Here is a 273920-nt window from a genome sequence, read left to right on the forward strand (position 1 = left end):
CTTCGGGTACTTTGTGTCTCAACTGAAGAAAATGAAGGAATTTTCAGGGAAATTGTCTTATGATGGCAGGTGTTTGAAAAAGCCCCCCTTTGGGTGAAGAACGTTGGCGTTTAGCTGCGCTGCAACTCCCGCAATAGCACCCACCACGTACACTGGAGAACTGGGACCTGACCACTGCTGGTGCTGCCTCCAGTGCTACAGGGACACAGGGCCCCTGGCACTGTGCTGCACCCACTGAATCCAGAGGATGAAGGTGGAGATCATGGCGGTGTGCCGCCAAGGGCAGTCAGGCGGTTCCAAGACTTCGAAGATCAAGTTCACACTGCCATACCCAGTCCTTCGTCGCCAGTACAAGCCATGCTTCACCACCAAGAGGCCCAACACCTTCTTTCAGATACAGGGCCTCCTTGCCCCCTGGTCTGCCCAAATAAACTTGGGGAAACTGTGGAGTGCGGGGAGGAAATCCTGCAATTTGCAATGACATGGATGGACCTTGAAGTATTATGGTTAGTAAAATAAGTCTGACAAAGACAAGTCCCATATGGTCTCTCCCATGTGGAATCTAAGAGAAAAGAAAAGGCGATAATAGAACAGACTGGTTGTTGCCAGAGGATGGGGAGTGTAGGGTTAGGGGCTGAAACGGGTGAAGGGAGTCAAAAGGTGCAGACTTCCAGTTACGAATAAGTCATGGGGATGTCATGGACAGCTTGGTGACTACAGTTAATAATATTGTATTAAATTTTAAAAAGTAGGGTTTAAATCTCGGTTTTCACACTAGCTTTGTGACTGACCTGGGACCAGGGATCTCTCCAGACCTCAAGTTACTTATCTGTAAACGGGAATGGTTCTGCTCGGGGCTGTTAGGTTAAAAAAAAAAAAAAAAAAAAAAAAAAAGAGGAAGAATAAAGAAACCACACTAAAGCATTCACAGTTCATGGCGTGACAGTGTGGGGAGGCCAAAGGCTCTGAGTCCATGCCCTGCCCTCTCAGCTTGGGACAGCCTTGCCTGCTGGGATGCAGCAGGCCCAGGGCTGGCCCCTGGGGCAAGCTCAGTGAGTGGAGGAACCACGCAGCCTGGTACCCGGGCGTAGGCATCTTTTGGAGCCAAAAGACATTTGAATCTAAAATGAACATTTTCTCCCTTTGTCTTAAAATTGAATCTCCATCAGCTTAATCAGTTTTCCAGGCAAGGCCCCATGTCCTCAGTGCCAACTGTTGTAACCAGAGGGGCCAGCAGAGGGCACCTGAGGTTCAGTTCAGGGAAGCCTGCGGGCTCCGCCTGCCAGGCAGCCGCAGGCCAGCTCGCTTTTGTTCTGAGAAGCAGCAGTGGAGGCAGCGCGGTCGGCGCACGTTTCCGGTTACTGCTCTTTAGAGATGGAAGATCCAGGGCGGCCGAAGTCTGGGTTGTAGGGCTCTAGGGATTTCCATGTCTAGAACTTGCACCTATCTTGTTAGCAGAGGAAGCGATGCCCTACCTCTGAGACTTCCTGTCCCCTTCCCTTAGTGCAGGGAGGGCAGGGTCATCTGGTTGACCCAAGGAGCTTGTCCAGTTCCCTAGTTTTCTGGAAATTGAACTGAGCACTCAATGTACTGGACCCTGGGCCAGGGTAAGGCAAGCGAGGTCCCTCAGGCACAGGCTTTAAGGAGGGTCCAGCAAGTGCAGGCCAGTCCCAGAAACGGAGTTCCCCCTTAAATTCTAGGTCTGAGGCACCTCGAGCCCACCTTAGTGCTGGCTTTGCAGCAGGCTCTGCCATAATTGCCCATGTGAGCCCAGTGGACTTTTCCAGATTTGCTCGGCCCTGACCTCACAAGCCCTTCTTAAACTGATGCTCATGCCACAGATGGGAGGGCACACGCGAGGGTCTGATATTTTTTTTAATTCTCCAACACCCGCCTCCATTTGGGTCACATGACAGGTTCAGGCACATCTGAGAGGTATTGTGGGTTCAGTTCCAGGCCACTGCCAGAAAGCGAATATTTCAATTAAGCAGGTTGCAATCATTTTGCAGGTGGGGGCCTTGCTTTCAGTTTGTAAAAACTCAGCATCTGTGAAGCACAACAGAGTGATGTGCAACAAAACGAGATGCACCTGCACTTACTCGGGGGGCAGTTGAGAGAGGCAAGGCGGGGCCAACGGGGCTTTAAGGTTTGGGAATCGCTAACAACATTTTAAAACTCTTTTGTATGAAAACTTCCAAACACACAAGTGCGTCTGAACCCTATACACCCATCACTCAGTCTGACAGCTAAGATTTTGCCACATGTGCATCCGCCAATTTTTCTTCACTGAAGTATTTGAAAGCCAATCCCAGGCTTCTCAACTCACCACTATAATTTCAGTATGTGTTTTATGCAATAATCACGAGATTGTTACACCTAACAAAATTCACAGTAATGCCTCGGTTTCATCTGATTCCAGCCGGTGATTACATCTCCCTGATAGTCTTAAAATACCTTTCGACATTTTGGTTTGTTTGACTCTAGAACCAAACAAAGTCCACACATGATATTTGGTTGTTGTGTCTTTTAAGTCCTTTTTAACCCGGAGAAGTACCTCACCCCCCATCCCCCCAACCTTTGACCTGTTGCAGAAACAGGCTCAGTCATCTCGAGAAGTATTCCACATCCCGGATTTGTTATCTCGTGTCACTGAACTTGTTCCTTCATCCTCCATAGCTCCTGGAAATCAACTGTCAATTCAGAATGCACACTGGGCACGCCTCGTTTGATTGTGCGCCACAGGTGCTGCGCTTTTTACAGACTGAAGGCAAGATCCTCTACCAGCAAAAAATGATGACCCTCTACCAGCAAAAAGATGATGACTTTATTGTGACCCTTGCTTTACTGTTGGTCTACAGCAAACCTGTGACATCTCCAAGGTCTGCCTGTATCCAGGTACTAGTCTAAGCCACTTAGGTCCATGTCAAGGGGTGGGTCCCAGGCAACCAGTTTTTTAATCTCTCCAGGTGTAGCCAACAAAGAACTATGTCTGAGAACCACCACCGAAGAGGTTGGATTGGGATCCTGTTAGATTGTTCCAGCATGTTCCTCCCAAGGGGAGCTGCCTCTTACCAGTGCGCCACGTCGGATGCGCGCCCTGGGTGGTTGTCCCGCTAAGACTGGTCCCTCTCACCTGAAAGGTTTCCCATCAGCCTTTTTTCTAATGCTGTTATCATTAAAAATATATATATTTTAGCACTAACTGGTGTAGCTCAGTGCATTGAGCATGGGCCTGTGAACCAAAGCGTCCCCAGTTTGATTCCCAGTCAGGGCACATGCCTGGGTCGCAGGCCAGGTCACCAGTAGGGGGTGCGTGAGAGTCAATCACACACTGATGTTTCTCTCCCTCTCTTCTTGCTTCCCCTCTTTCTAAAAATAAATAAATAAAATATTTTTTTAAATAAATGACAAGATTTTATTTATTTTTAGAGAGAGGGGGAGGGAGGGAGAAAGAGAGGGTGAGAAACTTTAACGGTTGCCTCTTACACTTACCCCAATCGGAAACCGGGCCCATAACCCAGGCATGAGCCCTGACCAGAAATGAACCAGCGACCTTGTGCTTTCTGGGACGACGTTCAACCAACTGCACCACGCTGGTTAGGGTGCAATGTTATCAGTTTTGATCAGTGGGTGAATCAGTCATGTCACTGGGGCTGTGAAATGGAGTACAGTACTTTTGCTCCTGTCACCTTATTCGGAGCCAATGGGTGCAGGCATCAAATAAGCTGCCAAGGCACTGTGACCTACTAGATAGACAGAGCTTCTGGAGAGATCACTGCCATCCATATGACAAGTCCCAGACTTGCCCTTTTGAGATTTCCAAAGGGCGCTGCAAGGCTGCCTTGTCCCTTCCCCTCTCTTGCAGACCCGTGGCTGTTACAAATAGGCATTTATTATTATAAATGGTACCTCTGGTCGGGCAAGGTCAGACCAGGGCATGCAGCCCAGAACGATCCTAGCCAGAACCAGACGCTCTCTGGAGAAGGCAGACATCTCATGCACCCAAGGAGGGCCCGCCCAAATCTTCTTCTTGGAGCCACTGCAGGTATCAGAGATGTTACAAGGGGCTCCCTTTCCACCTTTTTCCCCCTTATTTGACTCATTTTGAATAAAGGAAAAAAATACTAGCACAGTTAGCATTGGTAAGACTGTAAGTGTTGTGTTTTTTGTTTATTTTTATTTTATTTTTAAAGGTTTTATTTATTTATTTATTTATTTATTTATTTATTTATTTTTAAAGTGAGGGGAAAGGAGGAATAAAGAGAGGGAGAGAAACATTAATATGAGGGAAACATGGATCAGTTGCCTCAGTCACGTGCCCTGACCAGGGACCAAACCTGCAACCCAGGCATGTTCCCTGACCAAGAATCAAACCGGCGACTTTTAGGATTGTGGGATAACACCCAATCCACTGAGGCACACCAGCCAGGGATGAATTTATCAAGATGTTATCTTCTAGTTTTAGAACCATAGTTAGAAAAGTTTAAAAAGGGATTTTCCCAAAGTTTCTTCAAATAATTGTACAATTTCCCATTCTCCTCCAAGCTTTAAAAAAAAAAAACTGTGTTAGAAATACACATAAAACTCCCCATCTTAATCATTTTTAAGTACCCGGTTCAGCAGCGTGAAGCGATTCTCAGTGTTTTGGAGCAGTCCCCACCACCCATCTCTCCAGAACTCTTCATCTGCCAAACTGGAACTCCGTCCCCATTAAACACTCGCTCCCCGCCCCTCCCCCAGCCGCAGCTCCCACCATTCATCTTCCTGTCCCTGGATCTGACTGCTCTAGGGACCTAACAGAAGTGGTTCCCTACAGTGGTGGTCCTTTTGTGTCAGTTATCCTCAGTAAAACTGGGTTTTTTCCTAGACTTCAGTTTTAAATTTACAGGGAAAAAAAAAAAAGAGCACATAGTACAGAATGTCCCCATAGACTCCTGTCCCCCACCCCCTGGTTTCCCTATTGTTAACATCTTAGTGCAGCGAGGGGACATTTATTACAATTGACAAACTGATATCAATACACTACTATTACCTAAATTTCACAGTTTACATAGGGTTCGCTTTCTGTGGAAGGTGGGTTTGGACAGTTGTAGAAATGACATGTTCCACCGTTATGATATCGTACAGAACAGTTTTACTGCCCTAAAAATCCTGTGCTGTTCATCCTTCCTCACCCCCAACCCCTGGCAACCACTGATCCCATTGTCTCCATAGCTTTGTCTTTTTCAGAATGTCTCATAGTTTCAATCATACAGTGTGTGGCATTTTCAGATGGGCTTCTTTTACCTAACAACATGCATTTAAGGTTCCTGTGTGTCTTTTCATGGATTGAATGCTCAGTTTCTAAAATCACTAAATATATTCCACTAGCTGGATCGCCACAGTTTATCTATTCACCTATTGAGGGACAGCTTGGGGTTATGAGTTGACTTGGTGTGTTGCCGGCATCGCTGGAGCTGCACGGCCTGGCGAGAGTGTGGCAAATAGTGGCCACCAGAGGGTGCCAGATCCCTCCTTTTCTCTCACACTGCGTGGGAGTCTCCCCACCTGTTCTAACCTGCGGTTGCCTGCACTGGGGTTGGTCTAGTCTTTGCCTTGACCTGGGATTGATCTGGACACCTGGGGTAAAAGTGAAGTTGGACTTGCTTCCTTTGGAATAAAATTCAGGGGTTCATGACTACTAGACGTTTTCCTTGGGCTTGATGGGGCTGAGCCGGTTATGGCTTCAGCATTTATGGCGCTTGTCCAGAATCTTGTCCCCAAAGAAATTAACTGAAGTGCCAGCTGGATCTTTCATCTGTGGAGATGAGCAGGTAGGAAAAGCAGGCCCATGAGTGCGATGCCACTGACTCATTGTGTCGGTCGCTCGCATTTGGTGGGATGAGACACCTGGGGCCAAACAGAAGGGTGGTTTTGGGAACATCGTGGGTTTGCTGTGGTCTAAGGGACCCACAGAGAGGACATCTTTCATGTAGTGGCTGCGTTGAGCGCCTGTCGCCAGCTGCGGGTGGAGCTTCCTTCCAGGTGTGCGCGCACCTCCCCCGCAGGATTCCACCGTGGGTGTGACGGCCACCGGGGCAGAGACCTGCCTTGTTCACCCTGCGCTGTCTGGCCCTGTAGAGAAGATGCTGCCTGTCCCCCAAGTGCTGGTCAATTTGGAAAATGTGTTTATTAAGCACTTAGATGATAAGGGGTATGAGTTTCTTCCAGCAAATGAATTATTCGTGATGAGTTATCACAAGCTGAATGCAGTTGAGGGGAAATGGAGCACTTAAAGCCACTTAAGCGTTCCCATGGAAACCTGGGTGAAACCGGAACTCTATTAACTCTTTTCATTCCTTATTTCCTGATCTCTCTCCCTCAGACTTTCAACGGGAAACGACAGCTTATTTTGGTGAGAGCAACCACGACAAAGATAAATTGACCCTAAAGGGGACTTTATAAAAATCCGGTTCCTGGCCCCGCCCGTGGTACCGGGGTTCCTCAGACCCCCCCGCCCTGCGCCCCTCTAACCCCCACGCGTTTCCAGAAGCGGGAGAAGCCGCGGAGCGCCCGGCCTGGGAGTCCCGGAGGCCTCGGGGTAGGCGACCGGGCAGGCGGGGCAGCGGTGCGCTGAGGCCCCCGGGTCACGCGACCTCGGCCGGGGAACCGAGCTGGACGTGGTCCTAGGCAGTTGGTATGGGACGTGCCTTTTGTAAACACTAATAACCTTTATTTTTTGGAACAGTTTTAGGTTTTTACAAACCTAATGCAGTTCACAGATGCGGAGAGGGAGCTGCCATGCGCCCAGGCCCACTTCTCCGCGCCCCAGTTTCCCCGCGTATTAACAGCGTCTTGCATTCGTGCGGCGCAGCGCTGGTAAAGAACGAAACGAAACGGCACGTAAGGATCGTCAACCGGAGCCCGGAGGGCCCGCTGTGCTGCGCCGCGCCCCGCTCACCCCGCGCCCGCGAGGACACCGGCGCGCTCTGGCCTCCGCCGCTTGGCCTTTCTCTCCCCGGGGCGCCCGAGGGCTGCAGTCGCACCGTCGGTCCGCAGCGTTTTCAGACGCGCTGCTTCCACGGCAAAACATGCATTTCAGGTTCCTTCACGTCTTTTCACAGTTTGACAGCTGGTTTTTTTTTTTTTTCTAACACACATACATTTTCGTTAATTGTGGTGAGATACACACAACATACAATTTGCCACCATCGCCATTTTTCGGTGCGTCGGCCGAGCCGCAGGACGTGCACTGTCAGTGTCGCCGCCACCCACCGCGGAGACTCGCGTCGCCTTCCCAGGCTGAAACCCTGTCTCCGGTCAGGGTGTCTCCTTCTGCCCTGGCCAGTCAGCTCAGTGGGTCGGACTGTGGTCCTAAACCACCAAGGCTGCGGGTTCCCTCCCTGACCAGGGCACAAGCAAGAATCGACCAGTGAATAAATAAATGGAAAAACAAATGGATATTTTTCTCCCTCTCTAAAATCAATAAATAAAATTAAAAGATGTCTTCTTTTTTAAATTAAAAAATTGTGATATAATACACGTCATAAAATGTACCATCTTAACCGTTTCTCAAGAGTATCAGTGGCACTAAACACACGCCTGTCACTGTACGGCTGTCACACCCACAGACCTTCGCCGTCTCTGGAACGGACACTCTCTCCCCATTCGTCACTGAGCCTCCACCCCCTCCCCAGCCCGTGGCCCCACCCTCTCCTCTCCTCTCTGTCTCTGCGAGTCTGACTTCCTGGGGACCTTGTTTAAGTGGAGTTATACTCTCGTCTGCCTTCATTTGTGCTGATTCCCTTCCACCTCTCTTTTTAGTTTTTCTGTTTCTTTGCTGTTATTCCCCTTCTGCTCATACAGGTAGTCTTGCTGTCCCCTTGTCCCCATCTTACAGGCAAGGGGCAGGATCTGAATTCAGGCTCAGACAATTAGGCCGCTGCTGCACCCCGCCCTGGCGGTGGATTCTCCCTCAGTCCACCCGTGTGATGCCCAGCACCCTGGGACTTCCTGGTTAGTTACCTACCTAAGAGGATGCAAGGCCCAGGGGGCAAGAGACCCCATCAGAAGACATGAGTGAAAGTGAGGCCATGCACCTTAGCCCGTCCAAAAGAAAAAATACAAGAACCTCTCTCCTTTGTTCAGAAAGCAATGTAAGGTAACCAAATTTTAGCACACGCTGCTCTGGGGGGTAAAGACAAGTTGGCCTCCCTCCTCCCGGCCCTCAGCATGTGCTAAGCGCTTCCTAGGTGCCTGTGAGGGTGGCACAGATCAGCCAGTAGCCACCAAAGTCCCCACAGTAGCCTGAAACCCCTCCTGCTCCATCCAGCACATCTGCCCTTGCCCACGAGGTTCCCAGCTCTTCTCAAACACAGACACATGGAGCGTGGTCACCACAGTGCCTTTGCATTTGCTGCTACTCCCACCCAGAAGCTTTTCCCCATACTCTGGCCTGGCTGCCTCCCTTCCTTCTGGGCTCTGCTCAGCATCGCCTTAATGAGAGGGTGTTCCTTGGGCACCCAGTCTGAGACGGCTCTCCGGCCTCTTGCCCTTTTTTCCCTTTCTTGCTGCTACTCAATGTCTCCTCTGTCCCTCTCCCATTCTGGGTGAAGGTCTGAGGTTGCAGGGACCTGCCTCTCTTGTTCACTACCGCCTCTCCAGGGCCCAGCATGCGGCACACACTCAGGTGTCCATGGACTAAATGTTTGCATCCTCCCCAAATTTGTACGTTGAAATCCTAACTCTCAGGGTGACGATCTTAGGAAGGTTCAGCTTTTTGGATATGATGAGGTCATGAGGGTGGATCCCTCGTGAATGACATTAGTGACTCTACCAAAGGACCCCAGAGAGCTCTCTTGCCCTCTTTCCACCGTATGAGGACAGAGTGAGATGTCTCTCTATGAACCATGGAGTGAGCTCTCACGGGGCACAAGTTCTGTGAACACCTTGATTTTGGACTTTCAGCCCCCAGAGATGAGAGAAATAACTTTCTGTTGTTAACAAGCCACCAGTCCACGGTGTTCTGTTAAAGCAGCCTGATCAGACCGAGATAGTCATTATCTGGAGTTAAATGCATGAATTTATGTCCTGCACCTAATGTTTTGTAGAGAGGGCATTGAGGTGACCTCAGATGACAGCTCCATTTGCTGCAAATGAAAATCCTGTACAATCACTGAGCAATGAATGACAGTTACTGGGTCCCAGGCATTACGAGGTTTCAATGGCCAGAGATTATATTTGGGCTTCCTGGCATCATAATGCTACTTTTTCTTTTTCAAAGAGTAAGATTCATAAACATTTCTTCTCTTGAGGCCACAGCTTGGAGGCACTTCCATAGCACTTCCGCATGGGGGTCGGTGGCAGCCCCCTCACCTGCTGGATTTCAGGCTGAAGCTCTGCTTTGAAATGCTGCATTGCAAAACAGTCAAAGCCCATTGTGAGCTTTTGTGGTCTTAGAGCATTGTAAACTTGACTTAGATGGAATTTGTCTAAATGGAGGTTTAAAAATGCACCAGCATCTGTCCCGTCTCAGGCTCTGCCTCGGTCCCTGTGCGACCGTGTTCTGGGAGGAATGAAAGTGACATTGAGAGCGTACGATGTTACTATAGCAATGACTGAGACTTATTCTGTGAACCATTTTCTTGAGGGGATGCAAATGACATTGATACATTACAGTGTTACCATGGAGACTGCTGGGCCTGATTCTATTAGCTGCAATCACTGCAAAAAGGTTGTGGAGAAATTAACATGCCAGGAGCTCCTAGGATATGCGACTGCCAGAAAGTGTGTTTTAGTGTGTGTTTCTACTGACAAATCAGCGGACATCACCTGGGACCTGCGTGGAGATGAAATATACAAAACTACCAGAAAGGGCGTCAGAAAAATCTTCTAGTCCAGCCCCCTTGTGGGAGATTTGTCCTGTATCAATAGCAGGGTAACACAGAAATGTCTACACCATTAGTAGTAAGTATAAATACAAAAGAAAACAAACGAGGCAAAGAATAAAATAAGCCCCACCTGAATGCTCGCAGGAATCCACCTGCAGGCGTGCGAGCAGCGGGGCTATGCTTCTGTATGTGCCACGCACAGATTTTTTAGCAAAATTTTAGTCATATTTCAGTGGGCTTACCATTCTAGCCAATGAATTTTTTAAAAGGGAATTTTCTGTCGTTATCGTATGTGGCAGCCAGCATCACTTGTTCCAATTAGAAGGTAACAGTGGAAGCGGCTGCGGTGGCAGCCATTGTGGAAACAGGGTGGTGGTCCCTCAAAGAGCAAAAAAGAGGATTTCCACGCCACCCAGCACTCCTGCTTCTGGGTACACACCCCGAAGAACTGAAAGCAGGGCCTCCAACAGATACTTGCACACCGTGTTCACCGCAGCATTACTCACGCTGTGGGGCCTGGCTTCTGGGCTGTAGATAGCTGAACCCCCACCGCATCTTCACACAGGGAAATAAGGCCGGAGTGTTCCGTGAGGTCTCTCTTATAAGGGCACTAATCCCTCTCATGAGGGCTCCGCCCTCACAACCCAGTCCCCTCCCAGACACTGAGCCTGCTGTCACTGTCCTGTTGGCACGTGGCTGCCCCCCCCCCCCAGGGGCCATTCTGAGGGACACATGCATCTGCGCCGGTGCAGTGGTCTCTGTCGTCTGAGGAAGAACCACCATCACTCTGGACAACAGCTGGGGGAGCACCCAGGCCTTCGTCAATGGCACTGTGACACTCTGTCCCTTGACAATGACCAAATGCTTCAGTACTGGAAGAAGACCAAAAACAAACAAACAAAAAAATCCTTAAAAACTTCCCATCTTTGCATCCAACAAACTCCCTGGCACTGGGAGGCAGCAAAAATGGCTGTAGTTTCCTGCCCTCGCGGAGCTCACCATTTCCTGGAGGAAACTGACTGGGGAACTGGGTGGTAAGAGTTTAACCTTGTCCCCAAACAGGTCTGGCTTTTGTCCCCGGCTTCTTGGAGGTCAGCTGTAAGATGCCATGCCTGATAGAAGTGTCTTTGTCTGTCTGGGGCCTCGGGTCACACTGGATGGCCTAATGTTGTGATTTAGGCCAGGAAGATCCACAATGTGATTTAAGGTGGGGGCTTTGAGCCACATGGTATCAGTGGACCGGAAGACCGAGATGACCAGTCGCCAATCAATCAGTTAACCAATTGTGTCACATGATGGAACCCCAATAAAAACTCAGATCCTTGTGTGGCTGGGCTCTCTGGCTGGTTCTGCTCTGCGTGTATCATTACTCATCAGCGCCAGGAGGGTAAAGCTGTCCACCTCTCAGGGGGAGAACAACTCCCCCTGGACGCTGCCCAATGCTCCTCCTTCTCTGGCTGATTTCAGTCTGTGTGCACCCCTGCAATGAGCCATAACCACCAGTGTAGCCGCTTCCAGTCAGTTCTGTGAGTCTTTCCAGCAAATTATCAAGCCCAGGGGTGGTCTTGAGGACCTCTGGTCTTGCAACTGATACCAGAAATGAGAGCAGTCTTGGGTGGGCTGTGCCTTCACACTCTGTGGTTGTCTCTAACCCTTTACAGGAAATCATTAAATAAAGAATATTTCATTAAAATTCTCATTGTCCTTTGAATCAAAAACAGGGAGGGAGGGGTGCTCTGAGGAACCAGCCCACCTGGATGTTATTCATGGTAGAATTGCTGAGGTTTTCCACTCTGCGAGTCCTGGTAAGCGCGGACCGTGGCAGTGTGGGGCTGTTCTCTGTGCATCGGTTGAAACACTGCCCTTGGGTCAGCGCCTCCTCCGGGGACCGCACTGGGCCTTGGCAAGGCTCCTGCTCTGTAGCTCTGTGTTCTCCCAGCTGCATTTCTGACCTGTGGCCTTGCTGATGCTCTAAAGTCTCCCCCCTTCTGAGAATAGTAAATTATCTGGGTGTAGACTTTTGAAACAATCCTGTAAGTCTTATCTGCTGGGGGATTATAAAAGTTGCAAAAGAGTTCAAACACTTTCAAAATATGAGGAGAATTATGACAATGACATATCATCTCACATGCATCAGGATGGCTGGTATTAAAAAAAAAGAAAGAAAACAAGTGTCGGCGAGGACATGGAGAAATGGGGACACTTGTGCACCGTTGGTGGGAATGCAGAATGCTGCAGCCAAGACGGAAAACGTTTAGATAGTTCCTCAGCAAATTAAACATGAAATTACCATGTGATCCAGCAGTTTCATTGCTGGGTATAGACCCAAAAGAATTGAAAGCAGGATCTTGAACAGATACTGCTACACCCATGTTCATAGCAACAGTACTCACAACAGCCAAAAGGTGAAAACCATCCGTGTCCCTCAGTGAATGAATGGATAAACTAAATGCGGTATACGCACACGATGGAATGATACTCAGTCTTAGAAAGGAAGGAAATTCCACCCTGGCTGGTGTACCTCAAGGGATGGGGTCTGCAGACCAAAGGGTCACCAGTTGGATTCCCAGTCAGGGCACATGCCTGGGTTGCAGGCCAGGTCCCCAGTAGGGGGCATATGAGAGGCAACCACACATTGATGTGTCTGTCTCTCTCCCTCCCTTCCACTCTCTCTGAAGAAATAAAATCTTTAAAAAAAAAGAATTAAGAGCATGGAGAAGTATCCAAAATTATATAATAGCCACATGTTGTGTTTAGAGATGACAGCGATGCTAATGCCTTCATTCTTTGTGTGTGTGTGTGTGTGTGTGTGTGTGTCTGGGAGTGTGCTGCACACCCTTCATCTAGCTTTTTTAAACTTTTATTTTTCAATTACGGTTTACATGCAATATTATTTTTGTATTAGTTTCAGGTGTTCGGAGTAGTGGTGAGACAGTCACGTGCTTTACCACACGTTCCCCTGGTATTTCCAGTGCCCACCTGGCACCGTGTATAGTTATGACAAATGGCGCACTTCCCTGCACACACCATCAGCTGTGCAGGTAGCAGCACACACCTGTGCCCTGGAGCACCCAGACACACACGCTCAGCTGCCAGGCAATGGCGGAGGGAGAGCTGCAAAAACCACTCTTTGTTGTTGTTGCTGTTAACTGATTTTAGAGAGAGAGGGAGGGACTGGGAGAGAGAAAGAGAAACATCAATTTGTTGTTCCACTTATTTATGCACTCATTGGTTGATTCTTGTATGTGCCCTGACCAGGGACATATCAGGATGATGCTCTAACCAAGCCAGTGCCTCCAAAACCACTTCAGACCTGCACTCTCTCGTGAGCCTAGTTTTCATTTTTGTAGCACCCTGTGTGCTGAGTGGCCAGCTCTTTCTACACAGGCTCCACTGGTCCCACCCTCCGCCTTAGCTGCGCTTCCTTCTTCAGCTGTCACCTGCAGCATCACTGGGGGGGGGGGGTTTAAAGATGTCCTGGAGGTTCCTAAGACTCTCCTCATTTTTTTGAATTCTTGCTTCTTGACTCTTTTCTGTTTGGCCATTATTTGCTTTCTTCTGGTCCACTCCATTGATTTGAGTCCCAGTCTCCTTTTCATTGCTATTGGTGTCCTGTGCAATTCCATTCATTTTAATTAGTTTCGGCTTCATATATTTGTCTAATTTGTGGCTATAATTAAGCAGTTCTGTGAGGATCCTGATCACCAGTGTTTTAAACTGTGCGCCTGAGAGTTTTGCTATTTCTTCATCACTTAGATTTACAGGCTCTGGGGCTTTGAGATCTTCTTGAGCCATTTTTGGTCTGTTCTCGCCCGTTAAGTATGAGTAGCAGAGCCTTGAACTCTCAGGTCGCTGGGTTGTGACGCTATATATGGGGGCATGGTCAGAGCGGGGAAATGGCGGCCCCCTCTGCTGTTTCCCGCCGCTGGGTGAGGAGCAGAGGCTTAGGTGGTTCACCAGGGCAGGGTCGCTGGGTTATGACGCTGTATGTGGAGGCAGGGTCAGAGCAGGGAAATGGCGGCACCCTCCGCTGTAGCTCGCCACTGGGGCCTGCTGGCTCCCGTCCAATCGCCCACTCCCTCGCTTGTCTATCCACAGACGAATGTGCGACCACAGTCAACCCGCAGCCCTGCTCCCTCGCTGTTTCCCCGAGGTCGCTCGCTGAGTCGCTTACTAGGTCCAACCCTGCGCCTGGGTTCTGCGCGCGCCTGAGTCCGTCTGACCGAGTTTTCCTGTGCAACCCCGCTCTGACAGCTGCTGGTTTCGCCCCTCTTACCGGTCAGGCTGAAGAATTTGTTGTTAATAGACTTCCGAAAAGTTCAATTTTCTGTGTTCTGGCTGTGTTTTCTGTTGCTAACATTTAGTTGTCTCTAAACTTGGTTGTGTGAGAAGGCACAGCATTTCCACCTATGCCTTCATCTTGGTGGAAGTCCTGGAGAAACTTTTACTAAACTCTGGTCGACATACTATTTTAAAAAGTAGTTTTAACCTGTTTATTTTTCAACCTCACAATACATTGCAGTATTACTAGTATTTCAAGTTCTACATTCACTTATGTTTTCCCACATTTACCACTTTTTTCACTCAACGTTCCTTCTGGTGGCAAACTCTGTTTTATTTGCCTGAAACTGTCTTCATTTCATTGTCATTAAACCCTGTTTTGATGCAAACTTCACTGTGGTGTTTTACAATCGGTCTATTGAAGATATGATTGCTTGTCTTCTGGCTTCCAGTGGTGCTTTTGCAATGCCAGGTGTCAGTATAATTGTTTCTTTCGGGGTAATTGTTTTTTTCTGGCTGATCTGAAACTCACCTGTTTTTGATGTCCTGCAGTTTTGTTACCATTGATCTCGACTGGGGGTTATTATTTCGATAAGTTGTGAACTGTAACGTTGTATAGTGAGGAGCGACCCAGAAAGAAGTCTGGCCTCTGTCCTGGCTCTTGGGGAGGTAACCTCTGAACTCTTGGGACTTCCCTGTGTGAGGACGGTGTCCGGCACCTCCGGTGGGCACCTTGGACCACACTTGGGTAGTTGATGCTACTTCAATGATTCACGGCGGGCCCCTGGGTTGGTTCTGCTAAGACTACCCAAGCGAGGGATGGCCGTGCTGATGGATCGGCTTCGTGATACCCGCCTGACCTCAAGGGGCGGCCGAGGCGGCGATCGAACCAACTGTGTAGGGATTCAATCGGCGATGCTTACCCACGGGGGAACACTGATCCTTGGGTGTGCTTCCCAGGTTGGCAACACATGATCTTTGCTCGTTTTCGTGGATTGACATGTGGGGAGGATGACACACCCTGAGGACAACAGAAACTTCTTGGCGTTGCATCTCCAGGGTCTTGCCATGGTCAACGCCGGAGGGACAGGTGCTGGGGATATGTGAGACTATTTTCTTTATGTCTTGCCTCATTTTCATTCCTTAATTCCTCTGTCACTATGGTCTTTTCTATTTGTTTCTTTCTAGTGGGCCATTGAGACCCTGTTCTCATCTCCTTTTCATAGGCTTCTGGTCTCTGTTGCGCCCTCTTCTGGCAGCCCTTGACCGGTGAGCTGTGGGGAGCACGTGTTCTTACAGCCTTTGACAGACGACACCCGGGAAGTCACCTCAGCTGTGGGGCTGCTCTGAGGAAGATGACAGGAAAGCCAGCATCAGTGCTGGTCCCTGAGGAGAAGGGACGAGGGCAGGTCGAATTCACGACCACCCCAGCCGCACACCTGGAGATGGCATCAGCCCTGATACAGAGATCTGATCAGATCGCTGGGAAGGAGGGCCGGGCGCTGGTGGGCGGGCGGGGGAGGGGGGTTGCTGAGGCAACGGTGAACAGCGTAGGACCGGATTGGCTGAGGAGCCGAAAGCCTCCAGAGCGCGTGCGGGACTATGGGCTAGAAGATGTGAAATAAAAGAAGGGCTCTTCAGCTGTTGAGCCAACTCACCGGCTCCGCTCTCTCTGGCTCTCTCCCCCTCCCCCCTCCTCCTCCCCCCTCCTCCCCCCTCCCCCCCTCCTCCCCCCCCTCCCCCCTCCCCCCCCTCCCCCTCCCCCCCCTCCCCCTCCCCCCTCCCCCTCCTCCCCCTCCTCCTCCCCCCCCTCCCCTCTCCCCCTCCCCTCTCCCCCTCTCTCCCTCAGGGATGCCTGGATGACCTGCTGCAGCTGCCTGCCTTTCCCAAAGGACAGCATTTTGGATGGGAAGGAACTCCAGGCACAGGCTGGGATTGGGCTGGCCTGGCAGAGCGTGGCAGGGTTATTTTTCTTTGGGTGTTCCAGAGGGAACAGGCTCTGAGGCAGAAACAGTTATTCTTCCAAAAGAATTTGTAACTTTTGTATCTTATGTTGCTTCAGTTTGTAAACTAACCCTATAAAATTAACAGGAATGCTAGGAGAACTCAGGTGTTAAAAAGTTTAGTCTTAATTGATAGGCTTAAGTGACTAATGTGGAAAGCTGTTATTCTAAAATTGTGAAGCTTTTGAATAGATTGCTTTCCTTTATCACCAGCCTTTTGCCTCTGGAATTTTGCCTGGAGGGCGGCGGTGGGCAGCAAGACCCCACTTGCTGTTCAGTAACAACCCCACGGGCTAAGGGCTCTGGCCCCCAAGTTCAGGTTGTCACCTATGCCTCTGACCCTCTGGCTGTAAATCAGAGGTTCCCATGACCCCCTCCGCTGGTTTGATTGATGTGCTAGATTGGCTCACAGAACTCAGGGAGATGTTTTACTTATTAGATTCTGTTTTATTACAAAGGATATTAAAGGATACAAACCAACAGCCAAGTGAAAAGATACCCAGCGTGAGGTCCTTCTGTCCCTAGGGAGCTAGGGGCTTAGCACGTAGAGGAATCTGGTTTACCAGCCTGGCAGCTTCCCGAACCCTGCGCTCTGGGGTCTTCATGATGGCTTCAGTATACAGGCATGACTGATCAGCAGTGACTGCCACACGCGGCGTGTGCTGTCTCCAGGCCTGGCGGTGCTTTCCTAATTCCATGCTGTCACATGGGACACAGACTTGACCTCGGAAGGGCCAGCGATGTCAGCATTGTGAAGGGGACGACCCCCCCATCCCCTCCAGAAACACAATTGTCATGATCTTGATCAGATGAAAATAGTTTTCCAACTTTTTCTGGGTGGCTGGGTAAGCCAGTGGGGTAAATTCTTCATTAATTCTCAAGATTATGCTTCTCATTTGGAGATTTCTTCACATTGTTCTGCACCTGAGGTTGGTCCTGAGGCACCCACTCTTCCACTCTCAGCCTCTGTTTGACTCTTGGGATCTCCTGTAAATGGAATCATTGTATTTGTCCTTTTGTGTCTGGCTTGTTTCACTCAGCATAATGTCCCGGAGGTTCACAATGCCCTTCCTCCCTAAGGCTGCATGGTATTCCATTGTGTGGAAACGGTTCTATTGTGCTGATCCATCGATCTATATCGATGGACACTGGCGTTGTTTCCACCCCTTGGCAATTGTGAATGAGGCTGTTGTGAAGAACTAATAAAGAGAACCTAAGGATTAGGGAGGCCTGTGGGGGGTGGGGCAGGTGGGAACCTTGCCTCTCCAACAGGAAGATGTTTTCTGTTCTACTACCCCAGCAAGAGGAAGGAGGATTTTCCCTGACTGCCCTGCCACTGAAACGCCCTACACTTCAAACCCTCGGTGTCCTTCCAAGGGCTCTTTGTTTATAACAGCTCCTCCCAACTAACTGCTTTCCTCTGTACGAGTTCCTCTCCTTTGTTCTCCGCCTGGACTATGGTTTTGCCTCAGTCCACATGTCTCAAATTACAGTTCTCTGCTATTCCTGAATAAACCCATTTTTCCTGATAAAATAGGTGTTTTATGCTCTGGCTGGGTTGCTCCATTGGTTAGAGTGGTGTCTCAATACGCCAAGGGTATAGGTTCAATCCTCAGTCAGGGCACATACAACAATCAACCAGTGAATGCATTAGTACGTGGAACAACAAATCTATGTCTCTCTCTCTCTCAAAACCAATGCATCAAAAAAAATTCGTGTTTTATTTTCAAGGTCAACATCGCTATGAGCACAGTATACAAGCATCTCTTTGAGGCCTGGCGTTGGATTCCTTCAATGACACGCCCACAGGTAGAATTGCTAGATCACAGTCGGTTCCATTTCTGGCTTTTTGAGGAACCGCCTCGCCCTCTTCCTCAGCAGCCGCGCCGCCTCGCCTGCCCCAGCAGTGCACGAGGGCTTGGATCTCTCCATGATCTTGCCGAGGCTTGTTATTTTGTGTTCTCGACAGTAGCCACCCTCCTGGGTATGAGGTGGTGGACCCTTCCCGGTGCTGAGTCTGGTGCTGCCTCCCTAGAGGTGTGTCTCCGGTTTATAAAGTCATTAGAAGAACAGGAAGAGGCAATGGCCAGAGACTCGCAGGGGAGGATGGTGAACCCTTCCCCTGGGAGAGGCAGAGCCGAGCCTGCCTCCCGTGCCCTCCCCAAGGTCACCCGCAGACCGGAGCGCAGGTGCCGGCCAGGCTCACGAAACCTCGGCTCCAGCAGAGGCAGGTTCTCGTTTCTCCAGTTCAGGGTCGGACAACCTGTTTTGCCACAATCACAAATGACACTCCCAGGCTCCGTTTGCCCTGCAAACGAGGTCAGTGGAAGAAAGGGAGGAGAAAAGTGTAAGAGGCAAAGAGGAGGCAGATGGAAAGGGGCGGGGGGGTGGGGCACGGTCACTTGGCTCCCTTACACCCCGGCTGGCAGCAGGGTCTGCACAAACCCTGGGTCCTGGGGTGACCAGTCACCCTCCCATGACAGGTGAAGGAGAGAGGAGGGTTAGAAAGGACCCAATCGTTGTTTCTCAGTTAGGGCAGTTTTGCCCTAAAGGGACGTTGGCCATGTCTGGAGGCATTTTTTGGTGGTCATAACCATGGGTTGGGAGGGTGGGAGGTTTTTTATTTTTAAAAGATTTTATTTATTGATTTTCAGAGACAGGGGAAGGGAGGGAGAAAGAGAAGGAGAGAAACATCGATCTGAGAGAGAAATATCAGTTGGCTGCCTCTAGCATGCCCCCAGCCGGGGACCTGGCCCACAACCCAGGCCTGTGTCCTGAATGGAAATTGAACCAGTGACCTCTCAGTTCACAGGCTGGCTCTCAATCCACTAAGCCACACCAGTAGGGGCAGGAATTTTTTTTAATAGGAAATATTTTTATTTCAAAAAGTATTGAAGGTATCTTAAAACCTTAAACAGGATTCTGGACATGTAAACCTACAAACAAGACAAATAAATACAAAAGTCTGTCCCCTCTTTGGGATTGGAACTGGATGTTGGACACTGGAGGGAGGGTGTCCTGAATCACAGTGGTCCCCAACCTTTTTGGCCCCGGTGACTGGTTTTGTGGAAGATGATTTTCCAGGGGCTGGGGCAGGAGTGGGGGAGACAGGAGGCAGAGCTGGTGGGGGCGGAAATGCAAGCATCCGTGGAACGGGGAGGAGGGAGGTTGGGGACCCCTGCTTTATCACATGACAGTCTCTGAAGTCATATAAATGTAGAATACTTAACAGTGGGTGAGCATTAAGTACTTGTCACTGAAGTTGTTTGGCAGACCGATAAAATCTGTACATCACGTATGTAGACGCAGTCCCACCCCCCGCTGGCCCAGCCTCCGTTCCCAAACCGGGGCACAGACTTCTGCGCGTGGTGGGGCTGCAGAGGGCAGGGTGGGGAGGGAGCCGCCGTCCTGGTAGGACAGTCCCTGCTCCTGGCCCCACCGGCCCTCCCTGAGGCTGCAGGGGCCAAGGCTACTGCCTCCCCTTCCCATCCCTGGTCTTCTTTCTCTTTTCACACTCAGTAGTATTTTGTATTAGTTTCAGGTGTCCCCATCCTTGGTCTTTGAGTCAACCAATGGGGTCCCGGTGTTGGGACCTGGGTCGTTCCGGGGCACAGGTGGCCACCGCAAGGCCCACGGGCTGACTCTGGTCCTCCAGGCCTCGGGGCCTGAACTGCAGCATCAGCTCTTCTGGGTCTGCGGATTTTGGACTTGCAGCCTCCACAGTCACTTGAACCAATTCCTTGACATCTGCTCAGGCTGACGATAACACCATAGTTCTTTTTTACGGTTCTGAGGGCTGGGGAGTCCAGGATCAAAGCGCCCGGAAATTCACTTATTAGTGAGGGCTCTCATCTCGATAGACGGCCACCTTTTCATTGTGTGCCCACATTACAGAGAGAGAGAGAATGAATGAATGTGAGGTTGCTCTCTGGTGCCTCTGCTGATAAGGACACTAAACCTACCAGATCAGGGCCCACCTTGGCGGCCTCAATGAACTTTAATTACCTTCTCACAGGTCCTGTCTCCAAACACATTCACACTGGGGGTTGGGGCCTCAACATGTGAATTCCGAGGGACACAATTCCACCCGCAGTAAATCTCTGTCCGTGTACACAGCCTGTTGGCTCTGGTTCTCTGGAGACCACTGACCAGTGTAGCTGACGTAAGGCAGGTCTTCCAACTGAACCAACCGCCCCAGTACTGTTTGTCACAGAACACTAAGCCTGAGTGACAACAGTCTCCTAGGGGTCCCCTCCCTTCCTTGGCTTCACATATCAAGTGCAGGCAGCCTACTCCCGCTCCTGTCTCTTTGCTTGTCATTCTCAGCAGGCGGCAGAGTGCGGCAGCACCGGGCAGCCAGCCCACCCGCCTGGGTGTGGAGTCCTGCCTCAGCCGGGACGGCGATGACCCTGGTGATTGATTATTCACCTCCTCTGTGCCTCAGTTCCCACCGCAACACCGGGCGGTGGTGGGGGATGCAGCCTGGGGTTTGGTGAGGATCAGGTACACATACGTGTACGTACACGTGGTTTTTAAATGAGCAGACTTTATTTTTTAGAGCAGTCTGAGCTCACAGAAAGTTGAGCAGAAATTACAGAGAACTTGTATTTCCTCTTCTGCCCAGCCCTGTGCCCCATAGTTTCCACTTTCCCCTGTTGTTAATAGATTGCAATTTGTTACAGCTGAAATTTGTTCCAATTAAATCAATTTTGAAACATTACTAACTAAAGTCCACCGTTTACATTAGCATTTGCTATTTTTAATTCGATTGATTGGGGTGACACGGGTTAATAAAATTGCATAGCTTTCAGGTGTACAATTCTACAATATATCACCTGTATATTGTACTGTGTGTCCACCACCCCAGATCCAGTCTCCTTCCTCCATCATTCATCCCCTGCTCCCCTCTTCCTCCCCGACCCCTGTTCCCCTCTGCTAATCACCACACTGTTTCTGTGTCTGTGAGGGCTTTTTTCTTTCTTTGTTTTCGCTTAACCCTTTCACCTTTTTCACCTGGCCCAACAATGCCTGCTCCCTTCGGGGTTCACTATTGATGTTGTACATTCTTTTTCTTTAAAAAATTAGCCTTTTTTTTTTAGCAGCTTTGGAGTCATAGAAAAATTAAGCAGACGGTACAGAGATTCCCTGCACGCCTCTCGCCCCCACACCTGTCAACATCCCTTGCCAGACAGAGCGGTGTGTTTGTTGCGATGGGTGAGCCTGCACTGACACATCTGCTCACGAGAGTCTGCACTTGACGTTGGGGTCACGTCTTGACGTTGTACAGCCTATGGATTTTGACAAATGTGCAATGATATGTATCAGTCAATACAGTATTGTGCAGAATGGCTTCCCCACTCTAAAAATGCAGTGGCCCACCTGTTCCTGCCTCCCTTCTCCCCACGCCCTGGAAACCACTGATTGTTTTACTGTCTCCAGTTTTGCCTTTACCAGAAAGTCACAGAGCTGGACCGTGTAGTGTACAGTCTCTGCGGACAGGCTTCTTCCACTCAGCAACATGCATTTAAATTTCCGTCATGTCTTTTTGTGGCTTGATAGCTCATTTCTTTTTATTACTAGATAATATTCCATTGTCTGGGTGTACCAGGGATTGCTTATCTGTTCACTTATCCAGGGACATCTCAATTGCTTCCAAGTTTTGGAAATTATAAATCAAGCTGTGATAAACATTCACATGCAGGTTTTCATGTGGACGTAAGTTTTTAACACATACTGTTTGGCTTGCTAAGCTCGTCCATCCTTTCAAAGCCTTTAAGAAAGGACTCTGTCCTAGGGGTCCCTATTTCTCCTAACAGAAGAAGGGTATCTAACTAGTCTGGGGAAGGCAGTAGAAACTAATCCAAGCTGAGTGTCTGTGTAGCAAGCCAAGGAGGGAGTCTCAGAGCTCTTTCAGGCTGAGGAATCCCGTGCAGATGCCAGCAGACCTGTGGGTTGGGGGACAGGGCTACTGTTTTGATGCAGCTGGAGGAAGAACCACAAGGGGGAAGGACAGAGGGAAGCAGGACCTTGTGGGCCATATGCAGAAGTTAGGGGCTCATTCTGAACCATCCAGGATTTATTTAAAGTAATGAGGCAGTAGGCACTCAGCCCCAAAGGGTGTGGGAGTCTCCCTTCCTAGGTAGGTCGTGGCTCCTCCCAGGGACCAGAGCAGGGCTGTGCTTAGAGAGGGCCTGCTGCTCCCCCACCCCTGATGTGTGATCCAGGAGACTTTTTTTTAATTTTTTTCAGGGGAAGGGGGAAGGAGAGAAACATCAACCCCCCGGGACCCCCCCCTCCCACCAGGGCCAGGAGACTTTTTAACCTCTGGACTCAGCTGCCTCACCTGTGAAAAGGGCACCGATCGAGGTGACGATAACTTAAACCTTGGCACATTGCCAAGAAGATTTTGTCACCTAACACGGCCATCTCTGAGAAGCAGTGACCATGTCACCCAGGAGTCCACTAGCAATGCAGGTTCCCAGGCCCTGCCTCAAACCTGCTGAATTAGGGGCTCTGTGGGTGGGGCCCAGGGACCTGCAGGGGCATTCTGACAGCCATACCCGAAAGTGTGTGTGTGTGCTTTAAAGATTTTATTTATTTTTAGAGAGGGGGGAAGGGAGGGAGAAAGAGGGAGCGAAACATCGACGTCTGGTTGCCTCTCACACGCACCACACCAGGGAACCGGCCCACAACCCAGGCCTGATGCCCCAACTGGGAATCAAACGGGCGACCCCCTGGTTTGCAGGCCGGTGCTCAGTCCACTGAGTCACATCAACCAGGACCCAAAAGTGTATTTTTGAGTGCACATTTAGATCTAGAGTTTACGAAATGGTCATTTTAAAATTAATCACATGGGCCCTGGCTGGTGTAGCACAGTTGATTGAGCCCAGTCTGCAAACCAAAGGGTTGCAGGTTAAATTCCCACTCAGGACACATGCCTGGGTTGCAGGCCAGGTCCCCACTGGGGGCCACATGAGAGGCAACCACACATTGATGTCTCTCTCTCTCTCTCTTTCTCCCTCCCTTCCCCTCTCTAAAAAAATAAATAAATCTTTAAAAAATAATAAAATTAACCACATGGCCACATTAGGTGGGAACACCTTGTTGAAAATGTCCGCACCTTTCTCTGAGCATTGGCAACCAGGTGGGGTGCGTCTGTGGGCCTGCGGCTCTGCCCCACTGAAGCCACGGCTTCCTCAGCTGTTCACAGACTTTCAGGACAGTGAGGCTCGCCCGGGGCACTTGTTATTAACAAACGCTGGAGATCCCCCCAAGAGGGTCTTGGAATCTCCAGGGGACTTCCCAGGCTTGTGTTTTGAACAAGCCCCTTCAGCCGTTCACCTGCCTAGTGAATTTGGGGAGTACCTGCAGGCTAATGTTCTTTCTTTGCATGTTTCTCTAGCACATAACATAACACCCACCAGGGCAGAGTAGTTGCACAGTACATACAAATCAACCAAGTAACAAATTAAGGCATTTTTGTTGAGTTGTCTTGCCGGCCAATGTGACTGTGGCTCCCAGAAGGGAGGCCTTCTTTCATTTTAAGTTTCTTCTAGCAGCTAAGGTATGATCATCACAGCAAAGGGACCCAACATAGCACATGGGGCCACTGAGAAGGGGATGCATCGCCCTCAACCTGCTCATCTATTCATTTGTCCAAACTCATATGAGCTCCGAAAGCCAGGTGAGGTTAAATAGCCAGATGTTGCACTCAGCTTGTGGTGCAAAAGCCAGGGTGGTGAGTGGTACAGACTTCAGAATACTGTGCATCGGTCGCTCTTACAGACCTAGGAGGGAAAGCAACAGAGTTTAAACTGTTCCCTTGTCCTGAATGAGCTGGGAAAGGCGGGAAGCTGAGTGCGCTGACCAGATCTCGTTGCTGTCCCTGCTGCTTCTTCAGGGGTAAATACCCAGAAATGCCACAAGGGGTGTTATTATACACACACGTGCACACCCACACACACACATGCAGTCACACAGAGCAGAAGAGACCAAACAGGCCCAAACGAGTAAGGCGGGTGGTTTCCCCCCGTAAACGTTTTCCTAAGCACCTTGCTGGCTTCTCTGGATGGCAGCTTGAAGACTTTCAAGAAAATGCAAGCGCTTTGCAGCTTTGCTTTGTTCAATCTTGTATTAATATGTTCATGAGAATTTTTACCCCTAGGATCTTTAAAATCTTCATATATATGTTTAAAAATTCTTTGGAAACTCTTATACTGCAGAAGCAAGCATTTGTATAGTTACCAGAACATACAATAATGTTAAGATTAATTTTCTGCATGTTGACTTAAAATTTTCTTTCATCTGCACCTGAGGATATGTTTATTGATTTGAGAGAGAGAGAGGAAGGGACACCCTGGCTGGTGTGGCTCAGTGGACTGGGAGTGGGCCTGTGGACTGAAAGGTTGCGGGTTCCATTCCCCATCATGGCACATGCTTGGGTTGTGGGTCAGGTCCCCAGTTGGGGGAGTGTGAGAAGCAACTGATCGATGTTTCTCTTGCACATCCATGTTTCTCTCCCTCTCTTTCTCCGTCTTCCCCTCTAAAAATGAACAAATAAAATACTGAAAGAGAGAGAGAGAAAGAAACTTGGAGAGAAACATCGATGCAGGGCCTTCTCTATGCATCCTGACTGGGGATCAAACCTGCAACCTTTTGGTACAGGGGATGACACTCTCACCACCTGAGCCACCCAGAGCCACCCAGAGCCAGGGCTGACTTCAGTTTTCAGTGAAAAATTTTGAGCCCTGGCTGGTGTAGCTCAGTGGATTGAGCGCAGGCCTGCGAACCAGACAATCGCGGTTCGATTCCCAGTCAGGGCACATGCCTGGGTTGCAGACCAGTTCCTTCCAGGCCAGTTCCCAGCAGGGGACGCACGGAAGGCTACCATACATTGATGTTTCTCTCCCTCTCTCCTTCCCTTCCCTTCCCTTCTAAAGATAAATAAATAAAATTTTAAAAAAAGAATTAAAAAAATTTTTGAGATCATTGTTGACTCATCTACACTTGTAGGAAATAAGATTAACTCTTCATATACTTTATCAGTTTTTCCCAGTGGTAACTTTTTTCAACCTTTTGTAAATTGTGGTAAAATACATGTAAAATATGCATAAAATTTACCATTTTTACTTATGCAGTTCAGTGACATCAGGTAAAGGACATTGTGCAAATATCCCTGCTAGCCACGTCTAGAACTTTCTCATGTTCCCAGAACGACACTCTGTCCCTATTAAACACTAATTCCACATCTGCTTCTATTCTATTCTGTCTATTTGCCTGTTCTTGGTGCCTCATTCATGTGGAATCACACGGTAGTTGTCATTTTGTATGTCGCTTATTTCATGAGCATAATGTCCTCAAGGTTCATCCACATCGTAGCAGGTGTCGGAACTTCCTTCCTTTTCAAGGCTGAATAATATTCCACTCATTGAGGGACCACGTTTTGTTTATCCAGTCATCTGTCAGTAGACATAAGGGTCGCTTCCACATCTTGCCTGCTGTAACTAATGCTGCTGAGAGTGTACAACTATTTGTTTGAGTCTCTGATGGTAATCTTTTGCAAAATGAGAGTATAATATCATAACCAGGACATATACATTTAACATAAATAATTCCATTATTTCCACTTCCAGCTTTATTGAGATAGTACAGCCAGGATATGGACATTGATACAATTCACTAATCTTACTAAAATTTTCTCAGATTTACTTGTACTCACTTGTGTGTGCTTGTGCATATTAAGTTCTGTACAGTTTTAACGTGTGTGGGTTTGTCTGTCTACCACCACAATCAAGATACCGAGCAGTTCCAAAGGCACGAATATGCCTTTTTTATAACCACACCCATCTCTCTCCTGGAAACTGCCCTTGATGTCAAAAACGTTACCATTTCAAAAATATGATATGGCCCTGGCTGGTGTAGTTTAGTAGATTGAGCGTGGGCCTTCGAACCAAAGGGTTGCCAGTTCGATTTTCAGTCTAGGGCACATGCCTGGGTTGAGGGCCAGGTCTGCAGATGGTCCTCTTGCCACAAGAGGCAACCACACATTGAAAATAAATAAAGGCTAAAAAAATACCCCCCAAATATGATATAAATGAAATCAGATAGTATGTTGCCTTTCTGAGTGGCTTTGTGTTTTGTTTAGCCCAATCTCCTGGAAATTCGTTCCTCTGGGTTTTTGCATGGATCAATAGTTCATTTCCTTTATTGCCTGAGTGGCATTTCGTGGAACAGATGGATCAGTCTGATTAACCATTTACCTTTGTGAAGGACAATTGGCCTGGTTCCAGTTTTTGTCTATTGCAGATAAAGCTACTGTGAACAGCCCTGGCTGGTGTGGCTCAGTGGACTGAGAGGCGGCCTGCAAACCGAAAGGTTGCCGGGTTGATTCCCCATCAGGGCACGTGTCTCGATTGGGGGCCAGGTCTCCAGTAGGGGGTGTGCAAGAGGCAACCCACTGATGTTTCTCTCCCTCCCTTCCCCTCTCTCTAAAAGTAAGTAAATAATTGTTTAAAAAGCTACTGTGAACATTCAGGTACAGCTTTTTCCATGAACGTTTCATTTCTCTAGGATAAAATCCCAGGAGTGTAATTACTGGGTCACGTGGTAGTTGTCTGCTTAGTTTCTTCTGAAACTGCCAAACTGTTTTCTAGAGTGTCTGCACCACTCGCGTCCCCAGCTGCGCTGTATTTACACACATTCTAATGTATCCCAGTTTCTCCACACCTTCACCAGTATTTGTTATCACTAATTTTTATTTTAGCCATTCTAATTAGGTGTGCAGTCATTTCTCATCGTGGTCTTAATTTACATTTCCTTAGTGGCTAATGACACTAAACATCTTTTCTTGTGCCCGTTTGCCATCTGTATATCCTCTTTGGTCAAATGTCTAAATAGATCAAGCCTAGCCCCAATTATGTTTGGGGTGTGTGTGTGTAAAAGCTATTGTTGATTACTCTTTTTTTTTAATTCTCACCCAAGGACATCTTTCCACTGCTTTTGTTAGAGAACAAGGAAGACAGAAATGTTGATATGAGAGAGAAGCATTGATCAGCTGCCCCCTACCCCTCACATGCGCTGGACCAGGGGATTAAACCCAACCTAGGTACGTTCCCTGACCAGGAATCGAACCCATAACCATCTTGTTACAGGACTGTTCTCCAACCAGTGAGCCACACTGGCCAGGGTATTGTTTACACTTGATGGAGAACCAAAGTATAAACATTCAGAACTAGTGTTTTAGAAGAGTTTAATAAATTCAACCCAGAATAAAACACCTGAAAACATTTTGACGCATGCGGGTAGTTAGGTTCCCACCTGCAGCTGCAGGAGGCGGCATGTTCAGTGTGAGCACACGTGACATAACAACTGTTGCTGTGTCGAGTTTCAGCTGTGGCTTCCGGCTAGAAGAAATCCGTGGTCCTGGGTTTGTGAGTTGGAAGGACTGCTTCTTGTTTTCCCACACCACTCATCTCGTTGCTTCATTTGGGAAAATTGCTTTCTTGTGAGACCTGTTTTTCAGGGTAGTTGGTCATGTTTGAAGAATAAATATATGTTTGTTTAATAAGTAAGCAATTTCATGTTTTAAGGAAGATCTGAAGAGATTACTCAAAAATCATTCACTTTACAACTGAAAGGATGCCTTTTACATTTTCACATACTGGACATGGGTGAGCTTTTTATTTCAAATCCTTAATGTTCAGTCAAAAGAGAAATGAACTTTTCTCTGCGATGATGAATTTTATGCATCAACATGGCTAGGCCATGGTGACCAGTTGTTTGGTCAAACTCCAGTATAGATGTTGCCGTGGAGGTATATTTTTTGAAGATATAAATAATGTTTGGGACTTCCGCCATGATGGAGGCATAGGTGGAAGCACTGTGCCTCCTCACACAACCAAGTTTAAAAACAACAAAGTTTTAGCAACAAAAACGCAGCCAAACCACAGAAAATGGAACTATATGGAAGTCGGACAATAACAAACCCTTCAGCCAAACCGGTAAGAGGGGCAGAGTCAGCAGCAGAGCGGGGTCAGGCAGGAAAGATCCACTGGACTGACCCGGGCGTGGGACCTAGGTGCGCCAGCAGCCGTGGGCAGATCCCAGGTGTGGAGTAGCGGGCGGACCCACTGAGGGCTGACCACGGTCACACATTTGCGCACAGATAGACCGGTGAAGGAGCGAGCAGTGAGACAGACCGTGCAGGCCCCAGTGGCAGGAAGCGGCAGAGGGGACCGCCATTGTCCCTCTCTGACTCCGCCCCCACATACAGTGTCACAAACCAGCGACCTGGGTGGCCCGCCCTGGTGAACAACAAAGGCTCCGCTCCTCATAGGTAACAGGCACGAACAGATCAAAACATGGCTCAAGAACAACTCAGAGCCCCAGAGCCGATAAATCTAAGTGATGAAGAAATAACCACAGTTCAAAACACTGGTGATCAGGATGCTCACAGAACTGGTTGATTTTAGTCACAAATTAGAGGAACATATGAAGGCTAAACTAATTGAAATGAATGGAAATGCACAGGAAACCAATAGTAATGGAAAGGAAACTGGGACTCAGATCAAAGGAGTGGACCAGAAAGAGGAAAAAAATGACCAAACAGAAAAGGATGAAGAAACAGAATTCAAAAAAAATGAGGAGAGGCTTAGGAACCTTTGAGACATCTTTAAACGTTCCAACATCCGAATTATAGGGGTACCAGAAGGGAAAGAGGAACAGCCACCAGTGGAAAACTTATTTGAACAAATAACAAAGGAGAATTTCCCCAATCTTGCAAAGGAAATAGACTTCCAGGAAATCCAGGAAGATCAGAGAGTCCCAAAGAAGTTGGACCCAAGAAGGAACACACCAAGGCACATCATCATTACATTAGCCAAGATTAAAATGAAAGAAAGAATCCTAGAAGCAGCAAGAGATAAGGGGACAGTCACCTACAAAGGAGTTCCCATCAGACTGTCAGTGGATTTCTCAAAAGAAGGGGCTGGAAAGAAGTATTCCAAGTCATGAAAACTAAAGACCTACATCCAAGATTGCTCTATCCAGCAAATCTTTCATTTAGAATGGAAGGACAGATAAAGTACTTCTCAGATAAGATCAAATTCAAGCAGTTCATCATCACCAAGCCCTTATTATATGAAATGTTAAAGGGACTTACTTAAGAAAAAGAAGATAAAAAAGATGAACAGTGAAAGGACAGCAAACTCACAGTTATTAAGAACCACACCTAAAACAAAAGCAAACTGAGAGGACAGCTAGATCAGGAGTGGAACCATAGAAATGAAGATCACATGGAGGGTTAGCAACAGGGGAGTGGGAGGAGGAGAAGGGGGGAGAAGGTATAGAAAATAAGTAGCATAGATGGTAGGCAGAAAAAAGATAGGGGGGAGGCCAAGAATAGTATGGGAAATATAGAATCTAAAGAACTTGAGACACGTGGTCATAAACTAAAGGGGGGGAATGGCGGGGGAGGGGGTGTGCAGGGTGGAGGGGAATGAAGGGGGGGAATAGAACAACTGTAATGGCATAATCAATAAAATATATTTAAAAAAGATATAAATAATGTTTAAATCAGTTGACACCAAGTAAAGTGGACCACAGTCCATGATATGGGTGGACCTCAATTAATCAGTTGAAAGTCTTAAGAGCAAAGACTGAGGTTTCCCAAAGAAGAAATTTGCCTCAAGATTCTAGCATACTAACCCTGCCTAAATTTTCAGCCTCCTGTGCTGCAAAATTTAAATTCAAGACTGCAACATCAACTCCTCCCCAAATTTCTAGCCTGTTGGCCTAACCTACAGATTAGATTTTGGACTTGCCAGCCTGTATGATCACATGAGCCAATTCCTTGAAATAAATCTCTACCGAGCTGAACATATATGTGTATTATCCCCTCCCTCATACACATGTTCTCTATATACATGTTTTGTTTCTCCAGAGCAGAATCAATAGGATATATGTGTGTATACATGTATATATGTATACATATGTATGTATATGTATATATATATATGTGTATGTATATTCAACAGCCTACTGATTCTGTATCTCTGGAGAACTATAACACATCCTCTGAGCCATGTGAAAAATATGAGAAAGTCCCACCTCATGGGCTAACAGACACATAGGATGTAGACAGGAACACAGACTCTGAGGCTGCTAAAAAGCAACAATGTATTTTTATTTTTGCCATATGAGACTGATGCTGCAAACACCAGGCCTTTTATACACCTCTTGGTAGTCACAGAACACCCTTCCCCATGTACCTCACACTATCCTTCCACCTGGGAGGGCAATAGGGGCAGGTATCATGGTCCTATGCAGCAAATGGGGAAGGTGACTTGGCCAAGGACAGAGGCAGAGCCTATGTGATGTAACTCTAGGCTAGGGCCCACGTCATTTTCCATACTGGCATCTGAGAAGTGGGTGGTATGATACAGAGGTCTCAGGAAGCATCTCATAGACCCCGATTCCCCATGAGGAGAGGCAGCATCAATTCACCCCAAGAGCTCCCTCCTTGGTGCCCATTCACTCATCCATTCTCATCTACATGCAACAGGAATCTGGTGCTGTGCTAGGTACTGGGGACGCATGGCTGATGGAGACAGACTCAAAGCTCATGTTCCAGCACAGGGATGAGTACCGTGAAGACAAGCAAACTAGAATGTAGAATGGGGCATCCGCAACATTATACAGGGGCTCTGGTAGAGAGTCATGCAGGTATTCGAAGCACATGGGGTAATATGTGCCAGGTTTGAAAAATAATGAGCAAGGAGGCGGAATGAGTCAGGAGGAGGGTGGTTGAAGATTCAGTCGTGGAACAAGAAAAGGTCCTGTAGGCCCCTGTGATGACCAACTTAGGTTTGTTAGTTTACATTTAAAATACCCAACTTTTTTTTTGAGAGCAGTTTTAGGTTTACAGCAAAACTGAGCATAAAGTAGTGTTATAGAACCCCTGCCTCAACAAATAATGTGGCTTTCCCCAGTATCCACACCCCTCACCAGAATGGTGTATTTGTTACCAGTCATTGACCTACATTGACATGTCAGCACTCGAAGACCATGATTTACTTTAGGGTTCACTCTTAGTGCTAGACATCCTATGGGTTTGCACAATTGTAGACTGTGTTTCCATGAACATTGCAGTATCCTACAGATTAGTTTTACTGCCTTAAAAATTCTCTGTACTCTACCTGTTTATTCCTCTCCCTCCTTCAGTCCTTGGAAACCACTGATTTTTTACTGTCTCCATAGTTTTGCCATTTCCCAGAATTTCATACAGTTGAAATGATACAGCATATAACCTATCCAGATTGCCTTCTTTCACTTAGTAGTATTTAAGGTTCCTCCATGTGTTTTTATGATAATTCATTCCTTTTTAGTGCTGAATAGATTATTCCTTTTTAGCACTGCATAATATTCCACTGTTTGGATGTACCACTTTTTATCCATTCACTTGCTGAAGGTATGTTGATTGCTTCCAAGTTTTGGCAATTATGAATAAAGCTTCTATAAACACCCACTTACAGGTTTTTGTGTGGACACCTGTTTTGTTCCCTTTGGATAAGCTCCAAGGAGCATGACGGCTGCGTCTTCAGCTAAGAGTACGTTTACTTTTGTAGAAAATGCCAAAGCATCTTCCAAAGTAGCTGAATCATATTGCATCCCCACCAGCAATGAGCGTCTCTCTTGCCATATTTTCATCAGCGTTTGGTATTCTCAACAGTTTTGGATTTCTCCTATTCTGATAGGTATCTCATTGTTGCTTTAATTTCCAATTCCCTAATGACATGTCATGTTCAACATATTTTATATGCTTATTTGCCATCTGTACATCTTTTTTGGTGAGGTCTGTTCAGGTTGGTCTTTTAAAAAAATTTTTAATCCTCACCTGAGAATATGTTTTCATTTTCGATAGAGGTGGGGGAGAGACATTCCTTGGTTGCCTCCCATAAGCCCCAGACCAGGAATTGAATCTGAAAGCTAGTTATGTGCCCTGACCAGGAATTGAACCCTCATCCTTTTGGTGTACAGAACGACACTCCAGCTGAGCCACCCAGCCAGGACAGGTTTATTTTTAAACTAGTTTATCCATTATCTTATGTGAAGTTTTAAGAGTTCTTTGTGCATTTTTGGATAACGTTCCTTTATCAGATGTGTCTTCTCAAGTATTTTCTCCCAATCTGTGGCCTGTCTTCTCATTCTCTTGATGATCTTTGCCTTTTTCTTGGCAAGATGGGAGCCACTGGAGGACTTTGAGCAAAAGAGGAACACAATGGAACTGAAATTTTAACTCTTATTTAATATCCAAGTGGTGGTGTATGAGAAGCAATTTTCTGGAGCTTAAGGGTAAGGTACAGGCAGGAGATAAACATCTGAAAATTATTAGCATGTAAATGGTTTTCTTAAATTACGGTAAGATTCATATAACAAAATCAAACATTTAAAAATGAACAATTCAGTGGTATTTAGTATGTTCACAATGTTGTGTAAGCACCATCTTTATCTAGTTCCAAAATATTATTGTCCCAAAATAAAATCCCTTACCCATTAAGCAGTTCTTTCTCCTACGACCCTCAGTACCTGGCAATCTGTTGTCTCTATGGATCTGCCAATTCTGCACATTTGAAATAAACAGAATCATACAACATGTGGTCTTTTGTGTCTGACTTCTTTCATTGATGTGTTTGAGGTTCATTAACATTGTACAATACCATGCATTAAGACTACATTCCTTTCTAAATATTGTTGAATGTATAATGCACAATTTGTTTATCCATCATTTGTTGAGGAACATTTGGACTGTTTCTACCTTTTTTCTATTGCAGATAGTACGGCACCAACAAACAGTTGTTTGTATTTGTTCAAGTACTCATTTGCAATTACTTTGGGTATATACCTAGCATGAGGATTTTTTTTTTTAAGGTCACAAGACTGGAAGCCAAAAGGGCTCCAGTAGAAAGGGACCAAGATTTGAGTCCTGGAGCAGTTCATTATTAAGAGGTCAGTATGAAGAGGAGGAAGCTATAAAAGACTCCAGGAAGGAGCAGCCGATGGGGTGGGAAGGAACCCAGGAGCATGTGGTGCTCTGCAAGCCAAGTAAGGTGACTTATTCACCTCCCAAGTAAGGAGGGAATGTAGCAGCTGTTGCCCACAGGTCAAGGTCAAGATGAGAACAGACCTCTGGATTCAGAAACAGGTAGGTCCTTGTTATCTTGGCAAGAGTCATCTCAGTGGAATAGGAAAGGCCCCAAAAGAGCAAGTTTAATGGAAACTAATAAAAGATCTTAATAGAGAGATATATCACATTCATGGAAAATTTAATAGTGCTAAGAGAGTGAATTCTGGTTTACGAATTCAATGCAATCTCAAACAAAGTCCCATCATGATTTGGGTAGAAATGATGCTAAAATTTACATAGTAATGCAAAGGACCTAGGGTAACCAAAGCAATCTTTAAAAAGAATGAAGCTCGGGCCCTGGCTGGTGTGGCTCAGTGGACTGTAGGCCGGCCTGCAAACCAAAGGGTCACTGGTTCAATTCTCAGTCAGGGCACATACCTGGGTTACAGGCCAGGTCCCCAGTGGGGGTGTATGAGAGGCAACCACACACTGATGTTTCTCTCCCTCTTTCTCCCTCCCTTCCCCTCTCTCTAAAAATAAATTTAAAAAATAAAATAAAATAAAACAAAGATGGAGGCTTACCTGATTTCTAGACTTATTAAAGCTAAAGTAATCAAGATAGTATTTCCAAGGGGATAAAAGGCAATGTAAAAAAAAAAATACACACACACACACACACACACACACTAAAAAATAATAAGAAAAAAGATAGCACTACCTTAGTACAAAGGTAGACCCAGCAATCAATGAACAACAGAAGAATCCAGAAACAAACACTTAAATAGTCAACCTTAACTCATACCATATACAAACATTAACTGGAAATGTAGCTCAGGATTTTTCCCAAAAGATATCTTATTCTTTTTTTTTTAAATATTTTTTTATTATTTATTTATCTTTAGAGGGGAAGGGAAGGACAGAGGGAGAGAAACATCAATGTGTGGTTGCCTTTTATGCATCCCCTGCTGGGAACTGGCCTGCAACCCAGGCATGTGCCCTGACTGGGAATCAAACCGCAATTGTCTGGTTCGCAGGCCCGAGCTCAATCCACTGAGCTACACCAGCCAGGGTGATATCTTATTCTTAAAACAGGATTCTTGATCCTTCCTTGCCGAAGTTTCCATATCCTGTTCTCCTGGATGCAAAGAAAGCTTTAGTTCACTCTTGACCTTCCTTCTTTACCTCAGGTCTACTCTTCCAATTTCTAGCCATTCTTCCTCCCACACCCCACACCACCTTCTATCTGGTGCGAGCCACCACTGTCTCCACACTGGGGAACTGCTATGGCCTAAAGGGACTTCCCACTTCCTTCCCAGTCCAGTCTCTACCCAGCAGCCATGGGATTCTCATTAAAGCCCTCCAACTGCTTCCCATTGTGCTCCAGAAAGATCCTTACCACAGGCTTTGCCTTGTGTGGCTGTTACTGACCTTCCCTTCAGAGCTACATGGGCCATTATCTACTCCCACACTTTTTTCCTCTTCAAGGTCTTGGCACATCCTATTTCCTCTACCTAGTCTTATCTTCCTCCTTGCTCTTGCTCATCTTTTGGGTCTTGGCATAAATACCTCTTCCTCAGAGGTCCAGCTGACTCCTCCAATCCCAGGAAGGTCCCATATTTTGACTTCATCAAACCTTAGGGTTTTTCCTCCATTACACTTAAGATTTTCTTTTCTTTAAAGATTTTATTTATTTTTCTTTAGAGGGGAAGGGAAGGAGGGAGAGAAATATCATGTATGGTTGCCTCTCATGCGTCCCTTGCTGGGAACTGGCCTGCAACCCAGGCATGTGCCCTGACTGGGAATCGAACCTCAATAGTCTGTTTCGCAGGCCCGTGCTCAATCCACTGGGCAAGATTTTCTTATTCACTGCTCTAGGGGGAGCACACCCACGCCTTTCTCTACCCTTCTTTCCCCCAGAAGGGTTACCTTTGCCTTTCTCTCTCCTACGCTCCAAGAGTTCCTCTTCTGTCTTTGTAACTTGTTTCCTGAGCCTATGAAGCCCAGCTGGCTCACTTCTACCTCCATAACTTTCTGAATACACCTTCTCCTATAGAAAAAAATTTTTTTTCCTATCATGTGTGATCAATGTGGGAGACAGTTAATTGAACTCAGACTGTCTGCTTCTTGGGCAGGAACCCTGTCACTTTGCTGCATTACTGCAGGCCTATGACCAGCTCAGGGCTCAGCATGTTGAGGATGCTTAACAAATATTAAATTTTTAAAAAAGATTTTATTTATTTATAAGGGAAGGGAAGGGAAGGGGAGAGGGAGAGAACATCAATGTATGGTTGCCTCTCATGGGTCCCCCACCAGGAACCGACCTGCAACCGAGGAATGTATGCTGACTGGCAATCGAACCACAATCCTCTGGTTCGCAGGCCCGCGCTCAATCCACTGAGCTACATCAGCCAGGGCCAAATATTAATTAAATGAATAAAGAAACCAATGTTCAGACCCCACTTGCCCATTTTCTGTGCATTATTCGCAAATGGCCTGCTTTTCATAGATTCCTCATAAGCAGCCTGTGGAGGTATGCACCATTGATTCCACTTTACAGGTGTTGGAAAGGAATTGTAAACAAGTCCCATAAACTTGCTTGGCACCCCACCTACTAAAAACAGAGTCAGGTTTTAGATCCAGATCTTTGTGACTCCTGCATGAGATCTTCCCTTCTGCTTTATGCTGCAAGTGACACACCTTGGGCTTGGAAAGACTCAATGGGTTAATGTAGGTATGATACATACTTAATAGGCATTCTGTCTCTATTACTCTTTCAATTAAAAAAAAAAGCCCAGGCTGCTGTGGCTCAGTGGACCAGCCTATGAACCAAGAGGTCGCTGGTTCGATCTCTGGTCAGGGCACATGCCCAGGTTGTGGGTCAGTCTCTTTCCCTCTCTCTAAAAATAAATAAAATCTTTTAAAAAAGTATTTAGTATGTCATGGGGGGAGCACCACACTAGAGGCTGGATATTCACTAGTGACTAAAAATTAACATCTTTGCCATTTAAATCAAGGGAAGGGCGATGGAGACAGACGACAGAAAGAGGGTACCCAAGAAATATGAAGGGAAAAGGAGGAGTGATCAGAAAGGTGAAGTTTGAGGTAGTGAGTCAGCTGATACCTGAAAAATAAGGAAGGGAAGGCCTGAAAGATGCAAGGGTAGAGACTGTCACAGGTTGTGTAACCTGACCTTGGGGAACGTTTGTTCAGTTGCGGGACTAAAAGAGATGGGCCCAAAGATCTTTCCACAGCACAGAAAAGAGGCTGCCTAGAGGCTCTGGGCCTTCGAACTCAGAATAAAGGCTCTCTCCCTCACTCCTTTCATGTTTTGACTAAAAGTCGTCTTCGCAGCGAGGCCTTCCCTGGCTGCCCCCTTCAAAATTTCCATGACCCGCCATGTCTCCATCTCAACAAAATGTATTCTACTTATTTGTCTTGCCTCGCGCCTGCCTCCCTCACTGGACCGAGAGCAGCAGAGCGGCTGAAATTTCTGTCTGTTCCGTGCTGCAGCATCTGCGCCTGGGGCATAGTAGCCAGTCAATAAATACTTGCTAATTAATAGGTACGCTTAGCAGAAAAGGCAGCCGCGGTCAAGGACCCACCATCCCCCGCCAGGGAAGAAAGTGACTCCCAGGCCCACCCTTGGCTGTCTCTGGTCAACTTCAATTACAGCCTCACGCACAGCCTCTGCTCCTCACTTCCAAGTCTTGGGGCCCCTTGCCATCCATACCACCACCTTCCCATCCCATCCCCCAACCTCCCACTGCCGCCATCACTACCGCCGCAGTGGCGCCCGCTCTGCGCACGCTCGGCGGCGTGCAGACGCCTAGCGTCAGAAGACGAAGACCCCTGTGCGTTGGCGCAGGACAGTCCCAGACAGAGGTGGGAGGTGCGTCGGATGCCTGTGCAGTTCCTGGCCCCGCCTACCTTCCCTGTTCCTCCACGGAGGCGCATGCGCGCTGGGAGCGGATGGGCCACCAGGCGCGCGCACTAGGCCAGACGGGCAGCGGAAGCGGGAGCAGCTCTTCCTAGGGTGGGGAGTAAAGGAGTAGGCGAGGGCGCGCGCCGCGGGGGCGCGGGCAGAGTGTGTGCAGGGAGTGGGGGGAGGCCAAGGCGGGCGGGCGCGCGCACGAGGCTTAACCTCGCTCGGTGGCGGCGGCTGTGGCTTCTTTGTTTCGTGAGGAGAAACGAGACGTCCACTCTGCCCCCGACCCAGCCTGGAAGGGAGGGGGCGGTGTCAGGAAGGCGACGGTGCAGCCGACTCTCGGTAAGGAACGTGGGCCGCGGGGGGAGCGCGGCGCGGGGCGTGGGAGGACGGTTTGAATGGAGCCGAGGGGGGAGGGGGCCTCTGGCCCCCGAAGCGGGGCCGGGGTACGGCGTCGCCCGAGGGTCAAGAAGCTCGGCCGGCATCGCGCACACGGGGAAAGCTAAAGTGTAGCGAGGCCGCGGCAACTACAGTATCCGCGACCGGCGGGGTGGGGGCCAGTGCCGCGTGGAGGCCGCGCGCCACCTGCGCGCGCTCTGGTTGGGTTCGCCGGACAAAGCTTGCCGCCCCCTCTGCGGGCCAGGGGTCCGGCATCGATCGTAGTCTCCACTAAGGCTGCAACAATAGCCAGGCGTCGGGAATTTTCTGGCTACGTTATAACGGGTCCAACACGAATGTTATCTTCTTGGGGAGTCTGCAGTCGCTTCTCAGTGGGAAAAATCCCTGATGGTGCATTGTCGTCTGGACACGAGCATTCGCAGCCCCCTTGGGTTAGCCGACATACAATTTTATTTAAAAAATCACGTATTATTGATTTTCAAAGAAATGTAAATAACTTGCGCCATTCTTTGGAAGTAGTGACTTAAAAATGTTTGCCTGGATTCGGGGCGCCGGCAGCAATTGGGGTAGGACTGGGGTAACTGCTGGAGAAAGCATTGTTTTTGTTGTGCATCCTTTTTCCTTCCTGCCAACCGATTTTCCAGATTAAGGTTTTTATTTAAAACGTGGACCTTTCAGGAGAGTGTTTTGTGCCAGTCTTGAAGACACTGGTCTTCATCCCCGTCCCAGCCCCCCACCCTCAACCCCTGTTGAATTCTTGGGAAAGTAGGAAATAAGTGTAAGAACCACTTGCCAAGAATTTGAAACAAGTTTTCAGTTTAAATTGAGGGACGAGACTAATGTTTCATTTCAGTCTGTCACTGAGCTGTGGGACTTGAAGCAGATAGTTTAATCTCTCTGAACCTCTTAGTTACCTCCTTTGTGAAATGTGATAATGTTACAGATGGAGCTGATGAAAGCCTGTGAAATGGTTCCTGGCAAGTGGGAAGCAGTGTTATTGTCTGGTCCCATCTCCTTCATTGCTGAGCAAATATCCATGAAGTCCATACTGGGTGTCAGATGGTTTGGGATTGGATCCCCTAAGGAGCCTCTCCTGTATTTAAAGTTACAGGCAGTAAATGTGGGAACAGCTTTCCTTGGTCGGTCTCATTTAATCCTCACAACTCTTTCTGGGAGAGGAATTCAGTGGATGGCCAGAAGGGTGGTGTGAACCAAAGATTAGGAAGGCTGCGTGGAAAAAGGGGCTTTTACTCAGAATCAGAGAGGATGTCCATATATTTTGACTTATATTTGTTCCCTTTGCTACAATGGCACATTTTCTCAATCCTCTCCTGTGTAGAAGTTAACCCCAGTTTGTAATTACATATTTGTTCTCTGAGGGCTATCGTCTGCCACAGTTCCCTGGGCTGGCACATGGTAGACCCTTAGTGAACATTTGTGCAATGAACGAAGGGCCCTTGGGAGGATTGGGTGAACAGGTGTGTGAAGTGCTTTAACAGGCACCGGGGTGGTTGTAAGCAATAAACATTAGTTACTATTGGGTTTTAACTTTACAGGCCATTGTTTCCCAAACCCCATTTCCTTGGAAAAGGAGGGTATGGGGGGTGGTTAGTATAGGGTGGTGGTGAGGAGTGCTAGTTCTAGAATCAGACCTCCTGGATTCACACCCAGCTCTCTAAATTTTAATTTGAGCTCAAGTAAGGTCCATACCAGTGGGTTCTCCCACTTGTGAAACAAGTGTGACAGCGATGCCACCTCCAACAAGTGGTTGTAAGGGTCGAGTGAAATAACATTGGGATGTGTTTAATACACTGCTGCGAATGCACTGAATGTATGAATCAGTGCATACATGCTTGTGAAAATAACAAATGTTTCTCCATGTGCCATTTAAAATAATTTTGTGTCCAGCTATTCAGGAGATTTTTTTTATTAGGTATCTTTTTAAAAAATCATTTATTTTTAAAGAGGGAGAAGGAAGGGAGAAAGAAAGGGTTTTAATGTGAGAGAGAAACATCGATCAGTTTCCTCTCCTGCACACCCCAACTGGGAACTGAACCAGCAACCCAGGCATGTGCCCTGACCAACAGTTGAACTGCTGACCTTTTAGTTTGTGGAATGATGCCCAGCCAACTGAGTCATACCAGCCAGGGCTCTTCAGGAGATTTTGACTTGCAGGTTTTTGAGTCAGAGGTAGAGGGTGACATCAGAGTTGTTACATCATCAGTGTAGTGGTCTCCAGACTTTCTGTCTGTGAAAGCAAACATACACATTTTTTTAATTACTACATCCATTTTATTTTATTATTTTTTAAATATTTTATTTATTTATCTTTGGAAGGAGAGAGGGAGAGAAACATCAATGTATGGTTGCCTTTCGTGCATCCCCTGCTGGGAACTGGCCTGGAGGGAACTGGTCTGCAACCCAGGCATGTGCCCTGACTGGGAATCGAACCGCGATTGTCTGGTTCGCAGGCCCGCGCTCAATCCACTGAGCTACACCAGCCAGGGTACATTTTTATTTACTAACCTTTTCCACTCCTTGTGGGCACATGAAGCACTGGGAGATAACACCAGAGCAGATATATGAGGGCAGGAGGAATTAGCTATTTTCGGTGAATGTCTGGTGAGAACAACACTCTCCTGGTGAAGAAACACATCCAGGGGTATTTCTTCTCCAGGGGCTGTCCAGTCATCCACCCTGGTTTTGATTCCTGGTTTTGCCACTTTCCTTGGTGTCTCAGAGAAATGGAAGTGATTGTGCCTGGCACATAATAAGTCCTCAGATGTGCTAGCTGATTTTGGCCTAGGTCATCATTCCTCGGCTGCCATGGCACAGAGAGACGCATTCACATTAACAAGGGACTGGCCCTGAGTGGTATGACTCAGTGGGGTTGGGTGCTGCCTCCCAAACTGAGAGGTCACCTGTTTGATTCCCAGTCAGGGCATGTGCCTGGGTTGCAGGCCAGATCCCCAGCCGGAGGTGTGTGAGAGGCAACCAATCAGTGTTTCTCTCCCTCTCTCAATCTCTTTCCCTCTCTCTAAAAATAAATAAAATTTTAGAAAAAACACAAAATTTAGAGTGAACACAATGTGAATGGTGCCCCCTGGAGTTGTACAAGAAGTGGCTCAAGAGGGACCCATTCACACCAACCACAGACAGAACACAGTGTGAATAGGAGTTGTGCAAGAAGTGGCCCAGTCACTCATTCCCCATTCATATGGCAAACAAATGTGCATTGAGTGTCTGCCATGAATCAGGCGCTGCTGGGGGCTGGTGATTCAGCAGGGAGCAGGCAGACAAGGGCCCTGTTCTGGTTCGCTCATATCCATCTCCCTATTTGCAAAGGGGTACAGTAATAGTACCCAACCTGTAGGATTGTTGTAAGGACTAATCAACAACAACAAAAAATGACAGATATAAGTTGACTAGAAGGGTTGGTACATAGTGCTAAACAATTGGTAGCTGTTGTCATTTATTAGGGTTCCTACAACATCTTGGTGGGTACAAAATATATTTTGGCCCAGTTGCAATTGTTCTCTGTGTTTTCAAGGTGGTAACAAAGGAATCCTCCATTTTTTCTTAATATTTAAAAGTAGTATGCTTTTCAGTTTTACCATAAGGCATTGGGAAAAGGGGGAAGCATGTTTGGTGGCATAGCTTTTGACAAGTACCAAACCTTGTTCATTTCACATATTTTCTTTTTTTTTTTTTTAAGATTTTATTTATTTATCTTTAGAGGGGAAGGGAAGTAGAGAGGGAGAGAAATATCAATGTATGGTTGCCCCTTGTGAGTCCCCTGATGGGAACTGGCCTGCAACCCAGGCATGTGCCCTGACTGGGAATCGAACCGTGGTTGCTTGGTTCCCAGGCCCGCGCTCAAGTTCATTTCACATATTTTCTAATACCTTGTAACATCGATTGGAACACTTTCAGAGCAAATTGAAGTTTTCAAAAAAAATTAGAGTTAAAGGGATGTGGGAAACCTACTGTAAAAAGGAAGTAATAGCTGTGGGAATATGGGGGGGGATGTCTGAGGGGAACAGGTCAGAATTGAGTCTGAGACCAGATGGAGAGCTAGCCTTACTGTCAAATTTATAGATAGTCTCCCAAAGAAATATTAGGCTAATGAATATGATCTGTGATATTTTGGTTGAAGTTTTCTATTAGTTGCATGTTGCTGTTAATTTTTCAGGATATGATTGTGATGGGCATGAAAATGAAATTCAGCCTGTATTCGTGTTCCTATACTTGGGCCTGGAGGGAAGCACCAGGTGTAGCTGGATTTGTGGGGAGATGAGATTTCACAGGGCAGGGGCTCTCTTTAGAAGTCAGGTACATGTCACCAGGCTTAAACCTGCCCTGCCCCTTCCCTGGCCTTTACACTCCCAAGTGGTTTCCAGAGCTTCGCTTTGGGACTTTGCTAAAGGAACATGTCTTCATTTTTGCTCATGGACAGTTGTCACTGGGAGCAGCCTGAGTTTTGCTCTGTGTGAAGCTCACCAGCTGTAAGTGTGATAAAGGAGGACTGGCCCTGTTTTTAGTAGCAGTGGCTTTTAAAATGGTTCCTTGGGCTAGGTTAAGTTCTCCTTTAACCGGTAGGTTGCACCCCACTGGCTCAGGAAGCAGGTGGCTGCGCGGCAGTTGCTGCTTCACCTGTTACAGTGGGAGACTCAAAGAGGCAGGATTTAATGTGTGCCACCCTGACTTACCCTGAGAGTCCCAGTAAAGTGGCACAATGGATGATCTCACTGTCCTAATGGTGATGCTGAAGCACAGTGGGCTGCTTGCTACGCCTTGGGAGCTATATCCGGCCCTGGTGACTGCCGAGTGTGTTTCTGACCACAGCCTGGACTTTGGGCACTCTGGGCACCCTTGCACAGTCCCCCAGAACACACCCTGCACAACTCTGTCTGTTGGGGGGCTTCTCTTTGCCTTCACTCTACACCCTTACAGGCTCTCTTCCTCCTGTACCTTCTGATCCTCCGTCAGACAGGCTTGATGCAGGACTCGACTCCCTGACCTCTCTGAGCACGGAATCCCCTGTTCCTCTTGTAGTCTCTTCAGTTGTCAGTACTGAACCAAGGCGATGAGAGTGGGGCCTGAAATCCACCCTGACTGGGTTTAGCCAAGCATGTCTCTAGGGCTGGACAGCCCCAAATAAGGAGTACCTTTTACATTTCAAATGCATGTGTGAGCTGAGGCCCTGCTGGTCTCCTTGGTCATCCTTTTCTCTTCTTACCTCCACATCTGTTCTATCAGCGTGTCCAGAGAAATCTTCTGAAAGCGTCATCAGATTGTGTCACTGCCTTGTCCAGAACATTCTAGTGGTTTTCTATTCTACCTAGAGTGGACCCCTACCTCCTCACCATTGCCCTCAAGGCCTGTGAGTTGCCCTCTCCACCCATCTCAGACCTCATCTGCCACACACCCATCGCCTGTTCCACTCCTGCAAGGTCCCACCTCCAGTGCCTCTGCATTCGTTTGTCCCTCTGCCCATAGAGAGCTGCGTGGTTTCCACGGCACTTCAAGTCTCTGCCCAGATACGTCCTCATTACTGAGACCATCCCTGGCCACCTTGATTGAAAGAGTACCTCCCGTTAGCTTGAGTGTTAACTCTGTATTTTAATACCACTTTCACCCCCTGCGTGATGTCATTTCATATTTATTTGTGTGCTTGTCTCTGTCTCTCAGTTGTCATTCCCACCAGACAGGGCCTGTTTCTGCTGGATGCACAGTGCCTGGAACCCTGCTTAGCCCGGAGTCCGTAGGTATTGGGGTGGCTGGGAGGTTCTGTCCCAAGTGATCCTCAGAGGATGTAGGTGCCATACCTCCCTGCCCACTCTTGTACTTTCTGATCTCCTATCTAGGGGGACTTCTCTGCAGCCCTCTCCACTGATCATGTGTCCTACGTAGAGTTGAGTGTATAGCAGGCCATAGCAGACCCAGCAGTGACTCATGACATCCACCAGACCTGACCAGCCTTAACCAGAGGGCGGTCAGGAAAGATTTGTAAAGCTTGATGCAGTTACTTGATAGGCGATTGTGTTGGGCTAAGCTGTGCCTCTGGGACATGGTCAAAAGAGCTTAAAAAACACACATCTAGTAGCTAGATAGGAGAGTGTTTGTATGTATTTTTAAAATTAATTTATTTTTAGAGCAAGGGGAAGGGAGGGAGAGAAACATCAATGTGTGGTTGCCTCTCGTGTGTCCCCTGCTGGGGACTGGCCTGCAACCCAGGCATGTGCCCTGGCTTGGAATCAAACCAGCGATCCTCTGGTTCGCATGCCGGCCCTCAGTCCACTGAGCCACACCAGCAGGGCTGTATTTTTGAAGTACAGACATGACACCTCCCTGACGTATTAGAGTGTGAACCCTCTCAGGACAGAAAACTAACCTGGCTGTCACATCTGGCATGTTATATATGGGAGCTCTTCAGTGGTTTTCAAGTGAATGAGAAAACTTTTTGCCCTGCCTGGTGTGGCTCAGTTGGGCATCGTCCTGCAACCTAAAAGGTCCCTGGTTCGATTCCTGGTCAGAGAATCTGCCTGGGTTGCAGGTTTAGTCCCCTGAGGTGTGTATGGAGGGCCGCTGGTTGGCGTTTCTCATGTGGACGTTTCTTGCCCTTTCTCCCTCCCTCCCCCTCTCTCAAAAATCAAAGAAGTACAAAATAAATCTTCATACCCTTTAAAAAAAACTTTGTAAAGGAAGAAGGGTTGATTCCAGTGAATAAAATGATACATAATAACCAGTGCTAAAAATAACACTGGTAACAGCCTACCTTTTAGGTAGAACAGAAGATATTACAGTGGATCATTACATGATTTTTCCTTTCTGAAATGTATTCCTTTTTAAATGTAGGGCAGAGTTTTGGTACTTAATTGTATTGCACGGAAAATGGTACTGGACACACGGATGGGGAAGCCCATTTTCAGGAATAAGCCATTTCCACAGGATCCTTAAGACCACAGATGCCCTGCCCCTTAACATCCTTCCAGATTCCTGGACTAGAGCACCCTTCACCATGAGGTCAAGTGTGGAGGGTTTTCTCAATAGATCATTAGGAGGGAAATATTTTGTATTTTGAATGTAATGTGTGGGGCTGGTTTTGCCCAGCTCCCGTTGATGGGTGTGAGCTCCCTGCTGTGACTTGACTGCAGTGTTGTATCTGCTGATGAAATACATCTGTGAACAAATTTCTCCACACCAAAAACACAAACAGAACAAAAAACAGCAGGTATGCTGAGCCAACCTGAAATATATGCTGTTTTTCTGGCAAGACGGAAAAAAACACACCCGCAAAACAAACACCACCCCCCAATAATCACAGCAAGCAGCTCAGGGAGGGCGGGGCCCAGATTGCCTGTTAGGAGCAGTCCTGCAGCAGTGGCTGGCCATCAGGGCCCTTTTATTTACAAGACAAAAAACAAGGGTGTTAGAAAAGAAGAAACTAGACCTTTAATCCTCTGGCAGTCTGGTTCCGCATTTGAATGGCAACAGACATTTCCATTTTATTAAATTTTGATTAAGTTGAAAGTAGGTGGAAAATAATGCAGTCCTCAAACCCTTTCATCTTTCTCTTTTATTTCCACAAAGGTACTTCCTGGGCATCTTTGCTGGGTATTTGGTTCCCAAGTATTTTTCTAACATAGGTTTTTTCCTTAAGAAGTATTTTATAAAAATCTGGTTACAAAAGTAACAGATGGTTACTGTAAAAAAACAAACACAAAGAAAGAAAACACCGGAAAACTCTGCTGTGAAAAATGTAAGTTTCCCGTCCTGTGCCTCCAGAGAGAACTGGTGCTTGCTGCGGACAGTGTTGCGTGTGTTGGCCTCTGTGCCAGCACACTAACTACCGTGCATGCGCAGTAGACTGACATGCACCTACAGTACGGGGCCAGCTGCCCCCACTCCCCTCACAGTCTGAAATCCACAGGTACCTTACTTTTTTTTTCTTGAATTGAGTCTAGAGAAGAGGGGAAGGGAGGAAGAAAGGGGGAGAGAGAAACATCAGTGTGAGAGGGGACACATCAGTCAGTTCCTCTCATACATGTCCCAGCTGGGGACTGAACCAGCAACCCAGGCATGTGCCCTGAGTGGGAATCGAACTGGCGACCTTTTGCTTTGCCCAACCAGCTGAGCCACACCATTCAGGGCTCCACATGTAACTTTTGACTCCTCTAAAACTTAACTGCCCATGGCTTACTAATAACTTAAGTAGTCGATAAACACATGCGATGTATGTTATATGTATTATATACTGCATTATAATAAAATAACCTAGTGAAAAGGAAATGTTATTAAGAAAAGCATACAGAAGAGAAACGACATTTACATTGAAAAAAAGCTGCAGCCCTGACCAGTGTGGCTCAGTTGGTTGGGCGTCGTTCTCCAAGACGAAAGGTTGCTGGTTCGATTTCTGGTCAGGGCACATGTCTAGGGTGTGGGTTCGGTCCCCAGTTCAGGCACGTAGGAGAGGCAACCAGCGGATGTTTCTCTCCCTCTCTCCCTTCCCTTCTCTCTATTTAACAAAACTAAACAAACAAACAAAACTGCATAGAAGTAGACCTGCGCAGTTCACACCATGTTTTTCAGGGATCAGCTGTGTTATTCGTGCCAAAGAGGTGCTCAGACCAAGCACTTTGACCTTTTCCCTGTTTTGTTTTGGACCATCCTCTCTGTCCCTGTGTATGGAGCTATTTCATTCACTTTTAATGGTGCCACAATTTCTGCAGCATGTATTGTGAGGGGTCCCGATTGTTTGGCAGTTGGGGTCTTCTCAGAGAAATCGAGGTGGTATGACCAAGTCCCTTCCAGACCCTTTGGCTTGGGAAAATCTGGGGGCCCGTTTTCATCTCGTGGCTTTTGAATGTCTTAGCTTTCAGCTTTTCGATTCTTGCCCCAAGTAGTTTTACTCTCCATCACATTTCTTCCGGCTGCCTACTGGGATTCCCAGGATGTGTGCCCTCCTGTGGAGCCCCAAATGCACCCAAGCTGTGGGCCCCACACATCTCCATTAGGCTCCCAGTTACACATGACAGTGGTTTCAACATTTTGGCCCTTGTGTCCCTTTGTCTTTTGCTTTTTCTCATCTGCTTAGTGGCGCTGTCTGGTTTCAGATGGGTTTCAGTGTGTGTGAACTTGCTCTCACCTTCCCAACCCAGACACCAAGTGACTCATCAGAGAGAGGCTCATCGAGGCCGTCCATGCAGCACCCTGGAAGCCATCTGAAACCCCCAAGGCCTTAGGATGACCTTGGGGACCCAGGGAATTTGCTGGAATAGCCAGCAGTTTAGTTTCCTATCTGTAGGTTAAGGGAGTTCGGTAGTGAGGGAAGAGGGCAGGGAACACCATCTCACCTGGCAGGTCCTCTCTGACCCCCCAGACAGGCTCCCTGGAGTACAGTGGTACTCCTTTCCATATTTTTCCAGCTCTCGGCAGGAAGAGGCCCACTGCTGCCCTTTAGGACGGGTTGGCTAGCTAAAAGGAACTTTTTCTTTGAGATTTTATGTATTTATTTTTAGAGAGAGGGGAAGGGTAGGAGAAAGGGAGAGAAACATCAATGTGTGGTTGCCTCTCACGTGGCTTCCCCACCGGGGACCTGGCCTGCAACCCAGGTATGTGCCCTGACTGGGAATTGAACTGGTAACCCTTTGGTTCACAGCCCATGCTCAATCCACTGAGCTACACCAGCCAGGGCTAGCTAAAAGGAACTTGATAAGGGCAAAGCATATTGCTTTTGTGGCTGTGGGAACCAAGAGGGCAAGGGAGAGTTTGCAGCAGCCCAAATCTTGCCCACTGATTGCCAGGCCAGACCTTGTTTGCACAGGGCTGTGCTGGTCTTCAGGCAGCCACTGCCCCTCCAGTTCAGCAAAGCTGCCTTATGCAGCCTCTCCTTTTGGCGGCGGGGGGTGGGGAGGTAGGGTGCTGTTGTTCTGAGTGCTGAAGGCCCCGAGCATTAATCAAGGTTTGTACTGCAGGGAGGCTAAATTTAGGAAGCAAATTCTCCAGAGTAGTTCGTTATTTTTTACATTTTTCCCCCTCTGCTTCCCCCACCCAGTGCCCCCCACTCCCTCAGGCAATTCTCCCACCATTGTTCATGTCCATGGGTCGTATGAATAAGTTCTTTGACTACTCCATTTCCTATACTGTACTTTACATGACTACTCTGTAACTACCTATTTGTACTTCTTTTTTTTTTTTTTTTTAAATTTATCTTTAGAAGGGAAGGGAAGGAGAGAGGGAGAGAATTATCAATGTATGGTTGCTTCTTGTGCATCCCCTGCTGGGAACTGGCCCCTGCTGGGAACTGGCCTGTAACCCAGGCATGTGCCCTGACCGGGAATGGAACTGTGATCTTTTGGTTCGCAGGCCCATGCTCAATCCACTGAGCTACACCAGCCAGGGCCCCATACCTCCTTCCCATCTGGCAGCTATCAAAATGCTCTCCGTATCCATGATTCTGTCACTGTTCTCATTTGCCTAGTTTGTTTTTTAGATTCAGTTGTTGATAGATTTGTATTTATTGCCACTTTATTGTTCGTAGTTTTTATCTTTTCTTAAATAAGTCCTTTAACATTTCACATAATAATGTTTTGGTGATGATGAATTCCTTTAGTTTTCTCTTGTCTGGGAAGCTCTTTGTCTGCTCTTTTGATTCTAAATGATAGCTTTGCTGGTTAGAGTAATCTTGGTTGTAGATCCCGACTTTCATGACATTTAGTATTTCTTGCCAGTCCTTTCTAACTTGCAAAGTTTCTTTTGAGAAATCATCTGACAGTCTTAAGGGAATTTCCCTGTAGGTAACTAACTTCTCTTGCTGCTTTTAAGATTCTCTCTTAATCTTCAACCTTTGGCATTTTAATTATGATGTGTCTTGGAGTGGGCCTCTTTGCATCCATTTCCTTCACAAAATTAGGAAAGTTTTCTTTTATTATGTTTTGAAATAGATTTCTAATTTCTTGCTCTTTCTCTTCTCCTTTGGGTAGTTAGTTATTACGTGGCTAGAAGAAGTGTGCCCTTTGTGTAGGCTGAGTACACCCTCCTCTTGTAGTTGAGCCTTGGTTGCTATTGTCAGATCAATGGGAGGGATTTACCCAGGCCAATCAGCTGCAAGGACTAGCTGTGACCACTGACCACCAACCTCCGCCTTTCATGGAGGGTCAGCTGTGCAGGGACAGGGTGGTGGTTCTCCGATGTGGTCTGTAGCTGTCCACTGGCTGAGCTGGCCCTGAGGCTTCTGGGGTGGTGTAGGGCAAGGTCAGCCCCAACCTGTGTTTTGCTCATAGCTGCCCTTCCTGAGCTGTAAAGCAATCTGAGATATGGCTACTACTTGTGCTGGTCTTTGAAATTCCCAGGCAAAGTCAAGCTGTGAAACTAGGCTGGCTGCTGCTAGTGCCAGGCCTGGGTTCACTGAGGCCAACTGTGGCTTGTTCAAGAGGATTTAGGGAGTTGTAAAGCATGTTCCAAGACCAGCCATTCATATTGAAAAGCAGCTTGGGTGGGGCCCTTAAGTTGGGTGGGGTGGAGTCTCTGGGGATGTCCAAGGCTGGTTAAACAGTGTTAGCCAAGTTGATGGAGTCTCAGATATAGTACGAGGCCACCAGCTCTGTGGAGAGAGGGCTTAGCAAAGGGACAGTGGCATCTGCGTGCCCTGATGCCAGACACTTCACTCTCTGCCTGTGTAGCATCGGTGCCCTTTGGGCTGCCAGCCCGGTGCTGGAGCTCAGTGGGAGTGAGTCTGTAGGTGAGTCTATATGTGAGTTCTTTAAGGGGAACTGGTTGGGGCTCCAGCAGTTTCTTCCCCTGACTCAATCCCCACTGGTTTTTGCAGCCAGAAGTTTTGGGGACTTATCTTTCTGGCCCTGGGACCCTGGGCTGGGGAGCCTGGTGTGCTCCTGGGACTCCTCATTCCCATGATACCCGCCCCCCCCTTGATTTTCATCGACCATACGTAGCTTGAATAACCAGTGCGTTCTGTGCTGTGCCCTTCCTACCACTCTGGATGGATGTTGTTTCTTTAACTACATAGTTGTCAGACTTTCATTCAACTTGATTTCTGACGTTTCTGAGTGATGGTTGTTCTATATTTTAGTTATAATTTTGATGTGGTTGCGCGAGGCGGTGAACCATGTCTTCCTGTGTCACCGTCTTGACCGGAAGTCCTCCAGCATAGTTGTTTATTTTGTGGCTAGTTTACTTATCTCTGTATGGGAAAGGAGGGTGGAAGAACTTAATCTGTGTGACATTTCTAGGACAGTAGTGATAAGCAGTAAGCACCTGCTCAGTAAATGTTAGGACCCATGATTTCACCAGCAGTGTAATAGCACTTCCTGCCTGTATGTACCTTGCATGTGATGCTGGCTGTGACTCTTGAGGGACTGGTCTCAGCACCGGCCTACAGAAGAAGAACCAGGCTCAGAGAAGTTAAGTCACTTATCCAGCGTTGTGCAGTTGATAGGCGATAGAGTCCATGCTCAGAGTCTCAGTTGCTCAGTAACCTTGGCCTTGTGACTGCATCTCCTCCAGTGACCTACTATGTACCCCTGAGCTTCAGGACCCCTCTGTCAGTGGGACCAGTGAAGGTCCTTTTGTGAGTAAAAGCAGGTCCTTACCACAATACAGGCCCACAGTTCTGCCTCCCTCTCTGGCTGGATCTTCCTTCTTGTGATTTCTTTGTGACAGATACATCCTCAGCTGTTGCAAATTACTAGGGGCAGGGATAAGTCACAGTCCCTTTGGATATTAAAATATACCGTCCTTTTCTCTACCCCACGTCCTGGAGGTAGTGGAGGAGAACCTGTTTTCTGTTCACACTTCTGTCATTTCAACCTTCGCCGTGAGGTCAGAGTAATCCCAGCCCAGAATCCTGCCAAAGTGTGTTCTCAGTCTTTGTTCTGTACTGCATTCGGTACCACCTAGAATGAAACTCATTTGAAAGAAAAAGAAAAAGACCAATAGCGCCAAGTGTTGACATAGATGGAGAGGAACTGGAAGGCTTACCCGCTGTTCAGGGGAGGGTGGTGTGTAGAATTGTAGTACCAATTTGGAAAACTGCCAGTGTCTACCAAAGCTAAATTTATGTCTGCCTTATGATTGTCATTGTCAGTTCCACTCCTAGAAATCCAAGAAAAATTAGTGCGCGTGTACCCCAGGTGACTTTGTTCATAGCAGTTTTATTCACGCTAGCCCAAACCTGGTTAGCACAGTGACAACTAAAGTTAGTACAGGACAACTAAAGAAGAACGAATGACTGCTATAACCCAGCAACATGGATGGCCCTCCCACATGAGCAAAAGGACACTGCTGTGTGATTGGCTTTTCAGATGCAGTTCAGTAACACGTGAAACTAATCTACAGTGAGAGTCAGGACAGTGGTTCTGCCTGGGAGGGTGGTTTCCACTGGGAAAGGAGCTGAGGAATGTCGGAAATGCTGTGTCTGATCTAGGATTCATCCAGATGTGTACCTACAGTCGGGGTACTTTAGGTATGCTACAACTCATTACAGGTAAATTAAGTGAAAGGCCCCTGTTCAGTACTATCTTGTGGACCAGAGAGCTGCTCCCCGTTTTGTTTTCCTGGACTTTCCACCACGACGGAGCTTGTCCCTGCTTGGCACCAGCATCGTGATTAGGCTCCTCAGTGTTTGACAGACCCTCACCCACTGTGCCACCTAGGATGGTTTTTGTGTCTGCACTTTTTGGGGTCCCCATTACTGTTACTCTCCACATGCCTGAGCTTTCACTCCTCAAGCTAGTTTGCTGGTGGTGGCTCCATCTACTTATTTTTAGAGAGAGGGGCAGGGAGGGATAAAGAGAGGAAGAGAAACATCAGTGTTTGGTTGCTTCTTGTGTGTGTGTCCCCAAATGGGGACCTGGCCCACAACCCAAGCATGTGCCCTGACCGGAATTGAACTGGTGATCTTTAATTCACACGCTGGTACTCAATACAGTGAGCCACACTGGGCACATATACCATCTTAAGTGTGTTGTGGGCTGGGATGGGAGTAAAAGACAGAAAACTGTACTTGAACAACAATTAAATTTAAAAAATACCATCCATTTACTCTTGACTCCCAGATTGGTATCTGGGGGGGAAAAAGTGTGTTGTGAAACCCTGTGCTTCTCAAAAGTGAATGTTACCATATTTTGGCACAAAAGTTTCTATTTTTATTTTTTGATGCCTTCCGCTGTGGGTGCTATATGTTGTTATTGAAGTTGGTGCTGCTCCGTGGAGGCAGTTAATTCCCAGAGGTACCAGGTCTTTTGATGGGAAGGTCTGATGCTAAGTATAAAGTACTTTTAGAAGGGCCACCATTGCAAAGGCCTTTACCAGTGTTTGCCTGTCGGCATGTCTGCCTTTAGATAGGGAGGTGATGTTCTCTAGGTGGCTCGGGTTCTATTTTGCTGTCAGTTTCAGTTAGCTTGGCTTTGAATAGACAGCTCCGAGTGAGAAAGAAACCCTGAGCTGATGGATGCTTTGGGATTCTTTAAGGATATGCAGGACCACCGTTTTTCTCCCACTTCACTGTAGTGTTCTGTCTGCCTGAGAGGGCCTGTGGACATGAAGGGGCCAAAGAAGAGCCCCGGGCAGCCATTGTCCTTTGTCCAGTCACATCCACATCAGTGTTGCCTGGCTTCCCACCTGTGAAGTGTGACTGCAGGTGCATCCTCCCGTAGACAAACACCTGGCCAGAGGTTTGAGACTCAGAATCAGCATTTTAACAAACTATAGATACAGAATACAGACTGCTGTCAGGTGGCAGAGACTGGGGCGGCTGCTGGATCAAACAGGATCCTGCTTCTGCGGCAGAAAGTGTAAACATGCACACAGAACTGAATCAGGTCAGAGTTTGCTTCCAAATGAATCTGTCTTGAATGTATATATGTATTTTTAAAAATTTAGTTTGTTTTTCCCCTGAGCTTGGGTTTGGATTTGTGGGGAAGGGACTGTGATCAGACACGTAATCTGCAGCTCTCTTGTGCGGTTGATTTAAAGCCCAGCATTGAGGCTCCTTGAGCTTTGGGGGAAACCGGGGCACCCAGGGGACGGAGGAGCATTTTCTCGCCTGTTGGGGTCTGTTCATGGTCAGGCCGGTGTGCTGGCCACCGGTTTCTGCCCTGGCACAGTTCCCGATCCTCTCTGTGCTAATTGTTTGGTCATGAAACGAATAAAGAAATTTGGGCTTTTGTTCTCTTATCAAGGAAAATACCTCCACTTTTCAGATTAAACCTTTTTTTAATCAAGAGAATTAAAAAGGTCCGTGAACTTCCTAACAGAACTTATTCCTTAGAACCACAAGTGCCCAATAATGTCTAGGGACAAGAAGCCTCATTGTAAAACAAACAAAAATTCCACAGAAACAAAAAGTAGACTTGTGACATGCCAACAGGATAGGGGCTTTTCAGTAATTTTGGATGCACAGAGTGAGAGAATGGGGTGGGACCACTAGAGTTCATGAGGTTTTGAACACTATTTATTAGATGATAAAAATGGTCATAGGTATGATTATAGGAAGAACAGCTTTGTGTGCTTCCAGTGTGCCGGATGATTCTGTTGAAGGAGAGAGTGTGTGTCTGTACGTGGAACAGCCTACACAGAGGGAGGCGCTGAAGTGTGGCAGGCTCCCAGAGACAGCACCAGGGCAGCTCTCCGTCCTAAGAAGGACCACCCTGGATGTCTCAGGTTAATTATCACCACTCTGGGGGGCTCGGGGGAGCCCCCCAGCCCTCTCCTCACACACCTCCTCCCTCAGTGGGTTGGGAAGGGTAAGGAGGACAGAGTTGCTTCTTTCTCTCTGTAGCAGCAGCAAGCACTTTCTGTGCCTGGTGAGATGATGGGTGATTTTAAGCTTCTGTATTCCTTTTGTGTTTTCCAGATTCCACCACTGAGACTTTATTACTCCGTCATGATGAAAGAGGTTATTAAAGAAAGTGTTATTTAAGGCCATATAACCACATAGCAGATTAAGAGTTACCTGAAAATTGAACTCTTATTGTAGAAAGCATTTATAAACTGTATCAGCTCATGGTCCTATCTGAGCAAGCATAATTTATCAGTATCATTGAATTTTTAAAAAAGATTTAAAAAAATATATTTTTAAAGAGAAGGGAAGGGAGGGAGAAAGGTACAGAAGATGTCAGTGTGTGGTTGCCTCTAGTGTGCCCCGCACTGGCGATCTGGCCTGCAGTCCAGGCAAGTGCCCTGCCTGGGAATCGAACTGGTGACCCTTTGGTTCACAGACTGGCACTTATGTCACTGAGCCACACCAGCCAGAGCTGAAAAAAATTTTTTTTTAATTTTAGCTTACTTCTGGACTTGTTGGAGGCCCTGGGTCATAGTTCTGGGTGTCATTTTTTAGTTAACAGTATTCATCAAACTAGACGCTTGATTATTACTCTTCAAAGTATTTGAAATGGCAGAGTACCATTATTCATGTAATAATTTTTTTTAATGAACCTACTTCTTAAACTTAAATTCACTTATTTTAAAGGAAACTTGGTCTTACCTTAAAAGGAAAACCAGTATTACTTGCCACGAGTATTTGTTTTTGTTGAATTTATGAGGGTCCAGTCAGATGCTGTTGCTGGCAAAGGCGCTGAGCCTTAGGCACGCTCTCCTTTTTGTACATTGGAAGGCGAGCAAGCATTAGAGTGGTGTGAAGTGGGGATCAGCACGACCCTTTGTTGTAATCAGAAAGATGGGAAGAGGAGCGAAGCCCCCCGCCTCCTGAGTCCCACCCTTCCTCAGGGGATTTTTATGTTTTTTTGTATGACCTCCTCCCAGAGAAATGGAGGGGAAAGGTCTGGGTAATAGGGGCTTGCATGTCAAAGGCACCATCTCCCTGTCAGATGTGTGCTTCTGATGTGACTCTGATCTCAGCTGATGGCCATGAACCCCAGACTGACTTTGACTTTCTGGCAGGAGACCACCGTCCGAAGCTCCTGTGAAGATGTCCACTCCAGACCCACCCCTGGGCGGAACTCCTCGGCCAGGCCCTTCCCCGGGCCCAGGCCCCTCCCCGGGAGCCATGCTGGGCCCCAGCCCTGGTCCCTCCCCTGGCTCTGCCCACAGCATGATGGGGCCCAGTCCGGGCCCTCCTTCAGCAGGACACCCTATCCCAAGCCAGGGGCCTGGAGGGTACCCTCAGGACAACATGCACCAGATGCACAAGGTAGGGAGTCCTGGGCCCATTGCCCTGACTGGATGGGTTCACTGGGTTAGAGGAGGGAGGGTGAGCCATTCGTCCTGGCCCCTGCTGTGAGCTAGCAGTCACCATTCTACTTTTAACCCCCTGCTCTTTCCTGGCGCCCTGGTCTGGTTGTCTCCTTCCTTGCCTTTCAAACACCGGTCTCCTAGGTGGTCACCCTCTACGGGTCGGCATTATTTTATGTATCTGCTTGACACCTAAATAGCTGTCAGAACTTGTTTTGGTCTTAGGCCACTTGGTCATGTTGGCAGTTGAGCAGATGGCATGGTGTTTTCAGTGACATTGAACTCTCGGGCAGTGCTTTGCTGCGCCACCTCCTCCTGTCCCCCCTTGCTGATTTTGCCTTGTCATTTTCCCTCTTGTAGCCAATGGAGTCCATGCATGAGAAGGGCATGTCCGAAGACCCTCGCTACAACCAGATGAAGGGCATGGGGATGCGGACAGGGGGCCACGCAGGGATGGGGCCTCCGCCGAGCCCCATGGACCAGCACTCTCAAGGTAGTGTTTTGTTTCCTTCTTTCCTCGTGTTTGTCACCCGCCAGGAGTCCTGAGGTCATTTTCCTGTTCGGGTCCCCACGGGTGGACAAGGGGGCACACAGGACAATGGGAAACGCTGCCTTGCCAGGGCTGTTGAGCTGGGGCTTGGCTGGAGCCCTGTTCGTGCTGTCTGTCTCGGAGCGGCCCTGGGACAGCGAGTGCTGGTGGGAATGCACTGTTTTCAGTGCCGGATGTGAGATGGCAGCTCTGGTGCCACCTGAGAGTGTGTTAGAAATGCAGATTTCTGGGCCCTACTCCAAACCAGTGGGGTTCAGAATTTTGCGAGTGCGCCCAGGCTGTTATTTAGCAAGTGCTCCAAGTGGCTTTTTCAGGTGTTTGAGAAGTGATTGGAGCAGTTAACTTCTTGTTATTGGGGCAGGAAGCTCAAGGGCTCCCCAGGTAACAGAAGTGAGGGGAGTGGGCTGGGCCAGGGCCAGGGGCAGGAGGCCAGGACCAGAGAACGTTTAGGCCTGTGTAACCTCTCAGTGTGAACTATCAGCAACTTGCTGAAAGGTGGGCTTAAACAAAACCAATCACACTAACTGCCAGCATGTGCCCTCTGAGAGCACCTCATGTTTGAATCACAAGAAATTTTAAAAATTTGGCCATCCCGCGTCTCAGGGTGGGTGCCAGTGTGAGCCTGTGGGGAAGGTTACCGTCTTTGTCTTAAAAATCACTGGATGTGTACTGCCAAGTGACCACTGAACTCTGCATTCCCTGCAGGTTACCCCTCACCACTGGGTGGCTCTGAGCATGCTTCTAGTCCAGTTCCAGCCAGTGGCCCATCCTCGGGCCCACAGATGTCGTCTGGGCCAGGAGGGGCCCCACTGGATGGTGCTGACCCCCAGGCTTTGGGACAGCAGAACCGGGGCCCGACACCGTTTAACCAGAACCAACTGCACCAGCTCAGAGCTCAGATCATGGCCTATAAGATGCTGGCCAGGGGGCAGCCCCTGCCCGACCACCTGCAGATGGCTGTGCAGGGCAAGCGACCAATGCCTGGGATGCAACAGCAGGTGCCAACACTACCTCCACCCTCTGTGTCTGCAACAGGACCCGGCCCTGGCCCTGGGCCTGGCCCTGGGCCTGGCCCAGGACCAGCACCTCCGAATTACAGCAGGCCCCACGGTAAGGCCCACTATTGCTAGCCCTCGGGGGAGGGACGGGTCTCACCAAGTCAGGGCAGCAGTGTCAGGCAGACCTGCTGGGCACAGGTTTCCCCTCGGGGCTGACACAGCACCTGGTACTCAGGGTGCTTAGGCAGGCAGGCAAAGCTCCTGTCAGGCTAAATGTTCTTTATCCCGCCCTGGCCGTATGGCTCAGTGGGTTGAGTACCAGCTTGTGAACCAAAGGGTTGACTGTTTGATTTCTAGTCTAGGGCACATGCCTGGGTTGCAGGCCAGGCCCCTGGTGGGGGACACATGAGAGGCAACCACATATTAATGTTTCTCTCCCTTTCTTTCTCTCTCCCTTGCCCTCTTTCTAAAAATAAGAAAGTAAAAATCTTTTAAAAAAATTCTTCCTCCAGCTTCCTGTGTCCCCCTTGATGCCCACCCAGAGGGGCCGTTGTTGGGAGTGTTCCCTGGAGACAGTGCTGCCCACTGGGGTGGGTGCAGGGTGAACAGAGGATACACTTTATCCTATTATTGGTTTCTCTCTGTGTGTAGGTATGGGAGGGCCCAACATGCCCCCCCCAGGACCCTCAGGTGTGCCCCCCGGGATGCCAGGCCAACCCCCTGGAGGGCCTCCCAAGCCCTGGCCTGAAGGTAAGTTCCCTCTGTCTTGGTGCCATGTCTGTAGTCTGGCTCTTGTCGTGAGCTTACACTGTGCAGAAATGGGGGCGTGCCCGACCGGAGAGAGGGCCAGAGCCCAGTCCTTGCTTCTTCCCACTGTCTTCATTGTGCCTTATCTGGCCCTGGTGATTTTCTGAAGGCTTGGGTTGGTTCCACTCCGTGATTCCTGCCTACCCTTGTCCTGTGGGTCACAGAGATCCTGGGGTCTCGTTAAACTGATAACAAGAAGAGAAGGAAGTGAATGAACAAGTCTACCGTGACTGCAGTGGGAGGCCACAGGGAGGCACAGCTGCAGGCACGACCTTTAGGACACAGTGTGTCCAAGCTTGGAGTTCACAGCTGATGCCCCCCCTCCTGGAATGCCCCCTCACCACTGCGGGAGGCCAGCAGGATGACAGGGCAGCTCGGGGTTCTGCGTCCTCATTGTGTGCAGCCGCTCTTCTTCCGTTAGAGGTCAGCACGTATTTGAGGGTCCTTCTGTTGGATGGAAGCAGTAGACAAAATGGATTCGTTTCCTGTCCCATTAGACCCTGAGGTTTAGTGATGGACAAGGATGAGCTAATCGCTTAAATCAGATTTCTTCTGAGTCTTGGTAGATGGAAGTCAGGAAAATGCTGCCCAGGAAGACCAAACTGTGGGTCAGCATTTGGGTCAGTACAGGGCTTCAGGGAAGGGCATATAGGCGGAGATCAGGAAGAGGCTTGAACTATAAGACAGGAGATAGGAGACTCCTGAGTGAGAAGCTGCTTGCCATGCCAGGTGCAGTGAGATGCGGGAAGATGGGGGAGGTGTGGCCTGCACGGTTTGTACCCAGGGCAGTGAGCACCAAGTAGGCTTTTTATTTCTCCGTGGAATTGACCCGGAGCTAAACACTGTGCCCCTGCTACTTGACTCCCCAGGACCCATGGCAAATGCTGCTGCCCCCACGAGCACACCTCAGAAGCTGATCCCCCCTCAGCCCACCGGCCGTCCCTCACCCGCACCCCCCGCTGTCCCACCTGCCGCCTCTCCCGTGATGCCACCCCAAACACAGTCGCCGGGTCAACCAGCCCAGCCTGCACCAATGGTACCACTGCACCAGAAGCAAAGCCGCATCACCCCCATCCAGAAACCCCGGGGCCTGGACCCTGTGGAGATTCTACAGGAGCGGGAGTACAGGTAAGGGGGCTGCTGTGCTCCCGGCCACCCCAGCTGAGTCAGCCCTGATGCACACTGGTATGGTTCGCAGTTTCAAAGGCCAGTGGGGTACGCCACCGGAAGTCTCCCTCCGCCTCTGTCTCTAGGCTTCCAGTGCCCTGGTTGCTGTGTATTGTTTCAGGAAAATGCTGTGCATATGCAAGTAGACAGGTACAGGCAGCCATATATTGTCTCTAAATGGTTCATGATGTATTCCCTGTTCCTCCTATAGAAACATACCGTAGAGATCTTTTTCTGTCTGTCTAAAAGGAGCTTTTTGTTTTTTCTGGTTGCACATAATTCTGCCTGCTAAAGATACTGACATTTATTCATCCAGTCCCCTGGTTGAGTGGACTTGAGGTTATTTCTAATCTGACATTAAGACCATAATGCCATAATAAATACACTTGTGTGATTGTTTCTCATTTCACACATAGCACATATGTCAGAATAAATTCCTGAAAGTTGCATTGCTTGTGTACAGGGAATGCACACAGGAGAATTTCGTAGATTCTTCAAAACTGCCCTCCATAGAGACCATTCAGTTGTACATTGGAGTGAAAGTACCTGTTTCTCCTCACTGACACTGTTCAACTTCGGTTCATCAACCCCTGCCGCTACAAATAAACAGACAAACAGAAAACCCTGTGAACTCTGCAGCTGATCCTGCTTACATGTCACTAGTTGCCGGCTGCTTTGCCAAGGCCTCCTGAATGCCAGGTGCCGTGGGGGATGCCTGGCACACAGTCTGTGTGATGGGGGCACCTGAGATTCACTCCCTGAGCACCTTGTACTTCCTGTTTCCTCACTGCATTTAGAACTTGCTCAGGGCAGGCCTCCCTTGGTGAGTGTAAGCTCCATGAAAGGAGACTGTGCCTCATTCACTGCATGTTCCCAGATGCATTAGTGAACCTTTGCCGGATGACCATCTCTAGAGTGTATCCCAGCTATGACATGCCTTGGAGCTCCAACCTGTGTGGCCAGTTTGAAGAGGACCTGTCTAGATATCTTCATGTTCCTCTGCTTTTCCCTCTCGTCTCTGTTCCCATATACCCATTGCCCAGCAGCTCATGGGGCCACAGACACTGTAGCCCCTTGACTCTTGCTTGCCCTCCCTCATCCCCCTTTGTATAGGTGGTTCATGACCCCTTAACACATCATCTCATCTCAGCCCCGCCATCCACTGTAACTGCCACCTGGTCTGCGCCTCTTCCCTGGGGCCTCCCTGCTCTCGTGCTTGGCTGTGCACTCTATTTCCCACATAGCAGTTGCAAGTCTCTTTTTATAGTTTCCTTGTATCAGCTCTATTTCGCAGGTTAAAACCTGCCATTGGTTTTCATTTATACATTCAGTAAATTTCTTTCTTTTCAGCCGGTGCCCTGTGCTCTGTCCTGACCTACCCACCCCTTCCTTGTTCCCATTTTTGTTTACTTAACAAGTTAGGCTTATTTCTGCCTTAGGGCCTTTTCAGAGGCCCCTGACTTCTTGTGCTCCTTTAGGCCTCATTGCTGAGGTCATCTCATCATAGAGGCCCTGCCCACCTCCTCACCTCCAGCCCTCTCCTCAGAGTACTTGCAATCTCTGGAATTACCATAGATGTTTAATTTTCTAACTCCTTTATGACCTATCTTCCTGATAAGGCTGTGGGCACAAAGGTGCTCAATGAATAGTGTGAAAGACTGAGTAAGGGGATTATCCCCTCTGAACTTCAGGCCCAGCCTGCAGGGATGCTCTGAGGCATCTCCCCCGTTTATTGATGAGGGCACTGCGGCTCCCGGGCTACTCGTAGGTTCCCAGGGCTGGGAGGGAGAGCCTGGCCTGCCTGACTTTAGAGGCTGGCTCACGCTGCTGCACTGCCATAAGTCCTCTGCCCTGTCTGGTTTCCTGTTTGCTATAGCTCTGAGTTCTCTGTGGCTGCCTTCCTCTGTGTTTTGTGGCTGGCATTTATTTTTGAGCCATCTCTTGCCTCATGACCTGTATCTTCCACAAAGGATAGATTCTTCTGAGGCTCCAGCTGTAAGGAAGGGGCACAGGAGGGCCCCTTTGTAGTCCTCTCATTGCCTGCCCTTTTTTCTGTTATTGCATCCCAGGCTGCAGGCTCGCATCGCTCACCGAATTCAGGAACTTGAAAACCTACCCGGGTCGCTGGCCGGGGATTTACGAACCAAAGCAACGATTGAGCTCAAGGCCCTCAGGCTGCTGAACTTCCAGAGGCAGGTGGGTGTGGGTGCAGGCCTGGGGCTTTAGGAAAAGAGCCCTTTCTGCCAACACTGATGCCTAGATTCAAAGAAATGCTTGCTGGGCAATTATTAAATGTTCCTCGACCATTGAAAGCAGCAGTGCCCATCCACACTTGTTAGCTCACTGTTCCCTCCTTCCTCCCCAGGACCTGCGTAGTGGCGGCACATTGGGTATTCTTGGTATGAATAAGCATGGGTCGTCTAAGGTGGCAGCTACCAGCTTAAAGCAGGAAACTTAAATAGGTCAATATCTGAGGGTGCTGTACTTTTGAATTCGCTATGAGACATATTTTGTGTGCGGTTGAGTGAAAGCAGATCTGGAGACCTCCAGGTGATAAGGGGACCTGCTGGGGTATCCAGAAGCAGCTGTCTCCTGACCTGTGCTTGCCCCACCCTCGTGCAGTTGTCAGGCATCCTCCACACACACTTACTTGTGCTTACGGCATTTAGCGAGGACCCTTCAGGAAGCAGCGGCCCTCTGCCTAGGTTGTATGGTGTAATTTTTCATTTTGTTTGGACATGACCAAGATGTGCCCATGTTTTTCCTCTTTCTTCCTGAAGCTGCGGCAGGAAGTGGTGGTGTGTATGAGGAGGGACACGGCCCTTGAGACGGCCCTCAATGCCAAGGCTTACAAACGTAGCAAGCGGCAGTCCCTGCGCGAGGCCCGAATCACCGAGAAGCTGGAGAAGCAGCAGAAGATTGAGCAGGAGCGCAAGCGCCGGCAGAAGCATCAGGTGTGTCTCCAGCAGCTGCACTGCCTGCCCTGCTGACCCACCTGCGTACCTGGGTCCTTACAGCTTGCACATTGTCGAGTCTTGTTCTGTGTCTAAACACGCTGTTTCTCTTTTCTGTTCATGATAACGGTACTCTAGGCACTAAGAATACATTATTGGACAGAACTGAGCAGTAGGGGAAAATGGGCCACAATCCGAAGGGCATGAAACATGTTGGGAGGTGATAGGGTGTAAAGAAACACGAAGCAGCCTTGGAGAGCAATGGGGAGCTCTTGACTCAGGATGGTTGGGGAAGTGTTTTGTGAGGAGGTGAGATCTGAGCAGAGCCCCAAGGATATGAGGGCAAAGAGCTTTCCAGATAGACAGAGAGGTGCAGATGCCCTGGGGCTAATATGTGCTGTGTGTTCTCTAAAAAGCAAGGATCCATGTGGAGCAAGGGAGAGGGCAGGAGGAGGTGAGGACAGGGAGGGGATGGTCACAGCAGGCAGGGCCTTATGGGTTGAGGGGACAAATTGGACCACTGCTCTGGGGGAGGGGGGAGGCGTGGAGCCTCCTGAGCAGAGGAGGGACTGATCCATGTTAGGGTTTACAGGGTCAGTCCAGGAGACCAGCGTCTCTGTTCACATAGGATTTGGGATGATTCTCTTTATTGTCCACTGAGACTTTCTAAAGCTTTCTTCCAGTCAGTGTCTATTACTGGTATAGTTTAAAATAACAGAAAAAGTCAGTACTTGGTGTAGACTGCTGTTAACATTTTGGTGTAAATGCCATTCCAACCTTCTCTGTATATATATAGTAATCAAATGCTGGGATAGGCATTCTTGTTCTTGAAATTTTAGCCAATCTCTGCTATTTCCTTTTTTAAAAAAAATTCTAGCAGTGGAATAACTTGGGCAGGAGCATTGTTAATGGTTAACGTTCACGCCAGCTTGTCTTGGCCAGGCCGATTGCCTGTTGTGTTCAAAGGAGGGCCTTTCCAGCTGCAGCCCCCAGCACTGAGCTCCATCCTCACACAGAGAACACGGAACCTCGTAGGCAAACAGTTACGGTGTTGTTTGATTATGTTGTCTTGGTTTTAAACAAGCTGCCTTTAAAGTTTTGTCTCCCCTGGGAAGTGTTGCAGTGACTCCTGTCAAGTAGCCAGTCTTGTCTTATGTGTCCCCGTAGGAATACCTCAACAGCATTCTTCAGCATGCCAAGGATTTCAAAGAATATCACAGATCCGTCACAGGCAAAATTCAGAAACTCACAAAGGCAGTGGCCACGTACCATGCCAACACAGAACGGGAACAGAAGAAGGAAAATGAGAGAATCGAGAAGGAGAGGATGCGGAGGCTCATGGTAAAATTCTGCATTTGGGACCGAGTATCCCTTTGTGTGCACTGGTGTTGCAGGGGCGGGGAGTCCATCACGCCACATCACACTGAGGCATTCTGCTGCTCGGAGTTAGAGGTGGAACGAAGAGAAACAAAGAGCTTGAGTTTGAGGGTCTGAAAGAATTGGCCTTATACTGGGCCTGGTCACACCAACCATGAGACTGACTGCATGACCTTATCCAGGGAGCTGGATGCTCTTAGGTCCTCTAGAAGGTGAAGGTGGCAGCCTCTCCTGGCTGTGAGCCACCAGTGGTGTGATCTGGAGTCCTCACCCCCATCCTTTGTTTCTGACCGTTTATTTCCAGATGATTCTCTATTTGGGCAGATACTGACAAGCATTATTGTGTGTACAGGGGCAGCAGTATTAAAGAGAACGACACAGCCCCTGCGTTCATGGGCTCCCTCCAGCCCTAGGGAAAGAGATGCCCAAGCAGACAGACAGTTTTGGGTGATTGAAAGTACACTGAAGAGAATGAAGCAGGACAAGGATGAGACTGAGTGGGTGGTACCAGAAGGGTGGGAATGACCCACAAATATGGAAATTTGGAGGAAGTGCCTCCTAGGGATAGAGGAACCAATGTCAAGGGCCTGAAGTGGGAAAAAGCCAATTGCAAGGCACAGCAAGTAGCCCCTGGAACAGAATGGTGCGGGGCTACATTCCTCCATGAAGTCAGAGTCCCAAGGGCAGGTCACCTGGGGCCTTGCAGGCCACTGGGAGGGCTTTGGTTTTACCTCTGAACATGAGCGGAATCATGGAGATTATAAACTGGGGTGATGTAATCTGATTTATTCTTTTCTTTTAAAGATTTTATTTATTTTTTAGAAAGGAGAGGGAGAGGGAAAAAGGAGAGAAACATCAATGTGTGGTTGCCTCTCACATGCCCCCCACTAGGGACCTGGCCTGCAACCCAGGCATGTGCCCTGGACTGGGAATCGAACCATCAACCTTCTGATTTGCAGGCTGATACTCATCCACTGAGCCACACCATCCAGGGCTGGTTTATTCTTAGAAAGCCAGGAGGGGCTTAGGTAGGAGGGTCTGCGGTAGAGATACTGCATCAACCAGGTAGAAGAGAGGATTTGGCTTTGGGGCATGTTTGTGAACAGAGGGAACAGAGCTTGATAGTGGACTTGAAACAGCTGTAGAGAGGACCATGTCTGGCCAGCAGGTTTCTGCAGGGCCTAGCTCTGGGTGAGAGTTGGGGAAATACTGAAGGCAGAGGCGATAGTTGTTTGAAAGGTCTTTATAGAGCACAGCGCTGGGTGTGACTGAGAGCTGCCTAAATGCGAGTCTGGTTGCTCGTTAACAGTAACTGCCACTGGACCTCTTGACTCTGGTTCGCATGTTCTGGGTGCTGATGGGTGAGTGTGCCTGACAAGCAAAAACCATAACCACATGCTTTTGCAGGCGGAAGATGAGGAAGGGTACCGCAAGCTCATCGACCAGAAGAAGGACAAGCGTTTGGCCTACCTCTTACAGCAGACAGATGAGTATGTGGCTAACCTCACGGAGCTTGTACGGCAGCACAAGGCTGCCCAGGTCGCCAAGGAGAAAAAGAAGAAGAAGAAAAAGAAGGTATGCTGGGGACTGGAGTGGCTCTCTTGGTGTGTGCTGCCTCAGCCTCCGTCAGGGAGTGACTGTATCTCTCTACTTCCAGAAGGCAGAAAACGCAGAAGGACAGACACCTGCAATAGGACCTGATGGCGAGGTGAGGAACCTGGGGTTTCTCTTTGTGGACATGTCAACGCAGCTCTGGAGCTTAGATCTATTTCATTCTTTATTTTTATTTCTTCAAGCTGTAAAACTGTATATCATGATGGTAAGAAACCATACATGTCCCCTGCCACCAACCCACCCCCCTCGGCCCCACTACCCAGAGGAAACATTGTTAAATATTAGGCACTTTCTCATAAACCTTTTTCTATGCACGTGCCACAGTATTTATTTTTCAGTTTTTACTTTAATGTAATTTTAGACTCATGAGTGGTCCCAAAACAGTGATGAGCTATGTGTACTCATCACCCAGATTCCCTTTCTTCATATATCTTCGTTTGTCCCTAAATCATTTGAGCATCAGGTGCAGACATGGTAGCCCTCTTCCTCTCTGTGTTTCAGTGTGTATTTCTTTTTTTTTTTTTCAGTGTGTATTTCTTAAAAACACGGTCCTGTTTTCTGTAACTGTGCAGCGGTCAAAAACCAGAAATGAACATGGATGCAATTCCATGCTCTAATCCACAGCCCTTCTGAAGGTCTCTCCAGTTGCCTCCCTAGTGTCCTTCACAGCAACAGAAAACCCTGGTTCACACGTTGCATTCAGTGGTAGTCCCTTTGTCTTTGATCTTAAATAACTCCTCGCTTTTTCTTTGCTTTTTATGACCTTGGAATTTCAAAGGGAGCATAGGCCAGGTGTTTCCTACAGTGTCATTCAATTTGGGTTTGACTGGTGTTTCCCTGTGATTAGATTTGGGTTACATGTTTCGGCAGGAAGACACTGAAGTGATGCTCACCCTTGTTGGTGCATCACATTGGGAGTGTGTGGCACAGATTTGTTCCATCATGGGTGCTGTTGACCTTGATCCTTGATCTCTTGGTATTGGCCACAGCATCCCTGTGAAGTTACTGTTTTTCTTTTGTGATTAAGTACCATGTGAGGAGATACTTGAGGCTATGTACACGTAATTGTAATTTCAAATACTTCCACCCAGTGGATTCAGCATCCATTATATCTGCCTGTATCAATTTTTGCTTCAGTGGTTATGAAATGGTCATTTTCCCACATCATTCCTTCCCTCTTATTTTAGTTGGCTTTCTGCAGGAAGGAAAGGCTTTTTCTTCTTTCCCATTTGGCCCTACGAAACATAGTGCCATCTCATGGGTGTCAGTGTGGTTTGGAGTTCTTCATCCCAAGCCTGTTCTCTGAATATTATGTACAGAAGTTACTTGAACGAGATCTCCCTTTGTGCCCATCAGTGTGACTTCCCCCACCCTGTTGGTTTTACTTATTTACTCATTGTTGATTTAGTTAGGTTGTGAAACACTGGCTTGTTCCAAAAGTCAGAACCGTACAAAGTGGCCCACTCAGAGAGGGGTTGCTCTCCCCACACACCCATCTTTCTACAACATTCCCACCCACCTCCTGAAAGCACCCTTTCTGATGTAATACACTCATTTGGGAGAAAGATGTGTAACAGTGAGATGTATGAATAAGCATTGTCTTTGCTGCCTTCCCTGACCCCTTCTCATCCCACTTCCCAGAGGGAGTTCATGAGTAACCGTTGGAGTATTTGCTCCTGGCCTTTTCTGTGTACGAGCTGCTGACTGGATTGTTTTCTTTTTCTCACCTCGCATTGTATCTCAGACTGTCTCCCATGCTAGCTCATGGACACTTACCCTGTTCTTTCTACTGTTGCTGAAACGTAATACTTCTTACGGACAAAATTTTAGTGATAACATGAAAAGTAGAAGCCCAGGCATATACATTGATTCCTGGTTGATGTCTTCTCTGTACTTCCTGAAATCTTTATGCTTATATCCTCTTTGTTTTATTTTGGGGCTATTTGGGTTAATCTAGACACTAGTTAGGCTTTTCCCACTTAGCCAAAAATCTTGTGCCACTTTCCATATCAAGTCATCAGTTCTGTTTTCATTTTATTGCATTGACATGTTAGAATCTATTTCATCATTCAGATTGATAGTTCTTTAGTTTGCTTAAAACTCTAGAACAAATGAATCAGAATTACTTGGGTGGGTAGGTGCAGGCATCAGCATTGTTAAATGTTCCCAAGGAACATTTAACCAATTGGGGTAAAAGTCACCAATTAGGGTTTGTGCATCAGGGGTTGGTTCACCACTCCCTGCCCCCCTTACAAAAGCGGGCCACTTTGAGGATGAGGTTGTAACGTGCACGGAGACTAATCTCTCTCTACTGTATGGATGGTGTTGTGGTGAGTGCAGCACTTTGAAGAAAGGAGAAGATGATACAAATACCTGGAAGGTGCTGTTAGTAAAATTCATTTGAGTAAATTTGAATGTCTAATTTGTTTTATTTTATGAATCAGGTAGCAGCTCATCTAGCAAACAGAGGGGTTATGCAAGATGGTAGGTTTTCATAGAAACAAGGACGAATCAGAAAAGTCAGCAAAAGAAAGATGAAAACTTACTGGAATAAAGTAAGAGCTTGGGTGATGGTAGCTTCTCACTGGTTGAGCTGGGTTTTAATTGGCTAGATTTGTTACTGTGCAAGAGGAATACCGTTCTCCTGACGGGTGGTAAAGTGGATGCACTTTGTGTTGGGGCTTGCAAGGCAGCTCTTTCTGTTGGGGTTTGTAATTTTCCTATTTGGGGTAATTGGCTTAGAGTGGTGGGGCACGAGAGCTCCCTCTACAGGCCTTCCCACCTCCAAGTTTAGTTCAATTTAATTGGATCCCATTTAGTTGATCCAATTTTTTGTTTATTAATTTTCACAATGCAAAGGTTTACACTAAGAAATTCATCCTTATTTTGAATTCCTTCTCCAGGAAATTTGAAGGGGGGAACTGTTCACTAAAGTCAACATCTCCAAATGAGAAATCAAAGAATTTCATATGTGTTGCTAAGTAGTAGTTGTTACATATTTCAAATATTCCTATTGGTGATTTAACTAAAAAGAATGCGGACTCTTGGTGAAGTAGCAAATACGGTATAAATGGAAAAAATCAAGGGCCAGAAGAATGTGAATAGTACAGTCATTTGTGTAAAAACGAGGAGAAACCACTTTTGTTTCCGATGCACAGAACTGATCTGGAAGGATGCCTGAGAAACTGATACTGGTGGGCATTTGTGACGAGAGAGACTGTCAGGCTCTGGGAGAGGGGATCAGGGAGAATCTACACTCTGTATTCTTCGGAATTTTGAACTATGACTATATTACCCATTCGAAAATGAGAACAAGTATGTCAGTTACCTCAAAGAAACTTGTCGTCAGTGAGTTCTATGTTTTCTTCAATCATTAATATATATAGGTAACCCATTTTCACAGCCACTGGCCATGTTGTGTGCCATTGTGGGGGCATGGAGTTGGGCACGCACTTCCCCGGGTGGCCATGTGGACACCACAGAAGTGAAAGTCATACTTGTGGCTCTTTTTCAGCCTCTGGATGAGACCAGCCAAATGAGCGACCTGCCTGTGAAAGTGATCCATGTGGAGAGCGGGAAGATCCTCACAGGCACGGACGCCCCCAAAGCGGGGCAGCTGGAGGCTTGGCTTGAGATGAACCCCGGGTGAGTCAGGCGTTGAGTTCCAGAGGCAGCCACAATCCTGAGTCAGCCTTGTTCCGTGGGAGCGGGCTGGCAGCTGGCGGTGATTTTGCTTTCATTTGGAAATAGCCCGTTTGCTGGGGTGAGTGAGTCATGCTGATCTGGGGGAGTTTATATTAAAACACTAATGTTTTTTCTAGGTATGAAGTAGCTCCAAGGTCTGATAGTGAAGAAAGTGGCTCAGAAGAAGAGGAGGAGGTAAGAGTCCATTTCCTTCAGTCAAGGCCCTTGGAGCTCTGTAGCAGTGACCTCTGTCCCTTGTGCCTCAGTCACCTCTGTGTGCTGTGACCTCTCCCACTCTGCCTGGGTGTCATGTGGGACGAGATGGGCAGAGGGCGGCCGAGCCCCCAGTCCTGCTGGGAAGTTGGTGCTTTGGAGACTCGCTATCCAATACAGTAGCCTCTCACTGCACATGACTTAATTTTTAACTAATCAAATTCAGTAGAATTTAAAACTTGGGAAGGATAACTCAGAGGGAGCTAGGGGTGGAGTTTCTGAAGGCAGTGTTCATTTTACACGGGGAGGGTCCCGCAGGGTGTTCTTCACTCCCCCTTCAGTCCAGCGAGTGTCTTTTTTTTTATTTTTGATCTTTTTTTTTTTTATCTTTAGAAGGGAAGGGAAGGAGAGTAGGAGAGAAATATCAATGTATGGTTGCTTCTGGTGCGTCTCCTGCTGGGAACTGGCCCCTTCTGGGAACTGGTCTGCAACCCAGGCATATGCCCTGATGGGGAATCGAACCGCTAACGTCTGGTTCGCAGGCCCGCACTCAATCCACTGAGCTACGCCAGCCAGGGCTAAACTGAATTTTTAAGTGTTTTTTTATATTTATCCTAGTCTGAAATCAGCTTACTGTTCACCTAAATATATCTTTTCCTTCATTCTGTTTTTACTCCCTGCACTCTCCTCCTTGCCACTTAGGTCCTCTGGAATGTATTTGGTGTAGGGTATGGGGTGGAGCCCTGACTGCCCCCCACCCTGACAGCAGTAGTACTGAGTAAATTGGCATACCGTAAAAGGGTGATATTTTAAAAAAAATGGTATCTTTAGTTTTTATATCCATTGGAGTCCTTTTAGGACTACCTGTTCAGTTTCTTTTAACATTCTAATGGTTCTTCAACCAGTCTAATATTTTGTTGTAATTTTTTAACAGCTTTATGGAGGTGTAATTTACATACCTTAAAAATGCACTCATAGTGGGTGTATAATTCAGTGATTTTTATTTACCGAGCCGTGCAATTATTGCTGCATACCAACTTTAGGATTTTCTGTCCCTAAAAATTGCTCCTTCCTGTTTGTTTTTAGCTTGTTCCTGCTCCCTCCTCCAGACCCAGGAGAGCACTGATGTACTTTCTGTCTCTATAGATTTGCCTTTTTGAATATTTCATATAATTGGAGTCATATAACATGTAGTATTTTGTGTCTGGCTATTTTCACATAGCAGGTTGATCCATGTTCGTGTGTCAAGAGGCCTTTATTTTTTTAGTCCCAAGTTACATTTCTTTGTACTTGTGTGCCGTATTTGTGTGCCCTTTCACCAGTGAGGTGTTTGTGTTTCCATTCCTTGCTATTATGAGTAATGTTGCTGTGAACATTTCTGCACACGTGTATGTGTGGACATGTGTTTTCATTTCTCTTGGATGATACCTAGGAGTGGCATTGCTGGCTCTCATGGTAAGTTTATGTTCATCTTTTTAAGAAACTGCCAAACTTTTCTAAAGTGGTTGTACCCTTTAATAGCATCCAATTTCTTCCTGTCCTTATAAACATTTGGTGTATCTGTCTTTTTTATTATACTCATCTTAGTGGGTGTGTAGTAGTATCTCATTATGGTTTTAATTTGTATTTTCCTAGTAACTAATGATGTAACATTTTTTCCTAGGCTTATATACCATTCATATGTCTTCTTTGGTCAAAGTCTTCAGATCTTTCAAACATTTTGGGTTGTTTGTCATCTCATTGAGTTGCAAGAATTCTTTGTATATTCTTGATACATGTTCCTGATCAGGTATATAACTTCCAGATATCTTCTAGTTGGCTTGCCTTTTTTTCTTAGTGGTGTCTTTTGAAATGGAGAAAATGTAAATTTTGGTGAAATCCAGTTTATCAATTTTTTATGAATTATGCTTTTGGTATTATATCTAAGATCTCTTTAAAGTCACAAAGATTTTTCTCTGCTCTTCTAAAAATTTCATAGTTAAGCTCTTACGTTTAGAGTCATAGTTGAGTTGAATTTTATGAGGTGGAGGTTTAAGTTTATTTTTCTGCATATGGACATTCACTTACACAACATCATGTAATGAAAAGACTATTCACCCTGGCTGGTGTAGCTCAGTGGATTGAGCGCAGGCCTATGAACCAGAGGATTGTGGTTCAATTCCCAGTCAGGGCACATGCCTGGGTTGCAGGCCAGTTCCCAGCAGGGGACACATGAGAGGCAACCATACATTGATATGTCTTTCCCTCTCTCCTTCCCTTCCCCTTTAAAGATAAATAAATAAAATCTTAAAAAAAAACAACATAGAGTTAAAAAAAAAAGATTATTCTTTCCCCATGAAATTGTCTTGGCACTTTTATGGGAAATCAGTTAACTGTGAATGTAAGGGTTTGTTTCTTACTCTCAGTTTTATTCTGTTGATCTCTGTGTGTGTTTTTGTTCTACTGCCAGTCTATCTTGATTATTGTAACTTATAGTAAGTTTTTGAAACTAGGCTATTATTTCTCTAACTTTACTGCTTTTGTTTATTCTAGATTCTTACATTCCAATATCAATTGTAGGGGCAACTCATCAGTTACTATAAAAATGATTGCTGGGATTTTTATTGGGTGTGAGTTGAATCTCTTGATCAGTTTGGGAAGAACCACATTTTAACAATATTTTGTCTTCCAAGTCTATGAATATAGAATGTCTCTTCATTTATTTTGATCATCCTTAATTTCACTTAGCAGTATTCTGTAGTTTTCAGAATATAGTTTTTATACTTTTTTGTTAAATTTATTCTTTCTTTTAAAAGATTTTAATTACTTATTTTAGAGAGGTGGGAAGGAAGGGAGAGAAACATCTATGAGCGAGAGCTACATCGATGGGCTACCTCTTACATACCCGCAACTGTGGACCTGGCCCACAACCCAGGCATGTGCCCTGACTGGGAATTGAACTGGCAACCTTCCAGTTTAAATGCCAGCACTCAATCCACTGAGCCACACAAGCCAGGGCTATTCTTAAGTATTTTATACCTTTCGTTGCTATTATGAATAGAATTTTCTTAGTAGTATTTTTAGATATTTTGTTGCCATTATAAAAAATTAAATTTTCTATATTGATATTTTAAAATATTGATATTTTAGCCTATGAACTTGCTATACTCATATTGTTAGTTCTAATAGTTTTGTTTTGTTGTTTTTGTGGATTCTTTAGAATTTCCACGTACAGGATCATGCCATCTGTAAATAATTGCAGTTTCAGTACTACCCTTCCTGACTGTGTGCCTTCAATTTCTTTTTTTCTTGCTTTATTGCACTGGCTAGATTCCAGTACAGTACTGAACAGAAGTGTCGAAAGCAGACATCCTTGCCTTTTTTCCAGTCTTACCGGTAATGCATTTAGTCTGTCAGTGCTCTTTGGTGTTAGCTGCAGGTTTTTTCTAGATGCTCTTTATCAACTTGAGTGAATTTTCTTATCCTAGTTTATTGAAATTTTTATCACAAATGGGCTAGATTTTGTCTTATCCTCTATCTGTCATTAAATTTAATTTTCTGGTTTTTGTCTGTTATCTACTACTATGCTTTATTATATAAATTAATTTTTGAATATTAACCCAATCTTGCATTCCCAGAATGAGTTCTACTTTGTCCTGGTGTACAGTCTTTTCTGTATATTACTGTATTGCTAATATTTTGTTGAAGTGTTTGGGGTCTGTATTCATTAGCGATCTTGGTCTGTAGTTTTTTTGTGATGTATTTGTGTTTTTGATATTAGGTTAACATTGGCCTTATAGAGTGGGTTGGAAAGTGTTCATTCCTTCTCTGCTTTCTTGAAGAGTTTGTGAATAATTTGTATTAATTCTAAAATATTTAATAGAATTCTCCAGTTAAGCCATGTGGGACTTGCCTTTTCATTATGAATAAATTCTTGGTTACTGATTCAGTTAGCTGGTACAAGTTTCATTCAGATTTGTCTACTTCTTGAGTCAGTTTTAATAATTTATGTCTTACTAGCAGTTTGTCCATTTCATCTTCATTGTTTATTGGCGTAAAGTTATTTATAGTAGTTCCTTATTAACATTTCTGTGGAGTTGGTAGTGATAGCTCTTTCATTCCTCATTTTGGTAATTTAGTAATTTGCCTTTTATTTTGTTTGCTAGTCTATCTAAGCTTACATTATTGACTTGAGACTTCTTTCTTTTCTCTTTTTTAAAAAATATTTTATTTATTTTTAGAGACAGGGAAGGGAGGGAGAAAGAGAGGGGGAAAAACATCAGTGTGTAGCTGCCTCTCACACTCCCCCTACTGGGGACCTGGCCTGCAACCCAGGCGTGTGCCCCTAGGAGGAATGAAACCAGCAACCCTGTGGTTTGCAGGCTGACACTCCATCTACTGAAGGCACACCAGCCAGGGCAGGGGCTTTTTTTCTGGTGTAGGTGTTTAAAAGTATAAATTTTCTTCCGAGCACTGATTAAGTTACAGTTCATACATTTTAATATGTTGCTTTTATTTTCATTCAGTTCAAAATATTTTCTAATCTCTTTTGTGATTTTTTTTGACCCTCCGGGGTCGTTTAGAAGTATGTTACTAAATTTTAAGAATTTGAGAATTTCCCTGATTTTAAAACAATTCTTAAATCTCAGGAAGCATTGAGTGTCTATTACATCCTGTGGAGAACTTCTAATCTTAGGTCATAGTGTTAAGAGCTCCTAGTTTTGATCCCATAAGCTCTCTCTGAAATGCCTGTTTTTGATTTGAGAAGACACTTTCTATGATTTTAATTATTTTAAATTTACTGAGGCTAATTTTATAGTTTAGCATTCTGGGGACTTGAAAAGGACTCTGTAGTCTTTGGGTGGAGCGCCAGTATGGTGGCTACACTGAGTTGGTGGGTGGTGCTGTTGGATCCTCTGTGTCTTTGCTGATTTTTCTCTGATTGGCCTATGGGTTGTTGAGAATGAAGTGGTCAAATCTCTAGCTGTTTTTGTTGAATTGTCTATTTGTCCTTTAAATTCTGTTTGTTTTTGCTTCATATATTTTGATGCTCTGTTGATTGGTACATGGGGGGACCCCCCAAAATGGAATTTACTTATTAAAAAATTGTGTGCTTATTACTTTACGTTTAAACTTTAGTCACCATCAAAGTACTCTTCATTTGATGCAATACACCTATTGAGACATTTTTTCCACTGCTCAAAACAGTTTTTGAAACCATAGATTTTGATACCATCTAGTGCTTCTGCTGTCGTTGTTTTACCTCTTCCACTTTGGCAAAACGTTTCCCTTTGAAAACTTTTTTCAACTGGGGAAACAAAAAAAGTTGCTCGGGATGAGATCGGGCGAATTGGGAGGGTAGGACAAGGGAGTCACGCCTTTTTTGTTCAAAAACTGCTGGACACTCAATGTGGTATGGGCAAGTGCACTTGTAAATCACCCATCATGAAAGGGGCAAACACATTAAAAGAGTCTTCACAAACATTCACTGAAGCCGAATGCAGCCTCTCACAACAACGACAGCTGGCACACTGATACAGATAGGTTCCTAGAATACTCACCTGGCGTGGTGAGGGGTGGGAGCCTATAATACAAGAGGTCTGCCTTCCAAAGGATAATTTCAGGGTTTTTGGGTGGTCCCTCCCTTATATTTAATTGTTATTAACATACTTAACATTCTGTCATAAAATATATCTTTGTCTCTAGTAATATTTTTGATGTTAAAGTTTGTTTTGTTGCATATTAGTATGGTCAGTCTATCTTTCTTGTAGTTACTGTTTGCATAGTGTAAATGTTTTTGTTATGTTACTTTAAAGCTATCTGTTCATTTGAATCTGAAATAGAAGGTAGCTAGGTTTTGCTTTTTTATCTGGGATGCCAATGTCTTCCTTTTGAGTTGTATACTATTCACATTTCATTTATAGATGTGATTTTGTTTACATTTGCCATTTTGCTATTTCTTTGTCTTCTGTCTTTTTTTCTCTATTTCTCCTTTATTGCCTTCTTCTGGGTTAACTATGTTTTAGTGTAGCATTTTATTTCTTATGTGGTTTTTTATTGTCATTAAACTTTTTTAGCTTTTTTTTTTATCCTGCCTGGGGGATATGCTTATTGATTTTAGAGAGAAAAGAAGAGGGGGGAGAAAGACAGAGAAGCATTGATTGGTTGCTTCCTGTGTGTGCCCAGACTGGGGATTGAACCTACAATCTAGGTATGTGCCCTGACCTGGAATTGAACCCGCAACCTTTTGATGAACAGGATGATGCTCCAACCAACTGATCCACTGGTCAGGGCTGGGAAGGTATTTTTTTAGCTTTCATTTTGGAAGGATAATTTAGCAGGATATAGAATTATTTGTTGACAGCCTTTTTCCTTTTGAATGTCTTTCTCTTACTTTCTGGCTTCTTGTTTTAGATGCAAATTTAGCCTTAATTGTATTGATGCTACTCTACTTGACAATTTGTTTTTCTCTTTTTTACTTTTAAGATTTTCTGTTTGTCTTTATCTCTAGCAGTTTGTGAAACCTGTCTTTGTTATGTACATTCTTAGGTGTTTGTTCAGCTTGTTGTCTGGGTAGTTTCATGTTTTCCATCAAATTGAGGGAGTTTTTCTTTACTGTCTTCTATTGTGATTCTGTATGTTTTTTGTTTTTTTCGTTTGAGAAAGAAAGAGAGCGAGAAACATCATTCGTTGTTCCACTTATTTATGTATTCATTGGTTGCTTCTTGTATGTGCCCTGACTGGAGTTCAAGTCCACAACCTTGGCATATCAAGGCAATGCTCCAACCACCTGAACTGTTTTCTTGATTCATTGTGCTTAAAGATGGTTTCCTTTAGTTCTTTGGACATATTTATAGTAGCTTTGAAATACTTATATTAGTTTCTTCCAAGATATAATTCTAAGTCCAACATCTAGGAATAGAGACAGGTTTCAGTTGCTTTTTCCCTGAGTACGTACCACACTTGACTCCTTTTTCTGGTACTATAATGTTCAGTGGAAGCCTATTTTAACCACTTCAGATCCTGACTTTTCCTCTGGAAATGATTGTTTTGATAGTGGTGTTTGTTTGCTGGTTCAGTAACTGACATGGACTGAGTCTGTGGAATTGTTTGCCCACAGTGTGTGCTGCCTTTGGTGTCTCTGCTCAGTTTATTGTTTTGGTTGGATTCTCATTTTTATTTTTAGTCCTGTTTCTCAAGGCATGGGGTGCATTTCTTCATAACTTAGTAGTCACCCAACAGTGGGGCGGAGGTTGTGCTCAGACTCCTAGAGCAAGTAAGGCTTTTATTTTCTGCTCAGCCTTTTCTCATTTCCTCAGCACCTGGGCACAACTTCAGCCACTAATATGCTTTCCCGACCACAGCTGAAAGCCGCACCCCCACCAGCAGTACCACTGGTGTGGGCGTCACCCAGTGCTATAAAGTGACTGAGTCCCCATCAGCCTCGGCGGCCAGGCCTCACGTTTGCCCTCCCTGGCAGAACCTTCGTGGTGGAGCTGAGGGGCAGGGGTGTTGGAAGCAGTCCCACATGAGAACACCACCAGTTCCCACACTTCTTACCCAGAGCTCAGTGGTTTTTTAAGCATTAATACTTCTCAGTCTCATAGAGGTCTGAAATCGTTGCTTTCTCCAGTTTTGTTCAGCTTGAAGTTGCTTGTTGGAGAATTTGTCACAGACTCACTCAGACTTAACCAAAAGTCTCACCCACATTTTAATTTCAGACATGAATACACCAGTTAGGGTAAGTCTGTACCAGCTATGGGGGGCGGTTTTTTGCCCAAAACATTTGTGCTATTATCACCTATTTATTATAAAATTATTTTGCATGCACCAAGAGAAATCCCACTGGATTTTTACTGGAATTGTTTTGCAAATTAATTAAATATAAATTTTTTGTTTTATGGCCATTCCATTTTAGAAAAAAGATAATTATTGGGACTCTATATGAGTTACAGAGTAATACAAAGATGGTTTGCTATTGGGGAATGCATTCATGTGTATTAATATGTCACACAGAATCCCTTCATCATCTCAGTAAATGCTGAAAAATCACTTTCATGAAACAACATTTATACTTAATTTATAGATTTATAGAACACCTCTGCCTGTCATCACCAGTATTATTTGAACGTATTTTAGGCATTTTCAGCCATATCAGTAAAGCTAGAAGTAAATCAAAAGGAACAAACATTGAATACTGATTCCTGATTGATGTAGCTTGGTTGGGCTTCATCCCACAATGTGTAAGGTCACTGGCTCAATTCCCAGTCAGGGTACATGCCTGGCTTGTGAGTTTGGTCCCCTGTCACAGCAGGTATGAGTGGCAGCTGATCGATGTCTCTCACAATGATGTTTCTTTCCCTCTCTTTTTCCCTTCCTTCCCCTCTCTCTGAAAATAAGTCTTTTTAAAGGTGTTTTGTATTGAGGAAAATCCTATATGTTCCAGTAGAAAACTGATTGAATAGTTGGACAAGGAGTAAATGTGTAGAGCTGTTGTGCGATGGGGGTGGGGGGGGCATGAAGAATCTGTTAGTAGTAACTAAAGTACCGAGTACCCTGAGTTAGCCTTGAAAAGAAGTAAAGAAGTGTCTGGACTCCACTGGGACAACTAAAAATAAAACTGATCAATCGAAAGAAGAGGTACGATACATTCCAAATGTGTGTTTTCCCCCTTGAATCCTGTGTCTGTCCCTGTGGGATATTTTGAGATGACACGTCCTTGTCTCTTGGTAGGAAGAGGAGGAGGAACAGCCACAGCCAGCGCAGCCTCCCACTCTGCCTGTAGAGGAGAAAAAGAAGATTCCAGATCCAGACAGCGATGACGTCTCTGAGGTGGACGCCCGGCACATCATTGAGTAAGGTTTCCTTACACACACTCCTACTCCACCAGCTTCCTTCACTGGGGGCGGGGCTCTCAGATTCCCAGCCTCCCCCTGGGCAGCACTCATACTGGCCAGCTGGCAGCCACTGTGAGACCGCAAATGGGAGCCCAGACTTGCCTCCTGTCCCACTCTTTCCTGGACTAGTATTTGCTGCCTTGTCTGTCTTTAGAGTGTTCACCTTCAGTTTTGCTTGTCTAAGGCTCAGGCCACAGGTCCTCAGACAGAAAGGGCTGTCCCAGAGCCGTGTGTTAGAGTACATTGTCACAAATACAAATGCGTGTCCTCAGCTGCCGATTCTGTCTTCTTCCAGGAATGCCAAGCAAGATGTTGATGATGAGTATGGTGTGTCCCAGGCCCTCGCTCGTGGCCTGCAGTCCTATTATGCTGTGGCCCATGCTGTCACCGAGAGGGTGGATAAGCAGTCAGCGCTTATGGTCAATGGTGTCCTCAAACAGTACCAGGTAAGGCTGGAGGGGGCCATGCCTGCATAGCAGTCTCGGCAGGTTGGCTCCCAGCTTGTGGGAGGCTGCTGAAGTCGGGCAGGCCCAAGTTCACATTCTACTCCTTGTCTCTGGTATCTCACTCTTTGTCTCTTCAGTCTCAGTTTCCCCCTCCGTAAAGTAGAAACATGATATGTTAAGTCAGCCAGGAGGAGGAAAGGAAATGATGCAATGTATCAGTATCTGCTGGGTGCTTGATCTGTACAAGGCAGGGTGGCGGTGTGTTCTGCACTGTTAGCTTCTGAATCCCCAACAATTTTAAAGTCAGCACTCTTATTAGCCTCCGCATTTTACAGGTTTATTTCCAATCAAACAACACATTTCCCTGATTTTCCATTTGGTTGTGGCCCCTATACCCAACTTTCTGTGAAAGAACTCTCAGAACCTCCATGCCGATATCAAGGTCCAAAGAGGCGAAGCCTGTGGCCAGTGGACATTTCCAGTGGCCAGTGTAATCAAAGGAATCAGAGCTTGACCAGAAGTTACTTCCTGAATCTGTTAGGAAAATATCCAAATTTTTCTTTATAATTAATATGCTTTACATTCCATTTGAAAAACAGTCTTTTATTTAATTGCCTGTATTGTGGACACCTTGCAAGCTTCGGAAAGCTCTCAGTTGATCTGGATACAGTGGTTAGGCAGTCATTGGCTGTGGAGCGGATTCCTCAGCAGTTTCCCCTGAAGCCTTAATCTCCTGAGTCGAGTGTCACATGGTTGTGTGCAGGTTTGTCCCAGTGTGCTACATGGCTTGGTGTCAGGCAGTGACAGACAGACCTTGTCACAGAAACTGAAATACACATGTTCATCTGAAAAGGCAACTTAATATTCTGTACATATGTTATTAACACAGCAACCCTGTGATTTCACAGGGACGGTTGCTGAGGATGAGGCTAAGGGAGAAAGGAGTGGGGTTGTTGGGAGCAAAACACTGGTGGCTCAGGGCAGTTGGTGGTTAGGGCCGCTCTTGCTCCTGGTTGTGCCTGAGGCCCAGAGGTGCGGGGAAGGCTCTCCACCCCGACCCGGGCTTCAGTGCAGGCCACCCCTCTGCTGGCAGATCAAGGGCTTGGAGTGGCTGGTGTCCCTGTACAACAACAACCTGAATGGCATCCTGGCTGACGAGATGGGCCTGGGAAAGACCATCCAGACCATCGCGCTCATCACGTACCTCATGGAGCACAAGCGCATCAACGGGCCCTTCCTCATCATCGTACCTCTCTCGTAAGTGCACCCATCCCTGGAGGCCTGGCAGCAGCTGATACAGGTACCCCGCTGCCCGGCTTCAGTGCCACCCTAGGCTTCATTCAGACACCTGTGTGCTAATTTACTCAGGCTTTCCTAACAAGGTACCACAGCCTGTGGCTTAAACAGGCATTGTTTTCCCGGAGCTTGTAAGCGTGTGAGCAAGGCATCAGCAGGGCCGGTTTCTTTTGAGGCCTCTCTCCTAGCCTTGCAGACGACCATTGCCTCTCTGTGTCTTCACACCACCTTCCCTCTTTGTTGCTTGTATCCTAATTTCCTCTTTGTGTGAGGATACCAGTCATTGGATTAGGGCCCGTCCTAATGACCTTATTTTAATAACTTCATTACTTCTTCCAGACAAAAAGAGAAACCCTTTCTCTTTTTTGATATGTTTTATTGATTATGCTAGTACAGTTGTCCCATTTCCACCCTTTATTCCCCTCCCCCCCCGCACACCTCACCTCCCACATTCCCCCCTTTAGTTCATGTCCATGTGTCATAAGTTCTTTAGCTTCTACATTTCCTGTACTATTCTTGCCCTCCCCCCTATTTATTTTCTGCCTACCGTCTATGCTACTTAACTCTCTGTACCTTCTCCCCCTCTCTCCTCCTCCCACTCCCCTGTTGCTATGAACCCTCCACGTGATCTCCATTTCTGTGGCTCTGTTCCTGTTTTAGGTGTCTGCTTAGTTTGCTTTTGTTTTAGATGTGGTTATTAGTAACTGTGAGTTTGCTGTCCTTTCACTGTTTATGTTTTTTATCTTCTTTTTCTTAGATAAGTCCCTTTAACATTTCATATAATAAGGGCTTGGTGATGATGAACTCCTTGAACTTGACCTTATCTGAGAAGCACTTTATCTGCCCTTCCATTCTAAATGAAAGCTCTGCTGGGTAGAGCAATCTTGGATGTAGGTCTTTGGATTTCATGACTTGGAATACTTCTTTCCAGCCCCTTCTTGCCTGTAAGGTCTCTTTTGAGAAATCTGCTGACAGTCTAATGGGAACTCCTTTGTAGGTGACTGTCCCCTTATCTCTTGCTGCTTCTATAATTCTCTCCACTTTTTTTTCTCCATTTTAATCTTGGCTAATGTAATTATGATGTGTTTTGGGGTGTTCCTATTTGGGTCCATCTTTGGGACTCTGAGCTTCCTGGACTTCCTGGAAGTCTGCTTCATTTGCCAAATTGGGGAAGTTCTTTATTATTTGTTCAGATAAGTTTTCCACTCGTTGCTCTTCCTCTTCCCCTTCTGGTACTCCTATAATTCAGATGTTGGAACATTTAAAGATGTCCTGGAGGTTCCTAAGCCTCTCCTCATTTTTATGAATTCTTGTTTCTTCAGTCTTTTGTGTTGGGTTCTTTCTTTCTTCCTTTTGGTCTATACCATTGATTTGAGTCCCAGATTTGTTTCCATCACTGTTCATTCCCTCTGCATTCTGCTTCATTTCACTTACTGTAGCCTTCATTTTTTTCATCTAATCTGTGACTAAAATCAACCAGTTCTGTGAGCATGCTGATCACCAGTGCTTTGAACTGTGCATCTGATAGGTTGGCTATCTTTGCGTCCCTTAAAAGTATTGGCTATGGAGCTTTGATTTGTTCATCTCATTGAGCCTTTTTTGGTCAAGTCAGGCCTGTTATGTATGAAGGGCGGAGCCTTAGGTGTTCACTAGGGCGGGGCAACCCCCCTCACTGGGTTGTGACACTTTATATCACAGTGGGCGTGGGGTCAGAGGGAGCAATGGTGCTTGTTCTGAGTTCTCTTCTGGTATTGGTTCCCTGGTGGGTGGGCTTGTTGTGTACGTTCTAGGACCCTGTATGTCTCTCCAGTGAACTCTCCTGTGAGGCTGGGAGTCTCTCCTGGCACCTCAACCCCCACAAGTTTTTCTTTTCTTTTTTTTTTTTAAGATTTTATTTACTTATTTATCTTTAGAGGGGAAGGAAAGAGGGAGAGAAACATCAGTGTATGGTTGCCTTTTGTGCACCCTCTGCTGGGAACTGGCCTGCAGGGAACTGGTCTGCAACCCAGGCACATGCCCTGACTGGGAACCAAACCGAGATCCTCTGGTTCGCAGGCCTGTGCTCAATCCACACTGCAAATTTTTTTAATCGGTGCTTTTAGGCTTTATTTTCCGATGCTGTGGCCCTGGATTGCACGGTTTGTCTCACTGCCTGTTTTTTGTCTGGATTATCTATACACGAATGTGTGTCCACAGTCAGCCAACCACCTTGTGCACCTTACTGGGTTTGCTGGTTTCCTCCCTGTGCCCAGGTGGCCAACCACCACCTTTTCCTGCCAGGTCCCCTGTCCGGCGGCCGCCATCTCTGCCCCTCTTAACCGATCTGGATGGATGGTTTGTTGTTGTCAGAGTTCGGTACAGTTCAATTTTCTGTCCTGGTTGTGTTTTTTTTCCTAAATCTTTGTTGTCCTTAAATTTGGTTGTGTGAGGAGGTACAGTGTTTCCACCTGCGCCTCCGTCTTGGCCGGAAGTCCTCCAGAAACCCCTTCTTCAAATATAGCCACACTCTGAGGTTTTAGCACTGAGGACTTTAACACATGGCTATTAGCGAGATATAACCCAGCCCATAACAGCCTGCCTATGCTTTCCAGGGGCAGGCCAGGGAAGGGGCGGCGACTGTGTTCATCCTTTGTCTCTACTGGGAAAGCTCTTACAGGATGTCCTTAAGGTTCTGTTCAGGCCCACAACCAGCAAATTGCACAGGAAGGGACTGAAGATCCTCCTGTGAGAAGTCTGGAGTGCAGTCGTTGAGCAGACACTGTGTCCATCCTCTGTCATTGGCACTGGAGCCCTACCAGTCCCATCTCCACCCTGGTGACACCAATGCTCAGGGGGTACTAGGGGGTCTGGGTATCCAGACGGCGTCCTGAGGAAGCTCTCACTGGCCTCTTCCTTCTGGGTCCATGATTCCACCCGCCATTCTGGGCAGCCCTCTTCTCAACTCAGCCCATGTCACAAAGTGTCACCTGCCCCAGGGTGTCTCCGGAAGCCCTAGGGCTCCCTCTCACTGACCCAGTTTGGGTCACATGTCAGGCACCAATCCAGTTATGGGCCAGGGTGGATGATCTGCCTTGTTGCCGGGCTTATATATGCTCTTAGCCTGGCCCTGGAGGGGAACCCTTTGTCTTCAGCCCAGTGCTCAGTGGGGCCCACGTCATCATCAGGTCAGTGGATGAAGGGAAGAATGGGAAGCCGAGTGCTTCTGCCTGCCTGCCTTCAAGACAGCCAGGCCTCCGGGGGCCACACACTCATGAGTGGGGATCCCAGAAGCCCTCAAGAATTTAACCTGGAGAAATTTACTTATTCTTTTTGCCTTCCCTGCCTCAAGGTGGTATAAAACAGGCCGCCATGGCAGGCTTCCTGGAGAGGACTGTTCCCAGTGTGGCAGGAGGTCCCAGGCTGGCAGATGATCTTGCCTTCTTCTCTAGCCCTCCGGGGGCTGCAGTCCCCTCTCCCCGTTTGTTCCCCTGACTTGTAAGTTAATCTTCATAGAGCTTTCCCCAACACGCTGCTCTGCAGCCTGCAGCCTGTTTTTTAACTTCTCATTTTAAAATTATGTCAGCCCTGGCCAGGTAGCTGAGTTCATTGGAGTGTCTTCAGTGCATCAAAGGGTTTGGGGATCTATTCCTGATTGGGGCACGTACCTACGCTGCAGGTCCAGTCCCTGGTTGGGGAGCATGTGGGAAGCAACCGATTGATGTGTGTGTGTGTGTCTCTCTCTCTCTCTCTCTCTCTCTATCTCTATCCTCCCTCCTCCCTTCCCACCCCTTCCTCTCTCTCTAAAAAGTCAATTAACATATTCTCAGGTGAGGAAAAACATAAAATTAATTCAGACTTACAGTAATTGCAAAAATAGTGTCAAGAATTCCTATACATCTTTCACCTGGCCTCCCAGGACAGTTAACAGCAGGAAGGCAACAGTGACGTAGTACTGTTATGAATCTAAAGATCTTATTCAAATCTCTGTCCCCAGTAATAATCTTTTCTTCTGGTCCTGAGTCCCACTTTGCCTTTTGTTGTCCCATCTCTGTGACGTGTCTGTGACAGTACCCCAGTCCACATTTGTCCTGTGTAATCTTGACACTTGAATTCTAGTCAGGCTGTCCCTCACTTTGTTTGTGTGTGTGAAGTGCCTATTTCTGAAATTCTGGCGAGAACCCCCCAAGAGGGGTGCTGTGCCCTTCTTGGGGCCTCATGTGAGGAGGCCTGCGGTAAGGGGAACTTTAGTCTTGGTTGTGTGCTGCTTTCTAAGGAAGAACTGTCCCTTCTCCCCCGTTTATTGATTCACGTAATTCGTTCTATCACTGTGGGTTCTATGATCACGGGAGCCCAGATTGGACACTGTCGTTATTTATTTTATTGTCCCAGGTTCGGTCTGGGGAGAGCATTCCAGCAGGTTTTAACATGTCTCTGTCATTGTGGTGTGGTTGTTGGCTTACTTTAGGATTCTTTTAGATTTATGAAAGCGATGTGAAGATACAGCCGCGAGCTCCCGGCTGCCCTCCCCCATCCGCCCTGGTGTCGATGACATCGCACACGGCCGTGTTCCCTTGGTCACAGCTCAGGAGCCCTCCCTGGCACACCACTAGTCACTGGGTGCCCGACTTCATTTCTGTTGCCCTGGTTTTTCCCTAGTGCCTGCTTTCTGTTCCAGGATTTTATATCAACCTTTAGTCGTCACGTGCCCCCAGCCTTCCCTCCTCCATGACTGTTCCTCAAATTATTCATATTGTTGATGACCTGGATGGTTTTAAGGAGGACTGCTCGGTGTTCGGTAGGGTATCCCTCCGTCTGGGTCTGCCTGGTGATTTTCCTCATTCTTACACGGGACAAAGGACTGTGGGTCAAGGGCAGTTACTGTCAGTACGACTTTTCTCAGTGTTGACGTCCCTGATCACCTGGCTGAGGGGGCGGATGCTTGTTTGCTGTCTGCTGTGAGGTTTCTCTTTTTTCTCCCTCCCACACTGTACTCTCGGGAGAAGTCACTGTGCTCGTCCCATATGCAAGGGGTGGGCAGTTCACCCCACCTCCTTGAGGGGGAAATAGATACATTTAAGTTATTTGGAGTTCTTCTGTACATATTTCTTCTCCCCTAGTTGTTAACTTATTTAAGCATTTCTTGTCAGTATGGACTCATGAATATTTAGTTTATATTTTGGGCTGTACTCCGATGCTAGTTTATTTAGTTCCTCTAAGTATTCCAGCTGTGGCCATTGCCAGCTCTTTCATTTGCTACTCTGTCCCTGTGGGCTATTTTGAGCATTTGCTTTTTGGTTGCTGTTTGGGACAACCAAAGACTCTCCAGGCTCAGTTTGTATGTTTTCCACCCAGGCCTAGAATCAGCCTGGTTTAACTTATTAAAGAATGGAATTGGAAGCCAAGACCTGGGTGCTAGGTGTGTTTCTTGCTTCTGGGGTGTCCTTCTAGCCCCTCTCTGCGGACATCACTAGGAAATGTGTGTACGTGGATTGAGCCTTACATGCAGACATATGCACGTCCCTGCTGTGTCCCGTCACCTGTGTGTATTAAACACATGCATACTATAGTCTCCGATTCTCAGGACTACGGGGTTCATTCTGGGGCTTTCTTTGTTTATTCGTTTGTTCCTAGTGTACATACACAGTACTTTCACGACAGTTAATAACCACGAGAGCCAGCTCTACCACGTAGAGTATTGGGTTTAGATCCAGTTATACCATGTGTGGATCTTCAGCCTTTTATAGTATGTTCCACCCAGACAAGGTGCAGGCTCAAATGTCATCTCTCTCGAGTCAGAAGAGCCGTCTGTGCCCTAGAGGTTGTTACCAGACCATGGGCATTCAGCTGTCCCATCCACCAGTTGGGATGTGCAGCTCTCCGCTGTGAGTTCGCTGGTCTTGCCTCCCTCTTGACTGACCTCTGTCTTGCGTCTGTCTCCTCATACCCCCTCCTGCTGCACATGCTCCCCACACCTCAGGCTTTAGTTTTCAGCTTCTCTCTCTTGGGCTGTCCCCCACTGCTCCCTGCAACAGAAGCCTGACCTCAGTGACTGGACCAGGGCAATCTTGCTGATCCCCAGTAAGGGGAAGTCCAGAGCCAGGCCATCAATCAGGGCAGGCCCTGTGGCTCTAACATGCCATCCCAGGCCCAGGCTCCTGCAGTTTTCTGTTCGGTCATCCTTAGCATGTGACTTCTGCTATCAGGCTTCTTACCTCATGGTTGCAAAATGATTGCCCTGTGTCCATCATTTCATCTCAGTTTTCCCAATATAATGAGCGTGGCAAAGGATAGCAGGAACATATGACATCTGAGTCTTCCCACTCCCCACCATCCTTCAGGAGCTTCCCCTGGCTTTCAACCCCAGGAACTTGAACTTTCATCTTACTGTCTCTGACTGTGCCCAGCTGGTTGGCCCACCAGGTTGGCTCCTGCCAGGGAGCCCTGGTTTAAGGCAGAGATAGCACCACCCTCATGGAGCTTCTTGGAGAGAGGAGCTGAACGAACCACAAGCAGTCCACCACTCGGCCTGTCTCTGCAGACCACCCAGTGTAGACTTTCCCAGTGCATTCCCTCCCTCAAGGGCCGAAAACTACTCGTCTCAGTGTTTCTCTGAGAACTTGCCGCCTTGTGAACTTGGCTTTATTGTTGCCGTTACCCTCTCCTGAAGCTCTGTCTTATAATCCCAAATGACTTACGCCTCCTTACCAACCTCCCGGCCCCCACATCCAGTCACTGCCAGCCTCTCTTTTCCCCCTTTCCTTGGCCTTGTGCATCCCGGGGAGGAGCAGCCTTGCACGCTGCTCCGACGCCTCCAGTCCTCCGCTCGAACCCAGCATGGTCACCTGCTCATCATCGTCTTCTGTGTCTTGCTGGGTAGGAACCCTCAATTTTTTGTGAGGTGGCATAAAGACACAGGTGGTTTCTCTCATACTTCAGGCATCCATAGCCTGACCTCTAGCATGGTTCTGAAATGAAGCACCGTGAGTCCGTGTTTTTCCTGGGAGCAGGTTTGCAGCACCTGGCTTATTTTCACAGAGGGCTGTGACCTCACATCAGTGACAGAGAACTGGTGTATAAGGTCCAACTCTGGGTCTAGCCCTCTTTGGCCTCCCGGCTCCAGCCCAGGCTGACCCAGGCTCCTCCCTGCCCCTGTATCCACCACCATGCTTTTGTGTGTCCCCGTTCCTCCCAGCCGGGGCACTGTCCTTTCCTTTCCCCACTTGGCCGCCATTGGAGGGAATTGATTACTCTGCCAGCTCTGAGTCACAGCCACGGTGGCCTCTCTCTGCAGTGTGCATGGGTATGAACAGTGAGCTGTTGTTGACCGAACTAGAACCTGACTGTTTCTTCCTTGTTTCCGTCAGGACACTGTCAAACTGGGCATATGAATTTGACAAGTGGGCCCCCTCTGTGGTGAAGGTGTCCTACAAGGTATGTCACCAGCTGAGCAGCTAGACATTGGTGAGGGCAGGGTAGGAGACTAGGAATGCAAATAAGTGAAGAGGGAAGTGAGCTCGCAATTTAAGTGAAGTTATAGACTAATTTGTGGGTGGCATTGATGCAGTCCCTCAAAGAGTTCGTTATTTTCACCTGAGCTTTGATTAAAACTTAGTCACATACCATGACTTATCTGATCAGTTCACCCTGTGAAGTAGGGATTAATGTGCTTGTTGTCCTGGTGGGGAAACTGAGGCAGACAGGGCCTTTCGTGACCACTTAGTGGCAGAGCCAGGTTATGCCTGGCCGCTGAGATCGTCACCCTGTGCTGTGAGGCTGTCGGCCCATCACGGGGAGAAGAGCAAGTTGGCATCAGGGACAGTGTGTGCAGGGAAAACTTAGTACATTTGAGGAGTGAAAAGCTTATGGGACCCAGTGAAGATGAGTGTGGATTGTGAGCCTGGAGAATGCTAGGGCCCTGGTCACATGGTTCAGGATTTGGACCTGGGAGAGGGACTGAGCAGATTTGCTCATTGCAAATAGGCTGGAGCTGCCTACAGGGAGTGATCTCAGTGGCCAGCACTCAGATGAGAGGTTTTTAGGGCAAGGCCCTGGTTTCCAGCTCGGAGGCTTGAGCTGGGACCCAGGAAGAGTTGGGGAGCTTATTGGCCACCGGGATTGATGCTGATGGTGGTGCAGGCAGCAAGCCTCCCAGAGGGCCTGGGCTACCACTGAGCCACAAGCCTTTCCTCGCTCCCTGCATTTGGCACTCAGCACGTTAGTGTTGAAGGACAGGAACCAGCAGCCTCACCCAGCTCTCCTGCCTTATCAGAGTGCTGTGGCCTGGCCCGCCCGTCCCCAGGAGGCTAACGTGCGTGTGTCATCTCTTTTTCACAGGGCTCTCCAGCAGCCAGGCGGGCTTTTGTTCCGCAGCTCCGGAGTGGCAAGTTCAATGTCTTGCTAACGACATATGAGTACATCATTAAAGACAAGCACATCCTTGCGAAGGTAGTGTGTCCTCATGTAAAAGACGAGGCCCAGGCTCTCATTACTGTCAGGGAGACTGTGGTCCTGCCTGTCTAGGGTTGTCATGTGTGTGTCACACTTCCCATCTTCTCAAAGCCCCTCCCAAATAACTTTTCAATGATTCCCCTGCACATGTGTATAAAGACAGCTGCTGTGTGTATGTGATAGGTCTTGGTCAAGGTGAACTTGGGTTTGCCTCTCTGTTCCCAGATTGGCCAGGAGTAGGTCTAAAGACAGGGTTGTCTACCCAGAACATGAGTTAGCTCCTCACAGGGATTTTGCCCAAAGACCTGGTCACACAAGATGCCTCCTGACCTGCCTGCCTGACTACCTTGTCCCTGGTAGGGCCATGGAAAAGCCAGCCTTGTCTTTACCTGTCTATAGAGGCTTTTGCCCTCCCTCCCTTCCGGCACAGCCATATGAAACAACCCATGATGCTCTCTGAGGCCCTGTGTGGCCCATCACCTTTGGGCTGCGGGGCTGGCTTGTGCAGTGGCAGCTCTACAGGTTTCTTAGCTGACAGGGTTGTGAAGGTAGCTCTAGTTAGGCTGTAGTGAATTACTGAGAACATCTGTTTGACTCAGGTATAAAACAGACACTGACCATTGCCTGCAAAAAGCTTGTTTCCTGGTTTGAAAAGGGGCAGAGGCTAAAGAATATGCATCTGGTCTCATCAGTAACCCATCCAGTAGAGTGAAGTAGAAGGTAGAGCAGGGGTGAGGGAAGTGTTTACCGGTTACCACGCCCCTGGGGCTTGGTCAGAATGATGCTACTGGGTAATTGATAAGGTGTCTTCAGGCCCACGGAACAGATGCCCAGTGTGCCTGTCACCCTCTGACTCAGTACAAAGCCATTTGTGTTTATCTGACAGTGGCTTTAATTAACAAATACTCTGCAATGGGGGTTCCTAGTGAGAGAAAGCTACTGTGCCCCTCCCCCATCCAGATCTGCCTCTGACATGCACTGCCTCACTGTGTCCCCAGGCAGCTAAAGCACAGGGCAGCCGCACACTGCTAGAATCAGCAGCTAGCCCATATCCATCACACGTGTAGCCACCAACAGACTCTGCGGTGCAGCTCCGATCCCCAGGCTCACGCTCTGTACCTGTCTGTGCCGCTCTTGCCTTTGGAGACACAGCCCGCTGATTGGAAAACACACTCGTTACCACACCACGTCCCCTCCCAGCGGGGCCACTCTGATTAGTGAGGGGTGCGTTTGGGGATTTTTCTGTGCTACGTATCACATGCATAATTTGAGGGGGAATCCACAGTACTTTTGTGTAACTTGCTGTTTTATCCAACAGCAGGTTATAGGCATATCTCCCTGCCTGTCATCACCCCCTGCTTTATAGAGGCGTGTTGTATGTCTGTCTCTCAGTGAGCTGCTCCCTTGTTGAGACATTGTCCTGCCCACATTCTCTACCTCAATGGGCTCTTCCACCTGGCGCCCTCCTGCCTCCTGGCTATGAGAGTACACTCTGTGGAGGGCAGCCCTGCAGCCTGTCTTCCTCTCAACGCTTGCAGATCCGGTGGAAGTACATGATCGTGGACGAAGGCCACCGCATGAAGAACCACCACTGCAAGCTGACGCAGGTCCTCAACACACACTACGTGGCCCCCCGCCGCCTGCTGCTGACAGGCACGCCACTGCAGAACAAGCTCCCTGAGCTCTGGGCTCTGCTCAACTTTCTTCTGCCCACCATCTTCAAGAGCTGTAGCACCTTTGAGCAGTGGTTCAACGCACCTTTTGCCATGACTGGAGAAAAGGTGTGTGTGTGGGTCCAGCCATGTGGGGGCAGGCGACCGTGGTTGTGGCCATCCTCAAGGAGCTGGGTGTGCATTGAGTGCCCACCACAGTGGGACGGGATTGTGCTGGGTGCCAGGCCTGGGTCCATGTCTTCATAGATTAAGGTAGCCTTGACCCTGAGGCTAGACTAGCCATGAGGGCCCCAGAGAAGAGCAGTGATCAGGAAGGTGAACTCTGGGGAGACACTCGGGGCTTCCCTCACTGTGCACAGAGGGCACAGTGAGGTGTGTGGCCTTTGAGGCAGCTGTGGGGCCAGAGCAAGGGTGTCCAGGTGCAGCTGGAGGGCCCGAGGGGCTTGTTCCTTTTAGGAGTTTAGGTTTCACCCTAAGGGTAGTAGGAAGCTCAGAAGTGTGCAGTCATAGGAGCAAAATGGCCAGATTCTGTGTATTGTTTTTAAAGAGCTCTGTGGCCAGTGTATCTCAAGGTCTGTATGGCTGCGGTGGCATTGTCAGTCTGAAAACGAGACCGTGGCATATGGCTCTCCGGGGTTAGGTCTTCATCATTTGATGAACTCCCCACCTGGCACCAGAGTGAACGCCCAGCTATTGGAGTTTGAGCTGTGTTTGTGGGCCAGTTGCATTTTCTGTCGAAGGCAGTTAAGCCACCAGAGCCTAGCAAATGAGGAAGTAGGTACAACTTCAGAGAGGAACGAGGAGTGTCATTGCCCACTAGTTCCTGAGGACGATGTTTTCCTTAGGTGCAGGGCAGCTGGGGCTCCCCATCATGTGTGTGGGGGCCTCTGCCAGCATCATCTGCAAGGTGCCCCCTCCTCGGTGCCAGCTTAGGCTGAAACCCTTGTGAAGGAGAAACTGAAGCCTTGCCAAGGGTCCCAGGACCCCCAGCCTGAGAGCCGAGGAGCAAAGGCTCTAGTTTCATTTATTTTTACGTTGAGCAAAAACTTTGCTGGGAAATTTTTTAGAAGATCCATGTGAGAAAAATTCAGGTCTCACCTTATTTTCATTTTGTAAAAATCTTTAAAGATTTAACACTTTATCCAAGTAGCAGTCACCCTGAGAGCAGATCTCCTTCCCCTCCATCCCGTCCCAGCTGAGGTGAAAGCGGGTGTGGGGCTCCCAGAGATGGATTGTCCCGTTTACACCAAGTGTCCATGAATGTGGCCCCCATGGTGCCACTTAGTTTTCATTTGGATGTGCTGGTGGGCTTCCAAGCACTCGAGTTGGCGTCCCTTTGGGGAGAACACGGTATGCTGCTGTGTTCCTCCTCATGAGGTCTACAGAACGCAGTGCCCTGGGGCCTTTGGTTCCACAGCCTGGCATTTCTAGGGAAGGACTCAGATACTCGCTGTTTTCCAAAGGAAGAGGGTGCCTTGCCAAGCCCCGTAAAACAAGAGGCAGTCTGAAAATGAGGGGCTAGCCCAAAGGGTGACTCCAGATGACTCTGCGTACCCCTCCCGATGCCCTGGCCCCTGCTTTGGAAGTAATGCTTGTTTTTCATGTCCCATGGCACGTCAGGTGGACCTGAACGAGGAGGAGACCATTCTCATCATTCGGCGTCTCCACAAAGTGCTACGGCCCTTCCTGCTCCGGCGGCTCAAGAAAGAGGTCGAGGCTCAGTTGCCTGAAAAGGTAACAGGAGGGTTTTATGTACCAGAAACCACAGTGCAGCATTGTGCGGGGCTTCCCCAGCACGGGCCTGCTCAGGTGGCTCTCCAGTCATCCCCAGCCTGTGGTCTCATGGTCCTGGCCTTGCCCTAGCATTCTAGAGGCGATCCATCTGAGGATGGCCACTTCCCCCTCTGGGTCACTAAAGTGGAAGGCAGGGGTATCAGGTTAGAGTACAGAATCCCACCTGATGTCAGCAGGCCGGATGCCTGGGCAGGTCCTGCCCGACCACATCATGAGAGCGTGGAGGCCATGGACTCCCCAGGTTGTGCTGCTCCCCGCTGTGACGTGTGCCTGAATTCTTGCTCAGGGAACTGGTACCACAGTGGCCCTCAGGGCCCCTCTGCTCCCGTTACAAGGCTGGGGTTCCTGGCCCTAGTCATCCCTTCAGTCATTCTTACACTTTGTTTGCTGGCCAGCTGTGGAGAGGCCTTCAGAAGGTGGCCAGGTGTGTCTGCAGACAACAGGGAGGCAGCCCCTCATTTCCCCGAAGTCCAGGTCTGGCTCTCATTAGGCTGCTGGGAGCCGCACGCCCATCTCTCCATTGCCCAGGTGGCTGTGGGGTGATCACTGGTCAGGCCTGGAGCTGGAATCGGGCTCATTCCTGCCAGAACCTTGAGCTCTGAGAATGGAAAAGAGAAGGAGGGAAGCAGATGCTGTAGGGGCGAGAGCAGCCCAGGACTCCCCCTCCAGATTTTTCTGCCTTGGTGCATGTACTGTAGTCCATGACTTCCCTTATGCCTTTATCTGATGGGGCTCTTCACTGTGACCCCCTGTGTACGTAGGTCAAAACACACATCTCAGCCCAGAATGCTGCCGAGATGCAGATGGGCCAGGGTGGTGAGGAGGGAGTAGGCTCAGGGTCCCCGGGCCCGCACTGATGGTGTCTGTGCCCCTTGCAGGTGGAGTACGTCATCAAGTGCGACATGTCTGCCCTGCAGCGTGTGCTGTACCGGCACATGCAGGCCAAGGGTGTGCTGCTGACTGATGGCTCTGAGAAGGACAAGAAGGTTGGCCTGTCCCCACATTCCCACCTAGGTGTTCAGGGGGGTGGGTTTGGGACAGCAGGGTGTGTGGGGCCTGAGCACGCTGTAACCAGTGGGCCTTCCGCGTCCTTGGAGCTTATTGTGTGGTCAGGGCCCCATCTCGTGGTGATCCCCAGGGCACTGCAGAGCTATTATTTAAGTCACAGCTGGTGTGGACAGGCTCGGTCAGTAATTTTGTGGGAGCAGAGGCTCATGGCCTGTTGCTGGGGCATACTTAGTTCTCCACCACCCTCCCAAGTCAGCTGTTGCCTGGTGTCCTCTTTACTGATGAAAATCTTAGCCCCATAGGGTTCAATGTCAGCGGCATGGGGCCCCACACTAACTCCTGCAGTTAGACTGTCCTAGTTAACCCCACCCTCCCAGCTGGGAAAAAGCTGCCTCAACAGCGATGATCTCTTAGTCCCTTCACCTTGTTAGCAGGTGGTGTTGAAGGGCAGGCATAGGACTGGGGGTTGGGCAGGCTGCTGCCTTCTGGGATCTCTCTGAGGCCCACCTCCCCCAGCTCACCTCACCAGAACTGAAATTATCCCCCCAGATCTCTTGATTCTGTACCCGATGCCTTGAGTTTGGCCCTGCCTCCCGATTTCCTCCTCTAGATGATTTATTTGGGCTCTTTCTTTCTGGAGCTGTGGTAGCAACGTGTCTCCTGGTTTCTGTCCTACAGCACCCACTCACCCCTGAATCCTTCCTCCCCCCCGTGAATCACAAGCACCCTCTTAAGTCAGGCCCGTCTGGCTGTAGCCCCCCAGGGACTTGCCATGATGCCCAGAGTGAAGCTAGACTCAGAGAGTGCTTGTGATTCAACCTCAGCTCCGTCACTCTTACTTCCCTTCCACCTCCCCAGTGCGCCAGGCAGTCTTTGCTACTCCCAGAGCTGGCTTCAAACCTCTGAGCCCCCACAGGAGCCAGCTCCTCACCTCTGATTTCTCTGCCGCAAGTCGTACCTGCCCCTAAAGCTTCTCCTTCCACAGCCCCCTTTCTACCACCCACCCTGGGACAGGAGCCAATTTTTGAGACTCTCTTCTTTTCTCTGCAGGGCAAGGGCGGCACCAAAACCCTGATGAACACCATCATGCAGCTGAGGAAGATCTGTAACCACCCGTACATGTTTCAGCACATCGAGGTAAGCCCTCCCCAGCCCTGCCCTGAGCCCTCATCGCTGGGGACAGCGAGCCCAGCTGAACCCCCTACACAGAACCCCCTGACAACTTCAAAAAAAGTATTTTATAATATTTTGAATAGACGATGTCTATTGAGTTACATTTTTAAAGTGCGTATGGACAAGAATCTGAACCGTGTAGGAAAATAAGTGATAGAAATAGAAGCGCCAGAAAGCCCACCTTCAGATAACCACAGAGTATTAGGAAACTCTTCTTGGGTTGTTTACCACCTGGTGGGGTCACACCGTCTGTGTTCGTTGACACACCAGTGTTTCCCACTCGGGGACATTTAATGCCATCCTTGGTCATTGCCTCCACTCAGAGCAGCTTTTCTCTTCATGAAGTTGCTCGGTCATAACCATTTGGGCCAAGAGGCCCTTCGAGAGTTTGGATTACTGCTTCTGCAAAGCCACGCATATGTTCATGTTTTTTGGCATAACGTTTCAGGGTTGTTGGAATACCCTGGATGCCCCTGGGGTTTCGTTTCAGCACTCAGGGAGGTCTCACGCACACGATGTTCCCATGTGACCATTTCTGTGCTTAAGAATATTATGTCCTGACTTCCTTTCCTTTATTAGAAGAATACAAAGGAACAGTCATGGTGGGACAGAAAAGTTTGCCACCTGTGTGGCCTCAGAAGAGCCACTGTGGGCAATCCCTGAGCACCGATGTGAGGGGTCAGAGGTGTGCGGGGCAGCCCGTCTCTGCCCCTCGACCACTGAATTCTCTCTCGTTCCGTTGCAGGAGTCCTTTTCTGAGCATCTGGGGTTTACCGGCGGCATTGTCCAAGGGTGAGACGCTTCCCAGCTGTGTGGGGTGGGCAGGCGGGCCACCAGGTAGTGTTTCTCACATGTTCTGTTGGTTTTATTACATTGGTCCAATTTCTAAGGCACCGTATTCAGGGCAGAAAATTCAGAAACCATAGACAAACTTGAAGAAAATAAAAATCCTCCTCATGTTGGGAGTTGCCCACCATTAGTCCCAAGAGACAGAAATTCTAGGCTGACCTGCTTTCCTGTCCTCACTCTGCTGCCTCCCTCCCTCCCTCACGCTCTGTGAACCTCGACAGCTTTCTTAACCACGTGGCGCCTCGCAGTCCCCCACACAGTGTGCTGCCCACCGTGCTGTGGCTGCATTTCTCTCTAGCATGTTGTTTGTGAAGGGCCGCCCAGGCTTTGTTAAGCCCCTGGCGTTAGACATGGAAACTGCCTCTGGATTTCACCATTGCCAACAGCCTTGCTAATAACATTGTTGTAGCTAAAGCCACCGTTGTTTCTCAGGAATACTAAGCCACTTCCAAGAGCAGAGGTACCACATCAAAGAGCAAAAATATCTTTTGAGGTGCATTTTTTATTCCACGTTGCCTAATGGTGTCCCACAGATGTGGATTTGAGTTCTGGCGGGGGCATAGTGGCAGCCATGTTGAACTGTCCCTCCAGCCTCAGTTCCCACATCTGTAAACTGGGGTTTGTAGACCAGAGTGATTGAGAGGAGCTGCGGCGGCCCTTAGCCCTGCCTGTTACTCAGTGTGGGCCTTGTACAAACCCGGCTGTTGCTCCTGGTTCTTGAACAAAATGGAGACGTTGTTGCAGCCTAGTTACCAATACCAGCTCTTCTCACTCTTGCAAGTATGTGGTCACCCTTGACCAAGGATGGCTCGAGTTTTAGTCGGGTTGAAACGTCTTTGCTAAATCTTCATGGGCTGTGGGGATCTGCCCAGGAAGCCACTTCTGTGCCCTTGCCCCTGACGGCCAGCCCGCGTAGACTGGTTCAGGTCAGCCTGGAGACGGGAGCGTGCCGCCTCCTTTCCCCGCCTGCAAGGTACCGTGCTTAACATACACCGTGTGTATTCTCCCCTCCTCCCTCCACCGACCAGGCTGGACCTATACCGAGCCTCAGGGAAATTTGAGCTCCTCGATAGAATTTTGCCCAAACTTCGTGCCACCAACCATAAAGTGCTGCTCTTCTGTCAGATGACCTCTCTCATGACAATCATGGAAGATTACTTTGCGTATCGTGGCTTTAAATACCTCAGGCTCGATGGTGAGTATGACTGAGAGAGATTCGTTAGGGGGGCTCATTATGCACAGCTACCAAAGCTTCTGGCCTGCTTGCCCTCCCATGCAAGGCAGGGCAAGGCCCGAAGACTCTAAGTGTGTGTACTGGCGGGAGTGAGCGGAGCAGTGTACTCGATTAAACAGAGCTCTATAAGCATTGTGACTGGATCGGGAGCCAGTGGCCCGGGAGGCTTCCTGGGTCTTGGCATTACAACGCTGTTACAGGGTACCCAGCAGTGCTCTTTTGGTTGGAAGTGACAGAAACCCATACAGTACATGCTTTGGGGAAAAAGCCTTGATAGACTCATAACTGAGCCCCAAATATTATCTTGTTTTAGGCACTGCTGAATACAGGTTTCTAGATTATATTGCAGGGGCTTTTCTGGAGCTTGTGGCTCCTTTGTCCTCAGGCATCCCCTGCAGGCTTTCCTTCCCACTGCTCTGAGTCCTGAACAAGGGCAGCCCTTCATTTCCCAGAAGTCCAGGTCAGGCTCTCATTAGGCTGGTGTGAGCTGCACGCCCACCTCTCCACTGCCCAGGTGGCTGTGGAGCAATTACTGGTCGGTCCTGGGGCTGGAATCAGGCTCATCCCTGCCAGAACCTTGAGCTCTGAGAATGGGAAAGAGAGGGAGGGAGGCAGATGCTGTAGGGGCGAGGGCAGCAAGAACCCCAAGGAACAGCACTTGGCTATGACTGCGTTGTCTCATAAAAAGTTTGCATTCCTGCCTTTTTCCCACCACCAGGGAGCTAGGGTCAGGGGCGGGCTGAGTGAGGTACTGACAGCATGCAGGACATGTCGTGGGACATGTTGTATGACGCGTCCACTAGCCAGGGGAGGGGGCGGTGCCAGAGGGAGTTCCCCTACTCTGGTAGATGGTGGGAGGGAACTCGGGTCATGAGAAAAATGAACTTGGGAGGCGTGGGAGTGAACATGGTTAGGCAGCTGTCTTCATTCCCCACACGACTTCTCAGAACCTTTAAACACGTTGCCAAGTCCATCTCCATGGCCAGATACCCCAGACCTCTGTGCTCCTGTTTTGTCTTTCACTGTGCATCTGTGGAACTGATTTCAGAGACCATGGACCTCTGGTTGCTGGGCTGATCGAACATCGGCCTCTGCCCTCCCTGCCTCCACCCAGAACTGCCCTGAATCTTGCCTTTTCTCAGCTTGTCCTTGAAATTCTCCCTCGGGCAACCTTTAAGAACACAAATCTGATCAGATGTCTCACCTCGCTCCTCCCTCTGTGCCTTGGCCTCTCCAGCTGCTCCCCCATCCTTTGGGAGGGCCAGCCCATGCCCCTGGGAGAGGCCGTATTTGGAGAATGTATTCCCACCCTCTCAGTGCCTGTCCACCTGCCCCCTTTGTCCCTCGACACAGGTCCTCTCTCTGTCAGGGTGAGCACTTTGTGGGTTAGGCATGGTTCATCCCTAGTACCTCTCCTGGTTACGGCCACACAGGAGGAAACTAGTAGAGAAGGGAGGAAGGGTGGGGGCTCAGTGACACATGGTGAAAAGTGGAACTTTCCACCGTCGGAGTAGGAAGAGTGAGGGCGCAGGCCTGGCATCTGGGAGTCAGCCCCTCCTCCAGGTCTGTCCCTGCCCCACTTGAGGCATCAGCCCACCTCAGATCTGGTGCAGCTGTGGGCACATCTGGACCTCAGGCTCTGGTGGGCAGCGGACCTTTGGACTGTTCATTGGGGTGTGTAGGTGAGTGATAGGAAGTGTTTAATTTTTGTTTCATCACCAAAAATGACTCCTGAATTCACCAAGGCATCTCTGCTCTGAGCTGGCAGCAACCTGAGAAACTTGGTTGCCTCTCTGACACTCCTGATGCTGAGGATCTTGTCGTAGGCCATCCCCCAAAAGTCCCTGTAACTGAGGGGAAGCCTGTCCTGCCCAAAGGGAAAAAGCTCCCTGATATAAGGGGCCTGTGTGAGCCTGCAGGATGTCTTCTCTGTGAACAAATCCCATTGTAGTAGGGTTGAAGACAGGCTCTTGGCCTTGGGTCAGTTACTTGTTCCCATGTTTTGGGGGTGTAGTGTTACCGACACTGGCTAGGTGGGCAGGGACTGGTGGTAACAGCAGCACTGACCAGGCACCCTTGTTGCCTGGGTGTTACTGGGCTGAAGCCCGCACCTGCATCCCCGTTCTATATGGAGGAGGCACAGCCACATCTTTGGGGCTTAGTGTCACCTTTAGGGGTGGGGAGAGTGGCATTTAGTTGTGTCACTGCAAATCTAAGACACTAATTGCAACTCGGGGCCATGAGTTGAGCTAGTGTGACTGTGGCTTAGGTGGCCCCTGGGGGCCACATGTGGGTGTGGCCCCTGGGGGCCACATGTGGGTGTGGTCCCTGGTCTCCAAAACAGGTGTTCCTCTCTGTCTCTCTTCCCCACCACCTGTCTCCCCTCCCAGTTGCCCTGCTAACCCTGTTCTCCTCACACCCGGCAGGAACCACAAAAGCAGAGGATCGGGGCATGCTGCTGAAAACCTTCAATGAGCCTGGCTCCGAGTACTTCATCTTCCTGCTTAGCACCCGGGCTGGGGGGCTCGGCCTGAACCTCCAGTCGGCTGACACTGTGATCATTTTTGACAGTGATTGGAACCCTCACCAGGTAAAAGCCGCTGGCACTCTGTGGGGAGAGGCTTGAGGCCACCGTCATGAGCGCTACCGGCCTCCTTGACACGTCCCAGGCCGTGGAGCAACAGCACCTGCAGCTCCCGAGGCCCTCGGAGGGAAGCCCAGAGGGCATTCTTCCCCTCTTTCTCAAACTGAAAGGAGATTTTGTTCTGATTATGACAAAAAGAAAATTCTTTTGTCATATGTACTAAACATCTTGGTATAACACAAACATGGGAAGAAAGTGGAAAAGGCCTCAGTCCTCTCAGCTGTCACTTAATCACTGCTGGTTTTTTTAAAATTGATTTTTATAGAAAGAGAGAAAGGTGGATTTGTTGTTCCATTTATTTACGCACTCGTTGTTTGTATGTGCCCTGACCGGGGATCCAACCTGAAACCTTGGTGCGTCAGGACAACACTCTAACCAACTGAGATACCCGGCCAGGGCTGTGAGCTGAGCTGTCAGTGATGGGAGTCCTTCTAGGTGGCGTTCCAAGTGACCACTCACACCCTTGTGCTTTGTAAAACACATGGTATATTTTATGTGCCTGATGAACTGCTGCTCTGTTTCTGACCTGTACACCCTCGGGGGCCGTGCCACGGAGGTTTAAGGATGTGGTATTTTGTAGATACAAGGGTTTTAAAGTACTTAATTTTTTCCTATGTTTTATTATAAAATTAACTGTTTAAAAATGCAGATAGTAGTAACTCAAAAAGTGATGCAGAGTTTCTTCTTCTCCCCACCCACCCCGCTCTGCTCTGGGCGCATGCCAGCATCTGATCTAGCTGTGTGCTCCGTTTTTCACAAAAATGCAGCATGTTCCAGGACATGTCCCTTCCCTTCAGCAGCTGATGTGTTCTGCCTGTGTGAGCACCCTAGGTCCCCGCCCAGTCATTAATCCGCTGCTGGCTGTCCCAGCACGTGGTGGCCCTGAGGCCTTGAATTCAAACTCCAGTTATCAGGAGTCTGGGTTTCTGTTTCTTGGCGTGACCAGCGGCCCCTCTCAGGGAGCCCTGTTATTCCTCTCAGCACACCGGCCAGGTCAGCCCCGAGAGGTGGGATTGCCTGGTCCAGGGGTTTGTCCCCTACATGATGTGCTTATTTATGCCCCAGTGGCCTCCAGAAGGCTCCCTAGGTTTCTCTCCTGTCGGGGTGTGAGTATGGCCTCACCACATCCTAGCAGCACACATTATCAGTGTGGAAATGGTAACCCATCTGGTAGACGAATGCCCCGGATGTTTGCTGCTACCCCTTCCTGTGATCAGCTGGGGGAGTAGTTCCTGCCTGACTTTGATGACTGGCAGTTTCCCAAAAGGTGATTGGGGTGTGCCGCTCCTGTCAGCAGGAGCCCTCTCCTCCCTCTGTCTCACTGGAAGGCATCAGAAGCTACTAGACTCACTGTAGGGCTTAGAAGCTGTCATCACATGGTGGCACTGCCAGGAAGTGTGTTGGCCAAGCCAGGAGGCCGAGTGGTGGACATGGGGCATTCTTGTCTCCAACCAGGTGTGGCCTCTGCTGCCTCCATTGAGTGCTGATTTCAAGTTCAGCCCCACACATGGCACCAGCCCTCTAACACAGGATTTTGTGGGAGCCCTCCTGGTTCTGTGCTGGGGGTGATGATGCAAATAGCATTGTCAGTCATAGCTCTTTCTCTATCAGAGCTTGCTCCACACCGGGCACTGGGCTGAGCACCTGATACTCATTCTCCTCTCTCACCCACACAATAGCCTGCGAGAGGGACTCCTGTCAACAGTGAGTCCTGAGGCTAGAGAGATTGGGATTGGCCTCATTGCACAGCAAGGAACTGCTAGGGACCACAGCCAAAGCAGGCATTTCCAACATGCTGTCCAGCTTTGTCCCCGTCCTATAAATGGTGCCTTTATCATGGTACAGCCACGCTGAGCACAAGGGCCCTCCTGGGGTAGGCAAGGGGACCTGTGCAACGGTTAGAGGAGCCGCTTGGGAATATAACCACCCCAGCGGCTGTCCTCCAAAACTGTGCAGTCTTAAGTATTTCTCGAATCTCACTAAGGTAGAAAGTGACACTTCTGCAGGAATTCAGGGTGAAATCATCCTAGCACAGGCTCCATGTCCTGTACCTGAACTCTTCACTGTGCAGCTGCTGGTTGGGGCTGACAGAATGGCCAGGCAGGAGGCAGGCATTCAGTAATCAGAAGGCCCCTACCACTCCTGATGGCTTCACCTGGTCAACATCCCCTTACAACTCTAAAGAGCTTGCTTGGGACTGACCAGTGTCTATTTCCCAGGATCTGCAAGCACAGGACCGAGCCCACCGCATCGGGCAGCAGAATGAGGTGCGCGTGCTCCGCCTCTGCACGGTCAACAGTGTGGAGGAGAAGATTCTGGCCGCGGCCAAGTACAAGCTCAACGTTGACCAGAAGGTGATCCAGGCTGGCATGTTTGACCAGAAGTCCTCCAGCCACGAGAGGCGCGCCTTCCTGCAAGCCATCCTGGAGCACGAGGAGCAGGATGAGGTGAGGGCAGCGCCGGCCCCGACCCCCTCCCCAGCGTGAGTGGTGAACGCATGAGCGGCTTTCATTTTTGTTTTTTTACCTTTTTTGCACTCTTATTTTTTTTGCATCCCTTTGGAGTAAAGGGAGTGTGGGCTGAAAGGAAAGAGGATGAGTACTTGCTTTTTCTTTGAAGTGGTTTTTTTTTTCTAAACTGCTGGTGAAAGACGCCGGATTGACAGCCCTGGAGACTGAAGTCCTCTATTTATCCACAGAGCAGACACTGCAGCACGGGCAGCGGCAGTGCCAGCTTCGCCCACACTGCCCCTCCGCCAGCGGGCGTCAACCCCGACTTGGAGGAGCCACCTCTAAAGGTGAGAGGGGTAGTTCAGTCTCCATGCCCATTCAATCCTCGGCTTCTCGGCTGAGACGGCCAGCAAGAGCCCTGATCCCACGGAGCGTGCGTGTGCGTGTGCGTGTGTGCCTCTCGCTGCCGTGTGGGTCCCCATCCACCGCAGCCGTACTGGGACCACCAGCTCATTTCCCATGGATGCCGCCGCTCGCCTCTGAGCCCGGCTGCCGCCCACCCTGGCCTCTCCGCCCTCACACTAATCGTGTGAAATCTTGTAGGAAGAAGACGAAGTGCCTGATGACGAGACTGTGAATCAGATGATTGCTCGGCACGAAGAGGAGTTTGACCTCTTCATGGTAAGCGCGCAGGTCGGGTTAGAGATGGTATTTCCACCTTGCACACCTTCAGGGAACTCAGTTTGCTACCCACAGGAAGCTGGGAGCCTGGAGGGGTTTGCACACCCCACCCTGATGACCTCAAACAGCAAAAAGTCTGTGTCAGGAGTGTCCCTGGAGGGTAATGGAGCTGGGGTGGCTCCACAGTGCCTCCTGACTGACCCATCGTCCATGTCCTAAGCGAAGCGGAGGGGATAGTGGGACACATACCCAACCCTCTTCTTGTTTGTGACCCATGCCCCCAAATGCCTGTCCTCCTTGAGGCTCCCTTTCAGACGGCTGGCAAGGACCTTGATCCCTGATACCTCTTGCTCCTGGGTGGGAAGCATGGAATTAGATGGGGCTCTTGGCCCTGCCAAGCCTTGCACCCCCTGGCAAAGCTATACCTTAAAGCTGTCAGCCCATTTGGGTCCCCCTTCTATGACCTTCCCATCCTTTCCAGTTTTCTCTGTCTCTAAGGCAGAGCCCCTAGCCAGAGCCCGAGGTAGGAGTCAGGTGGTTCAACCGCTGTTGAGGTATTGGTCCCTGGGGCAAAGAAGCAATCCCTTGTCAACTTGCCCCCTTGCACGTCCTGCTGGTTCTCCCTGTGCTGACGCTTCTCTCCCTCGGTTTCCGCCCTCCCCCGATCCCCAGCGCATGGACCTGGACCGCAGGCGTGAGGAAGCCCGCAACCCCAAGCGGAAGCCTCGCCTGATGGAGGAGGATGAGCTCCCCTCGTGGATCATCAAGGATGACGCTGAAGTGGAGCGGCTGACCTGTGAGGAGGAAGAGGAGAAGATGTTTGGCCGTGGCTCCCGCCACCGCAAGGAGGTTGACTACAGCGACTCGTTGACTGAGAAGCAGTGGCTCAAGGTACATGCCAGAGAGGTCTGGTGAGGGGAATGGCTGGGGAAGGACAGGCTCAGCTGCCATGACTTGGCTTTTGTCTGAAACCTGAGGGGGTTCCCTCAGCCTTTCTTGCTTTCCATTCATGACTGCAACTCTTCTCCCATAGGGTCAGGTTGATGCAGGTCCTCCTGACCAGATGCGGAAGGAGCACCACACCAGCTCAAAACCCACTGCTGGTGTAATTGGCATTTTTGGGTGTCAGCCTGCACCTCTTCATGTGGTTAAAGTAAAACATTGCCAGTTGCCAAATGATGCAGGTCTCCTGAATGTTTGTCCGTAGGAAACACAGTGAGAGATTAGTGAGCATCCAGTCTCCCTGCAAGGTGGTAGGGAGTACCAACGGGTCAGACAGCCCTGCTTTGGACACGTCAACCCCGTACCACGTCACCCCTAGGGCCTGGACTCCTGGCCAGGCTGGGAGGAGGGAACAAGCTTCTCATGAGACTGGAAGCCATGGCTGTTCATGGAGGTGATGTGAGCACCCGTTTTCAGCAGGCAGCATCCTGCCCTTGTAGCTGCAGCTGCAGAATGCTCAGTTAGGGCCCCAGCCCAGGGCCCACTGCATCTACACTGGGGTTGTGGGAGTAAATGAGACCTCTCTCCATGTTCAGGGGCTCTGACTGCAGAGGTGACAATTAAATATCCACCCTGGAGGTTGTTTCATACAAATGTCTCTGAAGCAGCACTTTCCAGAAATAGATGGTGGCTTTTGCTGCATCTGGCTGAGTGCCACAGCCCAAAATAAGAGATGCTGCCCCCAGTCATACACCCCGGAGTTACCCTGGATTAACTGAGACATGGTTTCTACCTGGGAGCGCAGATGACCCCAGACTTGCAAACTTGCCCACTAAACTGTGCATGAGGGGGCTGTCGAATCATGCCAGGGAACCAGGCGAACCTTCGTGTGTGTGGGTGTGGGGGCCCTGTTTTCTGGCCCAGGGCTCCGGGGCCAGTAAGGAAACCCCTGACGAGGGAGCTCGGGCCCAGTTACAGACCCGTCACAGCCTTTACGGAGCATCACCACATTTTGGAGACAGTCAGTGGGTGCTTTTTGCTTATATGCTAATGTTTCATGCACACTTCCCTCTCTTTTTTTTTTGAGGTGTAATTTATACTGTAGAGTTCACCCATTTAAGATGTGCGTGTCAGCAATTTTCACTCCATATACAGTCATGCAGCTGTCGTCACAAATCCATTTTAGAGTAGCCTCATCATCCCAGAAAGAACCCTCCCCTCTTTCACTCCCCATTTCTTCACTCCCGCCGCAGCCCCTGACAGTCACCCTGTCCTGCATGTTTCGTATAAATTGAATCTTTATACGATTGATATAAATCAATCAGCATGTGATCCTCTGGTGTCTGGCTTCTTTAGGCAAAATATTTTCATGGTTTCTCCATGATTTAGCACATATTATTTCTTTCCAAGGCTGAATAATATTTTAATTTTTTGAATGGCTATACCACATTTTCTTTATCCATTCATCAATTAATGGACATTTGGGTAGTCTCTACTTTTTGGCTGTTGGTGAGTAATGCCACTCTGAACATCTGGACGAGTTTTTCGGAGGACTTGTGTTTTGATTTCTCTCAGGTACATGCCTAGAAGTAGAATTGTGAGATCCAGTGGCAGTTCTGTGTTTAACCTTTTGAGGAGCTGACAAGCTGGTTTCCAGAGAAACCGCACCATGGTACTACACCCCCACCAGCAGAATATGAGGAAATTTGTCCTCATCCTTGTTAATACTTGTTATCTGTCTTTTTTATTTTAGCCACTCTAATGGTATAAAGTAGTTGGCATCTCTTTGTGGTTTTGAGTTCCATTTCCCTGGTGACTAATGGCCTTGAATATCTTGCGTTTATTGGCCACTTATATACCTTTCATATGAGTCTCTTTATCAGATATGTGACTTGAAAATACCTTCACCTTTTCTGTTGGTTATCTTCTTTATGGTGTCCTTTGGAGCACAAAAGTATTTATTTTCGATGAAGTCCAGTTTATCTATTTTTCTCTTACCACGTTTCCTTTGGTATCATATCTGAGAATCAGTCCATCACCAAACAAGATCACAAAGATTTACCTCTTTATTTTCTTTCAATAATTTTAGAGTTTCAGCTTTTACACTTATGTCCACGATCCTCTTGAAGTTCATTTTTGTATATGGCAGTAAGTCAGGGTCCAGCTGCCTTCATTTCCATGCGGCTATCCAGTTGGCCCAGTACTGTTTGTTGAGAAGATTGTTCTTTCCCCATCAAACACACGCCTTTTTGTTTGTCATACTCAGTAAAATTTACACTAATAGAGAACACATTTGCCCACAACGGGCACTCTTCTCTCTTGGTGCTGGGTGTGTAACTGGCACCATTTTTTGACAGCCACTCTGATGCTACATGTGCCCAGATACTTCTGAATGTTCCTTGCTCTTGCCTGGCTGCCTGTTGGACCAGAGATGCTGGTATTAGGTAGTTGCCCAGGCTGCTCTAACAATTACCACAAACTTGGTGGCTTAAAACAACAGTGATTGATTCTCTCCCAGTCCTGGAGAGTGGGGTGTCTAAAATCCAGGTGTCAGAAGGGCCCTGTTCCCCCCAGAGGCTCAGGGAAGGATCCTTCTTTGCCCCTTGCAGCTTGTGGCGGCGCTGGCATTCCTTGGCTTGTGGCCATATCCTTTGACTGTCTGCCTCCATCTTTATATCCTCTTCCCTGTATGTTTCTCTGTGGCCCTTTCTGTCTCTCCTGGGGTCACTCTCGTTGGACTGGGGGCCCACCATAACACAGGGTGACTCATCTCACTCGATTCTTATGTAATTCTGTCGGCAAAGATCCTGTTTCCAAATAAGATCACATTCTGAGGTTCTGGGTGGCTCTGAATTTTGGGGGACAGTATTTAACTCTGTCTCCCCAGGCTTGCAGTACACGGCCTCCCCCACGCTGACCTTCTTTCCTCCCTCCTTCCTGACACACTCCCTTCATGCTGTTCCTTTGGCTTGGACGCCTTTACCTGCCTCCAGCCTTCATTTTGCAGCTTCAGTGCCACCTCCTCTAGAAGCCTCCCCCACGTCCAAGCAGGACACGTCTGCTCCACGGCCACAGCACCACTCCCCCTTCTCCTGGCACTCGACAGGGTTGTCACTGCATTTGTGGGAAGTCTGTCGGATTAGGGTCCACCTGGCTCCATTTGGTGCTGTGTCCTCAGTGCCCAGCCCTCTGCCCAGCCCATAGCCCCAGTCGATAAATAAGAGACGAGCGACCTGCACATCCCATTGGATCCAGGCCCCACTCCCTTTTTGGATTCCAAGCTCCCCTGGAAACCTGGCTTCCCCTCTCTTTGTTTGCAGGGATAAATGTGCAGATTACTTACCATTCGGAATAAACAAATCGTGATCATTTGCAGATTAACATTGCTCATGTTCACATTCTTCAACTCAGCAGTTTTATTTCTAGGGATCTATACAAAAAAGACAGGTATAGTCACAGCATTATGTAGAATAGCCATGCCCACCCCAGGTAATGGAAATAACCCGAATGCTCAAGAACAAGTAAGGCCCTTTGTGCAATGAAATACTAAATAGGCATTAAAAATTATGTTGCAGAAAAACGGCAGGAAATGCACCCGGGCTGTAGTAAGCAAAAACATGAGTCATGGTGTGGTACGTGGATACAGCTCTCTGCTGTCTTGGTCGTGCACATGTACACGGGAAGGGCAGGGGGACCCTGAGCTGGGTGCGGTGGTGGTTGCCCTCACTGTGAAGGTACCTCATGCCACAGAACCGTGCACTTAAAATCTGTTTTTCACTGAACTTTTTAGAAGAGGTGCCGTGGGTCCAGAGCACAAGTGTTGACGGTGTCACTTCTGGGTGGAGGGATTACAGGAGTCCATTCCATGGGCTCCACACAGTGCAGATGTGCCTCTTTAACTCTCAAGCACAACCCTTTATTTGGGAAGAACAGGCACGGGTATGGTGCACTCTGGGGAGGCAGAGCAGCCTTTGCTGGCCTTTCAGAGCCTACGTGAGCCTTGGTGTGTGTCCTGCCCCAGCCAGACCCATGGGTTTGCGCGGCGGCCTCTACTTGTCAACCTCGGTGCTGGCTGTCCTATTTTACCACTATTGACCCTGAAGGCCATCGAGGAGGGCACGCTGGAGGAGATCGAAGAGGAGGTCCGGCAGAAGAAATCATCGCGGAAACGCAAGCGGGACAGTGACGCCGGCTCCTCCACCCCGACCACCAGTACCCGCAGCCGTGACAAAGATGAGGAGAGCAAGAAGCAAAAGAAGCGCGGGCGGCCACCTGCCGAGAAGCTCTCCCCCAACCCACCAAACCTCACCAAGAAGATGAAGAAGATTGTGGATGCCGTGATCAAGTATAAGGACAGGTAAGCTGAGGAATTGGGTGGATGGATGGATGCTGGGGGTCTTCAGAGGTGCCTCACCTGGCCATCCGTGGGCCGTCCGCTATTGGCCTGGCCATTCTACAGCATTGGTTGGACCCCTGTGTCATGATACTTCACCCTGAAGGAACTTAGGTTCTGGGACCAGGAGGCACACGGGTGGTGTCGGCATGAGGAAAGGGAACTACAAGTAGGGGGGGGTGTTGGGGGTGAGTTCTCCAGCAGAGGCCACAGTAAGTGGAAAGTCTCCGGGATGATGGGTGGCTGGCGGGTTTGAGGTTAGTGATGGGGCAAGGTGGCACGAGAGGGATGCCTGTCTCACGGCCACTGCACTGTGGGGGTGGGCGGAGTTGCTGGCACAGGGAGGGTGTGACTTTCCTTCTCTAGGCTTCCCCACCCTGACTCACTGTCCCCGTACCTACATGACAAGCAAGTCCAGTTTTCACACTGGGCCATCGCAGTTCAGCCACTCGTTGCCTCACCGCTTTAGGCACCGTGGCCCCGTCCTCAGAGGCACCAAATACGAGACAGTACGTGCTTTCAGCTACAGTGGCTCTGTTTGTGGCTCATAAGTACCGTTTAAATAATAATAAAATCAAGGTTCTCCGGCAGCCCTCCAAGGAGACATGCACATTCTGCCAGCGCAGGGTGGGGTGTGTGGAGCTGCAGAATGCGGCCAGGACGCAAGGCCTGCACCTTTCCCAGAACTCGGCTGTGCTTCCACTTCCCAGTGTCTTACTTCACTTTCTGGTGCATACTGGCCGACACGGCTGTCCCCATGACAGAAGGGTGTGCTGCTCGATTTTATAGCACTGCTTTGCAGTTAGCCCTGAAAGAGCGAATTTTTGTCCATAGGAGGAAAAAGTGCATCATTTGGAGAGACACCAAGCGTGAAATTTGGGGGGTTGGTGACAATTGTGGTATCCAAATGGTACGCACTGACCTTAAAAAAGAATCTTAATATCAAAGAAGAACAAATGATGAACTAAGAAAGAGGCACATTTGATTTCCAACTGCTGGACCTAAAAATGTAATTAGTGTCAGTATTGAGAAGAAAATATTAACATTAATGTGCAGACTTGACCTTTGAGTCAAGTTCCATAAAGAAAAATGTAGAAAGTAAAATATGTCATGTGGAAAAATCCAATGGAAACAGTAGACCTGGTGTGTTTTTTTTTCCTTAATGATGGTCTTGTGAAAGAAACTTAAAATTACCAAAATGAAGAAGAGCCTGGGAGGCCAGCGGGACAAGGATGGACTTCACAGCAGTCGTGCTGGTCTTTCGGGTATCCATGTGGAGGAGAGCCGTGACGCACTGTATACACATGTATTAATGTGAAGTGGATAATAGACATGATGTGTAAGGTAGAACAAAGTTCTAGAAGAAGGCATGGGAGAAAGTCTTCATGGCCTTGAAGCAGACATTGACTTCCATAATAGGACAGCAACTCCATTACCCATAAAAGACATAACTAAGCCCTGGCTTGTGTGGCTCAGTGGATTGAACGCTGGACTGCAAACCAAAGGATCGCCAGTTCAATTCCCAGTCAGGGCACATGCCTGGGTTGCAGGTCAGGTCCCCAGTAGGGGGCATACCAGAGGCAGCCACTCATTGATGTTTCTCTCGGTCTCTCCTTCCCTTCCCCTCTTTCTAAAAATAAAATCTTAAAAAAAAAACACTTTGCTACAACCGTTCATCCAAAGACCTGCTCCTGAAGGCCATGGAAACTCCTGCATAGACTGGAAAGAGAACACTCAGTTTGAAAATGGGCACAAGGCATGAACGCTCAGGCTCGTTGCATCGACAGCATCGGGTGAGAGTCAGGTGCCTCTGCACACTCCACAGACTGGCTGCAGTTCCTTCAGGTGCTGATGAAGATGTTGAGCAGTTGGACCTCACACACTGCCCCGGGGAGTGAGCAGCTCTTTAGCTGTATCTTCTAAAGCTCAACATAAAGATGAATTTTCAGACCCAGAACTTCAGCCCTAGTCGTGAACTTGGGAAGGGGGGTGCATGTCCACCGAAGGACTCGTACAAGCAAGTCTGTAGCAGCTTTGACACTACCTGCCCGGACAAAGCAGCCTAGTGTCCACCCCAGGAGAATGGTGATTGTGGCCCAGTCATACCGCAGAAGTCTGACAGCCGCAAGACCAGAAATACCACTGCTCCTGGGAAGCATCTTAAGTTTTGTTAAGTGGAAAAAGCCAGACACCAATGAGTTCCTGTTGTGTGCTTCAGTTATATGAAGAAAATGCTCATCAAGGTGTGTGTGTGTGTATCTTTAGTATATATACTTTAAGTATATGTACTTTCCTGTATAAGGTTGTACACCTCGGTTAAAAACAAAATAAAACACTTGGAGCCCTGACTGGTGTGGCTCAGTGGGTTGAGCGCCGGCCTGCAAACCAAAGTGTCACTGGTTCAATTCCCAGTCAGGGCACATGCCTGTGTTGCAGGCTGGGTCCCCAGTGGTAGCTGCACAAGAGACATCCACACATTGATGTTTCTCTCCTCTTTCCCCTTCCCTTCCCTTCCCTTCCCTTCCCTTCCCTTCCCTTCCCTTCCCTTCCCTCTAAAAAGAAATAAAATTGTATTTTAAATAAATAAATATCACTTGGAAATAGCAACCTGAACTTGTTAATGAGGCATTAGATGTTTTCAAACTAAAAAAAAAAAAAAAAAAGTCAACTATCTGTCCACTTTCTTGCTCATTCCCTGACTTCCTGGAAAACTTTTGTTAGCTTCATGTTTGGCTGTATATCATGTGTCCAAAAATGGCTTCTCCACCTGCTGCAAACAGTTGTTCTCCCAGCCTGTGTAAGGTTGGCTGGGACATCAGGCAATAAATAAAAGCTAGCTTTCAGGGATCAGTGACCCCTTGTCAAGACTGTTCTGTTGTGGAGCTCTGAGATCCTGGAGGGGGTTCCGAGGACCCGTTTGATGAGAACACCACACCGGAGTCACAGCTGCACTCTGGGCTGGCGTCAGGCCCATGTGGCAGGACCCCGGTCGGAGGGTGTGGTGCCTGGTGTGTATTTCATCTCCCGTCCTCCTGGTGCAGATACGGCGTCACAGAACTGGGGCTTCTCCACCAGGCAGGGAAGGACTATAGGGAGATACAAGGGGGTGGCAAACACGAACATTAAAGGAAGCTTCCATGTCCTGGTTCGCAGTTGATGCCGGGCTGTCCACTTGCTGGTTTTGCTGGTCGTCACATAGGAAGAGATCCGGTGGGCACATAAACCCAGGAGAACAGCCACGCTTTCCTGGTTGAAAAGTTACCTCATCTGGCAAATACTTTCAAAGATGATGTTTGGGTCCAAAGTTGACCGATTTAGTGGATATTTCTGGTGTTTTTAAACTGAATTTGAAACCATGGGGAAAACAGCACTGTGGGTTACCCTCTCGTGAGTGCGAGTGGCGGTGCATAGACCACCCTCGCTCACTGCCGGCACCGTCTGCAGTGTTCCAGGGTCCCCAAGACCGCCTTCAAGCTGGGTGGTTTTCTAGAAAACTCAGAACTCTGAAAGCTGTTACACTCATGGCTATAGTTTAGTACAGCAGAGGGACACAGATGAGAGTCAGCTCACGGAAGAGTTGCGTGGAGCAGCACCCAGGAGAGGTGCACACCTCGGGCTTCCTGTCGTCCTCTCCCCACGGAGTTGCAGATGGCACAGGTGGTGTTATAAAGGAGCGTGCACAGAGCACTGCCACCCAGGGAATCCTTGGTCCCTGGAGCTTTTATTGGACTTTGGTCACACACGCAACCAACTGCCCACGTGGGTGACATGTCTGTACCTCCTCTATAGATCGAATTGATACCACGTAACCCAGCACCCCTGCCGAGTCACATTCTTAGACTGTCTGGGCCCATGGTACCCCTCAGGCAGGACACTCCGGGGGTTGAGAGATTGCCTCTCAGTAGCCGAGGGCAAAGGCCAGACTTCTCTCCAAGTGGAGTTCCATTTTCTACAGCTACGTGCCACACACTGGAAGGTGCGAAAGGACTGGTCACCACCCAACGCCAAAGCACTGGGTAGAAAAAATGGAGGTTGCCTGACTCGCACTTGCTGTGTCTCAAACTTCCGATTGTTCCATTCCAGAGGGAAAATGGAACATATGGATTTTTTTAAGTTGGTTTCCAGTACCCTATAATCAGCTAAATTCTATACTTAGTTAAATCTGGACCCTGGGGAGAGAAAACTGTTACAACTTGGCTCTTCCTTGACACCAAAGGATGGTTTCAGGGCATTGTCAGCATTTGAACTCAGAGTCGGGAGGATGTGGTGCTGCTGTTTCTGTCCTGAGTGACCGCAGGTGACCAGGGTCACGCTCTGAGGTGGTGACTCAGAGTCTTTGCTGCATTTCTGAGCAGGGCCACCCTTTGTCGCTGGCATTGCTCCAAGTGGTTCATTTCAAGAATTCCCCTGTCGTATTTGCATAGCAGTGTAGTCTTGTATAACATTCCCTTCGTATCTGCATCCTCGCCTGTACGAAGGTGATGTCCTGTCTTGGAAGCTTTGCTTCCTTCACGTGTGTTCAGATTCAGGCCTTGCTCCTCCCTCCCAAGGCCCCATGTGCCCTGTGAGTGGCACTTCCTGAACTTGTGTGGCATCTGGCTGTCAAGCCATGGTGGCTCTCTGTTGGGTTGTGATGAAAATGAACTTTGCTGCAGGATTGTCGTGGACAAAAGCTTGGAGGGTGGAGGGTGCTGTGCTTTTGAACTGCACTGGCACAGGCCACCCCAGGGCCCAGGCCGGCAGTGTCTCCTCAGCAAAGCCTGCAGACTAGCAAGGGCCCACCAGGCGAAGAGGAGGGAACAAATGTCACAGGCAGAGGGGACAGCATGGGCAGAGGCCTTGAGGCTGAGTGCACAGGTTTCCCAGAATCAGAGGAAGCTGAGGGACCCCTACAGGGGCCAAGTCAGTGAGCAGGGCCTCGTAGGGTGCCTTCTCCTTAGTGACTGGAAATCTCATGGCATCAAAGAACCTGGGGGTCAACAGCCAGAATTGAAATCTGAATTAAGTTGCAATTAGGAGTTTGCACTTCACTGTAACATAAGTATGCAAGTAAGTTAGGCACAGGCTCCTGGGTCAGGTTGGGACCTTGTTGTGGGCAGTTGTTTCTTGATCCTTCAGAGACATTCAGGCACTGTCTGCAGATGACAGTGGGCATGTGCTCAGGGGCCCACCCTTGGGGCCTTGGGAAGTGCATTCCCTGGAGGCACCGCCTCAGCAGGCAGGCTCCAGAGGGCCCCGTAGAACTGTTCCCATGCTCCCCAGGCTGCAGTCGCTGTAGGGGGTGTCAGGCTTGAGTATCACAGAGATCTGGTTTCAACATGCATCTCTCTTCCTCAGTTTCTACTGCAGCACAAAAGTTGGAGTCCCTACTTGGGGTTATGGAGACCCCCAGTGCAGGTGAAGCAGGGCCTCCACCAGATCTGTGGGGGCACCTTCTGCCCAGGGCTTGGATGGAGGCACTTTTCCTCTGCCCTTGCACCGCCTTGATTAGAATAAAAAAGAAGGTGGCTCTTCAGAAGGGTTATAACTTGGTTTCCCAGAAAAATGGACAAGATAGCAAGCTCCAGGGAAGGTTGTCAGGGTGTGATGCATTCTCTAGGAGAGGTCACCACAGGTGACTCCTGACACGCTCAGGACAGGATGGGAACCCTACCCTGAGGGGGCAGAGAGGCTTCTGGCTTCTCTGGCTGGACCTTTGGAAGGCCGGGCACTTCTTGTGGCGCCGGAGCTCAGAATGGGTGCTCTGTGAAAGGAGGAGGTGGCTTTCTGCCTGCAGATCCAGGTATGGGGTCAGCATGGTTTGCTCGTCTCCCAGCCCAGATTCTCACATGAGAGACACTGAAATGAGACTTCTTGAGAAACATGCTGCTGATCCCCGTCCTCGAGCCGCGGGCCAGCTTGAGTGTGGGTGAAGACCGGGCTAAAGGCCCAGTGGGGCTCAGGGCTGCAGGAGGATCGGCCGGGCAGCCTTGTGGAGCTGTGCTGAGTTCTGAACCTGCCACAGAATATTTTGGAGCCTACCCACCTGCCTTGTTTATCAGACTGCTTCCATCCCCAAGCTTCACTCCCTGCCGGTGATTGCCATGGTAGAGACATTATGCAGAACAAAACAATGCAGCAGGTTTAGTGGGGTCTTAAAACTAGAATTACATAGAGGTCCAAACAGGACAGTGGCAGGTACCTAACAAGTAGATCTGGGTGAACAGGTTGTGCCTTGACCCCCTCCCCTCTGCCTGCCTTGGAGTCCTGGCCATGTGAGAACTTAATAAAGTGTGCAGTGCTCTTGTGTGTGCAGGGCAAACAGAAAGGGGCGTTCGTGAAAACAGAAGATAGTAAACAGGTAACTCAGGAAAGAGAGAGAATGGGCAAACGGAAAAGTGGTGGAGAAACGCCTCTGAAGATAAGGATGAGCAAATGAGACATCGTTAAAAAATAGGTAAAATTTAAAAGTAAACCAAGAAACAGCTAGGTAAAGGAATGGAAAGCTGAATTGAGAAATGTTGAACTTGGAGGTGAAACTATTTAGAAATGTCAGTGAACTGAGGTTAAAAATTACCAAGAGGGAAAGAAGAAAGAGTGAGTAGGAGGGTTTCCAGATGGGTGTGGAGGTGAGGTCCGCAGCCCTGCACAGCAGCAGCAGTTTTCCAGCCTGCTGACCCCTGGTATTCTTGGTGCCCAGGATGGGGAACCCGCATTCTGAGGCCTCCTCTACCATGGACCTGATCAGCACTCCCGGAGCTGCAACACTAAGCCATTCAGAAAAGCAGGCACACTTCTTGAGGCCATGGTCCCTCAGCCCTGCAGAAGGTGGCCTTGGGCCTCCCCGCACTCACATGACCAATTCTGCCCACCTCTGAGAAATGCTCTCTGCAGTGCTGCACACTGGTCGTGGGTGCTCTGCTCTTATCCTACTCACCCACCAGTAATGCCTTCTGAGCACATGCTGCAGCAGAACAGCACAGTGCCCACCCTCGTGGTGTTCACGGTCTGCTTGGGGAAGCTGGCGCGTACACATGATGTACATGCCACACCTAGGAGCTTGCCTGGATTATGATCCAAGTCTGCCTTCTGCCGTATGACCTGGGTCCTCTGCCTTTCCTCCAAGCTCAGGGTCTTTCTTCCAAGATAAGGTCTCAGACTAAGTAATTTCTCAGATTGGGCTACTTGGCTGGGGGACAAGGGGGGAGTTGGAATTTTTTTTGTTTTTTTAAATGAGACTTGGAATTCATTATTGAATTGTGTTAAGAGACATCACCACTCCAGTTGTGTCATTGGCTCATTTGAAACAGTCAGCTCATCAGAAATGTTGGCTCATTAGAACAGTCACCAACATAACCTACAGCCAGTGTGGCCCTCAGCACACGAACCCTGCACTGAGGTTCCCCTTGCCCTCTCTGCACTGGAAGAGCCTTGGGAACGCAGGGCAGCGGCCCACACACCATTCTCGTTGGTAGATTCCTTAGGGAACATCATTTCCCTCTCATGCTTAGCCAGAACTTTTTCTATATCACCGATCTGTAAATTCAACCCTGAGATTCAACTTTTAGGGTTGGATGGATGCCCAGCAGGTACAGGCTCTTGGTAAATAGATCTGCCCCAGATTTTTTTCTTTTCTAATCTTTTGGATGTCCTTAACCTGGTAATGCATCCAAATATTGAGCCTAGGAAATAAACCATACTAATACAGTTGTCTTTTAATGTTTCATTATTTTCAAATTTTGTTCATGGAATGCCCTTCTGAGAATCTGTTTTAGATAAATATTTTGCTAAATCAGGTTTGAAAATGTGGAGTGGCTCATATTCAGGACCCTTGCTGGCTCGGTTCACTGATTGAGAGTCAAGAGAAAATGGTCCCAGGGCTATATGATGTCATGGAGAAATGTCATAGGCAAATGTCTGAACCGGACTCCAGGAAGGAGAGCAGGGCTGAGGGAGTCCTGGGCAGATTAGGACTGCCTCTATGGTTGGCAAGTAGGTTCTATCTTGAGCATCATCTTTGATTGATTGCTTATGCCTCTGAGACCATGGGAGCTCAAAGGAAGGTAGTGCTGTGATCCAGTTTTGATGTCTGTCCCATCAAAAGATGCAGAAGTAAGGGCATCAAGTAATATGTTACCAACTCTGTTACATTCTGTTGTTTTCACAGCAAGGGTCAGCAAATCAGAAGAAAAAAAAAATAATAATGGCCTACCACCTGTGTATGGGTAGCCTGTGAATTAAGAATGCTTTTTAGATGATTTTAAGAAAGGTAAAAGACTATTTCGTGGTGTGAAATTGAAATTGTATTCCTTATAAAAGAAGTTTTACTAGAACATAGGCTAAGCCCATTTGCCTGTGTAAACTCTGTGGCTGCTTCTGTGTAACAGTGGCGGAGTGGAGGAATTGTGACAGCTGTGGTGTGGCCCACAGGAGACTGATGCGGTGTTCTCTGTGTGCGGTGCGCCTTCTGGTCGTTTCTTCCAGGGTCTTTTCTGTGACAGGATGGTGTATAAATGGCCAGGCAGGGTGGGTGGTGGTGAGGCACCATAGTTAGAGGTGAACTTTCTGAGACCTGGGTTTAAACCCTGCCCCATGACCCTGAGACTTTCACCCTGAACACTCTTCCTCCAGTCATCGGATGTTTATTGAGCACCTACTAGGTACTAGGCTTTGTACCAGGTGCCAAAGATAGAGTGGTGGCCAAACCGGGCAAGGCCTCTGTCCACATGGCTCATGTTCTGGGTGTAGACAGGTGGATGGTAACTTCTGTGGACAGAAACTACACAGGGTAACTGGCCTCTTAGCTAATAATGTAAAAAGGTTAAAACACCAAAGCTTCTAGGAAAAAATGCAATACCTCTGTGACCTTGGAGTAGGCAAAGATTTCTCTTACAGGACAAGGAGAAGCACCAAGTATAAAAGGAAATATTGAACCCCAGCTGGTGTGGCTCAGTGGATTGAACACTGGACTGTGAACCAAAGGGTTGCTGGTTCTATTCCCAGTCAGGGCACATGCCTGGGTTATGGGCCAGGTACCCAGTAGGGGATGCACAAGGGGCAACCACACGTGGAAGATAATGAGAAGTAAACCTTTTCTTTAAAAAAAAAAAAAAGACTTCCGCCAAGATGGAGGCATAGGTGGAAATGCGGTGCCTTAACCAAGTTTAGAGACAACTAAATATTAGCAACAGAAAACACAGCCAGAACACAGAAAATTGAACTTTTCAGAAGTCTGTTAACAACAAATTCTTCAGCCTGACCGGTAAGGGGCGAAACCAGCAGCTGGTGGAGCGGGGTTGCACAGGAAAACTCGGTCAGATGGGCTCAGGCGCAGGGTTGGACCTAGTGAGAGACCCAGTGACCGCGGGGAAACAGTGAGGGAGCAGGGCTGCGGGTTGACTGTGGTCGCGCATTTGTGCATGGATAGACAAGCGAGGGAGAGGGTGATTGGACCGGGACCCAGTGGGTCCCCGCAGCAAGCGGCAGTGGAGGGCGCCGCCATTTCCCTGCTCTGACCCCACCTCCACATACAGCGTCATAACCCAGCGACTCTGAGTGGCCCAGCCCTGGTGAACCACCTAAGCCTCTGCTCCTCACCCAGCGGCACGAAACAGCAGAGGGGACCGCCATTTCCCCGCTCTGACCACGCCCCCACATACAGCGTCACAACCCAGAGATCTGGGAGTCCAGGGCTTTGCTCCTCACACTTAAAGGGCACAAACAGACCAAAAATGGCTCAAGAAGATCTCAAAGCCCCAGAGCCTATAAATCTTAGCAATGAAGAAATAGCAAAACTCTCAAACGCACAGTTTAAAACACTGGTGATCAGGATCCTCACAGAACTGGTTGATTATAGCCACAAATTAGAGAAACATATGAAGGCGAAACTAATTGAAATGAATGGAATTGCACAGGACACCAATAGCGATGAAAAGGAAACTGGGACTCAAATCAATGGAGTGGACCAGAAGAAAGCAAATAATGGCCAAACAAAAGAGTGAAGAAGCAAGAATTCAAAAAATGAGAGGCTTAGGAACCTCCAGGACATCTTTAAACGCTCCAACATCTGAATTATAGGGGTACCAGAAGGGGGAAAGGCACAGCCACCAGTGGAAAACTTATTTGAACAAATAATAAAGGAGAACTTCCCCAATCTGGCAAAGGAAATAGACTTCCAGGAAATCCAGGAAGCTCAGTCCCAAAGAAGTTGGACCCAAGAAGAAACACACCAAGGCACATCATCATTACATTAGCCAAGATTCAAATGAAGGAGAGAATCCTAGAAGCAGCAAGAGCTAGGGACAGTCACCTACAAAGGAGTTCCCATCAGACTGTCAGCTGATTTCTCAAAAGAGACCTTACAGGCAAGAAGGGGCTGGAAAGAGGTATTCCAAGTCAAGAAATCTAAAGACCTACAACCAAGATTGCTCTATCCAGCAAAACTTTCATTTAGAATGGAAGGACAGATAAAGTGCTTCTCAGATAAGATCAAATTCAAGCAGTTCATCATCACCAAGCCCTTATTGTATGAAATTTTAAAGGGACTTATCTAAGAAAAAGAAGATAAAAAAACGTGAACAGTGAAAGGACAGCAAACTCACAGTTATTAACAACTACACCTAAAACAAAAGCAAACTAAAAGGACAGCTAGATCAGGAGTGGAAACATAGAAATGAAGATCTCAAGGAGGGTTAGCAACAGGGGAGTGGGAGGAGGAGAAGGGGGGAGAAGGTACAGAAAATAAGTAGCATAGACAGTAGATAGAAAATAGATGGGGGGGCAAGAATAGTATGGGAAATATAGAATCTAAAGAACTTGAGACACATGGTCGTAAACTAAAGGGGGGGTAATGGGGATGGGGAGGTAGGGTGGAGGGGAATGAAGAGGGGAATAGAACAACTGTAATGGCATAATCAATAAAAAATAAATTAAAAAAAAAAGGAAATACTGATTAATTTGAGTTGGGATAAAACTAAGATCCATTCACCACAAGACCATCCAAGTAGTAAGAAGACACGCCATAGACTGGAGAAGGGTTTCAATAAACGTGTCCCACAGAGCACTTCCAGGCAAAGGAAAAACGTGGACTGGTGTGCCTGAAAGAGGCTATGGGCCCATCAGTGCCCCTGTGAAAAGGCACCCAGCTTTGGCTCATGGAGGAAATGCGAATTAAAACCACAGGGAGATGACTGTTCTCACCTATGGGGCAGGACACCCACACGGAGGAAGGAGAACAGGAGCAGGTGTAGCTGCACAGAACCAGGACGGCTCACCTGCTGCTGGAGCAGTGGACACGGCTTGAGTGTCCCCCGCCCTGCCCTAACGTAAATTCCTGAGAGAGAAGTGAGCCGAACAGTGGGGCACATGTCCACAGCACTTTTCTTGTGTGATAGCTAAGAGCAGACACAGCCTGAGTGTTAAACAGCAGGTGGACAAGTGGACCACAGGGGTTGCCTGCCCTGGGGCACGAAGCAGCTGTGTAGACAGTGGGCAACTGCTACACGCACCACAGGGATCAGCCTCTCACAGATGGCAGTGAGGTGTGCTGCCAGGCCTGGGAGCTCCCCCACCCTGTGTGACCCTGTAACGTCAAGTTCAGGAAAAGGCCAAGCTCAGCCAGTGTTGAAGGTCAGCAAGGCTCACTTCGGCACCTCAGACCTCAGCCAAGTGCTAGAGACCTGTACCTGTGTCTCATAGCTCAAACCTCTTTTGTTAGTTAGAGGTGTGGGGCCAAGGCGGGTGGTTGTCAGAACACTCAGAGGAGAAGGTGACAGTTATGCTGAGGTGAGGGCAGGAGCTGGGTTTCTTGGGGGAACAGTGGCATTGTGGGGCCTGAGGCAGGTGTGAGGGTGCTGACATCAGGCCATGGACAGCCTGTCCTGGAAGACTTGGGGTTTATTCCCGGGGTCTGGGGCGCTGCGGAGCGCCTACCTCTAATAGAGAGTAGGGTTGGTGAGCCAGTCTGGATAGCTTGTGGCATGTGTGGGGGACTCTCCAGGGGACTTCTGAACAATTAAAATCTTACCTCAGTAGCTTTCTAAGAGGCCTTGGTTGTCTGAGAAAAGGCAGTTTTAAAAGTCCCCTGTGGTTCTGCCACCTCTGCCTGCCTCACACCCAGATCGAGGCCATCTGCACTCGGAGCTCGTTGCTGCCGAGAGGCATCGTTGGGCCAGGCAGCTGGGTGGGCCTTTATTCCTTGAAGACTCACTCCCCACATAGGTGTGCAGGAGGAGGCTGTTTCTTTGCTCTCAATTTCTTAGGCTGACAGAGAAGAGGGTTTTACACTGAAACTTTTGTGCTGTATTACAGCACTAGAGTCCTGCCTCCGGAGCTTCCTGGAGGATCACATGGACCCCCAAGGCTGGCCACCTGAGTGCATGTCACAGATGATGAGACGCATGGTGGGGCCCACCTGGCCCTGGCACTGCAGGCAGTTTTTTAGGCTGGGAGTCTGCGCTCTTTAATGGGTTGTGAAATGAATTTCGCGGGTCCCAACTGGCATTTCTCAGTGAGAGAGAGTAGAAATTGGAGTGCGTTACACTTTGCGAGGGAGATTATATTGCTCCACAGGTGTTTTATGCCTGTGGCCCCAGTCTGGGTCAGAGTGTACAAGGCTGTGCTCCCCAGCTCTGTGCCAGCGTGTGGGAGGACACTGTGGGAGAAGGGAGGGTTCTTCTCTGTTCCAGTCAGTTGCCTGTGGCCAAACAACCCACCAGCCTGTTTGTGAGAGAAAGGAAGCCTCCAGGGACGGGCTCCCTGACTGGAAACGGTAGCCTCATAGTGGTGTGCTTGCCCTTCTCTGTGACAGCTGGACCTGACACAGGGTGCGATGTGCTGAAAGGTGGAAAGCAGCAGGCCTGCTGCTTACTGACGTCCCCACAAAACACTGTGAAGGAAGGCAAGGCGCGAGGTGGGCAGTGTCCAGCCAAGGCAGGCTGAACTTCCGCCTCAGTTCCCTCATCACAGCCGTTAGATTAACAGGGTCTGGTGAGGACCCATGTTCAAGAATGTCTGGCCCAGAGCAAGGACTGAGTGACAGTTATCTGAGACAACTAGTGCAGGGACCAGGTCCAGCCCCCATCTTTCGGGTCAGAGGCCAGCTTCATGATGCATAAAAACCTCGAGTGAACGAAAGGCCTCCAGGGTTCCCAACTGGGAGCAGCCTCGGCAGGTAGGCAGTCCTGACCTTGCAGCTGCTTACGGCCATTATGAAATCGGGGCATCCGGCTGTTGTCTTCTAACATAGTAAACAAAACCGGAGTGGAGGGCTGCAGACCGCGGGACAGACGGAGTTAGGGGGCTGTTCCGTCCTTCGAGAATTCTGTTGAAGAGAAAAGAAGTGAAGCCGAAGGGGCTCAGGCCCAAATCGGCAGTCTCTGAGGAGTGACCGAGAAGCCGAGTGGCTTCTGAACTTGGCCAGAGGAGTGGGCCACACGTCTCAGCAGCAGGACCTGGACAAAACCACAGTGTGTGTGCCTGTGAAGACAGGACCTGGAGAACAGGATGGCTACAAGGTCACCTGATCCCCGGACGGTCACCCTGGGCGCCTGCTACCTGTTTCTAGAGACCCCGTGGGACCTGGGGGCAGGTTAGGTTCCTGAGATGGAACTGCCACTCTCAGTGAATACAGTGAGGGAGACTGGCTCTGCTGGGCATCGTTTTCACCCCGGTCTTTGAGTCCTTGATGTGCCTGTCTACTCCCTCCGCAGGCAGGCCCCAGGAGAGACGTTGCCTCTGAGCACCTGTCCCTAGCACAGAGCCAGGCCCGGGTGCAGCATGACCTGCGGACACAGTACACGGGTTCCTCCCAAAGTGAGACCCAGCAGTGGAGCTCAAGCAAGGAGGTGACCCAGCAAGGAGGCCCGGTCACCTGTCACGGCCACACATGCGTGCCCTTCCTTTGCTCCATTGTGAAAACAGGTGTTCTCAGTGGGAAGGACTAGAAAACAGCTTTTGTCTTTCACTGATGTCTTGCTGTGGGACATCTTTTCTTTTGCGTTTTTGCTAAATTCTCTGAAGTTCACTGCTCCTGAGTGTTGTCTGCAAGAGACACCCAACACACTTGCAAAAAATGACCTCCCCCTGAAAATGCCGGTACTTGCAGCACGAGCAGACTGCTCTTCGCATGGTGCACAGTCGCGATCTTCCCAGTTCCATGTCCTTTGCCTTTAGAGGCCTGTGGGCTGAGAGGGTCGGGGAAGTTGGTCGAGCACAGTCTTGATTGACATGCATCCCTGGCCTGGCCTGAGAGTCATGCATGGTTGCCTCTCAGGAATGTTCTGGAACTTTGGAGACAGCACACGTGCAGAAAGTAACTCCTGAGTTAGCTTCGACTTTCTCACCCTGTCATCAGAGAGTGGAGTGTCAGGCTCCCCCAGTTGGCAGGGCCTATGAGTGATGCCCGCTGTGTCCCCTTACAGTAGTAGCGGACGGCAGCTCAGCGAGGTGTTCATCCAGCTGCCCTCCCGCAAAGAGCTGCCTGAGTACTACGAGCTCATCCGCAAACCTGTGGACTTCAAGAAGATTAAGGTAACCCCAGCGTGGGGGAGGGGCTGTCTCACAGGCATGCGCCCACATTGGCATTTGGTGTCCGGGGAGTCTGACCCAGGACCTTGGGCCCCCTGGCCAGGGACCTGATCACTGGCTCTTGGGGTTCCTCATGGCCTCGAGTGTCCTGAGGGTGTGTCACCAGGGCTCCTTCACAGTTACCGACGGCTCAGGTCATAGTCGTGCGGCTTTTGTGTTCAGTGGGTCTGGGCTTCCGAGTCTATACAGAGGGGCCCGGAGTCCAGCTCTGACCTCGTTAAGCAGAGAGACCCCCAGCCCCAGGGTCCCCAGGCATGAGGTGAGGTCCCAGGTGAGGTGCTTTTCTGGCTGCCCACAGGAGCGCATCCGCAACCACAAGTACCGCAGCCTCAACGACTTGGAGAAGGACGTCATGCTGCTGTGCCAGAACGCGCAGACCTTCAACCTGGAAGGCTCCCTGGTGAGGAGGCGTCGCCGCCCCTGGGCCGCCCTCGAAGCTGGCCCCAGACCACGTGCCCCTTGCTCCCTTTTGAACTGACTAGTTTAAAAACGATTCCCAGTAACTTGGAATATTTTACTACTTAAAAAAGCAGTAGACATTCCTTACTGAAAAGGCAGAAAATAAAGACAAGTAAGAGAAAAAGTAGCCTCAGTCTCACCCATCTGGGATGGTCCTGTGAACAGTCTGTGTATGTTTCAGGGTTTTATTCAGTAGGGGACCCTCTTGAGAGGAAGCCTGTGGATGTGCCCTTTCCTGTGATGAAAGGAACACAGACACAGTCTCAGTGTAGCAGGCTCCCCCAGGGCCTTTGGGACAGGCGCCTCCTGAGCACGTCCATCTGGAAATGGTTCATAGCCCACATGTCTCTCCGGCCCTGATGAGGAAGGGACTGTTGAGATGCCCCTCTGTCTCACGTGGGCTGCTCCGGCCAGAGCTGGGGCTGGGCTGGGCGGGCAGCCCCATACTGGACCCCAGCCCACTCAGTCCCGTGTTTCTGACCAGATCTACGAAGACTCCATTGTTCTGCAGTCCGTTTTCACCAGCGTGCGGCAGAAAATAGAGAAAGAGGATGACAGTGAAGGCGAGGAGAGTGAGGAGGAAGAAGAAGGCGAGGAGGAAGGCTCAGAGTCTGAGTGTGAGTCCTGGGGTACCTGGGTGGGGGTGGCTGTGGCTCCCCAGGGTGGTCAGGCTCTCAGGGTTCACACCTGCCTGCGAGAACTGGTGGCCTTGCAGCCCTGTCTGCTCACAGCCCGCCCAGCTCAGAAGGCGCCGTGCCGCACAAGCTCATGTCTTCCTTCCTTCTCTGGCCCCCCCCAGCCCGCTCAGTCAAAGTGAAGATCAAGCTGGGCCGGAAGGAGAAGGCACAGGATCGGCTGAAGGGGGGCCGGCGGCGGCCAAGCCGCGGGTCCCGGGCCAAGCCAGTGGTGAGTGACGATGACAGTGAGGAGGAGCAGGAAGAGGTAAGGCCCCAGGGCCCTGGGACGAGCGGGAGCAGGTGTCTAGTAGCACTTGGGTCACCGAAAGTCCATCCTCTGTCAGGCCTTGGGCCCTTACACCTGGCCCCTGTGAGAGATACTCTCACACCCCCACTCCACAGATGGGGAAACTGAGGCTCGGTGTCGCGTGGCATGTGATGCCCAAGGCCATGTGATGGTAGAACCAGTGCTCTTAGCCAGTGGACATCTGGGGGCAGGGTGGCAGACCCATTCGGTTCCTGCCACACAGCTGCCTGCCCAGGACCCCAGGGCCGTCCTGTCAGCATGTCTTCCCCAAGCAGACACAGTGCCTGCTGTCCGGTCGCAGCTGTCATGGTGTCCGCGCCCTGTGTGATGGGCACTGTGTGCCCAGGCCTCCGCCTGTGGCTCTGTTCTGGTCTGCCTAGGAGGATTTCCTAATGAAGCCAGTGGGTTAAAGAAACAAAAACCAAAATCCTTGGCTCCTCCCCAGTTATAAAATAACATGGAGCAAACACAGTGATAAGCTGATGCTTATCCCAGGTCACAGGCTGTGGTCCCCACACACGGGCAGGAAGCCACAGGCTTGTCAAGCCCACAGTGGGCAGTTTTGGAGGTGTGTGGGAGGCGGGAGCACACCCACTTGCCGGATTTAAATAAGCTTTGTCCCGGTCCCAGTCTGGACACCTGGCCCTTCCCTGCCGTAGGGCTGGCAGTTCACTTCACTTCCGAGCCTCAGTCTGTACTTCTACAAAGCAGGGAGGTGGGCTGGATTATGGGACCAGGCTCCTGGCCAAGCTCAGGAGGTACCATTTTGGTGTTACTCTTCTCTAGCCGTCTGCAGTAACAGCCAAACTAAGTACTTCAGAATAAATCTGACTACAGATACACATGGCCTCTCAGGGTTTCAGCGGTGTCCTGACCACGGGGTGGAGGTCTGGGCTACAGCACTGCCCCCTCTGCCCAGCAGGGCCTTTGATGGTCCTTGCCAAGCTGCGTAAAATGTTTAAACTGAAGGGCAAAGATCTTCTGTGGTCAGGAACAGCCAAGGCGGTTTGTTTTGAAGCCCAAGGTCAGGGGCATGGGGCAGAGCAAACGGCACTGGGATGGAGCAAAGGGCACAGTGAGCCTTCCAGATCCCAAGGAAGAGTCAGTGTGGGCACAGGGGCCAGCACTCAAGAGAAAGTTGGGGTGTGGTGGAGCAGAGGGGGTCCCCTCCCCCTCCAGCCCCACTGTGCCTGTGCTGTGCTCACAACCAGCTCCCTACCCCCCGGAAAGCCATCCCAGTGCCTGCATCAGCATGTCAGTCTCAGGGTCCCCTCGGGGGTGCTGATTCCTGCTCTGTCCTCCTGTCCCCCCTCCAGGATCGCTCAGGAAGTGGCAGCGAAGAAGACTGAACCCAACATTCCAGAGTCTCGACCTTGAGCCCCTCGTCCCAGAGCCGAGGCAGTATAGCCCTTAGCAGTAACGGGTAGCAGCAGATGTAGTTTCAGACATGGGGTAAAACTGTATAAACGAAAATCTTCCATATTTATACGGCAGAGAAGATGTAGGGCTGTTTGTGTCTGGTCCTGTCCTGGCATCAGTAGCGTTTGTTAACAGCATTAACTGTTTAAAATGACAAAAAGAATTATGAATCGGGGAACACACGACGCCTGTTTTTTTTTTTTTTTCCTTTCCTGGCAGTACTGTTGGGCCGCAGTTTGGAATCACTGTAGTTTAAGCCGTGGATGCATGTGTGTAGCCGTCCACTCCTCGTACTGTATTTTATTGGACAGGTCACGCTCGCTGGGGCCTGTGGTCCGCAGGCCTGGTGAGGGTATGTCAGTGTCACTGGATGTCAAACAGTAATAAATTAAACCAACAGCAAAACTCGTAACCTTGCCTCTTTCCGGCGGACTCATTCCTGGCTCCTGGCATGTTGGCAGTGCAAAGTCCGGCAGCCCAGGCGCCGCCCCGTGGCCGGCAGTAACACAGGGAGCAGGCAGCGTGGTCTCTTTCGGGTCTGCAGCCAAGGTGGGGGAAGGAGGGTGGTCACGTAAGCAGGCGGGGGCTGTACGGAGCGGTCAGTGCCGTGACGCACGAAGCCCAGGACACATGGGAGCCTCACAAGCAGGGAGGGCTTCCAAGTTCAGAACCTCCTTCGGGTTCTTTTCTCTGCCTGAGTCGCTGTCATCTTTGCTTTTCATTCTTCAGACGGGGTTTCCTCTAGCACCGTGGACATACTCGTGATGGCTGTTCTGGAGTCCAGCGTCTGGAGCCCCTCAGAGAAAGGCTCTGTCAACTGCTTTCTTCCTCAGTGTAGGCCACACTTTCCTGCTTCTTTAAACATGTCTCAGATTTTTTTTGTTCTAAAGTGGACATTGTAAAAATAGTAGATGCTAACGACTGGGTTCCGGTTCCTTCTGTAGGGAGGTGGGGTGTTGTGTTTTCTGTCTGTTTGGTTGTTGCTGGACTAGCTGTACTGTCTGTCGCCCCCACAGTGCGTAGCAGCTGACGGTTCTGCTCAGTTTTTCTTTTTAACTCCTCACCTTTAGTCTGGCTTCCTCTAGGAGTCACACTGGCCAGCCCAGCCTCCAGATCAGCCAGTGACGGCTCAGAGCCGGTGCTCACGCACCTGAGTCAGTAAGGCCCCGTGCCAGCGGCCTGGCTGGGGCATTTTGCAAGTCTGACCTACCTTTGCCTCCTGCCCGCCCCTATTGCATTTTCTCAGCACACGACCTCCCTTTGAGCAAGTTGCGTAGATTTGTGGATTGACGGGGCTCCCCAGCTCTCCCCAGCCCTCCTCAGCCCTCCCCAGCCCTCCCCAGCTCTCCCCAGCCCTCCCCAGCCCTCCCCAGCCCTCCCCAGCCCTCCCCAGCCCTCCCCAGCCCTCCCCAGCCCTCCCCAGCCCTCCCCAGCTCTCCTCAGCCCTCCCCAGCCCTCCCCAGCTCTCCCCAGCTCTCCTCAGCCCTCCCCAGCCCTCCTCAGCCCTCCCCAGCCCTCCCCAGCCCTCCCCAGCTCTCCCCAGCTCTCCTCAGCCCTCCTCAGCCCTCCCCAGCCCTCCCCAGCTCTCCCCAGCTCTCCTCAGCCCTCCTCAGCCCTCCCCAGCCCTCCTCAGCCCTCCCCAGCCCTCCCCAGCCCTCCCCAGCACGCGTGCAGACCCGCGGGGTGTGGGGCCAGTGGAGGCTCATTCCCTGCGTCTCGCGAGTTTATCAGTCTGTTGCACACAGGATCCCCACCTCAAGCTAGTCAGGAAACCTTGGCTTTGCCCATTCATCCTACTCTGAGATTCCTACCCGCTGCTCTTCCATTCAGTCTGTTTTCTTGAATAAACAATTTGCCAAATGCCTTTGATAAACCAGAATCCCGGGTTGGTTGTTTATGACAACTTTATCTAGTTTTATCCACACTAATAGGGATGAGATTTGCCAAGGTTCTTGCTCCATCATTTTGGAAGTCCACATTTTTTAATAGATTTGACTTTATTTTAATATATTTGAATTTATTTTCATTTTTACCAAAAAAAATCAGTTCACCAAACACTTGATATCACACTGTTCAGAATGAGGCCAATTTAAAAATAAGTCCCTTGTCCTGGCTGGTGTGGCTCAGTGGACTGAGTGCTGGCCTGAGAATCAAAAGGTCGCCGGTTCGATTCCCAGTCAGGGCACATGCCTGGGTTGTGGGCCAGGTCCCCAGTGAGGGGTGCATGAGAGGCAACCACACATTGGTGTTTCTCTCCCTCTCTTTCTCTTTCCCTTCCCTTCTCTCTAAAAATATATTTTAAAAAGATAAAAGTGAGTCCCTTGAGGAGGGAAAAAGTTACACTTAGAACTTGAAAATGAGAAAAATATGACAATATGGTTTGTTAGTGAATGGCAGCGAAATTCATAATATTGGCGAGTTAGACATGAGTTTGCATCTCTCATATCAGAGTCAGGCATTGGTGCCTGAAAGTGTTGGAGGACAGCCCCTGTCTTGTTGCCTCGATGTGTGCCACCCCAATGTCCAAGGTCACCTCATGGCCCAAGGTGGCTGTGTGGGCTCCATCTGCCCATTCCACATTTCTAGCTGTCAGCAAGGAGGCCAGGGGAGGGGAAGGGCCCACTCCACTGTGACCTTTAGAGATACTCTCTGGCCCTGCCTCTTGCAGCCTGTGTGACCTTGGGCTGCTCTGCACCTCTTGGCCCACTGGGAGATTTAAAAAAAAGATGTTCAGGAAGGTTTCTACTTCCTTCTTCAGGTACTTCTGTATTTTCTACTGTGACAATTAAAAGGGAAATAATTTTTCTGAGAAAAAAAGTGAAGGGAATAGGGTCCCGGTCGCGTGGCTCATCCGGTTGGAGCATCGTCCTTCATACCTAAAAGGTGGGGGTTAGATTTCTGGTCATGTCACTTCACCTAGATTGTGGGTTCAATACCTGGTTTCTCTCTCTTTCTAAAATCAATAAACATATCCTCTGCTGAGGACTTTTTTTTAAAGGGGGGAAGAATCGACTGGAAGACTTACTTTGGCTGAGTGTCCACGTGTGCAAAGCCAAGTTTTACAGTGACCCAGAGACATGTGGGCTCTAGTGGGGGTTGTAGGTCAGGGCTGCAGGCCCCCTGGCTTGGCTTTCCCTCATCAACCTTGGCCTGAAGTCCTGGCACCAACCTCATGAGGACACTGGCCATGAACCTGGGGCCTCTCCTACTACTCCTGGTTAATAGCTGCTTGCTGCTTCCCCCAACCCCGAACAGCCTTCGCTCTCAGCACCCATGTGCCTGGTGGCCTCACCCCTCCGCCTCTGCCCTGCTGGTCAGTGCCTTCTCCCCCCACTTTTCCCACCAACCCTGAGGGTTGGGGGGCTTCATTCTCACTCCACAGGTGATACAAGTGGGGCATGGAAAGGTTGAGGCCCTGGCCCAGGACCACACAGATTAGAAGTCAGGCTTGTGGGCCACAGAGGTTCTCAGGGGCTGGGACATGCACTGGGTCTGGAGGGAAGGCCCTGGCCTGGGGGAGTGCCAGGGGTTGAGCAACGGAGCGCAGTCTTCTGTGTTGGAGGCAGGGGGAGGGCAGCGGAGACAGCAAGTCATGGGTGGCGATTTCCATGGAATGGCTTAAGGCTGAAATAGGTGTCGGGGCGAGACAGGAGCCATGGAGTGCCTGGCACAGCTGAGCCGGGAGGGGTGGTCAGGAACAGTGGGACTTCCCATGTGACAGAATGCCACGGTGACATCTCCCGTCCCACATGCAGCTGTAGAGCCTTGGAACTCCCCTCATCAAGACATAGAGTCTAAATGTATTTGTTTTTGTTTAATCCCTTCCCCTTTTCCACCCAAACCCCGCCCCCTCCCCTCTGACAGCTGTCAGTCTGCTCTCAGTATCCAAGAGTCTGTCTCTATTTTGTTTTGTTAGTTCATTTTCATTAGATTCTGCATGTAAGTGAAATCATATAGCACTCGTCTTTCTCTGACTGGTTTATTTCACGTAGCATAATACTCTGGGTCCATCCATGCTGTCGCAAGAGGTAAGTTTTTGTTCTTTTTACAGCCTAGTAGCATTCCACTGTGTAAATGTGCCATGGCTTTGTTATCCACTCGTCTATTGATGGGCATTTGGGTTGTTTCCAGATCTGGGCTATTGTAAATAATGCTATGATGAACATTGGGGTGCATATATTCTTTCAAATTAGTGTTTTGGGATTCTTAGGTTATACTCCCAGAAGTGCAATCGCTGGGTTGTAAGGCAGTTCCATTTTTCATTATTTGAGGAAACTCCGTACTGTTTTCTACAGTGGCTGCACCTGTCTGCATTCCCAAATTCTTCCCTTGAGTTTGGTTTGGGACTCACTGGTAATCAGCAGACAACAAGTCCACTCTTGTGCACCTGCCAAGAGTGGGTCATACAAGGCACCACAGCTTCCACCTTGCTTGTTGGACATTCACTTGAAGCCACCAGCTGCCATGAACCGGCCCAGTTGTCTGGAGGCCACTGTGTCATGAGGAAGCCCAATAGGGCCATGCCGAGAGACTGCTCAGACCACAGGAGGGGAAAGATGGCTGGCCCAGCTCCAGCTGCTCCACCTCTCCCTTAGCTGTGTGCACCCACCTAGCTGAGCCCTGCCCACATTTCTGACACAGAAACCATGAGAGAGTGAAGTGTTGTTTTCAGCCACTAGGCAGTTGAGTGATTTCTTAAACAGCAACAGCACATTGGAACATCCTGAAACAATGGCTCAAGTCTAATTGAACTCACATGGAAAGATCTTCAGAGCATTGTTAAGGCTAGAGAAGCAAGGTGCACAGTGAATGTCCAGCAAGATATGATTTTGGGTACACACCCAGGATCCTGATATTTGCTCTGTCTCATGTCACTGCTGTGTAAACATTTAGAGAAAGGTCTATCAGGATACACTTCAAACACAGCATGTCCCAAAGCACTATTACCCCTGAAGACAAGGATAAGGGAACAGAGTTGGGAGCTTCTCCAATCTGGTGAGGCCTAGACACATGTTCATGCATTTCAAGACCCATTTCTAGATTCCTCACCAATGTTTAGTTCAACAGAATAATTGGGTTTTAGTTCATATCATGGTTTCAAAGATTTCTACTGCAGCAAGTCATTCATATTTTCTGGAGCATTAATGCTTAGAAGGTGACCAGAGCCCAACTCATCACGTTCCACCCACAGCTGGCTTTGCTCCGATGTCTCCACTTCATAGGTGGTCCCTCACGGGTGAGCCCCCAGCTATTCAACTCAGCTGTCATCCCTTCCCCTCAGGCTCCACCATCCAGTCTGTCTCGCAGCTCAGCCCACTCTCATTTCTACGTAATTCTTCAATCTGTCCAAGTCTCCTCCATCCTTGACCCCCACCTGAGTCACCACCACTGCTGGTCTGGACCAGTGAGATCAGCTCCCCCCTGGTTCCCTCACTTCCACCCTCATTTGTCGTCAGGCTGTTTGTTCCAGGTGGCCAGAGGCTTCTAGACTTGGAGTTCCTAAGTTCACATGGGACCTGATTCGCTGAGCCTGGCATCTCTTCAGCCATATCACTTGAAATTTTACACCACAGACTTCCAGACATGGGCAAGTGCCTGTCCCTCGTCCCATAATGCCTCACCTGGCCCGTCTTCCCCGAGCCTCTTCTCAAATGTCACTCTCCTGCCTCTTCTCGCCTTTGTTGACATTCTGGGGGAGGCAGCATGTAGGCCCTCCCTAAAAAAATCCTACAGCGTGTGTTTCAAAGCATATTCCATGACACCTGTGAAGGCTTGTTGATAAGGAATGAGCGGGAGGGGCGTATGGGAAAGAGGAATCGGTGGAAACTGAAAAGTCCCAGCTTGTTTGCTGAGTAAATACTGGTACTTTGAGGACAGTGGAGGAGTCCTTCCTATTTTCTATTTATCTTTAGACGCCCAACAAATAGGTGAAGATTCGTTAAATGACAACACGTGGTGTTGGCAAGGTGGTAGAAGGTGGGCCCTCATATCTGTGGTTGCACCTGGTTGCGGCTTTCTAAAAAGAAATTTGAGCCCTGGCTGGTGAGGTTCAGTGGATTGAGTGCCGGCCTGCGAACGGAGGGTCACTGGTTCAATCCCAGTCAGGGCACGTGCCTGGGTTGCAAGCCAGGTCCCCAGTTGCAGGTGTGTGAGAGGCAACCACACATTGATGTTTCTCTTGCTCTTTCTCCTTCCCTTTAAATAAATAAAATCTTTAAAATAAGAAATTTGAGCGTAAGAATTTAAAATGTTGACACCCTCTTCTCAGGAATTTCTCTTAAAGGCATCATTAGAGATACAAAAATACGAAGGGGTGTTAGTTTTGTGGTTTTGGTGGGGATGCAAGCGCTCTCAGCAGGGACAGGGCGGAAGTGCCTGCCACGGTTCCGCTGGAAGGTACCAGTCAGCCATTAACGTCATTTCATGAGTGTGAGAAAAGACTTCTAGCCCTGGCTGGTGTAGCTCAGTGGATTGAGCGCGGGCCTGCGAACCAGACAATCACAGTTCGATTCCCAGTGAGGGCACATACTGGGGTTGCAGGCCGGTTCCCTGCAGGCCAGTTCCCAGCAGGGGACGCACAAGAGGTAACCATACATTGATGTTTCTCTCCCTCTCTCCTTCCCTTCCCCTCTAAAGATGAATAAATAAAATCTTAAAAAAAAAAAAAGACTTCTATATGACAGAAAGGGAGGGAATGGGCTGCAAAATGGTACTGATTGATCAATAACATCTGAGTTCAGGGAATAGAACAACTGTAACAGCATAATCAATAAAAAAATATATTTTAAAAAATAAATAAATAAAATCTGAGTTCAGTCTGTAGTCTTAGTCTTGTTAATTGTCTCACACTGATGTCAGTTTCCTGGGTTTAATACAGTGCTGTAGTTCTGTGAGATGTTATCAGCCATGGGGGACGCCGGGGGAAGGGGCCGATGGGACCTCTCTCTACTATTTGTGCAACTTCTTGTGAGTCTAATTACTTCAAAATAAGGGCTTAAAATGGTATCTGTTGCAACAAATATTCCCATCATCGAAGTGGTCGAAGTCAACTGAGGGTGATGTCTCTGCTTTGCACACAGTGAGTCTGTGTTGTAATAGTCACTCAGCAACCCAGGAACTGGAGGTTCTGTCTGGACATTTGACTCCACAGGTTTCCCAGCCAGGAAATGTCTGTGATCTAACCAAGTCATATGGCCGTGACTGACCTCCCTTGGGAACAAAAAGACCAATGGGGGGGGGGCTAGAAGAATACATTGACTACCACATTTTCTATACATTTTCAACACATTTTCTATTGCGCATAAAGAATAGTCCCATTTCATAAAAATGTATATTTTTACTTTTAAAAATATGTTTATTTTAAATGGATATAGGTATGTAAATTTATATATCTTACATATATACATATACATACGGGGAGGAGAGTAGAAGAAAATACACTGATCATCTTGAATTGATTGTGAGTGTCCGTGTATTGCTTTCTTCTCAGAAGCTTCAAAGTTTTCTGCTTTGTAAGGTTTTTAAATTGAAGTACATGCTATAATTAGATTTCCATCCTAGAACCTTGGCCCAATTCATCAGTAACCTCACAGAGAAGGCCCCCAGGCTGGTTAATGCTGCAGAGATTTACCCGCAGCCTGGAAGCCTCCAGGGGCCACATTTTGGCCGTAGGCCAAGGTCGAGCTGATTCCTCCAACCCCTGCTGAGATCCCAACAGCTGTTCAGAGCTTGAAAAACACAGTGTCTAGTACTCAAAACTGGTAGCTGCAAACAGCTCAGTTGAGGAAGCTCCGCTGAATGGTGTGGTAGCCACTGAGCTGTGGATGTGGGTTTATGTTGCCAAGATTATAGGCAAGTGTGGGTTCATTGGCTGGGATGTTTGAAGACCAGTCTTTAACATTTGTTTCTTTTGGTTTAGTGTTTGAATGTTCTTGGACTATGAGTGATCAGAATCATATTTGAATTAAAAAAAAAAAGGAAAAGATTAAAAAAAAAAAAAAGTACAGGCCCTGACTGGTGTGGCTCAGTGGATTGAGCACCGGCCTGCCAACCAAAGGGTCACTGGATCACTGGTTCAATTCCTAGTCAGGGCAGGTACCTTGAGTTGCAGGCAAGGTCCAATTGGGGATGTGTGAGAGGCAACCAATTGATGTTTCTCTCCCTCTTCTTCCCTCCCTTCCCCTCTCTCTGAAAATAAAATCTTAAAAAAAAAATGTATGGGGCTATCATTAAACAACAATAACAATGAAAATACGTGAAATCCAGATCCCCTCAGAGGAATGATCTAAGTAGGAGATTATGAGACCAAGAATTTTCAGGTGACACCACTGGTTTTCCTAGCCCCCGACATAGGCTACTTCATTTCAGTTTTAATCCCGTAGACGTTTTACCAGGCAGGTTCTTGTTTGCAGACGTCCCAAACCAGACTGGGTGGTTTCAGAACAAAGGGACAACCGGTGCCAGACCCGCAGGCTGGCCCTGGAGTCAGAAGCTCGGATGCGCGGGCGTAATGGACTGAATCCAGATCATGTGCTCCTGTTCTTGTGCAGTGGCTGCTGGGAAAGCATGTGTCTGGCCTTGGGAATATCTGAAGTGGGAGGCAGCTGAGAGACCCCCGAATGCAGGAAAGGGATTCTCATGCTGACCAGAGAAAATGAAGTCTCCCCCATAGCTTGGGAAGGGGGAGACCAGTCTGCAGCAACCTGCTCTGTGACCTTGGACAGACCCCTGCCCTTCTCTTTGCCTCAGTTTCTCCATTTGTTAAAGGGAGGGATTGAATGCTTTTTCCCATATTCTCCTTAGGAAGACAGACATTTAATACTACAGACTCTTCTTATCGAAACCAGAGTTTATTCGGCGAAAACATGTTCAAGCACTGGGTGTTTTCCATGAGATGAGACACAACCAAATTCAGGCTGAATTAATGTACTGACCTCCACATCTTAGACGGATTTTTCTATAAGACAGAAGTAGTCAGCCTCTTATTCGAGAATCTGATAAAAACTCAGATCCCTCTCTCAAAAATGCACGTAAGACTTTATTTGGTTTCAAGAGATTTTAAATGAATAAGAATGCCAATTGTCATTCTTTAAGTAACTTTGAGGTGACTTTATGGAACCCCCTGCTGTCTACTAAGGTTTCTTAAGGAAGCGTTGCATTTATCATTCATTCATTCATTGTTTATTGATCTCCATTTGTGAGCTGGGAGTATTGCCATGAATGAAAATGAGGTCCCTGCCCTCAGGAAGGTCCTGGTCTAGTGGTCGTATTGATACGTGGGTGTGGGGGCGACCTTTCCCAGAGCCCCCCCCCCCCCGTGCCACGGACATGCGTGAATGAATAAGATATATGGCCAAGACATGATGAGATCTGTTTGGGGAGGAGGAGTGGGCTGTGGCCAGTTTCTCAGGGGAGACAAAGGCCAGGAGCAGCCAGTTCCTCTGAGGAGAAAAAGGCCCCCAGCGCCCTCTTCCATAGCCTTTTACTGGGTTGTAATACACAGGAATACAGGGCGGCAAGGATCGAACAGTAGATAACATTACAAAGAGATCTGAGTCAGGGTCTGTCAGGAACAGAGTTGCAGAAACTTTGGGAGACATACTCATTTCCTCTCGGACCCTTAACATATGAATGAAAGCACTCTTAGCAGAGCAGATTTCACAGGTTTATCAGCAAGTCTTTGTGATGCCAGATTTCCTCCCAGGACATGCTCTAGCAAGGCAAGGAGCTGCACCTCTTCCCAACAGGTATTCAGGCTTAAGGGGATTAGAGTCAGGAAGCACTTCTCCCAGAGAACATGGAGACTCGGGCTTTGTAAAAGGGGGGGGGGAGCAGGAGTCCATTGCTCTTTGCTGCAGCCCCCCCCCCCCAGTCCTTCCATGAAGGCCTCCCAAGTGGTCGAGTCTGGCTTAGGTTGCCCCCCGGCTGTGAGGGGTCTTACCCGTCATTGACTTCCGACCAAGCTCTGAGGGCAGGGAGAGGAACTGAGGCAGCATTTGCTACCAGAGACAGGCTTTGTCTCCTGTGGCTGGCATTCCAAAGGTCGTCTCTCACCCTTAGCCACAAGGGGTAGAGATACAATTCCTAAAACTAGGCAGAGCGGTTTACTACACGTGGGTAATCATAGCAGACCACAAGAGGAACAACCACCAGTGAAGGAGCAGAGGCTGGTGAGGTCTTTGGGAGGAGGTGACACTTGAGCTGAGCCTCAGAGGATAAGAGTTTGTCATATCTGGCAGGAGCTTCAGTTGAGTGTGGCAGAAATTCAACCCAAAATGGCTTATGCAAAAAGGGGAATATACTGGCGTATGTAACGGAAACATCCAAGGGGTGCTTTCAGGCATCCGGGTGCTCAGTTGTAGCCGTAAGGCCAGGACTCCATGCCCTGGTTCTCTCTGTGCCTCTCTGGAGGCTTTTCTCCTGGCAGGCCCTCCCCTAGTGGTGAATGAGAGGATATCCCCATTGCCCCAGCATCTGGGGATGATGCATCATCTGAGGATGAATCTGTACATTGAGATGAATAGATTGCTTTGGGTAGTGTGAACATTTATATGATGGTAATTCTTCTTATTCACGAACACAGTGTATACCTCCACTTATTTGTGTCTTCTTCAATTTCTTCGGTGTCTTACAATTTCCTGAGTATAGGTCTTCTACATCCTTGGTTGAATTTGTTTCTAGGTATTTTTTTATGCAGTTATAAATGAGTTTGTTTTCTTAGTTTCCCTTTCTGATAGTTTATTATTGGTGTGTAAAAGCACAACTAATTTCTGGATATTTATTTTGTATCCTGCTACTTTACTGAGTTCGTTTATCGGTTCTAGTAGAATTATGGTAGAATCTTTAAGGTTCTCTGTATACAGTATCGTGTCATCTGCTGGGAAAGTATTTTTAACTGGGCACATGATAGCCTGAAACAGGATTGGAATTCTATAAATAAAAAAGAAAAGGGCTCTTTTCCATGGCGCCTCAGAGGCGGTCGGCTGTTTCAGGATGAAGCCGAACATCTCTTTCCCAGCCACTGGCTGTCAGAAACTCGTTGAAGTGGATGATGAATGCAAACTTCATATTTTTTATGAAAAACGTATGGCCACAGAAGTTGCTGCTGATGCTCTGGGTGAAGAGTGGAAGGGTTATGTGGTCCGAATCAGTGGTGGGGATGACAAGGTTTCCCCATGAAGCAGGGGGTCTCGACCCATGGCCATGTCCGCCTGCTGCAGACCAAGGAGGACTGGAGAGCGAAAGCCCAATCCGCTTTCTTCCGGAGGCTGGTCACTCCTTCCAGGCCTGTTGAGAAGAAAGGGCCTCCTACCATCAGATGGTTAAGAGAAAGCTGGGCTTACAACAGTCGTGAGGCTGAGACTGGGATTCCAGTGCTTTCCCAGAAGAAACAGGCCTTGAGATTTTTCTGTAGGGAAATCAAACCTATAGCCCTAAAATAAGAAAAAGTAACATATGGTACAAGGAATGGAATTTAGTGGTGGCACATTCCTAACTGTTGCAACAACTCCCAGAACTTGCCCATCCTTGTGAATTTGCCCAGGTGAAAGTTACCTCATTTGACCATGACGCTGAACCTGCCAAGTAAGGGAAGAGGGCATTATTTTCTCCCCTTTGCAGGTTGCACAAGCTAATTTACTCCCCCAAGGTCTGTCTGAGTTGGGGCTCTTAAATGCCACTCTCCTTATACACCTCTTCCTCTGTATTAATCACTGGTTTTTCTGTTTTCCCCTTTCGGCCTCTTTCTGCCTTCTCTCATGGGTTTCCCATTGGCATGCTGAGAGCTTAGCATGCCCTGCCAAGCTCAGTTTGTAAACCCCAGAGAACTCCACTTCTCCTTGGGGGCGCCCTCCAAGACTGCCAGACGCTAGCGTGAGCCTTTTTGGCAAGGGGCCACTGCAACCGCACAAACCCAAAAGCTGCTGTCCATCAGCCCCTGTGGGTCCGGCAGTCAGGTTCAGCTCTGGCAGCCTCGCTTTGCTGTGATCTTTCTTTGGGGAGAGGAAGCAGCCCGTTCGTTCATCTCCTCCTAAAAGGATAAATCATATTTATGTCCAGACTCCAGGCTTTGGGTCAGTTGATTTATGAGATGTTTTTGCTCATAATTCATCCAAGTGATGGATCCCACAAGACGAAATCAGTTTTTGGTTGTACTTCTGTAAGGGTGTTATTTAAACGCTTCACTGACCAACATTTATACTGTGATTTGGAAGAATCATCTAAAAAACTATATAGGACTCAACTCAGTTAAACTCTATATACAATTCCTGGAAAGGAAAAGGCAAATACAGAAAGGAAGAGGAAATTTTTCCAACATCTAATTTTCCCTTTTGAGGCAGAGGGGAGATTGCTGTTAGAGGTTTTGGAAGAACAGTTAATATCTGGACACAAAAGAGAAAAGTTGCAATGAGAAGTTGAGGAGAATTTAAAGGACATCTTTCAGGAAACGCACTTCCAGTTTGGGAAGGCTCAGCTCTTCATGGGCGACCTAAATTCTACAAAGCAAGTAGCGGACCCTGGCGCGGCATTGGAAAGCCCTGGAATCCCAGTCAGGTTTTCACGGGTTAAGGGGCCCATGTCACATCAGCCGTTCCAAACTCCTCCTCTCGCCTGGAGGTGAAGATATTTGAAAATCACCCCACTGCAAACTCCTCCCCCTATGAGAAACCTCACATTGAAATGCTGCAAATGACCGGGGCCCGCGTGCAGTCGCCGCCCGGCTGCGCAAAGCCCAGCTTTCCAGCGGGGACACTGCAAACAGGGGACAGCAGCCTGAGCCAGGCCGTTGCTGAGAGCATGAGGCTGTGCTGGTTGTTCGCCCTGCTCCTTGCCGTGGTGGGGGCTGCAGGTAAGGCTGGCTCCAGGCCCCCCGCGCGCGGTGGGTGAGCCCCCCGAATTCCAGAAGCCCCTTGGTAGTTTTCTGAAGGGGGCAGGGAAAAACCACGCCATTCTTCGGAGACGTGGGACAATGGCACAAAGTCCTCCAGAACGGCTGGGGAGAACACTAAGGGGCGCGACGGTTTGGGGAGACAGAAGAAACGGGATGTGGTTTTCCCCACAAGTCCCGTCGAATGGGCATTCTCCTTGTTTCCCTCAGACCCAGGCACTGGAGAATCTCCAGCACTGGGGAAGCTGGACCCTATCGCCTGCTCAGCCTACAGGTCCATGCGAGTGTTTCCCCTAGCCTGGCCGCAGGCAGGAGTCACCGAGGCGGCCAAGTCGACTTTGTGCTGCCCGAGGGAGGCGCTGGCTCTCGGAGCGCAGCGGAAGGCATCCCACCGGTTCACTTCCAGCAAGCTTCATCCCAAGGCCAATGCCCCCAACCCCGCCCTCAGTTCCGCCCCTGAGCTCCCATTGGGCGCGATTCAAACAGGCGAGCCGTGATCTTCTCCTCTTGACCAATGGGAGGCGGTAACTGTGGAGCAGCGCGCCGTGTGGGGCGGGGCTTGCGCAGGATTCGCGCCAAACCTAGTTCTGAATGAGGCGGTCGGAGGCCATCGGATCTCGCACTCCAGTCCTGGGTTCCTATCACAAAGGAAGCGACACTTCCCAGACCCCTGCAGGCGCCTCCTGGAGCATGGACAGGGGGCCCGCCAAGCGCCTAGTTCCCCTCGGCGAAGGCCGCGGTTTCCTCCGCGATTTGCGCCCAGGGCTTCACCTCCACTTTGTCTTCGAGGCCGCCCTCGCTTCGCCCGCTTGGGACGTGACACAGACGGGTCCCCGGACCACCTTCAGGGCCTCGGTTCATTCCGAGACTGAAACATTTCCTGGAGGGAAACACCCTCCCCTCCTCTGTCGGACTGGAAAGGAAATTGGGGCGGGGCAGGGACTGGGAGGCAGCGACACCAGACGGCCCCTCAGAGTTGCGATGTTTGTTCAGAGGCGCTAAGTGGGTTCAGCTGAACTGCCTTTGTGACGATTTTTCACTTTGGCTAGATTTGGGCAAGAAGCTAGTTGGTGCACGATCCTGAGTGGCTTTAAATGAGCTAGCAGAGGCATTTGACCTTGCTGAATAATAGATAAATATTGTTCTTTTACTATGTATAACCAGCTCAACCCATTAAAGGATTGGGATTACTTGATTAACAGGGTATCAAAAACCATCCATCTGTCGGAATCCCTACCTGTGACACAGAGGTTTCTGCTGGGAGGGGTGAAAGGGAGGCAGCAGTAGGTTGCAGACACAGCAGAGGACTAGCATAATAATCCAGCCGCCAGTTGTGAAGTAGAGGGAACATGGCTTGGTCAAGAGACACTTGACTAACCTGAATTTCTCATGCTGATGGACCTGTTCCCCATGAGGAAATAACGGCAGTAAGTCTTGAGCAAGATGCATTGCTTTTTAGTTTTCTCTCCCACTGTGTGGCTGGGGATCTGATGTATCTATCTCCTGTTCTCAAGGCCTTCATCCCCACTTCGTCTTCAATATCGACCTTGCTTGGCCAGCCTAGGGCATGTCACAAATGTGTGCCCCCTGACCATCTGAGTCCTGATTTCCCCCAGACTCTTGGGAACTGGCAGCTACTTCTCTCTTCTGTTGCAAACAGGAGGCGGCGCCCTGGTTGCTCCAGCTTGCTCCTGGGCTGTCTTTGAGGCATTTCAGGTGGGGTGGGGGCTAGATTTTCTTGTCCATTTCCTTTGGAAATGAAAGTGGTCAGAATCGGACCTTCACTTAACCAGATCAGAATCTCTTTAACAGCTGTCTGACAATGGAGCAAAGGTAAAAGGGCCACTGTAAGGAGAAGGTATATTAAGATCAACCAAAAAAGCAGGCAATTCCATAGAATATCACAGATTCTATTTACTTGTGGGAAGATTGGGTCAGAGTGGAAGAGAACCCAGTAGTTCTGTGCAAAGTATTCTCTACTAAAGACTCCTGTTATTATGCCTTTTTAACATTATAACTCAGGTATTGGCTATCGACAAGACCAAGTGACAAAGAATGCAGCAGTTGCAGGGACCGTACATCCCGGGGGTCCTCCACACTATCATTATTCATTTAATGGTCATCATTTGATGACCATTTGATGGTCATCCTGGTTATTACTAACAAAAGTGTTTATGGCTAGATTTTAAGGATCACAGATACTCATTAACTAGAAGGATTTGATATGCTGACTCAGGGCACTGAGTTTGGTCAAAGGTCACAGCATGAAAGGACACAGGGAGATGGTTTTTTGTTCACATCTACACCTATGTAACGGTTGTGTGTGAAGTATCAAATATGTCAGGGGCACACCCAAACCTGACAACAGAGTATCCTCTTAAGAGTTGTATCTTTAGCAACTTCTTCCAGAGCAACAATGGAAAAAGTTAGGGGGTGCTTTCTTGAGACTGAAAACCTTTAGGGGAATGATGTACCTTTTTCTTTCTTTCCAGGCTGGTCCTGCTCTACCTGTAGGTTTCCTCCCCTGATAAGATTAAATTCTAGATCCCTTTGTTATTGGATGCTTTGATGGTCCCTTCATATTCCATGTTAAGTACATTAATAACATCCACACTTTGCCCAGTTGTCAAGCAAGTGACCATTTGTCGCTAAGACTGTAGAAGTAACCAGTAGTGAGCACTCCCTGCTCCCCAATGTGGCTGACAACAAAATCTGTCTTTGCGATCACTTCTGGGGAAGACACCTTGGCACCTGTGTTTGGAAAAGGCCGCTGGTAAATTGATTTCTCATTCATTTTTAGCTGAGTCTGTTATAGCTCCAGCCATTTTGTTTTTTCCAGGAAATGATTCTATCTACCGTTTTGATTTCCCTTACCACATCTATCTTCAGTATGTTGATGTAAGAAATGTCCAGATCTGCAGAAATTTTCATGAGTTTGAGCCAAACTGACAACAACTGCCAGGAAGCAAAATCTCTATGGACTGAGAAAATGTTCTAGAAAATTGCAGTTTTGCAGCTTATTTAATACATTAGAATCAAAGTAGGAAGCATAAGGAGGGTTATATAAAATCCACTGTTAGTAGATTTAAGGGAGCAGGAGAAAGCAAATCGGGGAAATCTCTGAGTTTGGATAAAGAGTAAAGCGGAGAGACACGTACTTCTTTTACATTGGTGGGTACAGGATAGTTAACAACTAACATTAATGAAACATAGAGATGGTATTCGGGGAGCGAGATAACAATGAGGGCTTCTGTGGTCTCATGCTGTGGTGCAGAAGTGGTGCCCCAGCAGGTCTGGAAAAGATAACTCTGACTTGTCGTAGCTGTGTTATCTTAGATGCAAAAGGGCAATAGACAGGCTTCCTTAAGGTAAAGATTAATCGTTGTCAAAGAAGCTACAGACCTAGGACATGACTACCCACCATGATTGTCTTTTAGTTTGGAATTTTTATGTTCCGACTATCCTATGTGGTTAATTTCAGTCTCTTGAGTCTGTAAGGCTGCTGGCCTCCCCTGAGCATGTCAGGCTTAGTAAGTGGCCCCTTTTTTGTACACAAGTACCATGGGACATTGAACATCAAAGGCATTTATTTAATACCTCATTTTTGTGCTGGAGAAAAAGTAGGAATGTGTATTCTTTTTTTTCTATTTTGATAACTGTATTCTTTTTTATTTTATTTTATTTTTTAATTGTTTATTTTTTATTTTTATTTAGTTATTTTTCAAGTACATTTTTTTGTCTATTTCTCCCATCCCAGCCCCTCCCCCATAACTGTGTTCTTGATTTGTCACTCATAACAGGAGAGATTTAAGGTCTAGAATTTAGAGATATTTGCAGGGGGAGGGGTCAATGTTTATGTAATTTTAGGCATTCCCAGCAGGAAGAGATATGGAAGTGAGTGCTCCCTTTTGTTTCTCCTGAAATGTAAATGAAACTGACTTGGGAAAACCAAACCTCGCTTCTGCAACAGGGAGGAAACAAGACAGATGTGCCTTTCCTTTGGGCTGTGGTGTTTAGAACAGAACTAGTTCCGTCCCCTTGCTCTGGACGGTCCTGTCTGCTGTGGGGACTCCCAGCTGGTGTGTTGTTACTTAGAGTTCCCTGTTTCTGATAGCTGTCCCCAGCAGCAAGACCCTGGGACTTTCTTCTCAGCTAACCGCTCTCTGTCTGTACCTATAACAATACAATCCATCCACTAGTCAAACATTGTCTGGAACTGAGCCAGCTGTTGAATGACCTGGTCTGAGAGAAATAGGTAATAGTGGAGTTTTCCTGTCACTGAGGTCTTCAGCCATCTGCAACTAGCAAATATTTGGAGACCTGTTACCAGGTGAAGGTTTGATGTCCAGGAAAGGGGGTTACTGTTTTTTATCTTTATACCTCTTTAAAGGGCCTTAGAATGTTATTATTACTTCCAGTGGCACCTTTTGTGTGTAAGATGGGTCCTTATGCAAAGGTTGGGCAGCAGGAGCATTAGTGGTGTGGATGAAAAAGTGGTTCCACAGAAAGTAACCTTGCAGGACGTTCTGATCATAAATTCCTAACTGAGCGAGTCATAGCAGGCAGTCACACCTCAGACGGGAGACTTCTTCAGTAAAAAGCCTGTCTCTGCCTTCAGCAAGCCCTGCCCGTTATTTCTGTGCATCTAGGCTGGCACACCTTTGAAATAAGTGTGAGCACCCTCAAGACAGCACATAATATTGTCAGCTGTCCTGAAACCAATCCCCACCTTGCTTTCTCCCACCTTCATGTAATTTTCCTTCCGTTCCCTCCTTAACCTCAGATGCATTAAAGAAACTGCCAAACTGTCAGTTCTGTAGAGCGTTTAAGATCTTGCTTCCTGGCACCTGTTGTCAGTTTGGCTCAAAAAAACTCTTACATAAATTCTCCACAGATTTGGACAGTCTTCTGTTGACAGTGATACCCAAAGCTTTGAGCACAAGAGGAGAAGGGGGATGAGGACAGAAGCTCCTTCTCTGAGACCTTCATTACCAGGGCCCCTTACCTTAATTTCTTTTTTAGTTTTTTTTTTCCCCTAGGATTCCTCCTATTCCAATTGCTTTGTGTCCACCCTGTGTCATTTCCTCCTCTCAGCATGACTTCAATTGTGACTCACTTGGGAGTCACCAGGGTGTGTTGCAGAGGCTTCTCTGAAAGAGACGTCCTGTTATGACCCGAGGTGGGGCAATATAGTTTACCAGTACGTGGTGCCTGATTCCAGAGCTCAGCTCACTCCCTCCCCTCTTCACTCCTACCCGCTTCTACCCCTGTCTCTGTGGCCTGGGCCTTGTAAGTCACACTTAGCAAGCTCTGTTGATTCTTCACATCACTGCTATTTATCTCTTTATTACCTCTATCTTCCTTTGGGGCCCCCCATATCTCTCCTAATCTCAACTGAGTGGCTTCCTAATCTCTGTCAGAAACCTTGAAATTGAGCTTTGAAGACCCAGAGTTTGTATTTATTTTTAAAATTGTGGTATAATTAACATACAATAAGATGGACAGATACTAAGCAAACAACAGTCCGGTGAGTTTTTATACACATCTGTTTCCATGTAAGCACCTCCTGTTTGGATACAGGCTATTTCTAGCTTCCCAGAGAGCTTTCTTGTGCCCCTTTCTCTAATTACTCACCACCCCCTGCCCCGACACCAGAGGCAACCGCTACTCTGAGTCCTGTGATAGATTAGTTTTGCCTGAACTAGAACTTCACATAAATGCAGAGTACATGCCCTTGAACAAAATATTCAGCAGGTCATCTGTGTGGACATGTTTATTAGCTATTTGTTTCTTTTTATTGCAAAGTCGGGTCCCATTGGATGAACACATCACCCCCCTGATTTTAAGCTGAGTTTATGATGTCAGCATCTGCGCAGGGCTCTGTTTTTATTTATTTATTTATTTTTGCATGCCGCGCCTCCTCCTCCTGGTTTTGGGTGCTCTACATGTTCAGAGAAATGTCTCTAGTAGTAAAGTGTAGAAATGATCCCTGAAAGTATAGTCTTTGGGTAGGGCTCTTTTTTTGTTCCAATCTTTAATCCTCACAACATTCCCTTAAAAATAGGGACAGGTCTTCTCCCTCACTTTACAGACAAGGAAATGGAGAGCTAGGAGGATTAAGTCAGCTGCCCAAATCGGTCCAGTTAAATGGCACGGGAAGCCGCTCACACCCAGGTGTGTCTACCCAACCCCTTACCCTGCCTCTCAAAACCAGCACGAAAGTGCAGGGACACTATCAGCGTAGAAGTGAGAAAAGGCCTCCCTTCCGTGGATCCGTTTGCCAGCAACAGCAAATCAGATTTCTCCTCCTTTCCACATAGTTGTGAACTCAAATACATACATGCATACGTACATAATGTAAGTAAATAAGTAAGTAAAATAAGTTATTTTTTAAAAAGTAATTTTTATGCCCTGGCTGAGTGGCTCAGTAGGTTAGAACAATGTCCTGTGCACCAAAAAGGTTGCAGGTTCAGTCCCTGGTCAGAGCATGCGCAGAAGGCTACTGACCAGTGTTTCTCTCTCTCTCAAATCCATAAAAACAGCTCTGGCCCATCTGGCTCCATTGGTTGGGCACCATCCGGCAAAGCAAAAGGCTGCTGTTTTGACTCCTGGTCCGAGCAGGTGCCTGGGTTGCAGCCAATCAATTGGTGTTTCTCTCACATTGAGGTTTCCCTCCCTCCCTTCCCCTCTCTCTAAAAATAAGTAAATAAAATATTAAAATAAGTAAATGAAATCAATAAAAACATATCCTTGGGTGAGAATTGAAAAAAATAAAATAAAATAACTTTTACAAGAAAAAAACAACCCAAATGTTTCACGGTGCTCCACAGACTCCAAGACAGTAAAAGATGGTTGTTTTGCAAGGTCTTCCAAAAATCCTAAAGAGACACAACATTCCTTGACAGTTGCAGTCAGGTCATAGGAAATTATAACCCATCTTACCTTTTCTTGGCATCTTATGGCTGTAATAAAAGCCTGTCTGCCTAGTGCATAAAGGTAATACACTCTGGGTAGTGGAACAGTTTCCCGAAGTAAGCCAGAGGAGAGTAATCAATTATAGCAAACAGTGTCCCATTCTCCAGGCAGGTGATTTTTAAACTGGTGGCATTTAAAGACAATATCCAGTTGGTGTGAGTGTTGTCCTGATACACCAAGATTGGGGGTTTGATCCCCAGCCAGGTCACAGACAAGAATCAACCAATGGATGCATAAATAAGTGGAACAACAAATAAATGTTTCTCTCTCTCTCTCTCTAAAAATCAAGAAATAATTTTAAAAAATTTAAAATCAATGGATAAAAGGAAAAGCCTTCTTAATCTTCTTACAAGGATGATAAAACATATAAGTGATATGTCCATAAATAAAAACTTATACTTTATATACTATTTGCCTACAGAACATCTGGTTCATGAGGAAAATTCTGTTAGCTGCTTTTATTAGTTTTATCTTATTTCCTTATTTATTAAATATAAAGCATGCTGAGATAAGCCAGATCAGAATATTTATTAGCCTCATTGTTCTAGTTTATATAGGAAATCAAAGTTTATATGTTGAGCTTCAAAAGTTATTATTATCAGAGTCGCCAAATAAGAAAGTTGGCTTTCACTCCAGGTTACACCTATCAATGTATTTTTATTTATTTTTCTTTAAGATTTTATTTATTTATTTTTAGAGAGAGGGGAAGGGAGGGAGAAAGAGTGGGTGAGAAGCATCAGTGAGAGAAACATCTATGGATTGCCTCTTGTATGTGCCCCATGGGGTACTGAACCCGAAACTCAGGCACGTGCCCTGACCAGAACTGAACAGGAGTACCTTTGCTTGTCAGGATGACACCCAGCCAAATGAACCCCACAGCGTCAGGGCTCAATATATATATATTTTTTTAAAGATTTTATTTATTTATTTATTTTAGAGAGATGGGGAAGGGAGGGAGAAAGAGGGAGTGAAACATCAGTGAATGGTTGCCTCCAGCACACCCCATACTGGGGACCTGGCCTGCAACCCAGGCATGTGCCCTGACTGGCAATCAAACCAGCAATGCTTTGGTTCCCAGGCCTGCGCTCGATCCACTGAGCTATACCAGCCAGGGCCTTCGGCATACTATCCAAAATGAAATTCCATCAATATAATTTTGATCTCTTTTCCAATGTGCAAAAATCATGTATTCAGCCCTGGCCACTGTGGCTCAGTTGGTTAGTCACCATCCTGTAACCAAAGGGTTTCAGGTCCGATCCTCAGTCCGGGCACCAACGAAGGGCAAACAGTGTTTTTCCCACACTGATGTTTCTCTCTCCCCTTTCCTCTCTCTCTAAAAGCAAGAAAAATAATGTCCTCGGGTGAAGATTTTTTTAAAAATCAATAAAATCATGTATTTAAGGATATTTCCCCAAAACTCCAGACATTGACTTTGTCATTGCGGTCTCCTTCTTTTTAAATTTTGAGAATATGTTTATTAAAAGCTGGGGACACTGACACAAGGAAAGGCTTTAGCATATAAGAAGCAACAGGAAGAAGCCTCGGCTGGGCTGCTTTAGCTCCCTGGGAAGTCAGAGGAAAGGGGGCCTTGGGGACAGGTTCACGGGGTCAGCCCGGGGCGAGCTGCCGCTGCCCACTGCTCCTCTGTTTGCAAGTCTCACGAGGTCTCTCAGAGTTTAGGAGATGCGCGCCTGCGGGGGAAGAAATGGAGGAAGGGAAAGGCACAGGATGCTCCTGGGGGTGAGAACATGCCACCTTGTCTTCATTTTTATGTGAAAATCTGAGTCTTTTTTTTTTTTCTGGGGAAACTTTTCTCTTATTACATTTAAGCCTACTGTTTCCGTTCCATTTCTTTTGACTTGACATCAGGTGTCTGATTATCTTTGCTGCTGGAGTCCTGCTCTCTGACCTCCACATTAACAATTTGTCATAATTTTTCTATTTCCATTCTACCTACTGGAGAAAGCTCCTCTAGTTCTAATGGTCGCACAGTGTCGGATATCCTCAGTACTGTTTCCAACTGCAGGTTTATAACATGCTCAATAATTTCCTTTGTTGATGTGCATGAAACTTCTAATATTTTGTTTCCAGATCCTAATGGATTCATACTTTGGACTCAACAACCATTATGTCAAAGTCTTACACATTGTTGACAAGTCTTACTTTTGGATGTGTTTCAGTACTCTCCGCTATACTTTTGGTTCATGAGATGTATGTTGTTATGCATGTTTCATTTCCTTGGGAACCTCAGTGTTACAATAGGGCTATAGGTTGTGTGGTCAGTTTCTGAACCTGGTATTGAAACTTTCTTCCTCTTTCCTTCTCTCTCATTGAAAGACAAATGTGAGAGAAATGAGTTCCTATGCCACGACGGGAAATGCATCTCCTACAAGTGGGTTTGCGACGGGAGTCCTGAGTGCCCCGATGGCTCTGACGAGTCCCTGGACACGTGCAGTGAGTGCCCTTTGGGTGTGATATGCATCCAACCCTTTTCGATGATAGCAAGTGACAAATGAGATGGAGTTTGGCTATCAGACTGATATGTTTAACAATGAGTTGGGAGATGGGGAGCAAAGGTATTACTAAAACTTCCCTTGAACAGCTTTCTTTTTTTTTTTTTAGAAAAACAGGGCAAGGGAGGGGGAAAGAGAGGGAGAGACACATCAGTCTGAGAGAGAACCATCAATCAGTTGCCTCTTGTGTGGCCCCAACCACGGATGTAGCCCACAACCCAGGCGTGTGCCCTGACCAACAGTGACCTTTTGGTTTTCAGGATGAGGCCCAACCAACTGAGCCACACCGGTCAGGGCAACAGCTCATTTTTTTTGTTTGGTTGTTTTTTTTTTAAGATTTTATTTATTTATTTTCAGAAAGAGGGGAAGGAAGGGAGAGAAACATCGATGCAAGAGAGAAACATCAGTTGGCTTTCCCTCTCAGGCCTTCAACCAGGGACCTGGTCTGCAACCCAGGCATGTGCCCTGACTGGGAATCGACCTAGCAACATTTCAGTTCACAGGCCAGTGCTCATTCTACTGAGCCACACCAGCCAGAGCTGGTTTTTGTTTTTTAAATTGAGGTGAAATTCACAGAACACAAAACTAACCATTTTAAAGAGACCAGTTCAGCCCTGGTTCATGTGGCCCAGTGGACTGAATGCGGGCCTGAAAACTGAAAGGTTGCTGGTTCGATTCTGGGAGGCTGGGAGCCCTGGAGGGGTATTCCCTCTGGAGCTGGGTGTCTTGGCTCTTCGATTTTATGTATTATTATTATTGGTTTTCTTTCCAATGGTGTAGTTTTTAATTTTTAAATGGAGTTACAGGCCAGGTCTCCAGCTGTGGGCATATGAAAGGCAACTGATAGGTGTGTCTCTCTCACATCAATGTTCCTCTCCCTCTCTTTCTCCCTTCCTTTCTCTCTAAAAATAAACAAGTACAATCTTTAAAAAAAAAAAAGCTCCATCCCTGGCTGGTGTAGCTCAGTGGATTGAGCACAGGCTGGGAACAAAAGGGTCACCAGTTCGATGCCCAGTCAGGACACATGCCTGGGTTGCGGGCCAGGCCCCCACTGTGGGGTGTGCGAGAGGCAACTGCACATTGATGTTTCTCTCCCTCTCTTTCTCCCCCTTTCCCAAATCTCTAAAAGTAAATCAATAAAATCTTTTTAAAAAAAGCTTCAGAGGCTAAAAAATACTATTTAAAAAAAGTGACCAGATGCATAGCGTTAATATTCACAATGTTGAGTAACCACCACCTCTAGCTCATTCCAAAACATAGCATCTAATTTTAATAAGTTCTATTCAATTTTGACCCAGAAAGGTGGGCTTTCTGAATACTTCAGATTCTTCCTTGCACAGCTAGGACTGATCAGGCAGGGTGGCCTTCCCTTTGAGTTAAAACTTAGTCCTGTCTCTCCCACAGTGTCCGCCACCTGCAGGTCAGAGGACTTCAGCTGTGGGGCTCTTGTCAACCGCTGCATTCCTCAGTTCTGGAGATGTGACGGCCAGATGGACTGCGAGAATGGCTCTGATGAGAAAGACTGCCGTGAGTGGGGCCCACGCGCCAGGGTGGCCATGCACGCGGCCCACCTGGGTTCCGGGCTGCTTGCAGATTTGCTCTCCAGCAGGCCTGCCCCAAGTATGGATCCATTGTTCCATCTCCTGGGGGTTTGTACCCAGCCCCCTGCCACCCACTGAAACCCACCTTGACTAGTTGCAGCAGGTAGTAATGTGCCCCTCTCAGGGCTACCAGCACACTCAGTGAAGTTTTTCTTCCTGAGTGTCCGCCACACGGCGCACCCTCCTGTCAGTGAGCCCTGTGACTACGGCCAGCCACCCCGGGAGGCTAAGTACACAGTAGGGACTCACCCACCGAGACTTGCTCATCTGACTAAGTGCTAAGGGGAGGAAAGCTTCAGCAAGCTGAGGCTTCTACAAAGGAACGAGGCTGGGAGCCTCCCCTGGAGGGGAGTTTCCTCTGGAGCTGGGTGTCTTGGTTCTTTGATTTTATGTATTGTTATTACTGGCTTTCTTTCCACTGGTATAGTTTTTTATTTTTAAATGGAGTAAGGCTATCAAAAACAAAATAACAGAAAAAAATTAATTAAGATGACTTTAAATCTTCAAGGTCGCAAAATATAAAAACCCTTAAGAGATTTTTAAAAAGTAATAATGAGCCCTGGCTGGTGTAGCTCAGTGGATTGAGCGCGGGCCTGCGAGCCAAACAACTATGGTTCGATTCCCAGTCAGGGCACGTGCCTGGGTTTCAGGCCAGTTCCCAGCAGGGGATGCACGAGAGGCAACCATATATTGATATTCTCTCCCTCTCTCCTTCCCTTCCCCTCTAAAGATAAATAAATAAAATCCTTTTATTCTTTTTTAATATATTTTATTGATTATGCCATTACAGTTCTATTTCCCCTTCATTCCCCTCCACCCTTCTTTCCCCCCTTTAGTTTATGACCACGTGTCTCAAGTTCTTTAGATTCTATATTTCCCATGCTATTCTTGCCCTCCCATCTATTTTCTATCTACTGTCTATGCTACTTATTTTCTGTACCTTCTCCCCCCTTTTCCTCCTCCCACTCCCCTGTTGCTAACCCTCCATGTGATCTTCATTTCTATGTTTCCGCTCCTGATCTAGCTGTCCTCTCAATTTGCTTTTGTTTTAGTTGTGTTTCTTAATAACTGTGAGTTTGCTGTCCTTTCACTGTTCATCTTTTTTATCTTCTTTTTCTTAGGTAAGTCCTTTTAACATTTCATATAATAAGGGCTTGGTGATGATGAACTCCTTGAACTTATCTGAGAAGCACTTTATCTGTCCTTCCATTCTAAATGAAAGCTTTGCTGGATAGAGCAATCTTGGATGTAGGTCTTTGGATTTCATGACTTAGAATACTTCTTTCCAGCCCCTTCTTGCCTGTAAGGTCTCTTTTGAGAAATCCGCTGACAGTCTGATGGGAACTCCTTTGTAGGTGAGTGTCCCCTTAGCTCTTGCTGCTTCTAGGATTCTCTCCTTCATTTTCATCTTGGCTAATGTAATGATGATGTGCCTTGGCGTGTTCCTTCTTGGGTCTAATTTCTTTGGGACTCTCAGAGCTTCCTGGATTTCCTGGAAGTCTATTTCCTTTGCCAAATTGGGGAAGTTCTCCTTTATTATTTGTTCAAATAAGTTTTCCACTTGTGGCTGTCCTTTCATTTCAATTCATTTCAATTAGTTTAGCCTTCATATGTTCCTCTAATTTGTGACTATAATCAACCAGTTCTGTGAGCATCCTGATCACCAGTGTTTTGAACTGTGCATCTGAAAGTTTGGCTATTTCTTCATCACTTAGATTTATTGGCTCTGGGGCTCTGAGTTGTTCTTGAGCCATGTTTTGATCTGTTCCTGCCTGTTACGTACGAGGAGGTGTTCACCAGGCGGGGCCACCCAGGTCACTGGTTTGTGACGCTATATGTGGGGGCGGGGTCAGAGAGAGACAATGGCGGTCCCCTCTGCCGCTTCCTGCCACTGGGGCCTGCACGGTCTGTCTCACCACTCGCTCCTTCACTGGTTTATCTGCGCTCGAATGTGTGACCGTGGTCAGCCCTCAGTGGGTCCGCCCACTATTCCACACCTGGGATCCGCCCCCGGCTGCCCGAGCGCCTGGGTCACCCTCCCCGGTTGGTCCGGTGGATCTTTCCTGCCTGACCCCCGCTCTGCTGCTGGCTCTGCCCCTCTTACCGGTTTGGCTGAAGGGTTTGTTGTTGTCAGACTTCCGTTTAGTTCAGTTTTCTGTGGTTTGGCTGCGTTTTTGTTGCTAAAACTTTGTTGTTTTTAAACTTGGTTGTGTGAGAAGATGCAGTGCTTCCACCTACGCCTCCATCATGGCGGAAGTCTCAAGTAAATAAAATCTTTAAAAAAATAACAAAATGTGTTTACTTACACTTACCTTAGAAATACACATCTAACCATCATCCGTGGTCATCTGATGAAACAGCCCCTGGAGAACATTTTAAAACAACATGGATAGGTGTTCCTTTCCAGATGTTCTTTTTTTCCTTCCAGTCTCACTGAGATATAATTGACATGCAACACTGTGTAAGTGGAGGGTTTGGAGGTGGCTGTGGCACTAGGATGATGAACGCCCCTCCCACCTTCAAGTCATTCTCGCTGTTTCAGAGCGAGAAGATCACTGTTAACAAGACTCGAAGGTACCCAATGCCTATTTGTTCACTGTCAGCAAAGATGATCATGCACTAGGAAATATTAATAAATCACAGCTGTTGAAGGACCCACAGGTGCTGTTTGCTGGCCACGAAGTCCCCTAACATCTTGGAGCACAAAATCATCTGTTTGCAGACCACACCAGACTACACCCCCGAGGCCTGCACCGGGGCCATCACAGACTCCATCCTCCAGCTCTTCCTGCTGGAAGAGCGATTCCAAGTGGCCATCAAAGACAAGCAAGAAGGAAACAAATAGTAGTCTGAGATAGTCCTCTTGCTTGGCTAGTTCCTACGTTGCACTGGCCCTCCTTCGGGCATGGAGTGAAGGAGAGCAGCGTCTCCCAGACACGGGCCTCGCTGGAGAGCCCCTCATCCCCGACACCAGTGTGACTTGTATATAGATTCTATTTCATCTTCCTAATAAAGTATGGCAGGAAGAGACCCAGATGTGAGCTGAAGCAGAGGTCACACCTTATAGCAAGTGGGTTGTAGGACTTAGCGGTGGTGGATGACCTGTCCCAAGGCCACAGTGGGGCCACATTTCAGAGCGATTGGCCCAGACACCGCGATGTCTATCTGAGAGGGTGGCGGGGACGCACCTGTTCTGGACCAACAACTGGGAACCTGAGGGGCTTCCCGGGAGGCAGACATGAGCAGAAGGGAACCAAACACCTGAGCACCTCCATGCGCTTCTGCTGTAGAAGCTTCTGTGGTGGGCAGCCTGTCTCACTCAACGAAACCCCGGATGGGCCCTCAAACACCTTCCCCGGCTTCTCTGCAGTGGAGGGTTCAGTAAAAATACTCACCGATTAAAACAACAACAACAGAACATTGTGAAAGCTTAGAGTACATAATGAGCTGATACATGTTCGGCCCTCTGAAACGGCAACTTTCACCTCCGTGGATTCAACCAACTGCAGATGGAAAATATTGGGGGAAGAAAATTCCAGAATGTTCCAAAAAGGAAAACTTGAATTTGCTGCGTGCGGAGAACTAGCCTGAATTTACCCAAGTGAAGTGATATGTAGGCATAACCTGCTATGGCCTATATACAAACACAGGTTGTATGCAAATGTAGGTTTCACACAAATACAGACAAAAGAGGGACTCGATTAAGCTTTCTTGGATTTGGGGATCTTGAACCAACCCCCACCCCAGGATACTGAGAGATGATTATATCTTGAAAGGATCACCAGTAGGTTACTTAACACCTCTATCAACTCACATAATTATCACTTTTTTTTGGAGGGGAGGGGGTTCTTTTAATAATAACAACAACAAACCCTTAATTAGTGCTTCCTTAGTGCCGGCCCAACCTGAGCGATTACTCAGCATGCTCATAATACGGCCCTGAGGCGCTGAGGGGTCCGAGGTTCCCAGACGCTCCCCGACCTCTCCAGGGCCCACCTAACCGGTTCCAGCCTCTCTCTTCACAGTGCCCCGCATCTGCGGAATGGGCTGGTGTTGGGGGACTGGGGCTCCCGGTGACCCAGTTTTCCCATCTGTCCCCGCAGCCACCAAGACCTGTTCCCCGCAGGAGTTCCCCTGCGATGACGGGAAGTGCATCGCCCTGGAGTTCATCTGCGACTCAGACCGAGATTGCCTGGACGGCTCCGACGAGACACACTGCCCCGAGCCCTCCTGCGGCCCCTCCAGCTTCCACTGCAACAGCTCCTCCTGCATCCCGAAGCTGTGGGCCTGCGACGGCGACACCGACTGCGATGACGGCTCAGACGAGTGGCCGCAGAGCTGCGGGGGCCGCAACACGTCCGCCCGGCACTGGCAGCACCCGTGCACGGCCCTCCAGTTCCACTGCCGCAGCGGGGAGTGCATCCACTTCAGCTGGCGCTGCGACGGCAGCGCGGACTGCAAGGACAAGTCTGACGAGGAGAGCTGCGGTGAGGCCGCGGGGGCTGCCCCTGCCTGCCCCTGCTCCGGGTGTGCGGCTGGTGGTGCCTTTCGGTGGTTAAACGATTTCAAGTCACTTGCGCATATAGTTCATCTCCTCTTTGAGAGGGGAGGAAGCCACAGCTCCTGAACTGTTTTAGTTCACAAAGAGTCCTGGGCTCCAGGCCCAGCTGGTGACGTGGAGCTGTGTGACCCTTGGCCAAGGACTCAACCTGGCCATTCTGCGGTGTCCTCCCTTGCAGAGCGGGGCAACAGCGCTGGCCTTCACAGGCCGCGGTTGGGGTTCGTTGCCACCTCATAGAACTTTCTGCTGTCTGTGCTGCCCAGTGAAGTAGCCACTGGCCAGGGCAGAGAGTGCCACCGAAGAACAGGCTTTATTTCATTTGATTATTGTTTTCATCGGTGTTTTCTTTTCCAAAATTTCATATTATTATTTCATTTTAATTCATCGAAAGTTAAATGGCGGCCGTGGGCGGTGGCTCCCTTGGTGGAGGAGACAGTGCAGATGGAGGCTCTGGCCCTGCCTGTGTCCTGCTCCTGGGCCCACAGCCTGTACCCGACGTTAGTTAGTTAGTACAGAGTCATTGTGAATCCAGAAGGTATCTTCTATTTGTAAAGACCGTATTTATTTATTTTTGGAGAGAGGGGAAGGGAGGGGGAAAAAGAGAGGGAGAGAAACATCAGTGTGTGGTTGCCTCCTATGTGGCCCCCACTGAGGACCTGGCCTGCAACCCAGGCACATGCCCTGACTGGGAATGAAACCAGCAACCCTCTGGTTTGCAGCCCACGCTCAATCCACTGAGCGATGCCAGCCAGGGCCGAATTTTTAAGTTATATACATTTTTATTGTGAATTAGAGCTCACAGGAAGGTGCGTAAAACATCAACACACAGCTTAATGGCTGAGCGTAAAGCAAACCCTGTGTGAGGAGAAGTTCTGGACCACGGGCGGCAGTGTCCCGTCCCGGTCGCCAAGCGCATCCTGAGCTTTCACTGTAACGTCTCATCACACTCCTCGTGTTCGTGGTCTGCTCGGCGGCACTGATCTGAGTCGTCACGGTTCATTAGGCCTACCTCTGTCCGACTGGGACCACGTCATTGCTTTTTTTGCCGAGAAGGGCTCCTTGGGTCTGTAGTTGCTGAACAAATTTTGCAATCGAAAAATGCATAGGAGGCAAAGCTGGGGAGAAGTCCGGGAAACACTGTGATAGTGGTGGGGGCATACTTGGATTCAGGGTGCTTTCCTCCCCTTTCCAATTTTCCAAACTTTGCTTTGTTACTTTAGTAATAATATTCCATGATTCTTCTCCATTAAAGAAGAAAGTACTTACTGACATAAAAGAAAGAAAATCTAAAAACGAGACTGGCTACATTTGAGAGTACCAAGACAGAGAGACATACCTGGGGAGTTTTCCCCATGGTGGGGGGGGGGCCACCTCTTTCCTCTTTTTCCTCTGCAAAGAAGCAGATAAAATGGATGATCCACTGTCTCCTGCTGGCGTGAGAGGCTGGTGTGTTTTTTCACATCTAAGCCTCATTCACCTACGTGCTGTCCCCGAGGCCCACATCTGTTAAGGTGTTGGAAGATCGTTCCTTCAGAGGTGAGGGTTCTTTTGTCTTCGCCTCTCCTGAGACAGAACAACACGTGCTGTTTCTCCCAGCAGTGGCCACCTGCCGGTCTGACCAGTTCCAGTGCTCGGACGGGACCTGCATCCACGGCAGCCAGCAGTGTGACAGGGAGTATGACTGCAAGGACAGGAGTGACGAGCTGGGCTGCATCAACGGTGAGCTCCAGGCCCGGAGAGCCCTCGGCTGCCGGGAGGGGACAGGGGTGCAAGCAGGGTGGATCCCAGACAAGGGCAGATGGGCCCGGGTCAGCCTCATGCCAGCTGTGTGTTCTTGGGTAAGTTACTTGACCCCTCTGATCTGGAAAAAAAAATGTGTCTAATGAAAACACCTACCTAAGGACTCCAAGATTTCATGAGGTAGAAGTGTGCAAAGCCCATATCTTTGAGCGCAGAGTTACATGCACAGTACAATTCCCTGTAAAAGATGTTCCTGAATTTAGGACACAGCAGTTCCACTCCTGGATGACCCAGGAGAAACTCACACCCAGGCGCTAGGAGCCAGACTCCGGGACATACGGCAACACCGTGCTAACAGCAAACCACTGGGGGCAGCCCAGGTGTTCATCCAACAGACGATTAATTTTAAATGTTTTTATGTGGTAAAACACACATGACATAAGCATAATGCTTTTTAAAGTTTTATTAAGATATTTAGAGATTGAAACAATTTAGTGAACAAAAAGTTAAATTCTGGTAATGCACTATCTTCTTTTTAATTGTGGTAAAATACATACGACATAAAATTTACCATCTTAACCATTTTTAAAAAGATTTTATTTGTTTATCTTTAGAGAGAGGGGAAGAGAGAGAGAAAGAGGGATGATGTATGAGAAAAACATCATCAGGTTGCCTCTCACACGCCCCCTACTGGGGACCTGGCCTGCAACCCAGGCATGTGCCCTGACTGGGAATCAAACCAGCGACCCTTTGGTTTGCAGACCAGCACTCAATCCACTGAGCCACAACAGCCAGGGCTTAGCCATTTTTAAGTATGTAGTTCATTGATATACTGCACAGCAACGTGAAGTGGCGTTCAGCACATTCACAGTGCTGTGCCGCCACCTCCAGCTCGTCTCCAGAACCTTGTTAACTTCCCAAACCGAAACTCTGCCCCTGCCTAGCACGAAGTGTCCCTCCCCAAGTCCCTGACACCCACCCCTGTGCATTTAACTCCTCCGGACTATACGTAAGATCATACAGTATTTGCCCTTGTGGCTGGCTTCTTGATGCCCTCCAGATTCATCCACGTGGTAGCAGGTGTCAGAATTTCCCTCCTTCCTAAGGCTGAGTGATGTTCCACTGTGTGGATGAGCCGCACTGTGTTTATCCACGTGTCAGCTGACGGACACTTGGGTGGCTTCCATCCCTGGCTGCTGTGAATAGTGGAGCTAGGAACCCGGCTGTGTGAAAATAGCGCAGAAGTGGTGACGCGGTCGCACAGCGGGATAGAGAGCGAGGCCGCAGGCCTCAGCAAGACCCATAACTTCAGGACTGAGAGCAAGAAACAAGTTGCTGGAGATTAATGAGTACATTTACTTTCCAAGACTAGAAAGCAAGCAAAATTCAGTAATATATTATTCCTTCATACATGTTTGATTGAACTATTAATGAAAAAAATACGGGAAAGGTAAACCCAAAGTTCAGCATCAGCCTCTGGGGGCGCAGCTGAGAGCTGCGCATGGGCAGACGGAGGAGGGCTTTGGGGTATTCTAGGTCTCGGGTCTGCACACCTTCACCATAAAAGGCAGAGAGTAAATATTTTTGGCTTCAGGGGCCGTAGTCTCTGCTGCGTCTACCCACCTCTGCTAGTGTTTGTCTACTCACCTTTGCTAGTGTTTGGAGAAAATAGCCACAGACAGTATGTAAATGAATGGGCTGGACTGTAGGCCAATGAAAGTTTTAATATTTAAATATTTGCATGTTTAACTAAGCAGGCAGTGGGTGGGTTTGGTGGCGGTCCATAGTTTTCCCGCTGCTGCTCTTGGTCACGTTTTAGTTCTTAAACTGGGTTCACAAGTGTTCAATAGTTATCATGTTTTATTGGTGACTACGAGATTATATAATCTTGTGTAAATTATTATAGTATTAAAAAGCACCAAACAGGATCCCTCCGCTCAGAGGACCCTGACCCTCTTCTTTGGCTCTCGTAGTGACTGTGTGCGAGGGCCCCGACAAGTTCAAGTGCCACAGTGGCGAGTGCATCTCCCTGGACAAAGTGTGCAACTCCGTCCGGGACTGCCAGGACTGGTCCGATGAGCCCCTCAAGGAGTGTGGTGAGCCCGGGGGTGCGGGCAGCTCTTGGAGCTCGCAGGAGCTAGAAATGGGCCCCGGACATGGGCGCTGTGGGGGTGCATGGCTCCGGCCCACCCATTGCTCCCAAGGGCTCTGGCTCTGGGGTGAGACAGACGTGGCGGTCTTAGGGATGAGAGGCTCTGCTTCCAAATCTGTTTTTGCATCTGTAGGAAGGGACTGTGGCTGCTGGGGAGTGACAGAGGCGATGATTGCAGAGCTCTGGCAATGCTCTGTGACTTGTGGCTGTGTGAACACCTGGGCTTTCCTGGGCCACATGCCCAGGCAGCCTTGGTCTCCATGGCAGCCTTGCAGCGGGAAAGCAGCCACGTGAATGCCGTGCGCACGCACGAGTGGTGCCGCTGCGCTCCAAGAGCACTCCGTTACAAACACTGAAGTTTGAACTGTATAGGATTTGTATGTGGTGTGAAATAGATTTCTTTTGATCCTTATTTGTATTTTTAACTATTTAAAATTAAAAACCATTCTTAGAGGACTTCCGGCCAAGATGGAGGCGTAGGTGGAAACATTGTGCCTCCTCGCACAACCAAGTTTAAAGACAACAAAGTTTTAGTAACAAAAACACAGCCAAAACAAAGAAAATTGAACTGTACGGAAGTCCGACTACAACGAACTGTTCATCCAGACCGGTAAGAGGGGCGGAGTCAATGGCAGAGTGGGGTCGGGCAGGAAAGATCAGCCAGACAGACCCAGGAGCTCAGGAGCCCAGAAGCGAAAGCGGTGGTTGGCGGATCCCAGGTGTGGGGTGGCAACGGGTGGACCCAGTAAGGGCGCAAGGCGGCTGGCTGACCGCAGTCACACATTCACGCACAGATAAACCAAGCCAAGGGGCAAGCAGTGAGACAGACTGCTCAGGCCAGGGCTCCAGCGACGGGAATTGGAGCCTGAAAGCACCAATTTGAAAGACTTTCGGGGTCAAGATGCCGGGAGAAGCTCCCAGGCTCACAGAGAGTTCATTAGAGAGACCCACAGGGTCCTGGAGGGTGTACAAGCCCACACACCTGGGAACCAGCACGAGAAGGGCCCGATTTACTTGTGGGAAGCTGCAGAGGGGACAGAAATCTGAGAGAGAGCGGAACAAATGCCATTGCCCCTCTATGACCCCTCCCCCACATACAGCATCACAACCCAGCCACCTGAGTGGCCCCGCCCTGGTGAACACCTAAGGCTCCGCCTCTCAAACATAACAGGTGCGAACAGACCAAAACATTATGGCTCAAGAACGGCTCAAAGCCCCAGAGCCAATAAATGTAAGCGACCAAGAGATAGCTAACCCTTCAGATGCACAGTTCAAAACACTGGTGATCAGGATGCTCATAGAACTGGTTGATTTTAGTCACAAATTAGAGGAACAAATGAAGGCTACACTAATTGAAATGAAGGGAAATGCACAGGAAACCAATAGTGATGGAAAGAAAACTGGGACTCCAATCAATGGAGCGGACCAGAAGGAAAAAAAAATGATCAAACAGAAAAGAATGAAGAAACAAGAATTCAGAAAATTGAGGAGAGGCTTAGGAACCTTCAGGACATCTTTAAATGTTCCAACATCTGAATTATAGGGGTACCAGAGGGGGAAGAGGAACAGCCACGAGTGGAGAACTTATTTGAACAAATAATTAAGGAGAACTTCCCCAATCTGGCAAAGGAAATAGACTTCCAGGAAATCCAGGAAGCTCAGAGAGTTCCAAAGAAGTTGCACCCAAGAAGGAACACACCAAGGCACATCATAATTACATTAGCCAAGATGAAAATGAAGGAGAGAATCCTAGAAGCAGCAAGGGATAAGAGGACAATCACCTACAAAGGAGTTCCCATCAGACTGTCAGTGGATTTCTCCAAAGAGACCTTACAGGCAAGAAGGGGCTGGAAAAAAGTATTCCAAGTTATGAAATCCAAAGACCTACATCCAAGATTGCTGTATTCAGCAGAGCTTTCATTTAGAATGGAAGGGCAGGTAAAGTGCTTCTCAGATAAGTTCAAGGAGTTCATCATCACCAAGCCCTTATTATATGAAATGTTAAAGGAACTTACCTAAGAAAAAGAAGATAAAAAAGGTGAACAGTGAAAAGACAGAAAACTCACAGTTATTAACAACCACACCTAAAACAAAAGCAAACTAAGAGGACAGCTAGATCAGGAGTGAACCATAGAAATGGAGATCATATGGAGGGTTAGCAACAGGGAAGTGGGAGGAGGAGAAGGGGGGTGAAGGTACAGAGAATAAGCAGCATAGACGGTGGGTAGAAAATAGATAGGGGGAGGGTAAGAATAGTATGGGAAATATAGAATCTAAAGAGCTTGTGACACGTGGTCACAAACTAAAGGGGGGGAATGGTGGGGGAGGGGTGTGCAGGGTAGAGGGGAATGAAGAGGGGGGAAATGGGACAACTGTAATGGCATAGTCAATAAAATATATTTTAAAAAAACAAAAAATGCCCTGGCTGGTGTAGCTCAGTGGATTGAGCACGGGCCTTCAAACCAAACAACCGCAGTTGGATTCCCAGTCAGGGCACATGCCTGGGTTGCAGGCCAGTTCCCAGCAGGGGATGCACGAGAGGCAACCACACATTGGTGTTTCTCTCCCTCTCTCCTTCCCCTCCCCTCTAAAGATAAATAAATGAAATCTATTAAAAATAATAAAAAAATAAAAACCATTCTTAGCTGTTTGGCTGTTTAAGGACAGGCAATAGGCTGGCTCTGGTCTGCGCTTGGCGTAGAGAGCTAGAGCATGGATTCTGGAACCAGATGCCCTGGATTCAAGTGCAGCGGTGTGATTCTGGGCAGATCATTTACCTTGGCCATCCCACAGTTTCCCCAGCTGCCTTTAGGGCTTTTGGGAGGATTAAATGCGTTAATATGTGTGGGTAACTGTGATATATAGTTTTCAGTCTATATATATATATATATATATTAAGATTTTATTTTTTATTTTTAGAGAGGAAGGGAAGGGGAGGAGAGAAATATCAATGTATGGTTACCTCTCACATGTCCCCTGCCAGGAACTGACCTGCAACCCAGGCATGTGCCCTGACTGGGAATCGAACCATAGTTGTTTGGCTCGCAGGCCCGCGCTCAATCCACTGAACTACACCAGCCAGGGCCTATATATATATATAATTTTTAAAAGGATTTTATTTATTTTTTGGAGAGAGGAAAAGGGAGGGAGAAACAGAGGGAGGGAAACATTGGTCGGTTTCCTTCTGCCTACCCCCAACCGGGGACCTGCCCTGCAACCCAGGCATGTGCCCTGACTGGGAATCAAACTGGCAGCCCCTCAGTGTGCAGGCTGGTGCTCAACCCACTGAGCCACACTAGCCAAGGCCAGTTGTTTTAATTTAAAAATATTTTAAATTGTGGTTGAGGAAAATAAGATTTATCATCTTAAACATTTAAAAATGTACAGTTCAGTAATCTTTTTTAAAAAAAAGATTTTGTATATTTTTAGAGAGAGGAGAGGGAGGGAGAAAGAGAGGGAGAGAAGCATGGATGTGTGAGAGAAACGTCAGTTGTCTCTCACATCCCCTCACTGGGGACCTGGCCTGCAATCCAGGCATGTGCCCCGACTGGGAATTGAACGGGCAACCCCCTGGTTCACAGGCCTGCGCTCAGTCCACTGAGCCACAACCAGCCACAGCTGCAGTCCAGTAATCTTAAGTAGTCACATTGTTGTGCTGCCATCGCCACCTGTTCCCATTAAACACTAATTCCCCTGTCCCCAACTCCTGGCAGCCACCCTTCTACTCTTTGTCCCTATGAATCTCACTTCTGTAGGGACCTCACGGAGGTGGGACCATCAGGCAGTGTTTGCCCTTGGGCCTCTGGCCTGTGTCACTCAGCATAACATCTAGGTTCATCTACAGCACATGACAAGTCCTCCCAGGGGTCACAGCGCTTCATAGGCTTCCATTCATTGTGGGGATTGTGATAAAGGTAGCGAAATAGAGATGGTGGCTGGGAAGGGGTGACTGGAGGCCTGAGCATGACCGGCCTGTGTCCCCACCGGCCCAGGGACCAACGAGTGCCTGGACAACAATGGTGGCTGCTCACACGTCTGCCGCGACCTCAAGATTGGCTACGAGTGCTTGTGTCCGAAGGGCTTCCGGCTGGCAGACCAGCTAAGATGTGAAGGTGAGTCCTGAGAAGGGCGGGCTCCGGGCCTCCTCAGCCCTGCCCTCTGACAAGGCGGCTGAACCCTCTGCGGCCCGGTTTCCCCGTCTGCTGCACGGGCCGTCCCCGCCACGGGCTGCAGGAGGACCTAGCCAGATGCCACAGGCACAGGGTGTCCAGTGCAGGCTTGGCCCACAAGGAGCACTTGGTTCTTGACCTTTGGGATTAGTAATTAAAAAAGAAATCTCAGCTGCCATGACTTTGTCCTGTTGGCCTTACCCCAGGGGTGAGCAGTGAGGTCGGGGCTATGGTTGGAGAGGAATCCTCGCTGTTTCCCCAACTTCACATGTGAACCTCGTAGTCACTGGGATGCCAGCCCAAGGTCTTCCCCACAGGAGCTGGCCGCCCCCGTTTGCCGTCGTGAGGCACAGCTTTGGGTGGAGCCTGTCAGTCCCACCTGTGGGGAAGATGCGCCAAACCCCTTTCTCTGTCATGACTCTTAGATATCGACGAGTGTCAGGACCCCGACGCCTGCAGCCAGCTCTGCGTGAACCTCGAGGGCAGCTACAAGTGCGAGTGTGAGGAGGGCTTCCAGCTGGACCCCCTCTCCAAGTCCTGCAAGGCTGCCGGTGAGTGCGCGGAGGCGGCGCGAAGGGACTGGCCCGGCTGCTCCGAAAGCAACCCAGTGGGGAATTTCATCATCTGAACTTTGCAGAATAAAATGACTCGGGGACAGTGCTCCCGAGACCTGTGGCAGGTAAAGGAGCCATGGCAGGAATAGAGGCTGCTAGAAGGCTGCCCTCACGTGCCCGGCTTCCCAGCTGACATAGGTGAACCCCATGGGGGATGGTTTGCAGCCCGCAGGCCCTGCCAGGGACTCCAGGGAGCATGAGGTGGAAACCATGGCCCCAAACAGCTCGCACCTCCTCCAGCTCCTATTGGCTAAAGGGACTTGCACACACCCCCGCCACAAAGCAAATGCATTTCGAAAAGAACAAAACATAATGGCTCATAGTGAAACAAAGCAGTTGAGGTTTTCTCTCTTCTGGGGTTTAGGTTAGGCCTACAGACGTGCACTCGCTCTTCGCATCACCTAAATCAAGGGATCCCGTGTGTTCACAGGCGTCCTTGTCCTGCGGCTCTGCCACCTGGCCCAGGCGGTCCGGTTTCGCCTCACGTTCTGCTCTGGCAGTGGGAATCCAGTGAGGGTCGATTTCGTAGAAATAGTTTAGCGCTTCTGCTGTTTCTCCAAGAGTCTCTTCGGCTTGAATTCCGTCTCCCCTGCTGTCACCCCTTTAGATGTCCTCCCTCCCATCCTCCCCTGATACACCCACCCCCGTACGCGTCCTGGTTCTGGAGCAAACTGGGGGCTGAATTCCTGAAACCCTCCAGGGTTTCAGATTACACTTTCTTTCCAACCTGTAGGGGTCAGTGTCTGCACGTCTGCCACCCCGCTGCCTCTGGGAGGGACATCCCGAGTGAGGCCAGTTGTAGACGTGGTCAGTTTGCACCCGTCGGTGTCATGGTTACAGCTCAGCCTTCAGAGTCGGAGAGACCCAGGTTCAAATCCCGGGTCTGTCACTCGCCAGCTGTGCGACCTCGGGCATGTCACTTTCCCTCTCTGAGCTGCAGTCCCTTTATCTGTAAGAAGGGTTGACCACAGCACCTGCCTTATAGGAGTGTGAGGATCAGTGAGGGAAAACTCAGCAGGAAAAGCACTAAAAAGACTTCCTGCTGCAAGGAACCGCTCTGTACACATTAACCGTTACCACTTCTTCATCCTTCTGTTCTCAAATGTAAAGTGCTGGGCCCCAGCTGTTTGAAACTGCACCTGTGCACCTGTGCGGAGGCCGGCAGACCAGGAGGAGGCTGCCACTGAAAGCGGCCTGGTCCTCTCAGATCCTGAGAGGAGGGCGCGCCCAGCACGCAGGGCTCGACGGGGAAGCACCGAGATGGGCCGGGGAGCCCGGGGGAGTGCGGGGGACTGTGGGCGAGGGACTCCGTCGTGGTTTTCTTGGGCAGTGACAGGTGAGGCAGGGTAGACAGGCTCAGGATTCGCTAGTTTGCATAATTTCAGTGGGCTCTGGTGTGCAGGGACTGTCCCTGGCTGTCCGGTTCCTGACTGCAGGTGACCAGGGCAAGGCTGGAGTGGCCTGGAGTGTGAGGAGGTGTGGGAGGTGGTGGATGTGGCTGCTTAGTTTGCACTTGAGGTGAGCAGGTGCCTGGAGACGGGCCAGGCTGGAGCGGCCGACCCTCCGAGATCTGCGAGGCCCCGGAGTCGGAGCATCAGAACCACGTGGTTAACACACAGGGAGGCCCTTTCCGGCCGCATCCCGGGCGTCCGCTCCAGTTCAGCCAGACCCCGCGGGGCAGCAGACGTGTCAGGGGTCCCTTCGGCCCCCTGAGTGCCCCGAGTGGCTCCACAGGCAGCGTGGCCTACCTCTTTTTCACCAACCGTCACGAGGTGAGGAAGATGACGCTGGACCGCAGCGAGTACACCAGCCTCATCCCGAACCTGAAGAACGTGGTGGCCCTGGACATGGAAGTGGCCAGCAACAGAGTCTACTGGTCCGACTTGTCCCTAAGGAAGATCTTCAGGTGAGCCTCCGCCGAGCCCAGCCCAGCCCCGCGTGAAATAACCGCCCCTGGCAGCGACTCCCTCCTCCCCGCTCTGCCCTCAGCACGCGGATTGACAGAGCGCCCACGCCCTCCTACAACACGGTCATCGGCGAGGACCTCCAGGCCCCCGACGGGCTGGCGGTGGACTGGATCCACGGCAACATATACTGGACCGACTCCGCGCTGGGCACTGTCTCGGTGGCCGACACCGAGGGAGTGAAGAGAAAGACCCTCTTCAAGGAGGAAGGCTCCAAGCCCAGGGCCATTGTGGTGGATCCTGTGCACGGGTGGGTATCCCCCCAGCTGAGGGGCACGGAGAAAATGAAGAACCATTGAGGACTCGTGGCGGGGAGGGGCAAGACTGGTGTCCAAAGTAGGTGAGGCCGGCAGGGGGGTCTTTCCCCACATGGCCTGTGGGGCCATAGGGTCCGTCCCTCTGATGTCTGCTGTGTCCCCTGGGACAGCGCAGACCCTGGAAACTCCTGCCCTGTAGAATAGAGTCCAAAACCAGAAGTCAAAACACTGATTTACACTGGTATTAGAAATTAGAAAATAAAATTCAGATTTAGTCTTTCGTGCCAGGACAGGATTGGAGAAAAGTAAAAATGCACGTGTCCCAAGTTAACCAATGGACAGGCTCCTGGGGGTGAAGGTCCCGGCCACCGTGGGCCGGCCCAGGCAGGTGTCTGTGGGAGCCCGTGGCTGACTCAGCAACTCCGGGCCCGCAGGGACAGGCCCCGGAGGAAATCGTGGCCCCGTGCGTACCTGTCACACCACATCTGCCACCATGGCATGTCACGTGCAGAATTTCACAGTTCCGGAGGGGCGGTGCCATCCCCAGGGGAGTGGGCAGCCGTGACCAGAGGAAAAGGGGGCACGTGGCTGTGGGCGCGACTCAGGGCAGCCCCTGTGGCGGGGGCAGGGCGGGCCAGCCCGCGCCCCCAGCTGGGTCTCGACTTCTTTAATCACTCTTCAGCACGTGAAAATGTAGTTTCACCCCCCTTTTGGTTCTACCGCTTACAAAGTGGCCCTGCTTCATTGCGGTTGGTCATCTGGAACCAGGCCTTCACTATCTCTGAGGTATGCCTATATACAAATACATATATTTGAAAAGCAAAAAAATAAAATTTAAAATTTAAAAAAATTATTTATTTGTTTTTAGAGACAGGGGACGGGAAGAAGGAAGAGTGGGAGAGGAACATCCATGTGTGGTTGACTCTCACATGTCCCCTATTGGGGATCTGGCCTGCAACCCAGGCACGTGCCCTGACCGGGAACACCAGCCAGGGCTCCCTCTGTTCTCAAAGGTTCTAAAATCCTGCCAGGTCTCATGAGGTCGGGGAGCAGAGGAACTGACGTGGGGTCTCCGGGGCCTGGTTCTGCTCTCCAGCATTGGCAGGAGACCGCCCCGCTGACGCCCGCACGTCTGTCCTCACCACTTTCTCTCCAGCTTCATGTACTGGACGGACTGGGGGACTCCTGCCAAGATCAAGAAGGGGGGCCTGAATGGCGTGGACATTCACTCGCTGGTAACAGAGAACATCCAGTGGCCCAATGGCATCGCCCTCGGTATGTTCGAGGCACTATGGTCCCTAGGGGTCAAGCAGAGCCTAGAGGAGAGAGAGAGCGGCCAGGCCACCCCTAAACACAACCATGCAGCTCCCGAGGTTTTTACAGCCTGCAGCTCAGCCCAGCACCCAGTCCCACGCCCCCCCCCCGCCCCCCAGGATTCCGTTCAGGCGCACACATGGGGATGTGGCCAGAGCTGCTTTTCTGGGCGCATCTCTGCTGGGTCCTTTGGGGGCTCCTTTCTGCAGCGGAGCGCCCATGCCCAGGACCAGCATCCGCATGTGGCCTCTCCTTGTCCACCTGTGGTTCTAGATCTTTCCAGTGGCCGCCTCTACTGGGTCGACTCCAAGCTCCACTCCATCTCCAGCATCGATGTCAATGGGGGAAACCGGAAAACCATTTTGGAGGACAAGAGGAAGCTGGCACACCCCTTCTCCTTGGCCATCTTTGAGGTGAGGGCTGGGAGCACAGAGCAGCCGCTGTGGGGCCTGCGGGAATTCGAGGCCGAGGGCCGCTGACTGCGCACCACCCCTAGACGAGGCAGGAGCGTGCACAGGCCACACGCTCCACCTGGTTCCTTCAAGCCAAGACGCAGAGAATTGCCTGTGACTGAAGAAGTCTCAGACCTGCAGTTATCTCTGTTTCATTCTCGCCAAAACAGTCTTAAAGGTCTAAAGCAGCAGTTCTCAAGTAGAGGCCATCTTGCCATCCAGGGGACATCTGGAAATGCCTGGAGACTTTCACTGTCCGCCTTGTGTGTGTGGTGGGGTTACCAGCTGCATCTACAGGGTGAAGGTCAGGGCCGCCGCTGAACAGCATACGCATGGGGGCTCCCACTGAGGGTCATCTGGCACCAAATAGCACCCCGGTGGGGGAATTCTGCTCTAAAGAAATGTTGTTTTATATTGGTTCACCCACGTTCCAGCAGCCTAACTCACAAGGACCTAGAGGTGAAAGAAACTGTGGTGTCTGTGAAGGACGAACGGATGAACCAAACGTGCCATATCCATGCAGTGGGGTGCTTTTACAAGGAAGGACACTGACTCCTGCTGCATGAGTGAAGCTGAGGACATTACGCTGAGTGAAATAAGCCAGGCGCAAAAGGACAGACACTGTGATTCTACTTACATGAGGTCCCTAGAGGAGTGAAATCCACAGAGGCGGGAAGATGGGTGGGAGCGGGGGCTAGGGGAGGGGCCTGGGGAGTGAGTGTCGGTGGGGAAGGTGAGAAGATTCTGGGGGCGGATGGTGGCCGTGGCTGCGCAGCAGTGTGAGTGGACTTAATGCCATGGAACTGGACACAGATTATTGAGATGTTGCATTTTTAAGTATCTTACCACGACTAAAAAGTTTTGAAGAAACAAGAAATGATGCTACGACCTACAACGGCTTCTTTCCCGAGAACCGCAGTGATTCAGGGGTTGCGAAGACCAGTGGTTAATGGGCTCTGTCGTCTTCCTCAATGCCCATGTAGGATAAAGTCTTTTGGACAGACGTCATCAACGAAGCTATTTTCAGTGCCAACCGCCTCACGGGGTCTGACATCAATCTGATGGCAGGAAACCTGTTGTCCCCAGAAGACATCGTGCTTTTCCACAACCTCACACAGCCTAGAGGTAAAGGTGGGGTGGTCGCCCTCCCTCAGTTCCCTGATGGAGCGCTGGAATTTTCTAGAACTTTCTGACCTCGTTCTTACCCTGACTCCCCACCTTTTCCTCTTCAGGGGTGAACTGGTGTGAGAAGACCACCCTCCCCAACGGTGGCTGCCAGTTCCTGTGTCTCCCAGCCCCCCAGATCAACCTCCACTCACCCAGGTTCACCTGCGCCTGCCCGGACGGCACGCTGCTGGCCAAGGACGGGAGGAGCTGCCTCACAGGTGGGGGTGCCGGCCTGCCGCACACGTGTCCCGCTTCCCCGCAGAGGGTCAGTCCCGCAGGCCTTCTTGCGCCTCCCTCTGCCCGTCTGTCCAATGGGAGAGCGAGGCCCCAGGAGACGGCTGCAGGGACTCCTCGCCGGGACAACCATGGCCTGCCTTTCTGGAAGGCTGGGCGTATCACCACTGTGCTGGGCAGGTAGATAGACTCAGTTTACCGGCGATGTCTGCGCCACTCTGTCCCAGCTCCCTGGGGAGGTGACTGGTTTTAGACACAGATGTCACGTGAGGAATGGCCCTTTTCTATTCTTTTTTAAAGTGGCTAAAATAATTGATTTTATTTCAAATATTAATATTTTTCTTATGACGTTTGGTATGTCCATTCTTGCATCTTTTAAGAGTCCGAGTTAATGAGGAAGTTTACCCATCAGCTTAATATACCTTAGTTTTCCCCAACGATCAGAGGTTGGGTTATTTTGAGGAAGGGAGAAGTTTCTGTCTTAAATTTAATTTTTTATTTTTAGAGAGAGGGGAAGCAAGGGTGAGAGGGAGAGAGACACTGATCAGTTACCTCTCACTCGCCTCCAACCAGGACTGGCCTTCAACCCAGTAATGTGCCCTGACTGGGAATTGAACCAGTGACCTTTAGGTTTGCGGGACACCACCCAACTCACTGAGCCACAACTTGCAGGGTGGGAAATCTCTTATATTTAGAAATTTGTGAAAACACTGTGGACTTTAATATGTGATTCTGAGCCTTCATTTGAAAAAATGTTTCTTTTTGCTACAGCCATAAATATTTTTGTACCTTGGTTTCAGTTTGAAACCTTGTTTCTTGCTACTTTCTCTTTTTAAGATTTTGTTTATTTATCTTCAGAGAGGAGAAGGGAAGGAGAAAGAGAGGGAGAGAAACAGCAATGTGTGGTGGTTGCCTCTCCCACGCCCCCTGCTGGGGACCTGACCCATAACCCAGGCAAGTGCTCTGACTGGGAATCAAACCGGTGACCCTTTAGTTTGCAGGCTGGCGCTCAATCCACTGAGCCACACAAGCCAGGGCTGTTTCTTACTACTTTTAATCTTATCCTTTCAACTCCTATGAAAGTATTTTGTTATTGTGTGATTGGTTGTTTCATTTTATTTCTCTTTTTCTGCATATCTTGATTATTTTTTTATTACCTTACATTCAATTTATTTTAAAATTATAAAACTTTCACAGAAAAATTGGGGTACATTTTGCTCAAAGTTGTTTTTCCAGTCCTGGACCAGACCTGCCAGTCACCTCTGTGGAGGAAGAAGGTGTCAAGTGCCTCCCTCAGGTGAAAGCTTGCGCCCCTGAGAACGACAGACAGCGCCCTGTTCTTAAGAAACTTCTTGCTTGAAACCGATGATCTTTCCCTAGATCCTTAGATTCCCCAAAGAGTAAAATTTCATTGAAAGAGAGAGGAAGGGGATGGGGAGAGAGACATCGATTTGTTGTTACAATTATTTATGCATGCATTGGTTGATTCTTGAATGGGGATTGAACCAGCAACCCCGGCATAGTAGCACAATACTCCAACCGACTGCGCTACCTGGCCCCGGGCACGCGTGCTCTTTCAGCACTTATCAGTCCGGTGTTAGTGCTAACAGTTGCTCCTTCTCGTCCTTAACAGGCAGTGTGGAAGAGTCTGCCACCTTCCTTTCTGTCTCCTTTTTTTCTTCTTTCTGCACAGGTGGGGTCATTCATCTCATTTTCATGGTATTGTTCTTCTTCATTATATTCACTGTTTTGCCCTTACACCCAGAAACTTTCTTTTTTTTTCTAATTTATTTTTTATTGATTATGCTGTTACAGTTGTTCTATTCCCCCCCTTCATTCTCCTCCACCCTACCTCCCTGTCCCCACCATTACCCCCCCTTTAGTTTACGACCATGTGTCTCAAGTTCTTTAGATTCTATATTTCCCATACTATTCTTGCCCCCCCATCTATTTTCTATCTACTGTCTATGCTACTTATTTTCTGTACTTTCTCCCCCCTTCTCCTCCTCCCACTCCCCTGTTGCTAACCCTCCTTGAGATCTTCATTTCTGTTTCCACTCCTGATCTAGCTGTCCTTTTAGTTTGCTTTTGTTTTAGGTGTGGTTGTTAATAACTGTGAGTTTGCTCTCCTTTCACTGTTCATATTTTTAAACTTCTTTTTCTTAGATAAGTCCTTTTAACATTTCATATAATAAGGGCTTGGTGATGATGAACTGCTTGAATTTGATCCTATCTGAGAAGCACTTTATCTGTCCTTCCATTCTAAATGAGATAGAGCAATCTTGGTTGTAGGTCTTTGGATTTCATGACTTGGAATACTTCTTTCCAGCCCCTTCTTGCCTGTAAGGTCTCTTTGGAGAAATCCGCTGACAGTCTGATGGGAACTCCTTTGTAGGTGACTGTCCCCTTATCTCTTGCTGCTTCTAGGATTCTCTCCTTCATTTTAATCTTGGCTAATGTAATGATGATGTGCCTTGGTGTGTTTCTTCTTGGGTCCAACTTCTTTGAGACTCTCTGAGCTTCCTGGATTTCCTGAAAGGCTGTTCCTTTCCCCCTTCTGGTACCCCTATAATTCGGATGTTGGAGCGTTTAAAGATGTCCTGGAGGTTCCTAAGACTCTCCTCATTTTTTTGAATTCTTGCTTCTTCACTCTTTTCTGTTTGGCCATTATTTGCTTTCTTCTGGTCCACTCCATTGATTTGAGTCCCAGTTTCCTTTTCATCATTATTGGTTTCCTGTGCAATTCCATTCATTTCAATTAGTTTCACCTTCATATGTTTGTCTAATTTGTGGCTATAATCAATCAGTTCTGTGAGGATCCTGATCACCAGTGTTTTAAACTATGCGTCTGAGAGTTTTGGTATTTCTTCATCGCTTAGATTTATAGGCTCCGGGGCTTTGAGATCTTCTTGAGCCATTTTTGGTCTGTTCGTGCCCTTTAAGTGTGAGGAGTGGAGCCTTGGACTTCCAGGTCGCTGGGTTGTGACACTGTATGTGGGGGCGTGGTCAGAGCGGGGGAAATGGCGGCCCCCTCTGCTGTTTCTCACAGCTGGGTGAAGAGCAGAGCCTTAGGTGGTTCACCGGGGCAGGGCCACTTAGGTCGCTGGATTATGACGATGCATGTGGAGGCGGGGTTAGAGCAGGGAAATGGCGGCACCCTCCGCTGCTGGGGCTGCTGGCTCTTGTCCAATCGCCCACTCCCTCGCTTGTCTAACCACACACGAATGCGCGACCACAGTCAACCCGCAGCTCTGCTCCCTCGCTGTTTCCCTGTGATTGCTCGCTGAGTTGCCCACCAGGTCCAACCCTGCGCCTGGATTCCGCGCACCTGAGTCCGTCTGACCGAGTTTTCCTGTGCTACTCCGCTCTGCCAGGTGCTGATTTCGCTCCTCTTACCGGTCAGGCTGAAGAATTTGTTGTTATCAGACTTCTGAAAAGTTCAATTTTCTGTGTTCTGGCTGTGTTTTCTGTTGCTATTATTTAGTTGTCTCTAAACTTGGTTGTGTGAGGAAGCACAGCGTCTCCACCTATGCCTCCATCTTGGCAGAAGTCACCAGAAACTTTCAAAAAACAAAACTAAAAAGATCTTCCGGTTAGACTCAAGACTTATTGGCCATGGTTCTATGGGGTACCTCTCCTCACCTGGTGCCAAGCAGCCGACTTAGAACTGGTGCGGATCGAGGGAATCCGACTGTTTAATTCAAACAAAGCATGGAGCAGGCCCACCCACAGGGGTGGGGGCAGTTTATGCAGGGTATTCACCTCGAGGTCTCTCCTAAGGTTGAAGTCAAGCTGTCAGCCAGGGCTGCAGCCATTTGAAGGTTTGACTGGGGCTGGAATATCTGCTTCTAGGATTGCTCACTCACATGGCCGCTGGTAGCAGGGCTCAGCTTCCTGCTGGGTGCTGGCAGGTCTCAGTTTTCCACTGCCTGGGCCTATCCACAGGCTGCTTGAATGGATTCCCAAGGCTACACTCCTAAGGAGTGACTTGGTGTCATGTGCCAGATGCTGTGATTCCCTCTCCCCCAAAGTTGGTATGTTGAAAGTATATTGTTGAAATATAATCTGCCCTTTTCAGTTCTTCTCAACCTCGGAGAAAGTCTCGATTTGGAGCCAGAGTGTTCATAACACTGCAAATCACCCTTTTTGAAAGTAGATATTGGTGGGTTTGTATGTTCACCGCTTTTGTTTTCAGTGACTTGTCGACAGCCGTGGGCACTCACAGCACATGTCGTCGTCAGCAGTGCAGTGCTCTCAGAGTGCTCCACTCTCAGAGTGCTCCTCGGGCCATAGGGCATCGGGAAGTGTTGATTCTTTCAGACACTGACTCTGCGATGACCACCCGAGGACCTGCCATGGCTGGCTCAACTGTGGCCACCCTGGCCCCGGCTCATCCTGATGAGCATCTAGATTGGCTCCTTGGGAGGCCAGAGCATCTAGATGAAGAGCTAGAGTGGAGTTAGTTCTGGCTGACTCTCTCTGACATGGCCGGTGTCTCTCTGAAGCCTGTTTCCCTACCTATAAAACGAGGCTAGTAACAGTGCCCCCCCCCCCCCTCAATAGTGGGCATCGCAAGGGCTAATTCGTTTAAAGAGCCAGAACACATGATGGCTGCTGATCCCAGAGTCTGCCAGGCCCAGGGGCCCAGGAGCGCGAAATGTTACCCAGGCCATTCATTGCCCTGCTTTCAGGGCTGTGTGTTCCCCAGCCGGGCCAGGACTAGGGTGAGGCAGGTAAGGTACTCCGAAGGACAACATCTGAGGGGGCACCAGAAACCCAGGACTCAGGCTTTGGCTGGTGTGGCTCAGTGGATTGAGTGCCGGTCTGCAAACCAGTGGGTTGCCAGTTCAACTCCCAGTAAGGGCACATGCCTGTGAACCGGGTACCCAACAGTGAGCACACAAGAGGCAACCATACTTTCTTTCCCTCCCTTCCTGTCTTTCTAAAAATGAATAAATACAATCTTTAAAAAAAAAGAAAAGAAGCCCAGGACTCAAATAACACTTTAATCTTTTTTAAAATTTCATTAAGATTTTATTTATTTATTTTTAGAGAGGGGAAGGGAGAGGGAAAGAGGAAGAGAAACAATTTTTGAGAGAAATATTGATCATCTGTCTCTCACACATGCCCCAACCAGGGACAGGGTCCACAACCCAAGCGTGTGCCCTGATTGGGAATCGAACCAACAACCCCTTGCTTTTCAGGACGTCGTCACCCAACCGACTGAGACACACCTGTCAGGGCTAATCTGATATTTTTTAAAAATCAAATCGCGCCCTGGCTGGTGTAACTCAGTGGATTGAGCACTGGCCTGTGAAGCAAAGGGTCGCCAGTTCGATTCCGAGTCAGAGCACATGACTGGGTTGCAGGCCAGTTCCCAGCAAGGGACGCGTTGATGTTTCTCTCCCACTCTTTCTCCTTCCCTTCCCCCTCTCTAAAAATAAATAAATCGCCAAACTATAGCCTGTGGGGCCAACCACTTGATCCTGTAAATAAAGTTTGATTGGGACCAGGGTCATAGTAAGGCAGAATCATTCAAACATAGTGTCAGAGCCAGCTAAAAATCTGGGTATTTTTTTATTATAGTATTGGAATTAATTTTGACTTTTACGTATAACATTTTAAAATGGTACTGAATTATTGAGTTTTGGTGGGAGGTACCTTTAAGTTTTGTGCATGAGTCCATTGTCTCATTCTCCTCACCTTAACATGGCCTCAAGGTCATGAACTCCTTGGAGGTGGTCAGACCTGGACTGAGTGAAATTGACCAAAGACCCACCATTCATATTTTTGTCCACCAGAGGGTGCCCAACCTGGTTTTTGAGCAGCTTGGAAATAGATCTCATGGACTTTTCCGGCCAGAAAAAAAAAATGTCACATCAGCACGTTTCAGACATTTTTTTTCCCCTGCAGAGTAGCTGAAGCCTTTGTTCAACCATAAACGAAATTAGAACAGGAACTGCTGTTCTTATGGGACGCCTGGAACCCTCCTCTCTTGGACAGGGGGTAGGGAAGGGCACTGCTCATCAAAACCATTTCACAGACAGGCCCATCCAGGGCCCTGGAATTTGGCAAAGGAGCCCTTTTAAGGGAAAAACTCCTCCAAAATTCTGCTGCTGCCCTAAATCATTGTTGTTACAAGGTTTGTTAAATATGCACAAATGTGATATTGGATATAAACTTTATATATACAAGTGCAACAGCTGGTAGAATTAAAACCTCAGTGAACTGGAATATAATCATGACGGTAATCATGGCTCACGGATGTGGCTTGTTCAGTCCTCCTGGCACATTCGCCTCTTCAGAGACCCTTCCTTGTTCCTCTGCATGGAGCCCTTTTGTGGTCTGGCCCAGGTGCATCTGTGTGATTAGTGGTTGTGTAATGAAATCTTCCCTCACCCCAATATTTTTATTAGCTGGGGACAGTGGACACAGGACTATGGAGTTTGATGCGGTCCTACCTGTGCTCTGGAACTGGCGAACCCCCTGGCTCATTGCCATCCAGTGCCCAGCTGAGCTAAAAAATTTCACCAGCGACCGCTGGAATGTGACTACAGGGTTTCACCTTGGAGACCAGTGGTCCTTCCCCCTGTAGCTCAATGCTGAGCTGACGAACCCTCTTAATACCACACTGCATCCCATAATTCCGACTGCTACCGAATAGGCCCCGTGGCGCAAGCCGGCAGGGCGCCCCTCAGGCTGGGAGATGCTCCAAGTTCCTCTGCACTTTCAAGGGCAATGAGTCATGTCAGGTGTTTTCCTTCGGGTGAGTCATCACACACCTGCTGTGCTCCCGTGGCCCTGACTGCAGATCTGAGCCCCACTTTCTCCCTTCTCCCCTGCAGCCTGGGATGACACTATTCACGAAGGGGACCAGGAGAGGCCCAGGAGCGTGGGTGTGCTGTACATTGTCCTCCCCATCGGTAAGCCCACTGGTCGGCCTCCCTCGGTTCCCTGACCTCCCCGCTTAGCCAGCTTTTCTCCCAGGAATGGGGTGTCCCGACCGTCTGTCCTATTCATCATTACACTCCCCTGTCTAGTTTCATTTATTTAACAAACCTCGTTGAGCGCCAGCTGTGGGCATGCTTCTGGGCATGGAGGACACAGCTGTGAAAGAAATAAACAGTCTGGCCCCTGGGAGCTGACAGTGGACAAAAAGAGACAGCTGATGTGTCAGATGGGGAGGTGGGTCCAGAGTCCCAGGGGCGCGGTGATGGATGCTGTAGGGAAGGCCTCCCTGACACCTGGGGGAGGCGAGGCCAGTGGTTCCCTTGCTGGGGCAAGTGTGGAGAGCTCCTCTTTCCCTTCCTCAGCCTGTCAATCATAGCTTGGTGAGCATCACGCCCATTTTCCCTTTTCTGAGGAAGTAAGTCCTCTTGAAGTGTCCCTTCAACACCCAGCCTGCTCACAGATACCCGTATTTTGGTGCCAACAGTCTCTGACTGTGGGTTGACAGATGTGGCAAGTGGGACCCTCTCCACCCTGGTGGCACCAAGGGTGGCACCTGCCCTTCTTCCCAGCGGAGGCCAAGTCTCTTCACCCTCTGAGCACCGGCCAGACTGTTTTACGCAGCCGGGCTGGGTAAGCCCTTGGCCGTGTCCTGGATTATCTAAAAATGCAGTAGCCCCGCGTGCGGGTAACCCAAGGAGAAGCCCAGGAGGACCCACCGCGGTCGAGCGTTTCTGCGGGGAAGCGGTCACAGTGGTCTTCAAGGGAGAGGCTGGCTGTGCTCCTAATTTTTTTTCTACAAAGAACAAGTATTCCTTTAAATCAAAACAAAACCATTAATGGAATAAAAAGGCTGGAGAGTTTGGGCACCAGGCAGGGCACGGGACAGGGAGTGACACCAGGCTGCCTGTCCCACAGTGCTGCTTGCCCTCCTGTGCTCCGGCACCTTCCTCCTGTGGAAGAACTGGCGACTGAAGAGCATCAACAGCATCAACTTTGACAACCCTGTGTACCAGAAGACCACGGAGGACGAGGTCCGCATCTGCCACAGCCAGGACGGCTACACCTACCCCTCGGTGAGTGCCTCACCCAGCCGGGGGCCACAGCTTCCCTGTGAGGGTGTAAGATCCTCCGAAGCCATCCTCGTGCTTGGGGAGCAGGGAGCATGGGTGAGGAGCGACCATAAGTCATGGCAGGGAACAGAAGAAAGCCACCGGGGGCTGGGAGAGGGGGAGGCAATTTTAGATAAGGTGGGCAGCTTCCCTAAGCAGGATGATGTGGTGTGCAAAGGGCCTGAGGCTGGGCCATGCCTGGTGTGTTTGAGCAGGGTGGCCACACAGTGGCCAGTGTAGCAGGAGCGGGGAGAGGGGGAAAGAGGGAGGAGACAAGGGCAGTGAGTGTGCCTGGCAGATGGAACAGAACTTTGTGGGCCGTGGGGACGACTAGGGCTTTGCTCAGAGTGAGGTGGGAGCCATGAAAGGCTTTGGGAGGAGAAGAGACTTGGCCTGCCTTGTGTTCACACGCTCCCCGTGGTGGCCACTGGGGAAGGACCCACTAGGGAAGGGCGAGGGCAAAAATCTGACTAGGGTGCTCACACACGCCCTCTGGAGGCCGTGGGGGCAACAGACTGGGGCCGAGGTCAGGGGCCAGAAGACCAGGGCGGAAGTGACTCTGCTGGTCCAGGCCGGTGATGAGGAGCAGGTGGCCTCTGGCCATGTTTACTGGATGCTGGACTAATTATTTCCGGTGTTTATCGTTTCATTGACAGAGACAGATGGTCAGGATGGAGGATGACATAGCATGAACTGCTGCCTTGAGTCCTGTCCCTCCCCAGAACCTGCTGCTGGTCAAGGGCAGGAAGAACACTTTCTCCCCAAACCCTTGACCTTCCCAAAACCCTTCTTCAGACCCCGACACCCTCCTGTTCCATTCACAGAAAGAAGTGGCCCAAAAGCACTGCTGGCGGCTGTAGCTCGACACCGGCATCCATGGGCCTGTCTGCCAGAGCTTGTTTTATATATTTATTCATCTGGAAGGCAGGCGGCAGTGCACATGGAATGGGTTTTGAGATTTTTTTTCTTGACCTTCTCTCCTCGACTGTCTCCTCACCTGAGGCACTGGTGGACAGAGGGACACCAAGCTGGAGAAAGCAAGTGGCTTTGAACACCGAAGCGCAGGTGCAGCCCCAGGGTCCCAGGCAGCTGCTGCACCCCTGACCTCAGGAGTAAATGTGTTTACCTCTGCCTTGCAGGCCTCGATGGACACCAGAGTAAGCTTTTGCCCTGCCACTGCAGATCAGGATGAAATCAGTGTTTTCTAATAAGCCAGTAGGTGCCCTCCCCTTAAGCCGGGAAAGGGACTCTGGCATTGGTGTTGACATGGCCAAATCCAGTGCACCAGGGCAGCCCACTGAGCCCTTGCTCATTCACCGAAACCTCAATAGTTATCCAGGGAAAGCCTGAGCCGCCCACTGCCCTTAACATTTATTAAGTGCCTGAGACGTCCAGGTACCTTGTGTGTGAAGTAAGTGGCCTCCAGCCTCTAGCAGCGTCCTTCAGCCCCCGGGGCAGCGTCTGGAGCCCAGCCTCGTGCCCATCGCCGCCTCCTCCAGGTGCCCTTGCACTTTTCCAGTTCAGGCTTGTACATTCTGTAACATCTACATTCCTTGCTATTTTGCACTGTTTCCTGTTCTGGCCGGGGTGGGCTCCTAGGCCAGAGAGGGCCTGGGGATGGGGAGGGGAGGAGGTGCTGTCTCAGGGCCTTTCTCCCAGGCTTCCGAAGCCCAAACTGTGACTATCTGGCTAGTGCTTCCACTTCTAGGCACAAGCCCCTGAGCATTCAATCTCCTCAACAGGTAGCTGTCACGATGGGTGTCTGTCTGACACGTGCATGGTGTTTCTGCCTTAAGACATCCCCTAGGCTCGGTCATTGTATGGGACTTAGGAAACAAGAATGCCTTCTGAAGTTGTCACACGTCGTATTTACAACAGGAGACTGTGGGAGGAGGCTCCCGTGACGCCCGTGCCCCTTGTGCACTACACGCCCACGGAGCCTGTGCCCCGCCATAGGGGGCTGTGGAAGGAGTTCCTCTTTCTGAAGCCTGTAAATAAATCCCTGGATGTATGAGTGGGGCATTTTATGTTTGCACTTTGTATGTTTGCCCAGACATTTATCATTCATCTATATGAAAACCAGATCTATTTATTTTCGCAAACCCTGGGTGCTGCATTTGTGTGGGGGCCCCCGAGGGGGTCTGCACTGGGGGTGACCATCTGAGAGGCCTCGTCTTTCTGGACAGGTGACTTGTGCGGCCTCTTCAAGCGCGCCCTGTCCATGTTGCCTATGTGGGCTGCTTTGGGAAGGTTGGCTGTTGATTTTAAAACACTGTATACAATGTTTTTATAGTCTGAATGTCTTCCTTGCACTGATTAAATTTCTTAAATGAACCATTTGGCTAAACCTGACACACGTTTGTCTTCTGTTCCCTCAGTTCCTCCGTGTGTTAATGCGCTCACCTCAGCGGGAGAAGGGTCTGGAGAGGCCGCTTTTCCCCAGGCTCAGGGCGGGCTGCAGGCGGGGGTGACGCCGTGCTCGGCTGGGGAGCAACTCCGCTGGGTGCTTCCCCGAGCTGGGGTTTTGCTGTATCTCCTGCTGGTCCATTCGATCAGCATTTTGGGGGCACCTATTGTGTGCCAGGCCCTGTTCTAAGCATGCAGGACACTGCAGTGAGTAAAAAACTATACAGCGATTCAGGATATGGGCCCTCAAGGACATGACATTTTAGAAGGGGAAAGAAATAAAATGACTATATTTTATAAAAATGTTAAACAGAACAATGAGAAAAATACCTGGCAGGCAGGGTTCTCTAAGGTGACATTTGAGCTGAGTCCAACAGAGTGAGGACCAGCCGTGTGAGGATCCGTGGGGAGGAGGAGTCCCTGGGGTGGGACATACGTGCAAGGCCCCACAGAACGTGCTGTTTCCGGGGGCCATGTCCCTTCAAAACTGGGTCTAAGAGTGGGTGGTGTGAGGTCCTCTAAAAAGACAAAGGATAAAAATGTGACTCCATTCACCGCTGAGGTATATAAAATCAAGATTTCACAACACAGATCCAAATAATAAGTTTGGCAAATGTGACTAGAGTCCGCATGGCAGTACTGGGTTAGAGCCTGGGATGTCTGGTATGCATGCTATGGTCCGTCTCAGCACTCGACACCCCCACTCTCTTGTGCGCCCCAGCTTTACCTAAGCCAGGGCCTGTGGGCATTTCAGACCCCTGCCCAGGAGCACGGCAGTCAAACCACACATAGTCCTGGTGTATCAACCGGGTACACTCAGCCCACGGCAGGTCTTTGGACAGAAAGAACTTAACCCAGAGACCTGAGCATGAAATGCAAACAGGGCAGACTGTGAGATGTCACCTCACACCCATTAAGATGACTGTTGCAAAAAAAGATAACAAGCATTGGCAAGGCCATGCAGAAACTGGAGCCCCTGTGCACTGTAAGTGGGAATGGAAAATGGTGCAGGCACTGTGGCAAACAGTGTGGTGGTTCCTTGGAAAATTAAAAGTTTACCATGTGATCCAGCGATTCTACTTCTAGGTACATACACCCCAAAAGAATTGAAAGCAGGAACTTACAGAGTCACTTGTACACAGCAACACTACTCACAAAAGCCAAGAGTCAGGAACAGCCTAACTGTCCGTCGATGATGAAGGAAGGAAATGTAGTGTTCGTGCAATGGGATGGTACGCAGCCTTAAAAAGAACATTCAGACAGGTTACAACATGAGCCTTGCTCAGTGACACGTCAGTCACGAAAGAACAAATGCTGTCTGGCTGCAGTTAGTGGAGGTCCCCAGAGTCAGATCTAGAGACAGGAGGTAGATGGTGGCTGCAAGGGGCTGGGGGAGGAGGATGGCAGTTAGCGTTTAATGGGGACCGAGGGTCGGTTTGGGAAGGTGAGAAAGTTCTAGAGATGGATGATGGTGACGGCTGCACAACAATGTAAGTGTAGTTAATGCCCCTGAACTGGACAGTTAAAAATGGTTAAGCCCTGGCTGGTGTGGCTCAGTGGATTAAGCACTGGCTGGTGGACCAAAAGGTCACTGGTTTGGTTCCCCGTCAGGGCACAGGCCTGAGCTGCAGGCCAGGTGCCTGGCTGGGGGTGGTGTGTGGAAGGCAACCAGTCGATCTATCCCTCAGGCATCAGTGTTTTCTCCCTCTCTTTCTCCCTCCCTTCTTGTCTCTAAAATAAATAAACTTTTAAAAAGATGATAAATTTTGTTATGTGTATAGGACCACAATAGTGATAATTATTGTGATAATTAAAATATCGATGATTACTTTTTAAAAAAGACTAAACAGGGGACGAGGCAACCAGAAATAAGCCACAGCAGAGGGAAGGCGTGGCAGGAATGCGCCCCCAGTAGGCGACCTGGAGTGACCTGGCACTGGGGCGGGAAAGCACTTGGGCCGGGCCGGGCCAGGCCGCCCGGGTTGGGATGGGTGACCTTGGGCCCAACACAGCTCATTTCCCCAACTGAAAATGGGGCCAAGGTTAATAATCCCACCTCCCTGCAGACTCTCTGAACTGGGGATGCAGGCCCTGCGGTTGGGGGTGAAGGCCAGGAGCTGCAGGGACTGTTATCATTTCTGTGTCCACAGGGGGGCACTTCCTTCCTTCTGCTTTTAGTCTTGGGAAGATTCCAAAATGCCTCTGGGGTGAAAGCTGAACTGGCCGCACAGGAAGCATCGGGCCTGCACATGGAGGTCGATAATTGCTTGATTGACTGATTCCCTGCTCAGCCGTGTGGCAAACAGGACAAATGAACTTGAATGGCTGGCGTACAGGGAATGGCCAGAGGGGGCTTTGAAGGGGTGGGGACAGGACTGCGTGCATGGGAGAAGTCAGAAGTAATGGAAGTCTCTGGTATCTGGCCTCGGCGGTTTTGTTCAGTCACTGCAATTGTTCATCAGGGGCTTCAGCTGTGGCACAGACTATGACAAAGGCTGGAGTTTGAGCTTTGTGACAAATCAGGATTGACAAGGCTACAGAACTGACTCATCTCCCTGAGATGGCCATATGAGGGGAGTGGCAACTGGCCCCCACTTCACAGAGAGAGGTGGCTCCAGGCCCCTGGGCCCAGACACCCCTTGCTTTTTCTACCACCAGCTGGGAGGGTCACCAGGGGAGTGACCCCTTTCTGGCTGCAGTTCTCTGGGCTCAAAACAGGGTCCCTCAGTGAAAGGCAGGCATGTTACCCAGGTAAGGTTCAGCTCTTGGACGTGTGGCCAGTTCCCTGGTCTGTGGGACTGGCACATACCCCAAGAGCTGGCTCTGGAGGGGCAGAGGCAGCAGCCTGGGGGCTACCACCCTGCCTGACAGGCCAGGGCGGGTGACAGAGGAAGATGTTCTCCCAAGCCTAATGCCCCATCTCCTGTCCTCTGAGGCCGTCCACCCCCAGCTCTGGCATCCAAACCACGGCTGCCTGCGGTGAGTCAGGCTGGGGCCTGGGGGACTGGGCCAGATCCTCTGGAGGGAAGGAGGGCAGGGGGAAGGCTGCCCCCTGCCATACCCTGCCTGGCAGGCCATCCCCCACGGGGAGGTCCAGCACCCCTCCCCCGACTCCCAGGAAGTGAATCCCTGAGATGAAGGAATGAGGCTCAGGGTTGTGTGAGCCGGCACAGGTCATACCACCCACCTAGCCGGGCGGGGAATGGGGCTAGTACAGCCCCCAGGACTCCTGGGTCTGGTCCAGTCTCCCCACCAGGCAGTTCAGCTCAGATTTCAGTGCAGCTTCCTGCCCTCAGTGGAGGGGCTCCCTCCTCCCCAAGCCCCACCCTTTCCAGCCCAGCTGCTCCCACTCATCCTGTCCTCCTCTCCCACACTGCTTGGGATGAAGGAGGGGAGCTGGGGGCTAAGTGAGACCAGGGCCCTGGAATCTGAAGACCCTCCCCAAGTCTCACTGGACTGCAGGCTCAGCGTGATCAAGCCCCATAGTCTCAGGGTTCCCTTCACGCTGGCCTCTCCGTGGCCCCAGAACAGCGTTTGCATCTGCCGTTCCTCAGCCAGGATCACTGTCTCCACACTTTTGTCCCCTGGGTGCTCAGGTCTGGGCTCACAGGACACCTCCTCCTTGGGCCTCCTACAAAGACCCCTCCCCCTCAAATAGCAACAGTGTATCAATAACTGAAATGACCTCATTCATAGGTCAGGGTTAAATTCAAATTGTGGATCTAGTTCAGACCCCAGCTCTGACAACCATTAGCCACAGACACTTACATGAATAGTTTGACTTTTCTATGCCTCAGTTTCCCTACCTGTAAGGGAATACGGAGTCAGGCACACAACACCTGCTCCTCCATAGTTTGCCATGGCCTCCCCTGGAGTGTGGCTTCCTGAGAGGGGGATGGTAGCAGGTAACAGGTACACTGTCCACATCTGAGTCAGTCAGGGAGGCCACTGGGGTCACTGTGAGGGTGGACCAGTGTGGGCCACACACGGAGAGTCCCAGGGAATCCAATCACCATTGTGTTTGATGCTGAGACCAGTCCTCCTGGACTCTCTGCAGCCTCAGCTTACCAAGTTTGTCAGGGGTCACGGGCAGTACACACTCTGCCGCTTGCCCCAGCAACACCACCCATCAGCTGGGTGCATGACTGCATGGCCAGCAATCACCGACACCAAGGACTGCACAAGGTCCTAGAACCTTAGCCTTTTGTCACCCTTTAGGGTTTGACCAAGTGCAGATGTTGGTCCCAGCTCCCTCTTGTCTCTTTCTACCTGTGTGACCTTGGACAAGAGCCAGATGCTTTAGAGGCTACTTGTCACCTGAAAAGTCAAGAGACCCTGGGGCCCCACTGTCCAGTGATTTTGGCAGCCAACTGGTCCCAGCCATGCCCACTTCCCCATCTGTAAAATGGGTTCTCCTTACCGCTTCAGATGGTGCTAGGCTCACACTGTCCTGTTTTTGGAGGTGGGGTCGCAGGATTAAGAACAGGAGTGGTAGGGTGGGGTTGGCCCTCAGTCCTGCAGTCAGGTGACCTGCTTCCTCACTCCCTAGTCCTGGGGACATCAATCTTACTCCTTCCTCTTCAGAGCTGGGCCTAGCAGTCAGCATGCCTCTGGCCAACCTCCAGGATTCAGAAAAGAGCTGATGGCTGCCAATGGAGCGAAGGCTGGAGACTGTGGGCCTGAGTCTATCCCACTGGCTGTCCAGGCATCCAGCCAAAACCAGGCAGTGAGTCAGGGCCCAGGCATGTTAGAGGACCAGGGCCTCTCCAGGCCCCTGTGAGCTCAGGCGCCTCTCTGAACCCACTCACCCACCCACCCACAGGGGCCTGGCCAGGCCATGATTCCCCCACCACTTACTGACTCCTTTGCATCAGTCCCTAAGGGACCTTCTTCCTCTTGGGGAAACTGAGCTCTGGATAGGCCAAGGCCTCCGTGGCTTCCTTCTAGAACAAAGCCAGGCTATTGCTTGGGGAGGAACAGCAGGCCCACAGGGAACTTAGGCCCTAAGCCAGGGACACAGATAAGCCTCTTCTGTCGTGGAACCCAGCTCTATGCCTCTCACTCCCAGGCACTCTGGGGCTGGAGGGTAACATGCTCTTCTCTGCCCTGGACTTTCAGATGGGCTGGATCTGTTCTAAAAAGCCCCTGGGACCTACCAAGGCTGTGGCGCACTCCTGACACCTTCATCCATAAAGGAGAGCAAGTAGAGATCAGTTGTGTTAGCAGTAATGGCCATCAGGCAGCAGCTGTTACTCAGCTGACCATAGGCCAAAGCCTGGCTTGTTTCTGGCTGAGGCTGCAAAGCTGGTGGGCAGCCTTGTGTGGGGCCTCCCTCGGGGACAGCAGCAATAGCTGCAAACATTTCTGGATGTCACAACTGAGGTAGGTGTTCCCTAGCATCCAGAGGGTGGAGGCCAGAGATGCTGCTATTCAGCAGCATCTGTAATGCTGCAATGTCCAGGAGGACCATCCATCACAGAGAATGACCGGTCCTGATTGTCATCACTGCTGAGGTGGAAAACCCTAGTCTGGGTCGCATCTTTTGCCCTTCGGAGGTTGACAGTACAGATGGGGGGGTCTGCTCCCACTTCACACCATAATACCACTGACCTGGAAAACACTAGCCGCCCAAAAGGGCCGTGTAAACTTTTACTTGACTGTGTAAAGCCACATGCTGCTGGCATTAAGACAGGGCCCCTGACATTCTTCTGGAAATCTTGTGATCTGAATAGGCTGGGGTTTCTTACACTCCAGGGACTACTGGGCTCTGGAGTCCCTGGACTCTTTATTGGGTCCATTTTCCTAGAGCCCAACAGGCAAGTTTCCTTGTCCAGGACCTCCAAGGGTCAGTGAAATGGACTGTTTTTAGTGCCCACTAGATGTGCTCAGATGCTGCTAGAACTTACTGTTCCCTTTGCCTAGAATGGCCCGCTCTGATTGAAACACTATTTGTGCTTATCGTAAACAATTCGGTTATACAGAGGCATACAGAACCCAACACCCATCTACTGGCTTCAGGCAAGGCTGTATCCATCCGAGGGGTGGGGAGCAGCAGATATCAATGGGATTCTACATCTCTCTCTCTCTCACTCTCCCTCAGGAGGGCAGTCCACAAGCTTCCCATTCTTAGTAGTACCCAAACCACCAAGGACAAGGTTTAGAGGAACACATCAGCCAGCCCTGGTCCAGGTTACATGCTTAATCAGTTAGGATTTATTTTGGTTGTGATAGAAACATAAAAATAACAATGGCAAACACAAAATACTTTAGGGTAAACCCCTCACCTCCTTAAAGAAATCTGGAGCTGAATCCAGCTCTACCATCATTACCAAACCAGTTTCCAATCACCCTAGGCACTGCACCCCTCCTTATATGTAGCATTATGGCACCCAGGGCTCCAGCCATCACACCCAAATTCCAGAAAAAAAAAAAAAAAAAGAGGGAGGGAAAAGAAAGGGCCTACTTCCTTGCCTTTTATGGATCCTTCTAGAAGTCTCATACGACACTTCCATTTACACTGCATTGGCATGAACTTGGCTGCAAGAGAGGCTGGGAAATGTGTGCCAAACAGGCAGAGGTCCAGGGTGGCATCAGCTCACACTTGACCCCTCCACGGGCAAAAGGGATCCCTGTCACCTTCACCTGTGTCTTGGGTACTTAGCGCAGTTTTGGCACACAGTGGCACTCAAAGATACACCCTGAATAAATAAAAAGGGCCAAACCTGAATAATAAATGATAAAGACCTGGAATTTGTCATCATACACTATGGTGTCATGTGCAGTGTCACAGATGTGAGGTCACAGGACGGCACAGTTAGTTCTCTATGGTTACCTAGCCCAGGCCAGTCCAGTATCTGAGGCCAAAGCCAGGGGTGGGAGAGGAGAAATCCAGTAAAAGTCCCATTTATGTATAAACATTTCAAACTGATCTCACCACCGAGGCACAAACTACACACCACAAATGGTTCCCACTGTGTGCGAGACTTGGTCCACGAGGCTCCTGGCTACCACGCCGTGTCCACCAAACCCCAAAGATAGTCGCTGATGAATTTCTTGGAGAGCTGGGTGCTGTCCAGGTGGATGGGCTGGGCCACGCTGGGGCCGCAGTGGACTGAGGGCACAATGTAAGGAAACCCACCACACACAGTCATCCCCGTGACCCCCCAGCAAAAGGATACTGCTTTAAAAAACTTGTTGGTAAGATATTTAGACACCGAAACAAATTTTTGTGGGGGAAAAAAAACCCTCTAATAATGCACTGTTTTTTAAAAATTGTGGTAAAATATACATATAACATAAAACTTACCACCGTAGCCATTTTTAAGTATGTAGGTCAGTAACATCAATCATGTTCCCTTTGTGCAACCATCCACACCAGCACCAGCCGCCTCCAGAGCCTTTTCTTCTTGTAAAACCTTGTCTCCACCAAACACAAGCTCCCAGCCCCTGGCACTCACCATCCACTTCCTGTCTCTGTCAGCTCGACCCCTCTAGGGACCTCCTGTGAGTGCAACTCCTACAGTCTCTGCCTTCCTGTGCCTGGGTTTTCACTCGGCATGTCCTCCAGCTTCACCCATGTTGTAATACGCGTCAGAATTTCCTTCCTTTTAAGGCTGAACACTGCCCCATTGTGTGTGTACAACCCGTTATGTTTACCCAGTCACCTGTCAAGGGACACTTGGGCTGCTTCCACCTTCGGGCCACTGTGACCAACGCTAGTGTGAACATCCACGTGAGAATATCTGTTGCAACCCCTGCTTTCAATTCTTTAGTGCCCACACTCAGAAGTGCAACTGTGGGATCTCACGTAGATTCCATGTTTCCTTTCTGGGACCTGCCACCCTGTTTTCCAGCAGTGGCCGCACCGTTTTACATCCCCACCCCCCGTGCACGGGGTTCCTTTTCTCCACAAAGGATACTGCCTTTGATCATGCCCGGTTCACACTCATAATCCCACTCAATTTTACTAATTCGGTGATAAAGTTGAGCCACATACCTGTACAACAAGACGAAAAAAAAGAAAGAAAGAAAGAGAGAAGAAAGTTACCCCAGAGTCAACAAAGAGCTGTGGGATTGAACATACTGGCATTTATGGGACTTACACGGCTGCAGGGATGGTGACCGTTGTATCCTCATCAGTTTCCTTCTCCTGTTTTTCCAGATCAGCCTCGATCTCCCTGAGGTCCTCCAGCTCCCTGGCGAGCTGAGTAAAGGCAGTTAAGGAGCCCTGGCTTTGGAGGGAGGGCTGCCTGTGTGCTAACACCAGCCACCTGGGGCCCAGGGTCTCTGCCCCCAAGATTGTTTCCTAGTGTGAATGACCTCACGCCTCCCCGGTGAGGCTTTGAGCAAGCAGGAAAGGATATAGGAGGCTCGCTTTCAGGTGGGCATCCTCCTCACTGGCCTTCTGGAGCTTGGCTTCAATCTGCTGCAACTCAACAACGCCCTGGCACGCCTGCTCCTTTGCATCAAGAAGGCTCTGGGCCACATCCTTCTCTGCTTCCAGGATCTCTGCAGGGCAGGAGAAGGCTGAGCCCCCTCATCTTGGGTTCCACAGGGTCTGTCCTTCCCCTGGGAAAGCCCAAGGAGCAGACAGCGGTTCATTGGTTTGTGGTGTCAACTACTCCCATCAATAATGAATGTTTCCGCTCCCCCGTCTGCAGCTCCCCAACCTGCTCATTCTGTTTCCAAACACCCACTAAACAGTTCCACGTGGACCCTGCATTTCACTGAAACACATATGAATTAAAAAAAAAAAAATCAGCTCCTTGTGGTCATACCTAATCTTAACACACAATGCCACAGTCCACCCTGTTGCCTGTGAAAGAAGCCTAGGGCTGACTCACTTTCTGCATCCAACTGGCCATCCAGGCCTGGCAAGTCCCCCTCCCTCCCTTGTGCAGGCAGGTCCTTTGTCCCTTAAGGACCACCCTGAACAGTCTCCCTGTCACGGTCTCTCCTGTTACCAATCTTTTCTGCCTTCTACCTTCAGAGTAGCTGCATTAGAAGCAAAATGTTAAGCCATCCCTTTGCTCAAAGACCTCCCATGGCTCCCCAGTGTCTCCAGGAAAAGGTCCAGTCCCTTTGAGTATGTTTACCATCCTTGCCAGCCTCCTTTCTCCCTAACATTTCACACTACCACATGCTCTTCTCTCTGCTCTGGCTATGAAGATGCCTCATTTTGTAAAAATGTTGATTTTCAGTCATGGACCTCCGCCTGCCTGTCCTCCATGATACAAATCTGGACCCCTTGGGTAATGCCTGACTTATAGACAGCGGGACACTCTCCTCTCTCTCTCCCAGGGCGTGACTATGCTCCCATGACAGCTCCTATCCTGCTGAATTACACATTCCTCACCTTTCTTCCTCGAATCAGAGACTGCATCTTATAGTCACCGTGTACTGCCCACACCCACTCAGAATGAACATGTGTTGAACAAAAAATCCCAAAAGATTAAAAACACCATAAGGCTACTGTATTCCTTCCCATAGAGTTGGAGGAACCTACCAACACAGAGAAAGCAGACACAAATGTTTCCCAAAGGATTGGCAGTTACATGTTTTCAAAGTTACATTAATTTTTAATTAGAGTACATGGTTGGGAAAATTTAAACACACACACGTGCACACACAGAGCTCTCGCTAAGCCTCTCCACCCCTCTGAAGCAGTTACTCTCAACTCTTTACTATTTTCTTGGGCACTGACCTTTGTATTTCTCAATAATTTGCTTAGGCTGCTTTTTCATTTGTCTGTCTGAGGTGGTGCCTGTTGATTTCCTGTCGGGAGAGCTGAGGGTCTGCCTGGCTTTCTTATGAAGCTTTCCTGCCCCTGCCCCACTCACTCTCCCGAGTGTGTGCTCACTCAGTGCATTCTCACAACCCTCTGGGGAAGGTGACTTAGCCCCACCCACAATTTGAAAGGTGAAGAAGCCCAGAGCAGTTCAGGGTCTTGTTCACAGGCACAGAGCTCCAAAGCCTGGATCTGAACCAGACTCACTTGACTCACAGCTTCAGCTTCCTAGAACACTTGGCTCTTCTCTCTCCAGCCCCAAATCCCACTCTGCTGAAACCCACACAGGCCAGGTGATGCTGATCCTCTCCCCAAAACACCCATGGAGGTGGACTTAATGGAGAGGAAGAAGAGGAAAGGAGGGAAGAGGATGAGAAAAAAAGGGCAAGGCCTTGACCAGGACATCCATCACACGTAGATGAGCATCCAAACTCCTGAGGACTCACAGGCCAGTGGAAAGTGGGTGCTACTGACCTAATCTCTCTCCTGGGTCTCCAAAAGCACCCTCCCTTCACGACCCTGCACTTTGTCTTGACTGCCAGGAATGCTCCTTCCCAGAGCCACCCCACGTCTAGCTCCTAGGTCATTCAAGTCTCAACCTACGTGGCACCTCCTCAGAAAATTTAACTGTAAAAAGGCATTAAAAACCCGTGGCATGGAAACCACTGTGAAAAACCAGAAGTCCATCAAAAATGAAACAGCAAGTTACCATTTGATCCTGCGATTTTATTCCTGAAAAATACACATAAGAACTGAAAGCAGGGAGTCAAAGAGGTATTTATAGTCTCACATTCATAGCAGCATGACTCACAACAGCTGAGGGACAGAAGCAACCCATGCGTCCAATGACAGATGAATGAGTAAAACAAAATGTGAGATATATATAGATGTAATGGAGTACTATTCAGCTTTAAAAAGGAAGGAAATTCTGCCCTGCTAGATGGCTTGGTTGGTTGGAGCATCATACCTTGCACCAAAAAGTTGCAGGTTTGATTCCAGGTCAGGGCACATACCTAGGTTGCAGGTTCACTCCCCAGTTGGGGTACATAAGAAAGGCAGCCAATCAATGTTTCTCTCTCTTCCCCCCCTTCCTCTCTAAAATCAATAAACATATCCTCAGGGAGGATTTAAAAATATGTGTATATATATTTATCTTTTAAAAAATAAATAAAAAGGAAAATTCTGATACATGCTACAACATGGATGAACCTTGAGGGCATTGTTTTCAGTGAAACAGACCAGACACAAACGGACAAACACGGCACGGCCCCACTTCTACGAGGTCCCTGTAGGAGTCAAATTCACAGAAAACAGAAGGATGGGCGCCCAGGGCTGGGCGAGGGGTCTGGGGAGTCAGTGTACAAACTTGCAGTTTGGGTTCTGGAGATAGATGGTGATGGCTGCAAACAATGTGAATTTCCTTAATATGCCACTGAACTGTACACTTAAAAATGGTTAAAATGGCAAATCTTATGTCAATTTTACCACACACACAAAAAGTTTTGTAGTCTTAAAAAAATAAAGGCCCCTCTCTCTCTCTCTCTCACTCTTACTCACACACACACACACACACAGAGTGAACCTCTCTGTCCTCTGCAAATCCTCTGTCCTTATGAACACCCCCTGCCCGTTTTGGATTCACCAAAACGGGCTTTTGCAAAGTTTTCTCCATAAGCTACTGAAGAACTCTTGCCAGATACCATCATCAGAAAAAATAAAATAAAATAAAAAAATTAAAAAATTAAAAAATAAATAAATAAATAAAGGCCCTGGCTGGTGTGGATCATTAGATTGAGCACCAGCCTGCGAACCAAAGAATCACCGGTTGGATTCCCAGTCAGGGCATATGCCTGGGTTACAGGCCAGGTCCCCAGTTTGGCGCATGTGAGAGGCAATCGCGCATTGATGTTTCTCTCCCTCTTTCTCCCTCCCTTCCCCTCTAACAAGAAATAAAAATCTTTAAAATAAATAAATAAATAAGCCTGGCCCTGAGAATAGCAGCGACGACGCTATCGGCAGCCCCATTTCACAGATGAGGAGAAAGGCTTGGGGGGGGGGAGGGAGTCCCTGGACTGAGACCACAGGGCTCACAACTTTCCAGCTGAAAGCCAGGTCTGGGGCTCTGGGCCTCACTTGTGGGAAAGGCTGGGATGGGGTCTTCTTTGTGGCACAGTGAGACACTTACTAGAACTCGTTTTCCTTACCTTTGAGAGTCTTGTATTTGATGGTGTCTTGGATTCAACAAAAATGGTACTATTATCCAGTGTTCCCTCCACATAAAGCAGAAGGCACTTAATCCACATCAATTTATTAATCCTCATCACAGGCCGGGCTCCCTCCCCGCCCCCTCCTTGGGGCTCCCTAAAACTTCGTCTCAGAATGCTTTCTCTGACCCCGCCCCCAAGCTTCACTGCCCCTCCCACACACAGCCTAGTTTTTCTCCTTAGCCCATCGTCTCCTAATTTATCCATTTCTCTTGTTTATTCTCCATCATGCCCGCACTAGCATATCAACTCCCCTAAGGGATTTTGTCTGTTTTGTTCACTGCTGCCGTCCTAGGGCTGGCACTAGGCCTGGCACACAGTAGGTGCTCGGTAAAACATCTAAACCACAGGAAGCGAATGTGCTGGGTTTCAAACCCTGCGTTTTGATTCCTGAGCCCCAATTCAAATCCAGAGTCCCTCAGCTCGTGCTCACCAAACGCTCAGAGTTGGGCCAGGAGCTCCAAACTCCAATATTTACCACTAAATCCCTGGACGTGTCTGTTGTACTAAAGCTCACTTCACAGGTGGAGGAACTGAGGCTCAGAGTGAGTAGCGCCCGCCCGCTAGTCTCACGGGGAATAGGCCAAGGGACAGAGGTACCCAGGAGGGAGGCCGACCTGGCTGCTCCCTCTCATCGCAAGGGCCTGGGTCCCGGCCGCGCCCCAGCCCTGGCCCCGGCCCTCACCTCGCAGCTGCTTCTCGGCACTGCCTTGCGTCTCCAGCAGCCGCTCAATCATCTGTTGGTAGCGCCCCAGCAGCCTCCGCTGCTGTGCTTCAGCGTGGTTGGCGCCCAGCAGGCTCAGCAGCCCCTGACACAACTCCTCCATGTCGCGGAAGGCCGCCATGATTGCGCAAGCGCCCATCCCGCGCAAATTTAACTGCCTGTGGGGCCCACCCCCTTCCTGAAGAGTCCCATTTCCATTGGCTTGGCCTTCCAATCCGTCATCAGCAAGCGGTGGACGGCCCCTTCCAGTCTGGTGTAGTGCGCCTGCGCCTGATCTACGCCGGTCACTGATGATGGCCAATTGGCACGCGGGGCGCTGCCTCCAAATCCTGCCTGATGTTCCCATGCAGACCAGACAGCTACAGAGAGCTTGAAGTTGCGTATTTCTCGTTACCTGGAGCACCTGCTGAATGCAGGGCAGGGTTCTAGGGGCAAAGCAGGGAATTGCTTGTAGTGAAGCTGATGTTATTACAGTGTGCATGGGAGACTCACAATAAATAAGTAAATTCTATAAAAGGCTGCATAACAAGGAGTCTACAACCAGATTTATTGCATTCCAACCCTAGCTTTCCCACTTACTAGCCGTGTTACTGTTGGCAGGTAACTTCATCCCTTCAACTCTGTGTCTCACTTTCCTCCTCAATAAAAATGAGGGTCATCATAGTACCTACTTCAGGGTTGGTGTGGTGAGGCCGGTGCCTGTAACTCAGTAAGAGCTGTATAGGTGTTAAATAAAACGTGAAACGTTAGCCAGTGAGGTGCATAATGCATCAAACATCATGCTATGTGCTGGCTTACAATAGAGGAAAGACAAACTACACACTTTTGTGACATGTTCCTCAAACTGACGTGAAGGAATCAATGCAATGGGCCATGGCCAGTACTTTCTCTGACCAGTATTTTGTACAAAGGGTAATGGAAAGGTTCAGTGCATTGTGTATGGAAGGTTAGGTAAGTATTGTATTGTTTGAGGACAATCCAAACTCTGCATTTGTGTATTGGGTGTGGCAGGTTGTGTTTTTGAAAAATGGCTGCAAAAATACTGTAGTTCCTACTTTGCCACTCCCTATCAAAAGGTAGACTCTAATTCCTTTCCTCTTGAACTTGAGCAGAACTTTGTGCAACAAATAGAATGTGGCAGAGAGGATAATGTGCAACTTCCAAGCCTACATCAGAAACTAGGATACAGTACATCTTTTGCCTGGTGCCAGTTCTTGCTCTCTCTCTCAATTTCGGGATGTTCTCTCTCTCTCTCTCTCTCTCTCTCTCTCTCTCTCTCTCTCTCTCTCTCTCTCTCTCTCTCTCTCTCTCAGCCCAGCTGCCATGCTGGGAGAGCCCAGGCGATGTGAGTGAATCAGATAAGTTCCCAGCTAAAGCCAGCATTAAGCACCAGACTAGTGAATGAATATTGAAATGATTCCAGCTCCCAGCCTTCAGGCCATCCCAGCTGACACCAAGAGAAACAGAAATGAGCTGTCCCCATCAAACCCTCTTCAAACAGCAAACTTGTGAGCAAGGTCAATGCCATTGTTTAAAGGCAGTAAATTCGGGAGTCCATAACACCTGGACTGGCTGGGTCACATGTAAAATCTGTATTACTATAGGTCACAAAAATATTGTTGTAGTCTGTGTGGCTCAGTTTGGCTGGAGTGTTGTCCCATGGACCGAAAGGTTCCTGGTTATCAGGGCACATGTCCAGGTTGCGGATTCCACCCCTGGTTGGAGTGCCTACCCCTGTCGAGGCATGTGTAAGCAGGCAACCTATCAATGTTTCGCACTGATGTTTCTCTGTCTGTCTGTCTGTCTGTCTCTCTCTCTAAATGCAATGAAAAAATGCTCTCAGGTTAAGATAAAAAAATTAAAAAACATTGTCTCGAGTCACTGTTTTAATCACAGGACCTCATAATAAGCAAGAAAACATGAACAGGATCTTTTTAGACATGAACTGCTGCTATGAAGGCAATTAAACAGGGTCATGGAATAGTCACTAGATCTGGGGTGGCGGATGGCAGAGGGAAGTGACTGTAAGTCCAGTAATCAGGGTCGGACTTCTGGGGTAGGAGACATATGAACTAGGACCTGAGTGATGAAAAGGTGGTGGGATACAAGTAGCCAGAGAGAAGGAGGAACAGGGGCAAAGGCTGCTGAGGTGGGGAAAAATTTAGCTTGTTTAAGGAATACCGAGGAGGTTGGAGTGGCTGGAGAGGAGTGAGCAAGAGCATTGCCAGGAGGCCTGAAGTTTTTTCTGGTGTTAACAGGAAGCATTGGAAGGCATTAAGCAGGGGAGAGCTAAGGAAGATCTAAATTCCAAATCTGAAATCTTGCTGTAGAAGGAGGAAGAGAAAGAGGATTCTTCCTGGGTGTTTGGCCTAATACCCGGACAGGTGGTGGTGCTAGTGAACAAGGAGGGGAGGAGCAGGGCTAGAGATGAGGGGCTACATGACCTGAACAGATTGGGGATGTTCCTAATGCCTGAGGGATGTCCATGTGGAACTGTCAAGAATGTGGTTGTGCCCTGATCAGTGTGGCTCAGTTGGTTGGGTGTTGTTCTGAAACTGGAAAAGTCGACGTTCCTGTTGCCTGTCACTACCAGAACCAATAAGTAGGGACAAGGATTGAATCTTTATGGGCACTTTTAATCAGATGACCAGCAATCTGAGAAAATTGCAGGTTATGTGCCCTAAAAGACCGTCTTACATCTCATCTCAAACTGACCATGCTTATAATGAGAAGCAAAGTGTAGGTAAGGGGTTTAGAATTCAGGGGAAAGTTTAATCAGATAAAAGCTGCGGTCTGGGGATTTTCCTAGCATCCTTTTATCTGTTGACCAGTGATTCTTTGTTTGCCTCCCGGGTAGTGGGTGGACATCTGTCTCTGGAGCACAATGGCTCAGACACCATCTTGGTCACCTGCAGTCCTCAGTTCTCGTGAGGCACAAAGGTCAAATTGCTTGTGGGTCTCCTGCAGTCAGGGTGAGTCTGGTCATCCTGGTTCCTTAGCAATAGCTAAGGTTGCCTGCTGGTCAGGGCAGATTCCCAGCCAGGGCACATGCCTGGGTTGCAGGTTCCGTCCCTAGTCTGGACATGTACAAGAGACAACGGATCAATGTTTTTCTCTTACATCAATGTTTCTCCCCCTCTCTTTCTCCCATCCTCTCACTCTCTCAAAATCAATCAATAAATAAATCTTTAAAAAAATAAAAAAGATGATTTCTTGGCTGCATGAGTCTGACAAGGCCTTTGGGCTGGGAATAAAAACCCAGGAGCTGCCTTGGCTGGTGTGGCTCAGCGCCAACCTGCGAACTGAGAGGTCTCCAGTTCACTTTCCAGTCGGGGCACATGCCTGGGTTGCAGGCCAGGTCCCCTATTGGGAGTGTGTGAAGCTGACTGGCCGATATTTCTCTCACACATTGATGTTTCTCTCCCTCCCTTTTGCTCTCTCAAACATAAATAAATAAAATATATTTTAAAAATCCAGGAGTTGTCAGGGTACAGCTAGCTAGGTGAGACCACCCTGGGGGAGAGTAGGGAGAGGAGGAGGTCCACGGTCCAAGCTCTGAAATCTTCCAGCTGTAGACATTGTAGAAAAGAAGAGAAGCCAGCAAAACAGAGAGGGTACAGCCAAGGAGAGAGGAAAGAAGCTACTATGGAGCTGTCAGGAAATGTGTTTTCAACTGACCATCAGGAATGTGACAGGCCCTGACCCCTAGGCCTGGGACCACCTTCCTCCTCATAGCTTTCTTCCATGAAGTAGTTTTTGCTAAGACCCAGGGGCTACTCATGTTTTGTATTTTTACAGTGGTCATGTAGCTGTGGAAACTCTTAGTGAAATGATAAAGTCAACCCTGGCAGGTGTGGCTCAGTAAATTGAGCACCAACCTGTGAACCAAAAGGCTGCTGGTTCGATTCCCAGTCAGGGCACATGCCTGGGTTGCAGACCGGGTCCCTAGTAGGGGTGCATGAGAGGCAACCACACATTGCTCTTTCTCTTTCTATCTCCCTCCCTTCCCCTCTCTCTAAAAATAAATTTAAAAAAATTTTTAAAGCGTAAAGTCCGTGCCATTTGCTATCGTGGCACCATTTGCCTAGCAGCCCCACGACCTTGTTAAACATGGCTGCCCTTTTACTCTTCTGAGCCTGTGTCCCGAAGGACTGGAAATTACTGGAAAGCAAGAACAGAGCAAACCACAGCTCAAGCAAAACAAACTCCTGTATTACAACATCCCAACAGCCCAGGGGCCACACAAAAGCAACTCCCCCCATCCTTTTTTAATCCAATTATTATCAAATAAAAGTGCAAAATCTCCACCCCTCAATATTGGTACATCTCTCCACACTGTGCCCCTCTTCTTTCTTGGAGAGTGAATAAAAAACTTTACTTTCTGCCCCTTCTTCTCTTCTTGAATTCTTTACAGCCTGCATCACCGACCACCCTAATACTTAGGCCTAATGCATTTATTTAGTCTGCCTAGGGTCATGGATCCCTGTGAAACCTAATGAAAGCACCAAGAGAGGCTTTTTCTTGGAAAAAAAAAAAATCTAGATTTTATGTGCCTTTTGAGTCTAGGACCCCAGAAGACCAACCGCAGGTTTTCAGATTAAGAAGCTCTGCAGCCCCAGCTGGTGTAACTCCATGGGTTGGGTGTCATCCTGCAAACTAAAGGGTCACCAGTTTGATCCCCAGTCAGGGCACAGGCCTGGGTTGCGGATTTTCAGTCCCCAGTCAGGACACATACAGAAGGCAGCCAATCGATGTTTTCCTCCCTCTCGTTCTCCCTCCCTTCCCTTCTCTCAAAAATAAATAAATAAATAATCAAAATAAAATAAAACTCTTTAAAAAAAACCCAGAAGAAGCTCCCCAGCCTTTGTCTCATGAACTAGCTAGCAGATGTAGAAGTTATGACGCCTGAGTTGTTTCCTGCAGAATTATTAGTGTCTAGGCCTGGAGCCAGGTCCCCAGAGTCAGCACTCAAGGCCCGTGTTGCTCATCCTCCAGATGACCGAGCACTGGACGCTGACACTGCTGTCACCACCAGCTGTGTGACCTTTAGTGGCAGGGGCTCACCTTCTGTGCCGAAAGGCAGTGGGGTGGATTACTTAACAATGCAGAGTGAAATAAAGAGGAGATAAGACTTTGGGTTCAGTTTATGGCTCTGAAATTTACCTGTGACCTTGGCAAGTTCTTAACCTTTCTAAGCCAGGGGCTAATGATAGCTCTCTTATCAGCTGGGGGTGGGACCCAGTGCTCGAGATAAACCATTCAAGATTGCACAACCAGGGCCTGTCAGATATAAATGCTCTGGTCAAAAAAGGCCACTCATGTCCCTTCCAAATGGCAGAGCTAGAACCACTTCACAGGCAGTAGAGTAGCTACTATTCAACCCCAGAAAGTAACGAGTGTTGGCAAGGATGTGCGGAAGGCAGGACCCTTGTGCACTGTTGGTGGGAATGTAAAATGGTGCAGTCACTGTGGGAAATAATACAGTGGTTCCTCAAAAAATATTAAAAGAATTATATGACCTAGTAATTTCACTTCTAGGTATATTACCCTCAAATTGAAAGCTTGAACTTGAACAGATATTTGTACACCCAGCATTGCTGACAGTAGTCAAAAGCCAGAAGCAACCCAAGTGTCCAGTCAGATGAATGGATAAACAGAATGTGGTACATACTATGGAATATTATTCAGTCTTAAAAGTGAAGGAAATTCTGTCACATGCTACAACATGGATGAATCTTAAATCTTAAGGACATTACACTTAGTAAAATAAGCCAGACAGAAAGGACAAATACTGTGTGATTCCACATATGGGGTCCCTAGAGCAGGCGATTCACAGAGACAGAATGGTGCCGAGAGCGGGGGTAGAGGTGCGGGGGACAGAGTTTCGTTTTGGGAAGAGTCCCGGACGGAGACGGGTTGTGGTGGTAGATGCACAACAATGTAGACACACTTCATGCCTCCGAACTGGACCCTTAACAATGGTTTAGATGGTGAATGTTATGTATACTTTACCACAATTAAAAATACATGTATAAAAAAAAAACCAAAGCAAGAAACTGGGTAGTGGTGGGAAATGGGTTCGTAAATCTTAGCTAAACAAGATTAGCCAAGATGACAAAATGGTCCTGGGCAATTACTTGTGAGAAACAATAAAAAATTTTTCCCCCAAAGGCCCCTTGTTGTCTCCCAAGTCCTTCAGAAACACTGACAAGCACAGAAAACACAACTTTGCCTGAAATTCCTGGTATTTCCTAAACCCTCTGAAAGCGCCCCCATTATCTCCTGGTTGAACATCCCAGAGACGAAACAGAGGAAGCGAGAAGTCAGAAGAGCAATCTGGAATCATCACTCACCTTTGCAGGGAGTGAGAGGAAGGGCCCCGGCGGGACTGGGGCCAGTCCAGGATGCTCCACTTCCCGTCCTGGGGCTGGTGACCCCAGGGAGCTGTTTGTGAAAAGCAGTGGAGCTGTACACTTATGTACTGACTTGTGCATAAAATGTGTGCATAGTCTATCTCAAAAAATGAAAGAGCAGAACTGTGGGGGTGACTTTTCCTGCAGTCCCCCCATCCTCCACGGATGAAAGTAATACTATCAAGGCGTGATCTGCTTGGGGAGGAAAGGTGGCCAATTCCTCAAAGGGGAAGGGCCAGGAGCCCCTTCCTCCAGAGGCCTTTTACTGGGTTGGAATACACAGGAACACAGGGCAGCAAGGATCAAACAGTAGATAACATTTCAAAGAAATCTGAGGGCTTAGTCTGAGTCGGTGTCTGTCAGGAAAGGGGTTGCAGAAACTTTGGGAGACATACTGATTTCCTGCTTGGACCCTTATCACGTGAATGAAAGCACTCTTAGCAAAGCAGGTTTCACAGGACTTTTAGGAATTCTCTTACGCCTGATTACCCCCGGGGAGCCCGCCATTCCCAGCACAAGGCTGCACCTCCCTCTGACATTGTTTTCAGGCTTAAGTCAGGCAGAGGAGGCAGACAGCCAAAGAAGTCTCGGAGACTTCTCGCAGACAGACTAAGGACTCAGGCTTTGTCAAACCAGGGTGGGGGGACAGCGAGGGTCCATCACCCCCTTTCTCCATAGCCCCCCAAGTCCTTCCCTGGGGCCTCCATGTGATCATGCCTGTCTTAGGTGATTCTCCCCTTGGGGAATCTTACGTGTCATTGGCTAATTGATCAAGCATTGGAGGGCAGTTATGGAAGCGGCGCCCCTGCCAGGGAGATAGGCTTTGCTCCTTAGTGGCTTATGATCCGAAGGTTGCTCACTCAGCTGTAGCCATGGGGGGGTTTCAGCTCCTGAAACCAGGCAGGGGCGGTCCCCAACACAGAATATTTTAAGACCCAAACTATTAGAAAAAGGTTTGGCAGGGGATACTCCCGAGTGTTGGCAATGGTGGGTGTTTATACTAAGTGAGACCACGGCACCCTCCACTCTGCCAAACATTCCTGTATTGTTCAAATTTTGCCTTTTACAATCGCTATGAATTATTCCATCTTCAGGAAAAAATAACCTGCAAAGACTTGGTGTGACATCTTCACTGCGGGTGTTTGTTAGAACTTTCTGCCACAGGGGCAGTGTTTTCTGTCCCTGGAGCCCAAACCACAGCCGCCAGCCCCCCGGGAATGGCACCAGGCACAAGTTAATCAGTTTACATTTTGATGGAAATAAGCCACGTATGTGTACTGGCCACGGAATGGGACAGTGCTGGTCGAGGACAGAGCAAAGGGAGTTTATTTTACAGTCTTGTCACTTTTTTGTAGGTAGCTTTGAAATTCAAAATAATGTTAGAAAGGGGTATCTACTTTAAAGCTTAAAGAGGAATCAAAGATCAGACACAGATCAAAGACCAAGATCAGACAGATGTTGGCATTATCATAAGGTAGCTTTATTAAATTCCTTTACCTTCTAAAAAATGGTTACAAAAGGGAATACTTCACTTAAGTATAATACTGTCTGCATGGACGTACCGTGGCTGGAAAGTCAAGGCCATGAATACACATGAGAAGAGAATGAGGACCAAGGCAGAGCACCCGCAGCCTGCCACGCCAAGCCCAGTGGGTACCAGCGAGAGGGGAACACATGGACAGATGTGGATTTATCGGCGCAGAGGGTGGTGTGTCAATGAGCCATTTCTAGAACCTTAAAATAAACACACACCCCGGCTCCAGGCCAGAACACCCAGGCACACAAGTCCGCGCACAAGTCCGCACCGCTTCCCAAGGCTGCCCAAGGCTGTAGCCTCCCTTCGGTCACCAGTGGCCATCCTCAGGCAGGTTTGGTTTTGCTTTCTCTCCAACTCTTTCACACACACACACACACACACACACGCAGGCAGGTTTGGTTTTGCTTTCTCTCCAACTCTTTCACACACACACACACACACACAGGCAGGTTTGGTTTTGCTTTCTCTCCAACTCTTTCACACACACACACACACACACACACACACAGGCATGTTTGGTTTTGCTTTCTCTCCAACTCTTTCACACACACACACACACACACACACACACACACACACACACACACACACACACGGCAGTGCCTCCTTCCTTTAACCATCCAAGCTCTTTTGTTTTAGATACAAAGTCAAAAAGATTTTGATCCCTTCAATCAAAATCAAAGCAAGGCAGTCCCCATTCGGCCAAGAAAACCACTTCTGTAGGAGAGAAGCCGGCATGAGCACTGGGCCTGATCTGCCCTCCTGTGGTCTGGCGCCCGCCCTGGAGGCTGAGCTGAGAGCTGGACAGAGAGGGCAGGACACCTATTAACTAGGGGTCCTGCTCCCCTGCACAAAGGCACTTTTTCAGGATGGGAACCAACCCCTTTTCTTTTTTGGTGCACAAAGGGAAGGAAGAGGAAAGAGAACTATGTTGAGATTCTGGGGACAAAACAGGCCATTAAGGAAACTGTGAGTGTCTGGCGAGCCCTATTTCCAGCAGGCTCTGCTCCAGGCAGCTCCGGAAAGCCTGTAGGTTAAAAAAAAAAACAAAAAAAACCCAGCTGGCCCTTGTTTGGTTTTCGGCAAAGCCCTGCCTCTTTAAGTTTGCGCTGGGAGCCCTCGGGGGCAGCCAGCTTTTAATCGCACACACATGGGGTTTCTGGAGTGCGGAGCGCTGCCAAGGAGCACATGGCCTGTTTTCTTTCCTTTGAAGAGAGAAATCTCGGAGTCTGGGGCGGGTAAGGACGGCCCATAACCCGGGTTCTAAGCCCAGGCACTCAGCAGCTGCTCTGGAAACAAGATTCATTGCTTGTGTCTCCAGGTCTGAGGGATTTTCTAGGAAAATTAATATTTGCTGGGGCCTCTGTGCAGGAAGGGCTGGCTTTGGGAGTGCCTTCTTGACATGAACTGCTCACACATCTCAGCTGACACACCTTGGCTGCTGGGTCCTGAGGCCCCTCCCGCCACTTGAATGGGGGTGACTCGGGCAGTGGCAGCCAGCAAGCGGAAAAGACTAGTTTCCTACTCCAGGTGACACGGACACAATCTGTTCTGTGAACACACCAAAGTTCCCCCCCAAGAAAGCCGCTGGGGGAGACAAAAAGCTGTTATACACCAGACCATTAAATGTGGGGGCAAGGGAGGCATTCAGCCACTCCAGATGCCGCCCGTGCTTAACAACATTCACAATTAAAAGGAAAATATGCAATTCCAGTGACTTTCAAATTTGGCAACAATATGTCCCCTCCTCCCCCGACCATGATTCAAACACACAACCACGCCACCCCGCCCCACCCCTGCCTCCACCCCTCACTGCCAGTTGATTGTTCTCAATGCTCCCCACGGAGCCGGGCCCCGGCATCGGCCACTGGCGCCACTTGGACGAGAGTGGAGCTTTGGTCTGCACTGTGGCTGCTTTGAACTGGGGCACTGGGAAAAATCCACTTTAAGCTGGAGTCGTGTCACTGCTGGGGACTCCCCCTGGGAAGCAGAAGAAAAACCCACTTGCTTTTGAGACTTAGGCCTTGGTGGGTACGAGTGGGGGCTGGCCAAGGAGGGGACCAGGGGTGAAGAAGAAGGGAGGAGGGACTGTGCACTTTGGGGCTGAGTGGCCCTTGAGGGCAGGCGCCTCTGGTTTCCCCTCGTGGCTACTCTTCTGCCGAGGACGATGCAGGACTTTCGTCATCTGACATGGGGGCAAACTGAAACGAGAAGCAGAATCCCTTGTTTGGCATCCTTGCCTCGGAGGCTCCGTTGGCTAGCCCTGTGGCTGCGGCCAGTGAACCGGGGGCTGGGACCCCGTGGCCGTGGCCGCAAGGCAGCGATGTTGTGGGGGAGATGCCTCAAAGCAGCAAATAAATACACGCAGCAGGGGATTTTCATCAGGGGTGAGTGACAAAAGGGACGGCAAGGACGGCAGGTGGTCAGGGAGGCGGATGTCTGAGCTGAATGATGCTGAGGGGCCAGCCGAGGAGGCAGAGCGGGCATTTCGGCAGCGGCAAGAGACAGTGCCAAGACCTTGAAGTGCAGCAGCGAGTGACCGGCTGGCGTGGCTGGAGCTTAGTGAGCAAGGGAAGAGGACGGACAGTGGGGTGGAGGGGAGGACGGCTGCACGGGCCTGGCGGGAGACGCAGAGGGCTGTGAGCAGAGGTGTGCGACTCAGGGTCCACATGGCCCTCTGGCTGCTGTGGGGACAGCAGACTGGAGGGGACAGTAAGAGTGGGAGCCAGGGGCTGGGGGGCCAAGGGTGGAGGCAACGGTGGTGGTCCAGGCAGACAAAGATGAAAGACTGGAGTCCTTGGGGGCAGCAGCAGATCGGAGAGCATGGCACCACCAGCCCCACTGCCCCCATCTTCCAGTTGAGGAAACCGAGTCCAAAGCTGATCTCCAGGTGATCCTGGAGATCACCACTGAGGCCCAGATGTCCTGAAGCCAGAACCACTCGGAGCCTCAGAAGAACCCGGGAGCCAGGCGGAACATGACAGCGTATGACTGCCACCTTCCCTCTTTTGGACCGTCTGGGGAATTGCTGTGGTTCACACCCACCATGTCCCCCTTGAACCCGGTCCCAGATGTGCCCCAGGGAAGCCAGGGCAAGTGTAAGGCAGGGGTGAGGAGGAGAGGGCGGCAAGGCTCCTGCCCCAGGTCTGGAGACAGACGGACCCCAGGGCCTTGGCCCCTTCCTGGCTGAGAGACCTTGAACCGGGCAGGGATGTAACCATTCTAAGCCTTAACTTCCGCACCTGAAAAGTGCAAATAATAATAGTACTTAATGCAAACAAATTGGGTTATGGTGAAAGGTCCAAGAAATCACGCCCTGCAGACGCTTAGTACACTGTGTCCTGCATCACGCATGAGAACCCGCGGGGACTGCGCCTGTGCCCCCACCAGACTGGCAGGGACTGTCTCCTCTGTCAGACCAGGCGGTCCCTCTGGAAGGGCTTTGCCTCCATCAGGCATGTAGGACCCAGCTAGTATCAATACTGTCCTCCTATTATGCTTCTGGAGAGTGTTATGCTAACAGGAAAGATTTTTTCAGATTTTTTTGGTAACAGGAAAGAAACCCAGATTTCTGCAGTCAAATAAGAGAAATGCTGGGCTAAACCCAGACAGATTAGGTTTCATTACAGTGAGACTTCTCAAGACCTTTAATACTGTCACGGGCTTTAAGTAAATGCCAAAGTCCTTGCTGTGGTCCACAAGGCCCTGTGTGATCTGTGGCGTGGCCTCCCTGCCCTCATCTCCTCCCTCAGACACATCAGGAATGTGCCTGCCTCAGGGCCTTTGCACTGCTTGTTCCTTCTGCCTGCAGAGCCACATAACTTGCTCCCACACTTCCTCAAGTGTTGGCTCAAATGTCAGTGCTTCATCTGTCATTCCCTGTCCCTTATATCCTGTTTTATATTTCTTCCTAGCACTCACCGTCCTCTGGCTATGACACAATAATCTGCTTATTTTGTCTTTATTAGAATGTCTGCTCTGCCAGGGCAGAGACTTCTGTTTTGCTCAGCACTGCGACAGCCAGGGCCGAGAACAGGGCCAGAGACAGTCGGTGCTACGCGTTTCTCAAATGAGTCAGTGGTGACTGGGAGCATCTGGAACCAGACAGACCCGGGTTCAAATGCTGTCAGGCCGACCACGACCATGTCATCTCAGCTCTCTGTGACTCATTGCCTGGGGCACCAGGAAGGTTCGACAAGCAGCTGACTATTAAGTCCCTGGCTCGGGACACATACACCACCAGCTCTCCATGGACGCTGCCCCCCGCAGAGCCCCTGCCCCTGCCCTGCCCGGGCTGACACTCACCGAGCACTTGATGTCCATGCGGGAGTACAGCATGGATGCAATCTCACTCTGCCCCGCGTCCAAGGCCACCATCAAAGCTGTGCTCCCGTCCTGTAAAGCATCATTGCCATAGCAACACCTGGCACTGAGCTCTCGCCCTCCCCGAGGGGCACCCGAGTGTGGACTCACGCGGTCAGTGAGCGAGATGTCGCAGCTGGGCACCGCCAGCAGCAGTCCTGTGATCTCCTTGTGGCCGTGCTCGCAAGCGCACATGAGGGCTGTGGAGCCGTCATCATCTTGCACATTGACGTCTGCCTCACAGGCCAGCAGGGCTTTGACCACGTCCACCCGGCCGTGGCTGACCGCCAGCATCAGGGCTGTCTGCCCCGCCTGCGCAGGGCAAGGAACAGGCTCATGAACTGCACAGGCCCCAAGGTACGTCACCGTGGCTCCGGGCCTTTCATGGTGCCCAAGAGGTCGGATGCTAAGAGCCTGCTAAGAGCCGGACTGCCCTCGCCGGCCCACTCCTGCGTCTCAGACGGTCCTCCCAGCACCGGGCCTCCGCACCGCTGGTGCCTCCCTGCCTGCTGCCTCCTTCACACCCTTCAGGTCTCAGCTTTAATGTCTCCTCCTCAGGGAGAAGCCATTTGCCTCTCCACCCCCGCACCCACCTAAAGCAAGTGCCTAACTCACAGGTGTAAATACACGTAAAAATTTATTGAGTTAAGATCTGTACACTGTTCTGTATGTCAATAAAAATTAAATCAGTGTTCACCAGTAGATGAACGGATAGACAAACTGGTAAATCCATCCTATAGAATGTTATTCAGCCTTAAATCCAACAAAGAACTAATGCGCAGCGCACCACGGATGAACCTTGAAAACACTACGCCCAGCGAAAGACGGGCACTGAGGACACGCGCTACTGCACTCCATTTACATGAAATTCCCACAGCAGGGAAATCCGTGGGGGCACAAAGCAGACTGGGGGAGGCGGGTGGGGAGTGACTGCTCACGGGTGCGGGGTTTCCTAAATTTAGGGTGATGAAAGGTTCTGGGAGTAGATACAGGGGCCGGATGCATCCACTGTAAATGTGCTAAAAGGCACTGAACTGTGCGCTTTAAAAGGATTAGTGTTAAGTGAATTTCACCTCAATTAAAAAAAGTAAACCACCAAGAAATTATTTTTACTTAAAACAATGAAATCAGTAAGAAAGGCCAGCAGGGTCTGCTGCCCTCACATGCCCCTGCAGCGAGCGCCCTGCTTCCCTCCTCTCTGCGTTTGTGCCGCTGCGATCCCCTCCGCTCTGCGCTGTGGCCTCCGGTGGCTTGCGGCGGCCCGGCCTGACTCCGGCTGCACGCTCAGCCTCAGGCTGCCTAATATGCTTAGCTCTCAGGGCCCCCAGCTGGCTAGTGAGCTTCAGGAGTGTGGGGACTGCCTGCTCACCCACCATTTGAGCCCTGGCACCCACCTGCTGCCCAGTGAATTACCAAGTGACATGTCAGATTAACAAAGGATCCCCACGTCCTCTCCCAGCCCCCACCAGTTTCCACCAGAAGGTCCTGCATCAGAGGCAGCCTGGAGGGCAGGTTATAAGAACAGGGCTCTGGAGCTAGAACCCCTCGGTTTGAATCCCCCCTCCTCTAATCTGACCTTGAGGAAATGACTCTGCTTCTCTGAGCCTCAGTATCCTTGCCTGTGGAGTGGGGACAGTCCCCTGGGCATAGAACAAGATCGAGTTTGGGCTTGGCACACAGCCAGGAATGAGTAAATGGAAGGGTTGCCCATGTTTGTAGTTCCAGGGGCCCGTACCTGGCTGGCTTTGGCATTGACGTCTCCAAGACGTAAGAGCTGCAGGAGAGTCTCCATGTCATCCTGGTTCTTCAGGGTGGCCAGGGCCGTGAGCATGATGGGGCTGTACCCAGCACGGTTCTGCTTGTCCACCTGGCAGACACCTGCGGGGAGGAGGGGAGGAACATGAGCCCTAAGACCATGCTGGTGCTGCACAGGCCAGGCCTGCCTCCCGGCTGGGGGAGAGTCCCCAGGGACCAGGCTACATCTCTGCTATCAGACTGACAGCTTTTTCACTCTGCTATAATAAGCCCTGGGTATCACATCTCCTCCTTCAGTTCTGGGCCTAATTCCTCCCTTCTCTCCGACTGAGGACCTCATTCTGCCCCAGGGTGTCCGTCCCCACTCTGACACCCTGGGGGTGGGATGTGGCTCCGCTGAATGGGCCCACTCCATTTACAGGTGGAGCCATTCCACTCCTCCATCAGAATGGGGCCCCGACACTGGCACCCACATTTAGGGCTGAGAGTAAGAGCTGTGTCTCCCTGGTTAATCTGAACAGCCAGTCCCCTTCATATGGCCTAGGTCTCCTCCATCAGTCTGTGGGCTCTACCTCCTTCATCAGACTAGGATCTGTGTCTTCCCAGGCAGAGCCGGGAAAGGAAAATATTTTCCTGAACTGAGAACCACATGCTCTCTCTAAGCCCTGGACTGTCCATCCCACAGCCTAGGGTTCTGGAGGCATGACTCCATCATACAGGGGTCCATGTGGATTGTGAAGGGCTGCATGTTTTCCCCAAGACCATGGTTGCCCTTTTCAGAATTCTGAGGCAGTAGGGAGGGCTTGCATCACCCTCACCAGACTGGGAGGGTGGTGTCTCCTCCACTAGACTGGGAAGGCCATGTCTTCCCCATCAGACCACCAACCTGAGGAGGCAGCTGGCCCGCTCCCCCAGGCCCCTCACCCGGCCCAGCTGGGCCTACCGCTGTCCAGCAGCTGCCGCACCACCGGGAAGTTGGCATGAGACACAGAATAGTGCAGCGCGGTATTGCCGTTGCTGTCGGCAATGTTGACCACGTAGTCCAGCAGCCTCGACGACATGGCCCGGAACGTGACCAGGTGGCGCCGCACAAGCTCAGGGTGGGCATCGCTGCGGCAGGCCAGACGCAGCCACTCCTGAAGCACTGTGGTGTAGGCCACTTTCTGGATGTAGATCAGAGAAGAGAGGGGTGTGAGGGTGGCTGGTAGCCCACACTCTCCGGGGCTAAGCTGCAGGAGGGGAGTGTGGATACTTCTCTCCTGAACCTGAGCCTTAAGGGGGAGCGTGGGCAACCACTCAGTCAGGCCCCTGGAGTAAAGTGTATCCCCAGCCCAGACAAGGACCCTAGAAGGAGGCGTAGACACTGTAATCCAAGATCTGCCAGACGTTGAGAGGTCTCCGTCCTGAATATGGCCTTCAAAGGCATGTGTGGACACTGGGACAGGGAACTAGGGCAGCCCCTTCCCGCAAGCCCTGGAAGGACCAGGAACCGAGACCGTTTTCCAGCGGGCAGTCATCCTTGGGCCCCTCCCCACAGCCCTGGGCCCTCTTTAGGCCCACGACTCAAGCATACTCCCCCAAGTTCCCAGGGTCCCCAAGGCATGCCCAGGGAGGCACTGCGGTTGAGGAAAAGCCAGGGTGCAGGGGAAGGAGAACCCTCCCAGCCCCAAGGCCCTGCTGTACCAGCTCCCGCTCAGTGAGGGCGTTGGGGTTGTCCAGGTATTTTTCCAGGGCCAGGCAGGCTGAGATGAGGTCGGGGCTCAGCTCCATCCTGCCAAGGGAGAGGAGGTTTATTTCAGCCCTCTGGTTTCCCTGACTTCCCATACCTGGCTGCAGCGCTCCAAGAGGGCGTCAGTGGGCTCCACTGTGCGCTCACTCGGGCCTGCCAGGGCTCACCTGAGTGGTGCAACCTCAGAGGCCCCTTTCCCCAGGAACAAATTTTTGTAATACGATATACCCCATGGGGCAGACATGAGGAACAGACCATAAAAGTGGACACACAAGTTAGTTTACTTCACATAGGCGAAGGAGGAGATGGAAAAATCTTTTCCCAATGTCAGATTTTCATCAAGGACAAAAAGGAATAAATAGAATGAATAGCTGGGGTAAACATGTCCCAAAAATGTATGTAGCTTAAGTACTTTTACCTGCCCCCTAAATCTTAACCCAACAGCTCAAACTGCCCCCATTATGTCCTTCATCAAAGTCTCTAGACTTTCAAGATACTCAGAAGGAGAAAGGTCTTCTCTGCTAATTTAGACTAAGGTATGCATGACTGATGGGATGTTCATGCGAAACGCTTGGAAGATGGGATTTGAGGTTATCCCATACACAACCCTGGCTCTGCCTCCCACACAGACAACTGACCGGATCTCCTCCTCCACATTTGATCCTGATGCCCCCTCAGCTGTGGGCACGTGCTGAGACTCCCGAGATAGTTGGCACTCCTCCCGGCTCTTCTTGGTCACTGTTGTCCCCATGGGCCTGAGTTGGGGAGCTTCGGCCACACTTGGCACCCTTGCCTTGGGCTCTGGGGCCTCGTTCTCCGTGCTCTCATTGTCCGAGAAGTTCTCTGCTGTGCTGGAGTCCTCAGATGAGGACTCGCACCTGGGGAAGGGGGATGGACAAAGTGGGAGAGATGCTGTGGGCCGGATGGGGTGGTGGAGGAGGGGCATGGGGCTTGACTACTGGACCTCAGTTTCCTCATCTGTTAAATGGGGATAATGTCAGTATGGACCTCACAGTTCTGCAGGAGTGTGGCCTACAGCACCTGGCACAGAGTAAGTGCTCAGTAAACACTAGCTGTGCCTGGGATCACACTGTGGGGGAGGTGGGGGCCTGCTGCTTTTCCCTTCTACCCTTCGATTCTTCTCACATGCTGTGCTGCTTACACAGGTGTTACTGATTCGGACTCTCACCCCACCTCAAATGGGACCCTCATGCTTCTTGCTTCATCTGGACAAAGTCTGAGCTACTTGGCATTTGAGGTCCCATGTCACTCTGCTTCCTCTCACCTCTGAGCCTTTATCCGGTCTGTGCTCCCCAGCAGGAGAGGCCCCTCACCCGCCCGCTTCCCTTTGCTAGCTCCTGCTGTCCTGAAGCACATGTGCCCCTCCTTCAGGGACCGCCTGGCAGGCACCCACACCTCCCCCAGATCCCACACGGCCTGAGTGTCCCCATCAGTCATTGCTCCAACCACCTTGCTGAAACTGCCCATCAGGGCCCGAGGCCTGGCCAGTTCATCAGGGTGGGGAGCTGAGTCTGGCACCTTCCAAGGGGCAGTGCAGTGCGGTAGCAATGGCAGCACTGGCAGCACTGGCTTGGGAGCCAGGGCGCCGAGGCTGACTGCTGATCGCCAGCTGAGCTCCAGCGAGGCGCTCAGCCTCAGTTTCTTCATCTGTCTCTTCTGCTTTATTTAAATGAATGAATCACAGTGAGGGCCTTAGACCAGGTCCTTGGTACATTCTTGGAACAAACAGGGTTGTGGAAGCTGGGGAGTGGGGTGGGGGCTCCTCTCACCCTCCGTTGACTCCCACGCACTGGAGGCTCTGCTGGGGGGCCTCGGGCTCCGCAGGCTCCTCTTTCCGCTTCATGATGGACCGCACGCCCTCCTGCAGCCCACCTGAGGGGAGGGGTGGTGTCACCAGGGTATCCTAAAGCCAGACCCCATGCCTGGGCCTCCAGTGCTCCATCCCTCTTGGCGGCCACCCCCACTCACCTCCACTTCTGGCCTCTTCTGACTCACGTGGGGCTGCCTGCCTGGTGGGCTCCCTGTTGGTAGTGTTGCCGGTGGGCACCCAGCCTGCATTCTTCTTGGGCTGTGCCAGGGAGGCTGCCGCGGGCCCTGGGGGTGACGAGGATGGCTCTGCAGGAGCCTGGGGGAGACCTGAAGGCACAGGAAAGAGGCACTCACTGTAGGTAACAACAACAAAGCAAAACCAGTGATGATAACTGTCTCCCGGAGTCAGGGGCTCTGAGGGCTAATTCTTACATGACTTTATCAGATCTTTCCGACCCATGAGGAGAAGCTGGATTATTACTGATGAGCAAATTGAAGCACCAGAGGGTTGCCCCTCGACTGAGCAGCAGAATCTGATTCCAACCCTGGTTTGTTGCCCGCCCCATGCCGGTCAGGGACAGGAAGACCTCGTGACCCCACAATGCCTCTCTGACAACATACTAAGTGTTGTCTGGAAACCAGGCTTGTTCACAGCTGAGTCTGGTGGTCATCGCAGGGAATCATGTCTTCTAGGAGCGAGCTGTGGGATCTCAGGTAAGTCACATAACCTCTCAGTGCCTCAGGAGCACAACACTCCTGCTTCCTGGCATCTCATGCAGGCTAAAGACAGTGTGAAGGTGGGATGAAGAGCTTAGACCAACGCCTGCACTTCAAGACTGCACAGGAAGCATCTGCCTGACCCTGGCTTGGTAGCTAAGCTGGTTAGAGCATCACCTCAGATATGCTGAGGCTGTGGTTCGATCCCTGGTCAGGGCACATACAAGAATCAACAAATGAATACATAAGTAAGTGGAATAACAAGTCAACATCCTTTTTTTAATCCTCTCCCTTCCTCTTTCTTTTTTTCTTTTTCTTTTTTTAGATTTTATTTATTTATCTTTAGAGGGGAAGGGAAGGAGAGAGGGAGAGAAACATCAATGTATGGTTGCCTTTCATGCGTCCCCTGCTGGGAATTGGCCTGCAGGGAACTGGCCTGCAACCCAGGCATGTGCCCTGACTGGGAATCGAACCGCGATTGTCTGGTTCGCAAGCCTGTGCTCAATCCACTGAGCTACACCAGCCAGGGCTTCCCTTCCTCTTTCTATAATCAACAAATAAAATTAAAAAAAAAAAAAAAAAAAGAAGCATGTTAATTCAAGAGAATTGTAAACTATATTTTGATGAGACTTGATATTATGATTTTTTTAAAGCAGGATTATGCTGTAGAAAGAGAGGGAGGAAGAGAAACATCAACGTGTGGTTGCTTCTCACATGCCCCCTACTGGGACCTGGCCTGCAACCAAGGCATGTGCCCCAACTGGGAATTGAACCAGCAACCCTTCGGTTCCCAGGCTGGTGCTCAATCCACTGAGCCACACCAGCCAGGGCACCTTTTTTTCTCCTTTACTTAATTTTCAGCAGGTGTTAGTTTACTAAAAAGGAAAAGGAAACAACAGAGCTATTGGAAAATGCCAATTAAAACCCCAGCAGGCGGAGTTTCCATCTGGCATACGATGGAACAGTTTCGGAGCTGCTGGGTGGCGGTCACGGCCACACAGCAGGTGAATGTGCTGAATGCTGCTGAACTGGCCACTTCAGAATGATTCAAACGGGAAGTTATCACGATTGTTTTAGAAAGCCCACCTCGCTTGGTCTAAGGACAAAGACGACTTTGTGGGTACCAGGCCCTGAGGCTGCCCACCATCCATCTGGGGACGCAGCTGGCAGGGAGCTCCAGGCCCAGGTCACCAGCCCGGACCAGGAACAAAAGCCCAGTTGCCACTGAGTGGCTGCCAAGTCTTGGAGCAGTTTGGGCCCCCCCAGGCCACGTGTGGCTTCCGTGTCACCACTTCCCCAGGAAGTCCCCTTCCTGCCACTGACCATGGGCTCCAAAGAGCAATTCATCTGAATTCTTTTTAACAGTGAAAACTTTTCTTGCCATACACAGCAACTACTTCCTCAAGCCCCAGGGCAGCACTCAACTCAAGAACAGGGAGTAAATACTTGGGACAAGCACAGAGGAAAGAGGAGACACTTGGCCACAAACGCGCCGACAGCACTCCAGCCCAGGGCGCGGCTCCGGCCGGGCCCATTCCAGAGCTGGTTTTCACATGAACCTCTATTTTTTTTTTTTTTAAGAAAACCTTGTCAAAAAATTCACATGAAACAAACAAGAATAGTACGTGGCCAAGTGAAACAAGTCAGGGGGCAGACGGCCAGTTCACAGTCCCCGTGTGGGCCCCACACTCACGCCCCGGATTTGAGCACCTGGGAGGGTCGAAAAGATCGGGTAAAGCAATATTTTGCTGAGTGACATAAACCAGGCACGACAGGACAAATACTGTGTGATCCCACGTACGGGAGGTCCCCAGAGCAGTCAGATCCGCAGAGACAGAAAGCCCAACGGTGGGAGCCCGGGGCCGGGGGAGGGAGACTAGTGTTCACTGGGGACAGAGGTTCAGTCGAAGGAAGGAAAAGTTCTGGGGACGGGTGGTGGCAGTGACTGCACAAAGAACGTGGCCGCTGATCTGGACACTTAAAAACGGCTGATAGACCAGACAATCCCAGTTCGATTCCCAGTCAGGGCACATGCCGGGGTTGCAGACCAGTTCCCTGCAGGCCAGTTCCCAGCAGGGGATGCACGAAAGGCAACCATACATTGATGTTTCTCTCCCTCTCTCCTTCCCTTCCCCTCTAAAGATAAATAAATTAAATATTAGGAAAAAAAAAACGGCTGATAGATTCTACGTTATATGTGTTTCAGCACAATTTTTTAACAACGAAAAACATAAAATGGAGCAGCACTGGGCCCGCTCTGCCCCCGGGGCAAAGCAGGCACTGCCTCCAAAAGCTTGGGTGGCTCCTTCCAGTGCGAGGGCAAGGTCAGACACCACAATGCTAAAGTAACAGTAACAGTCATAAAAAGGATGATATTTATTGCTATTATTTCACTGGGGGATGGGGCAAACTGATAGCAAAGTTTATATGGAAAAACTAAAATCCATGACTAACTCAGACAATTTTACAAGAAAACAATGGGCAGAGATGGGGAACCCAGCCTAGAGAGTGAAACACATTCCAAAGCCAGAGCCGTCCAGACAGTGGGGCGTTGTTACGACAGCAGACGGGCCCAAGGAACGAGGAGAGCGAGCCTCCCAGGGAACTGGAGGGAAGACAGAGCGGCGTCCACAAACCAGTGGGTGAGGGTGGGCTCTGTGGCGTGGCGCTGGAAAAGCAGATTACTCTAGCCAAGAAAAAAAATCTGGCTGGAACCCTACCCCAGGCCTCACACAGAAGATAAACTCTGAAGGAATGATACAAAGGCACAACTACAAAGCCACAGGAAGAAAATGTAGAATACTGGGGGCCTCAGGAAGGGGAAAGATTCCTTTAAAAATTCCTCAATGTCCAACCACTAGCCGGTGCACCTGAAACTAATATAATATTAAATGACAGCTGTAATGGGAAAAGAGATACTCAACAAATAAAACTGCAAATATAAAAAAAAATTCCTCAAAACACAGACCATATATGAAAAATGCAAGATGATTTCACTTATTTGTGGGATCTAATAAAAGTGAACTCAGATAAAGAGAACAGATCAGCAGTTGCCAGGGGTGGGGGCAGGGAATGCGTGAAGGGGGTAAAAAGGTACGAACTTCCGATTTTAAATTCGACCGGTCCTGGAGTGGAATGTCCAGCGTGGTGACTCTAGTTCGTAATACTGTGCTGTGTGTCTGAAAGCTGCTGAGAGAGTAGACCTTAAACATCCTCATCACAAGAAAAAAACAACTGTAACTCTGTAAGGTGATAGATGCTAACAAAACTCATTGTGGTAAGCATTTCGAGATATATATATATCAAATCATTAATTTGTATACCTGAAACTAATAGAATGTTATATGTCAATTATACTTCAATAAAAATGGAAAAAATTTTAAAATGCAATGAGTTTAACTATATTTGACTTTACGATTTCTATTTGATAAAAACAAACCAACAGTAAAAATATCAAAAGACACACAAAGTTAATTAATAGAAGAACACAGACTGGGTAAGTGATAATCTTCTAGAACAAGAGTCAACAAACTTTGCCCTGGTTCATGTGGCTCAGCGGACTGAGTACAGGCCTGCGAACCAAAGGGTTGCCGGTTTGATTCCCAGTCAGGATACATGCCTGGGTTGTGGGCCAGGTCCCAGTACAGGGCTCATGAGAGGAAACCATGCATTGATGTTTTTCTCCCTCCCTTCCTCTCTCTAAAAATAAATATATAGCCTGGCTGGTGTAGCTCAGTGGATTGAGCACAGACCTGCAAACCAAAGGGTTTGATTCCCAGTCAAGGCACATGGCTGGGTTACAGGCCAGGTCACCAGCAAGGGGCACGCAAGAGGCAACCACACATTGATGTTTTTCTCCTTCACTTTCTCCCTCCCTTCCCCAATCTCTCAAAATAAATAAATAAAATCTTAAAAAAAAAAAAGAATCAACAAACTTTTTCTCTAAAGGGCCAGACAGTAAATATTTTTGCTATGTAGACCATAAGGTCTCAGTTGAAAATACTGCAAAAGCAGCTCTATATGGTATGTAAATGAATAGGCATGGCTGTGTTATCGACTTTAATTTCGTATTTGTTCAGCCATTTAAAAACATAAAAACCATCCTTAGCCTGTGAGCCATATAAACACAGGTAGCAGGCTGGATTTGGCCCACAGGCCCAAGGCCAACAACCTCTGTTCTGGCAAGTTCCTTCCCAGGAACTTCTCAAAACCCATCAAAGAAAAAAGGACAAAGGCAACCAAAAAGTGAGCCTCAGAGGAATCTTATCAAACACATATGGTGATGCCAAACCCCATCAGAAACCAAAGAAATGCAAATGAAAATAAGGAGATGCCACTTTGTACTGCCAGATGGGCAAAACATTCGAACATATAAAACTGTATTGCCCATATACACGTTGGTGGGAATGTGGAGATACGGGCATCTCAGACCGAGTGTGGCTGGTGAGAGTTGCGCAGGCACAGCTTTTCCAGAGAGGGCCAGACGGAACTTGTGAAACTGTGCGTTTCCTGTGGCCCAGTGAGCCCACTGGAGGGAACGGGAAAGCACAGTCCCAGCAGTGTTCAGAGAGGTCAGGAGTTGGAAGTAGCCCGGGGGCCGACCAAGAGGGGGATCGAATAGGAAAAGTGGGGCACACACTAGGGCATTAGAAGTGACAAACCAGATTTCTAAACATCAGGGAAGTTCAAAAATAGTGTATACAGAGGAAAAAATGTTTTTTTCTGAAGCACAATACCATTTTAGGAAATTAAACACGTACAGCGCATGTTTTTCAAGGACACTCAAATGTCTAAATAAGCTTCTGGAAGGTGGATTGCCAGGAATGGTATTAAGTGGGGTGGGGGTGGAAATCGGTGATGGGTGTGAGAGAATGACATAGGGCAGACATCAGCCAACTGTGGCTTGTGGGCAGTTTTTACATTTTTAAATGGTTGGAAAAACAATTAAAAGAAGGATTCTATCTGGGACACATGGAAATTACATGAAATTGACATTTCAGTGTCAACACATGACATTTTCTTGGCACAGAGCCATGCTTGTTCATTAATACCTATAGCGTTTATGTCTGCTTTCATGCTACCAAGGCAGAATTGAGGCTGCAAGTTCATCAAAAGGTATGCATTAAAAATCTACATTTTTTTGTATGTAATATGCCTTAATAAAGCTGGGGGAGGGAGAAAGAACTAAGCAGAACTGAGTCATTGCAATGGAGATCATATGGTCCGAGAAGCTAAAAATATTTACTGATCCTCATCATTGAGGGTGGAGATGAAGATGAAATAAAGGTAAAGTTAAAACAATAGCAGTTTGGTTACTATGGCAGAAGAAGTGTCATTAATTCAGGTTTCGGCCCATAAGTCCAAACAAAATTGTCAGCCCTGGCTGATATGGATCAATGGATTGAGTGCAGGCCTGGTCCCCAGTTAGGGGTGTGCGAGAGACAACCTATCAATGTTACTAATGTTTCCCTCCCCCCTCTTTCTCTCTCCTCTTTAAAAATATATAAATAAAATCAAAGAAATTGTTAAAAATGTAAATTACTCAGCCACCCACCCCCAATGCCGGAAGGGAATTGAAGCCATGGGGCTGTAAAGCAATTCGGTAGCAGACTTTGAGGTTGTCAAAAACACCCTTTCGAAAATCTGTGCTGAAAAAATAGATCGTTGGACATGAAGGAACGGTTCCTTTAAGGACGTCTACGTGGTGCCCTTGAGTGTAAAGAATGATATGGCTGTTCAAAAATAAATAGCACATCCCGAGAATTCTTAATGACATGAGAAAATGTCCCTAGGATAATATTAAATCAAAATTAAAGGAATCATAAATCTTGACTTTGAGGACTGTGGGCAAATCCACAGTTATAAACCTTAACCTGCCTGTGCCTCAGTTTCTTCATCTATAACATGGGGATTAAGAACACCACCCCACCTCATAGAGGCGCTGGGGGTTTAAATGAATTAAAGTAAGAAGAGTCAAATAATGCCCTGGTCTATAGCAAGGGCTGCGTAAATGCTTTTAAAATAAAGAGAAATGCCAAATTCCACCAGCTCCATGTTGCCAAAGTTGAAAAATACGTATTATTTTCTGTGTTAAAACACTCAGAAGGAAAGAAGCAGAAGTGTTGGTGGCAGCTGTGTTTGGCGGTGGTAGGTTTATGGGGTTTTGTTTTGTATTCTAGACTTTTCTGTATTTCCCAAGGCTTCTATGAGGAATGGGAATTGCTTTCATAGCAACAGGTTTCGAACAAGTGCAGAGGAAGTTTCTAAGCCTTGGCGAGGCCCCAGGGATACAAGTGCCTCGCTGCCCCTTCTTCCACTGATCAGTTGTGGTGGCTTCTCCAGGCTAGGGGACAGGACTTTGGGGTTCTCCAGGCCTCTTGTAGCCCTACCTGCCTTTCCTAGCCCAAGGGGAAGACTGCCACTTACCATTGCTCCCCTTCAACCACAGTGAGCAAATTCTACAAGGCAGAGGCTGGGTTCCTCCTTGCCTCCTCTAGGAGGCCCTCTCTGACCCAAGCATCTAGCTGACTCACCTAAGCAAATACATGGCCCAAACGTTTGTCAAGTCCTCCTGATATTTCACTTTATTTCCTAGATTGCTCCTCCCCAGTATATGAACTTTGCAGGACCCACCCCTGGTGCTCAGGCTATCCAGCACCTTGCTTCACTGGCCCCATCCAATCCCAGTTTGTTCAACACCATGGCACCCACGCCTGCCCTCACCTCAGGGCCTACCCCCTGCTATGCTAATATATTAGCACATTGGGACTGGCAGCAGCAAGATGGAATTAAGTGAGACACAAGAAAGAACTGTTGGGGAGGCAGTTTGCTTAGGGTAGGGACATCACTATGTCTGTGTGTCCTAAAAGCAGGAGGCCCATGGCTGCCCTGGGAGGCACGTCTGGAATGGAGGCTGCCTCTCAGAGATCCCGAGGCTGGGCCAGGCAGGGCCCCTGGCTGAAGGCCAGAGTTGCAGGGCTGGATGTTTGGAATAGATACAAAACAGAGGGGTGGTGCCCAGAGCTGGCCAGGAACAACATGGAAAAGCGAGAAAACACAGCTGGTTCCCCACCCTCCAGCTGTGCCCTCAGTCCCACCACGAGGCTCTGGGCACCTTAGATTTGAGGCTGGGGTGAGAACCTGGGCTCCATCTCTGAGCCCTGCTGCAGGTTCAGGCCAGCTTCGGCTTAGATCCTGGTTCGGCCACTTCCTGGCTGTGTGGCACAGGGTAAGTGCAGCTTCTCCCCAAGCCCCAGTTTCCCCAACTATAAATGGAGTTGACCTGAAAATCATCGGCAGACACAGAAACAAGCACTGATTATTTACTGTGTGTGCTAATTCACAAGCATCCTACAGGTGGGGACTGTCATTATGGTACTTCACAGACGGGGAGGCTGAGGCCTAGAGAGAAGGTGCTCACTTGGGGACATGCAGCAAGAAGTGGAGTTTCAACCCAGGCTGCCTGGCTACACAGCTCCCTGTCTTTAGCTCCTCTGTGGGGAAGACACTGAGCATAGCACCCAGCACCAGGCTGGTGTCTATGATAGAGAACAGCTGTTATTATTATGAATCATTCTGGCAGCTTCACCCAGGGCTCTTAGGGTGGTGGTGGTGGGGCAGCTGTCATTCTGTACATCCCACATCCCCTTTCTTGTCATGAGGAGTCAGCACTTCTCCAGGGAGCACCCCTCAGGACTTGAACACGGGAGTGGGGTGGGGCTCCTTCACCCCAGGGGCTAGGCAGTGAGGGACAGTGATTAAATCAGCATTAGGCATAAGACCCAAACCAGCCAATGACTGGCCCCCATGGGATTTTTATCAGCAATACTTGGACTGGGGTGGGGGCACCCTTTTCAGAGCTGCAAGCACTGATTCCCACAGTAGTGGGGCCACCTTTGCTGGGCTGACAGAGAAGCTTCCATGGTGCACAGAGGAAGAGAAAGAGAAAGTTAGAGATTCCAGAGCACCAGGATCCAGCTATGCCTGAAGCTATCCCTAAATTATATGAACAACACATTTCCTCTTCATTACTTAAACCAGTCTGAGATTGGTTCCTGCCACTTACTGAATAAACAGGGAGGGTGTTCTGTTCAGCAAACCAACAGTCTTGGGGATTCTCTCCCTGCAAAATATTCAGTTTTCTGGACACTTATGATGTGGAGACATGAGAACATTCATTTAATGGACACCCAATTTTTCAGCATGATTCCCTACAGCACTGAGTCAGTGGCACAATTCTGTCCCCTTTTTGCAGATGAAGAGACAGAGACTCTGAGATGGGGAGCCAACTGTCTGGTGGAAGGTCAAGACTGGAGCTGAACCTTGCTGTTCAGATGAAGAAAGGGGAGCCCTCCCCTATCCCCCCGTCCTCCCCTGCCCGTTACGGCTCACCTGCTGCCCCATCGCAGTTTCTCTCTGTGATGCTGATCTTCTTCACCAAGTGGACATTGCCAGTGGGTGCAGTGGGCGAGGGCAGCACTGTCTCCACCACTTCATGGCTTCGGAACATAGCGCGGCTCTCAGTTCCTCCAGAGGTCGCCAGGGCCCGCAGCCCTGCCCCATAGGGCTCCAGACTCTGGGCCCGCTGTGCAGGGGCCCCAGCAGCTGTGCTGGCTGCCACCTCCACCTCCCGAGGCCCCTCTACCACCCTGACAGTGTCCACACGAACTGGGCTGTCTGTCGGTGGCCAGGCCTGGGGTTGGGGGTGGGGCTGGGGGCCAAGCTGTGGGCCAGCCTGTCGGGCCTGAGCTGCCTGCAGCTCTTGGAGCGCTTTCTTGAGCTGGGTCTCCAACACCGCGACCTTGGCAGCAAGGGCCACCTCCCCGTCCGGCACACCCAAGTCCCGTTCACGAACCCAGGTGCCCACGCTCCGAGTCTCCAGTGTTACTGGGTTTTCGGGAGCCTCGGGGAGGTCAAGGCAGAGCTCACTGCGGCCCCGAGCCCCTGAAGTATGGCCCAGGAATTTCTGGCTCTTGAGCTGCACCGTGAGCTGCCGCTTCTCCTCCTGCAGCACAGACAGCTTCACCTGGAGCACAGGGATCAGTTTCACCTGCTCTTCCAGCTGCCGCAACTTCCGAAGAGCACCCGCCATCTGCTCCCGAACGTGGGCTAGGTGCCCGGCGCTAGGTGGCACTGGCGTGGACATTCCTGAGCCCCGTGGTGTTGGGGGCGGCAGGCCCACACCCACCAGCGAGTTGGTGGAGCTGGCTGCGCTGGGGCTCAGGGAGCCCAGACCGGTGGGCGCAGCCGCCTGGTCCTCAAGGCGGCGCCTGGCATCCAGCAGGGTGCGTTCCACCCGAGGATTGAAGCCACCGCCTCGGGCCTCCAGGGCACCATACTGTGGGTAGAAGCCACGGCCACAGTAGGAGTAGGCAGAGTGGCGGCTGTCCCCACTGGCGTTAGAGCACAGTGACTCAGTGGAGGTCCACCAGGAGCCAGGGCCTCGGGGTAGCGAGCCGAGACGAGGCCGGCGCTGCACGGCCACACGCCGCAGCGTATGGCCCTTTTCAATATCGTCCACATACTTGAGAAAATCCAGGTCCAGGCGGTAGCCATAGGGCGTCTCCACGGAGTAGGGAGGGTCGGTCTCCTTGGCAGGGAAGCCAGGAGGGGAGGCCGGGCCTGAGGTCCCTGGGGAGGGAGAAATGCTAGTACCTCTGATCACTGGTGTCTTGGGTTGGGGTGGAGGAGCGACTAATGCCCCCGAGGGGAGTCAAGATTTATTTGCCCAAGGGCTGGGAGCCCACTGGGGCCCTCAACTGCTCAACCGGGTCTCCAGCCTGCTCTGCCCCTGCCCCCACTCCCACCCCAATGGACAGGGTGGGGTCTCCCTCTCAGACCCTCCAGGGCAGAGCCAAATTGTCTCTGTTCAGGCCCTCAGGGAGGGCTGTGTTCCACCCTTAATCCCGGTGCCAACCCCCAACCCCCAGCCCACCATCGCAGGTAGGGTCCTATCTTCCCCCAGCCTCAGGCCCCTCTCCCCCACTCAGGCCTCCAGGACAGGCCCATCTACCCACCACTTGCCCTCCAACCCCTGGGCAGGGCCCTCTTCCTCTCCAGAGGTCTGACCTGGAAAGGGGGCTGGCACGTGCAGGACTTGGGCCATCCTCCCCTCTGCAGATGTTCCTCAGGAGTCACTGGGAGGCCCTGAGTCAGACTGCCTTCAGCACAGGCTGAGGCTTACCTGGGGAGAAGGGGTGATGGAGACGGGAGTCAGGAGGGTCTGCAGGGGCGGGAGAGGAGATGTGACTACCACCGTCCACAGCTACCCTCCCCAACACCCTGATCTTCAAGTACAGACCCTCTCATAGGTGCAAACCCAGCCAAGCTGTGGAGGGGGAAGTGGGGGGCCCCCCTGCGGTCTAGAACAAAGAAACCAAACCTCACAGCCTGCCCGCACATCTGTCCGGTCCCTGGAAAAGCTCCAGCTGTTCTCACAGCCCTGCCTCCACAAGGCTGCCAGGCCAGGGGCCCCAAGCTCTACAGGCCCCATCCTTCATGCACCCCCTTCCCTCAGCCCGGGGCCAGGCGCTGGCTATTTGGACAGATGGGGACTGATGTGGGCAGGGGCTGGGGTGCTAACAGGGGATGGCTATCCTGCAAGGATCTGAGACCCAGAGACAAAAAGAGAGCTACAGCTTAGGGTAGGGGACCCCAAAACGAAACTGGGTCAGGACAACTGGGGTAGAAGGGATAGGGAAAATCAAGGGGAGGCAGTGAGGAGCAAAGCCTTTCCCCTTTATGGAAACAATTTTCTCTAAAAATAAACAGTTTCACTGCCGGGCTACACGAGAACTTCCTGCCTCCCCCCCCCCCATGTCCGGCTGGGGAGGGGGGTGCCCAGGAGCTAGGCGGCCCGGGAAGTCATGGGGGTGAGAGGAGGAAGTAAGAGGGGGCGCCTGGAGGCTGCAAAAGGGAGGGACAATCAGGGCCTCTCACTAACTCACCCACCCAACCCTGGAGTCCAGCCAGGGTCCTTTCATCCCAAATACTCCGCCTGAGCTTAGCCAGTCCTTCCTGCTGTCTGACTTTCAGCTACCCTGCTTTAGAGGCCCAGGCCCATCCCACCACCAGGGAGGACCCTTTCTGGCCTGTGGGTGCCAGAGCTGTGGGTACCTGGGAGGATGGGCCAGGTGGGGCACCTGCCGGGCATGAAGGCGGGGCTGTGGAGCTGTTCCTTCTCTCACACCTCTCGTGTCTCTTGCTTAGCGTCTTGCTTTGCCTCTTCCCATGTCTCTTTGCGTCTCTCTCTCTCTCTCTCTACTTCTCTCTCCCTGTCTCTCCACGTCTCTATCCTCACTTCTCAGTCTTGCAATGCCTGGAATACATGGTCCAAAAGTAGGTCCAGGTTACTTGGAGACTCACCCCCTGCACAACCAAGTTAAAAATAATTTCTGGGGACCGGACTGGAGGAAGGACCAGGATTGTAATAGTCTGTGGGGGTCCCAGCAGGTGGACAGGGACGGGGTGAATAACAATAGTAATAACCACAATAATGATCCCGGTACCAGACAACATGACCAGATGGGGAATCTTGGGGCACAGAAATGCACAGTGACTTGCCCAGGGTCACTGGACCCGGAAGTGGTTGGTCCTGGATTGGAACCTATGCCTAGCAGATTCCTCCCCTCCAAACCCCTCTACCCATTTCCAAGATAGACACTGAGGTCTGGGAGTCTCCAGCCATCGGGCCATTCTCAGTGAGGTCAGGTGACTCCAGGTGGAGAAAGCAGATTGGAGGTGGAAATATCTAGGGGTGAGGCCCCTCTCCTTCTGTGGAACCCGTTGGGGCCAGGGAGGGGACACAAGATGGAGACAAAGTTAGGACACTTAAAGAGGAGACAAGGTAGGAGACTCAAGGAAGGACTTCAGGGTCATCAGGGTGGGCCCGAATGTACGACAGGATCTCCCTAGAGATCCCCTCGCAGACCTGCCTGAATATCTCTGGGGTCTTCCCGCCTCTCTCCCCGCCCCAAAGTTGGGGGTGAGAGGAACCCCACCCGTGTAAGGAGGGGCGGGGCCTGCGGGGACCCCGGCTAATGGCAAACAGCTGCTGCTCCCCACACCGGCCCAGGCGCCGGGGCAAGGCCCAGCCCAGCCGGACTCCCGGTCGCCTTCCCGCCGCCTGGGGCCTGGGGCCTGGCTCCGGCCTGGCCACGCAGTGCGAAGCAGGTGAGAGCAAGGGAATAGGTAGAGAGGGGGCGGAGGTGGGGAATAGGGACAGAGGGGAGGCAGTGATGGGGAGAGGCAGGGCTAGATATACAGATGGAGGAGGAGGACGAGCTTGCGGGAAAGAAGCAGGGACACGAGTCAAAGATGAGAACGGTGCAGAGACAAGGGGACCGAGACACTCAAAAGTCCGTAAAGTTTGGGCTGAGATGGTGGAGTTGCAGGCAGCGGCTGGTCGAAACCTGCGAGGTCACGCCCAGAGTTGGGGTTGGGGTTGGGGTAGGGACTACACTCGAACCCCAATCCACACTCGAACCCCGACCCGACCCCGGGTCCTACTCGCCTCCCGCGCTCCGGCCGATGCCGTCCCAGCGTCCCGCCGCCCGTGCGTCCTCCGCGCGCCGCCGCCCGGCCTCCGGGCCCAGAGCTGTGGCCCCGCCCCGCCCGTATGACCCCGCCCCTCAGGCCCGGCCCCGCCCCCAGTCGCTTGCGCGGAGGGCAGCGGTGAGGAAATGCGGTCATGCGGCCACGATCACACCTGGACAACAGGTGTGTGCGCGCGTGTGGGGGTATCCAGCCTTGTCCCCTAGCTTCCCCTCCACGAGTCCCCAGGGCAGGGACCCCCATAGCTGTCCCGCCCCGCCGCTGCAGCTGGGCCGCTGCAGGGGGCGGGACTGGCCTGGCCACCGATCTCAGAGGGCGCGGAGGGCGGGCGCTGCAGCGGCGGCAGGTCACCCCTCCCCCCGTGAGCCCAGGGCTGGAAGCAGCCCAGCGCAGGCCTGGTACACAGTGGCGTGACCGCGGGGAGGGGATTGGGTCAGTTCAAGGCTGCACAGGCCGCGCTTAAGGCCTGGGCTCCCTGACCAGCCAGACTTTGCTCCAGTCCCAGCCCCACCATGCTGTTAAGTGCTCAGTGACTCAATTTCTCCATCTGTAACATGGGGTTAAGAGTGTGCCTGACACCACTGCTGAGGAGACTCACTAACCACGAGGCAGGGGCCTATTAGAGTTGCCTTGGGAATAAAGACCCATAAATGGAGCAATGTCTTTCTGGGAGCCTTTTAGTACAGGGCTGGGCACTCAGCAAGAGTTTAATAAAATTTCCTTTAAAAATAATAATGATAATAAATGTTACTCTTCTTCCCCAAGTACATATGTGACATTTTGTGTATTGCCTTCTCCACCCACAAGGGCAGGCATTTATGTCTGTCATCAGTCATCACTGCTCCGTCTCTGGCACCCAATATGGTCTCAGTGTCTGTCGGAGATCAGGGTGTGTGGACAGACTGTGCACCCAGCCCCAGGGATGACACCACACAAGCTGCTCATTAAAAAAGTTTTAAATTAAAAAAGGTAAGAAGTATCAGTGCACAGACAGGAACAGAGGGCCCAGCCCCACATGCATTGTGGTCACCCCCAGTGGGCTGCAGGACAGACTCCCAGAGAAGCACATAGCTGAAGCCAGGGTGCCGATTCCTCTGGGTGTGGTTTCAGGCCATGAGCTCAGAGGTCAGCCTTCCGGAAACTTGCTCTGTTCAAGGAGTTCCTGGGGGAGGAATGAGGTGGGTCAACATGGAACAGGGCCCCAGACTCCACAGTGCTCAGTCCTCCCCCTCCTCCTCCATCACAGCTCCCTCTGGGGTCTTCCCTGCTCCCCTCACATCCATTCTGATCTGGCTTTGGATTCAGATTCTCTCCTGGAAACCCCCACCAGAAAGTCGTATCATGCCCATTTTATACATGTAGAAACCGAGGCTCAGGAAGATGAAGCTGCATGTCTGGGAACTGACCCACCAGGATTCAAAATGGCTGCCCAGAGTACATTTGTGTACATGTCCAAGTAGTCACATCCTTGTGTGCAGAGCTAAATGCACATGTTGATGAGCACGACAATCCCCAAACTGTGACTGCCTGCTCTTGCCCTCTCTGGGTGTGGGGGGAGCCCAGGTCAGGCACCTGAAGCTGGCTGTGGTTGGCGCCAGCAACTGGGGCAGGCGCTGGGTGAGCAGGGGCTGCAGAGCCTCCCGTAGGCGGGTGTAGTTGCGCTCCAGTTCACGGTGGTACTCCTTCTGGTCCGGCCCAATCAGGGCCTTGTTCTTCCGCAGTGCGTCCTCGCACCTGAGGGCCAGATGGCAGGGTGCTCAGAGACTGGCACCCGGAAGAGAAAGCAAGACCAGATAGGCAGAGGAGTCCATAAGGTGGGGTCAGGAGGTAGAATGGGGGGTGAAATAGGCAGAGAGCCATGATGGGGGTTGGAGGAGCTCTCTAATAGGCGAGGTGAGGCCTACTTCTTGCAGAAGTCCTTGAAACAGAGCCGTAGCTTATTGTGATGCCTGAAAAGCTTGGGATCTTCTGGGATCTCTGCCAAAAACACCTGGGCCACCTCCAGAGGACCCTGTAGGGTGGGAGGGCCTTATGAGGTCTGCATGGACCCTGGGGGGACCCTGGGCAGCCTGCATCCCCTCCCGGCCATGCCTGGTTCACAGTGGGCCCCACAGAGCCCTGTAGCACCATCTGCAGCATCTTGGCATCGGGTGGGTCCTGCTCAGTGGCAAAGGCCAGCTCCCGTGTCTTCTTCTGCATGTCCTCGATGGCCACCTCCACCGGTGTCAACACTGTCTGCAGGGTCAGGGGCAGCATGCACTGGTTGGGGTCTGAAGACATCCTGACCCAAACCAGCCTAGGGCAGCTGGTGTGGGAGGGCGGTCTAAGTGGCTGTATAACGAATGGTGTGTTGGAGTTCCCGCCTGCCCGGGTCTGCCAGGGCCTGGCTAGGCTGCTTTTGGTCTGGTTGAGGTCCAGCCTTGGATCACTTGGGTCTTGAGGTAGAGATATAAGGCTATAGACTGGGGTCTGGAGGTTGGAGTTGGGAGTCCCCTCACCTCTCCCAATCCGGGTTTGGGGTGCCCACCTACCTCCTCCCGGTGGCACACACGGATGCGTGTCTTGATATAGGGGAAGGCATGGTCTGTGCTCAGCAGTGTCTTGCGCTTGTGTTGCTCATGCAGCTCCCCGTGAGCACGGCCATCGGGTGTGAACGGCGTGCAGAACAGGAAGGTGCGCAGCCCATAGTTGCGGTCGAAGTAGGTCACCCGGTCCTTCAGCTCATAGGTGTCAAAGTGTGGCTCCACATATGTGATCTGGATGTAGGCCTGGGGCACAAGGCCCAGGGGTGAGGTTCCCACAGCCCCAGCATCCCCCCCAGTACTTGCCAGCCTCCCAGCAGGGCTCCATCCCTGGAGAAAAGGGATTTGGGCCTCCATGGGTCTGTGAGTTTCACATCTGGAATTCCCAAGTCCCCTTATGTTTGGGGAATTGCCTGAGGTTAAGAATTTGGGGGTCCTCCAGGGAGATAAGCTTTGTAGTTTCCCAGAGAAATAGAATTTGAGGATTTCCAAGAAATATTAAAGTCTCCCTGACTTTAGGATTTGGGGGACCCCAGGGGACAGTTGGAAGCCCTCACCTTTTGGGGGTCAAGCTTGGTCTTGTCAACAGGATTGGAATCTTTGACAATCTCAACCACGTCTTCCCCAAACCTCTCCGTGTAGAACTCCTAGGGACACGAGGCTGGGTTGGGCTGTACAGCTACAGCGCCCGCTCCACCCCAGGGCAGCCTGTGTCCCATCCTTCTCCCCACCACCCAGACGTGCCTCTAGCCGGTGCGAGATCTCAGCCAACTTCGTGATGGATGGCTCCTTGTATACAAACTCCTGCTCGTCCAGGTCACCAAAGCGGGCACCATAGAATCCCACGCGGAAGTATGTTCCAAAAACTCGCTGGGGCTGTGGGGAGGGGTGTTGTTGCCCAGGAAGCCCCGCTGGAGGTCCCCCTGCCCGATGTGGAAGAGGTAGGCACGCGCAGAGGGAATCCAGAGAACTTTGGGTGGGGATGTGAGGACCCCAAGGACATCATACCACAGGCACTGGCAGGGGAGACCTCCTGAATACTGGGGCATGGACATGGACGACTGCCACCTGCCCACGCCCTTGCTCTCTCTCCCTAGCCTCTCCTTTGTCTCCTCTCCCAAATCTTCCTCTTCATTTAACTCAGAGCCCGTACTTTCTGCTTCTCCCTCTCACCCCAGCAGTTCTTCCGAGTCTGGATCCCAACATGAAATAAGAACTGGGGCTGTATTGCTCACAGCTGTGTCCTCAATGCCCACAGGGCTGGGTATGCAGCAGGTGCTCAACAAATGCATGGGCAGAGGCTCTGCCCCCTTTGTTCCAGTGCAATCCCCCCCCCAATCAACCCAGCCCTAAGTTTGGAAGGAGAGACCCACCCTGCCCCCAGCCACCAGAAAGGAAGGGGTGATTCCATGTTCACTCACCAAGGCAGATCCAAGGAGGGGTGGGCACCAGGAGATGGAGTTGGGGAGCAGGGGGCAGACAAAGTCATGGGAGAGGTCAGAGGTCAGAGAGCTCAAACCCCCAGGGTCTTGGTTATGCTGCCCCAGAGAACCATGCCAGGGATAGAGACCAGGGATCCGGGGAGGGAGGGGACCTGCCTGCCCCACCCAGCCCTCCACTCTGGGTGCTTGCCATCTTAGGCCAGAAAATTCTCCCCAAACTAGGAGATGCCTAAAAATAGACCTAAGTAGGGGAGAGGCGAGAGAGGGGGAGCATTAAATGGCAATGAGGAGCACAGATCCTGGGGAGGTTGGGGAGATAGGGAGAGAACAGACCGAGGGAGACAGAGAGTGAGTAATCAAGACAGGGAGAGAGACAGAGACAGGGAGAAAGGGAGGGAAAGAGACCAAGAGATACAAAGGGACAGAGGAGAAAGAGAGAGACAGAGGGAAGGAGTCGGAGCCCCCTCCCAGGCAGTGACTGAGCAAATCCAGCCGGAGGGAGGGGTGTCTCTGGAGTGCTCCCAGCTGGGTGAGTCACAGGCTGCCCGGGAGATCTGGGGCAGGGAGGGGAGGTCCAGGGGAAAGTAGTGGGGGTGTGTCATCACCCACTGAGCCCCAACTCCCCTGTCCAGGCAGCTGTGCACCTCCAGCGCCCCCTGGTGGTTGTCCCTGGCCACTGCTGCTGACTAGCCTTCTTGGGAGCACCAGAAGTATGTAGATGGCCACCAGGCGGACTTACCTCCCAGCCGGAGCTCTGTGGGGTACAGAAGAAGGGCCAAGATCAGTAGAGCCTGGGAAGGGGGTGCAGGGGACACAGGGCCAAGGGCACGGTCTGGGAGGGCTTGGAGGACCCACCTGGTGCATAATCTTGGTGAAGGCCTCCTGTAGTTTGCCATGCACAGCTGCCAGCTTCTTATAGTCACGGTGGGCTTCCAGGATGGGGATCAAGGTCTTGTATACCTCATTCACTGCCTCATAGAGCCCACCCTGGGGTGGGGGTGAAGCATGTCAGGATTCCCAACACCCTCCCTGGTCTTCTTCTTCCTGGAACAGCTCTCCCCTCTGTGTTCCTCTGTGGAGCCTCCAAGGCTCCATCCTCCATCACCTCCTCCAGGAAGCTCACCCTGACCACTCCCCGCAGATGGGGCACTAGCCTTTCCACTTGGCCCATACAGACCCCTCTGCAGTCCACCATCTTTACTATGGACCAGGCACTATGTACATCAGCACTTTACCCACGTTCCGTCATTGATGGGAGGAGGTGCTGGTTGTTCCCACGATTCCTCAGAAGGGAAGCTGAACCTTAGACATGGAGAAGCTCTGAAGGGCTAGGACTTGAACACCGGCCCAACAGGCCTGGTGCCTAAGACCTTCCTGATCACAGCCTCCTGGCACATGCTAATGACCACTCGTGGGTGCCCCTTGTCCCTAGCTGGTACCAGCATCAAGCTTGACATGGAGCAGGTACTGGGGATGTTTGGTGGCTGTCAGAAGGTCTGTGTCTGTGGCTTCTTCCCTTGAGGCCTTTGTCCGTGAGACTCCAGCAAACTGACCATGGTGAAAACAACATCACCAGGAGGACTGGTACCATAGAAAAAAAATTTCATGGGGCAACTTGACCCTGACTTTGAGTGAGGCCCCAGATGTAACAACCAGGTTCCAGAAACACAGGAATGAGGAACAGGTCAAGCAACAGCACAGGGACACAACCAGCCCCAGGCAGGCCAGGGGGCCTTTGGGAACAGAGTCCCCATTGCCAACAAGTGAAATGCAGGAAAAAAACAACTGCTTTCACACAAACAAGCAAACTGGAGGAGAAACCGCTTTACAACAACAGAAAATAAATGCCCAGGCATCACCTTATTGGGAAACCCATGGCCCTGGCCAGGTCACACCGCTGGTTAGAGATCAACCCGACACTTCAAGGTCCCGGGTTTGATCCCAGGTCAGGGCACAGTCAAGAATCAGCCAGTGAGTGTGTAAATAAGTGGGGCAACAAATCAGTCTCTCTCTAAAAATATCAAATAAAAATCAAAAAGAACCCTGGCCGGTGTGGCTCAGTGGCGTGAACATCAGCTGTGAACCAAAGGGTCCCCTGTTCAATTCCCAGGCAGGGCACATGCCTGGGTTGTGGGCCAGGTTCGCACTAGGGGGCATGTGAGAGGCAACCACACATTGATGTTTCTCTCCCTCTCTTTCTCCCTCCCTTCCCCTCTCTCTAAAATGAAGTAAATAAAATCTTTAAAAAAAGAGTTAGCTCTTAATATTAAAAAAAAGCAAAATGTATAAAACCCCTATTGCAAAAAGAGAGGAACTGAGGCCTGTTTGTTTTCCTTTTCTATTTTTTGTTTAAAAGAGACTAAGGAGACCTGCCATCTCAGCCATTTGGGTCTGATGTGGAAACTGATTCAAACGAACCAGCTATAAAAAACTTTTTTTAGATACTTAGGCACATCTAACCATGGACTGGCATCTTAGAATTCCCGTTAACTTGGTCATGTGGGACAAGAGTTGTGGAAAAGGGACTTTCTCAGCGGGACCAGCACCTGGGTCCTTGTGGGTATGATAGCATGGTATCAGATTTGTTTTAGGCAGGAATTTCTCCAACTCCAGTGTGCACAAGAATCTCAGACCTTGTTAAAATGCAGGGGTCAGCCCTGGCTGGTATGGCTCAGTGGACTGAGCACGGGCCTGTGAAGCAAGGGGTTGCCGGTTCGATTCCCAGTCAGGGCACATGCCTGGGTTGCAGGCCAGGTCTCCAGTAGGGGACACATGAGAGGCAACTACATGTGGATGTGGATGGATGTTTCTCTCCCACTCTTTCTCCTTCCCTTCCCCTCTCTCTACAAGTAAATAAATAAAATATTTTTTAAAAAATGCGGGGGTCAGAGGGCTGGGCGGCTCAGGACTCCGTATTTTGACAAGCCCTGGGTGGTGTCCACACTGCCGGCCCCCTGACCACACATGCTGGTTCGCAAGGGCTTATGAAACTCCAACTGAACAATCATATTGTCTCATCAATTTGTGAAAATTGGGATCTTGTTTTTTCAGAAGTCAAAAAACTCCCACAAAAAAAAACCCCCAAAACATAGCCCAAAATAGAGGTAAAGAGGAGATAAAACAAAATGGTCCCCGGCTGGTGTGGCTCAGTGGACTGAGTGCGGCCTGCGAACTGAGGGGTCACCGGTTCAACCTCCAGCAGGGAGACACGCCTGGGTTATGGCTCGGTCCCCAGTTGGGGGCCTGTGAGACGCAACTGATTGATCTTTCCCACTCTCTCTTTCTCCCTCCCTTCTTTCTAAAATTAAATAAATAAAATCATTAAAAATGTATTAAAAGAAAAACAAGATGGTAAATACAAGTAGCTGATAAATTTGAGTGCTGGGTGTAGGAGTGGTGGGGGTACAACTTTCTTCTTTTGTGCGTGCTTGAAATTTTCTATAATAAAATAAAAGTTGATACTAACTAACTGTGTTAAAGACTTACAATATCCAGCCTGCCTGTCAAGGGTTTTAACAAGGAGAAAGGCGGATAATGGGGGCCTTTGAAGGGTCTCCACTTTCCTCCGCAAATCTCCCCCACTCCCCCGGAAAAGGCCAGGCAGCAGCAGCTTCCCCGTGGTAACTGGGACCTGTGGTGCCACCGCGGCCACGCCCTGTGTGCTCAGCAGCCCCGGCCTCACCGTGGTGAAGTAGGCGGCCGCCTGCTCCAGCAGCCCCACCAGCCCCAGTTCTGTGAAGTGCTTCCCGGAGCAGAAGCCCTCCTCGTCGGGCGACAGGATGTCGTCGGAGATGGCAGACTCCTCCAGCACGTTGGACGAGATGTTCTGGGGTGGGAAGTGGTGTCAGAGCCCGGCCCCTGCCCCACGTGTGCCACGCCCGGCCTTTGCCCACCACTCACCTGGAAGGAAACACAGCCCACGGGCAGGTAGCGGCTGTCCTCGAGCAGGGCGAGGTACTCGGCCACCAGCGCGGCCGCGTGCACCATGCACTGCGCAGCCTCCGCGTGGTTGCCCAGCTCTGCGTGCTTCCCGGCCATGTTCTGCAGCCAGGTCAGCCGCAGGTCGGGGGAGCCCTGGTAGCCCCGGGCAATCCTGGTGCCCAGATGAAGGGGGTGTGAGGAGGGTGGGGACTCACCTTGTCCACCCTGTCTGCCCCTTAGCTGTCCATCTAGTCACCTACTTCCTCACCTGTCCACCCTTCACCTGTCTCCTCACCTGTCCTACCTTCCACCCTTTCACCTAAATCACCTATCCAGCCCCTTCCCCCTTAACCCGCCTGTCCATCCCTTCTATCTCCTCACCTGTCCATCTCCTTACCTGTCTCGCCTGTCCAGTCCTTCACCTATTCCCTTGCCTGTCCAACCTCTCACCTGTTTCCCATTTGCTGTCCATCTCCTCCCCTTTCCCCCTAGTCACCTGTCTCCCCACTTATCCAGTCCCTCACTTCCAGTCCTCACTGTCCCTGCTTTCACTACCCCACAAGTATCATTCTCCCACTTCTGCTCATTCACGTGCTCGACCTGTGGAACCTTGGGCCACGCCCTGCGCACTAACCCTCTTGCACATGCACCATTTCACCCACCTGCCCAGGCCCATCCCTCCCATGGGCCCCCAACTGCCCGGTCTGCACCATCGGTCTCTCCACCTCCCACTCCCCAACTTCTTAGTAAATGCCCCTTACCTCTTCCCCAGATCGCTATTCCCCTGACCAGTCACCCCCTCGCCCATTGTTTGCACTCCACCTGTCATTCCCACCTGTTCCCTTGCATGTCTTTGTTCTGTAGGTTCATCTGACCCCCCCTTTCATCTACTCATTTGTAAGCCCTTAACTGTCCCCTCACCCATCTGCTCACTCACTTATCTTTATCTGTCTGCTCTCCTGGCCCCTCTTCACCTGTCCCTCCTTAATGTCCCTCTTATCACCTGTACGCTCACCTGCTCCCCACCACGTTCTCACATATCTACTCATTGTCCCCTAACCTGTCTTGGTGTGAACAGCCGAAGGAGCCCCAGCCCTCCTCACCTGTACATGAGGTCGATGAGCATCTCGGGGTCCTCCTGATGCTCCTTCATCTTCACTGTGTCTGTCAGGATCATGTGCAGGTTGAACATCAGGTCCTGGACCTGGAGTGGGAAAGCGGCCCCCATTGGGAAGTGACGGGGCCAAGACGGTGGGGTCAGGGGTCGAACAGGGCAGATCAAAGACCACTGGGTCGCCGAGGGGAGGGCAGGGGCCCAGGGGTCACCTGCTCCGCGAAAGTGCTGTCCCGCAGCCCCAGGTCCTCCTCGGCATAGGTGAGGATGGTCTTGAGTGACCGTCGCAGGTGGTCCTCGCTGAAGTTCTGGGTCGTTCCCACCAGGGACGACAGCGACATCGTCACTTGCATCTTCACACGGGCAAAGTTCTGCAGGTGCAGAGAGGGAGGGTGCACCTGTTGGCCTCAGACCCTTACGCCAGCGCCCGCCGATCTGCCGGCCTCCCCCTCTCCCTGCCCACCCTCCATCTACTGCGCCCAACCCCGGTCGGCCGCCTCCACTTACATGGCCAATCTCGAAATTCTGGCGCATGAGGAGGTAGAGGGAGGCGCTGGCGTGCGTGCGAATGGTGCTGATGCGGCTGCCGCAGTGCCTCAGGAGCCTCAGGCAGAGGTCAGCACACAGCTCCGTGTCCTCCTCGAACAGCAGCTCTGGGAACTGTCCCCAGGACCAAGACAGGCACCAGTCAGCCCCTCCGCCTGCCGGATCAGAAGGTCCCCCGTGGGGACTGGGCAGAGGCACCTGGCCGTTCTGCCTTCGCTGGCCATACACAGCAGGCTTTGGAGTCAAACTGGAGTCAGGCCCTTGCTGTGTGACACGGGGTGAGTGACTTTGTCATTCTGACCCTCTGTTCTCTCCTCTGTAAACTGTGGCTAAGGAGCGTGTGCCTGATGGAGTTGCTGAGCACACAGTAAGTCCTCAGTGACTGGGCTGTCACCATGACTCTAGGAGCCTTAGCTGCCGAGTGGTGCTCACCTTGGACACCAGGGTCCGCTGTGTGGCCAGGCCATGCTGCAAGAAGAGGGCACTCTGGGCGGTGCCCAGACTATATAACACAACCTTCAGTACTGCACCCAAGACACTCTCCCGGGCCTCTGACAGCATCACTGTCTGCAGAGACAGAAACCCAGCTGTTAGGGACTGGTTTGGTTAGGGAGTCAGGAGAGGGATTCTGGAGTCAGAGATCACAAGGCACTAGGGTGGAGTCAGAGGTCAGGGAGATGCTGGATCAAGCCCTACCTGCACGATGATCTCCAGTGTGTCCAGAACTACCAGGCTTGCCTCGGTTGCCAGGTTCCCATCCACCAAGGCCTCATGTTCCATTTCATCCTTGGTCCTGAAGGGGAAAGGAGGGGATTGGGGAAACTCTCAAAGCCAGACCCTACTCCATGGCTGAATTTTCCCCCTCCCTCGGGTGCCCCTGAGGTGCCAGTTCTCTGGAAATTTGCCTGTCCCTGGAGAATTACTTCTGGCCCACACCCACTTGTCTACACGATCCGAGGTTTGTCTCCAGTGTGTGATGCTCTTCCGCCAGCGTACGTTGTCCTGGTTCCCAAACGGGCTCCTTTCTGAGATGCACACACGCATGTTCACAGATGTGCAAAGACATAAGGACACTCGTGACTGAGGGGTACACAGGCACAAAGACATACAGGTAGGGTAACCCGGGAGAACACTGGAGGGTGCGGATGCCTGCTGAGTGGACACACACGGTTATGCATAAACGGCATGTGAGAACAGATGGGGACAGAGACACACATGTGTATGGGGATGATGCATGGACTTTCGGGAAAACTGAGCCAGATGGACAGGTAGGGGTGGGCCCTCTTGGGACCCCTCAGACACAGGGTAGGAGCAGCCGGTGGGGACGGGCGTGGGCACCTCTCCCTCTCACCACGGCTGCGTCGCACCATCTCCTGTCGTGCTCCAATGGTGCCCAAGATGGCTTCTTCCAGGCGAGCCTTCATGTCTAGTGACTTCTTAAATGTGAGGCTGTTGATGCGCTCAAAGGCCTTTTTCCCCTGGAGGTCAAAGAACAGGTTCCAAGTTGACTCTGCCCTCTTCTGTGGGTCCTGGGCTTAGCTGGCCCTATCTGACCTCTGGGACCCTGTGCTTGAAGACCCAGCTCTCCTCTGCACTGCAAGCTCTCTGTACCTTCCAAATTCTATTCATGAAGACAATGCTCCCTCTTCTCTTGGGCTCGGCACAGAAACAGTCCACCCCTGCACCCGCAGGAACTGGCGCACGCAGGCCACGGCACCAAGAGCCCTGTGCGCATGCTCAGCCTGCCACCAACACCCCAGGCCCCTGCCCACCCCCGAACCTTGTACTCGAAGGCAGCCAGGCAGAGGTACAGCAAGTCCAAGAGACGGCCCAGCTGAGGCAGGGACAGGTCGGCAGCCCAGTGCTGCAGGAGGGCTGGCTCTGCGTTCTTCAGGACCCACAGCACACACACCAGCAGGGTCCGGCTGGACTCGGCAGAGAGGGAACAGCTCGAGCGAGAACCCTGGGGCCAGAGAGGGAAGAAGGTGCTCAGAGGAGACAGAGTCGATTTTCCTTTTCTCCATATAAGATGAGAACTGGCTGACTTGAATCTCATTGCATAAGTTCTATTATGAGTTTGGATGGTGTCTCAGGAGACAGGCCCCATACTCACAGTCGCTGGGCCCTGGGAGATGCTGGCCCGGGAGCCGGGGGCCAAGGGGCCACCAGCAATGGCCATGGCCACTGAGGGGTTGATGGTGCCTGCAGTGTCCCCTTCCCCTTCTGTGTCTGAGTCGAGCATTGAAGCCAGCCTTGACCGCTGACCCGGGCCCTCTGGGGGGAGAAGCAGGGGGAGAGAGGAATGAGTCCTTTTCAGCGCTGTCCCTCTGCCTCAAATTTCAGCTCAAAGGTTAACTCCTCACAGTAGCCTTCCCTGATACCACCCCCCAGGCCGGGGTGGAATCTCCAGTTATCTTCTCCCGGAGCTCATTTCTCACACTTGTAATCAGATACATTCACTGTCCACAAAGACTTGGACTGTGAGATCTACTCTGGTCACTGCTACATGCTTGACACTTAGCATGCGGCCTGGCCCACAGCAGTAGTAACTGCAGAGATGATGCTGATGAGGACAGCATGTGCTGCTGCTGTCATTACAGCATCGATCTGCACTTGCACAGCACCTGCCGTGTGCTGGGTGCTATTCTAACTCAAAAACTATTAACTCCCACCCTGGCCAGTGTGGCTCAGTTGGTTGGAGCATCGTCCTGGCAACCAGAAGGTCACAGGTTCAATTCCCGGTCGGGGCACATGCCTAGACTGCAGGTTTGGTACTGTCAGGGTACATTCGAGGGGCAACCAGTTGATGTTTCTCTTGTATCAGTGTTTCTCTTTTTTCTCTCTCTCTTATCTAGATCTCTAGGTCCCTTCCCCTCTCTCTGGACTTATTGACTATATCCTCAGGTGAGGCTGAAACAATATTAACTACTAACCTTCGAAAAGCCCTGTGAGATAAGCCCCTTTACCACTCCTATCTCGTGGATAAGGAAACTGAAGTTAACCTCTCTGTAGAGGTTAAGTGTTTGCCTGGGCCACACAGTGGGTGGTAAAGCTAGGATTTTGACCTGAATGGTCTTGTTCTAAAAATCTATGACTTTAGAAAGAATACCCCACACCTTCCCCCCCCCCCCACCCCCCCCCCCCCCCCCACCCCCCAAGGGCTCACCATGGATAGGAACAGCCAATAAGTACAGAACAGGTCTCACCCTAGAGATTCTTAAACTAAAAGGTCAACTCAGTCTGACCGGCTCCAGCCCAGCTTGACCAGATTGAGGTGAACAGCCCCCCTTAACTCATCTGCCCAGGAGAGGGACAGGGAAACCCTCACGAGGGAAACACGAGCTTGCTGTGGTCCTGGTGATTCTTTTACATGCTTTGTTCGAAACACAATAAAAAGCTGCCAGGCATGTGAAGAGGCGGCAAACTATGACTGATCAGAGAGAAAAAGAGGCCACGGAAGTAGGAATGTAGATGACCACAAGCAAACAAAGACTTTAAAATAAGAAGTAGTAGGAAAGATAGACCAAAATGGGTAAAAAGATAGAGAATTTCAACATGGAATTGGAATCTACCCCCCGAAAACGAAAATATACATTTTCTTATTGAAAAATACAACATCTGAAAATCAGAACTCGGTGGGCGGGGTCAGGAGAAGACTGGACAGAGCAGAAGACAGAAGCAGCGACCTCAGACACAGGTGAACAGCAGAGAGAACGGGAAGCAGAACAGAGCACAGCAGGCCCGTGGGCGGGATCGAAGCTGGAACCTACGTGTAATTGAAGTCCCAGAAGGAAAGAAGCAAGAAAATGAGGCAGGAAAAAAAACTGAAGAATAAAGGCCACAAATTTCCTCCAAATGATGAAGGGGACCAACCCACACACCAAAGTCTGTGCTTCCAACCGCTGCACACACGCCCCCAAGCAGTGCAGTGAGTGTGCGTGTGAACGAACAGCTGACTGGGGGCTCCAAGTGCCCTCCCTCCTCACATCCTCTCCTAGAAGAAGCTAACGAGTGTCACAGTGTCTGTCACTTTACAGCGGGCTAGACAATACCCCTGTGCTAAAGCTCCACAAATTGTTACGTAACTACAGCTGGTGCTAACACTGCCCCTGTTTTAGACGTGAGGAACCTGGGGCTCAGAGAGGTTGTGGTTTGCCAGGGCCCTGCACCAGCACTTGAACCCAGTCTCTGGACCCTAATGCCATGTTTTAACTCCTAACTGTGTTCTCCCACCTTTCCCATCCTGAGTCTTGTGCGTCACTCAAGCCCCTGGCTTGCGTGGCTCCATCCTGCCCTGGCCCACTGACCCGCAAAATCATGCAGCCGTGGCAGTGTGTCCCGGGCAAGCGACAGCAGCGGCAGGTACAGCTCGGCCACACGGGCCTTCACTGTGGCCTCAGCATAACGGGGATCAACATCATGGCCACAGAGCAGGCAGTGGACAGCACTGATGGCCTTCTTGTGCAGCTGGGATGCCCTGTGGAGGAGCGAGGTACTCAGGACGGAGTGAGCAGTGCCTGGGCCTGCTCATCCACTGGAGCCAAATGGGGCCCCTGCTCACCCCTCGGCCTCAGGTTCCAGGGCCAGTGCCAGTTCCGTCAGCAGGAGCCCAGCCAGGAAGTGCTGCTGTCGGAATGGCCCGCTCAGCTCAAACATGCTGGTCACCTTGGGGTCTGGGGCCTGGCTGGAGAAGGTGGAACTCTGCAGAGGGTGAAGGTTTGCGGGGGGAAAGCAGGGATGTCAGGGGTCCAGGTCAAGGGTCAGAGGTGAGGGGTTAGGATTAACTCTTCTGAAGAGCCAGAGGTGAGAGATTGGAATGAACTTACACAGACAGTGGGCATGGAGTTCAGGGGCAGAGGTAAGAGAATGACATTAACCTATCTGTGAGGTGAAGGGAATGGGGTCAAAAGTCAGAGGTCTGAGAAACAGCAGATGAAAGGCGGTGTGTGAGTCAAGATTTAGGGGTGAGAAATAAGAACCTGGTCCCCAGGAAACTGCTGAGCATGCGGGGTCAGAGGTAAGCTGTTGGTCCCCCTGGGCAGCGGCCCACTGTGACATGCACAAAGACTGGGGAACCCCAGGAGATAGGCGGAGGTCATGGGGCGAGGGAGGACCAGAAGTGAGGCCAGCCCACCTGGGAGGTGGTGGAGGACACGGAGGGAGAGGGCGATGCTGGGGGCGACAGGGGGCAGCAGGGGAGGTTGAGGATCACATAGTGCTCGTGGCTGCACAGGATGCGGGTGAAGTCCATGCGCAGGGTCAGCAGGGCCCCGGGGTTGGGGGCCGACTGAAGCCGAGTGGCCACCTGCGGGGGAAGGGGATCAGCAGGCGACATTTACAGTTTCTCTGCCCACCACGCCACCCCTGGGGGCGCGCCTCATTCCCACCGTGCCCACCCCTACCTGCTTGTAGTGGGACCGGACCAGGCCGAACACGAAGCCGCGGTCCACCAGGGACAGCAGGTCGCTGAGGAAGAAGGCCAGGCTGGCATTGAGACGCTCGGCCAGCTCCGCGTCCTGAGAACACAGGGCCTGTCAGCCCACGCACACCCACCAACAAGCTTCAGTCCGCACACAGGGTCTGGCTGTCCCCGAGTCACTGGGGACCTCCAGGAGCCGCATCACAGCCCCAGACGCCTGGTCTTCTCGACACACCCGCCTGCTCTGTGGCCAGGTTGTCTCCTTGTTTAGGACAGTATTTCCCTCCCTCTCAACGAGACTTAAATACCACCGCATGGATGGCAGAGACCAGCTGCTGACTCCCCTCTACATACCCTCCTCCCATCTCTCGGACTGTCAGAGTTCGGAAAGGGGTGAAGACCAGATTTCCTAGCCCCTTTGTAGCTGAAAATGACCATGTCATCTCATTCTGGCCAATGGAGTCTGAGAAGGACCGTGGCCACTTAAGTGGAAGGGGCAGGTCTTCCCATTCCCGCAGCCTGCCAGCCCGATGTGGTGGGTACCGTGTGAACCTCAATGGCCAGGCTCACACCATCGAGCCCCCACAGCCCACTTACGCTCAGAAAGAAACTTTGGTCACATTTAAACTACTTGTGATTAGGTTTGAGCAAGTTCACCTCTGCCCTAACGAGCATGTTAATGCTTACAGAGCTCAGTCCCATGTGGGGGGAGACACAGTAAACCAAAGGACCCCAGAGAACTCTGTGTTTCAAAGACGATTAAACAGGGTGCCTTTTTGGCAGATGCCCAAAGGGGGAAAAGGCATTCTAAGCAGAGAAAAGAATAAGGTAAAGGCCCTGGGGCAACAGGGGCCCCCCAAGTATGAGGAACAGCAAGGAGGTTGTTATAGCTCCGGGCCCAGCTGGTGCTTGTTCCTCCCTCGTGTCCTCGTGTCCTCTGGAGCTACTCTGTGGCCTCACAAGTCAGCCGCACTGGCCCTTAGTTCTCCGCAACCCAAAGACACAAAACTCAAACCCCGCTCGAGCTCCAAGTTCACGGGGTCAGGGGCTGGGTCCGCCCCCATGTACCGAGCCCAATACAGCTGGTGCTCGACGAACGTCAAGGAATGAAACCACGGTGACCCGTCACCGATGCCCCACTGGCAGCTGTGACGACGGTGCTTCTCGGGGGCATTGGTCTTCCCTGTAACCCTGTCTCAGGGTGGTTTCCTCATAATCTGGGCCAGCCCCCGGGAATGTCAGTCCTTGGGGGGGCTCCAGTGGAACAAAGTTGAGACCTTTAAGACCAGCCCAGAGGTTGCGGGGGATTGCACAAGGCCTGCTGGGGCCAGACTAGTGTTTCAAAAACCTGCAGTTTCCACAAAATGCAGAAGCCCCATTTCACCCTAAAAATCAGCTACTCCAGCTACAGCGGAGGAGCACACGCCTTCTGTTCCTGCACAGCCCGCTTTCCCAACTGCAGCTGAAGGGTGGGCTCTGGACCTGGAGCTTGGGTTCAAGTCCCCAGTTCTGCCTCTTCTCAGATGTATGGTGTCAGGTTGTTTCTCTGCCTCAGTTTCTCCATCAGTAAAATGGAGATAATAATACAAACTTCATGGGGTTGCTGGAAGAATTTAATGATGTGATTCATCTGAAGTGATTAGATACACAGTAAGTGCTCAATAAATGCTCAATATTATTACTTATCATTATTACTATTGCCTGCCTAACTCCTAAGGGCATTGAAATGACTGATCCAGGGACTGGACAACTGTCAAGGTCTCAGGACATCGATGTCCACTTATTGAGCACTCACTGTATACTGACACTCTGGTAAGGGCTGGTGGTCCAGTCACTTCTCTGCCTTCACCAACTCCCAGTCCTGGTTTGCTCACTCCTCTCCAGCCATATTCTTATTTCTTTTAATTAAAAAAAAAAAAAAAAAAAAGATAGCCCTGGCTGGTGTGGTTCAGTGGATTGAGCACTGGCCTGTGAACCACAGGGTGGCAAGTTTGATTCCCAGTCAGGGCACATGCCTGGGTTGCAGGCCAGGTCCCCAGTTGGGAGCACATGAAAGGCAACCACACATTGATGTTCCTCTCACTCTTTCCTTTCCTTCTCCTCTCTCTAAAAATAAATAAATAAAAGATTTTTAAAAAGAAAAATATTTTTATTTATTTTCTTAGAGAAGGGACTGGAAGGGGAAAGAGAAACAATGATGTTCGAGAGGAACACTGATTGGTTGCCTCTCACACCCCCCCCAACAGGGTACCTGGCCCATAACCCAGGCATGTGCCCTGACTGGGAATCGAACCAGCAACCTTTCAGTGTGTGGGACAACGCCCACCCCACTGAGCCACAGTAGTCAGGGCATCCAGCTACATTCATCCCCTCACTGCTCCTCGAACAGCCCAGCCACGACTCTAACTCAGGGCCTTTGCACTTGCTGTTCCCCCTGACAGAAATGTTCTTCCCCTAGATGTCATGTCGCATAGATGGCACCCTCACCTCCTTCAAGTCTCTCCCTAACAGTCAGCTCTGTGAGGGCAAGGGTTTGGGTTTGTTTTGTTCACTGTTGTGTCTCTAGTGCCCAACACAGGGCTATATACACAGTAGGTACTCAAGAAATGATACAGAATGAACAGGCCCATCTGGAAAATGGGATTCATGGTCTGGCAGCCAGGAAGTACTGGACAGGATTGGTGCCCCTGCCTGGCAGGTTCTTTGTCCTCCCTCGAGCCCCTCCCCCTTGGAGGCCCCTCCCCCTTTACCTTGTGGACGCGGGTGATGACCTCCAGGCCCACAGAGCCCACCAGAGCTGCGATGTCGTCCAAGAAGCGCCCAGGGAAGCGAAGCTTGCGGGGTGTGTCCAGCCGCTGGCTCAGAATCAGGTGCAGGGCCATGCTTTTCACCTGGGGGCCGGATGAGAGCGGGGACGAGGCTTCAGGGGCTGTGGGGTAGAAGGGACTTGCCGGATGGGGATGGGGCTTGAGGGCTGTAAATGGTGTTTTAGCAGCTAGGGAGGTGAAGCGAAGGTGGGCATAAGGGGTCCCAGGTGGGGCTTGAGCCCCACTGTAGTTCTGAGCTGAGGGCAGTGGGTCCCAGACTGAGTGAACAGTTTAGGTTAGGTCTCAAATAGTACCGCAGGGGTTTCCTTCTCTCTCTGAGGATATGTCTGGTGGGGCGGGGGGCTCTCCTCACTGGTTAGGGTCTTCCCCAGTCTCCTAGGGAAAGGGGGGGAGCTCTTCTCTCTATGGAGGGGTCCCCTCTTCAGGGAAAGATCCTCTTACGTGTCTCCTCTATCTCTAAGCAGGGGTCTCTTGGGCCGTTTCTCAGGGGTCTCAGGGACAATCTCAGGGCTTCCCTCCCCAGGGAGCGCTTCTCCCCGGGGGCCTCCTGCCCGCAGGCAGGGTGGAGGCTGGCTCACCATGAGCTGGAAGAAGAACCAGGCATGCTGTAGGACGGCCTCGCGCACGGCACTGCCGCTGACCACCCACTGCAGAGCCAGCTCCTCGTGAAGCAGCTGGAGGCAGGGGCAGGGGTCACAGGGGGCAGGGGTCACAGAGAGCAGGGGCCCACCCTACCCATCTCTGGGGAGCATGAAGGGGCAAATGAAGCTGAGGGCTTGGGGTTAGAGCAGCGGGAGGCCATGCAGGAGGGAGGGGCAGGAGTCACGTGTGCCCTCTCCTTGGGCTCTCCAGACTCTGCTGGGCTTGGACAGGCGCTCTGGACCCCTTTCCAGACCTAGGCCAACACTGTGTCCCCCGCCCCGCCTCCCACTACCTTCTGCACAGTGGGTCTCGGCTGGGTGGCTGGTGGGGCCGAGGAGCTCTCGAGGTAGGAGGAGGTTCGGCTAGAGTTGCGGTCGATGGCCTACGATGGGGTGGGGTGAAGAGGGTGGGATGGCATGGAGGGTTAGTGTGGGTCCAGGCAGCGTGCACAGGAAGACAGCTGCGTGGCACGGACAGAGGAAAGATGTGTCCGCGTGGATGTGGCAGTGGGGGCACAGAAGGGGAAGGAGTGTGACAGAGACCAGGATACCAAGGAAGACACAGCAAGGAGGGGACAAGCAGGGTGAACAGGACAGACCAGAATGTGGACCAGAGAGCCAACAGGCAGGAGCGCAGAGGGGAGCACGGACAGAGCGGGACCCGGCAGGGGCACGGGTGGGAGAATGGCTGCGGGCGTGGAGGTGGAGAAGGAGAAAACACCGCAGGTGGTGACGGGAGTGTGGGCAAGGGAGGGGAGTGAGGGTGAGCCGGTGAGTTCAGGGCTGGGCAGGGAAGGACGAGGGCACAGATGTGGAGGAGGGAGAGTGTAGACAGAGGAGGCTACCGTGAGGATGGAGGAGAAAGAATCCTAGGACAGAGGAGGTAGATGGTGATGAGGCAGTGGGAGCAGCTGAGAGAGCCCTGGTTCCAGGCCTGGCCCCACTCCAGCCTTGCTTGGGGCTTCGTTGCGACTCAGAGTCCCCATCTGTGAAATGGGTATGGGGACTCAACCACTCTCCCCTCCTCCGTTGCTGGTCAGGAGGTGAGGATGCTGGCAGGGAGAACAGACCCAGTGACGAAGGTGGCCCAGCCCTGAGACCTGCCCAGGCCTCTGCCTTGGCACTGGAGGGCCCCCAGCGCCCACAGTCCCAGCCACACACCCTGGCTTCTCAGCACGCACCAGATGGGCCATTCACTGCCAAGGCCGGCCCACCCTCTAGCCACCTCGTCCCACCTTATGTGATCTTCAGAGCTGACACCTCAGAGATCTGAGGACAGTGGGGGAATCCTGTTAAAAATGCAGGGGGGCTGGCAGGACCCACAAACCCAGATTCACAACAATCTGGGGAAAACCTGTCCAAAAGTCCCTCTGTCCCTGCTGCTAATAGTCCCCTGGACCGCCATGCAGTGCAGGTCACCTGGGTGACAGGCACAGAGCTAGAACAGGGCCTGGGACACATGTGAGCTGTCGGGTCCCAACAAAAATGTTACCTGTCTGGAGAGAAACCCCAGACCACCCAAGAGGGCTGGTGGCCCGATTTCTGTCTGTTTCCTCAGGAAACTTCACACTCACACACCAATGCGCTTGTCTGATTGGTGCCTATCACCCCAACTAGCCAGCAGCCCGGGGGCAGGGCTGGGCCAAGGCCCACCTTGCCGCCAACAGCCCACCTGCAATGCCCTAACTCTCCCAGGCTCCAGACTGCTGCACTGAGCACTTCACTTCGAATCTTTACATCTGAAAATTCAGAGTCTGGGATGCAGGGGGAGCCCGTGGTGGAGCCAAAATTCAAACCCAAGTCTGTCTAGGTCCCTGGGAAGGGGCAGAATAAAGGGAGCTACACATGGGGGTCCCTCTTTATCTGACACAGGATGGGGGAGCCCAGAGGTTCAGTTGTTTCCTTAGGACCATTCAGATTGCTACGTCAAGGGGGCAGTTGAGAGTCTCCTGAACAGAGCGGATTAAAGGGAGAGAAACAGGCCATGCGGGGCAGTGAGGTTATAGTGGTTGGGTCTGCATATCACTTACATGCTATTTACATACCCCCATCATTTCTGCCTCTGCCTGAGGCTGTGGTCCATGTGGCAGCAGAAGGCTAGTTAAGATAACCTTGTGATGCCTACTACATGGACTCCACAAATCCAAACAAAGGCAGGAGGGGTCCGCCGCCTCCTTCAGGAAGCCCCCCTAGGTTAGTTGGCCACAGCCAGGATGTAGGAGGAGCTCATGCTAAGGTGAGGTCACACGCGTGCAGGTGCAGGGAGGGAGGGCACCTGTCTGGGGTCGGCCCCACAATATGGGGGTGCCCGGCGCAGCACAGCCTTGCTGCCTCCTGGAGCATAAGCAGAATTCACCCAGGAGTGTGAGCGGTCGATACCCTGGAGATACACGGGTAAGTGGTAGAATCCATGGGCAGACAACAAAGAAACCAGCATGAAAAACCCGGTGTGGCCCTGACTGGTGCGGCTCCAGGGACTGAATGCCAGTTGGATGCCCAGTCAGGGCACATGCCTGGCTTGCAGGCCAGGTCCCCAGTGGGGGTGTTTGAGAGGCAACCACACATTGACGTTTTCCTCTCTCTCTTTCTCCTTCCCTTCTGTCTATAAATAAATAAATAAATAAATAAATAAACAAATGAATAGGAAAACCAAGCGTGAACACAGCCTTGGACTGTATGCCCAATAGGTACCCACACAGAACCCTGGGAAACTGGTGTGTGTGTACGTGCACGGGGTGCATGAGTATATGAACCTGTGTTTGCATGTGCATGGGACACACACCGGTGCCCACGTATTCACACATGGGGGCAAACACGCACGTGTACCATGTATACATGCACATGGGACACACATGAAATGCATCTGTGAACATACAAACACGTTACACATATATGTGTTCTCTCTGTGTTAATGTATCCCACATATGAGTGCTTGGGGCACATGTATACACCCATGTACTCACACATGGAACACATGTGTGCCTCCAGGGTGTGTACAACTTTGGCGCACATGTATATACACTGTGTTTTATGCACACCGGGCACATGTTTCATGCCCCACACATGTACATACACAGGGCACACATGTAATGCACCCATGTATGTGTGTGCATTGGGTACATATGTAAATGTGCCTGCTGCACTATGTACACACTGCTCTTTTAACAAGCAGGCCAAGCTCTAGCAACCCACCCTTGGGTCAGCCCCAGGGTAAACCCCACAGCTCCACCCGCCCTGTGACAGCCGCAGCCCAGTTCTGCTGCCCAGGGTCCAGCCTATGTCCGTGCTGTCGCCTGTTGTTTCCTGCCGTCCATCAACACTGAGACCCTTCATCTACCCCCTCACCACTGAGGCTAGAGGTTCCAGAGTCCCCCTCGTCCCACCTTGCTGGCCAAGATGCGGGAGACCTCGTCGTCCACAGAGCCGGGGGCCACGGCCAGATCGGGATTGCTGCTGCTGATGCTCTTAGAGCGAGCCAGGTAGAGGCTCGCCGGGCGGCCAGGGCCCCGGGCCAGCGTGGCAGGCTGCACCGTCACCGGAGAGGCCCCTGAGCGTGAATGAATATGGTCAGCCACCTGCCTGCCCGCCCCAGTGACCTGCCTCTTCCCAGGGAGCTGCTTTTGGTGGAGTCACTTTCTTGTTCAGAGACTCCAAGTTTCTCACCTTACTGTAAAATGTCTCATAACAATTTTGGGGGAGACTAGAAAACACTGAGAACAGTGCCTGTCACATAAGTGCTCAGAGTGGATAGCAGTTATTATTAATTATTTAACAAATGAGAAAAAAATGCAACTTTATTGAGTACTCACTGTGCCTAGCATTTTGCATGGATTACTATATCATTTATGATTACCAGCACCCCCAGAAAAGGGGGACGCATTATTGCTGTTCTGTAAACAGGAAAACAGGCTCCAGAGGCGAAGGCACTTGCCCAGGGTTACAGAGCGTACAAGAGGCAGAGCTGGCATTCGAACCCAGAGAACCCTGCTTGAGCACCTGCTTGTAATTGGCTGAATCACCTGCCAGCAAGTATACACAGACCACACCACTCGGGATGGAGTAAAAGGTTATATCTCTTGCAAGTTGCCCAAACCAACCAAGGCCTATGTGGCCTCAGGACCTCTGCACATGCTGTTTCCTTTGTCTAGTCTGCTTTCCTCCCAGATATTTCCCATCCTCTAGATTCTCCCACCAATACTAACCACCCAGGAGGCTGGACTCGGTGCCAGGCAGGCGGAAGGCATAGTAGACATAAGCAGCCAGCAGCGGGCAGTGACCACGGGCATCCTGGGCAGCTTCCAGACTCCGATGGATAAGGCTGACTACATGGGCCATCGCTTCAAAAGCTCCACGACCCAGGTTCACTGCCAGGCAGAGCAGAGGTCAAGTTTCTTCCTGACAGACTTTATGGTCCAAGGGATGGTGTGGCCATCAAAGGGTCACAACCTAGCGAATTGGGGGTCATTTTCTAGATGGGAAAACTGAGTCCAGAGAGATAAGTGGGTCATAGGAACTAGGCCCATATATCTAGGTCACCCAGCACCAGGGGGGTAAGGGGCCATTTTCCAGATGGGGAAACTGCGGTCTGAGGCAGTGCCTGCTCACCAATTTGGCCGGCGATGATTGGGGGCCGCACAACCAGACGCACGAGCTTGTCCAGCACGTGGTGAGAGAAGGCGACGAGGAACTCGGGGCTTGTGAGGCGCAGGGCGGCCAGGCTGGCCCGCAGCTCCTGCTCCACGGTGCCCTCACTCAGCACCCCGTCCTTGAGCCGGAATGGGAAGGCGCCCTCCTCCAGGACATGCACCAGGGTGAAGAACTTATCCAGGTATGGGTCCTGAGTGGGGGAGTCAGGGGTGAGTGGGGAGGGGCCGGGGCCCCTGGTCCAGGGGATTGAGCTGGGGGCTGAATGGGCAGAGACACCAAGGCCGGGGATCAATGAATCGATAATAAATAAGAACAGAGATGAGACACTAGATGAAGGAGGGGAGGAGAGAGGGGCAAATGTGGGGGAGCAGAGACCATGCGCAGGGCCAAAGCCCCAGCTGGGGTGGCCACTGGCACTGCTGCCCGCCTGAGTCAGCAGCTGCCCAGGAGACAAGCCCAGCTGACCGAAGTCGCGTCCATGGCCCAAGGCCAGGCCTCTTCCTGGTCAGTGGGAACTATTGCCCAACTCCTGGGTTCCCGTCCCACCCCCTACCTGGGGATGCACGGAGGACACGGCCATGAGCTCCACGTTGAACACGCCCTTGTGGCCATCCACCCAGCGCATGCCCGGCAGCGCCACCTGTGGGAGGGACACACCGGTGGGCACTGGCCGGCCACCCCCGCTGATCAGGCCACCAGCCCCAGGCATTGCTGTATTGCGACACCACAGCCTGAGCACAGCCCTGCCTGGGGGGGCAGCTGTGCAACCTGGCCCCAGCCCAGAGCCGGGGGTAGGGGGCAGGGGGCAGTTGGGAGGGAGCACAGTGGGGTTCCACTGAGCAGGCTGAGAACGGAGATCCAGGGTGAACGTTAACTGAAGGGAATGCACGAGGAAGTAGCATAATGAAAGTCCTGAGGCCCCAGGGGCATTAGTACACAGCTCAAGGGTAAGTGGGAGGGCGACAGTGCATTCGTGGAGGGGTGGGGGTGACCGGCCCTGAAGCACTCCTGGGGGCAGGATGGGGGGGGGCAGGCAGGGCTGCTGGTAGGGAACAGTGAGTGCAGAGGCAGGCGTGCTAATGAGGCAGGGACAGTGGGGTCAGGGAGCGACACAAGGGGCAGCAGGACACAGAGGCAGTGACAGGGCTGATGAGGCAGCCGGGGGCCCTGGAGGCCCTAAGAGAGGACAACAAGGCTCCCAGGGTGTTTGTTGACAGGAAGGAAGGCAGGGCATGAATGGGGGGCCATGAAATGAGTGGGGAACGCTAACGGGACTGCTGAGGTACCAGGTGTCGGTGGGAAGGTGGGTAGTGAATGTATTCCCAGGGACCCAAGAGGCAGGGCCTGGAACTAAGGGGCCAGGGTGGGGGCGTGGGCCGGGGCACATACGTCAGGTGTGAGCATGGAGTAGCTGGGCGGGGGCTGGTCCACAGACACAGGGAGGCAGAAGGGGCCAGTCCTCAGGCGGCCGTGCTGCAGCAGTGGGATCCACTAGGAAGAGGCCGGGGGTCAGGGGTGGGCTGGGAAGGGGCCGGGAGGGCTGGGGCAGGGGCATGTGGGCCGGCGGGGGGCCTCACAGTGAAGCCCACAGGAGTCTCCAGGGCTGTGCCGGGCCGGGGCTGGCAGCTGACATGGTAGAAGGTGAAGAGCAGGTGGTGGTTCTCAGTCACACACGCAGGAAGATGCAGCTTGAACTCCTCGTAAAACTCGGGGGACCTGGCAGGACCAGACTGGGTTCAGCTGGGTTCTTGGATCCTTGCCCGACCCCCTGCTCGGTGGCGCGTTCCCCCAGTGCCGCAGGCCCCCGCCTCTCTGCTCTCCACCAGGGGCCCCCCACTAGCACTTCCAGAAGCTGCCCGCCCCCACACCCTGCCTACTTGTTGTGGTAGACCACGGGCGTGAAGGCCTCTCGGGTGAATTCGCTGCAGCTGGACTTGCCAAAGATGACCTGGGGGAGCAGGGCCATGAGGACCCCTACCGGGGACACCTCACCCACCTCTCCCGGGACGTCACTGACCGGCAGGGCCTGGCCGGGGTCCTCGCCCGCCATGTACTGCACTCGCACGGTGAGGTTGCGCACGGAGCCCTGGCGGCTGCTGAAGTTGAGGCTCTGTGGGTACACGTAGAGCAGGTTCCTGTGGGGACGGGCAGGGGTGTCAGAGGGGCAGAGAGGCTGGGCTACTGGTGTAAGCCTGGCCTGGCACCCGGGACAATGACCACATGGCTGAGGCATGGAGGGCTCAGTCCGGAAATGCGACTGGCAGAGGGTTGGAGACAGATGGGCACCCTCAGAGCACAGATGGGGAAGCCGTGGCAGGGGCGGGAACAGAGAGGTCTGGGGGCACTGAGAAGGCCAGGTGAGGTAGAGGGCAGAAGGATAAATGCGTGCTCAGGGTTGAGGTTCCAAGGTGTCCCTGGTGGCCAGTGGTCAGGCATAAGCCCTGCCTGGGCTGACACACCCCTCGCCCACTCAGGGGCCTGTCCACCCTTGGCCCCAGGAGAAGCCACGAGTTATATGTCCCATCTCTTAGGTCGGGAAACTGAGGCTACAGTCAGTGTAGGGGCTTGGCTGGGGTTGGAGGTCTGCTTCCCTCCCCAGGGGAACTCTGTGCGAGCCCTGACTGCCCTCTGGGCATCAGGTTCCCTGTCTGCACAATGGGGGCTTTGAGCCCCCAGCTGAGCCTCCGTAACTATACCAACAATGACAAACAACAGGAATGACAGTGACGGGACCAAGCACTAAGGGGGCGCCTGCATGCCAGGTTCTGTTCTAAGCACTCAACATGAAAAAACAAACTTACTTCTCACAGGCAGTTTGTGGCACAGGACTAACGTCACCCCCTTGTACAGGCAAGGAAAGGGAGGCACTGCCCAGTTATCCAGGGGGAAAAGTGGCAGTTAGCATTCATCTGGGAGATGTGTGGGTCTGGCAATTGGGCTGTGTGACCTTGGGAGTCTCTGCCACCTGCACCCACTCCCCTGGCTCTCAGCCAGGCCACCAAAGGCCCCTGGCATCCCAGGCTTGTGGGGAGGGTATGTGCTCAGCCGCACTGATGGCAGTGGAACAGCCCTGAGCAAACTGGAGGGACTCATAAAAGACCATTATTACCACTACTGCTGTGCCTATCCCACAGGTGGGGAACCAAAGCTTGAAGCCTCAGAGACCCCCAGCAGAACCTGGGCCTGTCCTCTCCCAGTGCCCCCAGCCCACACCTGGCCCTGAGCCCTGGCCAACGTGATTCCAGAACAGCCCAGTTGGACGTTCGCCTGATGCAACCATCATGCCACCACCAGGCCCTTGCACAACAAACACAGGCACCCGACTGGCTGGTTAACGATTGACCGGGGGTTAAAGGGGTGTCAGTGCATAAAAGGAGGCAGCGGTGGTGCGTGGCTGCACCTCCAACACCTCAGCCATGTCTCCGCTCACGCTGTGTCTGCTGTGTGCCCTAGCAATGGAAGTCCGGCCTGCCTCTGCAGCCCCCGTGGGCAGCCTGGAGCCAGCACAGGATGAGGAGCTGACCCTGCTCTTCCATGGGGCCCTGCAGCTGGGCCAGGCCCTCAACAGTGTCTATAGGACCACAGAGGCACAGCTGGTGGAGGCCAGGCATAGCCTAGGCCTCTACGGCCGTGCATTGGGGCTCCTGGGGCAGGAGGTCAACCAGGGCCAGGATGCAGCCCAGGAGCTACAAGCAAGCTTGCTGAAGATGCAGGTGAGCACTGTGGTCGGGGTGTTATAAGGCTGGTACAAATCTGCAGTAGACTTACGTCTAGGGGGTGAGAAACTGGGTTTGCCCAGGAAAAGGAGGTTCTTGGAATATAGTACTTTCAGTGTTAAAATCAGAAATATCCCAGGGAAACAAAGTTGGTCATCCTAATAATGTCTAACTATGGATCAGATAGAAGAGGATGCTCTAAAGCTGCAGGCAGAAGCCACAGCCCAGGCGCTGGGAGAGATGGCCCAGGGACAGCAGGTGCTGCGGGAGAGCATGCAGCACCTAGAAGTCCAGCTGAGAGGTGCTTGGCTGGGCCATGCCCGTCAAGAATTTGAGGCCTTAAAGGTAAGCAGCTCTCAGCCCTGGAAGAGTCAAGACCCTGATTCCCAGCCGGAACTTACTTCTAGAGCAAGTCCCAGAGATCCACGCCCGCCAGGTCAGCCTCCTAGCAACACGGCTTCTATCCTGTGTGACCCTGGGCGAAACCCGCATCCCTTTCCATTGCTGTTTCCCCATTTGCAAATAAAGGCAGCAGCTGAGGTCTCAGAGTAGAGCCTGGGACTCAATGCAGATAAGATACTCAGCATGGGGCCAGGAAGATGCTAGGTACTCAACGAACGACTACTTTCAGAGTAACTGGTAACATGTCTTGAGTGTCTAGAAAGTACCCAGCACTGTTCCCTTTAATAATTCCTATTATGCTCATTATTCCATCTAGTGAGTCCCACTTCTTCCCCATTTTATAGATGGGCAAGTTGAGGCCTGAGAGTAGCAGTGACTTGCTGGGTCATACTGATGCAATGGGGAGGATGGGCTGGGTAAGATCTGGGGATGGGAGGTGAGGCAGCCCCCAGCTGAGGTTTCTTTCCTGAACCCCCAGGCCCATGCTGACAAGCAGAGCCTCATCCTGTGGGTCCTCAAGGGCCACACGCAGCGACAGAGGCAGGAGATGATGGCTCAGCAGCACCAGCTGCAACAAATCCAAGAGAGGTAAGCCTGGCGGGGCTTGGCCCTGCAGGGCAACTGGATCGGAGGAGTGCAGGGTGGCTGAATGGAGGTCCTCCTGCCTTGGCTGAGTCTTATCTCCTTCTCAGACTCCACACAGCAGCACTCCCAGCCTGAGCCTGACTGGTGGAACTGAGGATGAGCTGTGCACTGAGGGATGCTCCCATGCCCCATGTGGCCCCCGCACGGGGAGGAGAGCTGCCTGCCTGCTGGGCCAGGCTGCCGTGCCCCGCTTCCAGCCAGACACAGAAGCAGACAAAGAAGCAGGTGGGGCCGAAGGCCGAAGAGATGGCCCCACTGAGGAGGGGCGAAGGAAGACATGTGTCCCTTCATGCCTACACACATACCCATTAAAGCAAGTAGTGGCATCTCACCCTGGGTGTCTTATTGGTGTTTGGGAGAAAGGGGACCTCAATTTGCATGATGCCTGAATGCCCCCCATTCAAGTGCCCAGCTGGGTCCTAGAGGCTGTACCTGTAGCCTGTGTGGGGAGCGTAGACCTCACGGGTGGGGAACTCCAGGATCTCCTTGGTGGGCCGGCCCCTAGGGTCTGGGTAGGGCTTGACATGAAGCAGCTCCGGGGACAGGCAGAAGTGGGGGTTCTCAGGGGCCGGGGAGATGTCGATCTTGAGCTGAGCTGGGGAAGGGGAGCTAGTTTGCACCTGCCTGGGAGCCTCTGGACTGGGCCCCATCCTCTCTGGGTTTTGGGGTGAGGGGTTGAACTCTCCCACAGCTCCCTCCGGTGGCTGCCCTTCAGGTACTTAGGCCAGAAGTCACCCTCAACTCCCACCTCTTGACCCCATATCTGATCAGCTCTGCCCCTCAGCAACTACATCCCTCAGCTGACCCAACATCTGTCTTATTTATTCTGTTTCTAATCTGTGGCCCCCACTGGAAGGTCCAGCCCCTGAGGGTGGGGTTTGTCTATTATGGTCACTGTTGTGTCCCCAGGGCCACACACAGCAGGCAGTCGGTGTGTGTTTGTTCAGTGACTGTATGAGTGACACCTCTTTTTTACGGGTGCGCTACGTACCAGTCACTGGCCGCAGACGCCGCAGCAAGGATGATGGGCGCCGCATGTCAGCCAGGAACTTGAAGAGATCCTCATCACTGAGCCGCTCAGCTTCCTGCACCAGACCCATCCCCATGAGCTGAGTCCCCGGGGCCTGTGCGGCCACCGAGGTCCCTTGCCACCCCTCCCCTATGGCCAGGATACCTGCTTAAAGAAGTTGGTGACAGTTAGTGTAGCAGGGCGGAAGCCGGAGAAGCTGCAGGCATCATCTCCGCTACTCATCCGGTCTGGGGGCCCCCGACGGCGGCGGTCAGTCCAGGAAGGTCGGCGCTCTGGGGTAGGCAGTGACAGCCACGGATGGAGGGTTGAGGTAGAGGCACAGAACAACTTGGCAGACTCAGCCTAGTACAGAGTATGGCCAGCAGAGGGCGCCCCTTCCTTTTCCCATTAGCTCCGCCCCCCAACCATCAGCCCCGCCTCCTCACCACCCTCTGAGTCGGAATCACGGTCAGGCTGCCCAGCACTGCTCACGATGTTGGCTAAGTGCACAGCTGTCCAGGCGAATGGCATACGGTAGCGGCCCAGGCGAGTGCAGAACTGCTCGGCCGCCAGGCGGAGCTTCTCCAGCTTCTCTTTGTTCTGTGGGAAGACCCTCCGACACCCACAAGCTCAGTGCCCCAGGCCTGCTTGAATGCAGGATCTGCCCTGCCAGGTGGCCCGTTCATCACCAGGACCAGCCCCCACCTGCTTACCTTGGCTGTGTCTGCCTCCTTCATCACCATGTAGGGCTCAGAGCACTCACTGATGTCCCCCTGCTGTAACACCTTCTCCAGCTGAGGGGCAGGCAGGTGGGCCCAGTGAGGCACTGCTGGACCCTAACCTCCCCACCCTAACCACCTGAACCTGTCGTGAGCCCCCAGATACCTCATCCACTAGAGCTTTTGCTCTAACACCTCCCATGGCTCCCACTGCCCTTGGGATTCAGTGCTAGCAGTGGACTTGCCTGGCCAGCTGTCCCCTCCCCACCTTTTGAAATCGCCCCAAAGCCTAGGGTCCATAGTTGCCTTACATCTACAATTCTTTATTGGTATGAATGGAGGCCACTCCGAGTATGGCTCTGGGCCATGGGAACTTCAGTCCTGAACGTTCCTCGGTGTGGGATCCCGGACCAGGTCCCTTACCTGTTGCCCATCTGTAAAATGGAGCCGTGGCAACCCCTCCCTTCCAGGACTGCTGTGAGGACTAAAGGCAGGGCTCCCTGAGAAGCCTGACTGACTGTGAGCAGTGCCTACCTATAGCTGCCCCACTGATATCACTAGTGTAACCTAACTGAATGTTTGGAAAAGGAAATTTGAGCTCACTCCTGGAAACAGAAAATCCCAAATACATGTGCCAACTAGGTCTTTCCTTCCCCCCAAAAATCGAAAAACTCTCTGGTTTAAAAAAATATTTTAAATGCCTGTCCCCCTACACCAGGCTTCCATTTCTCTACAGGGTGCTCACTCATGGGTCTTGGCTCAGCTGTCGCCTCTCCATAGAAGCCCTCGGTGGTTTCTCTCCACCTGGGCCAGGAGCCTCCTCTGGGCTTGTCCCACTGCCTGCATTTTCCCCACAAGAGGCCTGCTCATCCTTCCTGGGACATGTCTGTGTTCTTCCACAAGAGCAGGGACTGCACCTGTGGCATTCACCATTACCACCCCCTCGCCCAGCCCCAGTGGGCACCTTGATGACCAGGAAGATGTCAGGTGAGGGGTAGGTCACGGAGAAGATGGCGGAGCGGGCCAGGGTGGAGATGGCTGGATGAGTGCCATGGGCACGCAGCAATCCCTTCACAGAGTCTGAGTTCAGGTCAAAGTAGAAGTTCTCCGAGATCTGGGGGCACAAGAGGCAGCTGGGCCACCACCTCCAGAAAGCCCACAGCCCTGCGGCGAGGAAGGGAGTGAGGGAGGAAAGGGAAGAAAGGGGCTCCTACCTTTTTCTTCTCCCGCACATCGTACAGGGCCAAGATGCCAAAGATGGGCTCGATCTCGATCTCGAACCTGTGGGTGAATGGGGCGGTCCGGCAGGGGCTCTCCCTGACATTCCCGCCATCCACGCCCCCCGCTTCCTCCCAAGGCCCAACCCAGCTTTGGCGCAGCATGGGGGGCACCTAATTCCCACTGGGCCACACAGAGCCACCACTTAAGGGCTTGCAGAAAAGACCTGTCCCATGTTGCAAAAGAGGAAACTGAGGCACAGACTTTTTTCTCCCCTCCTCTGTCAGTAATTCACACAGAGCCCCCCACCCAAAAATTATGGCCCTTGTTCAGCTGGCACAGAGTCAGCTTTGGGCCCAACAATCTTCTCCCAGCTTGAAATTCTCAACTCTTGGGCCTCCCTGACTCACCTCTCTGGGGTGTCCTCTGCCACCTGTGCCACCCTGGGCTGAGTCCTGAATGGCCACTGTAACCACCTCCCTGTCTTACTCTGACTTGCCCGGCCCCCACTCACTACCTGCCTTTTAAGGAAGCATCTTAAAACTTAAATTTTGAGGCTCCCCACTGCCCTGAGAACAAATCCCTGCATGGCGCGACCTCGCCCCACCCCTTGGCCTCTCTCCCCCTCTCCAGAGGTCTCCCTGCCTTTGGGTGTGCTGTGTGCCCCACCGACAGTCCTGTGTGGTCATCCCACCATTACAAACCCTGGACACAGTAGGCACTCAATGAGTATTGAATGACTGGATGAGCTCACAGAGCCAGTTCCCAACTCTTACGCTTGGGGCAGGCAGCCTATCCAGGCCTCAAGCCAGACGGGCCTCCCTTTCCTGCCCCTGTCCAAGCAGGAACTCAAGATGGGGGGGGTGGGGCCGGGCTCAGGTCCAAGTCCACATCCTGTTCAGCTCCGTTCCCACACATTTTTGGCTGCTCCCTGGGGGGCTGATGCGGAAGGGGCCTCAAGCCCCAGGGTCACCAGCACCCTCTCCACTTGGGTCCATGGAGTGGGCCCATGCTGGACCATGGCCTCACAGGTTGTATGATTTGGGGCACCATGACTTCATCATGCTGTACCTGAGTTTTCCCACTTGTGGCCACTTCACAAGATTGTAGTGAAGAATAGAGTTAATGTATGTGAAGGGCTAAGAACAGAGTCTGGCACACAGCTAGCACTTAAGGACTGCTGAATAATAAAAAAAGAAGCCTATTTCCCATCTAAGAGCCCATGGCCTCCTTGGTCTCGGGCTGCACACGGTCAAGGTATGGCGCTCGCAGTGAGCACTAAGTGGGTGCCACCCCGTAGCCTATCCGGTCCCCTTGTGTGTCTGTAGAGACGGGTAGGTAAGCACACTCACTTGAGAGACAGACACTTGACCAGGATCCTCTGTCCGAAGTGTTCGTGGGGCGGGTCCGGGTAGCTGCAGCGTTCCACCACCTCATCCTGCGAGAGCCCAGGGGCAGCTGGGGCACGTCCTCCTCCAATGCACGGCCGGGGACCAGCTCCCCCCCAGCCTGACTCCCTTGCCTCTGAGCCTTTGCGCATGCCGTCCCCAGCCTGTCAGGCCTTTCTTCTCCCCTCCTCTTTATCTGGCCGACATCTGCTCGTGGGTCAGGTCGAAGCTCGGCTGGCACTTCCTCCCGGAAGCCCTCCCTGACCCCTGAGGCCTGGGCGGGCACCTCCTCCAGGTGCTCATTCACAATGCTCTGCTGCAATGGGCCGTGTGGCTCTGGGCACTGAAGGGCAGGCGAGGGACAATTACCAGCACCTTACGTTGGTATCCTCTGTCTGGGCTGTAATGTCCTAGTGGGAGGCTCTCTCCTCCACTAGACAGTGAACTTGGGTGGGAAGGGACTGGGTCTATCTAGCCCGTATCTGTATCCCCAGTGCCTGCTACACAACAGGCACCCAAACATGTTGGTTGAAAAAATACAGAGATCTACTAAAAATTGGATAAACACAGGTGTATACAGAAAGCATTTGATTAATGATGACTGTGTATTAGGTACCTAATAAACACTGATTGAATAAATATAGGAATATACAATAAAGACTTAATAAATCACTGAGTGAAAACATAGGTATATATATACTAGGTAACCAATAAAAGTGGGTTGGATAAATATTGGGGGATATAATAGGTGTCTAGTAAAAGTTATGGATAAAAATAAAGCATATACACTAGGTGCCCCACCAATAAGCACTGGTTAGATAAATAGAGGCACATAATAAGATCTCAATAAATTCTGTTTGATTAAAGATAGGACTATACAGAAGGTATATAGTGAGTATTGGTTGACTAAATATAAGAGTACATATTAGCCAACTAATATAAGCCACTGAATAAAATACAGAGTATACAGCAGGCACCCAGTACATGCTGGTGGGGTATTATATAGCGATATGTGTCAGTCGGATGGGTCTTGGCCTCAGGGCGTAGGTGGGCCTGCAGGCACCCACCTCATCAGGCGCTGGGTAGAGGGTGAGCAGGGTGCGGGGCCGGTGCTGCCTCCGCAGGGCCTCATTGCGCCGGTCCACGTCCTCAGGGGCCACGCGCTCCAGCAACGAGGGCAGCAGTGAGTCGGCTGCCAAGTTCCTCAGATCGAAGATGCCAGAGGCGCCACTGCTTCTCGGAGTATCCTCCGGGGAGCCCGAGGAGTGCCGGTGGTCATCCTGTCAGTGCAGAATGGTCAAGCACTAAGTCACCACTACAGGGGTCACCTGGTGTCCCTGCTGACCCTCTCTGTAGGAGCTCGTTCGGCAAGCCTCCCTCCTTTACCACTGCTGGCAAGGCTATTCCTATCCCTATGCTCTGGGCTTCACATGACCCTCTTCTGGCTAATCAGAACACAACATGTACCAAGTCCCAGAAATTGGCTCCGAAGTAAGGACGTAACTGAACTGGGCCAATGGGAGCCTTCCCTGGGACTTTGCTCACTGTTGCCAGGAGAAGGGAGAGTTCTTTTTACTGGAGCTGTCACTGGCACAGGACCCTGGCTGCCCTTCCAGGGCAGAGCCAGACTGCCCTGGTTCAAATCCCAGCTCCGTCCTGTAACCTCAGGTCTGGATCCCAACTCTAGGGGCCTCAGTTTCCCCAACTACATCTATACGTAGGAACGATGAAAACAATAACAATAATCCTTGGCGTGATCATCACTGTTATAAAGCAGCTGCTCAATAAATGTTGGCTGACAAAATAAAGGTTAGGGACCTGATAGGACAGTAAAGGCCCTCTAATCACCTTGCTGTGCCTCGGTTGCTTTACCCGTGAAATGGGTATAATGGTTGCCCTGCCTCACAGGATGAAAGATGAAGACAAGCATTAAACATTCTGTATACACTAAGCACTTAATAAATGTTTATAATTATTATTATCTTAACTTTTCATCCATGAGGCCAATACATTTCCTTTTGAATTCAAGGCTCTTCGGGTCATTTCTCATCCCATGTAACTGAGAGCTGGGGCCGGAGGCCACACACGTACCCCTGCAGTGACCCCCCACCCAGGGCTCCCTCACCGAGTCCTCTGGGCCGCACTTCTCATCCCCAGAAGCATCCTGCTCAAAGACCTGGCGGGTGAGGCCCTTCTGCCGCTCCCGCTGGGTCTCCGTGGTGATGGGGCTGTACGCCACACTCAGATGCTGGTACCTAGGAGGAGGCAGGGCTGGGCGGGCAGCAGGGACCAGGGGTCCCCCAGGTTCCCTGATGCACCCCGACACACCTGTCAGGCCCAGGTGATGCCAGCAAGGCTGCCCACCTATGCCGTACTCTATCACTGAAGTCCAGCTGTCCTTGCAGGCACAGTGGGCAGACAAGCAGGAGGACCAGCCACAGGCAATGGGCTCTTCTGCACTGAGACCCGGCCTCCTGACCCTCCACTCGGAGCTGCCCCCAGCCAGACCCACCTTCTGTGGGCAATGATCCAGTCCTCTGTGTACATCTCCACTGCAGCCCGCACCTGGGCATCCAGCTTTCTGCGTAAAATAAACTCAGGGTAAACAGAGGCAGGGCGATGGAGGCTCAGAGAGGGCGTGACTTATCCATGGTCACAGAGGAGGCAGGACCTGAATTCAGGGCTGCTGGGAGCTTGCTGGGAAAGGGGTACTGACGGGGTTGGTGCAAGGAGACAGCGGAGTTATGGCAGGGAGGGCACAGGGTTGAACCCACTCGTCCTTGGGAATCCCAAGCTCCGTGGTCCGGCATTCTCGGGGCTGCAGCAGCAGCTCCAGGTCATCTGCTGGAAACTCAACCAGGTCTCGGAGGGGCCCAGGCTCAGCATCTGGCGGCCGGCTCAGTATCACATCCTCAAAGTCCAGGGGCTCAATGACTTCAGTCAGTGGGACCTGGGTCAGAGGAAAGTGGCTGTGACCCCTGCCCTGGGCACCAGGAACAGGGGTGGAGGGTGAATGTGAGCATGGACGGGACTCAGACTCCAATAAGAGGGCAGTGGGAGCCATGAAGGGTGCTGGAGCTGCAGAGGTTCCACGAAGGGCAGTGACCTCAGACTCCCCTCTTCCACGCCAGCTCAGCCAGCCCCACCCCTCCCTCCTTCCAGGCAGGAAATCACGCCCTGTGCCTGGAGGCACAGGGAACTAATGTTGGAAGGAAAGGCCTGTGGACTGCTACAAAGAAACAGTTCCTAAGGCCCTGTGGAAAGACAGTCCCACCCCCTCTCCTCTGCAGCTGGAGGGACCTCCCATCCCCTAGGCTGCCCTCCCCCCATCTTCATCTGGGTGGTCCAGGAAGCAGGAGGTGGGGCTACATTAGGCCGAAGCCTCTCCTACCCCAACCTCGACCACCCACTGGGATATAACTCCCCCTCCCCCTCCATCCCAAGGAAGCAGCTGCAGAGAAGGGGACCACCCTCCCCACTCACAGGGAAGCAGGAAAGGGGACAGTGCAGGGCCCAGGCCAGGAACCCCTGCCCTGCCTCGGCTGGGTCAAAGTCACCTCTGCTTCTCCACAGGGCAGGGCACTCAGGGGTCCGGTGGGTGAATCGGAGCCACGGCAGAGGGGAACCCGCCTCTGTCAGAAGGCAGGGTTGGGGTTGGGGGCACCTCCCAAAAACTTACCCCCAGGGAGCTGCTGCAGCGCCTGCTGGAGTGAGGAGAGCCACTGCGTTCCCGGGACACTTGCTTCCGCACCTCGGCCGCCACTGTCCTGTGGGGATAGGAAGGGGGCCTTGTGGGCAGGAAAACTTGGCCAGCGGGGCCCTGAGACCTAGGGCTTCAGGGCCAACAAACTCATTCTATGAGAGGAAAGTCCAGGCTGTGGCAAGAAAAAAAACAGCCTGCGTGGCCAAGAGAACTCGGGCTTCCAGATCCAGGTTACACTGTGGGCCCCTCTCCTCTGGCCCTCCCCGCCAAACACAGACCAAGCAACTGCCACCGGGCAGGCCCTGAGGGATCCGAGATCCCTCTCTGTCCAGTCCCCTGCCCTCACCCCAGCACTCTGGTCTCTGCTTTCTCATCTGGGGGACCTCTGTCTACCCCGAGGTCCCTCAAACATGTCCCCACCCCATGTTTGCTAGAGGGCCTTAGGTCACTGCTGCCTCTGAGCCTCGGTTTATGCATTTGTAGCTGCCCTGCCCTCTGAGGGCTGCTGTGGGGGGCTGAGCAGGGGCCCGCAATTGGAGGGCACTCCACCCATGTATGTTCTCAGGGGGTTTGAGACAAGGTTGAGGGTGCATGAGAGGCCTCATCTCAGCATAACTCTCTGAGCACACCCTGCAAGCAAGGTCAGGGCTGTGGCCTTCCTGAGTCCCTAAACCTGCACTGCCCTTCAAAATCAGGGAGGAGCAAGACCCACTGGGAGAGGGCCAGCAGGGGAATTTGGGATAAACCCAGTGCAGCCAGGGGCCTCCCAGGCCCTCAGGTCCTTCAGCAGAGCTTGGAAGCAGGGGCAGGAGAGAGAGAGAGACACGCAGTTGTCTGAAGAAACAATGTACCAGGCAGCAGAATCAGCAAGTGCAAATGCCCTGAGGCCGGGCTCTGTGCTGAGCAGGGGCCCCTGATCTCTATGAAGCCCGAGCCAGGACTGTGTGGTGGCCCTGGAGGCCCCAGCCTTGGGCCCTGCATATAACAGGTGCTCCAAGGAATAAGTGAATCCCTCCCAAACTCCCACCTGGTCCAAATTTCTTAAATCCACCATAAGTTGGGGGAAGCCCCAGACCTTTAAGCTGTGTGGCTTTGAGCAGTTGGGATACCCTTTCTGGGCCTCCGTTCCTCTGAAAGTTTGGAAGGCAATTAATTGCCTGAGTGTGTGGGCCTCCTTCTGCTTCCCACTTTTCTGTGTGCTTGGTAATTTTCATAATGCAAAGTTGTGCTCCCAAAAACTACCACCCTGAGGACTGCAAACTTGACAGATGGCCCACCGGCCACCAACAACACGGGCGAGTGGGTCCAGGTACGGCAGCACAGGGGTCGGGAGACTGGAGCCAACCGAGAGCCCCAGCCCCAACCGGAAGCCCCTGAATTCAAATCTGAGCGGGTCAAAAAAATCTGACTACAGCCCTGATCCAATGTGGGGGCTTCCAGTTTGAGGCCCCAGCCTCACTCCTTTCCCGTCCCTGTACCTATTTTTCTGCCAACTGTCCCTGAGCATTGCTTCTATTGGCTTGTGGGGGGAGACTGTAAGAAATTCAGAAGATGTTCAAAGTTAAGGATTTGTCCTGGAATTCCCAAAATGGGAGCCACCTCCTCTGGAAGCCTGGGCACACAAGAACTTTGGGGATAATGTACGAAAGACGCTGGGACAAGGGACCTGCCTGTGTCCTGGTCCCAGCTGTTCTGCAGCTGCTGCCCCAGCACAGGGAGGGGGTGGGGAGGGCTGGAGCTCCAGCTTCGGTTTGTCATTAGGCTCAGAGGGAGGCCCCAGGAATGGGAAAAGGACGGGCCCACAAGGCCACGGCCACGGGAGCCACGGGGCTCCGTACTTGGACCTGCCTGTGGCCCCCGCACTCAGGGAGCTGTGCGGGTCGTACGGCCCGAAAGGCGGTAAGTACTCAGTTAAGGCTCAAGGTCGCCATGTTGCCTCAAAGAGGATCTTGGGGCAAGTGGGATTCTGGCCGTGGTTTTTTTCCCCCCTTTTCTTGATTTTAGAGAGAGAGGAAGGGAGACAGAAAGAGGAGAGACACACTGATGCAAGAGAGAAACACCAATCGGTTGCCTCTTGCACATGCCCCAACTGGAGATGGGACCTGCAACCCAGGCATGTGCCCTGATGGGGAAACGACCCAGCGACCCTGTGACCCTTCGGTTTGCAAGACAATGCCCAACCGAGCTACAATGGCTGGGACCTGGCCCTGTTTTTGACACCAAAGGTGAGAGAGACTCAGAGAAGGGTCGTACTCCACCGAGGGTCAGCAGCAGAACACAGCAGGGCCAGCTGTGTGCGGCCGGAAGTCTAGGTCTGTGCCCCTCGGCACTAGGCCCTCCGTGTGGCCCATGACGGGGGCTGGGCCACGAACAGGGGCTTCAGAACCTACCTCGTTCCTGCCCATAGCACCCTGCACACCAGTCCTGTCCAGCCTTGGGGCTTCAACACCTTCCAAGCTCTAATGAATACTCAGATCCACGCCGCGTGATGCCTGCCTCCCTCACATGCCCACACGGGGGTTCTGCAGGTGGCACGGCCACCGCCTGCTGTCCCACTGCCTCCCCGTCTCACTAAGGGCAACCCTGGCCTCTTGGGTGTTTGGATCCCACCCCTGGGGGTCACCCCCACCTCTTCTCTCTTTATCTCCCTATCAGATGCTCCCGTGTAAAGCACGTTTGAAAAAGGCAGGCAAACTGTTAAGCTGAACTGACTTCCCCCGGAAGTGATCTCACAACTGAAATGAGTGAAGATCAGGTGGTAGACCCTGGCCGGGTGGGTCAGTTGGTCGCAGCATCATCCCATATTTCTAAAGGTCTCTTTACAATCAGTAAAAACATATACTCAGGTGAGGCTTTAAAAAAAAGATCAGGTGGCGGTTATAGCTATTGATGAGATAAATCCTCTGAAGGTGAGAAATTGACAACCCTGCAAGACACTCAAGAGAAGCTGGGAGGGGAAGGATGAAGCATCGCTGGAGACCAGGGACAGCCCCCAGGGCTGGCCGGATTAACAGGGCTATCCTCACAGGGGAGGGGGACAATAAAATCAGAACAAGAATGGCAGATGCTGCCCTGGCTGCTGTAGCTCAGTGGATTGAGCGCGGGCCTGCGAACCAGACAATCGCGGTTCGATTCCCAGTCAGGGCACATGCCAGGGTTGCAGGCAGGTTCCCTGCAGGCCAGTTCCCAGCAGGGGGACGCACGAAAGGCAACCATACATTGATGTTTCTCTCCCTCTCTCCTTCCCTTCCCCTCTAAAGATAAATAAATAAAATCTTAAAAAAAAAAAAAAAAAGAATGGCAGATGCTGAGAATGCTGTGTGTTCCCACTTGTACAAAAAAGTGAGGGAAGAAAGTGAATCCAAATAAAACCACAATCCTATAAAACCACAATCCTCTTCCGACCCCATGCCACCCCCCTGAAGTGGCAGAAAAATGTTTAAAAACAAACAGTATGAGTGCCAGTGACAAGGCGGAACAACGGTGGCTCTCACACACTGCAAGTACACCCCCCTTGGAAAACCGCCTGTGATTATCCAGGGAAGTCAAAGACATGCCCATCCAGCAATTCCCGTCGGAGGCACAGAGACGCGAGAGGAAACACGTGGCCAGGAATGTTCTCAGCAGCCCTGACAGTGTCAGCCCCAGAGCGCAACGACTCACGTGTTCCTTGACCAACAGTAGAGCATGAGCAGGCAGGGGAATACGTGGAGTGATGCAAAGGACAAACCTGACTTCAGGTAAAGGCCAGATAAACCTTCCCCCAACCTTCCCCCTGGCATCACGCTGGGCGAAAGCTGGGTCTGCGTGATTCCATTTATAGGATGTTCTCAACAGGCAAGACTAACCCACAGCAGACGAGGAGCCACCGTGGATGAAGAATCCATAATCCAAGTAAGGAAAGAGTGGCAGAACGAGGTGCAGCTCGGGAGGGGCTGCTGGGACTGGGAGGCCCGGGGAGAAGGAGCTAGCCTCGCTCTTGACCCAAGCGACTTTTTCCTTGGCATGTGTTTTATAATTACTCTGTAAACTTTGCACTTCCCTGCGTGCATGTCTTGCCTAACATTTTTTTTAAAAGGTAATGATATATGCAACCGCTCATATTCGCAGACGTATTTTGGGACAGAACAGGAAGGAGCCACTTCCTTGAAACCCCAGAGGTACCTCTGGAACTCTGTCAATGTCTGTTCCACGGCCCTCCACAAGTCCTACAAATCGTCTTTAAATGAGAAACACAAGCTGCCCCGTCAGACCGCTGAGGGGCAGAAAGAAGACGCTGCTGCCAGATGCCCAGGCAGAATGAATAGACACGGTTAGGGATTTGCGGTGGGAGGGAGAAGCACAGTTTCCAAGATTGTTCTTGACGCGGGGGCCACACAGTTCTGGGCTCACTTCTCCACAAGAGACCCTCAACAATGACCAGTTTCAATAGTTATGATTGTGTCAAGGGGCTCTGGTGACAATTAAACAATTGACATCCCAGAGGAAGACCAGTGTGTGATAAGCGTGTCATAAGCACTGGCCATTTTCACCATTCTATATTGTATTTTATTTTAAATAGCACAAGTGAAAAGAAGGAACAAATTATATTGCATACAATAACATTGTCTATGTTATTAACATTCATCTTTGTTATTAACGTTCATTAGAGTTGGTACTTATAAGTTGTCCTCCAAAACCTTGTTTTTTCTGGAATCTGTTCATTAGAAAACCGGGGACTATCTTACGTGGAATGAATGAGTCAGTGAAGGCCCAGACCTGGGCCTGCAGACACCTGGGTGTCTGCTCCAGCTCCGGAGACCGCATCAGGGAGCAGCAGGAAGGCTTGAGCCATTTCCTTGTGCTTCACCGTGGCCTCGGGATCTTTCCCTGCTCTTCTTACCCTAGGCTTTGTAGCATCCGTTCCCCAAGGTAGGACCCAGGACTCCTACTCACAGGGTAGAAGCCAGCACCCAAGGGCACAGGAACAGGCCCAGGGACACCAAAGATCTAAGATAGAGAGATGTTCAGAGACAGAGATGACAGACATAAAAATTGCCCCAGCCACCAGGTCACATCTGTTTAGAACCCTTCCTGGCTCCCTCCTTGAATGGGGATAAAAGTTAAAGTCCCTCCCACACCCACAAGGCCCTGCACCATCTGTGCCCACTGTCCCCTTCCTCGCTCTCACTCTCAGATGATCGATCTGTGGCCGCGTTATGCCTTTGTGAACACACAGGACCTTCGCACTGGCCCTTTCTGGTGTTTGGACCCTCCTCCCACACATGGGCATGGACCCCTGCCTCGCCTCCTTCAGATGTTTGCTCAAACGTCACTTTCTCATCCAGGCATCCTGGGCCCACCTCCCATATCTGCAACAGCCCTGCCCTCCTCAAGTCCCTTCTCTGCTTGGGTATCCCCACAGTACTTGTCACTTAACAAATATTCTACTTTACTGGGCTTCTCATCCATCTCCCGCACTGTATCTGCCCCCAAGGGTAGGACCTTTTCTCGTGTCTCCATCAGGACAGTCCTGGACCTACAGGCTGGCCTTTTCACTTGGGGGTGGCCAGGTCAGTTCCCCTGTGGAAATGACCATAAGCAGATCTGACTCCTCTGTGGAGAGAAAGCCCCAACAGGGAAGAGGCTCTTCAGCCCCAGAGTCTGACATCCTTCTCCCAGGCCATGGAAATGGATCCCCCAGCGCCTGGTGCCTGTCCCCTCCCCCGTCTGCCCACCAGCTGGTCCTGTCCCCAGCCCCCACTCTCTCCATTCAACCATCTATCCATCTCCAGCCCGTCCAGCCGGTGCTAGGAGAGCCTGCGCAGGGCGGGGGGACATCCACAGCTGTCCCCTGCCCCCCAGACAGCTGGACCCGAGACCCTGGAGCGAAGGGGTGGGGGAGTAGAAAGCACGGGAAACTTATCCGTAAGGTTCAGAGGCTGCCAAGAGTACTATCCCTGTTCCCAAATCCCAGCGCTCCCAACCAGGTGCAGAGGATGGGACGAGCTCAGGAATCAAGAAGGGCCACAAGATTGGGAGGGGGTATGGATGACGCCCGGCTCCAGCTTTCCCTGAACCACCACCTCCAGGAAGGCCCCCGGGCCACGCCCCCACGGTCCCAAGGCTCCCAGGGTGGACCTCAGCCGCCATCGTACTCGCTGCCTGGACGCGACCCCTAGCTCGGACACCGCCACCCTCCCGCCTCCACTCGCACTGGCTAACTTGGCGAAGGCCGAAGGGTCTTGAATGAGGGGCGCCCAGGCAGGGTTGGGCCGGACCACCCCGGGGCGGGGCTCTGGCACGTGGGGCCGCCAGGAAGAGATCCGGCGGCTGCGCTACCTGTTGATCTTGTGCGCGAAGGCGCGGCGCTCGGCGGCCGCCATGGCGCCCCACGTCCCAACACAGCCACTGCCGCACACACCGTCCGGGTCGTGGACACCGCAGCCACCGCCACCTCCTCCGGGTTCTGAGTAGCCGGGCTGGGCGAGGCGGGGCCGGGGCCGGAGGCGGGGCCCTTCCGGACGTCCCGGCGGCTCTGTGCTGCCCCTGCCGGCCAGAGAGGCGAGGGTCCCCCAGCCGCCCCTGCCCCCTCGGGGCTGGCGTGGGGAAACTGAGGCTCCCAGGGGGGAGGGGAGGAGGGGCACCAGAACTGAGGCCGGGGTCGCGGGGGTTTGGGGGGTCGTCGGACTCCGGGGAAGGCGCTTTTTGCCATCTGACTAATAATCACCATAATAGGTATAATCTCGAGGAGTTGTTGAGCACAGCCCTACATTCACCTGTGCTACGGAACTCTCATTTCTCCCATTTCCAGGTGAATAAACTGAGGCACAGAAGTGTTCGGGCACTTGCCCGGGCCTGAGTGATCACAAGGGTCTCTGAGGCGTCCATGGGATGTGCCCCGGTCTGAGGTAAAGGTGGGGGGCGGGGTCCGGCTGCCCTGGATGCGAGGAAGATGTGAGTCAGAAGCTGGTGGTGGGACCTGAATGAGTCAGTCAGGGAGGCTGGACTGGCCCAGCAGCCTCCCCTGGGACAAAGGATGTGGGGATATCTCAGTGAATCTGTGGCCTCAGCTCTCTCCCGGAGACCCCCGTCCAGCCGTACTTCAGCAGCTTTAGAGAATTCTCCAACCCCCGCTCCTCCCCTGGCTGTGCCAGTCCAGTTGCTCAGCCCCAAGCCTTTTACAGCCAGATTCTTCCTCTCGATGGCTCGGTCCTAGGGAGAATTTCAGGCTGAAAAATACTAGTGCAGAGCTGTACCTGGGGGCTTTTGCCAGTGTTACCCTCTTTCCAGGGCATGGGTGCTGTCATTATGCCCCTTTTACAGATGAGGAAACAGGCTCAGAGAAGAAGAGTAACTTGTCCCCTTTGCCCAGTGGGTCAATGTCAGATCCCGAGTCACAGGAGGGAGGCCCGGACTGAAGGGGGACCCTCGTACCTGGCCACTGCACCCCAGCCCAGGGAGGGCTCGGCTGGGTTGTTTCCAGCTGGGTATGTGGCATGTGTGTCAGCAGCCCACGCACCTGCCCAAGTGGTCCAGCCACTTTGGCGTGAGAGCCGCCAAGTGTGGCCCCGCCCCTCACTCCCTGCTGTGACCCGCCCCAGTCACCCTCACCTCAACCTTCAGCCTCCTGGGTTGAAGTCCCTACCTCACCTCTGGGGCTGCTGGGAGCCAGTGCGGGCAGGAAATGTGGAGATGAGCAAAGGCCGGTGGACTTCTCCCCTGCCCTCTGCCTTGTTCCAGGCCAGCCGCACCATCTCTTGTCTCCTTGTTCCTACACCCAGCCCCCACAGTTTGTTACCCCCTCAGGGGCCAGACGTAGCCTGGGAACACCCAAGTCAAGTCTGTCCTCTGCTTAGAATCCTCCATGGCTCCCCCCTCACTCAGGATAAAAGCCAAAGTCCTCACCACAGCCCGCAGGGCCCTGTGTGACCTGCCCCGGCACTTCCCGGTTCTCCCCTCCTCCTCCCACTCTCTCCCTCAGTTGCTCCACTCCAGCTACTTGCTTCCTAGTATCCCTCTCAGCACGAAGACATAGCTCTGTCTCAGGGCCTTTGCACATGCTGTTCCCCCTCCCCACGCAGTGCCCTCACCATCTCTCTTTCACAGATAAGGAAATGAGGCCCAGAGAGGCAGAGTGACTTGCTGCATTTTACCCAGTGAACCAGCGTTAGATCTGTGACCCAGGGAGCCCGACCCAAAGTGGTGTCTCTATACGCCAGCGAGTCCCAATCCGGGCCAGGCTGTGTAACCCAGGGTAAATCTCTCAACCACTCTGAGTCTCTACTTCCTTGTCTGTTTCTTCAGGGCTCACGGTCAGACACAGAGTGAAGCGGACATCTCGAACTCCAGGCCCCGTGGGGGCTGATTCCCCACCGAAGCCAGTGGGGGCTATAAGCCCAGCAACTCCAAGTCCTGTCTTGGTGGAAACACGGCTTCGATGATCCCTCCAAGTGAAGGGCCTGCCCAGGTGCCTGGCGCCCATACCTGCCCTAGTGCCTGCCAGACCTGATTGGTGAGGCAGTTCCGCTTTAGGGTGCCTGACTCAGCTGGGCGGGGCTGAGCGCCTCGACAGCTGCTTAAATAGAGGCCAAGCTTGGCGGGGACTTTGGCCTCCTTTGGCCATTGCAGGAGAACAGATTGTGTGTGAGGGTAGGAACCTGCAGACCTGGGAGGAGGGTCTGCTCTGGTCCAGCTGGTGAAGGACTCGGTGGTGTGGGAGTGGGGCAGAGAAGATGGCCAGAAGCGGTGGGTTCCTGGAGATCTGCTTGCTGGCAAGTTGAACATCTGCGTGATCAGTGGAGTTGAAGACTATCCCTCTTCACACCAAGGTTCCCTCCACCTAGAATGTTATTCCCTCCAATGCTGTTCCCTCCACCTAGAATGTTATTCCACTCACTCCGAATCTAACTTGGAGGCTAGGCTACCTGTCTTCAAGATGTCCCCAGCACCTTGCACATAGTTGGTGCTACATAAATATCTACTTCTGGCCTCTCTCTTCTGTTTTCCTTATCTGTTGTTCAGAGCTTGTTCCAGGACCTCACAGTTTGAATCAATGTAGCATTATAATGTGCTTTTTTATTTTTCTGTGTGCACTGGGAAGGGGGGATTGCATCTACTTTCAGACCTTTCTCAAGCCACGCCCTCTGCCTGGAGCACTGTTCCCCTCCTCTTTACCTGAATGAACTGCTATTCGTTTCTCAGGTGTCACACCTCTTGGAGGACACCCTTGACCACCTCTCCCCCGCCCAGCCTGAGTCAGGGACTGCCCTGGGCCCCTCCCTCGGGCGCCTCGGTTTCCCCATCACGGCCCTGACCACTTCAGTTGTAACCTCCCGGTTCCATGGCAGCCGTTTTCCACCAGAGCATCACTCCATCAGGGCAAAGGTGATTCTCTTATTCGCTGCTGTGTCCCCAGCGCCCAGCAGAAGGCTATGCATACAGTAGGCGCTCAATAAGAGAATGAATGAGGCAGAGTGGGAACAGAGGGCTGTGATGCCCTCTCCCTGGTGCCTCCCATTTCCACCATCAGTGTGTAGGAGAAGCCAGCCCGGGGGCAGAGGGATCGATCCCTCAGCTTTCCAACCTGAGGGGTGTGGGCACCCTGAGGATGGGGAGTGCCCTGTGGAGTGTCCACTGCCCCCTGGCACCACGGAGGGGATGGCAGGACCAGCCAGACCCAAACATCTGCCCTGCCCCCAACTCTCCTACCCAAGGGCAGGGAACCATCTCACCAGGAAGTGAGGTAAGAGGAGGGGGCATAAGCAGATGTGGGGTGGAGGTCAAAGGGGGCAAGGACGTACATTCGACAAGCACCTCCTGAGCCCCTGCCGTGGGCAGGCTCTGACCAACCCCAGACGGGGCATCATCAACCAGGCCACCAATCTGCATGCAGGTCTGGGGAACTGAGGCCAAGAGCAGAGCAGCCTCTGGCCTAAAATCACACAATGTCGAAGTCACAGGACTTGAACCAGGGCTGCCATGTTCAGGGAAACCTCTCCCCTGTTCTTCAGATGCATTTTGACAACTTGATGAATCACCTGAATGAATGAATGAGTGAAGAGTCCCAAGCAACCTGGATTCCATTCCTAGTTTAGCTGTAGCCGGACTGGGTGCGCTGGGCCGTTCTGGGGCTAGGTTCCTCCTCTGTGAAACTCGGGCGGCCCTCCCTGAGCGGGCCCTGTGGGTCTGTGAGGAGCACCCAAAAGGTGTTGTCAGGAGAGCACAGAACCGGGGCCATGCTCCCTGGTCAGATTACTTTTTCTGCTGCTTCCGGAGCAGAGCCAGGGAAGGAAGCTAGAAACCAGCTGGGTATCCTGCTTTCAGGAGTTTACATCACAAAGGCCGGGCCCAGGGAGGCTGGAGGGGCAGGCCACAGGCTTCCTGTTTGTCTTTGAACAGACGGCCCAGCTGTCTGGTCCCTGACCCTTGTCTGTCTGGATACTTGTTCATTATCCCTGGAAATCACTCCTTATCCCTTGTGTTTACATCTCTGTCTGCTTTGCTCATTTTCTGGGTGTTCTTACCACATCACCACATCCCAGCGTTTGGGGAATTTCCATCAAGGTCCCCCAGACACCCAAGGGGTCTCCAGACAGAATTCAGGGGAGTCCATGAACTTGGAGGGGAAAAACTTGCGCTGCTCCCACTTACCTTACTTCTAATGATGTCAGGCATTAGACCTGACACTCTTCCTCACTCTTTAGTGTGTTTAGAAAAATGCACATTTCCTCACAATTAAAACATCTAGCCCTGTCTGGTGTGGCTCAGTGGCCTGCGAACCAAAAGGTCACTGGCCCTAGATTCCCAGTCTAGGGCACATGCCTGGGTTGTAGGCCAGGTCCCCAGTGGGAGACATGCGAGAGGCAACCGATTGATGGATCTCTCAGACATTGAAGTTTCTCTCCCTCTTTTTCTCCTTCCCTTCCTTTCTCTCTAAAAAATAAATAAATAAAGTCTCTTAAAAAATTTATATAACTGTATCCCAATATAATGGGTTCCTAATGGGTTTCTTTTACCATCGAGGTGTTTTATTTTATGCGCTTACAAACTTCCATTGTTAAGGGCCCCTGGCACAAAAAGCTGCCCCTGTAAATAAGGGGAATCTCTCCAGCATGCCCCTACTCTGCTGGAAGCCTGCTACAGTTCCACATGGCCCCCGGAGGAGACACGCCCTTTTCAGTGGCCTACAGACCCCTTCATCTGCTCCATAAGCCTGTCCCTTCCCCTTTACCCCCTCATTCATTGGTTCATTCATCCTGCCAGCATTTATGAGCACCCGCTGTATGCCAGGGAAGGGGGCTTCTGGAAGGCAGTGAAGGCTAAAGTTCAAGTGGGAGCCAGCCAGGCCCAATCAGAAAGGAAGGAGTTCCAGGCAGAGGGACAGGCAACACAAAGATTGAGAAGAGAGTCACCCATGTGGGGGGCAGGGAGGAGAGGGTGACACTTGAGGGTGGTGGGTTTCCCAGACCTCCCACTAGGGCCCGGGGCATTGTCCTGGGTAGTGGGAAACTGGTAAAGGGGCGGTAGGCAAGGGTGTTCTCTGGTTTGTTCAGGAAGATCCGATTCTCATGCCTAGAGCTGTTAAGTAAATGTCAAGTGGAGGACAAATTGGCTGGATACTTTAAAATTACAAACCTATAAACCCTTGGGCTCAGAAAGCCCACTTGTGGAAATCTAGTTTTTATATAGAATATGATGGGGACATCTGTGGCAGTGTCAGCTACACAGCTAAGATGGGTAATGACTATCCACATGGGGCTGGCTGCATTCTCTGCACCGTGGAATACTACACAGCTGCGAAAAAGGAGACTTGGATTTCAATAAAAGCTATAATGAGAACAACAGCTATGCCTGCAATGCGTGGAATGGATTGGAATGAGAAAAACAAGCTGCAAAACAGGGTGTATAGGAAGTCACCTTTTATGCAAAATATTAGGGAGATATGTATGTACCCATATTTACTTGACTTTCTAGGTATCTTCTTCAAAGGTTTTTGAGAAGATGGTGAGGCTGATGGCAAAGGGCAGAAGAGACACTTTTTTTCTTCTATTTTTAAAAATGAGTAGATGTTACATTTTAGAGAAGTTTCAGCTTACAGAAAATAGAGCAGATAGTACAGAAAGTTCCCATGTGTTCCTTCAACCTCCCCCCCCCACACCTCCAGTTTTGTCTATTATTAATACTTTGCTTGAGTGAAGCACATTTGTTAAAACTGATGAACCCAAAGTGACACATTATGAACTGAAGTTGGTGGTCCACACTAGGGTTCGCTCTCAGTGGTGCACTTTCTGCGGGTTTGGACAAATGTGTAATGACCTGTATCCACCATCACAGTATCCCACAGAACAGTCCCACTGCCCGAAAGCCCTCTGTGCTCTGCCTAGTCACCTGCCCCCAGCCCCTGGAGGCCACTGATCTTTTTGCTGTCCCCCATGGTTTTGCCTTTTCCAAAATGTGACGCAGTTGGAGCCATGTGATGTGCAGCCCCTTTGGGTTGGCTTCTTTCACTCAGCAATGTGCATTTAAGGGGTCTGCATACCTTGTCAGGACTTGAGACCTCATTTCCTTTTCTTGCTGAATAACATTCCAGGAGGGGACATTTTGCATCATATCCATTATCACTCAGGCTGCAGGACGGGCTCATAGTCTCCATCCCTTCTGGTGGTTGGGGAACCTGAGGCCACACAAGTCGCCCCAAGCCCCCAGAGGCCTCAGCCCACCTGGCTCCCTAAGACTGGCCCTTGCAACGACTGTCTCTCCGTCCAGGTTCCCTGGGCCAGCTCTCCCACCACGAAAGCACAAGTGGGAGTCAGGGCGAACCTTGCAGGAGCTCTTTCACCGACATGCCCGGCTCCAGGGAGCACCTGGGCTCATGAGACAGGACTTCAGAGCCGCACCTGCCTGTGACACAGCAGGGGCTCAGCAGGACGCAGGCCACCGCTGACAGGCTGTAGAGTTTGGCTTTGAACCAAAGTTTGGCAGAGTCACTCTTGCACCAAAACCCTGGTTTCCTCCTTCGTACAGCCTTTTGGAGCAGGCGGCAACGATTTGGCCAAAACTCCGTCTTCTAAACTGGACCAGGTTTTCTCAGCTCCGCTCCTTCCTTCCTTTTTTTTTTTTTGCCCCTCAAGGAAATTGTTTTATTCTGATTGCTGGTTGTGAGCTGATTTTCAGGGTTTTTTTCCAGTGCTAATGTGGCTTCTTTCTATCCTTAGTTATAGGAGTTGGTTCAGCTAGTCTTCAGGTGGTCTCCAGGCTGACTGTTGTATAATTTAGTTGTAATTTTGATGTGGTCGTGGGAGGGGATGCACACAGCGTCCACCTACTCCACCAGCCCAGTTCCTTCCTTTGGGTCTAGAAAACGGCTCTGCCAGGAGAAGGAGACAGCGCCGTGCAGTGGATGGACGCCCAGGGGCCCGGGATTGAATCCTGCACGTCGGCTCACAAGACCAGCCTTAAAAGACTTTAGCCGTGCAGAAGCTTTGTAATTTGACGAGGTCCCACTTGTTTATTCTTTCCTTTATGTCCCTTACTTTAGGGGACATATCAGTGAAGATGTTGCTGTGTGGAATGTCTGAGATTTTCTTGCCAATGTTTTCCTCTAGGACTTTTATGGTAACATGACTTACATTTAAGTTTTTTATCCACCTTGAACTTATTTTTGTGTCTGGTGTAAGTTGGTGATCGAGTTTCATTTTTTTGCATGTGGCTGTCCAGAGCTCCCAACACCATTTGCTGAAGAGGCTATTTTTACTACATTTTATGCTGCTTCTCCGTTTGTCAAATATTAATTGACTATAGAGACTTGGGTTTATTTCTCAGCTCTCTGAAACACCAAACCAAAAGAACCTATGCACCCCAATGTTCATAGCAGCACAATTTACAATAGCCAAGTGCTGCAAGCAACCTAAGTGCCCATCAGCAAATGAATGGATCAAAAAACTATGGTACATTTACACAGTGGAATTCTATGCAGCAGAGAGAAAGAAGGAGCTCCTACCCTTTTCAACAGCATGGATGGAACTGGAGAGCATTATACTAAGTAAAATAAGCCAGGCGGTGAGGGACAAATACCATATGATCTCACCTTTAGCTGAAACATAATCAACAAAAGAAAAAAGCAAACAAAATATAACCAGGGGCATTGAAATTAAGAACAATCTAACAATAGCCAGAGGGGGAGGAGGAGACAGTGGGAAGAAGGGTTTCCAGGAACTACTATAAAGGACACATGGACAAAGCCAGGGGGGAGGAGGGAAGCAAGGGAAGGAGGTGGGCTTGGCTGGGGTAGTGGGGAGTGGTGGGGAGAAAACGCAGACAACTTTAATTGAACAACAATAAAGTAGTTTTTAAAAAAGAATACATTATAAAAAAAAGACTTCAGTGTCACACCTGTTGGAATGGCTAACTGAAAATGCTGACAATATCAAGGGCTGGTGAGGATGTGAAGAAACGGCCCCGTCAGACGCTGCTGGTGGGAATGCCAAGTGCAACAGCGGCTCTGGAAGCGTTTGGTGGTTCTTGAAACACTAACCATGCGACCACCACATGCTGCCACAGTCCCACTGATGCGTGGTTAGAAATGAAGGTTTACATTTACGTAAAAGCCTATACGTGGACGTTTATAGCAGCTTGATTTTTAATCACCAATAGCTGGAAACAACTGAATTGCCCTTCAGTCGGTGCCCATTAAAGAAACTCTGGTCCATCCACACAATAGAATATTCTTAGGTAACAAAACAGAACAGACTATTTATTGCTACAGGCCGCAGAGCGTTATGATGCTGGATGCTGCAGGGGAAGAGGCCTGACGTAAAAGGCTCCATCTTGTAGATTCCATTTAGCTAATATTCTCAGGAGACAGAGCTGCCGTGTGGGATAGATCAGCGCTTGCTTGCTGGGCTGGGGGAGGGGCTGGCTACCAAGGCCCAGCCTCAGGAAATGTGGGCGTGTTTTGGAGTTTTGGAGCTGGCTGGCAGGACAGCAGATGGGGCGGTAATCAGGGCTGTCCCAGAGGGATCCCACTCCTGCAGAAGCCCCGGGGCAATGCCTGACCCAGCGAGGGCTTCTCCGAGGAGGGGCCATCTCGGCGGAGACCTAAAGGCTGTGCTGGGTGGAGTGAGACAGGTCGGGGGCCTTCCAGGCAGTGGGAACAGCACGAGCAGAGGCCTAGAGGAAATGCACTCAGGAACGCAAGTAACCTGTATTTGAGTGGAGTACAGAGCATTGGTGTAGGTGATTAATCCATTTTGGGGATGAAAACGGGAGAAAAAGGGAACTGGAGAAGTCGGCAGGGTCAACACAGGCTTTAGGACACTGGGGAGCCTTGGGAGGATTGGAGCAGGAGAGGAAGGCAGCCAGGCTTTAAATCTTGTTTTAGAAGGATTGCGCTGAATCTAAAGGGGAGGGCGGCTTGGAATGGAAGAGGCTGGAGGTGGGAAGGAGGAGCCGGTGGCGCCCGGAGGAGCACACACAGCCAGGGGCTGGTGGTGGAGGGAAGTGGGCAGACTTGAGTCTCAGGGGCAGAAGAGATGGGACATATGTTCAGTCGAAAGAGCTCTCTGGTTGCCTGTTTTATGGGAGATAAGATTTGCAATGTCTGAAACCAACAAAGGTTTGAGGAACTTCCTGCAGATCAACAAGAACAGGACAGCCCCCACCCCACCCCGCGTCCCATATAGAAAATGTGTCAAGAATAGGAGTGGATAACTCGCCACAGAGGATCCCTCTATAAATTATAACTTGATAAAATGGCTTTAAAAAACACAACCTGCCCTGGCTGGTGTGGCTCAGTGGATTGAGTGCCGGCCTGTCAACCAAAGGGTCATAGGTTCGATTCCCAGTCAAGGCACATGTCTGGGTTGTGGGCCAGGTCCCCGGTAGGGGACACATGGAGAGGCAACCACACATTGATGTTTCTCTCCCTCTTTTTTTCCCTGTCCTCCCCTCTGTCTAAAAATAAATATATTAGAAAATCTTCAAAACAGGAGCAGAAGGTGCACAGACTTGCAAAGAGATGCGCACACTCACCGATGATCAGAGACATGCAGATTTAAAGAAAAGGTCACTTTACAGCCACCAGGTTGGCCAACATGAGCAGGAGAATGCCCTGCCTCTCCCTGCTCCTGTGCTGGGCAAAAGCAAACGTTTGTGAGAATACACGGAAAGCTTTCCTTAGCCAGGAGTTGGGCAGGAAATAACATCTGTAAATAACATCCGGCACGAGATACAGGAGTGACCACTGCCTCCCACAGACAGCCCAGGGCTGAGCCTGTCGGTTCTGCCTTTAGGATCTAACCAGAATCTACGCATCCCTCCTCTTCCTCAGCCTCCCACCCTGAGCTGACCTCCTTCATCCTTCCCTGGCACTTGCGGTCACCTCTGCCGTGGTCCTGCGGTGCCTCCAGCCCTCTCCTCCCCAGGCTGTCTCTCCTGCAGCTATCAGAGGGTGCCCATGAGCACCTGGGCCAGAACGCGCCTCTCCTCTGCTGAGAGCCTCCCATGGCTACATCTGACTGTGAGTAAAAGCCCTAGTCCTCCCCACAGCCCACAAGGCCCTGTACACCCCGCCCCTTAAGTTAAAGTGCATCAAATGGAGGCAAAGCCCCCTGGGGTCCAGAGCGGCTTGTGTACAGCAGAGTCTCAGGGGACTGGATCAAAGGCCAGAGCCAGTGATGCAAGAGGACAGGGGCCTCCAGAAGAGTCGGGACTCTACCTGAGGGCAAAAGAAGCCCCCGGGCTGGCTCCAAAAACCCGTGAGGAAGAGCTTCCGATGTGGGACAGGAGATCCCACAAAGGGGAACCTCCTCCGTGGTCTCAAGCCACAAAGTAAGGTCACAGCCCCCTTCTTTAAGGCCACAAGGGAAATGATTACTAGTTTGGAGCTGAGCTGACCTGACCTCAGCCTTCCGGGCTGGGCGGCTCCTCCCGCCTCAGTCTTTCAAGTTTACTCACATGATGGACAGCTGACCTCAGGCCTGCCTCAGTCAGTAGCTCACGAGCAAAAGCTATTTAAACAAATAGCTTTACTGAGATATAATTTACATGTCCTGAAATGCTCCATTTAAAGTGTATGATTCAGGCCCCAGCTGGGTTGCTCAGCTGGTCGGAGCAGCATCCTGGTATGCCAAGGTCGTGGGTTCCAGGCCTGGTCCGGGCATGCACAAGAATCAACCAAGGAATGCATAACTAACTACGCAGAACAAACCAATGTTTCTCTCTCTCTGTCTCTCCCATTCTCTTTCTCTCTAAAAAATAAATAAATAAACAGCCCTGGCTGGTGTAGCTCAGTGGATTGAGTGCGGGCCTGCGAACCAGAGGATCATGGTTCGATTCCCAGTCGGGGCACATGCTTGGGTTGCCAGCCGGTTCCCAGCAGGGGGCGCAGGAGAGGCAACCATACATTGATGTTTCTCTCCCTTTCTCCTTCCCTTCCCCTCTAAAGATAAATAAAGAAAATCTGAAAATAAATAAATAAAACAGTAAAGGGTACAATTCAAATGCTTTTAGTATCGTCACAGACACGTTCAACCTTCATCATTTTCATCTCGGAAAAACACAAAGCAGTCCTGCACCCTTCAGCTCTCCCTCTCCTGTCCCTGTCCCTTTACCCCTGACCCCAAACGACCAACAGTCTACTATTCTGGGCTTTCACGTGACTGGAATTATACAATATGTGGTCCTTTGCATCCAGCTTTTCCGCTCAGGGACGTGTGCTCTGGGCTCGTCCGCATCCTCACCCGTGTCAGGACCGCAGTGCTGGCGGTGGCTGAGCAACACTCCAGAGTGTGTCTGGACCACAGATCGTTTATCTGTTCACCGCGAAGGGGCATTTGGG

The 273920-nt window shown here is 50.6% G+C and overlaps 6 protein-coding genes and 3 pseudogenes across 20 annotated transcripts; 5 read left to right on the top strand and 4 right to left on the bottom strand.

The window, feature by feature from the left end:
* Positions 1 to 37289: 37289 nt before the first annotated feature.
* On the top strand, positions 37290 to 123899 carry SMARCA4 (SWI/SNF related, matrix associated, actin dependent regulator of chromatin, subfamily a, member 4). Of its 9 annotated transcripts, XM_053658167.1 has the most exons (36): positions 37345 to 37542; positions 53474 to 53515; positions 54520 to 54769; positions 55171 to 55303; positions 56066 to 56470; positions 57010 to 57108; positions 58035 to 58293; positions 60402 to 60528; positions 61113 to 61286; positions 62454 to 62627; positions 64071 to 64238; positions 64321 to 64371; positions 67792 to 67922; positions 68099 to 68156; positions 76887 to 77008; positions 77346 to 77496; positions 78590 to 78753; positions 86136 to 86202; positions 87106 to 87216; positions 88758 to 89000; positions 90513 to 90626; positions 91565 to 91672; positions 92745 to 92831; positions 93613 to 93659; positions 94745 to 94911; positions 97377 to 97540; positions 99814 to 100041; positions 100293 to 100391; positions 100648 to 100725; positions 101398 to 101616; positions 105771 to 106024; positions 120460 to 120568; positions 120924 to 121025; positions 121569 to 121701; positions 121884 to 122026; positions 123385 to 123899. In XM_053658167.1, the coding sequence occupies exons 3-36, from the start codon at positions 54548 to 54550 to the stop codon at positions 123415 to 123417; spliced, it is 4944 nt and encodes a 1647-aa protein (XP_053514142.1). In that variant the 5' UTR covers positions 37345 to 37542; positions 53474 to 53515; positions 54520 to 54547; the 3' UTR covers positions 123418 to 123899. The 9 variants fall into 9 exon arrangements, with proteins under 9 accessions (XP_053514143.1, XP_036987325.2, XP_053514146.1 ...); XM_053658168.1 differs by lacking the exons at positions 37345 to 37542; positions 53474 to 53515 and adding an exon at positions 37290 to 37308; XM_053658169.1 differs by lacking the exon at positions 53474 to 53515 and having other exon boundaries at positions 37344 to 37542; positions 120463 to 120568.
* Positions 123900 to 124251: 352 nt separating this feature from the next.
* Positions 124252 to 131370, top strand: LOC119038842 (ATP synthase subunit g, mitochondrial-like; annotated as a pseudogene).
* A 4790-nt stretch (positions 131371 to 136160) lies between these two features.
* On the top strand, positions 136161 to 176498 carry LDLR (low density lipoprotein receptor). Of its 2 annotated transcripts, none has more exons than XM_053658383.1 (18): positions 136161 to 136334; positions 145686 to 145802; positions 147266 to 147388; positions 151566 to 151949; positions 153620 to 153742; positions 155737 to 155859; positions 159908 to 160027; positions 160510 to 160635; positions 162433 to 162604; positions 162688 to 162912; positions 164076 to 164194; positions 164507 to 164646; positions 165669 to 165810; positions 165918 to 166070; positions 166945 to 167040; positions 172932 to 173009; positions 173953 to 174110; positions 174803 to 176498. In XM_053658383.1, the coding sequence occupies exons 1-18, from the start codon at positions 136166 to 136168 to the stop codon at positions 174836 to 174838; spliced, it is 2604 nt and encodes an 867-aa protein (XP_053514358.1). In that variant the 5' UTR covers positions 136161 to 136165; the 3' UTR covers positions 174839 to 176498. The 2 variants fall into 2 exon arrangements, with proteins under 2 accessions (XP_053514358.1, XP_053514359.1); XM_053658384.1 differs by having other exon boundaries at positions 153623 to 153742.
* On the bottom strand, positions 142284 to 142378 carry LOC119038885 (uncharacterized; annotated as a pseudogene).
* Positions 147395 to 151558, top strand: LOC119038835 (DNA-directed RNA polymerase II subunit RPB11-a-like; annotated as a pseudogene).
* A 6238-nt stretch (positions 176499 to 182736) lies between the features above and the next one.
* Positions 182737 to 189455, bottom strand: SPC24 (SPC24 component of NDC80 kinetochore complex). Its single transcript, XM_037131444.2, has 5 exons — positions 189289 to 189455; positions 184916 to 185060; positions 184655 to 184759; positions 184472 to 184548; positions 182737 to 183663 (listed from the first exon to the last, which is right to left on the bottom strand). The coding sequence occupies exons 1-5, from the start codon at positions 189446 to 189448 to the stop codon at positions 183557 to 183559; spliced, it is 594 nt and encodes a 197-aa protein (XP_036987339.1). The 5' UTR covers positions 189449 to 189455; the 3' UTR covers positions 182737 to 183556.
* A 7743-nt stretch (positions 189456 to 197198) lies between these two features.
* On the bottom strand, positions 197199 to 218986 carry KANK2 (KN motif and ankyrin repeat domains 2). The gene is made up of 12 exons (XM_037131380.2): positions 218786 to 218986; positions 217739 to 217853; positions 216062 to 217300; positions 207113 to 207280; positions 206914 to 207016; positions 205762 to 206001; positions 205078 to 205165; positions 204338 to 204557; positions 203375 to 203517; positions 201751 to 201951; positions 201583 to 201672; positions 197199 to 199478 (listed from the first exon to the last, which is right to left on the bottom strand). Exons 2-12 carry the CDS (start codon positions 217773 to 217775, stop codon positions 199425 to 199427), a joined length of 2583 nt encoding a protein of 860 aa, XP_036987275.2. The 5' UTR covers positions 217776 to 217853; positions 218786 to 218986; the 3' UTR covers positions 197199 to 199424.
* A 2005-nt stretch (positions 218987 to 220991) lies between these two features.
* Positions 220992 to 262549, bottom strand: DOCK6 (dedicator of cytokinesis 6). 4 transcript variants are annotated; one of them, XM_053658200.1, is made up of 50 exons: positions 262424 to 262549; positions 256079 to 256166; positions 255174 to 255349; positions 254912 to 254980; positions 254525 to 254654; positions 253467 to 253679; positions 252364 to 252449; positions 251008 to 251074; positions 250758 to 250907; positions 249788 to 249868; positions 249524 to 249674; positions 249240 to 249367; positions 249057 to 249150; positions 248498 to 248660; positions 245320 to 245437; positions 245180 to 245250; positions 244880 to 245018; positions 244692 to 244793; positions 243856 to 243942; positions 243261 to 243492; positions 242858 to 243019; positions 242039 to 242202; positions 240931 to 241035; positions 238949 to 239038; positions 238593 to 238688; positions 237937 to 238077; positions 235170 to 235283; positions 234902 to 235072; positions 234329 to 234468; positions 234075 to 234244; positions 231881 to 232041; positions 231548 to 231730; positions 231119 to 231245; positions 230708 to 230792; positions 230464 to 230560; positions 230200 to 230334; positions 229729 to 229881; positions 229434 to 229592; positions 229211 to 229311; positions 228087 to 228279; positions 227869 to 228012; positions 225042 to 225173; positions 224926 to 224940; positions 223489 to 223614; positions 223302 to 223391; positions 222754 to 222990; positions 222314 to 222457; positions 222127 to 222233; positions 221795 to 221956; positions 220992 to 221384 (listed from the first exon to the last, which is right to left on the bottom strand). In XM_053658200.1, the coding sequence occupies exons 1-50, from the start codon at positions 262465 to 262467 to the stop codon at positions 221342 to 221344; spliced, it is 6336 nt and encodes a 2111-aa protein (XP_053514175.1). In that variant the 5' UTR covers positions 262468 to 262549; the 3' UTR covers positions 220992 to 221341. The 4 variants fall into 4 exon arrangements, with proteins under 4 accessions (XP_053514175.1, XP_036987268.2, XP_036987270.2 ...); XM_037131373.2 differs by having other exon boundaries at positions 249521 to 249674; XM_037131375.2 differs by lacking the exon at positions 240931 to 241035 and having other exon boundaries at positions 249521 to 249674.
* ANGPTL8 (angiopoietin like 8) lies at positions 243990 to 248396 on the top strand. Of its 3 annotated transcripts, none has more exons than XM_037131377.2 (6): positions 243990 to 244249; positions 245129 to 245368; positions 246437 to 247015; positions 247202 to 247363; positions 247899 to 248008; positions 248113 to 248396. In XM_037131377.2, the coding sequence occupies exons 3-6, from the start codon at positions 246719 to 246721 to the stop codon at positions 248138 to 248140; spliced, it is 597 nt and encodes a 198-aa protein (XP_036987272.2). In that variant the 5' UTR covers positions 243990 to 244249; positions 245129 to 245368; positions 246437 to 246718; the 3' UTR covers positions 248141 to 248396. The 3 variants fall into 3 exon arrangements, with proteins under 3 accessions (XP_036987272.2, XP_036987273.2, XP_036987271.2); XM_037131378.2 differs by having other exon boundaries at positions 245192 to 245368; XM_037131376.2 differs by lacking the exon at positions 245129 to 245368.
* Positions 262550 to 273920: the final 11371 nt, after the last annotated feature.

Source organism: Artibeus jamaicensis, unplaced genomic scaffold (assembly GCF_021234435.1).
Source record: "Artibeus jamaicensis isolate MK-2021 breed Jamaican fruit bat unplaced genomic scaffold, CSHL_Jam_final scaffold_537, whole genome shotgun sequence".
Taxonomy (NCBI): domain Eukaryota; kingdom Metazoa; phylum Chordata; class Mammalia; order Chiroptera; family Phyllostomidae; genus Artibeus; species Artibeus jamaicensis.

Excerpts from the sequence above, each read along its gene's own strand:
- KANK2 (XM_037131380.2), bottom strand. The coding sequence starts at position 217,775 with ATGGCCCAAGTCCTGCACGTGCCAGCCCCCTTTCCAG. Across the intron at positions 207,281-216,061 it reads AAACTGCGATGGGGCAGCAG|GTCTCCCCCAGGCTCCTGCA; the intron begins GTGAGCCGTAAC and ends CTGTGCCTTCAG. Across the intron at positions 205,166-205,761 it reads AATGTGGAGGAGGAGATCCG|GATGGAGCTGAGCCCCGACC; the intron begins GTCAGTTGTCTG and ends CTCCCTTGGCAG.
- DOCK6 (XM_037131373.2), bottom strand. The coding sequence starts at position 262,467 with ATGGCGGCCGCCGAGCGCCGCGCCTTCGCGCACAAGATCAACAG. Across the intron at positions 255,350-256,078 it reads GCTGCAGCAGCTCCCTGGGG|GTCCCACTGACTGAAGTCAT; the intron begins GTAAGTTTTTGG and ends CCTCTGACCCAG. Across the intron at positions 242,203-242,857 it reads CGAGTCCAGCCTCCTGGGTG|GGGCCTCTCCGGTGACGGTG; the intron begins GTTAGTATTGGT and ends ATTCACGCTCAG.
- LDLR (XM_053658383.1), top strand. The coding sequence starts at position 136,166 with ATGCTGCAAATGACCGGGGCCCGCGTGCAGTCGCCGCCCGGCTGCGCA. Across the intron at positions 166,071-166,944 it reads CGGGAGGAGCTGCCTCACAG|AGAGGAGAAGGGAAGGAGAA; the intron begins GTGGGGGTGCCG and ends ATTTATCTTCAG. Across the intron at positions 174,111-174,802 it reads ACGGCTACACCTACCCCTCG|AGACAGATGGTCAGGATGGA; the intron begins GTGAGTGCCTCA and ends TTTCATTGACAG.
- SMARCA4 (XM_053658168.1), top strand. The coding sequence starts at position 54,548 with ATGTCCACTCCAGACCCACCCCTGGGCGGAACTCCTCGGCCAGGCCCT. Across the intron at positions 54,770-55,170 it reads ACATGCACCAGATGCACAAG|CCAATGGAGTCCATGCATGA; the intron begins GTAGGGAGTCCT and ends TCCCTCTTGTAG. Across the intron at positions 57,109-58,034 it reads TCCCAAGCCCTGGCCTGAAG|GACCCATGGCAAATGCTGCT; the intron begins GTAAGTTCCCTC and ends TTGACTCCCCAG.
- SPC24 (XM_037131444.2), bottom strand. The coding sequence starts at position 189,448 with ATGGCGGCCTTCCGCGACATGGAGGAGTTGTGTCAGGGGCTGCTGAGC. Across the intron at positions 185,061-189,288 it reads TGCCGAGAAGCAGCTGCGAG|AGATCCTGGAAGCAGAGAAG; the intron begins GTGAGGGCCGGG and ends CCTGCCCTGCAG. Across the intron at positions 184,760-184,915 it reads CACCTGAAAGCGAGCCTCCT|TCAGCTCGCCAGGGAGCTGG; the intron begins ATATCCTTTCCT and ends AACTGCCTTTAC.
- ANGPTL8 (XM_037131377.2), top strand. The coding sequence starts at position 246,719 with ATGTCTCCGCTCACGCTGTGTCTGCTGTGTGCCCTAGCAATGGAAGTC. Across the intron at positions 247,364-247,898 it reads AAGAATTTGAGGCCTTAAAG|GCCCATGCTGACAAGCAGAG; the intron begins GTAAGCAGCTCT and ends CTGAACCCCCAG. Across the intron at positions 248,009-248,112 it reads CTGCAACAAATCCAAGAGAG|ACTCCACACAGCAGCACTCC; the intron begins GTAAGCCTGGCG and ends TCTCCTTCTCAG.